Below are 264401 nucleotides of genomic sequence, written 5' to 3'. Positions count from 1 at the left end.
ATGTCTTGATTCGATGTAGCCCAATTGCAAACTGACTCTCAATTTTGGCAGCTTCGTGTAACTCCTGGGGTCCAGCATAACTGACATGATGTTCTGAATCATAATAGATTCTATTCAATTGCATGTAGTCTTCCCAAGGTGTAATCACAACTGAACATGACACATATGCATTATGCTATTTAAACAAAACTCAAGACAAAAATGCATTAATATTCTTTTTCCAACTTGTTTTCCTCCGGCCAGTTTCAGGGTTTCTCAATATCAGGATGAGATACATCAATTCCTATCATTTTATCAAAAGGGCTAGCTTCAGCTAACGTCTCTGGGTAAGACTGAATCAGTACATGTTTCAAGTCAATGTCCTGGGAGAATTTAGCCATTACACCTTAGTCATAACATTAAGACTGACAGTGTTCCATGCTTTCTGTGTGAAGCCTTTCACACATCTCCCAAGACGTTTTTCGCTTTGATGGTGAAGTCTCTTGTAGTATACACTTTGCACTGTTTCAATCTCTAAGGTACACTGCTTTAAATTACACTGTAACACTGCTCAACACAATTAAATGTAATACCATCTAAGGTAAACACAGCTGGATGAAAGTTGTTGAAGGGTGACTTCCACCCATAGAAGAATAGTCAGTTACTCCACATGCCACACCTTGTGAGGTTGCAAAAAGAACACATAAGGCACCCGATCTGGTTCTGATGATCCTTTTGTGCCATGCAGGGAACCATGTACTTCACTTCGGGTACAAAGTCTGACATCACTTCCACACAGTAAGCTAGTTTCTTCCACTGATCCATGGACAGCAGAATACCCTTGGCACGAGGAACTATAGCTTTCACTGATTTATCCCAACAGCACTGTCGAATCTCTATACGCGTACAAACACATTAGCTCCCAAATGCCCCTGGGAGTTAGGTTTCTCTTCCTTGACAGCCTCCTCAATGAAACGCTCCTGGAAGTTCCATCCAGTGTTTCAAAGTGTACACAATGCTCCACTTGGTTGGGTAGGCCATGCCACTCGGGTACACTTCGTACTTCTTCACATGAATGCTCAATACATCGTCCTATGTCTTGGCTGTCACATAGACATTGTCCCCCTGACGTAAATGACATCTGGGATCCTGTAGTTCTGTCATCTGCTTGTCAGTAGGAGTCTCAAGACCCAGCAATGTCAAGGCTTCTGTCTCTCCACATTCCCCCAGTGCTTTGCAGAAGAGGGAGTAAGCATGAGGAAAGGGGATCTAATAAAGCTCGGACGCTATCAAAGGTTTGTGGTTTCTCCATAATGCCCGCTTTCATGAAGATGTAAGCACACCGAACTCTACCAGCCTGTCAACCACTTCTTCTACATGTTGTGTAGCTTGCACGAGGCCAGAATAATTCTTCCTTAGGATCTCGCGGTGAACAGTTTCCATTTTCTGTCTTCAAAGTAAACAGCTACCAGAACCAGTAGAATCAAGAACACAGACTTTTTACTGAGAGGATACGTTCTCTCTGGCGTCTGAATTCGGAATGACATGGAGGGCTGTTTGGTGGGGCATATATACTCCATTTGAATCTAATCATGTACAAGATCATGGTCTAAATACAGACACACCAGGTGTTGACACAATAGATCTCAATATAGACCTGATACAATAGATAGGAGTGACTCATCTTCTAAACATAGACTCCAGATGCCAGGTGTTGATGACGTCATAAATCCAAGATCCAGTCCTATTTACCCAGTCATACAGCATTCCAACACTATCCATGGCGAGGTGCAGGCACAATGACCTTAACTGTGACGTCACAGACTGTCAATGTTTGATGAGGTCGTAAAATGATCCACGATACATCTGACTCACTGGTCACAGCTGTTATGTGTTTTGCGCCTATTCAGTGTATTTCTATAACACATAATGAGATTGATACAATATCAAATCCGTACCAGACAGCCAAACGTTTCTAGCGGCAGAGCCTCGTTTTCAGATTTCCACGATTTCCAGGTTTCCGTTTAATAGAGTTCGCTGAACGACAGCGCACGCTGTACGACGTGTTAGCATTCTGGACTGGTTATTGCGTTAAGCTGCTCAACGGGGCGGAACCCAGTCAACAGGCAACAAGACAGTCAATCTGCGCAATTGGGAACAGATGACGTGTCATCCAAGACAGCGAGCCTGACCACCCGATCCTGTTAGTTGCCTCTTACGATAAACATGGGTTACTGACGGCCAATATTCTAGCCTGGACCTTCACGGGTTGGCAGGTGAATGACAACTGAGTGCTTTGTAGTGAACGTACTTTAGGATATACCTTTGTGTGTGCCATTTCAGAACACTTGATCATTCAAATGAAAAGGTTATTAAGAGACTTTGGACCGTAATATGCTTCTTCATATTGTGTCAGTCGATTGTTAACCCATCAATGCCACAGACAGAAGAACAGCAACGAAAAGGTCAGTGTCCTAAACAAACCCAAGGAAGTCCACGAACTGAAAGAGTCAGATGAAGAAAGTGTTTGTGAGATGGATGGTGATGCTACCAGGAGTTCCTCTAACGGAGGAATCAGCAGTACGCACTACCGATGCATTTGAAGTGCATCTCCAGCTTTCACAGAATCACACAGACCATCACGCATTACAGCAAACCATCAACCCCTGTTGAGTGAGTGAGTGAGTTTGGTTTTACGCCGCCTTTAGCAATATTCCAGCGATATCACGGCGGGGGACACAAGAAAATGGGCCTCAAACATTGTACCCATGTAGGGAATCGAACCCGGGTCTTCGGCGTGACGAGCGAACGACCCCTGTTGAACAGTCACCTGCTTCAGCTGAACAAGGGCTCAACACATCTTCTGATTATGATAATCGAAGACACGGTGGAACCTAAGCCGTTGCTCAATTCTGATATTGGGAGGCCTACTTGCCAGAGTTTCACCAGCATGGTTAAGGAGTGAGTGAGTGAGTGAGTTGGGCTTTACGCCGGTTTTAGCAAATTTCCAGCTATATCACGCCGGTGGACACCAGAAATGGACCACGGTTAAGAAGTGGCGAATGGTTCACTAATTCAAGCTTTTTCGTCAGTCAAAGTTGGTCCAGTTGCTTCGTCTGCTGAACAGGTTAGTTTGGTTGATAATTTTCCAGCGACTGGTTTTTGTATGAGTTGTCAGTTTGTGCCCTCACAGTGAAAGTAGTTGTATAAGTTTGTGTTTTGTTCAGTTTGAATGTGTTCCTACATTTAAATGTTGTGGGAGGAGAGGATGTCCCCGGATGTATTTCCCAACACATTACGTATCTCGTACTTCATTCCTTCCTGCTCATTTACGAGCGCTTCTTCTCTCATTCATATTCTGGTTGTAATACCAGTAGTATGTCGTGCATTACCTTTTCCGCGACATCTCGTGCGTTACTTGTTCGTGAGGTAGACATCTTCATGTTTCAACTTCTTGTCACCGCCACGGCCGAGGTGAGTTGTTACAACCCTCGGCCATACATCATCTTCATTTGATGTTCATCTGTATGTTTTACTGGTATGTACCTTTCCTGTATACATGTACTTTCTTTGCTAGGAAACGTATTCTCTTAAAGGTTCGCGATTTCGTAGTATTTGTAATAATCTATTATATATCTATAATAAGGCATCGCGCTGCACGAGAATTCTAATTAAACACCGGCGACAGTACGTAAGTGTGCGTGATGTCTGCTCCTTTGCTTGCTCATAACATGCAAAGTACAATATTATATGCAAAGCTCTGAAGGCCATATTACAAATGGTAAAATTGTGTCTTATTTCTTATTGACCACTTCATGTCACGCCACGGCTGAGGTGAGTTGTTACACCCCTCAGCCATACATCATCTTCTTTTGATGTTCATCTACTGCTCGACACTTATTTGATGAGCCTGCGCAGAAAACGCGTTTGTGACAGGTAGGCGGGGCAGGGAATGTTGACGAATATATTTGGTTGCTACAGGTACATGCATGAGGTAGATCGGGGATTAAGCACGTGCAATACACGCTGACCGTGGCATGAACTCACTGCGCTTCTGTTGAACATGTGCCCAGGAGTGTGATATATCAATCGAAACACGATTCACATCAGGAAACTGTTTAATATTTAGACGACAACCTGTTTCCCTCTTGTTTCAAATGGAATGCCCTGGAGGACGTTTCCATATATGCAAGTTGCGGTCATTTGTCACGTCGTGGCTCATCTAATAATACCTGTCAAGCAGTATATATTTTACAGAATAAACAGATTGTAATCAACTAGGCCTCAGTCCACTTCATCAGCGGCCAGGAACCGCGATATTAGATATATGAGCATTGCAAACTGATATATGAATGCCTGTAATATTAATATATATGCGTATCTGTACATAGAACCTGAATATGTTTATGAGAGTAATATATATAGCTATATTAACCTACCCATGTGAATATTGTGTGTGAGCATATACTATAACATATTGAGCAAGTATTGGCCAGCTTGACCACCTACGACGAGCACTGATACTTGAAGACCATTCTTACGCCGATATACACGGGTACAGTAAATGAGAGAGAGAGAGTTCTATTCTACTCCTGACACAAACATAGATGTCGCGTTGAACGGGAACAGAGACTGCCAAAGGATTTGAGTAAAGGGAGATAACTTTGTAACTCTTATGCCGATTGTACACTAGTTATCCTTTCAGGGTAAACTCTGCGCTTTCCTGGGCGACTCAAATAGATCTGTGGAACCCACAATAATTTCCAACAACAAGCGAACGTGGAATGGGTTGGAGCAATGTCAATAGTTGTACCCAACCTGCGTTGGGTTTCCATGTTGAAATGGTATCTCTGAAGAACACGCAGGCTGCTACCCAGACTACATATGTACGGACACCACATTCCGCTGTATTAACGAGTTTATCATTTAACAATATCAAGGCAGAACAGGCGTCCGGCATTGTACCCATGTCATGGTCATGGTCATGGTCATGGTCGTGGCGAGCATAAGCTCTGGCTAGACGTGTGTACGTGTGTGTATATATATATCTATCTATCTATATATATATAAACTCACTGCAAGAATTTTCCCTTGCTTCTCTTTTGCAGCACCAGCCTCATCAAATCGGTGAATTGGGAAAAGAAATCAACTTGTAGTTGCAGATATCCACGTGTTCATCTTTATGTGTTTGGCCAACAAAACATAGAACTCAATAACCCGTTCCACATCGACAGATGTTTTTATACAGTTAGTCTTTAGCTTCACAGCACATTGTGCACGACTGCTTTTTGATGGTTTGCAAGTCTCATTGCTCAAATACCATTTCATTTTGCTAAGTGTGTACATATGCATTAGAAAGATGAAACGTATATAATTCCACGATTTGTTACTTGTGAATAAATGAAAATGTAATTTGACTAAAATTGTGTTAACGTTCTGTGAGTTTTAGCTCTATTTTATGATAGTTGAAATGTTCCGGTAGAGTTAAAGAATGTTAGAGCACAACGGCTTGTTTTCAACATTCATTTTCCACATTGGAATGCATTACCTCCCTTAGTTCACTCGCCGAAAAAAAACAAAACGGCGAGCTGTTAACGAATCACCCACTCAACAGGCCGGCGAATATCTGAACGACGTTTAACAGTAATTCAAACATCGCAACCTAGGGAACGAGGAAGCGGACGCTTTTGGCAACATTCCCGCCATGACGGAGCACCCTAAAAATGTCTTCAGGCACTATACCCGTCCTCAGTCAAACCAAGTTCGTCGACGTGACGGATCTTGAACCAAACAGTTCGTAGTTAGAAAAGGTATGGTGCAGAAGAAAACCAACTGATTAACCTATAATTATTCCTACTTTAAGTTATGTACTCACTCTTACAAGGTACTTCTTTAAATGAACTATGTACGATGGTGAAAGAGCGACTTGCACAACGAGGGTATGGTGAAGATTATAAAAATAAGTACATTTTTTTGGTTATTTATTTGACCTTGGGGAATTGTTTCTATTTAATCAGTAATGCTAATAATACACGGTAAAGAACAATGGACATACCTTCCCTTGAAGTTGTAAGTGCACAAAACAAGTAACATTGTCCTAAAACCTCTGTACCCAAACAGGATGTCTGAAATGACTATGGTCAATCACGGAAAAAAGTTGTTAAAATAACCGATCATATACGTAGTGCTATTATTTCTCATCGCAGCGATGTGGAACAGAGCCAGAACTGCAAGGCGAGATCCCAAGTGGCCAGGAACTAGCCGGAGCAGTTCCACCAGCCGATTGTCATTCCTCGAACTAGCACTATTACATGGCTTCAACAACCTTTGCCGTTACAGATCATACGTTAGATTTCATGTCTTGCTGGCTACAGGGGCTTATAGGCCACGTGTTTTACGTATTGTGCAGTTATTCCTATTTCGAGGCATTGGATTCCAAAGGGTCATGTTAACCTAACCGGGAAACGTGGGCCATCTAGAATAGTGGCGAACGACATGTCACTCCTATGAAGGTTTTGCTGTTGCAAACAAAAGGAACTAACATCCATAACAACGTTTTATTGTCAATTATATACTCAGGATGAATACAATCCTCGTTGATAATCACACTGGAATGGAGAAGAAACCCTCTCAAACATTTGGTCCCATGGATGAGTGGACAAGACTTGTCAAGCCACTTGTCATGAAACCTGAACATTTAGCACTAGGTTAAGACACCGAGGACGGTCTGAATGTATTTTTGAGTAGTACAGCTCTGAAAATCCGCAGTCAGTTAAATCTGATCCATTAACAAGCACTGACCCGGTTTCTCCAACTGTACAAATGCGATATCAGCATCGTGTTGACGTCAACGGAACATCATGCTTTTCCACATCCCGTGCAATGCTGGAAGTATCCGTGTTTGCGGGAAATCTTTCCGAATATTCAGGATTTGACGTTTCTGTAAGACTATTTCGAGATACAAGCTGCACACTCACTCCGTAATATATTTATATACAAGCTGGCAAATCATACTGGAATGTCAGTTGTGTAGGTCTACTTCTTGGCCGCTGCTAGTTCTTTTTCTCTCTTCAGGCATGCTTCGACGCCTTTTCGCATCTCATCTACAGCTTGGAACTCCGTCAGACCAAGACGACGTTTGTTGGAGAGGTCGTAGACGCCGCCAACGCTCTCGGTGTGCTCGCCGTGGATGCCTAAAAACATGAGTAATTTTAGTGCCTCCAACAATATTTCCCCCAGAACTTAGGTCAATTTTAATCCAGTTTCAAACTCCCCAAAAGACATCAATCGCTTTGGCCTCAAATCTGACAGCTGTTGGTTGGCTCGACCGGAAATGATACAAATGATCCAAATACACCCCTGGCTTTCAAAACATAACTAATATTCTTAACATGTGATTTGAAAGCTTGTCTAATGAAAAGTGGGTGAGTTTAGTTTTAAGCCGCACACAGCAATATTCCAGCTATATAGCGGCGGTCTATAAATAATCGAGTTTGGACCAGACAATCCAGTAATCATCGATCTGCACAGTTGGGAACTGATGACATGTGTCAACCACGTCAGCGAGCCTGACCACCCGCCTCTTATAAGCATATTCGCTTTCCATAGCAAGCATGGGTTGCTGAAGGCCTATTCTACCTTCACGGGTCCTCTAATGAAAAGGACTAATTTATATGGATGAATATATATTTATATGAATTTAAATTCATTACAACAGATGTCACCTCTGAATTGTTAGATAACTACATCACCCGACGTTTTGTATCCATAATGGTTTAAAATTCATGCTATAACAGCGGTTTGTAAATCATTATTCGAGAGCAGAAAATGAAGGGATTACAACTTGGCATCGATGTACTCAATGGTCATTCACTTTAGGGCCTCTTACTAGCATGGATTGAACACCCTCAAATATATCCTCATGGTTTGACTCGGGAAGCGAGTCTAAGGTATATAAATCTTGTTGCAGGCTTGTCACAAAATTTGTTTATTACCAGAACAATGTTTTATAAATGTATGTACCTCTTGGCTGGATGTGGAATCCCTCGCAGAACTCCTTGAAGTCTGGCTGAGCGGCCAGATTGGGGATCTTCATGTGCACGGAGGCACGGAGAGCTGTGCCCAAGTTGGTGGGGCAGAAAGTTAGGTTTCCAAGGCCTTTCTTCTTCGCAAAAGACAGACCACTCGACTCCATTGTCTTGATAGCCTGAAACACGATACCAGCTTATAGATGAGTGCGGAAATATTTATATGTGACATTCAAAGAAAGAAAAGATGATAGGATGAGCGATTGACTTGACTTAAGCCACTTTTATGAATATTTCAGCAATATCATGGTACCCATGTGGGGATCGAACCGCATCTTCGGCTTGAGCTAAAGCTTTAAACACTAGACAATACGTAAATAACTTACCGACACCAATCTTCTGTAGACGGCTCCCAAGTCGCCGCCCTTCTGCATGGAGATTAGACGGAGATGGTCCTCCTCGTTCACCCACACAAGGAAGGTCTTGTCGTTGTTGTGGAAGATGCCTCTGCCAGAGGGCCAGTCGTCGTAGCCGCTGGCATCTCTCAAAAACCTGGTATAGAAAATATTAAATAAGATTAGTTTTCTTAGCTATATACTTGGGACTTCAAAATGGATTGTAATCCATTAAAAATATAGATTGTGATGCAGAATGTGGGGAGTGAGGTAACTTGTTGAACATTGACACCTGTAGTCAAGATGTGTAGATCTGCGTTAAACCATGTCTTCAGGAACACGACTGTGGAGCTGGTGGTCTGACTGACCACCTGGTTAATGCACGCGTTGCTATCAGAGTTGCTAAAATGGATATTATTCGAGGATTTAATGATTAAAAGACCGTCCAGTTTCGAACTAGTGAGTACAAAATAGTTACCATGACAATGTTTTGTTAACCATCGCGTTCATGCCACCTATATTGAAGCAGTAAGTAACAATTAATAGAGAGATTGAACCAGACAGCTGGGGTACTATGACATGTGTCTAATACCTCGGCGAGCCTGACCCACCAGATCCCAAGAGTCGACTCTACAGTTTTGGGTTAAAGATCAATTTTTTCAGAGGTCGACCATGACAAAGTAGTGATAAAACGGAACTGAAATTAACTGATAGCTGTTGATAGCTCAAAGTGATTCGATTGCCTCCATATACAAGCTCAGGGTGCACATACTTTGATTAACAGTGTGTGACAAGTCCAGCCTTTGAGGGAGCATTTCTAATAGTGTACGAGAGGACTTGCAACAGGCTGTGTAGAACCCCAACATTCTCAGAACAACGAGTTTTAGTGTTAGATAGCGAGTATGGGTTTATATCCCTTTAAACAATATTCCATCAATATCAGGGCGGGAAACACCAGAAATGGGCTTCACACAATGTACTCATGACGGGAATACAAGACATTCGGCATGCCCAGCGAATGCTTTTAACTACTACTACACCTGTCATCATCCTTGAAAAGGAAATGGTCCGCAACCAGCTGTGTCTGGTCCTCCTTTGTCATGCCATCCAGGGGGTAGTACTTCCCAGTCAGATCACCACTGAACTTCTCGAAGGCGGCCTTGGTGTCTTCTTCCATCTTCAGACGATCCTAAGAAGCAAATTAAAGGTACCATGTGCATAAGTAACACCTGTGTTTGAAGTGACCAGTTAGTCCTTGTCACTTGAATGAGACTCCAAATGCAGCATGTGCTTGAATAAGCTTACATCAATTATTGAAGTCCATTTTGTTACCGTCTTAGGGAAACAGTTCTGGCAAACGGAACTCCCAAAACGAATAAAAACGCCCATAAACCAACCAAGAGGCACACTTTGCAATAGTTGCAAGGCAATACAATAGTTAAGATACTGATCCAGAACACGACTTAAATTTGTATTTAAAAAATAGGCTAATTTGTAATGAAAAGCAAAAGGCAAAATTTCATACCAGCCTTGTCATCTGTTTCTGTAAACCAAATTTATGCAGAAAATACTCAGACCCTATCATCTAAGGCCATGAGCTGTCTCCAAAAATTGCCAGCTCACATTATGTCTCAAGGCAGAACAAAACTCCGAACCATGTGACACTGACCCTTACAACCAGAAGTGGCCTACCTTTAGAATACAGCACCACAAACTTCAAAAACATATCATAATACTTACATACTGTAGGTGGTTAGGATTTGGTATCGTTACCCTAAAGTCCTCACGAGAAGCCGTGGTGCTGTATTCTAAATGTGTTCCCCAAAAGTACACCTGGGATATCACTGTACCCATTTCCAAAATTGGATGTAGCATTCACGCAAGGCTAAATGAAAACAGTGAAATGTTCCTCGGGCATCGTCATTAATATGTGCGAGCAACATTTTTTTTATGTACAAAAATATATATATATATATATATTTGACATTGCCGCGTTCCGATCATCCATATGTCCACATAACAATGAACGTGACTGAACTCCTTGACAGGTTCTAAACTTGTCCAAACCATTTCTCAGAGAGATGTTAAAAATGTGTCCCCCCCCCCCCCCCCCCCCCGTCACTTTTTCTATTACAAATTAAAACGGGTCCTACAGCCCTCGTTATTCTCGTTCGTTAATGTGCCCCTGAAACATTTAATTTTTATGCAGCCTAATGTTTCCACAACCCTCTCCAAAACAAGGTACGTCGTTTCAAATCCTTGCTGTACCATCGGATTAAATCGGACATTGACTTACTTGCTTCGTAAGGACGGGTGGGAAGCCATAGTTGTCGTGGCTCCTACCGACACGGACACGGGTGGACACGATGTAGTCGCCGGATGGGTCAAGGTCAGCGAACTTCAGCTGCTCCTCAGTGCCCATGTCTGGCTCTGGGTGGTTAAGCCCATCCACCTTGTGGTAGTCTTTGATGACAGCTTCGAGGACGTCCCCGAAGACGGTGTAAGCCTCTGGGTCGCAGGCGTAGATGCCGACACCGCTTTCCAGATTCTTGCATCCTATGGAAAATGCTATTGTGTTTTAGGCTGTCAAGACAATGGAGCTGACACAACCACAACTAAAGCATCTAAGGATTATGTTTCAGTGTTAACTGAACTATTACTTTACAATGATGACATCCCAACAATCGTTGGAAAAGTGAGTTTAGTTTAACGCCGCAAGTGGCAATATTCCATCTTTCGGCTGTCTGTAAATGATGGAGTCTGGACCATTAATTGTAATGATCAACAACACGAACATCGATCTGCACCACTGGGAACGTATGGCGTGTCAGTCAGGGAGCCTGCCAACCCGATAGCGTTAGGCGCCTCTAACAATCATACTTAGTTGTCTTTTGTGGAAAGCATGGGTTGCTGAAAACCTATCCTACCCCTGATGTTCACAGTTCTCTGGTTTAGCCTTGCATTTAGCACATGACATTGAAAAGAATACATGCTCATCTAACAAATGCCTTTCCCAGAACAGTTTTCAGGACAAAGCATTAAACTTGCCCCAATGTGCTCCCCTCTTGGAGCAAGCGAGCAGGGTTTTATTCCGCTTTAAGCAATATTCCAGCAACGTCACGGTGGATACCAGGAAAGTGCTCAACAATGACCAAATGCTATTAACCATGAGGCTACCCCTAGGCCCTCGTGGACTCGCATCTTCAGACTTGCATAAATTCTGTATTAGCGACCTCTGGCGAGGAAGTTTGTGTAGACAAATATAAATGAGCGAGTGAGTGAGTTTAGTTTTACGCCGCACTCAGCAATATACCAGCTACATGGCGGCGGTCTGTAAATAATCGAGTCTGGACCAGACAATCCAGTGATCAACAGCATGAACATCGATCTGCGTAATTGGGAACTGATGACATGTGTCAACCAAGTCAGCGAGCCTGACCACCCGATCCCATTAGTCGCCTCTTACAAGCATAGTCGCATTTTATGGCAAGCATGGGTTGCTGAAGGCCTATTCTCTCCCGGGACCTTCACTTGTGACAAATATAAATTTTTGGAGCTGCATATGCACCCTGTGTCTGACCAGTTATTCGTGTGAGCGAGTCTTGGTTTATGTCGCTTTCAGCAAGATTACTGCAAAATCACGACGCAGAACACCTGGAATCGAACCCGGGTCTTCCTTGTGACGAGCGAACGCAATAACCACTTGGACATGTTTGAACAGTTTACCCTCCTCATGATAAACTTCCTCGGAATATGAAGACAAAGATACATACTGTACTGAAGGCCCCCACCCCATATACACGTAATGCAAGTATATTAGCACATGTTACACACTTCACGAAAGATCAGCAGTTGTATGCGAGTAACTTAGTACAATAGGATGCAGATGGGCAACTGAACGTTAAACAGTTCAGGGTCCTCACGAAAGGTACCTCATTCAGCAAGTGAAATGTTCAAAGAAACTGACACATTTTCAAGGGAGGCAACTCCAGCTGCCAGGAACTTTAACTGGCTATTTACTGGCGTTTCAATGAGAATACCGGACTCTCAATGTGCGAATTTAATTTGTGTTTTTACCAAAATTCTTCCATTTTACATTCAGTTTAATCGTATTAACAATTTCTCCTTAAACGAAAACCGCTACGTAAACAATAAACACTTCTGGTTAATCAGTGGTTTTGTTTCACTCCTTTATAGCCATCATGGCGGCATGAATCGACCAAAGGACTGGGTGTGGTTGCCTTACATTACGCGCACTCCTTTTAATCTGCTATCTGCTACTTCTCACATGGTGATCACCAAAGATAAAGAACTAAAATAGAAAGTTCAGTATCCATGTATTGTGCTTGTGTCTCGCCAGCCATGACATTTCAGACGTGAGGCCGTATTTAAACAGTAAATACCTCCAATCTGTCAAATTCCGCCATTACGACGCAGGATATCGTGCGTTCGTCTTCGAACTGATTATCGGTACAGATTTCTTGAGCATACTTAAAACATCTACTTACACCAAACACGCTAATCAGAAGTCATGACCTCTAACCTAACCTGGTAAGGACAATATGTTAAGATGAACATGGCGGAAATATTTTAAAGCTCCGGTATTTCAGAAACTAACCTAAATGTTTAAATTATAATTCTCATTCTGTTCCAGAATATTTGTATTGGACATCTAAATACAAAACTGGCAACATCAAAATCACATTTGATTTTCAATGTCAAGATTCATTACATTGTATAAGAATGGTGTTTCTCTACAGATTGTGTTACATTATCCAAAATAAAATCTCACCTGATCTAATGCAGTCTGCCAATGTTCCTCCGAGTTTCGTCTTACAATCCTTGAGTTTTTCATACCTTTCTGGGGTTAAATGTTTTTTCAAAAGGGACTTGCAGGTATCCGTTGGCGCCTGCGAAAGTCTCGTCCACAAATCGTTTAAGTCGGCGTTGCCAGCTGGGGTATTTCCAGATGCCATCTCGACTTTAGCCTTGTAATCTGAATACATTTGGATGCCGGCTCTTATATATACAGACTGCACAAGCTTGTGGACACGCGGACTGCGCTCTTTTGGGTCAACTACTAGCTCTCGTCCTATCGCAGACGTTAACACACACGCTGCCTAGCAACAGCACAAGCTACGATTTCAAATGTCGTCTGCTTTCGTGGCGAACATACAGCTAGAGAGCGTGGCGTGCTGTTTGGACCGGCGCTGGACGTCGGTGTGCGAGTATTTTGGCTTCGGTAGCTGTTGTAACGGTATTTCAGCCCACTTGGACTCGCACAAGCGAAATGGACGTCTGAACACTGCGGAACCCGTTGTGTGTTTCAGGCCGGCGGTGTTGTGATATCCTCTTATCCCCTAGCTACCAGTCTACCGATTAGACCAGGGAACGTATGGGGTTTCTAGTCTGGCTATTAGTTACTCAGCCGCTGCACGGAGTGCAACACCACCGACACTCGTTCTAACATTCATGAAACCACTAACGGGTTCGACAGTTGTTTATACAACACTTATATCATACATAACTCAGTTGAACGTAAATACATTTATAATAAATTTTACGCAAACAAAGTTAAATTTGTGTGTATTAATTTCACATTTATCTCCTCATCGTAATGAAAAGGGACATTTACTGCAGTTAAATAAGAATCCCGAATAGATATATACTTGCAGGTACGAATATAATAGCAAATAAATTCATTAGTATTTAAAAAAAAGAGTCTAATTAAGCCCTAAAACTACCTGACTTTTCCGCGTTTATCTGTCCTCGGGCCAACTCAAATAATGATGCGTGCGACAGTTCACGTCCTGCTGGTTGTGAGCCGGATGTGACGCGGAAATGACTTCAGCCTAACGCTGTTGAAACGATGACCTTCGCCGTCCTGTTACCGCAGGATGAATGGTGTCAGCATTTGCTGCGAAAAGATAGCGAATCTCGTGAGACACGCGATGTGTTAGAAAACACGGATGGCACGTGCTCCACGTGGATTCTTGACGCGGTACTTGCACTTGGTGCCCTCCGTGAATAAACAGATAATGTTTGTTTATTGTTTAACGCTGCAGTCAGCATTTTTAGCTCATTTATGTGTCGTCTAAAATAATCGACTAACCTGTGGTTGATATCGTGAACAGTTTCCACGAGGTCGGAGTTACAAACCACCCTATATGTCTACATGTGTTTGTTTAACGTTCAACGCTGCAATAAGCAATGTCTCAGCTCATTTACATAGGGGTGTGTAGAATAATCGACAAACCAGTGGTTGATGTCATGAACAATCTCCCACGCTGTTAGGGCATAAGCTACTATCACCAAATCACCTTTTCCGTCTACTTTTGCTTGTTTGTTGTTTTACGCCGCATATAGAAATATTGACGCTTCGGTCTTTAATTTAAAAGCATCAGTGTCGCTCACTCCGTCTTCTAAGTTGCCTTCCATAAATAGCAACACTTAAACTGCATAAATTATATCTGTGTACTTCTGACTGTTGATGCAATTTTAATGACTGTCATTACTTATGACATCTGCACGTCCCCTGTTGACAGGACATGGAAGGGGTGAGTCTGCGAGGTTCGGTCGGTTGTATCGAAAGATTCGTCATCTGTGCTTAAGGCCCGGGGTAGAATAGGGCTTCAGCAATCCATGCTTGCCATATACAAGACGACTCTGCTTGTCGTAAGAGGCGACTAAGGGGATCGAGTGGTCAGACTCGCTGACGCATGTAATCGGTCACCATTTGCGCAGATTGATGCTAATGCTGTTGATCATTGAATTGTCTGGTCAAGGCTCGATTATTTACAAACCGCCGCCATATAGCTGGAATACTGGAGAGCGGCGTAAAACTTAACTCACTCATTGTCATAAGGACTTCCAGAAAGCAAACGCTGTGGGTCCGGGAGGTTTTCAGTCGGCTTCGGGCCAAAGGACCGACGTTAATTTCTAACGCTCACTGCATTTAATGTTCACCCCAGTTTTAATCGGTGTATTTAAACATCTGTCCAAGTATCTGTTTTTATGTATGGTAATAAATCGCTATGAAAACATTAAAGATAACAAATTTTATCAAACAAACACCTCAAAGTTTTCGATCACTACCACTTCCGTTTTGTTAATAATTATAAACACAATGCGTCTGATAGTTTTCCTTGTGATCTTTGAACCAGGATGTGTGAGAGAACACAGACACAAACAGCTTGAGCGCGTAATATCCCACCAACTTGTAACCTCAAACATCACTACGAGTGATTCAACCCTGTAAGGGGCATACGCACACAGTGAGTCATAGTAATGCCTTCAAGGCATATATTTGCATGTGTCGACATTTTCGCCTTACATTTTTACGACATATTAAAACTTGATTGAGGAGGCAAAACAGCTATGTTGCATAGTATGTCAGTGACAGTCATTTAGACGCAGTATAGCTGATGAATAGTGTATAATTTTGTAGAGTTTATGATAATGACATTTATATGAGAAGGGTGTTTATGTGTTTACTCAGACTATATCATGCAGTATGTATTTTTTCTTATGTTGTGTCTTGTAATGACATTTTCGCCAATGGTAACGGGGTAACAGGGGCGCTTACAGCTTTTTGAGACAGGTATGCGCTTGTACGTGTGAGGGGGATACACTTTATTTTCACCCGAGTTTCAATGGACATTTAACTAAATTTCAGGACTAAGGGGAGATAGTGGGGGCAGCAGTGCGCCCCCGAACCTCTCCTCTTGATCCTCCTCTGGGTAAGCACATTGTAGGTCTTGGAGCGTTCATGTCGGTCGTGAGGATTTCCTGTTTCATGCAGCATATGGGTACTGACGTCAATTGATTGCTCTTTTAGTATTTATGTCTCCATGTAAACATGTAGTCAGTGGTGCATGAGCTGGGCTGTATAACCAGCCTTGTTGATATTACGTACATCAGTTTAACAAATTTGTTTCAATGACAACTGAATGTCAAGGCTTTTCGTTCTCGCGGATAAATAGTCTATATTTGACTGTTCGTTCTGCGTACACGTATTCGATTATTTCCCCTGTCCAAAAGATCCTAGATGGCATCGGTAGAAGTCCCGTTTCCAACTCTTTAAACAATTATAAAACTGATAACCAGAGATACATGTTGCAACGTTCCCCGCCATGGATTGCATATAAAGTATTGGTGACACCGGCAAGATTTTCTAACCCAGTGTTTCTATCTGAATGTTTGGCTGCATATTGTTTGGTTACTGATATTTGATTATTTAAGAAAATGGAGACTGTCCAAAAAATGTTTGCCTGGCCTCTGTCTCGCAGACATATTACATAACGCCAGCATCACTTGAACTGTTTCCTTGGAAGGAAAGAGGTCACGCATCTCTTATTAGTTACACCCGGATAGATCACAAACAGTCCATTGATCGTCGTATGAGGTGAAGTATTTGAAGGGAGTGATCGGTACATTGTTGTCGTATCCTAGTTGCTTATAATACCAATCATTGGTTTGTCATCCCCAGACTGGACAGGAAACCTTGTTACACCTGTAATAAATCATGTTAAAAGTGTCGAAATACATTGTACACATCCTCGAACAACCGGTAATCCGAACATTCGAGATACATAGGTCGCAAACAAACACCATACGATTCTCTTCTTGTTTTTATTCTGGGGTCATAAAATAGGGTTTAGATACAATACTCCTCGTTGATATCACAGGACACTATGGAATAGCCCCACACGCTCCTATTGGAGGCGGAGAGACCAGGCTTGAACCATGCCCAAACGTCCGCCCGTCGACACCGGAAACTGAATGGACGATCGGACTCACACACTGAACTAGGTTGCACTAACACTGGTCATCGCTGGTTTCTTGGCCTTTCACAGTGGCCGACTTGTGTCCACCCGTGTGGGGAAGCCAACGACTTGCATAGCCAGTGACAGAGCTAATCAGGTGGATCGATGGTTGGAGAAGGGTAGGTATCCCTATAAGAAGATTCAGATGATTGGCTCCCGTGGTGCTTTTCCGAGCTGTGGGCACAAAGAAATAAAAACACACGTGGAGTTATTTACAAGTTCGCTGCGTAATACTGCCTTGAGTGGACGACTGGGTGAGAGTTTGTTGGTTTACTTCTTGGCTGCAAGTTCCTTCTCCCTGGCGAGACACGCCTCCACGCCTTTGCGCATCTCCTGCACAGCCTGGTACTCGGTGAGACCAAGACGACGCTTGTTGGATAGATCGTATACTCCTCCGACACTCTCGGTATGCTCGCCATGGATACCTGTATGAGAGAAAATGGTGGTTCAAGTCAAATTGCCGAGAGTGAGTGGGTTTAGTTTTACGCCGCACTCAACAATATTCCAACCATATGACGGATGTCTGTAAATAATCGAGTCTGTACCGGACAGCCCAGTGATCAACAACATGAGCATCGATCTGAGCAAGTGGGAACCGATGACATGCATCAACCAAATCAGCAAGCCTGACTACCCAATCCCGTTAGTCGCCTCTTACGACAAACACAGTCGCCTTTTATGGCAAGCATGGGTTGCTGAAGACCTATTCTACCCCGGGACCTTCACGGGTCCGAATTGATGAGAAATCATTGTTCGTATTTTCTCTACCCAAACGTATATATTCCAAACATTACTTATAAGAAAGAGGCGATGGGGTAGCTAAGCAGTTAAGGCGTTCGTTCATCACGCCGAAGACCGGGTTCAATTTCTCACATGGATACAACGTGTTTAGCCCATTTTTTGTGTCTGCTAGGTCAAATCATTGGTTAAAGGGGCGCACAGAGGCCGTAATTTCATGGACACCCTGTATGTGTGGATGATCTGGTATCTAAATGTATTTTGTATGTAAAATCCAATTTTTAATTCTTTTTAATGCGAAGACTGATCTACACACCCGCCCCACCCTACTCCTAAGACATCAGTCCTTCAGTCACTTATAACCATTGACATTTACCAATACACGAATCAACTGAACTGTTTCCCTAATTAGGGTAACCCCACTTGCTCACTGGATTGTCTGGCCCAGACTGGATTATTTACAGACGGCCGTCACATCAAGCAACAAACTAACATTCGGGTTAACTTCGACTTTTAAATTATCCACCTAATGCGAAGACAGTAGGTAGATTTACCTCTAGCTTGGATGTGATATTTATCACAGAATTCCTTGAAGTCAGACTGAGCGGCCAGATTGGGGATCTTCATGTGCACGGAGGCACGGAGAGCTGTGCCCAAGTTGCTGGGGCAGAAGGTCAGGTAGCCAAGACCTTGGCGTTTGGCGAAGGAGAGACCACTGGCTGTCATGGTCTTTATAGCCTGCAAGAGAAACCAGGTAGCAGTAGTAAATTAGAATCAGAGCTTTATTTTCAGAGTATGGTGTTCGTGCTATCGACCACTGGTGTGCTCTTCTCAAACCAACATGAATATGCCTGCACTATTTCTGGCATAATGGAAAAAAGCAAACGTTTTACGCTGTCTATTCTTTTTTAAACCAAACAGAGTCAATCCTATTCCTCAAAACAACAGGTCAGCATATTGGGCCACGGGCTTATGGGCTACGAGTATGTATTTAGTTCAGTTTTTCAATGTGATATTTTTTTCTACTGCGTCGGGTCGTGAGCAGGATTACGACCTACCATTACGAGTCTCTTGTAGACAGCGGCCAAGTCGCCGCCCTTCTGCATGGAGATGAGACGGAGATGGTCCTCCTCGTTCACCCATACAAGGAAGGTCTTGGCGCCGTTGAAGAAGATGCCTCTTCCTGAGCACCAGTCGTTGTAGCCACCGGCGTCCCTCAAGAATCTGTAATAGTTGGCATATAAAATATTCATACGTACGAGATGTGTGCAATACCAAGAAACAAAGCGTCCTCAGTGGACTGATTCTTTTAGGGTGTGGATATCAATCACAACTGATCATTCCTTTGTAGTTTTACCTGTCGTCATCCTTGAAGAGAAAGTGGTCCTCTGTCAGCTGTTTCTGGTCCTCCTTGGACATGCCCTCTAGAGGGTAGTACTTGCCCGCCAGATCGCCAGAAAACTTCTCAAAGGCGGCCTTGGTGTCTTCTTCCATCTTCAGACGCTCCTAAGAAGCAAGGTTTATAATGAGTGACTTTTGTTTTACGCCGCTTTTAGGTATATACAAGCAATATCTGGCAGGTGGCAGGGGATACAAAAATGGGCTTCATATAGTGTACCCATTCGAACTGGGATCCTCTCCGTGACTAGCGAACTTTTAACCTCTTGACTACTCTACCCCCTTTATTACCAATAGTTCGATACAGTGCCATTAACAGGACACAGAGTCTGGTTTGTGAACTTTAAACATTAATCCTCTGAAGTTCCGCTATTTTGTTTAACATCCAACATCCGACCATTGTTTGCGTTGGTGTAAATCCGGATGAGTGAGAGAGTGAATTTCGTTTACGCCGCACTCAGCAACAATCCAGTCATATGGCGGCGGTCTGTAAATAGTCGAGTCTGGACCAGACAATCCAATGATCAACAGCATGACCATCGATCTACGCATTTGAGATATGATGATGTCAACAGAGTCAGCGAGCCCGACCGTCCGATCCCGTAAGTTGCCTCTTACGAGTTTACTGAAGATTAGTTCTAATCCGGATGTTCACGGATCCAAAGCCGGATGACAATTTTCAGCCAAGTCTGCCCTCGGCCCCCAAATTAAAAAGGCATATACAACTCATACCTGTTTGGTAAGGACGGGTGGGAATCCATAGCTGTCGTGGCTCCTCCCGACACGGACACGGGTGGACACGATGTAGTCGCCGGATGGGTCAAGGTCACCGAAGTCCAGCTTATCAAGGTCACCCATGTCTGGCTCTGGGTGGTCAAGATTTTCGACCTTGTGGTAGTCCTTGATCACAGCATCGAGGACGTCGGCGAAGACGGTGTAGCCCTCGGGGTCGCAGGCGTAGATGCCGACGCCGCTGTCGAGGTTTTGGCAGCCTGAAGGAATCGTCAAACTCGAAATAAACACAACCACATGAATTACAGAATAAAATGGAAATGTCACACCATTTAGGGTTGGATGGATACAAAATGTGATCCTGCTGATCATATACTGCTGTAATAGGATCATGCCTATCAGTTTTGTCTGTTTCAGATTCTATTACTTATGCTGGTCATGTTTGAATACTGTCAATCGGCATCATGTATGGTCGAAATCTGTATAAGATGAAATTTAAGTTCTTTTTAAAATCAGTCATAGTTCGTACTTGTAAGCGATGACTATCTAGGATGAGAGACACGTAACTGTAAACATGTTCATGGTGTCTGTCACCGGATTATCTTGCCAAGATCCGATTATTTGCGTTCCGTCAAACGGCGTTACTACTACCAAGCAGGGGCGGATACAGCTTTGTGGGAAAGGGGTACACTAATGAGTAAATGAGTAAAAGGGATCTGCACATATGGTCATATAACAAAACGTCAGGTCAACAGGGGGCTGCACACCCGTGCAACACAACCCCTCGTCCCTCCCAAGGATCCAAATCATGTCGTTATGTTCGACACTTCGCATTATTCGTGTTTATTTTTTTGTTACAGTTATAACGAACTCAAAGAGACCACTAAGCTTCGTTCGTTATAACCGAGTTTCGCTATAGACACTACACTGAATGAAATGTACAGCAAGTGATGGGCCCAAGAACAACTCTTATGCTTACACCCACACCCACACCCACACCCACACCCACACCCACACCCACACCCACACCCACACCCACACCCATTATAACATATCATTAAGCACGTACGTGCGGTACGTGAGTGAGTTTCGTTTTACGCCTTCTTCAGCAATTTTCCAGCTATATGGCGGTGGTCTGTAAATAATCGAGTCTAGACCCGACAATCCAGTGATAGACAGCATGAGCATCGATCTACGCTAATGGGAACCGATGACATGTGTCCACCAAGTCAGCGAGCCTGACCACCCGACCCTGTTAGTCGCCTTTTACAAGCATGGGTTACTGAAGGCCAATGTTTTAACCCGGGCCTTTACATGGTATATACGTAAGGATCACAGTGCCATTGATAGCAATGGTGAACCCTATACACAAAGAACGGTTTGCAAAGTCTGCATTTCCTCAGCCCTGAAAGTAAGCATTATTGTCTCCATCTGGATTACATTTGTTACATACATATCCACAACTCATAATTGTTTCTGGAACTAAACTAACTAAATCTATACAAGCCAAGATACTTTGACAATCACATGCAGCGAGAGTGACCTTCAGCCCATAACGAGGCTGGCTGGGGTGCTACTAATTATAAAATTGTGGACATAAAATACCATGTCAGCATTAATGATAAATGGCATTATCACCGGTGTACAAGATTCCATAGAACATAAATGGCTAGCTACTAAAGAGATGTGTGTGGTAATCACTGTCGCATTGCCTAGCCGAACATGAGTGAAAGCACACTCGGCCGCATTGAGGAGAGCCCTGTCTATATACGGGCATCGCTATTGCGGTTGCCGAAAATAACACGGTGCCAATAGCGTGTGACAACCGATGCCCGGTGCTACACGTGCAGCATGCTTGCCTGCAAATGATGCAGAGGATGCTGTTCTGGGGAAGAATATTGCTGTTTCGCATAAAATAGGGAATCTGCCTCACGAGTTGCAATGGGAAGGTTTAGCTTGAGGGGTAGTCGAATTGGAGTGGAATGCAATAGAGCTATCGGTTGCAGTTAATCATTTAAAACTGCTTTAATTGCACGATCAATGACACGTGAAAGATATAGTTTATAACTCACACAGACTTTAAGATATGTACATGTGTCATTTATTCCGGAAACCATAGTTACCAAAGTACAGGTATTAACTCTTAAAATCTTGCCATTATAACATAACATTAAGCCGTTCACGAGCATTTAAAAGCATAAATTGTTTTTTCAAACATGTATTTTCTACTCAGATTCATCTCTATTTCAACTGAATTCAACCCACCTGATCGGATGCAATCTGCAAGGGTACCTCCAAATTTCGTCTTTTTATCCTTGAGAGCCTCATAGCGTTCCTTGGTTAGATGTTTTTTCAGAAGGGATTTGCAGTCAGCAGCCCCATCGAGTTTAGCCCAGAGTTCTTCGACAGAAGCCATGGCGAGCGTTTGAGAGAGATCGGTACGAAGCTAGTCCAGAAAATCTCTGCCTAAAACCTCGATGCCGTCCCTCTTATATACAGGTTGCTAGGTTACAACGCTAGGTGCGACGGCGGTCGCGGATTGGCTGAAGGAAACAAGTACCAAGAAACAAGCACCTACCTGGTACTTGTTATCAGCTGAGCGTATACTGCACGTAGACTGTTTAATTAATCACATGGTCGTATTGTACAACGTTCCAAACGTTCATAAATGTTTTAAGAAATATATCGTTCAGGTGTTTTTTCGCGAAACAGGAAGTGTGTCATGCACCAGATGTTTTTTTATTCATTGGCTTCACTATGATTGTGCATTACAGTACTACGCTGAATAGGAGAAATTAAAACACATAACAGGTTTAACTAGTGAGCCAGATGCATTGTGAATCAGTTTACGATCTCATCAAACAGGGACAGTCTGTGATTCCATAGTCAAGGAAGGCTGTCTGAACCATGCTGTTGAAGTTTCAAATCAAAATTGCAAATACGATTGTTTTTCATATGAACCGAGGAATTGGAATTCAGTTCAAATTTGTTTGGGGTGTCTATTTGCACTCTCACACGAGAAAATTCGCATCGGTTGAAAAGGTTATTGTTCGAATATGTTTATGAGGCTCATGTTTCGGTATCCACACAGACACACACACACACAGACACACAGACACAGACACACACAGACACACACAGAGACACACACATACATGCACCTCTACTACATGAAGTTGATTCTGTCAAAATATGATGTATGGTGGATTATAGTTTAGTAAATGATGGTATAATAGTGAAGAATTGTATTGATTTCGACACTTCGCTTGAGTGAAATAATGACTCTCGAGTTACAAATTATTATCAGCATTTATATCTGTCTCTAACTTGGAAATACAGATAACGTCTTAGAACACCCCATGAATAATATAGCTTCGGCAACCACGTTTCTGCTTTTGAGCTGAAACTTTCCTTTGTTGATTACGCATTTATTTTAGATACATAACGATGGTCTATGAATAACCGAGTCTGGGCCAGACAATCCAGTGACTGACCTCACAAGCTTCCATCTTTACAAGGGAAACCAGTGACATATATCGACCAAGTCTGTGAGCCTTACCACCCGCTCTTCTAACCCAGACCTTTACGATCATAATAAAATGCACCACAAATACCTACACCTGACATATATCATGTCTTTGAAATAGTATTGTCGTGGTCAAACATATGGCAGAAAAGTATTTTCTTGAGAAAGGCATATATTTATAGATACCATCACACAATAACAAGTATGCTGAGTTTGATTTGAATGTCCAGGAAATGCTTTACTCATTGTGAAAAAAAGGTTTGTTTTGACAAGAAAAAAAAAACCCAGTACGACAAGAAAAAACATCTAACCGCCATCGATAATCATGAAATGAATGATGATCTACGGGAATAATTTGCAGCTGGGAAAGTCACGTGACCGACAGCCTGATCGTGTCACACGCCAACAACTGATTGTCAAAGTGGCGCGTTCAGAAGGTGCGGCATTGACTCATTGAAGACAAACTGCAATCCAGCTGATGTCACAGTGCCCTGGTATGATGCAATAATTTAATGAGAGAGAGAGAGAGAGAGAGAGAGGGAGGGAGGGAGAGAGAGAGAGAGAGGGAGAGAGAGAGAGAGAGAGGTCCTTCGTATGCTCTCTTGTTATACCATGCTAAAATCACCAAATAAACTAAGAGAGTCACAGTCTTAAACTCACAGTCTTATTACGTGCGTGCACAGATGATGGCCAACCCAGAATCAAACTCATTCGTATTTGTGATATGATCTGATACATGTTAATAAAGCTGCATGTATGTATGTATGTATGTATGTATGTATGTATGTATGTATGTATGTATGTATGTATGTATGTATGTATGTATGTATGTATGTATTATGTATGTATGTATGTATGTATGTATGTATGTGTGTGTGTGTGTGTGTGTGTGTATGTGTGTATGTGTGTGAGAGTGAATGTGTGTATGTGTGTGTGTGTGTGTGTGTGTGTGTGTGTGTATGCATGTATGGATGCCTGCATGCATTTAATTACGTCAGTATACAAGCGTACATCAGGTTAATGACTCCATGTTATCAGTGATCTGTTTGAACTGACGATCTAAGATCTCACTGTCGGACATACAGGACAGAACAGAGTAATACTGATCCACACAAAATCAGACGCATACATGCTAGATCTATTTTACTAATTTTCCACATTTATAGTTTGATTATCGCAAATAAGGTAACCTGAAGCAGATCGAAACAGCAGTAGGATCACGTCACGTACTGTTGTACAGAAAATCGATAAAATAACTAAGTAAATATCGTACGTGCGTGACAGCACGGATTCCGTTACATCAATAGTAAACGGACGTATTATACAGGCTTGTCCTGTCGTTCCTCACCTACAAAGACACCCCACACATGCCTTCCAACAACGTATTACTGCACAACCACCTGCGCCCGATATGTGCATGCACTGAAGAAAAGGAGCAAATCAGTATTATTCATTCTTCGTGTCAGTTACGTTTACCGCGTAGTTAAAATTACGCTGGTATCAATACAGAACTACACCAAATGGGCATATTCCAGCTATGTATAATAAATATAAGTACTTGGGGATGGGTAATATTTCATCAAGAACAAACATAGGTCCTTTGACGTTGTCCACTTAACACACTATCGATGTTCCCCGTGGAAAACTACACGGAGCTGAATGACGTAACGCATTATCATCGAGGTGGTACGGGCAGTGCCCATGTGCACGTGGCAAACTTGACGGTGGGGGTCTGGGGGTCAGATGGGGGTTGCATGGTCGCTGAAACCGAAGATTATGCTATGTGAGCACTTAGGAAACATTCGCCCGAAACCATTCATCAACAACCCCTTGATTAATTGATTACAGTGGAAGCTGTCTAATGTGGTAGTCATTGGCACTGAGGAAGTAATCCGTTTTAGACAATGTGCCGTATTGCAGAGGTGATGATAAATGCACAAGACACGGATGGGACTTGGATTTTTAGGCGGGTGTTGACAACTTGCTGGATTAGACAGATGCCGATTTTGACAGCTTCTACTGTATATCAAATCCACCTCATGTGATCTCACAATCTTCGGACAGTTCGGCTTTAAACATACACGGTAACATTACGTAGTAGTTCAATAAAAATATTTTTTGAGCACTCTTGCTTTTGAGCTAACGTCAACAATTATGGAAGTTGTTTGTAAATCGGATTGTGAGTCACATCCCACTTACGTTGATCAGTTCTTGCTGTGGGACGTTAAGTGTTTTTTCAAGTTTTTATTCCTTCTTGTTTGTGGTCTTTTTTTCTTAATGTTTAGAAATCTGGCAAAGAATGTACGCATTCACACCACTAGTGACTCAACTTTGTTATGCTGATTACTTATTGTGAGGCTGTGACTCATAAACTCCGAGGGGACCATGGTAAGAATAAGTCCTTTCTATTTTATGGCATGTCGTAATAGTGGTAGATTGGACCTTTTGATACGACCTTGTTAGCCTTGCTCCGAGACTGTACTGGCTGCTACACCCATGGGTGTATGCTGGTTATTCTATCCTTCAAAGAGACAAGCGTAGATATGCGGGCGTCAGCATTTTATTTATATTTTTGTAGAAATTATCATTTATATATTAATTATAAACTTACAGACTTGTCCAGGTCTACGGCTGTGTGATCTGGCTCAATTTAGGTCATCGTGCCTCAGATCAAGAGACGGGCTTTCAATCACCGGAATGTCTGGTCCAAGTCGGTTTTTGGCATAGGGCGTGATGTAGCCTAGTGTTAACTGTCACGAAAAATATCCACTCTTATAACATTGTCGATAAATGCATAAGTATAGGACAGTAGGAATGCGATAAACAACGTTTAGGACAAACACGCTTATAATGAACTGATGGACATAACTAACTTTTTCAACATATTATAATATCGAACTATGTAAGTGTTTCGAGTTCGTTGCATTAGTAGTATACTCCATTAATAAAAGACATAGGGGTTATTTTGTTCTGTTTGTATTTATGGATGAGTTTGTTTCTTGAAGGGAGTATAGTCGTAAGTATAGTGCAGTTTCCGATGTCCGTTTAAACTCATCTTGGAAATGATTCTGATTCAGAAATAGTTTCGGAATCAAGTAGACAACACTGACTGCATCAATGATACGTGCACAGGCATTAAGTTAAATTTTAGCGTGATTTTCGTCAACGTTATCCAGCCTGCTGTCCACAAAAAATGTCATGCGTACCAAAGTCTACGTTAGCGTATTATAATGCCAAAGTTAAAGCCTACTACATCGTCAACGTCATGTAGCCCACTGTACAACCACATAACAGACAACGCCAATCGTACTGCAAGTCAGCGTCCAGCCTTATGTGCGACAGACGTCAAGTGTACTAAAAGAACGTCAAATGTGCAACACCGCTAACGTCATTTGTACAGGCACATCTCCGACGTCGAACATACTGCACGACAATGTCAAGCCCGCTGCACAACAACGTTAAGCGTAGTAAAAGACAATGTTAAATCAACGACATTACGTACAACACAGCCAAAGTAAAACATACTGCACGTCAGTGTCAGGCCGACTGCACAACAACGTTAAGCTTACGAAAAGACAACGTTTGCTTGATGCAAAACCAACGTAAAACGTACTGCAAACGTCGGTCGTGCATACGTCAAGCGAACCTCATGACTGTGTATTAAGGCTATTTATTTTCCTAATCGAACATTGTATAAGAATTACAAATAACCATTGCAAATTCTGTGTATTTGCATGTACACATGTCGTGTCAGATTTTAAACGAAACGGTACACGGATCCCCGTGCAGATTTATTCTAATATTACCCCTACATATCTGTCGCTGATACGTCCTCTATAACACACCTATCGAGGTAATACTAATCTCTAGCTGCTGGTTTTCGTAGCGCTAAACGTCCCGACAAATCTATATTCATTCGAAATATCAACAGAGGGGGGATTGTTATTACCGAAAACCTTTTATTTCCATCACAGAGACAGCCGGTCGGTTTTGCCATCGAACCGGCGGAGAAAGCCCATGGGAATTGATTTTGAATCACTCAAGGCTATCGAACGGTACAACCAACAAAAGGTCCGTCAAGCAGTGACGGAATGACGGCTAGTGAGATCGCGGAGGTTATTAACGTATTGCACTGAGGAACGACCATGAGTTTAATTGTGTATATACACCTGCATAAACGGCGTCTGGGGGTTACAACACGGTATGCCACCTCTACTGACCTACATAAGCTACTAAAGTGGCTGTTTGTGGTAGTTTTTCACAGGGGTCAAACTGAGTCATCACCGCCATCGTTCATGATGCCGGTTCCTTTGCATGATCAGTTTATAGTAGGTGGTGGAGAGGAGGAGACATGTCATGTTTAAAAATACGTCGTTCATTCCTTAGAAACGTAACGATTTGAAACTGATCAACACGAAAATATCCATGAGCTGCACAGATGACTTTCTTCTCGAAGTACAAGCCTTATACGGTATTTTTTTAAATATATACTATGGAATTACAGTTGATTCAGTTACGTCAATACGTATACATGATGTTGGTATTTTTAAACGTTCCTTTTGTACCGGAAAGAAACAAAGAACAACAAACAGTGAAGTTTAAAGTTATCCTATGTTCGAGCTAGCAGAAGAGTCGACGTTAGTGAGTGAGTGAGTGAGTGAGTATGTTTTTACACCACTTTTAGCAATATTCCAGCAATATCAGAACGGTGTTAGTAACCATCAGCACCGCGACTAATAAGTTTCATGATTACACAGTAAACTGTGACCACTGTTGTCTTGGGAAGCAGTATGGTAGCCTAGTAGTTCAAGCTTCGTCCCGAAAAGGGTGCAATGTGTGAAGCCAATTTATGGTGTACCCAGCTGTGAAATTGCTGGAATATTGCTACAAGCGGCGTATAACTAAACTCACTCACTGTTGTCTTGAACTTTGATGTATCGAACCTACGACTGCCTCGAAGTTAAAAACGATTCTTCTATTCAGTAACTCTAAATGGTCTGATTTCGACACAACGGGAACTGAAATGTTAGCGTGTGCTCAATATGCCACTATCATCTGTTGATCGGTAGGTAGAGCCGGTAGCGAATTCGTAAAAGAGAGTTGGCCACTTCGGGTTTCATCTACTTGTGTATCTGGTAGTTTTGAGTAGGTGAGTGTTGTTGTACGCCGCTTTTAGCAAACTCATATCACCCGATACTGGCTTTACACATTGTACCTATCTGGGGAATCAAGCCTGGCGCTTTGGTGTGACAAGAGAAGGCTTTAACCGCTTGGCTAGTAATCGCTACCCCAAAGTCCCGGTAGTTTTGAAAACAATGAACAAGGTTGAAATGTGTTGTATGGGTCTCCGTCATGATATTCAATAGAAGAACACACTCCTGGTGTACACTGCCTTTGTGTCAGTGTACCGGTACAGAACCAGTACCCATTATTCCAGCTGTGTGGCAGTGGTCTGCAAATAATGCAGTGCTCAACAGTTTGAGCACCGATCTTCCCAATTGGGATGTGATACAATAGGCGTACCCAGATACTAATATCTGTAGAAGGCCAGTATCCAGCTTAGATGGTCAAAAGCGCTTTGTTCTTCCTTCTATCATTCGACGTCAATCTCAACTCCCTGGGGACCATACAACTCTTGCAGACATTTAGACGCACCGAGTTAATGTGGCTTTCCCATCCTTACGAGGTACCCATTGACACCTAGGTGAACTGGGAAACGTCAAGAAAGTCATCGAGCTTGACCACCGAATCGCGTTAGTTGCCCTCTACGAAAAGCTTGGGTTGCGAAAGTTCAAGTCTCACCCGAATTTTTATGAGTCACGTGTGCAGGAAAATACGTTTAGGCTGTTCTTCACCAGCTTCAAGCGGATGAAGTTGTTTTCACGACTTAAGACACTGGCCACAGAAAACCAGTAGTTTGTCCACACCACAGTGACCCCCTTCCTGTCTTTTCCCAATGTTAAACGATCTTTAAGTTGCTGGAAAAACACAGCTGCACTATCTGAAATACATTGCCAGCAAGAAAGACACCGCATTTTAGCACAAATAAACCTAAACTCGTTCTGTAAATCTTCCGAACGCTGTGTGCTATACAGATGGGGAAATCTGCAAACTCAGCATTGATCGAAAGTCTGGCACGAAGCAATTCCATTTGTATCCTCATCCAGAATTGATGAATGGCTTTTACCGTTAGGCCTGCCAATAGTTGACTCGGTCAGCCAATTCTTTTGAAGCTCGCTCTTTTCACTCACCGCTGATTCACGAGCTTAGCTCAGGTTGATTTGAAATGCTTAATCACGTTCTAAGATAATAACAAAATCCATTACACTAATCAGGGAATTATCTCCAAACTGTGTCAAAGTGTGTTCATGTGAAATTTACCTAGGCAAAATAGTGAAAAGCATGAGAAACGACGAATGCCGTGTAAGAATTGGTCTTCAGTAACCTCTGCTTGTTGAAAGAGGCGACTAACGGGATCTAGTGGTCAGTCTGAGTGGGTTGATACATCGGTTCCCAACTGCTTAGATCAATGAATATGATGCTGATCACTGGATTGTCTGGTGCAGACTGCATAATTTACTAACCGCCGTAACATAGCTAGAACGTTGCGGCTTTAAAAAATTGAATGGATCCATCATTCAACCAACCAACCAACCAACCAACCAACCAAGGAACCGACCAAGCAAGCAAGCAAAACTAACCAGGAACATGTCTTCTGTATCAGAGTGGCGAGAGCTGTCTCGGAGGTCACAGATTCACTTGTGAAACGATTGCAAGCATTCAGTGCCACGCAGGATTGTTGACTTGACTTGTACGCACTTGTACTTTTTAACATTTTTGATATACAATCCAGTCTTAACGAAACAAGCAACAGATTATTACTCTGCCTGTAATGATGTTCACCCAGACTCGTTCCGCAGGACCCAGGGGTTAGATTGCGGAGGTTGTGTGAGAGAGGAGATTATGTTGTTTAGGTAACTACCGAAATCATTGTCTGTGGATTAGTCTTAAGACTGCCTCACAGGCCATGAAACAAATATGTCAAAGAAGCCAATTCCAGTCTCGAATATGTGACGAGTTCCACAGTTTCAGTGGAAAATGAAAACGAAAAAGTCGCAATGCTCCATTTCATTTTATTTTATTTATTGTTTTTTATTATGAGCTTTTTTTTCTGTAAAATATGCTCATTGCAGAGGCTATTTTTAGTCGAATATTCGAATACACAGCTTTATCCTGAATTTGTTAGTCAAGGCGAATTCATTCTGAACAATACCTTATGAAGTGAGGGGATTTTTGGTTCTTTGTAAGCCAGTCACTCACTCGTTATTTTAGTGCCACAAAGCATTCTGGGGCGGCAGGGTAGCCTGGTGGTTAAGGCATTCGCTCGTCACACCTAAGACCCGGGTTCGATTCTCCACACGGGTACGGTATGTACAGACCAGTTCTGGTGTCCCCCACCGTACTATTGCTACAATATTGCTAAAGCAGTGTAAAACTAAACTCACTCACTCACAAAGCATTCTTAACGCTAATGCGATGATAACTCCCATACATTGGCTTACGATAATCGTACCCTTGAGGAAGTTGTACTGAACACACTTAAAATATTGCAGATCGCAGCGTCAAACAAACAAACAAACAAGCAAAACAAACAAAAAAAAAACACAAACAAGCAAACACCAAAAAAACCCCCCAAAACATGTTTTTAATTACGTAAATGTGATTTAAGTCATACTCTCTAGTCAATCTAAAAATATGGTTAAGGACGTAAGTGCACTACAACACAAAATCTCCCGTGACTGTGCCATAACAAAGCACTCCAGAGTCTATTACACACATGACCCTTACGATAATGGCCACCCGGGGGCCATATACCCGAACACCCGGTCTTTTGTTTTCACGAAGTCAGCGGGTGTTTTTCGTGCGATAATGAATTCACGCTTCGTCCAAACATGCCGCTGGACACGTTTTAAGGTTAAGCCTCGATATATATTGAGCAAAATGAGATTAAAGATACGAATATGAACTGAGTACATAATTTCATGAACAAAAACATCCAAAAAATATCCACGTCTCAATACTCTTGCAGTATAGATTTGGTTGTTCATGTTTGAAGTGACTGACGTGTGCGCGTCAACTTGATTTTTTTTATCTCGCCATGCTCTGTTTAAGTGTCACTCATGTTGCCTCAACCTTCGCAGGTTCAAGGTCACCGGCAAATAATCCTAAACGTAATTTATGATGGGGTTATTGTGGAAGGATTGTTTAACAACTTACACATGAAGGTCAAGTTGTGGTTCAGGTGACAATATTCCGTTAAACCTTGCTGCTAATATTTTTAGCAACAAATATCATCATAAAATATGGAAATTTTATTTTTAAATAGCTAATAGATATTCAGTTTAAAAATATCAGGTTGCCATTTACTCGAACACTTTATCATACTTATCGTCAAGGACAAAACATGTTAAAACATAACATCCGAACAGTTGACATGTGCAGTGAGTGTCAAGTGCTTCCATACTTCAATCACTGATATATGCTGCATTGACGGTGTCCTACATACAGAAATGCTACTAAGGGACGATATTATGAGCACAGGTGCTCACCGATGGAGCATAATTACATACTCAGGCCACAAACACGCATTCCCTGGCAATCACTATTTAAACTTCAAGAATCTGTAGATCTATGTTTGATGGAGGCTTAACATGAAACAAAAACGAACTGATTATTAGATGGTATTATTTGTAGCACGTAGCTTTGTTTCGGAGACGTTCAGTCAAGTGACGTTTTGAAAACGTTTGTGTTTTGTCTCTACCAACACGTATTGTCAGGTGTATTCCTAGCGGTTTATTGTCCGTACATATCATTCGTCATGATCCTCAACGAGTTTGACTTGTACCAAAACAAAACATTTTTATTACTATAATAATATAATTTAGATATATTTTAAGTATGGTTTTGTAATGCTTCCACTGACGGCAAACTGCCATGACTTTGACATTCACAAACGTGTAATAAACCAAGGTGAACACTAGGTTTAGAGTTTCTTGTCCCCTGAGTGACCCTACTCTGAGCGTTGTTCAGTCAGCCCTTCCGCTGAGTGACGGGTAGAGACTTTGGGTGGGTTCCAAGCGGCACATGATCCAGGGTTACGGAGTAGTATTCTGTTCAGAGTCTCAGACCACCCAAGGGGATTAGTTCCTAGCTATAACAAATCCCCCGACTGGAGGTACCTCCCCTGACACTAATCAAAGACTAAGGTCATATTCTTGTGTAGCCATGCTGACACTACAGCTGGTACTACTTCCACAACTACTTCCATTACCAATGTTGCTGTCACTCACTCACTCACTCACTCACTCACTCACTCACTCACTCACTCACTCACTCACCCAGCCACTCACTCACTCACCTACCCACCCAACCACTCACTCAATCACTCACGCACTCACGCACTCACTCACTCACATAACCACCCGCTCACTCACTCACTCACTCACTCACTCACTCACCTACACACACACACTCACTCACTCACTACTACTGCTGCTGCTGCTTTATTTCGTTGTGTACACTTGGATTACGAGTGTCCAATGACTAATTTACCCATCTACCGTCTTTATCTGCTTTCAGATAGCTGTATAAGTAGCTATTCCCATCTTTAACGTCGTCATCATCCACATGATCACAGTTCTTAAATTCTTTCCCTTTCGTCAGCACCAACACCACATTAAGACGACTCCAACACATCCCACGACTACTCTCTGTATTTGTCCGTAATTTGCTGCTCAAGTCTAGTTGACCTCTAACTTTACAAATTAGTCTCGGCTCAGACGTCTGCTCGTATTTGTGTACTGTGATCAACGCTCCAGTATGGGTAGATAATCTACCTTGATTGGATATCGATCCTAATCAGTTCGTATTTCAATCACTGAACACAGGTGTACCGATGCATTAATCAGATCTATAGGACTTGATGTCAACCTTGAGAACCTTAAAGATTTGCTTTGCCAGTGTTATAGAAGTGGTAGAACCGGCTCTAGATCAGCGGATAGACCTGATTATATTTGTAAATGACAGCAGTAATGCATGGGCAGACGTCGTAACCAGCAATATACGATGCTGTAGTACTAGAAGGAGCAGTAGTAGTAGAGGGTGTTGCAGTTGTAGTAACAGCAGCAGTAGAGCTAGTTGTTGTGGTAGTATTTGCGGTAGATGGTGTTGCAGTTGTAGTAACAGCAGCAGTAGAGCTAGTTGTTGTGATAGTATTTGCGGTAGAGGGTGTTGTAGTTAAAGCAGAGCTACAGAGAGAGAGTTGTAGCTGAAGCAGAACTGTAGAGAGACTTGTAGCTGAAGCAGAGCTGTAGAGAGACTTGTAGCTGAAGCAGAGCTGCAGAGAGAGTTGTAGCTGAAGCAGAGCTGCAGAGAGAGATGTAGTTGAAGCAGAGCTGTAGAGAGACTTGTAGCTGAAGCAGAACTGCAGAGAGAGTTGTAGCTGAAGCAGAGCTGTAGAGAGACTTGTAGCTGAAGCAGAGCTGGAGAGAGAGATGTAGTTGAAGCAGAGCTGCAGAGAGAGTTGTAGCTGAAGCAGAGCTGTAGAGAGAGATGTAGTTGAAGCAGAGCTGCAGAGAGAGATGTAGTTGAAGCAGAGCTGCAGAGAGAGTTGTAGCTGAAGCAGAGCTGGAGAGAGAGATGTAGTTGAAGCAGAGCTGTAGAGAGACTTGTAGCTGAAGCAGAGCTGCAGAGAGAGATGTAGCTGAAGCAGAGCTGCAGAGAGAGTTGTAGCTGAAGCAGAGCTGGAGAGAGAGATGTAGTTGAAGCAGAGCTGCAGAGAGAGTTGTAGCTGAAGCAGAGCTGGAGAGAGAGATGTAGTTGAAGCAGAGCTGCAGAGAGAGTTGTAGCTGAAGCAGAGCTGCAGAGAGAGATGTAGTTGAAGCAGAGCTGCAGAGAGAGTTGTAGCTGGAACAGGAACAGTAGATGGTGTTGCGGTTGGAGCAAAGTAGTAGAGGAGGTTGTAGTTTGAGCGGCTACTAGAGACAGTTGTTGTAGTAAGTGCAGTGAACGGTGTTGTAGAGGTAGAAGAAGTAAAAGCCGTAGTATACATAACAGTTGTAGATTTGTGAGTAACAATTATCAACACTCGCAAACATAAATGCACACACTACTGCCATAAAATCGTTTAACCTGCAGCAGTAACAGGGACATCATCATTATCACCGTTGAAACAACATCTACAAGACAGTCCTCTGAGAGAGGTAATGTCTAATGAGACTTCACTCATACCTTTGATGACACCTCGGACTGTCTATTTAAACCCTATCTATATTTACTTATATGGACACAGCGCAGCTTGCCGGCACATGAGTGAAGCAACAGGACCCTGAATCAATACCTGATCTATAACACAAGTCTCGTATATCACGTCGTTAATCACTCCTGAGCAGTCCGACGTAGACGACGCTGTCGTAGCCTGGCAATACTGGCCCAGACTCGTGCAGTATAACATGTTGTGCGTACATATACAGACCCAGTGTACGAATCCTGGGGCTTTAATCACTATGTACCACAAATACAGCCTTGCATTCAGGCTACTTGGTGTCACTGTGGATACAAACCTGGGTAATATGCCATTTTCCAGTTTCGAGACAAAAGTTCGTTTAGAGTGATACGTCTAAACGGTAAAACTGGGAAAAGGCTTATTGTCCTGATGTATATAGGGATGTCATTGTGGTTAGCCTTTGTAACAATGACAACTTCACTGATAATGGTTGAATTCTATACACAAACTGAGAGTCAAAAGAAAGTATACTGATTTTATTTTAAGTTTAGAAGTCAAATTTTGATTAGATAAATGAAGAAATGTGAGAGCTAACCAAGCGCTTGTACAGTCCTTTGTTCTTAGTATGGTATCGATTAAGACAGATATGATAAAATCAACTGAGTGGTAAAGTTTCTTCGAACCTTCAGTTTATAACATACCAAAACGAGAAAATGTCGATCTCCAATTTAAGTAGAAATTCCGGACATAAAATGTCAAATAATATTGAAAATAATATGAATGGATCTCAGAGATTCGACTATGACACTTGGTTTTCACCAAAAGTATAACCATTTCCTATTCTACCAATAAACGGACGGTGAAAAATAAAGACGAAAAACGTTAATGTATTAAGCTGTACAATTGTTCAAGTTTGTCACAAACTATGAACAGCTTTAGAGATCAATGAAACTTTCAACACCCCATACCGATACAAAGTTTGCTGACACCAGGTGTTCCCAAGATTCATGGACATACACCGGTGACACGTGGCAGGAATATGGGGCGAAGTCGTTCATAACGTTATCAAGTTAGTCAGTGAACATTCTATATACCATCAGGGCTAGGTAGTGAAGCTTTACCGAGATGCAAGTACTTGCGATATGGACTGTAGTCCGCGAGTTAATAATTACAACTGGCAGCGTGTGTCTTGTGCATGATCTAAGAGTTCAATATATCCATTGCATGCCGTCTTCTCGAGTGCACGCTGTTCTCCTGTTGAAGCCAGCACCACCTGTTTATTGTCGATATCCGCTGAAATTCTCTTACATAGATTATGTATATTCTGTGAGTCAAACCAGAGTCTTGTGTAAGCTTGCATGGAGCCTTGACACCAACCACTTAGTCGATATATCTTTTATATAAATTTATATAGCGTAGTGATGTTGGAGGCTAGCTAAATATATTTTACCACTTTCTTTAGTTGTTGTTCGACACAACACAGAAATATTCCAGCTGTAAATATAAGGGTGTGGACTAGAAAATCCTGTGATTGACATCATGCGCATCAATCTACGCATTTGAGATAACATGACTACAATGTTGCTCGTCTGCGAGCCAGATGACCCGATGTCATTTGTAGTCTCTTACGCAATCATCTTTCGCTGAAGATCACTTCTTCACGGGTACTAGAGTAAGTCAGTGAGTTTAGATTTACGCCGCTTTTTCAATATTCCAGCAATACAACGGCGGAGACAACAGAAATGGGCTTCACACATTGTACCAATGTGGGGAATCGAACCCGGGTCTTCGGCGTGACGAGCAAACGCCTAAACCACTAAACTACCCCATTGCCCCCAAGAGTACTAGACAGCTAACCAGTATGCATGTATGCACGAGTGACGTCACATACAGCAATCACTGTTTTAGCCGAGTGTCGACCATATGAGAAGTTGTTCGACATTAAGGGGGAAGAGTGACACGGTGGCCTTTAGCATTGTTATAAAGTTGTTCAGGATGCACTGATCTCAACTGAATCAAGATAGCACCGTACGCTGACTGTATGAAAGCCAATATCTCTGACTCACTCACTGTTTACCTAATAAAACAAACATCGCTTTCTTTCCAGCGCATTCAACAGATGCATGGCGGCACAACGTGAATGGTGAAAACAGAGATAAGCCTCAATCACTCACTCGCCTCACTCACTCTTAAAGAGTTCTCCATTTCATAGATGGAAATGACTAAAAGCGCACACACTCACCCAAAGACACACTCGCCCACCCAAAGACGCAAACCCACTCGCCAAAAGACATACGTGCTCACCCAATAATGTTCATACACACACAAAGCGACTCTCTATAACCCAGTGAGACACTCGATATAGACCAGAGAGACACATACTTTCCCAAAGACACACACACACTCACCCAAAGAGACAGTCCTTAACCCAAGGACACTCACTCACCCAATGACTCACACTCGCTCATCCAAAGACACACAAGCTCACCCAATGACACACGGTGACCCGAAGACACAGTGGCTCACTCAGAGACACACTTCCCCACTCCATCATTCAGTTTCCGACAGCAGAAATTCATAATTTACCGTGCTGCCTAAATTACCACGTACATCTTTCCAAACTAGACCCATAAACTCATGCTATTTATATATTATGTTATTATGAATGTTATTACCTAATAAATTGCACGTAACATGCAATTTATTCAGAATCAATATATCTGACAAGGAGTGTCACAATACATACAACCAATAGATGTAGACAGCTAAATTCCAATATGCCTGGTTGAAATATGATCAGACGTAATGCTAGACTCCCACCAGCCTCCAAGTAATTTCATATTTTATTAGCATAGGGCTAATCATACTTTAGATGTTCACGATGATTAGATTAAATAAATAGGAAGAACAGATTGTTTTAAAAAAAGGCTATTATCATTTTACTAGCACAAGGATAGACGTGCTTCGCGGAAGTCGCGGTGGCTGAGTGGGTTGAATGGCTGACCGTGTGCTGGCAATTACATGCCTGACTCTGTGATGTGGGTTCGAATCTCGGATGTTCTTTACTGAGAAAGTGTACTCCCACATACACGATGTGTTAGAAGTATGAATTCCTTTGACTTACATTCAGTACAGCCCTGGAGTAAGACTACCATATCGAAATGCAAGAGCGCTGTGCCCTGTGTTGTTCTATAGTCTACAGAATCAGATATGTTGAAGGACGATGTATGGACGCGTAAGAACCAAATCACTTTTCTGCCAGAATGGAATGATTTGATCTGAGGTTAGCAGTAGGCACACATAGTGCATGGCAATATGTGCACCCTCTTAAGAGTCAGTTTTTATCCGACTACTTTAGACTTGGCGGATTAGTCAACAAATCAATATGTATTAAGAACTGGAGTATATACTTGCTGCGAAAGTGTTCGATGCATTGCGTATCTTTAACACCGAAATGGTGAATATGGTTTGCTCACCTGCAAAGGTATTACTCGTATAAATGTGTGTTATTGTTTTACTCCGAACGGAGAGCCTACGAGTTAGTTTTACGCCGCTTTTAGCACTTTTCCAGCAATATGACGGTGGGGGAAATCACCGATGACCTTCACACGTTGTACCCATGTGAGAAATCGAAGCCGTGTCTTCGGCGTGACGTGCGGACCACTCTAATCCTTACTTATCCTAAGAGGCGAATAACGGGATCGGGTGGTCAAGGTCGCTGACTTGGTTGACACATGTCATCGTATCCCAGTAACATAGCTCGATACTCTTAGCAGCTCGAATGTTGCTGAGTGCAGCGTTAAACGAAAACAAACTCCATAATATATGGATGGCATTGGCTTCTTCCCTTATGTTATGGACTCATAAACCTATTACATGAATCACAGCGCCCCGCGAAAGGTTGGAGATGTTTCAACATGTCCTTCACGCCTCTTGAACCTATACACTTTAATAAACTGTTAATAATGTTCTTTAACTACCCCTTTGATAGCTGGACCCTCAGATCAGTGGTATTAACGTGTGCGTTAAAAAATGTAAAAAATGTACAGATTTCTGCAAGGGTATATATTTATACCTATTTATTATTCGATCTGTGTTGTGTATTTATAAAAAGTCTTCTGGTCCGTCTCGCTTCAATTCTCGCTTATGAATGACAAAGCCAAGATATTTTGTATAGTGAGGTCGGGAAGTTTATCAGGGCGAGTCCGGCTTACAATGCAGTATTATAATGTCATGTAACATATCCTCGTCAATGTACATTTGATCATATCAAAATCAGCCCGGAGTCGCTTTACAGCTCACGTGACTCAACATAATCCAAGTAGCCAATAGATTAGAAGATTTTAGAAGTTATCTGTCTTTGATCGTCTTCAAACAACCGGCTGTACGATGATTATGTATACGTGAGAGCTATTAACTGAAGGATTACACAATACGGGCCATTCATGCTTGCGGCTAATGGCGCTCTACTGTGGATATCAGATATCTATGAGGCATGTCTTACCTACATGTATGTAATTATATGTAATTATATGTACATTTAAATGTACTTGAACATTTAAATCTGAATGCGAACTTGCGTCATAACAGACTAAAATTAGCGGTCTCTTTGGGTTCGTGATAATTGTAGTATACTCTATTCGGATTATTTTTCAGTTACATGCTCACATGCCTGAAATATAAACCATCATATGAAAACATGATTATAAAAATTGTTTAATGCATTGAAGTCCTAGACTTGATAGATTTTAGCGTTGTAAATTATGCCAAGTATATCAGTATTTGGAAATTCATTTTAATTTACCCGTGATCAAAAGTAGTTTGATGAAATTTACAGGATTCGACTGCTTCAATCAAAGATTCGTGCATGATATTTTTAAATTTGGAGCATCACCAACAGTGTATTTTACCCATCTGTTCCCCTGAAGCTTTTGTTTTCAGATATACATTTGCCTAGACTCTGCATGTGTTTGTGACGTGCGCCACGGTGACCCATGATCCTTTCACTTTCACGATCCGCTCAACTCGTATCGTTACTTTAGATAGTGATTCATGAACACATGGTGTAGTATGAATCATACAATTGCCTCTGCTTTGTCCGAGAAATTTGCGGTGTAGACCTTTTCTAATATTTCTTTCACAATACACGTGTAAACTGGTTAGCTATGTTGAGAAACTTCCTCAAAGGTTTTTTTTTTAAAAAAAAATACCGGTTGATAGATAACATTCAGGTCACTGTTTCTCACCTATATACAAGCCACGACACATTGTTGGCAGATGTGAACACATCGAGTGCAAGATAACCCAGATAACCTGGATAATCTACAAACGATGTGCACCCTACAACGAGGCTGTTAACTCCCAGGCGTGGGCGCCCTCTACATAGAAGAGATAGATGGGCAGGTGTGGTGGTATAAGAGAACCACTCAGACGCCTTTCCAAGTTGCCAAGGAGTCGTGAGCTTGGACCATATGGAGCTGGTACTACAGACTGCGGTTAACGTAAATGTCTGACGTAAATGTTTGTCTGTACAGGCCAGCTCTCGGGCGGGTTCGGGATGATGCAATTTACAACGATAACCAAACTGTACCTTGGGTTGGTACTGAATATGTAACCAGTTACTGTAGAAGCCAGAATTGTGTACTGTAACTGTTTAAGCTCTCTATCTATCTCTATCTATCTATCTATCTATCTATCTATCTATCTATCTATCTATCTATCTATCTATCTATCTATCTATCTATCTATCTATCTATCTCGACCAGGGCCCTGGAGTGGCTTACTGGTGTTTGCTCGGCACCCGCGTATTATGTGTGAAACCCATTTCTGGTGTCCCCCGTCCTGTTATTGCAGGAAATATTGCTAAAAGTGGAGTGACATTAAACTCCATCCACCTGAAAAGTGTAAGCATGTTTAGCAGCAGAGAAAGACCAAGACCAACAAAGAACAAACTGAGAAATAACACCGCCCCCCCCCTTCCCCCCTCCCCCCCGAAAAAAAGAGAGAAAGAAAAAAAAAACACACACCACAAAACACTAATCCAATCTATTGTGTTACTTTTCACAAGCAAAGTGGGATAGATAAAGTGATGGTCTTTGCAAAACAAATGTAAAGGATGCATGATTGTAAGATGAACTACAGGTAAACATCCCAGAATAAAAATAGCTCCATCGGGGCTTTTGTTTTCACTTCCTATCCCGACGGTCGTCGTCCGATGATGGCTGTCTGCCGGTGTCACCTCCTCCAGGACTGATTACATATCATCACCACGGTATACGTGGTCAGATAAACCTTCACCCACTTTCCTAGTCAAAGGGCAACGTCAACGTCAAATCCACGTGAGACAATTATCTAGATAGGACAACGTTCTACTGGGCTAGTGGGACGTTAAATTCGTACTCGCTCAGCTCATTCAATCAGTTACGATTAGGTCGGTAGTATATAGTAACCAGCATCAGACTGTTATATGAAGTGAATGAATTTTGATAGCTAAACGCAAACAGATGTTGGTGACAGGAACTTGTTTCCCAAATGTTTCCATATGGAAATATTCAAACAAGAGCAGATTAAAAAAGATCGACAAAGGTTTCATTGTACTCCAGTATACACATATGAATAGGTGTTGTATTTGAAGCATATTTCTGAAAAAAAGGTCAATTGCAGGATAAGAAATACCGTTCAGGTAGATAACTCGTGACACGTACAGCGTAGGATAGACTGTATCAACTGCAGCACAGAAGACAGTATAAAAGTAAGAATTGGGTGTATGTCAATGAGTATGGTTTTCAGCAATATTCCAGCAATATCACGGCGGGAGGCACCGGAAATGGATTTCACATTGTAACCATGTAGAGAATCGAACCGGGGTCCTAGGAGTCACGAGCAAACCCCTAGGAACCCCTAGGCTACCACACCACCCTTTGAAAATATTATTTAATTTTCACGCATACTCTACTAGCTGAATGCGGTCACCATTAGACTGAGCATTAAAACACTGTATCAAGTAGACCATCATCATGTAACAACTGCAGCTTTGTTCGTGTCTGCAGCAGTTTCAGTGTTGCGTTCTCTCCTTTACGTTTTGTTAATGATATTCCTGTTACGAAAATACTCTCCAGCAGTCATACCTTTGCTGCAGGTGCTGATGGTGTGTATCAGTTTCCACATGTAATATACATTAGCTGTAAGGCTTCCTAGACATACCCTGTTTCTAGACATATTCTGAATGCTGACACACATTCGTGCCTTTCAGAGTTGACTGCAGTGTTGGTGTAACGAGGTACACTAGGGCCAGGTAACGAGGCATCTCACGAATGCTGTGGATGTGCAACTTGCCCGAAGCGAGGATTCCTCTCTCAGATGAGGTGTATTATATTGGAACTGCTGGTTTGATTACTGGACAGGAAGACGTCATGGAACTAACGTCAGATGCATTGTGTAGCTTGAAAATAATACAACTGACACGCTGATAACAAGTGGGAATGAATATGGTTTTCCGCCGCCTTTCGCGGCGGGTCACACCAGAAAAGGGGCTTCTGCCCATGTAGGGAATCGAACCCGGATCTTCAACGTGACGAGTGGATGCTTTAGCCATTAGGCTATCCGCACGATGATTTTGATGGCAGTGGTGAATCAGGTACATATGATGATGATGATGATGATGATGATTTCTTTTCACCTGGTTCAGCAAGACTGCATTCTTAAATAACATTCCAGATTATGACAACATCAGAAAAACAGAGTTAAATGATCGCTGTGTAATCTCTTGTTCGATTTCCAATAGAGCTTTCTTTAGATTATTTATACAACGTCGCCAAGGTCATATTCTTCAGTTACGTTTGCTAAAAATAGCTTCACTTATTCCTCAAAAACAACTCCGCTTTGCTTTACCTTCGGGGAATAGCGCTTCGGAAAGTTCAGTTTCTTTGTAGTCTGGATATTTGCTTACAAAATTCTCCACCTAGATGATGCAAACACAGGAAGAGGCACGGTATATCGACAGGTACTTAATTTCTCAGAGGGAAGGGTGCAATTTGTAGGTGTCTGCAACAGACGTTGAGGGCAGGTTGCAGTGTTGGTTTGACGGATTAGTTGTAGGTTGCAGTGTTGGTGTGTGCTACCCTGCCAGCCTACTGGAAGTGTCTCCACACGCACACACGCACACACGCACACACGCACACACACACGCACACACACACGCACACACACACGCACACACACACATACTGACAGACATAGACACACAGACACAATGTCACACTGGCACACACTGACAAACACAGACACACACGCGCGCGCGCGCACACACACATACACACACACACACGTCTACCAACAATACACTCCACCACAACGCAATACTCCCTCCCCTAACACCACCGCCTACAACACCTCCCCACCCTCTCCAGGCACTCACAACCCAAACACACAGGTACACACACAAACCACACATACAGTATGGTTCAAAATTATTGAGAATAGCTAAAGCATTTCATATTATTAAACGAGAACAAATCAGATAAAATTGAATGTATTGTGAAAGTGAACTGACCTTTTCATGTTGTTTAGGTAACAATTTAATATTTTATCAAGTCTCCTTGAGCTTCACGGCACAGTCTAAGACGGGTAGGCATACTTCCTATCAAAGAGGTTAGTGTCTCGTGAGTTATGCTGTCCCAGTATCGGACCACTTCTGTCTTCATGTCTTCAATTTTTGTCAACCCCTTTTGATTCACACATTCCTTCATCATCCCCCAAATGTTCTCAGTGGGATTTAAGTCAGGACTATATGCAGGAAATGGTAATGCAGTCACATTTTTCTCCTGAAACCACTGCTTGGCATGTTTTGCGGTGTGTTTAGGATCATTATCTTGCTGCAAAATCCAGTCATTTCCATAAAACACATGTGCACTTGGAAGAAGAAAATTATCTAATATGTTAGTGTAGCGTTGACTTGTCAGATTCCCCTCAAACACACACAGCGGGGTCGTTCCTAATAAGGATGTCCCTCCCCATACATGAAACTTTGGGCTGTATTTAGGTCGTCGATACAACGGTGCTGACGCAGACCTTGTCCATATTTTCACATTATTGGGATATACCCATATTGAGCTTTCATCAGTAAAAATCACATTTTCCCAGTCAAAGTTTTCATGTGCCAAACACCACTCAACACGCCTGTCTTTATGTTCTTGTTTCATGAGAGGAGAAGGAATTCCAGTCTTTTTCTCCCATCCAAGATCAATCAAATTTCTTCTAACTGTAGATTTTGATACAACTGTTGATCCCCTTTCTATCATTCCATACCTGATGTTGGAGATGCTTGCCCTTTGCTTTTTAGACGCTAAAACTCCCAGCCGGACGCGATCTGAGAAGTCCAAATTTCTGGGTCTCCCTGCTCCTTTCTGGTGCCCAAAATCCTTTCCCTCTTTAAAATTCTTCCTAATCCTATACACAGTAGAAAGAGGAGTTCCTGTTCTCTCTGCCAATGTATTTACATCATCAATTCCTTGATTACACAACTCAAAAATCAACCTTCTTTTATCTTCAGCAGACATTGTTGACAGTGCTGAGGAAAATGACGTCTGCTACAAATTCAGGGGAGGTAACTCTAATTGTACTATACTCAGTAGGCCAAGATGAGTTACCTCCCTTATACCATTACTTAGTTTTAAGTATCAGTGAATCAGTTGAGGTGTTAGGATAGCTCAAAGTAAGAAGAAAAATTCTCAATAATTATGAACCAGACTATACATACACCTGATCACCATTTCATCTGATATAGGTAAACAGAAGTAACAATACTATACATGCTCATCGATAACCTGTGGAATCATGTCATCCATATAATTATATCATCGACAGATCTAGATACAGAAAAGGTCCCGGGTAGAACAGGCCTTCAGCAACCCATGCTTGCCATAAAAGGCGACTATACTTGTCGTAAGAGGCGATCGGGTGGTAAGCATCGCTGACTTGGTTGACACATGTCATCGGTACCCAGTTGCGCAGATCGAAGCTCATGTTGTTGATCACTGAATTGTCTGGTCCAGACACGATTAGTTACAGACCGACGCAATATAGCTGGAATATTGCTGAGTGCGGCGTAAAACTAAACTCACTCACTCACAGAAAAGCACGACGAAGCAACTGGAATAGAAGCAAACTCAGAGTGAATGACACCTATAGATGCAAATTATGTCCTACAAGGAACATATACCGCTATCTACATAATCATATCTGATGCAACCGGATCACATGTCAGTCTTTTGTCAGCCTCGTTAGTGTGGTATATACCACAACATCTGTTTATGCAGGAAAATATGTGCACTTCCTGAGGCAGATCAGAACAAGTTAGATACAGTCACTCATTACATACATCAAGCACACCGTGGTGTGTAGTGTAGCAATGTTAGGCTGTGTAATATTACAGACCTATTTAGTGTGTGAATTCAAGAGGCTGATTAGAAGCAGATCAGAGTTACCTTGTCCTCTCCAGTATCTATATCTCTGATAATGAAGCTGCAAGTGACCCACCGACCTTCAGACCGTCAGTTCAAACAGATCACTTTGATAGCAGAGAGTCATTAACCCTATGTACGATTGTATAATGACGTAATTGCATTCAGATTGTCTTGTCTTGTATGTATGTATGTGTGCGTGCGTGCGTGTGCGTGCGTGTATGCGTGTGTGTATTTACACATGTATGTCCATCCGTTCTTTCTGGTGTCACCCACTGGAATATAGCTAAACGCTGCGTAATACTATGAAGATGTTAAGAAGAAAGTTAGTTCATTTTGGCAAGTTATGATGAGAGAGGATATGGTGAGAGTACTCTCATTCACTCTTTCACTCTCTCTCTCTGTCGCATTATTTTACACATCGTCTGAGGCACGTGAATAAACACGTTTAGAAAGTATTGTTTTAGTGTTTTTAACGCGTATTTGTAAATCTGAGCTGTTTGTGTGAAGCCAACGTGTATATATCTCAATCAACTATTTGTTACAAGGTAGTAATGTGGTTTGAAAAGGTCAAGCTATATTCACGCTTTGTGACAGAGGCTTGTAGACGTTCAAAAGTATAGACCAGACAATCAAGTGACTGATGCAATGAGCAGCATGCTAAGCCGTAGAAGCATGGTGGCAGACATTCACTCTAATGAACAAGAGGCATGATGACAGATATTCACCCTAATGAACAAGAGGCATGATGACAGATATTCACCCTAATCAACAAGAGACATGACGACAGCCATTCACCCTAATGAACAAGAGACATGATGACAGACATTCACCCTAATCAACAGTGATCATTATGATTCATATGATGACATACAGCGCAACAACCTCAGACTCATGACACACAGCGACAGTCACTATGATCCACACCATGAGGTATACCGTGACATATACTTTGAATCACACCACGACGTATACCGTGACATGCACTCTGATCCACACTGTGACATACACTGGCATACACTATGATCCACACTGTGACATGCACCCTGATCCACACTGTGACATACACTGTGATCCACACTGTGACATACACTCTTATCCACACTGTGACATACATTGGCATACACTGTGATCCACTCTGTGACATACACTGTGACATGCACTCTGATCCACACTGTGACATACTCTCTGATCCACACTGTAACATACACTCTGATCGACACTGTGAAATACGCTCTGATCCACACTGTGACATGCACCCTGATCCACACACCCTGATCCACACCATGAAATACACTGTAACATACACTCTGATCCACACTGTGAAATACACTCTGATCCACACTGTGACATACACTCTGACCCACACCCTGATCTAAATCGTGATATATTCCGTGACATACACTGTGACATACACAGTGATATACACCGCGATATACTTTGAAACCGTGCTTGTCTCTTCAGCCATTTTACCGACCTGCACGTTTCTTAGTATTAACAACTAGGGGCGTAAAACATAACCTTGTAAGTCGAACCGCTGTGTGAAGATCAGACGCTGTTTGTGAGCTCATGGGGTCAGTTTGACACAGACGACCCTGGGGCAATACAGCTTCCTTTTGAGTCATCTTATTAGACTCTCACACATATCCGATCCACATGTTTGTTGCTGTGACTACAAGTGGTGTACATGGCACTAAGGCCACAAGTACCACGTATCTTTTGTTCATATAGTTCGGGGAAGTTTCGTTGTAACGTGAATGAGGACCAGTTCCCACTGACAGTACAATTAAACCTGCATCAGTTCAGCTCAGATCGAGTTGCAATGATTAACTGTCACTACACGTATCGTTAAGAGCGCAAACAGTTGTGAGGCAACCAACATGTGTTGTCAGTTTTATAAAGACACTGATATAGTTGCCCCATGAAACCTCGCCATGAAAGGAATTGCATTTGAATTATTAATTAAATTCCAGGTCAGATTTCCTAACAACATAATGAATCACCATCTGTTGTGATTATGAAATACGAGTGTACCTATCATGTTCAGAACAGATATGTCTCTACATTAGAATATTCATTGACATAATTGCTTCACCTGTTCTCAAACAAAGTGTAGAGTTTATCGAAACCTGTCATAACGTGTATGCGTGAATATTGTTGCATAATCAGTGATATATTGAATTAACAACGACAGTGGACACCAGAAATGGGCTTCACACTTTGTACGCATGAAAAGAATAGAACCCGGGTCTTCGGCAGCACGAGCGAACGCTTTATCCACTTGGCTACCCCATCACCTCTTTTAATATCTGAAATATTATAGCGGTGTCGTGCGTATGTGACAGATTAACGTACAAATACATCAAAAGAATAGGATTTCTATGTCGCCCTTAGCATAACTACATCACTATAGGGATAAATGAAATGGTCTTCATAGATTATTTTTCCCTTTTTCGGTTGGTTTTCGGATGTTTGAAAACCATTGTCGGCAATGAGGGATTGTTTGTTTAAAAAAAACAGAAAGTCGCCATACCTTCTTGTACTGTGGGAAGTAAAAAAAAAGAAAACGCTTTTCCACATTTACATCTACAATTTACTTAGTTAATATGCAAAAGTGTCAAATATTTGTTAGGCCTAACTAAAATTCGGCCTAACTACATTCTCAGAGGTAGGGAGATGGGAAACGTAGAAATGGGACTTTGAGCAATGCGATCACAAGCGACTTATTGGAACAGACCATGGTTTTGTGCAAATTAGTATGGGATGATACTGTGTTGCAAAGGACACTTTTTAAATGTCCTTTTGAAATTAAACTTAAACTTGAATTTAGCTCCATTTTAAACGAAAGCTAGTGTAAAAATGATAATACTTAAACTATGTAGGATGCAGTTACCATGGAATCTCACTATCACAACAAAAAAGAAAAGAGTAGGACATGTCGTCTCAAAACTAAAACCAGGACGGTTGTCGTAGACGGTGGTTGGGGTGGGGCTTGATAATCTTTCGGGGGAATTAAGCTGGGAAAGTAAACGTCACGTCATGGTATCTTCCCATAAGACAGACCTCCAAAAAGACAGACCGCTTCAAACAACACATTTTATAGTTGGTTGCATAAGGCCCAGTTCAGCTTTACGCTTGATATTAATGGTATGTGTCCAGATAAAAAAAGACAACAGTAGGTATAAACTATTGTTTTATTAATTCATTTAATCAGTTAGGATTTGTAAATTAAAAGAAATTGCTAAAACATATATTCATGTACGTCAACATATATTTACTCATGAATATTATCAAAAACAGAAATTCATATACCTTGGTCTCAAATCACACATATGGGACCAAGCACATCTTCAATGCACATTCTCTTCTTTCACCTCGTTCTTGGCATACATAAGTACCTAGGGCGCACCTTTCTGAGATGGATTAAACTTTTGGAACATGTAAATGCACTTCGTTTCTGTAAACATATTTTAAATATGAAACAATAAACACTTTATGGCTCATGGATAATTGAGGTGTTTTCCCCTCGATTAATGCTAACGGTAAAGTGATTTCCTATTGAGCTAAATTATCACTGCCTAGTTACTTCATATCATATACAACCTTATGGACAAGTTGACAGTTAATAGCAACAATTCTAATTTAATTTTTGATAAATGACGCCAAAGCTAGTTTAGATGAAACTGGAATGTCCTTAGCATGGGCCTTTCAGTATGAAAATAACTTTACTTTGTTCAAGAATAATATGCAGAGACCCTTTCAGACCACTTTGTACACGTTTGGAATTCAAATATTACTCAATCATCAAAATGACTTGATTACTCAATGCATAAAAATTGCATTTGTTTTTGCACCTTATCTTTAAGTACCCTTTCAAAGTAGAATTCACAACAAAATTTAGGACAACAAATCATACCTAACCATTAGAAACAGTGCGATGGCTAGATATTTTGAAAGAGAACTGACTTTGTAATCTTGTAATCAAGCTATATCTGACGAATTTTACCAATTGTTACTGATATGTCCGTCACTAAAAGTCATGTTGAACAAGGAAAATTAATGTTATCAAAATTTTATCTGTGTGAGACCTTCAGTCTGTTAGTGTATTTTCCTCATGAAATAATTAACCACTCATTCATCAGATATTTATATTATGTCATGTGAATATTTTATATATCACTATATACCTTGTGTGTGTGTGTGTGTGTGTGTGTGTGTGTGTGTGTGTGTGTGTGTGTGTGTGTGTTCTTTTTTAAGGTTAACATTCTATATTGTTACTATACTCTGTAGTGACTGTGGGTCAGTTCATTAGTAGGGGTGAACAGCATGACTCAGCTTATTAGTCCACTCATTGATTCTGTCTTATGGGAGATCTGTATTATGGGCGGTCTGCCCTATGGGAGGTCTGTCTTATGGGAGTGAACCATGATTTACAAAAATGTCCAGTCTTGTCGATCCTAGGGTGGTCATGTCACCTATATATTTTGAGGCATTTAATACGATAGCTGATTTAATCTTTTCAATGGGTATCATACTCTTTGACATGAACTCTATGAAAGAAATATACGTAAGATGTTAATCAATAGATGAGACATATTCAACACACAAGCTTAACATCTTATAGATGACCTCTTCTGTCTGTAGGCGGCACGTGCGTCCCATGCCAGGGAAGCCAACGGTCCCTCGTCAATATGTGGCTGAGAGATCACTTTGGCATCTATAGTCTGATCTGTTGTTTTTCAGCAGTTATTTGTAGACTTTCAAAGCTTTGTCCGATTTTATGAGGAAACGCGCTTTTCTGGATAACCTATTACACATCCCACTGAACCCACTATGCTATTTGCATTTACGTAATTTTGGGGGGATAGAGAGTAACAGCCTAAAAACAGTTGTCGTTTTTCAAAAAATATTTCCGACAGTAGTTTAGGGATAAGGTATCGTGTCTACCATATCGCATTGTACGTGCGTGTCCTGGTATCCTAGAGATATGCCATATCCATTGGTTTAAGTACATATCCGCATGATAAATACATGTAATACGAAACATCGCAGTTTACACGGAAGTGAGTGTAAGAACGTCATATTTGCAGATTAAGGAGTCCACGGTAACTCTGCATTCCTGTGATTAAGAACCCAGAATACAATGCACCCTTTTGTTGAACACATCAACGACAGACATTTGAAATTTTGAATTTTCTCCGAAAAAAACTTTCTTGATTTTGTTTTTAACTCGAGGTGGAACATGAATTTCACAGTACCTTGTCGTATTAGAAAAACATACATGCTGCGCTTCCGGTATGTTTGGAAATTGCATCTTTGTAAAAGTGTTAAATATATTTTACATCTTTGTATGAATATATCGTTCGTTTTTGAGGCTCGTAGGGCTCGCTGACCATGTGTATACATTCCATCGTGTTCCATGTCCGGAGATCCATGTTCATGATCTCGGCCATTGTATTATCTGGTCCATTATTTACAGAGCGAAGTCATATGGAGAAACATTGTCGCGGAGAGCAAGAAAGAAGTACGTGAGTGAGTGAGTGAGTGAGTGAGTTAAGTCTTACGCCGCTTTTAGCAATATTCCAGCAATATCACGGCGGGGGACACCAGAAAATGGGCTTCACACATTATACCCATGTGGGGAATCGAACCCGGGTCTTCGGTGTGACGAGCGAATGCTTTAACCACTACATTACCCCACCGCCCCAGCAAGAAAGAAACAGATATCACGTGTTCTGTGTAAACGATCATGACCATGTCTCTGTTATGTTCTCAGTCCTTATAGTGACCATATTCATGGTGCCAGTGTTGTTTCATTTCAGAATAAGGGCGTGGTTAAAGTGTCAGCTTGTCGAACCGAAGACCTGGGTTTGATTCCCCATGTGCAAAGCGTGAAGCCCATTTCTGGCGTCCCCGGAAGTGATATTGCCGGGATATTGCTAAAAACGGCGTAAAACCACACTCACTCACTCATTACTAAATCATTATGTCGAAGATGCTCCTGAGTCATCCTTGCTATTCTCTAAATAACCAGTGTGATGACAGTATGGTACTGTGATGGAATTTAATCATTCATCACACAATGACTCATCTGTCATATGACAGTTGTATTTGCAGAGTCAACGATAAATACACTGTACTTACAGCGGCTGGATATTCAAGTATTATTCAATCATCAAAATGACTTGATTACTCAATGTATAAAAATGCATTTATTCTTGCACCTTATCTTTAAGCGCCCTTTCAAAGTAGAATTCACGAACAAAATTTAGGCCAACAAATCATACCTAACCATTAGAAACAGTGCACTGGCTAGATACTGGTATTTTGAAAGATATCGTCTATATTGTGCCGCGTAACGCACAAGGAGTCATACAATCCCCATTCACCATTGAAATCAACTTACGACTATCTTCACGGGTCCCATCATTCGGAGGCTCTGCTTCGGCCATGGCGTATAATTAGGGCAAACATGTCACAACGCTTTCAATAACTAGATACCCCAGTGATTTTTCAAAATTCTAAAAAAAACCCAACACAACTGCATTTTCCTAAAGACGCAATGAGGCACAACTGCACCGCGTTCGACAACGTGACACACGATCTGGTTAATAAACATGATCACTTACTATCATACACATTGCTTTGATCCTGATCACAATGTCTCTGAATGAACATGAAATTGACAAATAATGACACGCCAGAATACGTGGGATCAGCAGTTAGTTGCTAACACTGCACGAAGCCAGAAATGAAATTAACCAGATAAGAACACGTACAACGTGACGTTGATAACTCTGTCATTGCTACTAACAACGCTAAAAGGAGATACACGATCCCCTGTCATTCTGACATTTCTTTGGAATGTCTCCCTTGATGATCCGTGTTATCAGACGGGACGGGAGCTCCTGCGGATCAATTACCGGTCACCATGGCGCACGAGAGGCACGTGCAGCCGTCGTCTGACGCAGCTCCGGTGAGCATCAGCTTGGAACAATTTCCCCCTTCTCTCCTGCAGACGCTATAGCATATTTATATAACAAGATAATCATCATGTTCCTTCCGTTCCATTCTTCCTTTATCTTCATAGGCTTGCCAACTTGTATACATCAAACTATATCTATTACGAACACGTTTAACACGAACTGACGGTTGACGGATGCCACGTGGTGTTTCTTTTTAGTTAAAACGCGTATAACGAGCTATGGTTAAACGAACTGAAATAAGTAGTTCCTTTGAAGTCGTTATAAACGATATTTCACTATAACACTGTTGTATTTACAGTGCGTGAATGTTGTTTAACGCCGCATCTTGCGGCTGTTCCTTGCATAATGTTGACAGAAATAATTTGAACAACCATATCTATATTGAAAGGGAGAAATGAATTTGGTGTCCCCTGAAAAATGTTACTGTAGAATTGCTTTATTTAGGAGTGTACCATTACAGAAACATGCTTGGGTATGTCACATTGTTAGAAACAAAATATCGACATATCGATTCTCGTCACATTATCAGTTCCAGTATCCAGCATATGTATCGACTTTTATCTGCTCTCCGAAATAGAATAATCGAATTTAAACTGTATAAACTACATACAGTACAAAAGAGATCCAGATGGCTCCAGACCATTCCTAAATTGTCTGAGCTGAGACATTCTACGCTTGCCAACCATTCTGACGAAAAGAACTTCTGTATAATTAAGACTACCAGCTCCCTAGGGCTACAAGTAGAATGTGGTTGTTATTATCAGTTAATGTTGTAACAGCCTGTTATCATTTACTCTAACTACAGAGAGCCAGACGTCTCACCCCTACCGGGATCTCCAGGTCAAAGTTTACCTCTCTCGCCGAAGCACACATGCAGGACATGCATGCAACTGTGCACACAGACTAACGCTTAGTGTCTGAATATTTATAACTGTGGCAGTAACAAATAGACAACTTACAGTAAAAAGGAGCCTTAGTCAGAATCTAGACCGCTTCTATGGCTTCAGCATTGAAAGGAGGGCTAAACAGTAGGGAAAATAATCTAGTTCAAGGGCTGTGAGACATACTACACTGAAATTGCACAACAAAATGTGTGATCTTCGCTCCAATATATTTTTTAGAAAGACATGTTCTAATTGATATTTAGAACAATTTCAGGCTGATATAAACAAAAGCTTAAAGCTTGCTTTTAAGAATTCTTTATACTGTTAACTAGTTAGGTATATACGGAAAAGCTTTAGACAGTGAAGTATGAGAAATACTATTGACTGCAATAGAACAATGGTCAAGAGAGATATTCAGACTGATATAGCCGGAATTTGCTTCTCGCAAAGGATTTTATCATCATATTTTAGTACTGATATATTATTCAGAACTTGCGTTCAACCTGCTGTTGCCAACAATATTTTTTCAGTATTTCGTTTAAATGGCAAAAACCTGTACGATTGGTAATCTCTTGCATTAAGCCAGCGTTAGTCAATCCACTAAAACTGATTGTTCTAAATGGATGCAAAAATCACGATGTTCAGGGCGATATCACTCACGCCCAACAGAACAGAGCATGGATATCGACAGATGACAACATATAGGACGATCTTCAAACACACCCTAGGCGTTCCTGTCTTAAACATTTCATGATTAGACGTACAAACGTGCGCACACACGCACTCATTCACAACACAAAACCGAAATCCATCTGACTAATGGCATATGTCAACAGTTTCCTTCAACTTGCACTTAGTGCCCGATAAGTTTGATATGAGAGGGGGTGTTTGTTTCTTAACGCCGCATTGGGCATTAATTATTCCAACGATATTGTGGTGGTCTGTGACTATTCCAGTCTGGACCATACAATCCAGTGATCAGCAGCGTTGGCATCGATCTACGCCATTAAGATAGATAAAGAAGGATTGATGTGTGATATCAAAAAGTAAACACAGACACACATAATTTCTCTCTCTCTCAATTATTTTAAACTACCTTTAAGCCATAAAATATAAGTGCCATGTTCTACACACACCGGAATGTGGCCAAACTGATTCTGGGGTCTGTATATTCGCGTGCCGGATTTGTTTCTTATCAAGGTACCAACACGTGCAATCTGGCGTGTTCGTGTCACAAAGCAGTTACTAGAGCTATACTCTTTATACTCTTTTGCCTATATTCACTTTCTGAACAACTGTATCTTGTATTAGTTTCATGACAGGCACATTTCGTTTTCACAAACACCAGAAATGATCACATTAGATTACGTAGTGACATTATATCGTAGGTGTTGCATGGCGTGTTTAGTACAAATTAATGAAGCTATTTAGACGTGAACGGTAATCAAATGTTAACTGTCATAAATACATTACACTGAACGAACCCTTCAGTCACTGACACAGCAGAGGATGCACATGACGGTGGGATGCAGGGGATCACAAGACAAAGGGAGCTGAACAGGGGTGATACTGGGAGACTGGAGCTGAATATGGGTAATACTGGGAGGCTGGAGTTGAATAGGGGTGTTAATGGGAGGCTCGAGTTGAATAGGGGTGATAATGGGAGACTGGAGTTGAGTAGGGGTGTTAATGGGAAGTTGGAGTCGAACAGGGGTGATACTGGGAGGCTGGAGCTGAATAGGGGTGTTAATGGGGGGCTGGAGTTGAATTGGGGTGATACTGGGAGACTGGAGCTGAAGAGGGGTGTTAATGGGAGGTTGGAGTTGAATAGGGTTGATACTGGGAGACTAGAGCTGAATAGGGGTGTTAATGGGATGCTGGAGTTGAATTGGGGTGATACTGGTAGACTGGAGCTGAATTGGGGTGTTAATGGGAGGTTGGAGTTGAATAGGGGTGATACTGGGAGGTTGGAGTTGGATAGGGGTGTTACTGGGAGACTGGAGCTGAATGGGGGTGTTACTGGGATGCTAGAGCTGAATAGGGGTGTTACTGGGAGACTGGAGCTGAATGGGGGTGTTACTGGGAAACTGGAGCTGAATAGGGGTGATACTAGGAGGCTGGAGCTGAATGGGGGTGATACTAGGAGACTGGAGCTGAATGGTGGTGATAATGGGAGGCTGGAGCTGAATGGGGGTGATACTGGGAGACTGGAGCTGAATGGGGGTGATACTGGGAGGTTGGAGCTGAATGGGGGTGATACCGGGAGGTTGGAGCTGAATGGGGGTGATACTGGGAGGCTGGAGCTGAATGGGGGTGATACAGGGAGACTGGAGTTGAATAGAGGTGACATTGAGAGGCTGGAGTTGAATGAGTGAGTGAGTTTAGTTTTGCGCCGCACTCAGGATTGTACATGGTGCTGTTCTTTAAGATGATATTGAAACATATGCCAACATTATCAGACATACTCACACAATAACATACTGACCATGTTACAGTTTAAGCTTTACAAAAAATTATTCATGGGTAAAATAGCTCCTTTAAACAAGAGGACAGTTGAAAATATAGTGTGTTAATGATGAAGCATGTACTTATGTAACACTGGACATCAGCATTGCAACACCGGTGTTTAATCAATCATCAGGAAAAAGTGTGTAAGTTCATGTTTTCACCTCATGCAACATGCCTCTTCAGATATAACCTTCAGTCACAGTGGGCCTGAGTCCCCAGCAGGGAATTCTACTCAAATAAGCACGGCTACAAGGTATGGTGATACTCGCATAGTATCAACAGAGAGCTGAAACACCGTCTGGATCCACTTACTCCTGCTGCGTAGAGTCACCGTGACCCTTAGTAACATGCTTCTTTGTCGTATCGCGTTACGCACAGGTATGTTCCATTAAAGGGTCTCTCCACGCCAGTTCACTCTTTTCCGGACCTGTGAGAACATATTCCTTAATGACGGACAGTATTCTTATCTTTTTGTGACAGGACGTTAAACATGCTTTAAACATGGCATTTCAAACACTCGTCTTCAGAACTCACCGATACAAAAGTGTAGGTATACTTACACAAGTTTCCAGGGTAATGAATGATACTTTAAATGATAATTTCTGAGAGAATGTAAATAAAAAGAACATATTGTCCCTGGTGTCTGGTGTTCATAAACTGTCTGCTAATCTACACGTGTCTGTAGATAGAGGATAGAATTACTATACATCCACTGGCATATTATTCTATAGTCCCGGAAAAAAGGCTACAGCAAAGGATATCCTGCATCGTGGTTTGTAAATTATATATTTTCCTCTTTCCTAACCAGAAACCTTTGACGTGAATCAGTCACGTAAATACAACTGAAAATAGAATGGAAATCTCGAAATCTTAGTGACATGAACCGTTTGTTCACAGCAAGACATCTCCCTCACGAACAAGCTATACTAGTATTCACTGGTTAACGATTAGATAACTTGTGCCTTTTTCTTTGTCTTTTGAACTTTGCCTGCGTATATTTAGGACTGTACCAGGAAAACAAAAGGTTGGTAAGCGCAGTCAACAGTCAACGAAATGGGTGTCAGATTATTTTCGGTCATTTGATACACAATCCCACCTAATCCTCATTTCAGCCAGACTGGTGTATTGGAACAGGTCTTCCCTGAATCTTCACAGGTTGTTCAGCTACCATGGACGCCATTTTGTTGTCTTCTCTGAGGTCCACTCCCCGGTGATTGAACGATTCTCCTTGTTGCCTGTGCTTCTTTAAGGTATGCCGTACCTTGAAAGTAGTGTAGTAGCGTAATAAGTTCCTGCGCGGCAGAGTATTGTGCGAGCGTGAGAAACTGTAACTCGAATCCCCCACATTCGGGTTTTTTAACGACGAAGGATTTCTTTGACTCTTTTGCCAAACTGCCCTATACCTTTCGCCATCTGGCCTTGAAATCTGCAGTAAAAAATCTCTGTTTCTTTTCCTGCACAGACACACATGACGTCACGGGAATATCAGATGTCTCCACACAATGTCCACAAGTAGGCTTCTCTCAAATAGTTGTGTAGAGGAGCCCTCGATGTTCTACGATGTGAATATGATGGGGATGATTATTTGCGCACAGACAATCGCATGAAGTCTTTCAAATGAGTAATTAAGGTTTGACGATTGGGTGTTGAAAGAATATCATGAAATACGAGCAGCAGATGCTTTTTCATTGCTGTTGTATTTCCAGAGTTTCTGGAGCCGCAATCAACGGACTAGCATGACGTACCTGCGGGAATGCAATCATGGAATAGCTCTGAATGTTTAAAGACGCACTACACTTGGAACTAAATACAATAGTTTATATTTCCGAACAGGAATGTTAACGTCTGGCCCAAGCTTGAACCTTGACGAACAAACAACTAACATATGCACCTGGTGCCTCTCACACAGCATATACTGTGGAGCCAAGGGGCGTATAATGACAAACAGTTGTGGTCGCCTAACCACGAGAGGAATAAGACCATCTCAGAAATACATCGGGGAAACCTGTCCTGACATTTATGATCCATAACCATTTAATGCACATGAGTACTCGATCTTTCTTTCAGCATACGCTGTTGTAAGCGTCAGTGGGGTAACCGCTCCCAACTGGTGTTCATATCGCTACGTCAGCTCTTCCGTGACCTTTACCTTGGGGTTATTAACCATGGAATGTACATAATACGTGGATGTAGTAACACCGTTGGGTTATGGAGCGTATCATGTAACAGTCGGTAATAGGATTATACTTTGGCTCTGAATAGGGTTACGTATAGTCCACTGTAACACGTAAGTTGGGCACTAGGACAGTGTGTGTGTGTGTGTGTGTGTGTGTGTGTGTGTGTGTGTGTGTGTGTGTGTGTGTGTGAGTGTGTGAGAGAGAGAGAGAAAGTACACCATTTTTCCTAGCTTGCCTTCGCTCGGCTATGTATGTATGTATGTATGTATGTATGTATGTATGTATGTATGTATGTATGTATGTATGTATGTATGTATGTATGTATGTATGTATGTATGTATGTATTGTCTGATTGTCTGTCTTCAATTCTCTGTCAGTTTGTCAGATATATATATTATATTGCTTTAACCAGACCTAGTTCGATGTATGGCCAGATACGAGGGCACAGAAGCCACACAATATATATCAATGGAGTATCCCTGACAACACTGATCCTGGGTGCCCTGTTTAAGTGGCTCATTTGTCCGAATGGAAATGTTTGGATCTGAGGAAATTAGACAACTGAATGTGAATCACGCTTCAGCCAGTGCAACCCAGGGGAACCACTTAAAATCGATTTTATTTTGGCACTAGTAACCCAGATGCCTATGGAACCATTCACGAATATCGGTCAGAGCTGGTTATAATTATATAATAACCAAATGCACGGCGAAGAACTGGCTTTTAGTGTGATTCTGGAGATGCTGATGGTACGGAGATATAAATACACCAGTAATTGTGGATACAGTCGTAGCGTTCTCCAGCCTCAGCGAAAACGGTGTTGCCAAACATTGGCAGCAGACTTGCAGGAATCCGATGCTGTGTTTGGCGTGGTGCCAAAATCCTGGCCATTGAATGATCCGCTGTAGCAAAAGTATTGATCATGAGTAAGTCGGTCGAGGGCATTTCGCGACCTTGGTGGGTTTAATAAGCGCCCCAAGTTTTTCGTTCATTCTCCAGTACTATTATTACAGCCTTACAACTCGATACGGCCAACGATTTTAAGAAAGTATTGGTATTACTACAACTGGTGGGGGGACGTAGGTCCGACTCCAAACTGTGGGCTCACCAGCTGTATCTACACAGCCACTAAACTTTAACAATGTGGGTTTTTTGTTGTCTAATTACATTTATTTAATATATGAAAAAAACCACGCCTCTGAAGAGAACCCTTGATCCTGAATTTAAGCAAAATGGTTTTTTTATCGATTTGTGTGAAATTGGATATTACTTATAAACCTAATTCTGATCACTGCCTTTAATGGTCATTATCCTTTCTACTTGCACCAATACCCGGTAAGAGGTTTTACTCCCAATGTAAAACCTGGGAATAGGTTTAACTAGATTTAAGTAAAACCTATTCCCAGGTTTTACTAGGAGTAAACCCTCGTCCCGAAAGTACCGGTTTGGAGCGATCAGCCACCGAAATCTGCATTCACAGGAAAGGAAAAACAAAAACTCTGACAACAGTGTTTTAATTGAAATTGAACGTCATTGTAACACTTCCGTGAGCGACAGTTTGTGTTGTACCGGAATCTCCCTCTGAAGTAGGAACCGACACTGTCGCAGACGTCTGAGTTTTCTTTGGAGCTGAACATGAGAGAACATCTGACGCCATTGCTTGTTGTTGATCACTGGTTCTCTTGTAAACCCTCACTGCCTCGCTTTTGTGACCTACAATAAAAGAATTCATCTTGATAAGTCATTTCAAATTGTACATAACCGTTTGAAAAGCAATTTATATGATATTGTAATCGCTTTGCTTGGGGCCATCATTGGGATTCGAACCCGGATCTTGGCATGTTAACCATAACACATGTTGACATCACAAGTTCTAGCATTTAAAATCGCCAAATTGCAATTTGGCCCAGTCACTTCAAGTTTCATTCGTGTTTTGCAGATATTCATTGAGTTACATACCAGTTTGTTCACAAATCTGTTGCTCGCTTATGTTTGCCTCGTAGAGACAGGTAGCAGCAGTGCATCTGAGCGAGTGGTTCGTTTTCCTTCCTTCAATTCCGGCTTCAGCACATATTCTCTTCACCGTTGTCTGGATTGTGTTGTGGCCCATGGGCGACTCTAGGTACCATTTTCCATCCTTAGGTTTCTTCATCGGGGTGAAGTAAAACGCATTTGCTCGAGTTGAAGATGGTAGGCTGGAAAGTTAAATTGTGTTGACATAGAATCAATTAAGTATGAAATGTTTGCATTTGTCATTTATATGCCCCTAAACCAATGCGTGCAATCATCATCAGGGAGTAAAATTATAAGACAATTTACATGCAGTATGGGTCAAGTCACCCGCATGATGTGATTAAATGAGTGGTATATCTAAAGAATGTATAACATGTATCAGAAATGTATCAGAAAACATCTAATACATACCAAAGTGACTTGTACTTCATGAAAAGGCGCACATAACATCGTTCCGGGTTCTTGGTATTTTCATACGCTCGCACCTTTTTCTTCTGCAGTTTCCTGTCTTTCACTCCCCCGGCATTTGTCTTAGAGACGTCTTCCACATACTGCAGGTACCTGCGGCCGTTCTGGTCTGTATGTGGGCCTGTAATCTGAGGTTGTTGGTGTAGTCTTAAACTCCGATGTTCCTTTCCACCTCTCAAGGCGAAGTTAAGTCCTGGAAAATAAAATTCCGTACACAATTATATAATGTTTATCTATTTTGGTCTTAACACGGGATTCAAAATATCCATCCAAACTTTGTTTGGTTTGGTTTGCCTCAAAGTGAAGTCGGGCATTTTGTTCCAGTTAATCACATTTATTTTCGATGTGAAGGTTTGATTGTAAATGCCAAAATTGCTAATATCCGACTTTTCGACAGGGAAATCAAATGCAAAATGCAACTCACCAGTTAAGTAGAGGACTGTGTCCAGGAGTTTTTGCGGCGTGCCTTCTCCAAGAGCCCCCTTCTCCCACAGAGTGTTCTCCTCGTCTCGAGTTATCACCTCTGTAGGTTTTCTCACGTCTGCTCCAAGACCAGCTGTGGACCTCTCACGCATGCATGCGTCCAGTGCCTGTCTGCTGTCCTGGAACTCTTCGCCTTCCATCAGATTGTAAGGAGATTTGTTAGCTTTCAAGTGTGACGCTATTGCCGTGAATAGCCCATACACAGTAACAGCTGGGTAGCAAGTCCCGTCCACTTTCCTCGCCTCGAATAGGAAATACTTTAGGGCTGTATTTATATCTTTAGCAGTCATATCCAGCAAGTCTTCAGTCAAGACGGACGACGACAGCGCGATGTTTGCATCCATTGACCTCGTCCGACGCTCTTCTTGCCATCGCCTGAATACTCCTTTCGCCCAATCATTTTTGTACCTTGTCGTTCTTGGAACACATCGAGATAATTTCCTTTCAATATCTTCCTCAGTCAAAGGTGCCGCGAAACGGAACAGAAAATCATCATCATCATCAGCAGCAGCAGCAGCAGCATTGTCATCATCTTTCTTAAACTGCGACTGTGTTAAAAACATTTCGTCTTCGCTCTGGTTTGCCATGGTTAGCAATGAGCGGATTCAAGTAACCACGTGGTATATAACTGACTCACTCACAAAAAACACGTGCACTGCGTGAAAATCCCGTGCGTTTTCTAACTTGTGCATTAGAGTTGCGACATTGCTGTCATTCCGAATGTTCGCGGTATAGTGAGGTCCTAATTCCTTATAACGCAATATTTAAAATGACGGTTTATAAGCAAGAGAAAAAACTTCTCCTCAGTTTTGGTAGAGAATGTAAACCTTCGGGGGTCGGGAAATCCCTCGGGGCTACGCCCCTCGGGATTTCCCTACCCCTCAGGTTTACATTCTCTACCAAAACTGAGGAGGCGTTTTTTCTCCTATACATATTGACTCCACATCAGGTAATGGCAGATTGTTTAAATTAGGTCGTCTATTCCTCTGTGGCTTGTCTTAATTTAGCGAGGCCATTTTGGAACGGAAAATGGAAATATCTCCCAATGTTTTCAAGTCAAAGCTCCTTGATCATATATATTACTATCAAAACAGGCACTTCCCCTAAAAACATCGATCCTGGTGAACATTCCATTTCTCGATTTCAAACACTGGTACTAACTGTACATCGGTACATGGCTTTATATCTTATCAATATCATGCTACCGTTGACTAATAGAATATTGCAGCATAAATCACGATTTTGGCGTGAATTATTTATCTGAAACTCGTGAACTGGATACTTTATACAGGCCAATGAATAACTAATACGATCACAGTTTTGTAATACGAATCTATTTCAACAGTTCTTCAATTCTCTGTCAGTGAGTGAGTGAGTTTAGTTTTACGCCGCTTTTAGCAATGTTTGAGCAGTATCATGGAGTGGGACATCAGAAAAGACACACTTCGCATGTATGTGGGGATCCCAACCCGAGTCATCCACGTGACGAGCGAACGTTTTAACACCAAGACCGGCGCCAGCATGCGTTACTGAAGATAAATTCAAACCCGGATCTTCACGGGCTGATCAGTTAAGACAATCAAGAATTGTGTTAGTAAAGGGTAAGCGGAGATTTGGGTTCGATCCTGGGCCGTGTCGTATCAAAACTTGAAAGAGAGTTATGGATGTCAACCTTCAATTCATTGAGAATTAAACGACAATAACACGACTTATCAGAATTTGAGTCCCTATATACACTGTGTCTGAGGGGTATTTTTATCTGAAACAGTGCTTTCTCATCTGGGAGGGCTAACACCATAACAGTGCTATTAATCCGGACAAGTACAAGCACAAACACGCACGCACACGCACACGTACACACACACACACGTGTACATTCATTTTCTGTTACAATGCCGAACACAACGTTAAAACCCATCTCACTTCGCTAACACAAAAGTCCGAAAACATACCAAGTGTCACAGGTAATTTTCGATATTCGAAAATTCTCTCAAGACCGTACAGATACCGATGGGCCAGTAAAGGGATTGGTATTGTGTTTTAGGAAGGGCACAGGAGATAGGAGTGTGTTGTATCTGTACGCTGTAGTGACTCTGGGTCAGCTCATTCATTAAATAGGGGTGGACAGCATGACTCATTTAATGAGTCCACTCATTGAGTCTATCTAATGGGAGATCTATCCTTGTGAATTCTGTCTTTTGGGGCTGAACCATTTTCGTACATCTGGCATTAGGCATTAACGATAGGAGCTCAGCTGCTACTCAAGCCTAACAATTGATTCCACAGCTAGCTCTGATCAGAAAATATTTAGAGCTTGGCTTTTTAATCAGTTTTCGAGTATTTGGCCCACTTTAGTCTACGTTTCATCAAGAAACCTGAATGCTTACAAGACATCAAATGTATTATGCATTTACGTTGCCATGTAATATCACAAGTACTTGTACTCTGTTGCTATCAGTCAACTAGTGTCGATCGTCTTTGTCAGTCTCACAGCGTGTATCACACCTCTCACTTCGATCCAGGCTTGCTTTACACAGACATTCGCCACTGCATCGATCAGGTAATATCATGGTGTATCTCGGTGATTGAGGAGACAGTCATTGTCTCATCACAGCCTATAAATACCAATTCACGTTTCAAATTAATTCCACTATCTGGGAAAAGAATGACTCGAATGAGCCTTTTTCAGCTCGTGCACAAACAGGTGCATAAACGTCACTTGCTAAAATCAGTTAACAAAAGACTGTGCCTCAGATTTCGAGTGACAATTCGTACAATTCTCGTGCAAGGGAATAACAGAGGAAGCGCATGTCGCATAACATGTGTTCAACCATGCAACCTATATAGGGCCCCAAGGCCCAGATATCGAATGCGATCGCAGCTCCAGACATGTGTTCGGTTACTGTGGCTCTTGTACTGCTCACCAAACATGGAGCTGACGTTATTCTGCAAATGTCAGGTGATGCGTGCTGGAGACTTGCTCGAGTACAGTTGGATGGTCTTTCTGTGATGTTATGCTGAATTGTACTGCACACTTGAGTCTTTGTGCACTGAGTAGATCGCCTTTGTGTGGAATCTGGTTTGTTATTTCCCGTAACAAAATGTAATGCTGGAAATAAAGGCAAAACCGACTAGTAAATGGTCTGTTTGGCTGTTAATACGCCACACTCTGTAATATTCCAGCATATATGGCGGCGGTCTCTAAATAATCGCGTCCAGTGATCAACAGCATGAGCATTGATCTACGCTGTTGAGATACGATGACGTGTCGAAGATGTCACCCGATCCCGTCAGTCGCCTCTTACGACAAGCATGGGTTACTGAAGATCACTTCCATACAGGATCTTCACGGGTGAACTAATTTAAGAAACGATCACGTCTGCCAACCAGAGACCATATACCGACATATGGTCTCTGTGCCAACCAAGTCGGTGAGCTTGATTACCCGTTCCCGTTAGTCGCTTTATATGGCTAGCAAGGGTTGCTGAAGAGAAATTCTAACAGGGATTTTATAGAGTCCCAGTCAGTAAAAGAACGTTCCCAGAGCAGGACAAAACTTAATTTGTAAAGATGCCAATAGATTTGACTAGTAACGGCTATTACACAAGATACAGAATTTCATTCGCCATAGCATACGGTTCTGTTTATAAACAAAGAGAATTGAATTTATATAAACGTAAATTACGCAAACAATGGACAGATGTTAAGATGTTTGTGTGGTCAGTACTATTTGCCACAGTTCAGTGTGTTTGGTGTGGTCCTTGAAAGAGAATGTACAGAAAAGACCGCAGCTTTCATTCAGTTTCACAGACTGTAGGTAATGTTGAAGATTTTTATGGATATCAACTTCTTTATATGAGAACACAACGTTTCGGAGTTAATCCTTACTCCTTCATCAGATGATTGAGAATGGGGTACAGAGCTATATTTACATGTACAGGTAAAACAATAACAAAGTAACAAGTGGAATGAATTAACGAAAGCTGGAAGCCACTATAAACAAGCACTGATAGGAAGCCGACAGTTATGATAACAAGGATGGAAGCCAATGGTAATACATTACAGATGATAGGATATGTTTACAAAGCACAGATAGGGGATAAGGGCGATGTACATGATTGGGGATAAGGATGGAAGCCAATGGTGATACAGTAGGCATGATTGGATGATGTTTACATAACACATGATTGGGGACATGATTTACATGAGGGTTGATGAGCATGTTACTTGAGGGTTGATGATGTACAAACACAAGCAGGTAAGGATGTACACGGGTAGATTGGCTATACATGAATAGATGAGATCAATCTATCAATAAGTCCCAGGCACTTGGTAGGTACACTCCTTGGTCACGGTTGATTGCTGGTTTCTGTCTCAGGATCTCAATGGCCTCTTGCAGTTTCCTTTGGCGCCAGTTGTTGTTGTTGTTGGTAGATAGTATCCTAGTGTCCTCCCATCGAATTGAATGTCCAGGGTTCTTGAGAATGTGTTCAGAGATGGCCGATTTCTGGTCGAGTTTGCTGACGGAGGTCTGGTGTTATTTCATTCTGGTGTTGATTGGTCTCAGCGTTTCTCCAATGTATAGGTCGCCACAGTTGCAAGGGATCTGGTAGATGCATCCTCTCGGGTTATGGTGTTCACAGCTGGGTCCTTTACCGTTGGCTTTTAGGTAGGTCATGATGGTCTTACCACTGAAGAAGGTGACATCGATGCTAGCTTTGGTCTTGATGAGGCGTGATATTTGATGACTGATGGGGCCAAGGTAGGGTATGGTTGCTCTGATGGGTGATGGAGAAGGCTTGAGGCGGGGTTCTCGGTCCTTGAGGGTCTTGTTGATGGTGGCTGTGACGAGCTGGGGAGGGTAACCGTTGAGTGTGGTGAATGTCTTTGTTAGGTGGTCCAGTTCATTGTTTAGGGCATCAGGATGGCAGAGGGCTTTGGCACGTCTGGTAAGGGTGGCGATGATAGCTTGCTTGATCTGAGGATGGTGGCAGGAGTTGTAGTGGATGTACTGGTCGGTGTGCGTCGGCTTGCGGTATAATGAGGTTCTAAGTCCATCGTCTGTGATGTGGAGGGATACATCAAGGAAGGGCAGGTGTTGGTTGGTCTCAGTCTCCATGGTGAACTTGATTCTTGGATGTTGGTCGTTGAGGTGGTTGAGGAGCTCGCTGGGGTCGTTGTCATTGGCGATGGTGGTGAAAGTGTCGACGACTTTGCGGTACCAACAGAGGGGCTGGAACGGAGCTGTGGAGAGGGCTGCTTCCTCGAAGGAGGTCATGAAGATTTCTGTAATGAGAGGAGAAAGATGTGGGCCCATGGGGAGACCGTGGATCTGCTTGTATATCTTACCATTAAATGTGAAGTAGGAGGTGTCAAAGCAGCTGCGGTCGAGGTTGATGATGCTGTCTATGGTGAGGTGGGTGTCCAAGTCATCTATCCTGTTGGCTAACTTGCTGCGAAGGATGTCCAGGGCTTCTTCTAGTGGGATGTTGGTAAAGAGGTCCACGACGTCGTAGCTGACAATGGTGCCTGTGTTGTTGGATTCTTTCAGCTGGTTGACAAAGGATGAAGAGTCGCTGATGTAGGACTTGCCATCTTTGCCAAATGGAGCGAGGAGACGTGAGAGGAACTGAACCTCTTGAGCAGACTAGGATCCGGGCTTGATGGTGGCTCTTCCGTATGGGGATTGGGAGTTGATAGGGTTCAGCTGGTTGAAGATGATGTCGTTGATTTCTCTCTTCTCATGGAGTGTTTTCTTGTGTTGTCTTTCCAGTCTGGCCGTCGGATCTTTCTTGATGTTGAGGTAGGTGGTGGTGTCTGAGAGGCTATTGTTGACGAGCTGGAGGAATTCCGGAGTGTCCATGATGACTGCTGCTTTGCCCTTGTCAGCTTCGATGATGGTGATGCTGCCATCCTTCTTGAGTTCGGTGATGGCCTGTCTCTCTTGGTGCGTGAGGTTGGAGCGTGGTTTGGGAGCTTGCTTGATGGTGTCTATAATCTGGTGTCGGAGGTAGTCTACGTTGCCATTGGGAGCCAGTTGTTGAAGTCCACTTTCAATGCTGGTGATGAAGGCATCTGTGTTGATCTTGGCGGCGGCTGGGACATACTTCAGGCCTTTGGCAAGGAGGGACGTCTGAGATGGTGTGAGAGGCCTACTGCTGAGGTTGATGACTGTCTTGAGGTTGGTGTTGTTGTTGTTAACTTCAGGAATGTTGGAGGTGGAAGGGCGTTGTAACTGCGTGAACTTGGTGATTTACTTCAGGCCTTTGTAACTCATGTCCCCAATCATGTGTTATGTAAACATCATCCAGTCACGCGTAATGTATCACCATTGACTTCCATCCTTATCCCCAATCATGTACATCGCCCTTATCCCCTATCTGTGTTATGTAAACATATCCTATCATCTGTAATGTATTACCATTGGCTTCCATCCTTGTTATCATAACTGTCGGCTTCCTGTCAGTGCTTGTTTATACTGGCTTCCAGCTTTCGTTAATTCATTCCACTTGTTACTTTGTTATTGTTTTACCTGTACATATAAATATAGCTCTGTACCCCATTATCAATCACCTGATGAAGGAGTAATGATTAACTCCGAAACGTTGTGTTCTCATATAAAGAAGTTGATATCCATAAAAATCTTCATTCTTATGTATTTCACTTCTAAATGCCCTTCAAAGACTTGTAGGTAATGTTGTTGGCCCCGAGTAAGCATGTGCTCCATGACATCCATGTTAATGACGAAATAAGACGAGATTGTTAGTTTAGAGTCTTTAAATAGCAGGACACGGTGTCGACGATGTCGTGACAATGTTAACAGCACCAGAGTCATCGGTGTTTTAGTGCAGTTGGATGTCAACAATCACTCAAGCGTCTGCAAATCCTGTAGTATTATCCAGTAGCTATTTTCTGGAAAATTTCAGCCATGATTCTTATGTGATTCAGTCATATGTGTAATGACAATGTTAAAAGTGCAAACTATCTATCGGTTCAAACATATTTTGTCAGCATGCCCTCTGAAACCCGGATGCTGAAGCTCTGAATCAATGTTTCATAGATACACAATTACAGTGAAGCCTCGTTAGTCTGGACACCGATAATCCGGATGTCTCGCCTCCCGAACGATTTCAACTTGTTACCAGTCAATGCCTATATAATTTCCCTCGACAATCCGGAAAGTCGGTTTCCGGAACAGGACGCTAAATAGCTGTAACGAATCAGTAAAATAATCAGTAATTACTTCATTGTCCGGACACTGTAAATCATGTTCACAAACCGTAACAGCGCCGCCTGGCGATGTTTACGTAACTGGCCTCAGTCATTCTGAACAATAAACACTAGCACATGTACATACTTGAAAAATCTGGTGGTATCAGACATGAGAATTTATCCGCGAATCCGCGTATTTCCGTGTTTTGGGTTTCATTTTGACCATTTCTGAGGTCGATGTAAATTTGCAGTAACAATTTGAGCAGGAGTCTTTTTAACAATTTTGTCATTCTCATGTCTGTGATGTACATGCACATGTAATGTATTTGCAGATTCAGACAATGAGATGTCACTCGGAAAATTTACTGATGTGATGAATGTGATTCGAAAGTTTAAACAAACATAAACAACCACGAAAAACTTTGCAATGTCTTAATTTATTTATTGTTATGCCTGCTATTGATCATTTAAAAGATTTACAAACATTAAATGCTTCTTCGTTTTATACAGACAGACATCATTGGAATGGCAGCAAACAGCGATACATGTCCAAAACAAAACGTTTTAAAATCTCAAATCCAGGTGTCGGAATTGTCACAAACTGATCAAGCATGATAATTACAGACATCTCTTCCCTGCCAAAAACTTGATGATGTAGTCAATACAATTTGTGGCGCTAATCGTATTTATCCAGATGAATCGTCTTATGACATTAGGAAAGGTGGGGTAGTCTTGTGGTTAAAGCGTTCGCTCGTCACATCAAAGACCCGGGTTCGATTGTACCCTACATGGCTATATTGGGTTATTCCCATTCTGGTGTCAGCCGCTGTGATATTGCTGGCATATTGGTGAAGGCGACATAAACCTAAACTCAATCACGAATTAGTGTTAAGCGTCAGCTGGAGTGTTATGATATACTTGAACCAACAACCAAAGCCCGATGCTGATTCGTTGCCTCTGTGTTCCTGGAATTTCCGTGGGATCACTCACTCACTCACTCACTCACTCACTCACTCACTCACTCACTCACTCACTCACTCACTCACTCACTCACTCACTCACTCACTCACTCACTCACTCACTCACCCACCCACCCACCCACTCACCCACTCACTCACTCACTCACTCACTCACATGACATCGATTGCAGGTTCATGTTAAAAAGCGTTACGGTGTTACAGGTAGGTGCTCTGTTCAACTGTTCTGCAGTTATAGACTAAATAATGGTATATGCTGTTTCCATCCCCATTCTCTTTATATCGAAATTAAGTCGGTTAATCATAAAACTATTTGTAACAATTTTATGATTTGTTCATTTCTAAACACAACCCCTGTTAATTACTTTAAACTGTCAGCATAGGTAAACAATGTCGACCAGTCCCATACACCCAGAGGCAGTTAAAGGATATCAGGTTACAATATCAGTCTAAGTAAACGTATCCTCAGTACTTTTCGTTACACTCCACTACTGGTCTAACAAAACCTTATGGGAGGTTGCGTCAGGTAACGTTTGAGATTGGCCAATCAGGACACAGCTTACCAAATCGCGAAAGTGGACATTCGCACACACCTCTTGAACTTCTGGGTGATGCACACGGCATACGTACAACCATGACAACGGTGAGTAAACAGTCGCTGAAAATAGTGTTTTGGGCAATATTCAAGGATGTCATCTTGCGAAAATATTAGCTAATGGTAACCGTGTCAACAGAAACCCCAAAGCATTTATACTGCCGGTCAAATAACTGTGTCACATGCAGATTTTGTTTGTGGAGAGAACTGTGTCAGTGACCTGAATATTTTGAAAGTCGTAGCCGTTGTCTGATTGGTTAAATCTATTTAACCGTCTCGCGTTGTATTGGACTGTCATTGGTCGCTCAAAGGTTACCTGATGCGACCTTCTACTAGCTTTTGTTAGACTCAGTGGTGGAGTGTAAAGAAATACACTGAGATTAAGTTTACTTAGACTAGTTGCAATATACACACAGGGTGTTAATAATATCAAAGCATGCTGGTTATGTTTCAAACGTCTAGAATTAAAGAGATATATGTATGACATGCCCTCAATGCTATTTCGAAATAGGCGTAAATAATCATATCATTTGCACCACTTTCAAACCATTCAGATCAGATATGAGCTTTTTTATTTCTATTGATTCCAGTCATGTATAAAACTATACATATTAAATGCATCCATTCACATCATTCATTATGAAGTGCATCTTACTGCAATATGTAATAATAATCAAACACTTTCCAATCAGTTGGTACATATAGGTATATTTGGACATGCAAATATAATTTTCCCTATAAGTCATGTCGCCTTTGAGCATAGAATCCAACAGTTCGAAACCTCAATACTTCAAACACAAGGGAATACATGGAAGAGAACTATATTTTAAGCAGTGTAAAGGAAAGATATTTGGATCCGAAACTCTAGTGATCAACAGAATGAGCATCGATCTACGCAACTAGGATACAATGACATGTGTCACCATGACATCGAGCCAGACCACCTGATCCCGTTTGTCTCCCCAAACGACAAGCATATTTTGCTGAAAATATGTATAAAAAGGCACAACTGGACACACACACACACACACACACACACACACACACACACACACACACACACACACACACACACACACACACACACACACACAGACACGTACGTGTGTGTGTATATATATATATATATATATATATATATTGTGTGTGTGTGTGTGTGTGTGTGTGTGTGTGTGTGTGTGTGTGTGTGTGTGTGTGTCCAGTTGTGCCTTTCTGCAACGTGACCCGTGAAGGTCCTGGGTAGAATAGGTCTTCAGTAACCCATGCTTGCCATAAAAGATGATCATGCTTGTCGTAACAAGGCGACGGGATCGGGAAGCCAGGCTCGCTGACTTGCCTGACACACGTCATCAGTTCCCAATTGCGCAGATCAATGCTCATGCAGTTAATCACTGGTTTGTCTGCTCCAGACTCGATTATTTACAGACCGCCGCCGTATAGCTGGAATATTGCTGAGTGCGGCTTAAAACTAAAGTCACCCACTCACTCACTTTCTGCAACACTCATTTACTCACTCATTTACACCTATGCATGTATGTTCCAGTGTATCGTGCATGGAAAGTCCCTGAAGAGAGTGTGCCAAGGCTCTCCTAGTGACCTTGCTCCGGAACCGGCAAGTGTATGATGTGCCAAGATATCTGGCTTGACTGAATTGTCGGATTTTGTCTTTTCACGTATTTTATCTGACTGTGAGAAATCAGCAAGGCAGTGCATATTACGTGACATGATGTCAACATGAAGATATGGCTGAGATACACAGGAATGGTTCTTGGCAGCCCATGTACTCCTAATTTATAACGCATCGAGAAGAACCTGTTACCCACACTTGACAACTAACATTGCATTTCTATTTTGTACTTTCGTGTTTTGTAGTAGTCTCATCCCTCGCCTCAGAAAAAAATATAAGAAGAAATCCATAGTTTCCTCTTCATATCTGAGAAACATGTGCCTGAAGTACTTTTTTTTATTTTTGTTAATGGCATGGTCAAGCATCTAATATTGCTGCCATCAGCATATTGTAATTGTTAGCGGTTTGCCAGATGGTGTCTGTTGTTGTCTACATTTGTACTAGGCTCGGATGCGCATGCGTGATCTTGGACCTCGAGAAACAGCAGTGTTTGTGAGAGATGACTGTGTGTTGTTATGAAGATTGTGTTGTTACCTGTGGATGAGGGAGTGTCGTCATGGTCAGAGACGATTTTTTGTTGTCCTTTTCGTTAACCACTGTGTCAACTGACTCAAGTGAATATATTCAACCCGGGTTCTGATTCACAAAACGTTACGATCTATCGTAAGTCATGGGCGTAGGACCTATACCTATGATAGGTATTAGAACGTTTTGTGGATAGGATGCCTAATGTGACAATGTTTACCCACATGAGTGTAGAAATATATAATCACACAAGATAACAACACAACTGCTTTGTATTTACATTTGTAAATGTTCTAAACGTGTGCATATGTACGTACAAGCTCCATGGCATCACAAAGTCTGAGCAGCGGATCCTGGATAGGGATTTTCTCATTTCATATATTAATGTTTAAATGAAAAAGTTGTAAATTTCTTAATTTATGACACAGGTTTAAATACCCTTGAAATCGTCTATGTATATATTTAGACAATATATACAGGTTGACTTATGTTTTTGGGACTTAAGTTTTTGAAATGCCCGACGCTCTAGCTCCGACCGGGTGGGTACTCCATCTACATGTACATAACGGGGTCTGTAAGTAATGTAGCGTTTATTCTGTTCCAGCTAAGTCTTCTATCTTATGTGGAACTGAGACAGTACCCATGAAGTCATCTCTCACTGGTGGATTTCATCTTGTTCCAGCTAGGTCTTATATCATCGGTGGAACTGAGACGGTACCCATGAAGTCATCTCTCACTGGCGGATTTTATTTTGTTCCAGCTAGGTCTTATATCATCGGTGGAACTGAATCAGTACCCATGAAGTCGTCATCTCTCACTGGCGGATTTTATTTTGCTCCAGCTAGGTCTTATATCTTATGTGGAACTGAATCAGTACCCATGAAGTCGTCATCTCTCACTGGTGGATTTCATTTTGTTCCAGCTAGGTCTTACATCATCGGTGGAACTGAATCAGTACCCATGAAGTCGTCATCTCTCACTGGCGGATTTTATTTTGCTCCAGCTAGGTCTTACATCTTATGTGGAACTGAATCAGTACCCATGAGGTCATCTCTCACTGGCGGATTTCATCTTGTTCCAGCTAGGTCTTATATCATCGGTGGAACTGAATCAGTACCCATGAAGTCGTCGTCTCTCACTGGCGGATTTCATTTTGTTCCAGCTAGGTCTTATATCATCGGTGGAAGTGAAACCTATCTCGTTGATGGATCTCATTTTATCTTACCATTCTCTCATCGGTGATACTGGATCAATACCCATAAAGTCCTGTCTCGTTGATGGATCTCATTTTTATCTTACCCTTCTATCATCGGTGATACTGGATCAATACCCACAAAGTCCTGTCTCGCTGGTGGATCTCATTTTTATCTTACCCTTATATCATCGGTGATACTGGATCAATACCCATAAAGTCCTGTCTCGTTGATGGATCTCATTTTTATCTTACCCTTCTATCATCGGTGATACTGGATCAATACCCATAAAGTCCTGTCTCGTTGGTGGATCTCATTTTTATCTTACCCTTATATCATCGGTGATACTGGATCAATACCCATAAAGTCCTGTCTCGTTGGTGGATCTCATTTTTATCTTACCCTTCTATCATCGGTGATACTGGATCAATACCCATAAAGTCCTGTCTCGTTGGTGGATCTCATTTTTATCTTACCCTTATATCATCGGTGATACTGGATCAATAGCCATAAAGTCCTGTCTCGTTGGTGGATCTCATTTTTATCTTACCCTTCTATCATCGGTGATACTGGATCAATACCCATCGAGTCCTGTCTCGTTGGTGGATCTGATTTTTATCTTACCCTTCTATCATCGGTGATACTGGATCAATACCCATCAAGTCCTGTCTCGTTGGTGGATCTCATTTTTATCTTACCCTTCTATCATCGGTGATACTGGATCAATACCCATAAAGTCCTGTCTCGTTGATGGATCTCATTTTTATCTTACCCTTATATCATCGGTGATACTGGATCAATACCCATCAAGTCCTGTCTCGTTGGTGGATCTCATTTTTATCTTACCCTTATATCATCGGTGATACTGGATCAATACCCATAAAGTCCTGTCTCGCTGGTGGATTTCATTTTTATCTTACCCTTCTATCATCGGTGATACTGGATCAATACCCATAAAGTCCTGTCTCGTTGGTGGATCTCATTTTTATCTTACCCTTCTATCATCGGTGATACTGGATCAATACCCATAAAGTCCTGTTTCGCTGGTGGATCTCATTTTTATCTTACCCTTATATCATCGGTGATACTGGATCAATACCCATAAAGTCCTGTCTCGTTGATGGATCTCATTTTTATCTTACCCTTCTATCATCGGTGATACTGGATCAATACCCATAAAGTCCTGTCTCGTTGATGGATCTCATTTTTATCTTACCCTTCTATCATCGGTGATACTGGATCAATACCCATAAAGTCCTGTCTCGTTGATGGATCTCATTTTTATCTTACCCTTATATCATCGGTGATACTGGATCAATACCCATAAAGTCCTGTCTCGTTGGTGGATCTCATTTTTATCTTACCCTTATATCATCGGTGATACTGGATCAATACCCATAAAGTCCTGTCTCGCTGGTGGATCTGATTTTTATCTTACCCTTATATCATCGGTGATACTGGATCAATACCCATAAAGTCCTGTCTCGTTGGTGGATCTCATTTTTATCTTACCCTTCTATCATCGGTGATACTGGATCAATACCCATAAAGTCCTGTCTCGTTGGTGGATCTCATTTTTATCTTACCCTTATATCATCGGTGATACTGGATCAATACCCATCAAGTCCTGTCTCGTTGGTGGATCTCATTTTTATCTTACCCTTATATCATCGGTGATACTGGATCAATACCCATAAAGTCCTGTCTCGCTGGTGGATTTCATTTTTATCTTACCCTTCTATCATCGGTGATACTGGATCAATACCCATAAAGTCCTGTCTCGTTGGTGGATCTCATTTTTATCTTACCCTTCTATCATCGGTGATACTGGATCAATACCCATAAAGTCCTGTTTCGCTGGTGGATCTCATTTTTATCTTACCCTTATATCATCGGTGATACTGGATCAATACCCATAAAGTCCTGTCTCGTTGATGGATCTCATTTTTATCTTACCCTTCTATCATCGGTGATACTGGATCAATACCCATAAAGTCCTGTCTCGTTGGTGGATCTCATTTTTATCTTACCCTTCTATCATCGGTGATACTGGATCAATACCCATAAAGTCCTGTCTCGTTGGTGGATCTCATTTTTATCTTACCCTTCTATCATCGGTGATACTGGATCAATACCCATAAAGTCCTGTTTCGCTGGTGGATCTCATTTTTATCTTACCCTTATATCATCGGTGATACTGGATCAATACCCATAAAGTCCTGTCTCGTTGGTGGATCTCATTTTTATCTTACCCTTATATCATCGGTGATACTGGATCAATACCCATAAAGTCCTGTCTCGTTGATGGATCTCATTTTTATCTTACCCTTATATCATCGGTGATACTGGATCAATACCCATAAAGTCCTGTCTCGTTGATGGATCTCATTTTTATCTTACCCTTCTATCATCGGTGATACTGGATCAATACCCATAAAGTCCTGTCTCGCTGGTGGATCTCATTCAGTACTATTGTGGTCATGCATGTGGAATCCAATTATTTATCATTTAGTCCCTCCCTGGCCGATGGAAGTAACTCTGGACGACTTGGGTCAGCCATGGGCTCCTTTCCAAATTAAAAAGGTTTGCTCGTTACAGTCAAAATTATATATTCAGAGACTCAGCATTAGTCTATAATCAGGCGTATACGATCAGCTGGGAATTCCTGACCTGCAAAACGGCATCACTAGGCTCCTGTGAAATCAAGACGAGGAGCTGTGTTTGATGCGGCGCACACTTTGGGACTATATTTAGCGACCATCGAAACAAAGAACCCTGCGGACTAACAGTGAATGAGTGAGTTTAGTTTTACGCCGCACGCAGCAGTATTCCATCTATATGACAGCGGTCTGTAAATAAGCGAGTCTAGACCAGACAATCCAGTGATCAATATTATGAGCATCAATGTACGCAACTGGTACACGATGACATGTGTCAGCCAAGTCAGCGATCCTGACCACCCGATCCCTTTGGCCGCCTATTACGACAAGCATGGATTGCTGAAGATCTATTGTAACCAGGGTGTGTGACTAACACATATGGTCCCTGTCTAAATCTAATGTTGATAGGAGCAAACATTTCCTATTGATGGACAAATACAGCCCCTGTGAGTTGGGAGATTGATAACCTGAGGAAATCTAGATTTGTTTCATTTAGGGCTTCAGCGTTGCATGGAGGGCTAGGCAGAAGGGAAAACAATGCGGTTCAGGGAATGTGAGACTGACAAGAAAACTGGGTGACAAATCTGATTGGCGATGAGGAATAATTTATAACGATATGGGGCATGTATTGGATCACAAGCTGTGACTACTGATACGTATCAGCAAACAATTACTTCAATACCCCTGGTTGGGGGTTGCCGAAACCAACCAGATGACGGTATGTGTTTTTTTATGTATTGCCTTACCGACTTCTGTTTCCATTGTTACCATGTTGAACATCATTATCACCTTTTTATGAACAAATGTGCTCAAGCAAAAACCTCTGATATACTTCTGCACGTATTACAATGTAACCATTAGAAACGTGTTGTTATCCACTATGTTCATTTGTGTATCATTCAGAAAGGTTGACAAACTATCACAAAAATGTAGTGACATAAGCGACTGCTGTATTTCTGCAATCAGTTGTCCGTTTCATACTATCCGACTGTACTTTTTTTCGCACGCACGGAATGTCCTTCTGTGGCTCGGAACACGTGGCGTGATGTTTTTTCTCAGCTCTATGTGTTTGTGTCTCTTTCGTTTGTCGGGTCGGGTCGCGGGTCGCGGGTCGCGGGTTGCGGGTTGTTTCAACCAGCCAGATGACGGTATATGTTTCTTTTCCCTATTGTCTTACCGACTTTCGTTTCCATTTTTACCATGTTGAAGTCCCGGGGTAGAATAGGCCTCCAGGAACCCAAGCCTGCCATACAAGGCGACTAAGCTTGTCGTAAGAGGCGACTAACGGGATCGGGTGGTCAGGCTCATTGACTTCTTTAACACATGTCATCGGTTCCCAATTGCACAGGACGATGCTCATTCAGTTGATCACTGGTTTGTCTGGTGTAGACTCGATTATTTACTGACCGCCGCCATATAGCTGGAATATTGCTGGGTGCGGCGTAAAACTATACTCAGTCACTTACCATGCTGAACATCATTATCACCTTTTTATGATCAAAGTGCTCCATCAAAAACCTTTGATGTGCTTCTGCACGTCTTACAATGTAACCATTAGCAGCTTGCTGTTATCCAGCATGTTCATTTGTATATCATAGGGAAAAGCTGACAGGTTAATATTGATATCCGAAAAATGTAGTGGCATAACCCACAGTTGTATTTCTACAATCAGTTGCTCGTTCCACATCGTTTGAACGCATATGTTCTTTGCACGCATTGCGCGGGAATCTGTTTCTGTGGCCCGGAACACGTGGCGTGATTAATGCAGGAGATATGTTTTTTCCCCCTGTGTTTTTTATGTCTCTGGATGACATGGAGCGTATATTGGATCACAAGCTGTGGGTACCAGTACATTTGAGTAATCAATTATTTCAATACCCATGGTGTGCGGGCTACAACCAACCAGATGACTGTAAATGTTTTTTTTGTCGTATTGTCATACCTACTTCCGTTTCCATTGTTACCATGTTAAACATCGTTATCTCCCTTTTGATGACCAAATGTCCTCCAACAAAAAAAAAATCCTTTGATACGCTTCTGCACGTATTACAACGCAACCATTAGAAGCTGGTTGTTATCCAGTATGTTCATTTGTATATCACTGAGAAAGGTTGACTAACTGATATCACAAAAATGTACTGTGGCATAAACGACAGTTACATTCCTACAATCATTTGCTCGTTCCATATCGTTCGAACGCATGTGCTCTTCGCACAATTTGCGCGTGAATTTGTTTCAGAGGTTCGGAACACGTGGCATGATTTCTTAAGGAAATGTGTGTTTGTCTCTCTTTTTTGGAGTTATGATCACATGGCGCATTTCTAGATAAACAATTGCAAGTACCGATACAGTTGTGTCAATAACCGTGGGTTGCGGGTTGTGGATTGTGGGTTGCCACAACCGACCCGATGACCTTCAATATTTTCATCGTTTAACGACCCGTGAAGGTGCGACCCGTGTTTACAGCTCGCTGCCATATAGCTGGACTATTGCTAGGTGCGGCGTACAACTCACTCACTCACTCTTTCGTAGAATTAAGTTTCGTTGTTTCTGATGCAAGTATTATCTGCGTACTTGTAAGTTTCATTGTGTGTGATGCATGTAATAAAAGCTGTGCTTTAGACAGTGGTGCCATTATTACATACGCATCCTTGAATAGGTACATTCTCATATCTGTCAGTTTCCATAAGTTTAGGAGTCTCATAAATTCCGTAGGGTTTCTATGGGAACGGAAAATTCGGTTTGACCTGCATATCCAGTGCAATACCTCTTAAAGATGTCATAAATCCTTATTATATTCAGACTTGAGGGCCTCATATTTTCCCGTTATACCATTGCATAGTTGTAACACAATTTAACCACTGCATAATTTAACACAAGTTTGAATAATTTAAGGCAAACGCTCTGCTTACGAACATACAAATGGCTTGAGCATTAAGCGCTTTGACCATATGCCGCACAGAAAATAATGGAATTCCTGGTCTACAAGTACAGTGTTTAACCTTTCATCGCAAGGTTTTCAGATGGTTTGAGTGAGTGAGTGAGTGAGTGAGTGAGTGAGTGAGTGAGTGAGTGCGTGCGTGCGTGCGTGAGTACGCTCTTACCGTAGCAACGTCCAGCAACATCATGGCAGGGGACACCAGAAATGGGATTCACAAACTGAATCCATGCGAGGGAGCGAACCCAGTCTTCAGAGTGACGAGCGGCCGCTTTAACCATTCGGCTACCCTATCGCCCTACAGAACACTCGGACACACATCTAATCACTGCGACAGGCTATGTTCCGCATCTTGGAGTCATGTCATACATTCATATCCTTACTAGTGGCCGCTCGTCACGATGAAGACCCTGTTCGAACTTCTCCGTCCAACCCAGCGATATTACTGGAATATTGATAAAGGCGGCGTAAAACTATTATTACATACTCTGAGAGAGCAAGCTCTGTTAAATAGTTCCAGGTACCAACAGACAGTACTCGTGAAGACCCAGGTCAGAAATGGTCTTCGTGAATCCATGGTTGTTACTCGCCCGTGAAGATCCGGGTCAGAAATGATCTTCATGAATCCATGGTTGTTACTCGCCCATGAATATCCCTGTCAGAAATGGTCTTCATGAATCCATGGTTGTTACTCAATCGTGAAGATCCAGGTCAGAAATGGTCTTCATGAATCCATGGTTGTTACTGACCCGTGAAAATCCAGGTCAGAAATGGTCTTCATGAATCCACGGTTGTGACTGACCCGTGAAAATCCAGGTCAGAAATGGTCTTCATGAATCCACGGTTGTGACTGACCCGTGACGATCCAGGTCAGAAATGGTCTTCATGAATCCATGGTTGTTACTGACCCGTGAAGATCGGAGTAGAAGCGGTCTTCAGCAAGCCATGCTTGTCATTCTCAAGGATCCTGTTTAGAATTAATCTTCAGCACGTCATGCTTGTCGAACAATGCGATTTATGGGATCGGGTGGTTAAGATCACCGGCTTGGTTGGCACATGTCACTGTATCCCAATTATTGACATAGGTCGATGCTCATACAACTGATCACTGGCTTGTCTGGTCCTGACTCCATTATTTATTTATTTCTTATTTGTAGGTGGAATATTGAAAGGTGCGGCGTTAAAAACCAAAACCAACCAAACAACCAGACGACAGACACAAATGCATGCCGGTCGCTGTAAAGGTGCAATACTACTGAATGCGATGTTAGCCCCAAGTTCACCGAATCACCACAAGTTGAAATGGAATAGTTTACTATGCAACCTCGAACCCTTGCATTAAGCCGGCCATTTCATCTCATAGTCCCTGAACAACAACATTTTCCATTTTGCCTCGCCTTTTCTGCAATGCTTAAGCTCTAAATGAAGTCTAGATTTCCTCAGGTCCCGCACCTGCCATGTCACGTGAGCTCTTTTTCAAATTTCAATAAAATTATTTGTGTCTACTAAAGAGTATTCAGAGACTGAGCGTTCGTCAAACTGGACTCACTGAGAAAACGTATTGTGATGTGTATTACAGTAGCAGCACTATGTGTACATTTCTTTTCGACAGAGTTGCATAGCAACGAGTTAATTAGACGCTTGCACGTAAAGCCATGTCTACAGATATATTACATATCGCCGACCAATCGAAGTCCTGAGCACTTCGGTCTGACACGAGCCATTGTAGCACCTGGTTGTGGACAGTGCGTTCATTATCTCAGCCAGGGCTCTGACGGACGGCAATGCATTCCTCTCATTGGTACAATGTGTAGCACGTTTTCTGGTGTAGCCGGCCGTGATATTACCGGAATATTGCTAAAAGCGGCGTAAAACTACACTCACTCACACACTACTGCTACTGCTACTGCTACTGCTACTGCTACGGCTACGGCTATCGCTACCACTACCACCACCACCACCACTACTACTACTACTACTACTACTACTACTACTACTACTACTACTAGTACTACTGTCACCACTACCACTATGGTGGGTTTGTGTTGGAGGTGTTGTTTTGGTAAGGGAGAGAGGTTGTAATGCTTGGCACAGTCGGTCAAGACGATATGCAGAGTATCTTGCATTGTGTACTTGAGCACCTATGACTGAGGTTTCGAATCCCAATCCACTCCTTATCCATGAAGATTTGGAAGGAATACATACTTTGCATTGAAGACCCGTTAGAACTGGTCCTCAGTAGTTCATGCTTGTCGTGGGAGCCAACTAACATGACCGAGTATCAGCCTCGCTGAGTCGGTTGACACTTGTCATGAGTTCCCAGATGCGAATATCGATGCTTATGCTGTTGATCACAGGATTATTTACAAACCACCGCAATATAGCTGGTATTTTGCTGAGTGCGGCGTAAAACTAAGCTCACTCACTCTCTGACCCAATTCCCTCTTGTTATAATCCCATGCTTGTCAGCAACATGATTTTAGTTTTCGCCATGTGGTGAGCGTCTGAGACCTGGATGAGATCAGGTTTCACTCCCACGTTAGTTGTACGGCGCTTTTAGCTAAATCAGCTAATATCAGGGTGATGAACACCAGGAATGGGCTTCAAACTTTGTACCAATGTGGAGAATCGAACCTGGGTCTTCGGCGTGACGATCAAACGTTTAACGACTAGGCTCCCGATTGAACGATATAACAATTCGGCCTCAGACCAATCCGACTTCTACTACCATTTTGAGAATGTCACTACATTTCACTGAATAATTAGACGCTGGATGATTACTTGTGTCACCTCTTCCTGAAAAGCATTTGCAAATTTAAAAAAGAAATAATATGAACTGTGTATGTGTGTGTGTGTGTGTGAGTGAGAGAGAGAGAGAGAGAGAGAGAGAGAGAGAGAGAGAGAGAGAGAGAAATTTATATACACGTATGTGGCTACGAGTTTTGCATATGTGTAAATATGTAACCCCTAACATCTTTTGAGCAGCGTTCGTGTATCTACAATGTATTCCAGTGTGACACTGAATGCAGCATACAACGCTCACAACACCGTCAATGCGATTCTGACTGCCTACGTTGGTCTCTCCTAGTACAAGTCAAGGCGGCTTACTTATACCATTGTCGCGTTGACCGGGGCGATAATCGGTCATGTCCTTAAGCATGCCCTTCAGACGAATTTGAATAGCTGGACTAATAGCATTACAACGGCTGTAGGAAATCCCAGACCTGGTTATAGTCAGACTATTTAGTCATGGTTGTAGCTATACAACAGGGGCTTATGTCAGACTAACATCTAGTCTCTCAAATGAACACTCGGGCTTGTAATGGCGGCTCTGCTTTCAGCAGACATTTCTTATTGATGTGTAAACGAACCAGGTTTTATTGCTTTAGAAACATTATGTTTTCAAGAAATACGACACGCCTTTTCCAGCAGTCGCGAGTAATTCAAAACTTTATGACATATCAAATATGTTATATTACAGGTGCAATGGTAACTAAGATCATAAAAACAAAACACTGAGCCTTAGCAAAAAGTGAGTGAGTGAGTGAGTGAGTTTAGTTTTACGCCGCACTCAGCAATGTTCTAGCCATATGGCGGCGGTCTGTAATTAATCGAGTCTGGATCAGACAATCCAGTGACCAACAACATGAGCACCGATCTGCGCAATTGGGAACCGATGACGTGTGTCAACCAAGTCAGTAAGCTTGACCACCCCATCCCGTTAGTCGCCTCTTACGACAAGCATAGTCGCCTTTTATGGCAAGCATGGGTTAGCAAAATGTGATGCATAATGAATACATGTATACAATTAGTATGTCAGTGATGCAGAACTATACCTATTCACGGGCGATAAAACTGTAGCATGTGAGGTTATGATCATAAACATTTAGTTCATGACATGGATCGTTACATGTAAAACTTGTATTTTGGGAGAGTTGTGCACAATTGGAACAAAAATGGCGTAGTTTGGGCACATAGTGCAGTGTGAATATCTGAATATCCAGGAAATTAATGTCGGGTCAGAACTTTTCACAAATATTCAAGGAGTGACATTGACAGTTCAGTAAGTGCAATTGGTCTTGCGATTCCGCAGAACAATGTCAAACTATTGAGGGGATTTTCATGCATCACAGATATAGGATTCCAGGGATCCGATACTATGGACAGAAATGTATTAAATATGATGTCAAATATGAAACAGTGAGTTTAATTGTAAGCCGCTCTCAGCAACATGGCTGCGGTCTGTAAATAATCGAGTCTGGACAAGACTATCCAGATGATATATATCCTGATGAACAGCATGAACATCGACCTGAGCAGCTGGGAACCGATGGCATGTGTCAACCAAGTCAGGTCAGCCACCCGATGACCCCACGTGTCAACCACCCAATCCTGTTAGTCGTCTCTTGGAAGCATGGGTTACTGAAGATATTTTAACCTTGACGGATATGTAAAATATGAACCAATCAGGATAATTGTAACATCAACATTGCATACGATTGGATGTCACATCCTGATCTGATTAGATGCTAAGTGGGCGTTTTCGTGGATGTACCTCGCTGAGTGATAATATACGATATGTCGAACTCACAGATGTGATTACAAAGATATGATTCCATTATCTCGAAACTGAACATCATCAAACGCGGTTAGCGAACATAACACAACCCAACCGAGGGTAATGCAAGGGCGATAACTCTGGATGTGGTTACTTCGTCTACCACTGTCAAATTGATGACAATATTTAAGAGTCGGCAGCTGATAACGTATATTATTTATCTAAGGGCTATTTTGTCATTTTGGGACAAAGAATAAGCTTCACGGAACATATGGCATCGGGTAGCAAAAACGTGCGACCATATACAAATGTACTTAACCATAACATTGTCCATGATTGTTGCGTTCTGGTGTGTATCCGTCTTGTGGTGTTGAAGGTATAAGCGTGTTGAACACCTAAATACGTTTATGGTCTAGACGTGTTTAGGCTGGCATCCCGGTATTTTTCAAACTGGATGGAATATATTGTAATTTGGTGAATGCATCAGACAATGGAATTGAAAGGAATACAAGACGTCATCACTAATAATGATTTAGCTGTGTCTCAGGTATCAGAAGATTGTGGATATAATATTCACTACACTGAGTAACTGAGTGCGAAATGTCGACAGGGGCCGCATTGACAATAACTCGTAATTTTTCCTAAACTTTGCATTCAGTTTACGGTACATTCAATGATCTGATCATGAGCTTAGTCTGTTTTATAAACAGAATACTTAATCAGTTGTTCGCTTCTTGTACATGCCTTTAAATGACATACATTCACTCAGGCCTATTGCGTGTAAGTATCGAAATGGCGATTTAACACTCCTCTTGCAGCGCTTGACCAAGTTGCACCGTAGTAGGAATGTTTGTGAGGGGTGGCACAACACGTGGCCGTCGAGCATAGATATGAGGTGCATGTCTTTACCTTAAACGTTGTGTATGTCTATCCGGTAATATAAACTTATGCATTGTTTGTGGAATGATACAGCTTACATGCCTGGACACACCTGTACAAATATTCTGCATTACCGACAGTATTGTACATAGCCTTGCAGTACCTGTATAAGTTCTCGTATAATGTAGGGACCATGTTGTACAATGGGCTCCGTCTTAAAACATTTGCATATTTACTATTAGGCATTATTGACCGTAGAATGATGTATCCCTCATGCCTGGATATAACTATTTAGTAAACCGCCAAATAGCCTTGCCGTACTTGTACGATTCTGTATATTGTATGGATCATGTTGTACAAAGGGCCGATGGCCTACGCCATTGTACTAAATAAAGAGAATAATGATAATAATAATGTCCAGTCGTCTCACCCTTGTCTCACAATCCAGCAGGCTGATTGCAGATATTGGAAACGCCATCCTTTTGAGCATTGGAACAATCTTGATCACAATTGTATAACTATAAGAATGATGTCACGACTGGTACTAACACATGGGTTAAATGAGACAATTAATCTGCTGGATGGTTATAAGTGTTTGGTGGTCTTAGATATTAAAGACATATATTTAAAAAGATAATTCTATATGTTGTCTCAAAGGCATTTAGAAGTTGGAGGAATCAAACTAAAAGTGTCTTATGGTTCAACTTCTTTATTATACAAGGTCACAACGTTTCGAGACAGATTCTAGTCTCTTCTTCAGGTGAAGTGAGGGTACAGCTAAAGGGTTGTAGTATATATACACATAACAGAAGACTGATAACGATGGGTAACAAGATCTACAGGTTTCTATTAACTGATGTATATGCTTTGATTGATTGATGTACATGCTTCAACTTATGTACAGGCTTCAACTGATTGGTGTGCAGGCTTGTGTTGATTAGGTTAACGAGTTACATGTAGGGATGTTTGGATAAAGATTAGTCACTGAGGATAAAGTGGTTCCATGCATTGGGTAAGTAAACACCTCCGTCTCTGTTAATTGAGGGATTGTTCCGCTTGATTGCAATGGCTTCTAGGAGCTTCCGTTTTTTTTAAGTCATTGGCGTTCCTAACTAATGTCCTGGTGTTGTCCCAAACAATCTTGTGATTGGGGTTGTGCATGATGTGTTCACATACAGCAGACTTCTGATCCAAATTTTGAACTGATGTTTTGTGTTCTTTTAACCTGATGGCCAGTGGTCGACCAGTTTCACCAATATATGTCTCTTTACAACTGCATTGGATCTGGTAGATGCATCCTGCTGGATTGTTGCATTTAGGTGTTGTTGGCCCACGTCCTTTAGCTGATAGTAGCGTTTTCAGGTTGGTGTCGCTACGGAAGGTGACGTCTATTCCTGTTGTTTTCTTGATGAGACAGCTGATGCGATGACTTATCTGGCCATGGTATGGTATGTTAATTCTGACGGGGGAAGGTTCTGGTTTAGTTGACTTGGGAGTTTCTTTCAGGGTCTTGGTGATGCTGACTAGATGGGGCGGGTACTCGTTAAGGTCTTGGAAGGTTGATTTCAGGTGTTTTAATTCGCTGTGGAGGCTGTCTGGGCTGCAGACCGCTTTTGCTCTTCGTGCCAGGGTAGCTACTATGCCTTTCTTGATCTGGGGATGATGGTTGGACTGGTGATGAATATACTGATGCGTATGTGTTGGTTTATGGTAAACACTGGTGGCTATGGATTGTTGGCGTCGGTGGAGAAGAATGTCCAGGAAGGGAAGCTGTTGGTATGTTAGTGTGTTAGTATAATTCTATATGCCATGTACATGTTGGTCAGATACATTGTGCAGTGTTCGAAACAGCCACTGACAGCCGCTCGTGGCAAGTAAAAGTCCATTCGGACAAGGAAATATCCAAAGTCGCTGGCCCGACTAGCAAGTGAATTTTCATGGGGTTGTTATGTTTTTATGGTATGGCTAGCCAGACTGACTAGGAAAATTTGGAAACTGTTTCGCAAACGTGTAATACAGGTTGATCAGCCACAGAACACATTGTTGAAAGAAAATGAAAATGAAAATGAATGCTGTTGCCGAGTAGATCTGAAACCGACTCTATCTTAACCGACCCAACCCAAGACGGGAACTCGAATATTATTATGTTCTGTTTGTAGCATTGGTAGTTTTGATGGGGTCGCTTCATAAAAAACATTTTGAAGCTCTTGTTGGGCATTGGGGTAGCTTAGTGGCTAAAGCGATGACTCGTCATGTCAAAGGCCCGAGTTCGATTCCCTACATGGGTACAATTTGTGAATGTCCCCGCCGTGATATTGCGGGAATGTTGTTAAAAGCTGGCGTAAAATCCAACTCACTCACTCATCTCTTGTTTTCATTTTCGCAAAATGGACCATACGCTTGTCATATTTGGGTTATTACTATAACAGGAAGTATGAATAAATTTTCGAAAAATGTTACAGATGGAAACATGAGGAAATGTGTTATTGATTTTGTATATCTATCCGACAGATTGGAATAATGTCGCTGTAATATATAGTTTAGGATTTGTCCACAAACCCATTTCAAACATTGAACACCGTGAAATTAATCTGAAAAGTGTTAGAACCATTATAAATCTTTGAACATCAGAATGATTTAAATCATCTTCCATTTCAAAATATTGTCCTATCAATACATATACTCTTCAATATATAAAACGATGATAGAGTCCCGAAAACAAGAATTCGTTTCAGAAACACAAAGCTCAACAGACGCTACTTTGAGAAAAAAAATGGTGATGACATGCCGTCATCTTGCAAGTCTTACATTTTTCGAATATGCTTTTTCCTCCCCAGAATTGGTTTGCTTTTGTTTTGCTGTGTCACTGCCTTTTCAGGTGAGTTGTCTGGCTTGAGGTACTGTCGGCAGTATCTCAAGTACTGATGACAACAGTCAGACATAGAACATCGGCCATCAGTGCAGCCACTCTACAAGATGTCACCTTTTTGGGACGATGGGGGTGTAGGGATAGCCGGTGGCTACAGCGTTCGGTCGCCACGCCGAAGACCGGGTTAGTTTCCACGCATGGGTTCAATGTGTGAAACCCAGTTCTAGTGTCCCCGCCATCTTACATCTGAAACATTGCTAAAACTAAACTCACTCGCTCTTGAAACGATAACATAATTCCCTGTACCAATCACATATAGTTCGTGAAGTCCGCGCAGAGCTGTAGTGCGTTACTCGTATGGTTCTTCCTCTTACTTAAAAAATGAATGTGAATGATTTGACGATTTTACTTCAGGTTACAGCTGACTGATCCGGCATACTAGCAATATTACAGAGTTCGAATTTTATCTTGATACTCTGCTAAACTTCACTTCAATTCATTTTTATTCAATCTGTTTATTGACAGTAATGTGATCAGGTGAGCTTTCATGAATGGTAAGCGATATATGTTCATTATCAGAGAAGAAGTCATGTACTTACAGAAAACAAACGGATTTAGTCGCAAACGTGTCTATGCTCACAATCGCATAGCCCAAATGTACAGTGTTGGATTATTTCTCAGTCGTTTAGTCCATTAAAACTGCATGTACGTTTGTTAATTAAGTGAGTGATTTCAGTTTTACATGTACGCCGCTTTTAGCAACAGTCCAGCAATATCACGATGAGGGGCACCTGAAATTGGCTTGACACAATTCGACTTGACGGTAACCTATAATCACAAGGCTCATTCGTAACTACTCGTTCCTTTCCGTGACCTACAAGAAGTCTCATACGCCATTATTGCCAAAAATCGTGCATACTAACTTAAATCGCAAGTAAAACGCATTTCAAAACATGAAAATGGCGGAACCGTTGAAACTTCGTTACAAATCACAATTTAAGCATAAACTTTGACCTAAAGGATGAACAACTTTCAACACTGAAACGTGTTTGCAAAGGGAATGACCGTATTGTTGTTTTGTCAACGGGATGTAGGGTATTCATAGAGCCATGTTTGGAAATTCAGAGTTATCTCTCCTTGATAATAATATTAGACTATTTTCATCTCCATGCCCGTTTGCCCTCAGACAGGACCTAGTCGTAAACATGGCCAGGAGGTGTACGAGACGCCATCCGGCTTGTCGGAATGAAACGACTAGTTACGAATGCACAAGGTTATCCCACCGATCCTATAAGACAATTCATTTGGTTAAATACCATTCACTCCACAAATTATATTACATCTTCTAAGTTTTTGGTTGGGGCAAATGTCTGCAATTATCATGCATGGTCGGGTTGTGAATATTCCAGCAATATTTCAGCAATATCACGGTGCTGGAAACCAGAAATGGGCTTCAGACACTATACTCTTATGGGGAATCGAACTCGGGACATCGGCGTGGCCTTTTAAAGCTTTAACCACAAGGCTGCACCAGCCATTGTTAACGAAAGACAAGCTCAAACCACACGTCAACTCTAGAATCGCCAGCAGTCAGATGGAATCGATCTACCGCATGTAATAGGACACCCTAAGCTAGGATGAGATGACCTGATCTGATTTATGCCACAATATGCATTCAGTATCATGTGTCCAGTTTGGTTAGAAAATGCATTACTGCAAGGAATTGTTGCAGATGGTTTATTTTTGTTGAGCCACCATGTAACTGGAATGTTACTGGGTGCGGCGTAAAACTCAACTCACTCACTATTTCTGCTGAAATCTCAGTCAGGAACTAGGTTAATCCAAAAGATATTTGTGAGAGGAAAATAATTATACGTATAAGATGGAATACTATATGTTTGTACCACTTAGTGTATTCCACATTTGTTTCTATTAATTATGGATTGGATGAGGAATTTTTCGCAAGGTCGCTTTAGTAGATTCATGCCGTTGGCAGGCACAAGAAATCAATATGTGTTATGACATTCCTAAGTCTTCAAGAATGTGTTTTCTGATTGTAATTATTCAAATCGATACGATTGGAAATATGTTTAAATGTTTTTATAGTTCGCCAGCGATAAAAACATTATATTCATTCGAACAACTGCTGCTTTCGTCAATTTCGATGTCTTTTTCCCATCTGTACCGCTTCATTGGAAGTACTGTTGAATTTCCAATCCGTCTGTGATGAAAGTTCGTTAAGTGCTCATTATATATTCAATACTGCTCGTTATATTCAGTTAGCAAAACATTGCAGATGGCTGAAAAAACTGTGAAGAAAAACGACTTTTCACAGACGATAACGAATTACATTTTAATGATTAACGCACACTTTTCAGTTTTATGTAATAATTTTTAAAGTATACGTATGATTGCATATTATTAACCTTTAACTAAAATCTGTGACAACTTTCAGGCTTCGAAATTCACGCACTTACACCATTCTTGCAGTCGGGCATGTTCATTAAGAACCCGTCAACCACTGCTGCCAAACTTTATGTATGGCTTGGTGAATGTCGTTTGTGATGTAATGGTTGCCTCGTGATGTGAGAATCGTTGCAGGTACACGAAATGCAGATTGTTGATAGTCGAAAGTCCATTTCAATATCTATTTCATAATTATATTTTTTTGTCCAAAAACTCCATAAATGTTGCAAGATCTAGCAATGTGTGCATTGCACAGTGTGACCTTGAATTCAATAGGTGGACTCCCTTCTTCCTGTTTCCTGATGTAAACGAGTCAGACTTCTGCTTGGATTGCCAGCTCATAACGAGAAGATCTGGCACATTAATTAAGATTCATGAATTGCAAATACATTCCTTACACATCTTCCCGAGAAATAAGGAAGATCGATGAAAACGCCTCATATCGGGTCATTGATGTCGAACAAGATTCCAGGAGTTCAGCTCATGAAGTCATCATTGCCATTCGTTGTTCGATCGAGCCCACTCTTTCTTACAATTTCATTTACGCTGAGAGCTTCATTATCTGGGTGTGGCCCCGAGTTACTTGATACTGGCGGGTCTTCACTAAGGAAGATTTCAGCTCTGGCTACATGGTTACCAAAGTGAAACTATCTTTGGGATAAAACACTATCTTTGACAGGCAGTCTCCTTTGCCTTAATATCCCATCAAATGACCCGTATCTGGTATTTTCTGGAGGCGTGAGGTGAACAATGCATGTCTGTGTGTATCCTTTGACTTTTAAGATTTGTTTAAAACACGTTCGATTATGAAATGAATTTTAGAATTTCCACGAACTGTCAAATTTGCTAGTATTGTTGATGTTTTAATTAGATAATAATTGTAATCTTTATTGTTAACAGTATGTGACATTTCACTCTTAAAAATGTTACCAATTCATTCATTTTTAGTGTGTAAGTGGAGATAGTGCTGCCTTCAGGTACGGCCAGGGATGTTCTTCAGGGCTCTTATTCTCGAAACGTTCGTAGCCCTAAGAATTCGTAACTTTGATCATACCCAATGTGTTACGAATAGATCCAAGAAGTCCGTAGGGCTACGAACGTTCGAGAACAGCTAGCCAGGTGAATGCTGCTTCATTTGTAGAATGTGCTGGAAAGAAAATTCCATCCCTTATTCATCCTATTTTCTATTTTGTTTTGTTTATTTTTTTTGTTAATCACTAGATTGTCTTGTTTATTTAGAGACTGACTTTTTTATGTAAATCGTGTGAACTTACTGTTTGTAAGGTAGGAGTGGTTTACCCTTTTAGCGAACATCTGGTGTCATCAACAATTTTCAGTGAACATGTTTCGTCCCATAAAGGTGACTGGTTAAATTTAAATATTTTAAATAGTTTTAAATATTTTCACTGTCCTTTTTATGGGCCACGAATAGAAATATCCAAGTATATTTCGTGCGTGTTTGTATTCACAAAAAATAGGAAAACGCCTTGAGTGAGTGTGTTTGGTTTTATGCCGCACTCAGCAATATTCCAGCTACATGGCGGCAGTCTGTAAATAATAGAGTCACGATCAGACATTCCAGTGTTGAACAGCATAAGCACTGATCTGCGCCATTGGAATACATGTGTCAACCATATCAGCAAGCCTGACCACCCGATCCCGTTAGTCGCGTCTTACGACAAGCATTGGTTGCTGAAGACCAACTCTAGCCAGGATCTTCATGGGCCCAAAGCACCAAGATTGGAAGAGAAGTGTTCACATGTGTGTGTTCACCGTTTGCCCTGGTAACCTTCAGTCATGTCTTGCATAAGATTCTGGATCCAGTGGCAATGACTTTGAACCTAACAGTGAAAGCTAAGGGGCAAACAACAAAGGGAACGCTTACACTCAATGAAAGTAATATATGCCGGGGATTTTGTTAAACACTAAGTAATCACTATCACGTGCATTAAATGTTATACATGACAAAACAAGTAGGATAGCATTACGATACTCTCCAGCAGACATAACTACATACAGTATTTAATATGAGCATAAATATTATCGACCTTGGTTAGATACTCGCAATTATATAATTTTCTTTTTAAATCAGCGTTCTCAACATGGATGATTATGACATACTAAAGCCCGTATTAGCTAAATACCTAGTGTATCCACCAGGGATATTCTTATCCGGCAGTCGTAATCCGTTTCAACGTTGAGAGATCCTTGTTCAAACATGACCCTGTCTGACTATGGCGACCGTCTGTTTACCAAGACTCATGTAACGACGTCCCTGATTGGCTAAAATGTTATCAGCAAACTTCAATTCAGGACATAGGTGGGTTCCCTGGTTGTCGTGAAAGCAGATATATAGCTAGTTCTGTTAGTACATTCCACCAACTGGCCTCAAGTGCATTTTATTATTTCTATATCATTACTTTTTGGTAAAAAACGCAATCATGTCCGTGGAAGAACTTTGGAATAAGCTCAAGAACGCTACGGGGTGTAAATCGTTGTTGAAAAAACATTTAACGGAAGAAAGGTATAAAAACCTGAAGGGCAAGAAAACTGCATTTGGAGGAACTCTGGCAGACTGTATACGTTCTGGTAAGTGGGTTTGGATTTCTTGCACGTTTTCATACATGCCGAAGGAAGGCCGCTGAGTGTCGGCTTCATCATCGATTGCGGTGACTTTGTGTGTCCTTGGCGAATGAGGCCCCGTGTTGCAGAAGAAAATATTGCAACGTTCATTTCATTTTGTACCATTTCAGTAAATTTACGGGTTTAAAAATAGTATGAATAATAATGATTAAAATGAGTATGTTATAGATAGTTTGTTACAAAAGGGACATACCACGATGACGACCAGGCGCCATTTTATGTCTGGCTTACTCTAAACAAAATTGACATGTGATCCTGCATAAACATAGGTCCATTGAGCTATCTCTCATGTGATTATTTTGTGTGTAAATAACTAGTGGACGTTGTTTAGAAGTAAAAAAATTGTTCAACTGATTGCAAAATTTCCATGCTGTGAAGGTTTCACCTTGACCTTCTTGCATTTGACCTCAGCTTGTGTCAGACTGTTGAAAGACTTAGTTGTTGAAAGTGACACCCTTGTTTCGGAAAATGGATTGTTGTGAGAGGCACATGGAAATGCGAGAATAGTTTAACCTTAAATGTGCGTTAAAACAGGTGCACAAAAATAACCAGTGTATGTATAGAGGAAATATTTCAAAACAACATGACCCTACCCACATAAGAGAAAAAAAGACTCTCGTCATTCCATGTATTTATTTGAATACATCATATTTACTGCAACAAGATTAATCATATAAAAAGTGTTTAATGATTAAGGGCTCACCATTGTATGTCCATATATGTGTATTCATATAGCTTCACTCATTAACAACCCGTGAAGATCCGGTTTAGGATATATTGGCCTTCAGTAACCCATGCTTGTCTTAAGAAGCGTTTAACGGGATCGGGTGGGTAAGCTCATATGCCACTGGTTCCCATTTACGTACACCGGTGCTCATGCTGTTGATCACTGGACTGTCCGGTCTAGATTCAATTATTTACAAACAGCTTCCATATAGCTGGAATCTTGCTGGGTGCGGCGTAAAACTAAACTCACTTACTCACACATTATACGTAGTTAACTGTGTAATCAAATGGTAACTGGTTGCAAATGTAGTATCATTTATGTGCAAGTTTCACTGAATTTTTAAAATCAACGTCTTATTCAGATCACATGACAGTCTGTCATATTGAAACAGAACTACCTATGTAACAATATTTTAAACGTTATAGAAATATAAACATAATTCTTACATCTTACCATGATTTTCATATGTTTCAACTGATGGCAAAAGTGCTGACTCAACTGAATTTTGCTGTCGCACTTACTGATAGGTATTGATGCTGTTCACAGTGTTAATTATAGCAAATGTTCTCCTCAGCATCATTTAGCAGTTTTAGGTTCAAAACTACCTGCGGATAAAATTTTCGCAGCAAATGCAACGACAGACAATATTAAGCCATGGGTAAGGGAAAATATGGGTTGTAGACTAATCTAGTCATGGTAAATGGTACACACGTGTAACTGAGATGACAAATGCATCATGTCATGTGGCAATCTCATGAATGAAATCACAGTTATTAAGATCAGAGGTAAACGCATATGGGTCACTCAAGAAAATTAAGTAAGACCTAATGGTAAAGACAGGTTGGAAGGTTGGTTGGTTGGTTGGTTGGTCGTTGTTGTTTAACGCAACAAAGCATCATTCCAGCTATGTGGCGACTTTGTATCAATACTCGGTCCAGGCAATCCAGTGATCAACAGCATGAGCATCGATCTACGCAAATGGGATACGGCCGCATGTGTCAACCATGTCAGCGAGTTTGACCACCCGAGCCCTGTAGTCGTCTCTTACGACAAGCATGGGCTGCTGAAGACCAATTCTAACAACGATCTTCACGGGTAGAAGAGACAGGGGTGCTTGGAGGGGTGAGATGTAGACATACTTCTGCGGGTGGGGGCTGACTGACATGAAGTTGTGTTGTGTTGAGGTGTTGCCGGAGCTAGAGACACCTCTTTACACGAGAATCATTAATCAGTCAATATCATATTCCAGCTGTCGCTTAAAAGACGCACGACCGATAAGTTACAGCAGAATATGGTAAGCAGACGCTGATTTTCACTATATGCTAATTATATTATTGTAAATTGGTCTGTACTAGAAATAAATATTTATCAATAGACCTAATCTCTTTAAATAATATTTCGACAGAGGTCTGTTCCTCAATGCACAATCAACAGAGGAAATACTGATGGTTCTAATCCATATTAGCTCAGAAAGGGTACAGTACGAGTATTGACAATATGGCTGACGATACTATAGGTGCATAAAGGCTGACATGACGTATCCAGGGCTCTTATCTCGTTAAGGTCGAACAAGGACGTGGTATATTCCGCTGACATGACAGATCTGATATCCCGAAGTCTAGATACCGCTAGTTATAGATAGGCAGAATAATACCAAGGTCGTTTAACTGCACGATAGGTAAAGTAAACTTAAATGTCCAGAAAAGTAAATTTGTCAGAATACTGAAAGATCAAGAGCTTGGGAGACTGACTTGTGTAGATCGATAAACAGATAAAACGTCAGACGGAAAATATGCAGGTGGGTAAATTTACGAGAGTACAGATCGGTGTGTGTATAGAAGGTTGGTGTACGAGTAGTTAGTGAGATAGCGAGCATGGAGCAGGAAGTTAATAAAAGTCGTATGGCAAGGACAGTGTTGGACATTTGTATCAAAGCAAAATGAGACAAGGGGGCGAAAATAACGATCAGGCTAGTTTCTGTATGAAAACTTATGGATATCAAAGACCAAATTATATTTATTGCACATTTGTAAAATGAATTCCGGCTTTAATAATGGTCACTGATGACCACGCCATAACCAGTACACCTGCAAGTATGACCTGAAGAGGAAGGTTGTATGACAAACTCACGCGACTACCTGGCTGGGGCTAGTAAGTAGATAGTGACATCGTCAAAATACCTTGAAGAAAATTAGATGATAAAATACCTTAAAATACAGGAAAATGTGTGTTTCGCCACTGACTGAAAGCCTGTTGGTGTGAAGTCTGGCTCAGAAAACTCAGACTGACTAAGATTCATTATACAGTCAATGAAAACATCAATTCTCCCAGTACTATGCAAAGATGAAACATGAGCTTAAAATACCTGTGTCATGCAAGTCTAGATCTGTTTATCACATGCATCATGCACTAACTTAGAGCTGTATATATGGACAGGTTCTACCCTAATACAGAATCTCAAACAAACATACACTGAAAAATAAATCATTCCTAGATGTAAATGAAGTCCTGCCATAACTATACACAGTTTTTCCACAGCAATTAGGATATTACTCTTGTGTAGAGGTGGAGTACAAGCTCATGAATGCCAAATCTACAACATTCTTATCTACTCACTTCCTCCTGCAGAAAGTCAACCGCTGACTTGGTTGACACACGTAATCGGTTCCCAACTTCGTAGAACGATGATCATGCTGTCGATCACTAGATTGGTTCAAACTCGCTTATTTTCGGATCGTCGTCATATAACGGTTTTGTTTGTTCCAGGTGGTAACGTCATGTAGAATATACTGCCAGTCCTGCTCAACGAGTGTCGAACTTTGAAGCGTTCGCTCGTCGCGTTCAAGGTCCAGGTTTGCTTCCCTACATGGGTACAATGTGTGAGCCCAGTTCTGGTGTCCCCCGTCGTGATGTTGCTGGAATATTGCTAAAAGTGGCGTAAATCCATGCTCATTTACTCACTCAAAGGTACATTCAAGATATGGAACCTTTTCCACACTATATCTGCAGAGTGAGGAGTGGGTGAGTCTGGTCGTATGTCACTTTTAGCAATATTCCGGCAATATCACATCGGGGACGCCGGAAATGGGTTTCACACATTGTACAAATGTGGGGAATCGAGCCTGGGTCTTCAGTGTGACGAACGGACGCTGTAACCATTAGGTTGCCCAACCACCCATATCTCTTCAGAATATAGAATATGCTTAGAACATGAAGTGACGAAGGAAAGCAAATAGGAAAACGTTCCCTCATTTAACATGTCCTATAAATTTCACAATATTTGCGAAGCAATTACTCTTGTCCTCCTTGTCGTAGGTGTGCCTTTATCTGACCTTGACCTGAAACACATGCATGTCTGTCCTTCAGGATGTGAGAACCTCGACAGCGGTGTCGGCATCTACGCCTCCGACCCTCAGGCTTACACCGTCTTCGCTGACGTCCTGGATGCTGTCATCAAGGATTACCACAAAGTCGACAAGCTTAATCACCCTGAACCTGACTTCGGGAACATAGATAAACTCGGATTCTCTGATCTGGACCCATCTGGCAACTTCATCATATCAACCAGGGTCCGGGTGGGCAGAAGTCATGACAACTATGGGTTTCCTCCAGTCATCACGAAAGAGGTGATGAGTTACAGCTTGATTCCATTTGAGACCGATGAATTGCTCACTGATACAAAATCTAATAATTGCAACACCACATTTTGCACAGACACATGAAATCGACAGACCAACTCAGATGATTTGTCTCATAATTTTGGACAACCGATTAAAATAGTTGTTTAACAAAATATCATTATTTCGACAATTTTGACTTTTTGCCATTTTTACGAGGGGTTACCACTTGCTGGTAGAACAGCCAGGTAATCAACAAGAGTGTGTAGTGAAATTTCAGTTTCACATATGCAACACGCAAACATCGTTATAAATATAGAAAAGTGACAACAAAATAATGATCTATTGAAAGATTTTGTGCTAGTGAGCAAATTCATAGGCCTCAAATAGAAGACTCTAGATAACATTCACATCATGACTGAGATATTTCACTATATTGGCTAGAAGATTAAGGAGGCAGCATCCTTTCCATTGTAAAGGTGATATGGGTCAGAAAGAGATGTTTAAATGAATAATTTGTTAAGAGATGTGACTAAAATGAATTCTGTGTTGCCACTGGTAAAAAATTGATCGTTTGTTATGGGAGAAAATCTTAAATGTCAAGATCTTTTTTGCTAATCATGAAAATGTTTAGACTGTTTGTGGTGCTTAGTAAACAAAGACTTTGTTGCAGATACCTTGGAAATTGTAGGGGGTTCTCTGAACGATCCCATCCCCTCACATGATATGTGTCTGCTGCAAAATTATACATGCTGTTTGATGCAAGGTTGAATAATCCTTCAATAATCAGGAAAATATTGTCTGAAATATGTCTCGTTGATAGCGATATTTGAACTATTGGAGCAAGACCACAGAACGATTGATGTATAAATTTTGCACTGGTCAACGTTGTGGAAAATCCACTGATAGCTGCTTTGGTTGTTTAAGCAACGTCTTGCGATGGAGGCAGCGACTGTGTCAGCTCTGGATAAGCTGAAGGGCGAACTGGCCGGCACGTACTACCCTCTCACTGGCATGAGCAGAGAAACTCAGAAACAGCTTATGGACGATCACTTCCTCTTTAACGACAGCGACAGGTGAGAGCTTCTGTTTGATATTCACAAACACTAGTAATATCGATATACGTTTTTTTGCACTTTTTGTTCTTGCCCCAAAGTAGCAGCCATCTTCCTGTTCACTTACAACTGGGATACGTTTAGAAATATTCTGTTCTTATATGTCACGTGGTTCTCTGTGAAACATGAAGCAATGTAATTCAACCCCCGGTCCAGATTATGACCACTGATGAGTCAGGACTACATTGATGTTCCTGGTAGCCTAGTGGTTAAAGTGTTCACTCGTCACGTCGAAGACTCGGGTTCTATTCCCAATATGGGTATAATGCCTGAAGGCCATTTCCGGTGTCCCCCGCCGTGACATTGCCAAAAGTTTGATAAAAGCGCGTAAAACTAAACACACGCACGAATTAGTGCTAAATGTCAACTACAACGTCTTGGTATAACTGAAGTGCTGACTCTTCATTTTTATGTTTCAGGTTTCTCCGTGACGCCGGCGGTTACAGGGACTGGCCATCCGGCAGAGGCATCTACTTCAACCACGCCAAGACCTTCCTTGTGTGGGTCAACGAGGAGGACCATCTGAGGTTCATCTCCATGCAGAAGGGCGGCAACCTCGGAGAGGTTTACAGCAGGCTGGTCAAGGTAAGTCATCACATGCAGTCTCCCCGTCAAACATTAGTTTGTGTTCGTACTCTACGTCAGTACCCTTGATTTTGTACCATCAAGAGATGCTCTTCTAGAGCTATGATAGTCGTAATTTAATGTTAATGTATGGCACTTACGACCATCTTAACGCTAGCGGCATTTCAATTAACCAAAACTACAACTTTATTATCAACTACGTTATGATATAAGGTTGAGGACCACATTACCAGCTCATACTAACGGGTACCCATGTAAAGGAAGACACAACTCAATAAAGGCCTTCACATTAAGGAGACTCCACATGTATATGGTCTTGGTTTTAGGCATTCAGTTGCTTGAAGAAACAGCTTTGCATTGCAGCTAGATCATGCAGCTGGTAGACGAAAGTCAAGGTCACGACATGGCGTTTGCATTGTTTAAACGGTTGTGCGGAAGGGCAAATACTATGAGTCCTTTAACCTGAGATAACATGATACCTCTCTCTACCAGGCTATCCGTGCAATGGAGTCGAGTGGTCTGTCATTCGCCAAGCGAAAGGGTCTGGGCTATCTGACCTTCTGTCCCTCCAACCTTGGCACCACCCTCCGTGCGTCCGTCCACATCAAGATCCCCAAACTTGCCGCCTCGCCAGAGTTTAAGGCGTTCTGTGATCGCTACAACATCCAGGCTAGAGGTAAGACTCCTTGCTATGCAGTTATTACTCCGGAAACATGAATCCACAACTCATTCAGATCACGGATTTCTCGGAGGCCGAGACAATATAACACGCCTGCATGCTTTATCACCCACACTGCATCTCTTGACCATGTTGAACACCAGTCCTTGTCACTGTACATTAACATTACTGTTTAATATTCATGCAGTTGTATATGGTCATGTGGACAGTGTGGGTCAAGTACAGATGTAAACCTTGTTTGTTTTTAGCTTTAGTAATCTGATCAATCTGTGGATTGTTCCACAGGAAGTTTGGGAGGGTGACACTTTTACTGTTGCGGAGAGATCCTAAAAGATGGCATCTAACTTACAGAACTATGGTTGGGAGTTTGCAATTGAGAACACATTTCAGAAAATACCGTATCAAAGAAACATGATACAGCTTTCGGGAAGCAGTCGAATGTTAAACCTGGATGATGATTTCGTATTTCCAGGCATCCACGGCGAGCACACGGAGAGCGTTGGCGGCGTCTACGACATCTCCAACAAACGTCGTCTTGGTCTGACGGAGTTCGAAGCTGTTCAGGAGATGAGGAGAGGCGTTGAGGCCTGCATTTCTGAGGAAAAGAAACTGGGTAAATGGTGGAGGATTTGGTAAACGTTCCGGACAAAGTCAGTTAGGTAGCAGACGACAGTGAAGCATGTGAGGCAGACGACACCAGTGAAGATCAATACATCTTCAGCCAAGCAACATTTTTGTATCTAAAAACACCCTACATTCACTGATAGATTTGTCTGTGGAAAACTTACCTGAAACACAAATTATGACTAACTTTGACGAGTTGACGTTAGGCGACGTTTCATTGCTCTGCATCATGTCTGTGTGTACGACATATTGAGACATCTGAACGGCTAGTCGGACATCCGGAATCTCAGTGGTCAGGAGATTCGTAAAGGATAACATTTGTGATGCTTTTACAGACGTTTTTTTTTTCGCGAGCTTTCACCCCAATTCAGGGGTCTGTGATATGTGTGACAATAATGTATTTTACGGAATGCAAATAAAGTTATATTTTCCGACAAATATTCTTATCTCCATCATTTTGATGAAAGTAAGCTAGGTATATTACTCAAAAGAAGTTGAGGACCATCCGTTCTTTCATATTAACAGCTACTCTGTAATGGCATGGAGAAGCTGGTATTCCGTAACCGTCTTTGAGGAGTATATTTGCAGACCATGTAACACGATGTCAATGATACACGCAATGACCTCCCTTGACATTCGTACTGATGACTGTTTGCATCTGGTGTTAAACTGTCTTCGTGTTTTTTTTGAGAAAACAACTGAACATCAACTCGAAACTCACTTCCGGACAAATATACTCCTCATCATGATCTGTTTTTATGAAGATGTGGTGGAACAATTATTTGGAACCATGGCTCATAAACATTTCCTCGGGTCACCAGTAAGTACCAGGGAAAACAAAATACATTTCAAATACACTTTCTCTTGGTCAATGTTGATAATGGTCGAAACACTTCAAACAAAGGTCCGGTGTTCAGTTGTGACACCTACATGAAATATATAGCCATGGAATACAAACTTACGTCATATCGCTACTATCAAACATGGACACAATCAATTACTCCTGACCGACAGATAGTTCCATAATTCCACAAGACACTCGTTATATTTTGTCCGCAGGAGGATGCAAATGTAAACGACTGCTCTACACTGGATACACTGTCGCCGCGTCCACGCAACACCTTGATGAAGTTACTATTTTTAGATTTGTGTCCTGCGGCAACCATGATATCCAAAATGGCGGCCAACATCTCCCGATTTCATAAACGACTTTGAAGTTCATTGTCGTCAATGATATCCTCTCCTTCACGAAAATTCAAGTTTGAAAAAAAATTGAAGTAACGAGAAATTGATTGAAATAACGAGAAAAAAATTGAAATAACGAGAAAATTTTCTCAAGCTCCAGCAACATAATCGAAGCAACAAGAAATTACGCTGACAAAATGCAAAAGGCTTTCGTCAGAACGTAGCGGCGGCTTATTGAAATACTTGCGTCCTGTTTCAGGGAAGGGAGGACGACTGTAGGTAGCGGACAGGGGAAACTTCACAAGCATGCTGAGCGCTGGGTATTAACATTTTTCTTTCCTTACGTTTCATTTTTTAAAACACTATCAAATACTAGTAAAGAGTAAAGAAAACTGCAACGACCAAGGTGTCTAACTTTCTTAGAGGACCATCTGATTCAATCTAAGTCAGTTGTTCTCTGCTTTTCTTTTGTTATTCTCTTTTACGTTTACTTGCAGAACAATCTTCTGCAAAGTTTGCTGTATATAATTTTTATTTTCCGAAAAAAAAACAAGAAAATAGAACAAATAATTTTGGGACAATTTCTTTTTTGTTTCCAGATGCAGATTGCCCATATTCACTCATAAACAGGAAAAATATATCAGAATCAAAGTTACAGGTGTTTTTGTTTTATCATTTTTTGAAAAAAAAAAATTTGTTTTTGATTTTAAACCGACCAGCCCAACTTAAGATCACTATAGGCACGTGAAACACATGAACTAAAACTGTTGTCCTAACCAGCTCTCGTGGGATGGATCATTGTAAGACTGACAATGATATCGGATTCAGTCTATCGGGTCACAAAACATGGGCTTTTCAGGAAGTGGGTCGTTCATAGTAAATCACGTCAAGCAAGAGATGAAAGAAATGAGTAAGTAATTTTGACAAGACATCCTGTCCAAACAATAGGCATTGATAGATATGGAGCGTGCTTGGATTTGAATGGGGACTTACACGGTATATCTCTTGTCAACTACGTAAAGCAGGGACGGCGTCGGAGGATCCTAGTCGTTGAAACATTACATCGTTATTCTTGAAGATGCGGTTCGATTCCCCTCATGGATACACTGTGTGCAGCCATTTCTTGGTGCAGCCCTCCCTGGTATTTCTGTATTTCTAAAAGCGACATAAAGGCCTGACTCACTCAATGTAAGATATGTGTAAAGGAACAGTAAAAGTGTGTGAAAGTCGTTATATACCGCAGTCAGCAACAGTGCAATACAGTCTGTAACAGGTACACCTTTGGTTGAAAGCATGACCAAAGTTCCACGTCGCGACGCCTCTTGCCCCTGATCCCCTAGACATTAAAATGTTTATGCAAATAGTTCAAGTGTTCAATCAAAGAACTGCTTCAGATCCCCACAAGAAAATAACGTCTAGAGTCTATACGCGTCCATCGTAACAATGTCTCTATTTACTAAACATGGTATGGGATGAAAATAATCTCGCAGGGTGTCATTTTATGCCTGATCGTTAACAACTTTAAAATCGGAGACAAGTCATCCTTGAAACCTTTATCAGTTTGTGAACAACCATGACCAGTGTCGTTTGAATAAAGGACACAGTTAGCTAGTTTCGATATCAGATATAAGAAATATCAGTTGATTGTGACGTCAAAGATCTTGTTCATATGCTCTTGAGATAAATGCGGTGTATAGGTAGAGTGTAAGAGCTCTCAGGGTGATTAGTTTACGAGAGGACGTGCACTTTCTCTTGGTCAACAGCCTATTGACCGCCACCCGTTGATTATTGCATCACCTCGAGATACAATCAGTATCTTTAAAAGTATTACACGGTACTCTATAAATAATATGGTGACAACCTGTCCTAACATGTAAGAAAAGACAAGTTGTTTTCATTAATAAATAGTTTATAGCGGAGTCCATACAAGAACAGACACCCAGTGTTCGCCCCAAATAAGGTTAGGTTTCCCAGGTTTTGTCCATCATCAAGAATAGAATGAAACACGTAAAGTTGTCTAGCCTGCATAAATTACAACGTGTGACCGAAAGGTATCACATGTCAAAATCACTTGACAGAGTTCCACGTCCTAGTTTGGGTTGACAGAGTGTACATAGAGGACGTTGCAAGGACAGTCAATGACGAGTCCCCTAGCTATATTTAACGCCCCTACTCGGTGTACGTACAGGTCAGACCCAGGCAGGTAGGGCTGGCAAGTGATAAATATCTACAAAAATACATGATATTGCAGTAGTCTGTTGTGGTGCGTGAGAGGTTAGTTGACGACGGGTAACTGTTTTTGGTGAGAGTTATAAACAGGAACATCACATCCATTATCCTGGGACCCGTGAAGGTCAGGGGTAGAATAGGTCTTCAGCAGTCCATGCTTGCCATAAAAGGCGACTGTGCTTGTCGTAAGAGGCGACTAACGGGATCGGGTGGTCAGCCTCCCTGACTTGGTTGACACGTCATCGGTTCTCAGTTGCGCAGCTCGATGCTCATATTGTTGATCACTGGATTGTCTGGTCCAGACTCGATTATTTACAGACCGCAGCCATATCGCTGGAATATTGCTGAATGCGGCGTAAAACTAAACTCAGTCACGATTATATTCTGGATCCTGATCTGGATAGTTTCTAAAAGCATTTCAACGATATAGCAGTTAGATTTGACAAGGTATAACTGTTTAAGTTAAATATTTTCCACCTCGTTGAAACACGCATGCACTCCTACGTTCATCACAGATGAGAATGTGAGGTTCGAACATACAATCAGGTCACCTCCATTTGGATCAGTGCCTTAACACTGTGTATATAATAATCTTAATCTTAAGCCATAACAACATCCTTGAATTCAAAATACACCGACGTTGAATAATTTTATGTTTAATGGTTATAAATGTGTAAGTTTGAGAGAAATGGTATTATCTGTCGTGGTAACTATCATTTCTATGGAAGATGACCTTAAAATAGAAAACATTAACATTTACAGTTTTAGGTTTTTATATAAATCGCCGAAGTATTACAAAATGAATACGATTTCGCATCGTGCGCTTAGGAGTGTTCATCTGAATTCGAACAATTAACTTTGAAAAAGAAGACGTGGCTGTCTGCCGCCTCCTGTCTTGCAGAAAGGAACTGTTACACAAATCGATCATGTCCACCGACTGATTTGAACAAGCGGGTAAACCACACGTAACATAAGCTCGCTTTAACACAAACCGAACACACAGTGACCTTTCCTTACAGACACGCCGCCAATCTGCTGATTAATCAATATCCATTCACCCACCTTCCTGTACTTCTATCTACCTGTCTGGCCTTACCCTATCATTGAATGAATTACTTGTAAGTCATGGAAATGTTCATAGCAATTAGACACGCCGTACAGCATAAAAAGGGCCTCAAGTCACATTGAATGTTTGGTTAAAAATGAATGAAACAGATCTTAGATATCTGAAAATTGCTCTGTTGATAGAGTAAATGAATGTCCATCAAAACGGTGCTCAAAGGAGTCGACTCTCTTCCCATTTGGCTCTGTCTAGGGAAGCAAAGCATTTCAGTAAAACTACGGCGTGGCAACAAGACTGGAATTCCAGTGAGTTGTTTGCTTGTGAAGAAGGAACAATCGGGTTACTCTGACCTAGCTATCGGGTCATACCTGTTGGGACGTTTATTGACAAAGGATCCCTTTTCCATGTTTACCTTTGAGAGAGAGAGAGACGTGGGTTTGGGAAGGGGCAGGCATGGCGTTTTGAACTGTGGATGGTTGGAGGGCTGTCATTGTTTAATCCAAGACACCTTTCTGGATCCTTTGACACACTCAACTGGTATGGGATATTAACATCTTGTCCATATTACATTTAGTTTTCGAGTTTTGTCACAGTTTTCAAGGTATTATGTTTGTATTACGCTTGCTGCAAACCAACTGTATTTGTCTACACTGTCTACCAGGGTTCATGTAAAGTGAGGCTTCTTGGGTGTAACATTGCTTCAGAATTTTTCCATACATGCGACAGTTTACCTACACTCACCAGTGATCAACAGAATGAGCATCGATCTACGCAGCTGGGATGTGATGACATGTCAAGAACATCAGCGAGCCGACCACCAGATCATGCTAGTCGCCTCCTATGACAAGCATTGGTTGGATCAATTCTAACCCGATTCTTCCTGAGACTCTGCAGTAATATCCAACAGAGACACTTACATTCTTCTGACCATGTTACAATGTCTGTTGGTATGAAATGGCCTGGGGTTGAACCACAGACTTATGCTCTCCACTGAGCCTTGGGGGTGGTCTGGTTGTGGGAGGAGGGAGGAATGACACACTGATGACACTTTTCATGACAATTCATCTATAACACAAAATCCATATCAAACCAAAAGACAATTCAATAACATATATATATATATATATATCTATTTTTAATATCCATAAATTTTTATGATCCATTATCACAATAAAAAAAAACAAATATATTTTCACAGAAATATACTTCATCAACCATCAGAGAAAGCTGACTCACACACTAATAAGAAATAATAACACACAATATACCAGGATAACAGATACACCAAACAGTCGCAGATAACACATTAATAGTACAATGGCATAAACAAAATACCCATAACTATGAGCCGGACACACAAACTGGTAAACAAAACGTCTCAGGCACACATTGTTCCAGTCAAGATCCATACTGTAACATATATAAAATCTCTTCCTTGCATTGAAGGACATGCAGCTCATCAGACAGTTCTGGAGTTTACATGTAAAGTGGAAGTAACCTTCCTCTTGGCAGAGGCTCAATGGAACTTAAATGAGCATCAGATAAAATGAGTGAGTGAGTGAGTGAGAGAGTTGTGCTTCACACTGCTTTTAGCAATATTCCAGCAATATCATGCGGGGGATACCAGAAATGGGCTTAACACATGTGGGGAATCGAACTCGGGTCATTGGTGTGATGAGTGACACATCACCCATACTTTAGATAAAAGTGTCCCTTGCTTTTCTATAAGACCTATATAATTCATATTGTATGGTTAACATGGAGCGAAGTGAATAATGATCCACTAAGACTACATCTGTGATGGGCCCTTATTAACAAGGTCACATTGTACTCAGGGATACATCATAAGCAACCTCATCATCTCATCACGAAAACATTCTCAGAGTTCATATAAACTTCACAAATTGGAATACGCATTGATTTTGGAAAAGTAAGTCCATAATAGTTGATGACTTTGTCTTTTATCACATATTGACACAGATCAACAGATACAGGGACACACTGATACATACCACATACTTCTCCCTCTCTCAGCAAAGCCAAACACAGTGGCATGATTTAAAAGAGCATTTTAAGCATGATATATTCTTTATGGACTTAACCCAAATTCCAGATTAACATTTAAGAATGGCTAATTTGTACTGGCCAAAACAGATGTAAAATCAGATGTCAAATTTCAGTTTCTATATATCCACAAACTTTTTCACGTTGCCTTTCATTAGAATAGATGAATCCATTGACAGCTTATGCCAAAGGGTTTCAAATTGAAACAAGATGACAAAGTCATCAATATGTCCGGCAACGGCAAAATACTCTTCATGAATATGTCTTCTAGTTATGATGTCAAATGTTTTGACAAAGTGGAAGGAGAGTATTGAAAATATTTTACTCAGAATTCCAAAACTACCAAAAGGCACCAGTACCACACAAGATCTATCTGTGCTCCACGTTTGGTGTAGAAATAATGAACGGTTTTGAAGTTCTGGTCCAGAAAAGAGCACACCCACAAAATTCAGTCTAAATCAAATTTGTTGCCATGAAACGCTCAAAAAAATTTATTCAGTATTCCAACAAGTATCTGTTTGAACAACCTCACACATCCAAACACAGTAGCATTGCATTCCAGATAAATTTTCTAAAGATACATTCCCTTTCATGCGTAGTTGTAAAAGTTGTTAACAATCTCTGTAAATGAAAAAACTGACAGATCTGCCATAAACTTAAGAAAAAGAATTTCGATCAAATACAAGATCAGAGATTAATCTTTTCAACCAGTTTAGTGATTGGAGTAACATGCTCTTCATGTTCCAATACTGTTCATATTGAAGAACAATAACCTCAGTTTTAATATCAAGTAAGTTCATTTCCTCATCACACTCAATCATATTTTATTACACTATCACATGCACAGAAAACAAACAATACACATTACCATGGTAACTAAAACAATACCACAGTCAGACATCATCACTTTAATGAGGGGTGTAAAACTTTTCTCACACCCTCATCCACAAACTGCTGCCCTGAGCTACAACTATCTGGTTTATATACAATGGATGTATTGGAAAGATGTCCTTGGGGAAACACTGCTTCCCAATGTAAAGTGGAGTGAGTGTTGGTGAGATAAATATATACTGAATAGCAGAAGAAAGACAACTCTGGCTTTCTGTCTAATTTTTCAATAGAAGACATAAACATAAATGCTTACTATTGTGAGATTTGATGTGTTAAAAAATTGTATTTCTTTTGCTCTTCAGGATATTTCAGTTTTGTGTGGCTGGAAATCCACAGCTCCTACAGGCCATAACATTTACCTCAGTCTCATTCAAATCAAGTGCTAGTTCCTGCAACTGATAAGCCAAGATCTGCAGACATCCCACCATGAACAATAGGTCAAAGTGACCTTTCCGACCTACTCTAAACCAGATTAGGACAGCCAGAATGGGTTCTCATTTCACTGAAACCTGAAATATTGACACATATTATGAACAACAGTCATAATGACTCCACTTGTCAAAAATTGTTTACCTTTTGCTTCAATGAGGCATACATTTAAAGGTAAAAACTTTGACAGCTTTTAACAAGGAATGAGAGTAAGTGAGTATACTGCCGCATTTAGTAATATTGCAGCAATATCCTGTCTGGGAACCAGAAATTGGCTTCATACAATATTCCCATATGGAAATCAAACCTGAGTCTTTGGTGCAACTAACAAGTAATGACATATGTAGGCCATCTAGATATTTATAGACATTCATTCTTCAATTTTTAACATTTTCAATGAGAACCTCTACAAAATATTTGTACATAACTGCCTGGAATGGTAGTTGCCACATTGAAAGTAGAATCACATGGATTCTGACAGGATGACGTTAACTTATTGCTAGTCATTTTTATTATTTATTGATTTGTCAATGTTTGCAAAGGTCGTTCTGTCATGACCTCTAAAGGATGTCCACAATTCTTTGTTTTTCTGTACTGAGAACTGAGATGTTTGAATGAGATTGATACTTGATTGTTGATTAAAGCCAGGCAGACCAAAGGTCGTACAGTGAATCTGGGATTCAAATGAATGATCAATGGATTCTGTCACAGCAAGGGACACAACTCAACCCATGTCCAATATGACTTCACTTCTAGTATTACGACCTGAGGTATGACACATATAAATGATCACACAGACAAGTATAAATAATGTCATTTGTGACCTGAATAACAGATTTAACATAATTGTTCAAGATACAACTTCTTCTAAACTGCCACTCCAAATACAAGAAAGTTCACACAATAACTACTGGACACAAAGATTACAAGACAGTTGCTCCAAATGTATTTTAACTATTACATTCACATTGGCAATATTTCTGTCATATCACGACTAAAAAGAATTATGAAGTATATATGTGATGACATTATACTTATACTCCAACAGCAACAGCAACAGTATGAGCTCAGATCTTAAGGGATCTTTGACTCTTTACTCAGACTCTTGTTTCACAATGGCAAGACAATCCTTAAGTAAACAGTATAACAGTTTTTATCCTTGCCAAATCTCACACTGACAATCAGCAGTAAACAAAATAGCATGTACTTGATGAAACAGTGACGAGAAAATGAAGAAGCATTGTCTTGGAATATCTAACTCAATCTGTTTTACTTATGACTTGGTCCCATATTCCTTGGATCCCATACAGTGAGTGAGTGAACTTTTGAGTGATCCAAAACTGTGTTCCACAGGAGATATCACTTGTGTGAGATCAGACAATATCTCCTAGGAGATATCGCTTTCGCAGTACATTTTGTCCAATACTCTGACAATGCTATGACATCATGAACTCAATGACGTCACAATGCTATGACATTGTTGCACTGCAGATCTAATGTAAGTGCTGTTTTCAGAGACGTACATTTTTCATTGAAAACTAATGAAGAATGATTTGGATGACAAATATAATCTCACTCTCGTGTCTACTGATATCAGTTATCTCAACACTCGTTAATAAAGGTACAAATATCCTTGGCAAGCCTTGGATATTTGTTACTTCATCAACTCATGTTAATATATTTGATATCAGTAGACACGAGGGTGAGATTCTCTATTTATCACCACTTTGATTGTTGGTTTGGTTTGTTGTTTTACGCTACCTTCAGCAATATTTCAGTTAAAGGGCATCCATCTGTAAATAATCAAGTCTGGATCAGACAATCCAGTGATCAACATCACAAACACTGATCAATGCAACTGGCATTCAATGACGTGTGTCAAGCAAGTCAGTGAGCCTGACCACTCCATCCTGTTAATCGTCTCTTATGACAAGCATTGGTTGATGAAGACTGGTTCTAACACAGATCTTCATGGGTGATCGCACTTTGAACAAAATATGATTATATTACTACACCAGCCCAAAGTGGGAGGGTGCACAAAGTGATGCTAGTCAGAGATGCTGACCACTTTGGTGTTAGCAAAAAACATATTAATCAAAACAACATGGGATTACAACCATCATCATCTGTTTCTGATGCCCCCAAGGGAAGTAACTCTACACAGCAAATTTCTGTGCCTTTGATGACTTGGTTGCCAGTGGCTCACCTATGATCTGAATAGTCTTTCAGGACCTTGTTGCTAAGCAGAGGCGATGTTTTCTAAGGCTGACTTGTTGTGGAATGACCTAGTGAAAGAACTGAATGATGTAGTGCATCTATGGAAAAAGAATAGAAGCTAATATCACACTCTGTCTCTGAACATGCCTTGAACTTTGCCCTATGAATGTCACTATGAATCACTGTGAGGTCAGAATGAGGTCAGTATGAGGTCACAATGACGTGACCATGAGTCACTTCGATGTCACTGTTAGATCCACCCAAGTTGTCAGCTTGATGGTCTCCTGTGATCAGATATTTCAATGGTGAACGGTGCACATGAATTTCCATCCTTGATATCTCCAGAGTATATGTTTCCGCTAAGTCTTGACAATACCCTGGATGCATCTATGGCTCAACCCAATGATTTGATTACCTCTGTTTGCTGGATTTTTAACAATGAGGTATCTACACTGGGAAAATGAGTGTGCCAGTAACAACTAACTTTCGCTTCTTAAATTATCTAACTGAATAAACCTGACAACACAATGCATACAGAGGTTCTCTGAAAGAGCTAGGAGACGTTGCCCATATTTTTAAAAGTTTCGGACCTGATAATTTGTCTGTATAATTTCCCCCCAAATCTGAGTCACACTGCGAACAAACATTTGCAGCTGTGACCGCTATCTTTGTTGACACTGGCAAGCTTGGTTACAACGGTTCCTTAGCTGATTGGCTACTGTAGGTATGTGGAGCCAGCAAAGGGTGATAATAAATTTATTGGGCTGTGCTGTAGATGCATCCAGGGTATAGTGGTGACTTATTGAAATGTACACCCTGGAGATGTCGAGGATGATGAATTTCATAAGACACAGCCAGTCGGAATCAGAGCAACAGATATACTATGGACAAACATGTAAAGCTCATCATGAATAATACACAGAAAACACTTGAAATTACATTGTCAGGAATCATTACTTTTTTAGAAGGCTGAGTTACCTAACTTTGACGGTAGTGGCTAATGCTTCTTTGATCATTACAGATGATGATTGTGGTCATTCCCGCTTTGATCATTACTGATGATTGTGAACAGTGCCTTTTTGATCATTACTGACAATGATTGTGCACAGTGTCTTTTTGATCATTACTGACGATGATTGTGAACAGTGCCTTTTTGATCATTACTGACGATGATTGTGAACAGTGCCTTTTTGATCATTACTGATGATGATTGTGAACAGTGCCTTTTTGATCATTACTGATGATGGTCATGAACAATGCCATTTTGATCACTTCAAGCAATGTTTATCAACAATGCCACCTTGATCAACATGAGAGATGGTCATGAAGAAAGCCACCTTGATCATTTCTGATGGCACAAGGCAACAATGATTGCACATGATATTTATGAACACCACTTCAGTCACCATTACTGAAGGTCATGAACAATGCTACCATGGTGTCATCAGGTGTCTGTGATTATTGGAAAGACTGAAATCTTACTGATCCCAGGAAAAGCTATCTGCAACTGTAGTAACAACCGTTAGTAACACAGGGACATATTCTGCCGCCCACTGTTTCCAGGTCAGAATAATCTTGATTCCATGATATGTATCACATCCTACTGTCAAGTGTCCTCTAGGTGGGTGTGATGTTGACCTTCTCCTGCTGGGATCACCACATAGGGTTCTTCTTGAACATACCCCGCCAGTTGGCGTTGTCAGCCTCGCTGATCCGCTTCTTCAGGAATTCGATCTTCTGGTCTAACTCCCCCATCTCCTGCAACAAAAGGCAACAGTGAGTGAGTGAGTGAGTGAGTGAGTGAGTGAGTGAGTGGGTGATTGAGTGAGTGGGTGGGTGGGTGATTGAGTGAGTGAGTTTATATGTCACTTTTAGTAATACATACTAATATCAATATTGAGATATTTACAGTGATACATTTTTTGAGCAAAAGTGTTTGACAGTGAGTGACACTGATTGTACATCCTGTTTATTACATACTAATGCCCTAAAAACTAATGATATAGTTTTGACAACATCTAGTTTTCAAGAAGTTATCTCTGAAAATGCCACTAGCTAGGTTATACAGTTTAATTACTGTCATAATCATGATACAAAACACAATAACAATAACTCAGTTACAACAATATTATAACATATTTTTAATAATAACACTTAAGCATCTGCGACTTCCATTTAGTAGTCCACGAACACTGAATATTAAGAGTATGAGTCCCAGGGACCCTCAAATACAGGACCCCAGGTAAGTACAGGTAGTAACACTGTATAACACTAAACTTATACCCCAGCAAGACAATTAAATGCACCGAATGTGTCAGTGATAATTCTTATGCAATGTAACTAACATTGTATACTCACAGCTTTGATTTTCTCTGAGCGCCTGTTGTTCAGTTCTGGTGTGGCTGTTTCCAGCGCCTGTAGCTGAAACAGAAGACGCAGAAGCTGAATACTTTGGTTGATATGGGTTACTTCTTCTGACATCTTCTGAAAGGATCAACTTTCCTAACTCATAAACAGACCAACCATGACAGAATCTCATTTAAGTCACTAGTCCACAAACTAATGCAGATGCTGCAATGTACTGTCCATAAACGAATCGAAAATAATGAAATGCGGATGTTTAGAATCACTTGTGGGCACATTCTTATGCTGTATCCAACAACACAGAATTCTGTCATGGTTTCTGTGTTTGTGAAGCAGATTGTTTCTTTGGAAATTATTCTTAGAGCAACAAATAAAAAGAGAAAACCTATATCAAGATGCTGGAACATCTTTCAGGTACTTGGTGACACTTCCATGTAAAAAAGTTTGAAAAACCTTTTCTCTTCAGCCATTTGAATATCAAACCGAGTTACTGTCACTAGTGTCAGTACAAACACATATTAATTCAAAATTCTTGTTTAATGAATTCTTGTAACTGAGGTCATCAGTTATGCTGCCATGCATTTGAATTTGTGACTGACTCAGAAAATGCCTGGGGGCATACAATAGAAAGATATGGAGTGTACCAACCCTCATGGTGATCTCGGACAGTTTGGTCCTCACGGTGTCCCTGTATCTGCTGAGCTGGACTGACCTCTCACATGGCATCACTGTTGAAACATTTACTTAATTAGGTTCTTAACTGAAAGGGGCAGTGTGGTAGCCTATTGGTTAAAGTGTACGCTCATCACACTGATGATCTGACTTACATTTCCTACATAGGTATAATGTGTTGTTGCTGTGAAGTTGCTGGAATATTGCTACAAGCAACATGACACTAAATCTCACTCACTCACTCACTCACTCACTCACTCACTCTGATGCTGATAAAAATCCCAACCAAAACAGTACTGCATAAATTTACTTAATTAATTTCACCTAAAAAAACAACTTGTTAGCCCAGTTTTATAAAACATACAGTGCAAATATTGGTACATCTCTACATTGTTGAACTACATATTTGCTCTTTTCAGGCTTACCATTTTGGTAGAGTCTCACAACCTCCAGTACATACGGCCTGGAAACAAACACAATACATGACACTTACAACAGGATACAGGCAATGAGAATGCACGCCTTCACACCTTCCAGCTTCCTACTGATGGCTGAATGCAGGATCAAATTCCAGCATGTATGTTGTTTCCACTGTATATAAATTGCTGCTCTCAGGACAATTTCAGCTACTCGTATATAACAGTAGCATGTAAACATTTAACTCAGGGTATATGCTACAGAGTGTTACATCGAAAGCTTTACAAATACACAAACGCTGAATGAAACAATGTGAATATTACAAGTGAGCTCAAATGATTGAAAAAAAGAAAATAACAGAGTAACGCTAACCAAATTACTATTTGTGTTACAGTTCTATAAATGACAAATTACTGTTTCTGATGCTGTGTTATGAATGATAACAAAATTACTGTTTGTGTTAAAGTGTTATAAATGATAACAAATTACTGCTCGTGTTATAAAGGATAACAAAATTACTGTTCGTGTTACAGTGTTGTAAATGATAACAAACTTACAGTTCATGTTAGTGATATAAATGATAACAAAATTACAGTTTATAAATGGAAACATCCCATGGTCCTCAAAGTTTGATGTGACAATCATAAAAATAGAAGTGTTCTATTTGTCAGGATCCTGGAAATTGTAAACTTTCAACATCAGAGTAATGTTAAGGACTCCTGGATAACCTCAAACATAGAAGAGAGTCTTACACATCGTTTGAGTTGGCCTCAATCTTGCTGTTGATTGGGATGAGGGAACCCCTCGTGTTCCGCAACTGAAAAAGACAAACAACAATTAGTGGTACTAGTTTATTTATTCCTTGTACTATATGTTATATTCTTATAATTTGGGGTGTGAGGTAGTGGGAATTCAAATTTAAGAACAAACAGAGAACAAGCCAGTAGTATCATTCACATATCAATGTTAAAACTACACGAAGCTGTCTATGGTCACCGGTGCAGCGATGACTTAACATCACATCATTGCCACAGGCTTATTTGCATATCACGTGATCAGGCTTTTCTCTTGTTTGTAAACAAATGCGCACATTCCTCAATATGCTGAGACTGGCATAAGGTAAGCGATTTGACGAGTGATTTTAGTCTATAATTGAATTGTCTTTTCCAGACTGGACGATTTACAACCACTTTCAAATTTAGTTGGAATATTGCTGGGTATGGTAGTAAACAGGAACCAAACAAACAAATTCTGGATCAGAATTTTTGTATGCGTCCAAATAATGTTGGTGGGAAAGTGACAATAGAATTACTAAAATGGATATAGTGGACTCTTTATTGTATTTTGATGTTTTATGAAAAAGAAGTGAAAAATATATTGAAAACTTACAAAATGATGCAAACATCATCACCATTATCACTACTTTTCGTAGTTTTTGGATTACAGAATTCAGAAAATTTCTTAGCAAATATTTTCCTGTGGACACAGCTTTAAAATTGGTTTTAATGTTTCATGGGGTGGTGGTGCAGCCTAGTGATTAAAGTGTTTGCTCATCACGCCAAGGACACCGTCTGTAAAATGTGTGAAGACCATTTCTGGTGTCCCTCGCCATATTACTTGAATATTGCAATAAGCGGCGTAAAACCATACTCACTCACTGACTCACTCACTTAATGATGCATCTTCGCCTGCATCATGAACATGCTACAATACCAAACTGGAATCAGTCAAATGTTACATGATTTATTTGCTTACACTTTCTTAATTAACATGGTTAAGTCCATTACAGTTGGGGAGGAGCCCGAAAGAAGTTTTGCCTTTATGTAGTGAGGGAGGAAGGGTGACGTACAATGGTGAGAAAGGCACAGTAAATGACCGGGGTCATCTGTGGATTTTTGTCTCACAAGCATTCACAGCTGCCCCCAAACCAGAATATAACATATATCGCCGATGACACAGCTGAGCCATGTTGGAGAACGTATTCCCAAGCTTACATCTATCTCAGTGACAACAGTAACTTGCTCAATGAGGCAGCACAAGGACTCAGCTACCACCATGTAATCTGTATTAGGTCAGGCCCACTAACAGCCTGCTCTCACATGCCCAGTAGTGTAATGTATGGAGTTCATCACCCACCACTACAGGCAGCACTATGACAGACACTGTATGACCTATGTTCTCCAACAGTCAAGAGATAAGTGTTGGCTTTCTATGTCAGACGGGGGAACATGGTTACATGTCCAGTTACTTCCCCTTCAACCAAGTCAGTACTGGAATCTGCACTGATGAAATAACAGCGTCACTGTTTTCTCCACTTTAACGTAATTCTGTTTCAGATAATAAGTCCTTGGAAGAAGGTCTTCCTGTTATCGGAAAACAGCCTTTGGTTTGTGAACAATCTAAAGTCTCGAAGTTAACGACAATGATAGTGATAAAGAAAACAACAGGTTGTTGTCAGGAATGAAAAAGTTAAAGAGGTTAAGCGCGACATATCAAACATACATACATAACCATGACAACCCTGTCCGACCAGTGAAATACAAACAAGCTTCTTCTTCAAGGTGAAAAGAACACTGCTCACCAGGAACAAAGTTTAATTCCTGTTTAATTCCCATGTATATGACAATGTTACTATTGTTTTAGGTGCACATGTCTATTTCCATGTATGTCTCTTTCATCCTTTGTTCTTTATCAACAGTTGTGATGTTAGTGTAAAGCTAAACACACTAACACATAGGTAGAATATGTGATGCCCCTTTCTTGTGTCTTGTGTAATGATATTGCTTGAATATTGCTAAAGGCAGCTAAAAACTTAACTCCCTCACTCAGGATGTGTTTGAAAGGTCATGGCTTGTCGGGGTTCTAGAAGGTTTTGAGTTAAGGTATCTCATTGGATTCTGGTAATGTGTCTGTTGTTATTCAGTATTTCTTCATTCCTTTGCGTTTCTAGAAAGATCATCAGCAACAGCAACAGCAGCAGCTGGACACTGATACAGGGCAGCTGCAACCGGACACTCCGGCATGAGTGTGGATAGCAGTCAGGTGACACAGCGTGGTGACAGGGCATGTGATAACCATGATAACTACTAGCAGGAGTTGATCATGCTCTTATAACACCAGATAACATATTACACAGCATTTCTCCAGCCCCATGACCTGGTACTGCTAATGACCGTGATGAGTGACCTTGGGCAGCAGATGCAGCAACTTTTTAAACTAATGGTGTATGCATGCTTGTGTGAGTGAGCGAGTGGGTTGCACACTTGAGTGAGTGACAGCTACATTCGAAATAATCTCAGGTCTGCAGGCCCAGCGTCGGTTGTCAGGCCAGCAGTTTCAAGTATCTGTCTTTTTTAATAGCGTGAATCACTTCCTTGTTTTCTTTTTTTTTTATTAAAAAGGTTGGTTTGTGTACATACCGTTATATTAATGTGTTTTACGAGCTAATTAATGTGACAAATCCTACATAATACCTTGAAAATGATTTTCCTGTTATATTTCATGTCAGTGCTGAAATACTTACTTAAAAAAACATACTGATAAATCAAAGTAAACAATATACTTTTAAGAAAATTTTTATTGCCACATTACTTTCTACGGACGGTGACACAAGTGGGTGTCACTTGTCAAACAAATGTCATGGTGACTTGCCCTTTTAATTACATAATTAGACACACTTTTCTACAGAATTGATACCAAATTTAACAATTTCTTGACATTTTGATAGTTTGTATCCAACCTCGTTCATGTTTGGTAACTTACAGTTTCACTTACTGGTATTTCAGCGTTTTGCACATAGAAATGTCAACACCAGTCTTTTACAAATAAAAACATCTCTGTGCCATAGGGTGTACTAACTGGTTTTGTAGAAACAACGTTATACTATGTACAGTGTAGTCTGTTTTATTTTCACTGGTTTGACTATTAACAAAACGGGCATGCTGATTTTATTCAGCAACCTGTAGATTTTAAACCCTGCAGCTTGGCAAATTAAAGGTCACATGCAACCAAAAAAATCAAAAATAATTAAAACACAGTTATCACTTATTCATGATATATAAAATGCATTGCTGATTAAGAGAAAACAAATAAACAAAATTATAGGCATATAGTTGCAAATCAAAAGTGCAGTATTTTATACATGGGTTTGTTGATGATTTGTTTTGGTATGTCCAATTTGAAAGGTATCAGAATCTGCAAAGTTGTGTTTTACGTTGCATGTGACCTTTAAAGTATTGCAAGTGCTGTCTGGGGCCAAAGGCAAACTGATACAGGAGTTAGGTGTTTACACCTAGGTGAAACCCATTACAGTATGTACAGTGCTGACAAATCTCAAAACAAAATAGGACAAACCTGGATTGAAGATAACTCTCAAATGTTACTTACAAGCAATTTGAAAAGCAAAAACTGACCCCAAAATGTTTGTCTCCTACAACAAATCCCAGAGCTGAGGACATCAATGCAACTCAGATATATCTGACAGAAACCATGGACTGCCAAAGAGAAGAAGCCTGTGTTGTCAACACACACTATCAAACTCTATCTCATAGTACTGAATTTGCAGTCTCATTAATTCTGACAAAATCAAAAATACATAGCATGGAAATATCAGATGTATGAATATGTATAGAATACATTCAATGTCTAAATGCCAACAGTTAGCATGGGAGAAATAACTACTGCAGCCGGCTGCAATCAAAGTCTCACTGCATAAGTCATCTATGGTTCCAGGCTATAATGACGAAGCTTAATGGAGCCAATTAAGTATAATCTCCTGGTCACATACACAACCCTCATACGCCGTCATATCCTAAGCATGCTGTTCAGTCATCAATGGTGGTGTTCAACATGTGTGGGACATCTGATACATCTGTACTGTTCATGCCCTGGAGCTTTGTCATTACTCTCACTCACTCACCCATCCACATACTAACTGATCCACTTACCCACCCACCCATCCTCTTACTGTCCCATCAACCCACCCATCCAATGCCCTACTTACCCATCCTCTCACTCACTGCCCCACCCACCCATCCTCTCACTGCCACACCCACCCATCATCTCTCTCACTGCCCCCACACACTCACTCAACCACCAACCCACCTGTGTGCCAGCCTTGTGCTGAAGATGAAGATTCAAAAAAAAAAAAAATCCCCCAAAATATTACTCTTCATATTTTAAATGGTAACTAACTGAAATCAATGTCTACAATGTATATAGTCACGACAGTGTTTGCACAGAGCCTCAGAATCAAAGGTACACCATTGAACATATAACATGTGGCCTTATCAATATTTCTTCTCTTCAATCGTCCTACACAGGATTCTTTTTGTGAAATATATCCCTCATGTAACAATTTGATATTACTGGCTAAAGGGGGGTAACCCTCATGTTGATTTCACCTATAGGAATTGCCAGGTGAAAATGTTGAATGTTGTTATCCACTATAAACCTAATAACATCCATAGATTCAAGTTCAAAATTTTCAATATTCAGTTTAATTTCAGCATTAAGTTATAGGTGCCTGTTCTGCCTTACAATAGCCTTTTTCAGAAAACAGGATTGACATGTTTAATATGTTAAACTGCTTTCTTACCTATGCGAATAACAAAACAATGTAAAGCAACAGAAAATGCCCCTGAATAAAGGCTTTGAACAACACATTTGCAAAAGAAGCTCGCATAAGCATCAAGAGATGGGCTGTGCCAATAATCTGTGCTAGGTTCATGGATCATGAAGGGCATACTGACAGATCGAAGACATCACATTCAAAGAAAGAGTGACCATTTTAACTTAAACCAAATAGTGAAATCACTAAGTGGAAGTCAACTAGTCAGATAGAAAGCAGTTTGCTCAATCTTTGTGGCATAAGTTTCAAAACTGGTAACTTCTAATCCAGATTTCGCTTTCAAAAATATCAATTCAAAAATAGAAACTTAAACAAACCAACATTCTGGAATCTCTAATAAATGAACACCTCACTGATGCAATGAAAAGTCTCTTCCACTGCAAACATTTATTGCACTGAAACAAATGACTGATGATGTCTCATGACAACATCCATGGACTGCACAGTTGTTTCTCTAATCCCTGTGTAAGTTATTTTGGAGTTACATGATAAGCACATTCCAGTGTGACTTTCTCTGTCTTTGCTTGTCTTGTTAACTTGATAACTGATTGTTCTGACCTGGGCCCCGTTTAACAAAGCTCTCATAAGCCTAAGATCTTGTATCTTTTCTTGTAGCATATGGATATCCTGTGTTTCAGTATAGGAGGTAAGAAAGCTCGGAGAAAATTGTTATGACCTTACGCTTGCAAGAGCTTTATGAAATGATCCTTGTTCAGATGCACATGGGTACAATGTGTGAAGCCCATATCTGGTGTCTCTGGTTGAGATACTGCCAGAATGTTATTGTTACTAAAAACTGCATAAACTCACTCACTCACTCACTCTGCCAGTGAGCTGCATAATCACGCTTTCATTTCCTCTTGTTAAAGGCACAATGTCATGCTTTTTCGACAATTTGCTGGTTTATAATTTACATGATACGGCATTTGCACTCACTCCTATTGATATGATAAAAGACTTATTATCCCCTATGACTTGTCTGAACATGACAATAGAAACGTCGAGGTGAACAACTTCCAAACAGATAACACTTGCCATATATGGAATGTAAAGAATAGCTCTGTGCATCGAAAACTGTCATAAGCAGTGTTGTCAGTGTTTGCCAATCTGGTCTCAGTCACAAGCTGTGTTATAGGACATTTGATAATTGTTCCAAAGGACATAACTATGGGATTTGCTTGAAAGAAATTTGGGTCTGTAGAGGCTGTGAGAGTTGATTTAATGCAACGTTGCATTAATTCATCTGAACTCTTTAATTTCATATTTTCAATCTTACTACATAATTTTTTTCCAAAATGAATTATACTGTAGCTTCGGTGGTGTCTGATAGTTAGTATTAATGAGAGAAATGCAACACTGATTTTTTGAGAAGTGTGGTGTTATAGTGTACCTCATTCAACCTGTTGCCCTCAGGCTATGGCACATTAGTCAAAGGGAAGTAACTCTCTGGAATTCAATGGAATGTGATTAGACACACCAGTCAGTACTTAAAAACAATGACCCAGTAAAAAGTGTTACACAGCTCATTAAATGACATTTCATTTTAACGTAAGCAATTCATTTATCACATGACTACAGCAACGTGAAGACCAGAAATAATGCTGTTTGCAACATGTGAATGGGTCTGTCAAGCACTCCTTCCTTAAACCATGCTCTCAAGGCACCAAGGGCACATTTACAGGAGGTATGGCAGCTAATGACATGCCTTAATTGCTCCACAGGTGTGCTTTTGTACAAATGCAGTCAATGACTCATTGATCTGCCCATCCTTAATCTGAGTATTCATAACATGCCATAAGGTTATGGATGTTAAGGGGTGATTGATCCGTAGGGCCAGTTTAATATGAGAATTACAATAATTATATTTTGATATTTGCAATATTTTATGCAGGCTCCCCTCTGTTAAAAACATTACAAAGTGGCTTAAATTTGTCATAGTGAATATTAGTACCTTGTCAGAAACTGCAGGTCAAGCATATTAAATTCAGAAGAAACCTTTCTAAAAGGAACACGCTATACAGAATGCTAACAATGCATTGTCAGTGCTTCATGCACGTACATCATTCAACTATCAGTCATGAACATACACCGAGGGGACGGGAAATAGGGTTTAACGTCGTACTTAGGAATATTTCGCTCAAATGATAAAGAGCATGCATATGCTTGTACTAGCCCAGACATAAGCTGGTTTTTATAATGCTAACTCACTCAGATACCATGCCACAGTTAAGCATGAATACCCCACTCACTGACATTATACTGACTCTCTTGTGTACCCATTACTGCTGAGCACCAGCAGGGATCAGAAAGTACCATATTTTAACGTCTTTTCATAACCTTCGACCTTCCCATCTCTGGATGGATGCTCTGACCACTACACCACAGGGACAGTCAAATACACATTTAAACTTAATAGCTAATTATGAATGAATTTAGAAGGGAAACCAAATGGTGCTTAGACTAATGGGATTACACTGGCATTATCCATAATATGCAGCCTCTAATCGAGGTCTGTCCTAATGTCAGTTACACATGGTGGAACTAGTGTTGGGAATCGGAAAACCAAATCCGTTATTGATTATAGTGAACGATATACCGATAATAATGAAAATATATACATTTAATGTAATCACCAATTTTAAGGGGTTTTCCCCAGTTTTTTTTCTAAGCAATGTTTTTTTTTATAACTAATACTGTCATGTAATGAAATGCAGGCAAACAAGAAAAAAAATTGGAATTGCAATTATACAAAGTAAAAGTTGTTAAGATAAAAATATTTATCAGTATCACAGTATCACATTCACAATAGTGTATTCACACACAGATTACAGCAGTATAGTGTTCACAATAGTGTATTCACAGACAGATTACAGCAGTATAGTGTTCACAATAGTGTATTCACAGACAGATTACAGCAGTTTAGTGTTCACAATAGTGTATTCACAGACTACAGCAGTATAGTGTTCACAGTAGTGTATTCACAGATAGATTACAGCAGTATAGTGTTTGCAATAGTGTATTCACAGACAGATTACAGCAGTATAGTGTTCACAATAGTGTATTCACAGACTGATTACAGCAGTTTAGTGTTCACAATAGTGTATTCACAGACTACAGCAGTATAGTGTTCACAATAGTGTATTCAGAGACAGATTACAGCAGTATAGTGTTCACAATAGTGTATTCACAGGCAGATTACAGCAGTATAGTGTTCGCAGTAGTGTATTCACAGATAGATTACAGCAGTATAGTGTTCACAATCGTGTATTCACAGACAGATTACAGCAGTATTCACCATAGTGGTGAATGTGAAACTATGAATACAATGTGCATAGCTTTATGCTCTTAAGCGCATGTTAGTTTGTGAATATTTGTCAAAGTTAATGCTCAGTTTACTTCATTTAAATGTGTTGTACCATGATAACAAACTTTGGACTAACTGAAAATATGCTTTTTCAAAATTGGTAATGAACTTTCATCCTTCTTTTGATCGAATTTTTATTATTTTCGATCACAGAAACACAACTAGGTGAAACATAATGTATGTGCAATCTAGAAAATATTATTGACTTGCTCTATGGTCACACATGTTTCATGGCAACCTAACTGTTACCAGAATTGATTCAGTTGTCACTTTACCTTGAGGATGAGGTCAGGATCACTGATGCCGAAGGTATTTCTCAGTGCTAGTCTGACCATTTCAGTGTCCTCATTGTCAGTGATGTCCATCGACACTGCATCACCATGGCCACTATCTGCAGTGTCACCTGTAACAGAGAGGTGAGCTGATAGACCCCATTACTGAGGTAAACCTTGGATGTGCTTCTGCAGCATTTCCACATCAAAACATGGATTGCCACTGACAGAAATTTGGACTGCATCCTGTGGACACAAACTGTAATTCAAAAACCCTCCATCCCTAAAGAACAAGTGCTTCCTAAGTTAACTTAATGTGACACAATATTATTTTTGTTTGTGCAAAAGACTGTAAAGTGGACCAGTTTTAATCCACATGCAATAATATCCCTGATTGGTTGTTGTAACAACTTTAGCCAATGAAACTGAGTGTTTCTAAAAATCTTTCATTTGGTAACTCTTGGTTTCGGTTTTCGTGATCGTGAATGATCATGTCTCAGAAAAAAACATGAGCTCATTAAAACAGTTTATTAACATACAAATTAAGTAAATGCATTGAGCTGAAAGCTTTAAACACCAAAATCTACAAGGGGCCCAAGTAAAATTGACCTGGTGGGCTACTTGGAATCTCTGATAGTATCAAGAATTGGGGCCCATGCAAATCTAACCAGATGGGGCAAAACCCCACCAAAAACATTTCCTTGTTTGACCCTGACATTAACAATACACTCAGTCTCAGTGTGTAACACCATTCAAGAGAAGCATTCGGAGTCAGCCAGTGAGTGAGTATAGTTGTATGCCGCTTTTAGCAATACTCCGGCAAAATCACAATACAGTATTTCAGTCACAGGATTGTACCTATGTGGGGTACTGAAACAGGGTCTTGGGCATGAAGAGCAAACACTCTAACCACTAGGCTACCCCACACTCTGCTGACTTCCATGTTATTACAGGAAATCATAACAATGGGCCCAAAACATTCCCATGTTTACTGCAAAGATTATGATTACTCTATACAGTTACCTAACTGCGTATTAAGATTACTGCACTTGTCATACAGTCACTAGCTTGAGCACGGTTGCTGACATTCGTTTGTAAATCTTACATTGCTAGTTCACCAAGATATTATGCAGTTTGATATGGATACTCACGTACACTCCAAGCTATGCAGTCCTTGTTATATTTTGCAAATGCTGACAACCAGGAAAGACACCCCCCTTTAATGTTCTCTGATGATGTTGCGGCCAAAATCCTCCCCTTTTTGTCTATATTGGATATATACTACTCAGGTAAAACATCCATGGCGTCACTTCCTTCCTTTGGGCAGCATGTGATGAATTTCCAACTTGAAAGAGTTTTGAGCTTTGTTGCTAGTTGGCAACTGAAACGCCTTGACAGATTTTACTTCTTTGATACAATAAATCAGTTTTCAACCAACAACTGACATTTCCATTTGATAGATAATGTTGGGTACTATAGAGTCCAGTAATTTGGAAGAAGATTTGGACTCGTCAAGAGTTAATTTAATTGGCACAGACCATTGCACGGTTTCGAAATCTAAAGTCAAAGAAGACGATAAGTTGAGCGCAAACATGTCAGGTTGTCAGTAAATCGTCAAAGCATGAATATACGAGTTAAAGATTTCCTGATCATAGATGAGACAATACAAAAGTGCACTTACTGGACGAACGTGTTGTCCTTTGAGCCACACCCAACGATGACCAAAACAACAAACTGATGTGATAGACTGTCGAAGTGATTGGCTGTCATTACGATTTGTAGCTGTTTTTCAAGCTTTCCTGCTGTTTAAATCTGAGCATACTACCAGATATTTTCACCAATAAGGAGATGAAGCGCACATGTCCTTAAAATCATAAAATTCACTCGCAGTAACTTACCATCCACATCAAACCGTTTGACAACGACCCAGATCTTCTTACTTGCGGCCATCTTTGTTTACACTCAGCATGAGATAAGGGAAGTAACTTTTGATATACGACGGGCACCTGTTGATTTTGTAGCGGCCGTAAAATATCGAAATCATTATGGGAACTGATATTGTACAGAATGATGAGATTTGGCATCCTCCAAAGAAGCTAATTCTCAACATACCAAAACCCATATTAAAAGAAAACTGTACCTTTATGTTTAGGGAGCTAAGATTGACTTTTCTTGGCCCGACTTTTTAGGCCATCCCTATTTTCGGTAATGAACAGACGCATACCGCGTGGACAAAAATAAATGAGATACACTCGATATTTATATGTTCTAATTTCCTCCAACGTTTACATTTACATGGATTGTATTAGTTCCAACATAACTAGGTAATGGTTTCTATAATTAGACATGTGGACATAGTTGCGCCTGGGTGACTGACTTGTAATTTTGCATGATTTCAAGAAGTGTTCAGGCGGGAACACCAAGAATGGCATTCCCGCAGTGTTCCAATGCTGGGAAACGAACCCTGCTTTTTGATAGGCTACCACAAGCTTCGTTCCTGGTTCGTGTACCCTTGAAGATCCGTGTAAATACTGGTCTTCAGCAACCCATGCACGGCGAAAGAGGCTACTAGCGGGATTAAATGGATGCTGTTGATAATTGGATTGTCTGGTCCATACTAGAGTACTTACAGACCATCATTGCCCCGTTGTTCAAAACAACCTTAGCTAAGATCAACCTTAAGCACTAAGGTTAGAGTTACGATCACCTTAAGAAAAAGATACGCCTGTTGCACAAAACAACCTTAGGGCAACCTTAACTTGGACTCCAACCTTAGCCGTAACCTTAACCTGTGGATGCCGATTTTCTTTTTCATTCGCACATTTTCATAAGGTTTGAAAAGTGAACGTTGTGCGAGAATTGCGCTAGCGTGGTCCTGGATTTGTGTACGGCTATAAAATTAAACAGAAATGTAGAATATTTAATTTCCCATCCGTTGGTTTAAATATGACTGCGACAACCTCAGGGATTTGAGAAATAGATACGGATAAATGTTGTCCAAAACTTTTGTGTGCGTTAAAAATCAGTAAATTTCTCCGTTTTCATCGTGTATCAATAAAAGCACTCTGCTACGATTTTTTAAATTTATGATCTTTACGAAAAGTGTGAGCGAAGAAAATACAACCTGATGTCAGAACGACATAAGTGTATATGAAATGAATTTATGTGTTAATGCACAACGTTATACGCTCAATATTAAAAATGGTCCGCAATAAATGTCAAAATTGGATAATTTCTCTTCTATGACGTCCACAGGCAGATGATGCACGCATAAAGATAAGGGGACATAACCCCGCTATGCTTTACATCAGGTCAGTGTAACTAAGATCACATGGAGAGAATTTGCTGTGAATACGGGCTGTATATTTTCGTAATGTTTGTACACAGTGAACAAACCTATTCCAATACAAAGTTCCCCAATGTGAGCGGAGACGTTTTGGCAGTTTCACAGTTTGTAAGGAAAGATACCAATGTACTACATGAGAAATCGATTTGGATGGTAATACATAATTTAGTTCTTCGATTCCCAAATTCTCCTGTTTGTGTAGATGTATTTTGATTAATTTTACATCACTACTAACGGAGTAACAGACACATCTTCACATGTAATGACATTATATAATTATATAATGCAACATTTTAGTTGACGTCATGGCATGTTTTGTACATTTTGTGACGTCGGAAAAAGACGACACTGCTTTGCTGTATATATCTCACCTAATTTCCATAGAATATGTCAAAGGTCTCGGCTACTATGCCAGAATTCAACACACTTTATACCAAACGAAATAGTGTCCTGAATATACCAACAATTAGACGGCTTTACCACGTATCTTATTGTGAGCAACACGTGCACGTGCCTGGCATCAATTTAGCGTAAATGATTATTCATTTAGGATATAGACATTTATGATTATGTTATTTCTCTTCACAGGTATGTAATGAAAGGTAAAAAGAGAGAACTATTAGATTGTGTACGTAAGGTTTGTCCAAATTAAGACATGACCTGTTATATATTCTTTAGCAGTTTTCGTATAAATATTGAGTTAGATATCCTAGTTGCTATCAAAATATGTTTCAGAACGTTTTTGACAAACAGGCACCTGATCAAAATACGCAAAATATACATCACAATACTGAAAGTGCAATCGGAATGATATGAACATTGTGTTTACTCTTGTTCAACCGACCTTCACCTCAAAGAAATTGCCTAATATGTGCAACAATGTTGACGTGTGACATCACTACCCATGACCGATTTCTTTCAAAATGGCGGCTTTGCTGACAAGGGTACATCGGATTTTGCGAGGACTCTTGCCTTGATTCAGGGATCTTTTGAACATAAATATGAGATGTAAGTAATCAGAATTATTCTGAGTATCTGTGTTTTGTTATATGTTTTTATCGTTTTCAATGTAAATGACGGGAGAAGCCAGAAATGCCGATAAGTACCGTTGTCGTTCTGCTTGGTTTTACGTCAGTCATGGCGTCACGTTGCACGGAAACTTTGACAGTTGCCAATGAATCATTAAATGATTGCATTGTATATTTTTTAAGTTGCTATTTCTTGCTGCGAGACTCTTCAACTTAATATTCTAGGCGTACTTAACCATTGTAAGCAATGATTACACGCTGGATGCTGGAAAATTTCTGAAAATGCCACGTAGTGTAAAATCGGATTTTTTCTTTGTTTACATTTTAAACGCACAGTCTTTCGCGCACCGCGTTCGTTCCCGTTCGTTTTATGTAGACAGTTGGTGTTGGTGACAAAGACCATTTGTAATTTTATTCTATGATGTGTGGAGAATTCAATGATGCATTTGTCGCAGCAGACTATGAAGTATACGTAATATACTAGGCCTCTCAATATCGGCCTTGTCGAAACGTGATTTTGTAAACACTATCCAATATGGCGGAAAGAGCACTAAGTGTATTTTCGAAAACATCCCAACCAATCCTTGGTTCATCGGCGACGTTTCAGAATTATCATAACTGGTTTTCATGAAAACTTGATATCAGTGATCATCAATATGCTATTTTTGACATTCCCATTTCTGAACACCCTCTGCTTCCTCAAAATAAAAGCAGCCGCCATATTCCCTTTCCAACCTTAGAGACGCTAAGGTTGTGTCGAACCAACCTTAGTTATCAACCGTAACTTAAGGTTAACCGTAGCTGAGGTTGTTTCGTGCAACGGGAGGCTTACCTTAGTAATTATAAGGTTGAAAAGGTCTAAGGTTGAAATCTTAGAGATATGGTTGACCTTAGAGATAAGGTTGTTTTGAACAACGGAGCACATCTCTGTAGTATTGTCCGGAGTTAAACACGTTAACAAATTATTTAGCTTTTAAAACCAAATTAACCGAATCCGTCAGTGGTGTGTTGCGTTATTCATAATATTTGTGATATTCAAGTTTACCCGTATCCGGAGTGGGAAGGTGAGAATAGTCTCCAGTATTATAATTCGTAAGAGGCAACTAAGTGGATAGGGTGGTCAGGCTTTCAGGCTTGGTGTCGTAGTGACGGTGTCATCGTATCCTGACAGTTGACAGTGACTCACCATGACGATCACAGGACCCAGGGAACCAGGCTGGAGATGACTATACTGCTGCATCACGTTCTACCGGTACCCGTTCAGTGTAGAAGGAAATTGTAGCTACATAATTAGCCAAGTGCGACAATTTACAGACTATTTGTTGTGTATCGGTGATGTTCTTCACAACAAGCCGGGTTATGTCAACACGCTCGAGCAAATCTACTGGCCGACACTGACAACAGTGTCGAGATCAGTGATAGTACTACTGGTCGTGATTCCACATGAAGCACCTACACCCACTTTCTTTTTCAGCATTTATTTCAGGCAGTATCCCAGCCAATATACTAGTGTCCCTATCACGGTTCCTTATAAATATCAAGATATTTGTTTATCAAACAGTGATCGATACTATGAACCACTGACTAGGTAGTTCATTTTACTCATGTTGGTTGACATAGGAATGCTGGGATTAACTTCATTACCTTACATTGACAAATGTGAAAAATTGACAAAATGCTTGATCTGAAACAATCAGCTTCAAGTTTATTTCACATAACCATATGCAGCCCAATACACAATGCCAGTCATATCTGGCTGTTGAACTGCGAACTGATATGCTGATGCTATCTGGCTTAGTGAGATCTGATACTTATCAATGTCGAAGGATATATGTGGGTTATCAGCATAATTGTGGGAAACACAGCTCTTGCAGGGGCAATGACTCGGTATTTTCAGATCCATTGGAAAGTGAGTAGTTAAACAGTGTCTCTTCAATACGCGGGTTCAAATCACTAGTCGGATGTACCTATAACTGTCGTAGGAGAAATTGTGAAATATAATTAGTCTGAAATTACATTCCAAATATGACCTGATGTCCTCAACTTTTTCTTTGAGGTGTATGTAAACATTTACTAAAACATAAATCTGAAGTAATAGGAACATGCAATCAATCTAATCACAAGTGAGAAGTGCCGTAGAAGAACTTGTAGATCAAAATATTTGGTTTACAAGCAGTTATAACTTTAACTGAGTGTTACGCCGTTTTAGCAATATTCAAGCAATATCAGGGCATGGATACCAGACACGTGCTTCACCCATTGAACTGTAATACCTACCGTGGTGTTTCGGCGAGTGTGTTGATCAGGTTTGCAATTCTTGTTGAAACCCAGTAGTTGTAGCATTTCAGTACACATTAGAATTTCATGCCAATGTGGCAGTTTAGTATAAATTTCATTCTGATGTAATTTATTTGAGTTTGGTTTACCTCGAAATCATCATCACCAGCACCAGACTATTCCATTTTAAGATCAGATTGAACATTTAATTATGATTGCAAACCCACTGGGAAAAATACCGTAAATGATATCACTAGGGAACTGTATGGATGCCAGCTTCTGTCTCTGGAGGAAGACCGCGTTTCGGGGAATATGTTTCCTCTGTGAGTGATGAAGGAGTAAGTACTTCCTCCGAAACGCCGTGTTTCTCAATAAAGAAGTTGACATCTCCATTTATGCGTATCACTTACACATGGCATTCAAAACCTAAATGCTATTATGCACATTGAGTTTTCATTTAGACCCTTTATACTCGTTTTATGACGTTGGTATGGTCTGAGTGAGTGAGTTAGTGAGAATGGTTTTACGCGGATTTTAGCAATATTCCACCAGTATCTCAGCTGGAGACACCAGAAACGGGCTTAACACATTGTACCAATTTGGGGAATCGAACCCGGGTCTTCTGCGTGACGAGCGAACGCTTTCTCCACTAGGCCACCTCGGAGCTCTATCCCCAGGTGTCGTATGAACTACCAGTGCAATGTCACGGGATCACGTGCACGTGGATGTCACAGTAATCTAATCCTTTGTTTGAGGATTATATGACAACCACGTGAGGGGGCGTGACCAACAGGTGAAAATCAGGGTTTGGTCCATTACCGGTCAATCAGTTTGAACCAGAACGATGTCCAGTTCGCAGGTGACCGCTGCTCTTCTTCTGTCCGTTATACCGGGCAGTCTGGGACATATATGTATTATCTTTCCCCACCAAAGAGGCCCTTTGAATATATCGACAGTGAGTAGATATGCTTATATAATTTGTGAGGAGGTAGGTTTCATTGCGATGAAACGCATGACAGACATTATTTTGTAGACGCATCTGAAGATTGATACGATTAAAACATAGCCATATATGAACAGATGTTATGAGCTTTACAAAACAAGTGTTCTTTTCGTGTAACGTTCCAATAAATAGCGATAGTACCACGTATAACACGTCAACTCTCTCAACCGTGACTCATCAAGTTACGTGAAGTTATTTGGGACGGGCTTTATTAACTGACTTCGTCTTTGATGTCACAGTCGGTATGTTTACATGTTTGTGCTCACACGTGAAGGTCCCGGCTAGAATAGGTCTTCAGCAACCCATGCTTGCCATTAAAGGCGACTAAGCTTGTCGTAAGAGGCGACTAACGGGATCGGGTGGTCAGGCTCGCTGATATGGTTGACACATCGGTTCCCATTGCGCAGCTCATGCTGTTGATCACTGGTTTGTCTGATCCAGACTCGATTATTTACTGACAGCCACAATATAGCTGGAATATTGCTGAGTGCGGCGTAAAACTAAACTCACTCATTCACTCACTCACATGTTTGTGCTTTTCACAACCTGGACCACGCTTTTACACAAACACCTGAGAAAAATACGAGAACCACTTACAATAGGTACCTGACAACAGACTGGTCTCTCTGCCGTAGATTCTCTCCACTGGATCATATGATGGAGGCACCCTGTAAGCTACCAATGAAAATGATTCATATATCATCTTTATTCACTAATATATACCTATTTGTAAGATGACCTATTTAATTGGTAAATTAACCTCAGATGGTAACACGTTATGATGATCTTTCACCCTGTGTCGCACTTGCGTTCGGTACATCGTGTATCGTATATCACCAGGATCCGCTCAGTCAAGGTAAACGTAGCCCCAGTGTTATTCGTTACACTCCTACACTGGCTGTGTCTAACAGAACCTAGAAGGAGGTCGCATCAGGTAACATTTGAGCCATCTATGACCGTCCAATCAAATGCGAGACGCATAAACGGATTTATCCAATCAGACAACGGCTACTGTTTAGGGTTTGGTGGGACTTACAAAATACACCGGTCACTATCAATGATCTCTCAACAAACGAAAATCCGCATATGACAACGATATTAATTTTAACCTGCAGCATATGCGCTTTATGGTTTCTGTTGACATGGTTACCACTAGCTAATATTTCCACAAGCTCACATTCTTGAATATTGCCAAAAATGATATTTTCAGCGACTGTTTATTCACTGTTGTACATATCGTGCTCCATGTGCATCACCCGGAAGCGATCGAAGGGAAAATAGCATTCGGAATCGTTCGGGTACAAACCTTCGTGTGGGTAAAAGTTCAAAAGATATGTGCGAATGTCCACTTTCGCGATTTGGTAGGCTGTGCTCTGGTCAATCTCAAGGGTAATCTGACGCGACCTCCTACTAGGCGTTGTTAGTTTACTTACAGTTACTTAGACCAAGCACCCCCTAATCGTTAGTTCGAATCCCTGTTATTTCTTTTTATACTTTTACGATCCTAATCTGTGAGTACTATACTCATGGCAATTCCTGCATAAAAGTGACTGCATCACGCCATTTTATTATTACCATGAACATAGCTTGCAGCGATTAAACTGAAGTACTGTTCAGTGGCATTATAGTCATGTATTTTCCCACCGCTTGTGTTAAATGGTCTCTGTATTCACTTTTGTAGATGTGACCTTCATGGTGAAGTGGAAAGTTTGAGTGAAATTAGTTTTAGGCCGCGTTTGCAAATGTCCCTATATATTCACTTGTAATTGTAAGTGTTCCGATAGGATGTCGTTGTTTGTAGATGTTTCTTATTTATCCAATAGGAGCAAATGGTTTATGGTGCTTTTAGCAATATTCCTGCAATATCACAATGCGGGACACCGGAAGTGGGCTTCACACAATTGTACCTATCTAGGGGAAGTGGTCAGAGAGTCTGACAGGACAGCAACGCGTTGGTCGTACACATGATCATTCATGAAATACATTAAGGGAAGTAACTTGTTGTTACCGTGCCTGGCATTATGGTATATAACAAGAAATATTGGACAAGAAGTCACTATACTGTTTCAGTGAGGTACACTGTGGCCTAGTTCCGAAGCGAGTCCAGACCTGACTCATTTAATCTTATTATATTGGAAGAAGCAGTCGACACATTGTGGTGAATATGTTTTGTGTTATTAGTTTTTAAGAGAATATCATTTCCAGAGCGGCAATCCATCGTGTTTTCGCCATGGAGCACCATGTGGTGGACAGAACGCCGAGGACCCTAAGGTAACCCTTGAAGCTGGCAGTACCGCCTTCATCAAGTGGCAACAGAACTACAACCACTACAGCGTTGGGTACTCAGGTAACGACGTCCAACATAAAACAGTAGTATGAGAGAGCGAGCATGTCAGTATTACTTCGTTTCCGAACCACTGAATCTGTATTTATTTATAGAGATAACGGAATCATTACTGATTTCCCTCCTCCATTTGTGTATGTAGAATATGTGGGGGATGATATCAACAGTTCAAACGCTTGCAGGGTACATGGATGCCGCTATTGCTCCCCTGTCTTCAAGTGACTTCAAGCTGTTGGCGGTTGTTTCTGACAAATATGTCTACGCGCAGGACTATCAGAGAAACTACACCGTTGTCGTGGTGAGTGTGACGCCGTACCGGATACAGTAGACTACCCCTTCTGTCTTTCAAGTCCTTCAAATTCTAGCCACTTTAATATAAATAGTGTCGCAGGGTACATTTTAAGGTATGTTTGACAGGTGTCAGTGGGTGGGTGTTTTATGTCACTTTTGCAATATTGCAAACAGCACAGGATTTCAAACAGTGAACCAATAGGGGACATCGCAGAAGGGAAATCTGTCCCCACTGGAGAGTTGAGTTGAGTGAGTGAGTTGAGTTTTACGCCACCTTTCGCTGTATTGGATAGCAATAGGTAGACATCAGAAATAGGCGTCACACATTGTGCCCACAGGGAAACTCGAAACCGGCCTCACAGCATGACGAGCAAACCCACAAGCATTAGAGTATCATTTCGTTTCAAGCTTATTTGCGGAACCAGGAGTCACATTAAAAACTATACTTATAAAAAAAGTAGGGGATCTTCACTTTTATATTTACGATTAAATATATAAGGAAAATTATCGGAGTCATTGTTGATATAATATTATTGAATGTTTTAAGAGTACATCACCAGTTGCACTTCCTTACAACCATAGTTATTTGGAATGTAGTCGCTTTTGAAAGACGATTGGTGTATGGCATGTAATTTGCATGTCTACGATTTTCATATTAAAACAAACGACTAGAAACAAACACTAACAAATGTGTGATGCAAGATGAGTGTCAAAATTAATTAAGTGATTTCTCGACCTTCTTGAAAAAACGTCAAAATTAACAATGGGGCCCCATGCACGTGTGTGGGGCTACTGCGTTGTGCACATGCATATCATATGTTGTGTTTAGGGGTGGTAATAGAGGGAAATGGCGGTGCGTTCATAAGATGTCTGTCCTTGAAATGTTTGTTAACGTTTACAATTCCTATCCACATTGAAAGTTTATTATCTCCTACTTTTTTTAAAGAGTAATTGTTTGAAGATGCATTTATGTTATTATTTCAGAGTGTACCCAACATGGAGTGTGACCATTGTGTCATTCGTGTTCGTTACAACGCTCATAAACCTGGCGAGAACACATTTTACCAGTGCTCAGACGTGCGCGTAACCAAACCCCATAGGAAACAACTCCTCCCTCAACTTCCACCATACGGGAAGAACGAGCAGAACTACCTACACAAAGCCCTGCAACTCATATCCCCGCCTCACCGCCGAACTGCAGATGGTGTAACATTTTATGGCATCATGTACAGCCGCAACCAGCCCGACGTCGCCAACTACGTAGCCGTTAATGCTGCGACGGGTGTAATCACGGACATCACGACGTTGAAATATGGTGTAGGAATTTCCAGTCGCCGTGTCGGAGATGTCAACGCTAACTATATCGCTGACGGCGTAGCCGCCGTTGACCCTCCTCGGGGGATAACGGTGATGATGAACCATCAACAGACGTCGCTAGACGCCCCAGCTGGTACGGTGTTAGAGCTCGGCACCAACAATGGCAGCGTTGTTAGGCATGGGAACATACTTGGGTTTGACCAACGACCTTTCAGTGCTGTGGTGTATCAGAGCTTCGGGCAGTACCTCACCTTCAGCATCGAGGAGGAAGCTGCAAAGCCAGGTGAGACACTGTAGTTTGATATTCTGAAGTTGGGGCTTGGAATTTATTTTGGACAATGATTAAACTTCTGAGAAACCGAGACGCGTGTCTGAGAACAAATGGAGATGTTCTCATTGTGTAATTTTTCGTTGAAGGGAACTGATAGAACTCTCATTGTCAATATAATCGGAAAAGATTTTATTCTTTCTCACATTTACAACCCATACTTAGTTCCCAATAACCTGTTTGTCATAAAAAAGCAATGGAAGGGGATCGGGTGGACATTGATCCCCACGTAAAACAAACACTACACATGTACGTGTCCACGTACCCTACCTCAGCCTCATCAGTTGACCTTGGAGTATAGGTCCTGGGACGAATGTTCATTGATGACAATGCACCAGTTACACATGTATAATGCAGGACTGTTTTACCATTATATTGTTTCAGGAAACTTCTACTTTGTGGTGGGTGGACTTGACTGGTCGGGGAACTGGCAGGAGGTTGTACGCATGCCCGACACAGAGGACACGTACGTCAACTTCCAGTGGGCCGAGTACGACCCTGGACGTATGATGTTGTTTGTTCTCTTGGGTAATGAGAACGACGCAGATGGTCTCTCGGCTAGAATTTACACATTCGACATATCCACGAAGTGAGTGCTGAATTGGGCATCTGTCACAGAAATGTAGGGCAAGACATTAATGAATACCAGATAACCTTGCTTGAGCCAGAACTGTATTATGCATGCTTTAAAAGGATCGGTTTACTCTATTCTATAAACACCACGGCCGTTTCTTGGGAGAAAGGATTGAGGTAGTCTTGTGGTTAAAGCGTTCGATCGTCACGCCACATGGGTTCAGTGTGTGAAGCCCATTTCTGGTGTTCCCGCTAGAGATTGCGGGAATATTGCTAAAAGCGGCGTGAACTATTTTCACTCACTCTTGATAGATACACTCGTTGTTCCCAAATGAACACGTAATGAAGCTAGGGGATGTTTTAAGAGACGTGAGACTTGTGACGGTTGTTTAGGTTTATGAGCAGCTGAATGAAGACTTACTTGCTCATCTTGTATAGGATGGTTTGATCGACATATTGTGGATGGGGAAGTTTGCTTATCTTCCTAATAAAAGGTCATGTACATCGATTGTACATCGATTGGTGCAAAGTTCATTCATACAAAACTGGGTTCTTGAACGCATTCTTGTGCAACCTGGTTCAGGTTTTGAGGTTCTTGAAAGACCTGTTACGAAGCCGAGGTGCGTCTGGGATTGCTTGGGGTATTATGTTGGAGATATGATGATGACACACCCACCATACATATTCTTGGAATACCAACCCAGAGAGAAACGGCTGTATTCTACACCAGAATGCTTTCCACCAAGTGTGTGTGTAAGTTTAGTTTTACGCCGCTTTTAGCAATATTCCAGCAATATCACGCCGGGAACACCAGAAATGGGCTTCACACATCGTAACCATGTGGAGCCTTGAACCCGGGTCTTAAGCCTGATGAGCGAACACTTTTACCAGAGGCTGCCCTACGGCCTTTCAGCCAAGAGAAAAAAAAATCAGTATTGAGATGTATATGAAAGAAGATACAGATATGTTTCTAGCTTGTAACTGATGTTTCAGAACCTTCAAGTCCTACTCTGAGATTGACGTAAGCAAGTATACCTTCATGTCCATGCAACTATACACCAAAACAGGTACGTTGTGTTGACTGAATGAGTTTTAGCAATATTCCAGCAATAACACGATGGGGCACACCAGTAATGGGCTTCATACATTATGGCCATGTGGTGAATGGAACCCTTGAGTACAGCTAAAAGCGTAGAAAATCCACTCACTCACTCACTCACTCACTCACTCACTCACTCACTCACTCACTCACTCACTCACTCACTCACTCACTCACTCACTCACTCACTCACTCACTCACTCACTCACTCACTCAACGGTCTATCTCTGTCTCCTACAGGTCAGCTCCTGGCCGTGTCCCCTGGCTTGTTTAAAGACACATACCCCGGTTACAACCTAGTATCTGTCGACCCATTCACCGGAACTGTGGCAGAGCTGGCCGAGATCACACAACCAGGTAAGTTCTGATCACCCAGAATAGGATACCAGGATCCGCTGAATCAAGGGTAGAATACATCCCTGGTCTGTCGTAAAGTGGACTCACGTGAAGCAGATGACATTTGTATCTGCTTGTTCGCCCGGCAGTATGCATGCTTTCATGTTATCTTCCTGGTTCATACTCGATTATAAGTCCCGGCTGTAATTAAATATCCGGGTCTCCTCAAGACCAACCAGTGTTCGATAGTATGAGTACCACATATGTGGAAGAGAGGTTGCTAGTGCTAACCTGAATGTCCTCTGTTCAGGAATATTCGAGAACTACTATGGTGGTACCATCTTCAACGGGGTGGATCAAGAAAAGGGTATCCTTTATCACGTGTTCCGAGTAGCCGAGGCCGAAGCTGACGTCATCGCTACGATTACTCTAAGCGACATGACAACGACATTTTCCAAGATTACCAACATCCGACATGTCCACAACTTGGTTAGGGGAATCTGAGTTGAATGTAAAGGAGACATTGGTGGTATGGATGTCAAGGATATGAACTGGTTGACAAGCTCGTCCAAGTGAACTGACCTGTCTATACGCGGTTCTGTTTAACAAGTCAGTAAAAGAGACACCTGTTTCCTGGTGATAATACATTAAAATGTTTACCGGAGAGAAATGTCCGAAAATGTCACGCAGGAAATGACATAAAGTAAACATTTTAATCTGCGTATCTTAGTACGACTTAGCCTCGTGTTTACATTGAAATATTCATTTTGTTTTGAAGTTTGAAGATTCTGGCTAGAATTGGTCTTCAGTGACCCAAGCTTGTCGTAAGGGCGACTAATGGGAACCAATGGTCAGGACCCTTATTCTCGAAACGTTCGTAGCCCTAAGAATTCTTAACTTTGGTCGTAGCCAAGGTGTTAAGAATGGGCTTAAGAACTTCGTAGGGCTACGAACGTTTCGAGAATAGCTAGCCAGGGTCTCTGACTTGGTTGACACATGTCATTCGTTCCCATTTGCGCAGGTCGATGCTCACACTGTTGATCACTGGATTGTTTGGTCCAGACTCGACTGCTGGACACAGCTGTATACTGCGCGAAACTAAACTCACTAGCATTCACTTTTCATTATTCTTAGTTGTGTGTCTAATGTTCGACAAGGTTTAGTTGAACAGACTTATGAAGAAATGAGTTTAGTCTTCTTGTGAAAAATATAGTCTGAGTTCTTCAGTTGCAACAGTCTTCCTAAATCTATACTGAATCAGTTCCCGATTTCACATTATTATCTCTGATAACAACCTCTGATACATTTACACCAAAAGAAAGTCCCTAAATCAAATGATAATGGTTGAATCAAATACAATGAACGACAGTCTCCACTTCAAAATATATTCTTTGATACATCCACACCAAAGGACAATCAACACAAATAATCCTTGATACAGCTTATTCAGTGAGAGTCGTTAGTCGATATAATATCTGATGGGTCTATCCACAATTTGCGCTTCAAAATATCTTTGAGAGGTCTACAGCTACCCAGTTTCCACTTCAAAATATAATCTTTGACGGGTCCATAAACTATTCGCGCTTCAAAATATTATATTTGAAGGATCTACACACATTTATCGCTTAAATATATAATCTTTGACACGTCTACCCATATTTCCCACATCAAAATTTATCTTAAGTGTCTACAAACAATGCCCGCTCTAAAATATTATATTCGATGGGTCCATACGCAATTCGTACTTCAAAATATAATCTTAGATGGGTCTACGCACAGTTCCCACTACAAATTACAAATTGTTCTACAGCTATGTTCATGTCAGTGCCTTATGATACATTAGATAATCGACCGCAACACCTGCTGTGTTCTGAAGGATAAAAACTTGAAGTGACTAAATTCATCACCTTTTAAATACAGTGCTGTTCGCTTTGGTTGCAATATGGTTAAAGCGAAGTAGCTTTCATTACTTTCCACTCATCATAATAAATGTCAAATTAGAAATACATTTAGCTTTATTTCCAACAGATAATAGATGTAGAAATATAAGTCACACGATATCATTCATAATCTGGTTTAAAACAGAGCCTAGTCGACAATTCTGACTATATGGTACGTGTGTCATGCGTTAATGAATCACTATCCAATAGTAATGATACAATGTGAGTTTATCTTGTCGTTACAAACACACGAGAAGGCAAAGTAGGTATTTGCCAAGTTAAACCAGTGAACTTATCATATATACTCTTAAAAGCAGTAGACGAAACTGATTGTTCAGTTTGGGTGGGATGTATAAGGGTTGACAAAATTTTCAAAAATCGAATGCACCATCATTTCACTTTATCATCACTCCTAAACACAACGCATGGAATGCACATGCACATTGCAGCAGCTCCGCACATGTGCATGGAGAGTCATTCTTGATTTTCACGGTTTTAAAGAAGGGCGATAAATCATTGTAGACCATTGATTTTAACAACCATCTTGAATCAGACCGTTGTTTGTGTTTGTTTCTAGCTGTTTTTGCTTGAAAACGGAAATCGTACACATGCAAATTTCACGTCATACACCAACCACTTTTCGATAGCGATTACCGTACTGACAACTGTGGTCATAAAGAAGAACAAGTGGTGATGCATTCTCAAAACATTCATTATTATCACATCAATATGGCCCCTATATATATCCAAAGTCATAGAATAGTAAATTAAAAACGAAGTCCACCTACTTTTTTTAAGAGCATAACATAAGCTACACAGTTATTTCAATGCCATTGTACGATTCCGACTACATGATAAGTATGTCATGAGTTAACGAATCACAAACACATGCAGAGGCAAATCAAGTGTGAGTCTCATTGGCAGTTACGTCATTTTGATCAGTGATGAGAATACCTTCTTCAAGTCTAAAATATTTTAAAATGCTTTCCGTTTCTTGTATCTCAGCAATATTCCAGCTATGCGACGCGGGTCTATAAATACTTTGGGTCAGAAAATACCGAAAGTGAAAGTTATGCAATTGGCATAAGATGACGTGACAACCAAGTCTGCGAGCCTGGCTAGCTATTCTCGAAACATGCGTATCACTACAAACTTCTTACACCCTTTCTTAACACACTTGCTACTATCAAAGTTACGAATTCTTGGTCTACGAACGTTTCTAGACTGATGGCCCTGACCAACAAATCCCGTTAGTCGCCATTAAACTACAAGGATGGATTTTTGAAGGGATATATACCTTAATATATCCATTTTAAATTCTATAATATTGAATATTGATGTGGTCCTTACCTTGGATATGGTTGGATGTGAAAACGTTTAGCGAGTGAGTCAGTGAGTTTAGGTTCATCCGTACTCAGCAGTATTCCAGCTATATGGCGGCCGTCTGTAAATAATCGAATCTGGACCAGACAATCCAGTGATCAACAGCGTGAGCATCGACCGTGGAACCGATGACATGTATCAACCAAGTCAGCGAGCCTGACCACCCGATCCCTCTTGCGACAAGCATAGTCGCCTTCAATGGCAAGCATGGGTTGCTGATGGCCTATTCTACCCCGGACCTTCACAGGTCATACTTTTAGCAACTTAGGATAATATGTGGTGGTTGTCATAGACTTTTGGGCGATTAACACGGATATAAATACTTATAGAAGCATGGGGCAAGTATGACTACACATTGTAGAATTACAGGTAGGGGACATGAAATCGACATGACGGAACTGCGGGATTTGGGACAAGAAGCACTTGACATTGAGGAGTGTTGTAGGCACGGGGCGTGAATGCCTACTCATGGAGATTTATAGGCAAGAGACATGGGACATACATGCTTTTATGGGGTTGTTACTGATAATCAAGGGATATATGTGGTTGATATATACGGCGCAGGGTTGACCTTACGCTGCGATGTATTACTTAAAACGTCCCAAGGGAACCGTGTTGCCTGTCATGAAAGATGCACTGTCCGAGGCCAGGAAGGCGATGAGGTTGGCAACGTCAGTAACCTCTCCTACTCGACCCAAGGCGACTATTGACTTACAGTACTCCATAAGCTGGAAAATGAAAATAAATTTTCGTTTGACTTGCATTATAACATTAGTTTTCCCCTTCAGACTACTCACTGCAGATTATGGATTCGTAAAATATATGTCAAAATAGAAACCAAATTACTAAGTGAACACGAAGTTATATGACGGCGAGCTGTATATAATCCAGTAAGGACCAAGCAACTAGCGATTGATATTATGAACTACGGTGTCTGCTTCCGGATTGCTATTACACGCTGTAAAGTAAGCCACAAAAACAGCCTACACAAACTAATACGTCGTCCCGGCCATTCCTCGTATATCCCACAATACAGGATTGTAGCATGTCTGTCCGGCATATTCATAGGCGGCGTCCGATTGATGCGACTGTGGTCGGATTGTAATTTTTGGGTGACCTCACACTAACCTGACACTTCCAACACTCACCCGACACCAGTCGGACAAATCGGTTATTATTCGTAGGGTAATCAGACACTGACATAATACTGGTCGGATTTGTTGGCAGAATCGGCAGTCGAGTATGAAAGTAGGCTGCACCTCCTGACGATGCTAAAGTCATTGATCAACGTCCTTGCAACGCTGCATCCCTGGGATTTGCTTTTACGCGCAGCAGCAAACTGTGCAACATGGTGCAATGACCTTGACAAGACGGCTTAAAAGACCACGTATTGGGTTCGACCATTCCTGCAAACTGATAGAGGAATGTTATGTGGGAACTACATCAGACTCATGAACAAACTGAGAATGGAGGATACGACATTCTTCCATGTCTTGAGAGTTACGCCAGGATGTTTTGATGAGCTACGTCAGAGCCTCGCACAAGGCTCATGTAGGGTGATACCAATGCCAGCAGATCTCCTGAACCTGATCTCAAAAGTTAGCCTGCACCTAAGGACAAACAGGCACACAAAATAGTTTACTTATGCGTTACTTGAATCACAGGCAAACAGTAGCGCAGATGGGGTTGCGCAGCACAGAGAATATGACAAGTCTTCATATATGAGAGCAAAGCGAGCAAAGGTTGGCAACGCTCTTTCCTCGCTTTGGACCGAGAAATATTTTTCATCTCAACATAAAACATCGCCACCATCAAAGATACACTCCCAGTTCCTCACTTGGTTTTGTTCTCACAATTTCCTGCCCCATGTTTAATAATTACTCATGTGAAATACGTTTTATTCAACATTTGAAGCGCCACTCGTGGTATTCAGATCGTTCTTCGCCTCCATTACCCCTGCCAGCTTCCAGCTGAGCGGAAGCTCGCATGTAAGAAGACTGGTCATTTTCTCTATGCTGCGCAACCCATTTGCGCTACAGTTTGCCTGTGCTTGAATGTCCGATTACCCGACGAATAGTAACCGATCTGTCGGGTTGGTGTCGGGAGAGCGTTGGAGGTGTCAGATAAATGTTATGTCCCCTCTCGAGTTACAATCCGACCGCTACCAGTCTTTCATCTGATTAACCCGGTCAATGTTTGATCTCTATCGGATTTCCCAGAAAAGGAGGACCCTGGGAAATGGGATGTCGGGTGAATATTCATCGGAAGCCTGAAATTTTCAACAAGCCTGAACTTGGTATGTGCTTCAGATGAGGTTCCGATGGTCAGTGAAATGGGAGTATGAATTTGTAAATGGACCTTTAAAAAGTGTCATTTGTAATACAATATCACAGGACACTAACTTTCATAAAATCATGGTCTGTTCCAATTAAGGTGTTTTGAAAAAATCACACATTGCTCACTTCTCCACTAAATTCTCCCAAGTATAGTAATTTTTCTACGCGCCCTATCTCCCTATGACTGAGACTAGTTACCCGTCCACATGCAGCTTTAACTGAAAAGGCGATTTTACCTTGACATTGTCCTCTTCGCTATATCCAGCACGTCTATAGATATCAGTGTCAGTCACCACGGGGCTGTAGATATATGATTCGAGATTAGTCTTCTGTCGAGGATGGTTTGCTTGGCGAGCTCGAGATTAGCGCGGACGGTGTGGTGAAGGGTAGGTTTCTTGATTGGGGGCACAGTTCTGTTTAATGTTTAAAATGAAATCCTAATGGAATATCAGTTTGAATATTGACCAGTGGTCATTAATTATAATGTGGGACGTGTGATAAAAATTTTTACACGCAAACGTGTGACGCAGAGTTGTCTTAGGGCTGTGTTGCTACAGTGGGGAATTAGCAACGGTAGGCAGGTCAAGACTGGCTGGCACCTTAAACAACAGAGAAGGCTGCTGAGTCGTACGTTTATTCGGCGGAGGCAGAGTGATGTACAGAGATAGAGGCAGTATACATACAGAGGTAGTCTACAGAGGTTATACAGAGGCAGTATACATATTCACAATAATCATTAAATAACGTGCACTTATTATTCAATCATTATGAGAATGTACTAGTAAACTTACATGTGTAAAACACAATAATAATATGTTTAGTAAATTTAGAATTAGTTTAGAATTTACAGAGATGATACAACTCATTTTTATTGGCACGTGTCTGCAGGCAAACCGACATTATGAGTATGCGTCTTTGAATGTGGTAACGTTGTAGTTTTTGACATTGGTACGCATACTCATAGTTGGGATATTGCCGTGCAGACAGTGCCCAAACACATTAAAACATATATACAGATATGTACAATCGCTAGAGGGGATATTGCCAGTGAGATTTAAGGCTACGACCATGAAGACCTATTCCTAAGTTTACCTAGCATATTTAAAAGATCCATTAAGTTAACCAAGAAGAAATGTCTTACCTTAAACAACAGAGAAGGCTGCTGAGTCGTACGTTTATTCGGCGGAGGCAGAGTGATGTAGCCTTCGCCGACCGACGTATATATACGACTCAGGCCTGCTACTGTTACTTCACAACATTCCAGGTTGACAGGGTTACAACGATGGTCACCCTGGGTGGTTGTGTTATTATTTACGATTACGTTAAAGTCGCTTGTCATATTGCCTAACTAACCCTTAGCCCACAGTAAGACCGACCATGTGTGTCCACTTTATGACGGAAGGTTAACACACGTGGTTTTGCCCCAGGGAGCGTGACCGTTTACGCCAGCCTGACCAGACTGACTTGCGTAATAGTTTCAGGCTCCTAGTTGGAATGAAAGTGTAGTAAGCCACATACGTGAAATATATATCTTGTACGTGGTGGTCAGGTAGTGCAATTTCAACCCTGATTTTACTTTAGAAGTGTTAGACTAGATAAGTATACGGTGTAGTTCCTAGCGAGAAAATACATAGTAAAAGAAAGCTATGACAATACCCCTCAGCGCTGGAAAGCTTTTGTCCTCAAAAGCAATTGGCAATCATAAAAGTTAATATAGGTTATCTTGATAAGGTGTACAAAGGAAAACAGTGGTAAAATACATTGAGCAACACTGGATTGAGCAATACAAAGGATAATAGTCAGGAAGCAGTCGTTGTCCTGAAGCAAATTGATGGACATAGGCAAAGTCAATAGTCATAATATACATGGTAAGAAAGCAAAACTTGACATAATTCTTGCATTGACAATGGACACAAAAAGGTGTATAAGCGTTTCTGGTAATACATTGGTGTACCGGAATAATCCTGAGTGAAACACATGTGGTTACTTAACTTCTAAGAACTATGTCACTGGAAGATTTGGATACAGAGACGTAGGTTTGGTTACATCGTCCTCCAGGACTTTAAAATAGCCACCATGAATTAACAATATGTAAGTATTGACCGGCTGGGTTAACATCTTGCGAAGTTTCTTGGCGGTAAAAAAACTTAAGCGAAGTTCATTAGGTAGGTGGAGGAAGGTGTCAGTAAGGTGATTTTTTATACAGAAGTTTGACCATTCTAGAGAAAGACTTGGAAAGAAGTAATCGGTGACCCTAAGATTATGGATATAAGAAGGGGCATTGATGGTCCAGTAAGAAGGACATAGGGAAAGAGTAATAATAGGGATGGTAACACAATCAGTACCGGTGGTGATCTCCAAGACGAGACAGTTTTGAGTAGACTTTCGTTGTTTAATTATGAGGATGATGATGACCAGACAGAGCAGAACTGATATTAAACCTAAGAGGATTGAAACATGATATTCCGTTAAATCGGGTAGAATCATAGTGTCTGGTTTTGACGTTGTGGTTACGAGTTGTTTGTAATCAAAAGAAGGAGGTTGTAAGGAATGGATTGGTTTGGAATTAGTAACAAGAGCTAAAGCAGTAGATATAGAACGTAATTTAATGAACAGCCAAATAACGAGAATGACAGATATAGATGACATGACAGTGCTGCCGATGGCAATCAGAGCATTTGTGTCAGGCCATGAACTAGGGATGTTGATCTCTCCATCAAGTAAAGGTTCTGCAAGGTTTTGAAAGACAATTTCATCTTTCTTGGCCCTGTCGGCCATTCTTTTGAGACTCAGGTGATCCTGATTGTCTCGTGCCAAGAAGTGAGAGAAGTTATGAGAGTAAAGACGAAATGTAGGAATATTAGTGATGGAGATGGCTCGTTTAAAGGTTGTATCACCAGCAATGGCGGAAAGGGAATTTTCATCAAAGAAATGTTGAAGAAGTGCAAGATTGACAGGATGCAGGCGGGTGAGATGAGTCGTACTGTTTGTGCAAGAGCTGAAGGGTGCGGGGAAGAAAATAGTTTCTGTTGAAAGCGTACAAGAACATGGGGATTTTAGAAGGCAGAAGGAACATCCTGTAATCATCCGCTGTGTTGAAGGACAAGTTAAGGATAGGGTAGGTATACGGTATACTAACACAGTGGAATGGTCAATCTCAAGTAGAGTAGGAGGGTGAAGTTTTGTTACGTAGCGGAAGTTACAGAGCTCTTTGACTTGTGCTCTGTTGTTTTGGAAAAGAGCAAGTTCACAAGATGGGACAGTCACAGGAGTTAAAGAGATCCTGAAGGGACAATGAATAATGTTGCGTCCTTTACAGGTAGAAATCTGGGTGTCTGAAAGAGTAACATAATATTGGTTATCTTCACTGATCGCAAAGTATGAAGGGACGGATAATAATTGGGTCGAATGGATTGATGTCTCATTGACGGGAACAGGAAGAGAGATAATTCTATAAAGATGCAATGGTTTGCCAAAGGAAGAAAGCGGAAATTTGATAGAGACATACAGACGGTCATCTGCACGTGTATATCTAAACTGACCTTGAGAGAAGTAGACGGAGGGATCTTTTTGTAGAAGTAGAAAGTTGTGATGTTTAGCTGACAGAAGGTTTGAGAGATGATGAATAGTTTGGCGGAGAGTTTCTTCAGAAATAAGGAGAGGGGATAAGCGATTGTTAACCAAACTGAGAACGCCCAATTTTAGTTCTTCTAGCTGATGGTCAATAGCAGATGCCTTCTCTATTTGGTCCATCAGAAGTGCTGACAACGTAACAAAAGAGGACTTTAAGGAATTGATATCTCTGTTAAGAGTAATTGTTGCAAAATGGATAGCATCATGGTTTGTTTTGATGGCTTTCATGGCATTGTGGAAGCGAGAGTCAGTTAAAGACATATAAGAAGACAAATGTTTGGCTTGTTGTTGTAAACTATTGGATACTAAATTTTCATGACTGACCAGTGCATTGATATGCTTAGCAAGAATGTTTACATCATTTGTGGTGGCTGTTCCAAACAAGGTTTTGGAAAAGCTTCCAACAAAATTAAACAATCCACGCTTCGACCGTGAACGGGCATGTTGTTTAGAAGAGGGTATCACACTAAACAATAACTTCCTGGTGGCATCAAGTTTCGCCACACACCGAGTTTTGACAGCATTCAGATGTGTCTGGATCTGCCGTATCAATGAACATGTTGCATTTCCAGTATGGCATCCCTGCATAAGCGGAAGTGATGGTGAACGAGGGACGTTAATCTGGTAAGTATGAACCCAATGTTCTGTTGAGAAATGCACTGGAATATGTGGTTGGAAGACCACTCCATAATTCAGTCGCTGGACGGGCTTGGCTGATGACACCGTTGTTATGTAGAGCAGAAGGCTTATGAAAAGTTGACCCAGGCACATACCTATGGGAGAAATACAATGAAGTAGAAGCAAAAGCGAGGGCATGAAAAGGTAAAGCAATGATGTGATCAGGATCATTAACCACCTTGGCTATCCCTACAATCTTACTCCAACTGACAATCATTCTCACACATGTATGCTAAGGCAACAGAGACGAATAGTTACTGGAAATAGCGACATTTAGACCTACGTTTTCGCTTTCTGCCTGCTTGATTTTTCCTAATATGGAAATCTTGTTTCAAACCCTGGCCAAGATTTTCTTCGGGTTCCCAAGTTGGGGTTTTGTAGTTGCGCCATTTGATACAATAGTGGCGTTTACCATCAATCATTTTGCATTTCAGAACTTTCTGGACAGGATATACTTGACCTGGTGTCTGTTGTGATGAAAATGATGTGCTTGGCACTGGTGATGGTGGAGATTGATGAGACGTGGTTGGTTGCGGAGAATGCGCTTTGTGTGATGACTGTGCATGTAGTGAATGATTGGTTGACAGAGGAGTCAATTGATCCTGTGATGACTGACTAGCTAGTCGAGGTCTGTGTGTAGAGGACCTGCTGACTTCCGAGCCTGTGAGGTCCTGTGCATTATCCTTCGTCCTTATTGCGGGAGGAGCACGGCCTGGCTCATTGGTTGTTGTTGAATCTTGAATTGTGCCTGACTGGCTTGAGGCGTTTGGTATGTCTGCCCGAGGTAGGGCGTCTGATAATGGTTGCTGAGGGCCATCAGTACGTCTTAAAATGACTGGTTTGAGTCTGTTAGCATGCACCATCGATTTATGTTCCATGTTATCAGAACATCGATAAAGCTTGTAAGTATGATTAGGTCCAGTTGCTGAGATATAGAATGGACCTTTCCATGGTTGGGCAAGTTTAGGCGAAAGACCCTTTGTCAGAGCTGGACTGTGTAGATACACTTGTTGGCCAAGTGAAAAGTTTGGCTCTTGTGACTTTGGGTGTTGATATGCCTTGTTTATTTCTTGACTTGTCTCCATGTTCTCTCGGGCAATTGCTTTGGCCACTTTGAGATTCTCGAGTAGATGTTTCAAGTGCGTTTCTGCATCTTTGCCAAGTGATGGTTTGGGCAGTAGTGATATATCAAATGGCAAATACATTTCTCTACCAAAGAGGAGATAGTGAGGCGAGTAACTGGTGGACTGACTTGGTGTGTTCCTCATTGCCATTAGTACACATGGGAGTATGTCAGCCCAGTTTGACTGGTCAGGCTTGCAGTATGCTTTCAGTACTTGAGCAATAGTGCTATTACGCCTTTCTACCATTCCATTAGTCTGTGGATGATAGGAGCTTGTGTAATGGTGTCGGACCTCGAAGATCTCACAGATAGCATTGACCAATTTGGAGGTAAACTGGCGTCCTCTGTCTGTGAGCAATGTTCGTGGTGCACCATACCGCGTAAAGACCTCATTGAAGAGAACTTTAGCAACTTCAACAGCATCCTGAGTTTTTAGAGGAAAGGCTTCTATCCACCGTGAAAATGAATCAATAGCCACAAGTATATACTTGTGTCCTTCTTTGGTTGTAGGAAGGGGTCCAAGAATGTCCACGTGAAGTCTTGAGAAGTTGTCCTCAATGGGCATTGGCACCATTGGAGCTGGTTTGGAATGAGTGAATCGTTTGGACTTTTGGCATGCTTCACAGGACTTGATGTAGTCTTCTATTTCTTGGTACATTCCAGGCCAGTAATATTTTGTCATAATGGCTTGTCGTGTCGAGTCACGACCAAAATGGCATCCACCTGCATTCGAATCATGGTATGCATATAACAGTTTCTTTCTGTCTGCTTTGGGTACTGCAAGCTGTGTTACTGTTGGTGGTCGGTTGGTTCTCTGTCCTCTACATTTTGGTAGGAAGAAATGATAGAGTATGCCATTAAGGAGTTCATATTCCTGTGAACCTCCTCGTAGACCATTGATTTGAGATGCCGTGTAGCTTTCTGGTATCTCACCTTTTTCAAGGTAATCAATGATAAGTCGGAGGTCAGTTGAATTTCTTTGCCTCTCAGCTAGGTCATTGTCGGGAATGTCTGTGTCGACAGATTGTACGAATGGACCTGCTCGAGGGGGTTCTTTGTGATACACAAAGTTGACAGAAAGATATTGTGAGTCTGGTTTGTCTGGGTGACTGAGTTCCTTTCCAAGATGAATAGCGGAATTAGAAAGAGAAGGTTTCATGTCTGGATGAATCTTAGGAGGTACTTCAGACATGACCACTTCAGCATAGGAAGGTCTTTTGGAAGTAGATGATGGTGGAGAAGGTTTAGTGACAGTTACTGGAGGAGATGGAAACTCATCCGTAACAGGTGCCGTGAGCTGTTCAGGGTATGGAAGTCTTGATAGAGCATCTGCATTGGTGTTTGCCTTACCTGCGCGGTGTTCTATCTCAAAGTCATAACCTTGTAGCATAATTGACCATCTGGCAAGACGACCTGATTCTGCTTTAATATCTTTTAGCCATTTTAGAGCATGATGATCAGTGATGACTTTGAACTTCCTAGAAGCCAGATATACACGGAAGGTTTTGATGCCTTCTAGGACAGCCAAACATTCGAGTTGGGTGATGCCCCACTTCTTTTCAGAAGCATGCAGGGCACGACCTCCATAGCAAATGACCTTTTCGTTGCCTGAAGCATCTCTTTGTCCAAGAATGTATCCTAGAGCTGTTGTCGAAGCATCTGTTGTAAGGATATAAGGTTGCTCTGGATCTGGATATGCTAAGATAGGGGCTGATGTTAAGGATTTCTTAAGATGAACAAAGGCTATTTGGCATTCCTCAGTCCACTGGAAGGAAGTGTCCTTTTGGAGAAGATTATACAAAGGGGCTGCAATTTTTGAAAATTTTGGAACAAATTTCCGGTAATAGCAAGCAAGACCTAAAAAGTGTCTAATGTCATGGACATTTTTGGGCTGAGGAATGTTGTTCACAGCTTCAATTTTTGTTTGGTCTACTTCTATGCCATCTTTGCTGAAAACATGACCAAGATATGTAACTTTTTTCGCTGCGAATCTACACTTACTTGGCTTCAAAGTTAGGCCTGCTTCTTTCAATTTTGAAAAGACACATCTAAGATGTTGTAAATGTTCCTGAAAGCTTTTGCTGTAGATGATAATGTCATCCACATATATTAATATATATTTCCAGTTCATAGCTTGAAGAGCTCTAGAAATTGTTTGTGGGAAAGCTGCGGGGGCATTTTTAAGTCCAAAGGGTAAACGGTTGAATTCAAAGATACCATCTTGGGTGATAAAGGCGGATTTGTCCTTTGTCTCTGGGTGTAGTGGTATTTGCCAAAAACCACTGGCACAGTCTAGGACGGAAAATAATTTGGCATGTTTTTCACCAATTGCATCAACGACGTCGTCAAAACGCGGAAGAGGGAAAAATATTGGTTTGGTGATCGCATTGAGTTTTCGGTAATCTACTGCAAAGCGATAGCTGTTATCAGGCTTCTTAACCATGACAACGGGAGAACACCATTCTGAAGTGCTGGGTTCAATTATTTTGGCATCTAACATCTGCTGGATTTGTTTCGAGCACTCTTCCCTGACTGCTGGTGATTGTCGGTAGAACCGTTGTCTAATAGGCATAGCATCTCCAGTTTCAATTTTGTGTTCATGAAAATGAGTTTTACCCAATTGAGACCAATCCTGAGCAAAAACAGATTTTTGTGATAGAAGGAAGCACTCTAATTGATGTTTCTGTGCATCAGTGAGGTCTGAGTCACTGAGGTCAAAGGATAGTGGTTTCGTTGACTCAGTAGTGTCAACATTAGATGATAGAGAGTTGACAGAAGGAGAAGCAGGTTTCTCTGTTGATAAGGTGTATATGGAAGAAGGGTCAATGACAGAAGCAGAGGCAACAACTTTACGACAACTGAGTTTGACTGAATGGCTGTTTGGATTGAGAAATCTCATGCAAGTTTTACTGCTGACATTGTTGATTAGACATTTGGCACCTTGTAACTTAAGCTTCTGTAAGCATGGGAAAGGTTCTAAGAGAAGGGGTTTGTCTGATGGACAGCGTGAAATATGGACTGGAATATCTGCCTGAGAATTGGGTTGGATATTGACAGTCCGTAGAGGTCTAACAAGTCCTGCATTGGTTGTTAACAGGGACACTGATATAAGGCCGTCATGAAGATTGACTGTTCGTGCTGACAGATCTATGGTAACTTTGTTAGTCGGCAAAAAATCCATACCAAGGATGACAGTATGATGTAATGAGGAAAAGACATGAAATGTTTGAGAATACTTAACATGACCTATGTTGATATCAAGTGTAGTTGATCCAAGGACAGGATGTCGTTCGCCACCTACACCTAATATCTCAGTTAAGTGAGACTGTTGTAAATCAGATTCTGAAATTCCTATTTTGTGAAGGAATTTCATGTGAATACAACTAATTGTAGCACCTGTATCTACCAAGGCTGTAGTTTTAACTTGTTTGACCTTGACCTGGATAGTATTTTTGGTAAGGGAGGTAACTAAAGATACCTGTTCTGGTTCTGACGTTTTGGGAACAGAGTGTCTACAACTATCACCTGTTTGTCTTGGATAAGAATTAGGGATGGGTTCATTAGCACTGACTGATGTTCTGGACTTTAAGGGTTTGGGTTTTAAAGATTTTCTGTGGTGCCCGACTTCAGAGGGACTCTGAAAATCAGGCCCGAGTTCCTATTGCTGATTTACCTTAGCAAAAAGGGCAGACATGCAGAGGGAACGGGGGTGACCATATCTGCCACAGAATTCACAATATGTTCTAAAATGGGGGCAGCGGGTACGATCCTGACACGAACCTCCACAGCCATTGCATCTGCGTTGAGGTCTGTCATACTGAGGGTTGGGATGGTGCTGGTGTTTGTTGAAACGAGTTGGGAAATTTGGTTGATATGAATGGGGTGGATGGCTGGGGTAATTTGACCGGCTAGGTGGTGCTGACTGTACATGGTTGGGTTGGCTATGATACAAATGTCTATTTTGATGGTGAGGTCGATGCTGGTATTGCTGGTAGTTCAAGTGCCGGTGTGATCTCTTCCTTTGTGCTGGCATAGGAGCAGGAGTTGTTGCAGCTACTGTCTGTTCCTGTCTGACTTCCAAGAGGGACTTCACAAGACCAGACAGCTTGTGAACTTGATCGACGAGGTTCACTTGAGAGGCCATGGTACTTTCATTTGCCTTCTCTGCGAGCTGGGCATGGTGGCGGACTTCTTCCATGGATTTGGGTTCCTTGTTAAACACCCACTGCTTGAGTGATGGTAGAAGTCCATTGACTGTGATGGCTACCAATAGTTTAGTAGGGATGCCTGCTTGTAGTGTGGCTTCTTGCACCCTGCTGAGGTAATTTTCTACCGTCTCTGATGTTTTCTGACTCATAGACAAAACTACAGTGGTAAACATGTGACAGAACGCACATCAGGACTGAATGGCCAATGATCCCGATGTGGAGACCCGCTCTGTCACTTACACACATATTAGAAGTCCGACGGCGATTCTTCATCGTCGACGTAGTCGTAGGTGGGGCGACGGCCTTGGCCGACACTCCGACTAGACGCACAGTCCGTCCACTTCTGTCGGTGATCTAGTCTCCATGGTTGGTCTTGCCGGTTGGTCTCGCTGGATGGTCCCGCCGGTTGGTCTCACTGGATGGTCTCACCGGATGGTCTCCTCGACTGGTTGGTCTCTCCACTGACCATATCAGCCAGGTTTTTATACACAGGGCCATTACGCCACATTGTGCAAGGTCACTGGCCCATGCACAAGTACATGCGTAAGATTAGGCGACTTAGGGAGGTGTTAATTGACATGTATTGATAGCGTTTGAGAATTAAGGGTCCTGCCCGGAGGGGGGTTTATGATAAGAGGGGATACACCGAATGTTTGATGAATACATTACATAGACAAAGGGGATAGAATTTCGGTGCACCCTGGACTTATGTTGAAATAAATAGATCGTTTGAATAAATGAAGTTTTAAGGAAACTTGTAGAAATGATTTAGTCTATGACACGTGTGTGTACGAGCGTTTGTGCGTTTGTGCGTGCGCGCGTTCCATGCATGTGTGCATTAGTCTGTTTGTGTCTGTAGGTTTTAGCTTGGGTCAATAAAATGTTAAATTTAATGGGAACCGGCAACATATGACTCCAGTCTCTCAACCCTATAATACATTATGATGAATTTGACGATGACGATGACGGTGGCGATTCTCCTTCGCAACAGAGCTCATTCCATGTAAAACACATTCAGAACACTGGAACGGCTGCTCGGCGACACCTATATAGACAGTCTCTCAGCCCTATAAAACATTATCATGAAGTTGTTGATGGTGATGATGATGATGATGATGATGATATAGGAACTTACTTTACTGCATTAACTCTGACATGCTTTGGCGCCAAGTCTGTGAACAGAATAAGATTCATTCAGGATATTATTGAAAACTAATAACTTTCTTGCAAGTAAATGTTCAGCGATTGGTCTAACACAAGGTGCTAACATACCGAAACATAAGTCTCATTAACCTATTCAGACAATGACCTACTTTTCAGCCGATCCAAATTTTCTCATGTGAAAGTGAAAATAGACACCACAAACAACTCTGGTTAAACGGAATTCCAATTCCTTGTTTCATAAGAAAATGGTATTTACAAATGAATTTTAATTTTAAACTTTAATGACAGTGTCTTTCTATACTTTATGCCGAGTTTCAGACATCATACTTTAACTATGGAATCACAGACTGCCCCTGTTTGATGAGGTCGTAAACTGATTCACAATGCATCTGGCTCACTGGTTACACCTGTTATGAGTTTTTCTGTACTACACAGTTCAGAGTAGTTCTGTACTCCACAATGCTGTTGGTGTAATATCATTTCCGTACCAGACTTTTTTTTAGCGGCAGAGCCTCCTTTTAAGATTTCCACGATTTCCAGGTTTCCGTTTGTCAGAGCTCGCTGTACGACAGAGTACGCTATACGACGTGTTTGGTAGGATTAGAAGGAACGCAGTGTTGCAATATACAAGTGCTTAGACTTATCCAATCACACTGATTAATATTTAAGCATTCAGTTATATGACATAACATAAAATTCTGGACTGGTTATCGCACTAACTAGCGCAATAGGACGGAACCCAGTAAACAGGAAACGAGACTGTTCTGTAATCGATATTTTGCTTTCTGCTGCTTACAGTCCTCGCTTACAATCGTCGCTTACACCCAAACCAAGTTGGAGGCCGACGCAAATCTGAATGTAACATCGTGTCAGGCTGCTCCAGATCATCAAAACACTGAAAATTTCACATGTTCGTCATTGACCCCTGTTTAATATGTTTTAGTGTTGGTCCATTAAAAGAAAGCACCGCGGCCGTTGTTGAAAAGCATGTGCAGGCGCATCGAGCCGAGTCAGACCCTGAATGAGCGATTATTTTAATTTCTGGAGGCGATTTGAGGCACACCCGGTATTAATGCAAGTTTACTTGCCCAGTGCAACACATCTGGTCATCTGGTCAAGAGCACCCTTTGACATGCAGTACGGCGAAGAATCAGGAAACTGAAATAGGTAATTATTAAGTGGCATTATCTGCTAATATTGCTGTAATATTAACTGTCACAATCTGGTAATATTACAGTAATATTAAGTGCCAGTATTACAGTAATATCATGTGTCACTATCTGCCAATACAACAGTATTACAATGTGTCTATATCTGCCAATATTACAGTAATACCATGTGTCACTATTTAACAACAATACAGTAATGACATGCTTTACTATCCGCCAACATTACAGTACTCTTATGTACCAATATCAGCCAAACCTACAGAATGTGTCACTATCTTCCAATATTAAAGTTATAGCATGTGTAACTATCTTTTGATATTACAGTTGAACAATGTGTCTCCATCAGCCAATATTACAGAAACACAATGTGCCACTATCTGCCTGTATTACAGTAACACAATTTGTCACTATCGGCCAATATCACTGTAATAACATGTGTTACTTATCTGCAAATAATACAGTAAGCCTAGTCAATTTCTTCTATGATTATAATGATACCACGTGTTACTATCTTCGAATATAACAGCATGCATCATTATCTGCCAGTATTATCTTAACAATGTCACCTTGTGACACTATCTGCCAATTACAGTGATACCGAATGTCAGTATTTGGCAGTGTTACAGTCATAGCATGTTTCAGTATCTACCAGTATTACAGTAATACCATGTATAACTATCTCCCAATGTTACATTAATACCAAGTGTCACTATTCGCCAATAGTACGTTAATTATATGCATCACTATTAGTCAATATTACAGCAATACCATGTGTCATTATCTACCAAAATTACTTTAATACCATGTGTCAGTATCTGCCAATGTTACTTTAATACCATGTATCACTATCTATCAATAATACATTGATTCCATGTATCACTTAGCCAATATTACAGCAATGCCATGTGTCACTATCTGCCAATGTTACTTTAATACCATGTGTCACTATCTCCCAATATTACAGTAATAGTATTATGTGCCAATGTCATAGCAATACAATGTGTCACTAGACTGCCAATAGTGAAATAATACGGTGCGTTGCTATCTGCTAATATTAAAGTAATACCACGTGTAACTATCTGCTAGTATTGCAGTAACACCAGTTTGTATTATCTGTCAGTATTACAGTAATACCATGTGTCACTATCTGCCAATACTATAGTCGTATCATTTGGTAATACCTGCCGATATTACACTAATACCATGTGTCACTATCTGCCAATACTACAGTCATACCATTTGGTATTATCCTCCGATATTATAGCAATAACATGTGTCGCTATCTGCCTATTTTATAGTCATGATAAATGTCAGTATCTGACAGTTCCGTGACCGACAACATGTAAAGCAATCTTTGTAACAGGGATGATGAGCCTAACCATCCTATTCCGTTTGACGCTTCGTAGTCTAAACATCGTATGAAGATCAGTTCTACACTCAGTAGGGTGTCGAAGCATACCGCATGTTGTCACGCATAGCTGGAGACGTTGATAACCTTTACATATACACATTACACTTGTAGTATATAACAGAGACATACATAGATGTATTGACATACTGCTTGGAGTCATGCAAAGCTGGAGACGTTGACAATGTTGCCTTTTGTCTTCACTAGGTGAGGCACACATAGCATTGTTAAGTGGTAGACGGCCCTGAAACAACAGAGGGGATGGGACTTGTGAACCTGCACAAAATACTTTTCAAACAAAATATATCACAATCTGTGAATAACACCAAAATCCATGTGCGCGACTAAAGGTATCCTCATACGAGATAAAGCAAGATGAACTGACAAAGGAGAAAACCTACAAAATATTTGGAATCAAGAAACTTCCTGAATAAAAGCTTCACAGAAACACAAAATACTTCTGGAAACACAATAAGAGATAAAAATATAATTGAAAAAGAAATGAAAATGTTCTATAATAAACTTTATCAACAACAGGACATTTCTGATTTTGACTTAAATCATGGTTTTGAAAATATCACTGTTCCAGTCTTAAATGATGATACAGCATCATTATCAGAACGTCAATTCTCTACAGCAGAATTGCTATAAGCCTTAAAATTTAAAGAACAAAAATAGACAAATAAATAAATAAATAAATGCCATACTTGATCAATGGACATCAAAAGGATTTATCGCAGGTCGATGTATTGGCGAAGCTACCAGCTCACGTATGCTATTATGCGTTCAAATTCCAGGCTTATTTCTACAGGTAGACTTTGAAAAAAAACGTTGATAGGGTGGATTAGAAATTTATCGATAAAGCACTAAGTCCTTTTTCATTTTTGGCCCAGTAATTGAGAAATGGATAAATATATTCTACAAAGACAATGGATTTGCTACTTGCAACTTTCTTTCCTATATCGCGCGGCTGTCGTCAAGGTTATCCACTATCACCATACATCTTCCTACTGTGTGTAGCAATCTTTGCCATTATGTTAAGACATAACCAAAATATCAAGGGTATATGAACTGGAAATAGTGAAGATATTCTCTCGCAATTTGCTTATGACACCACTATTATTCTGAAGGGAACTGAGAAATCTTTATACACAGCAATTCATGAACAAACTTTCATTGCTAGGTTTTCAGGACTATATGTTAATACTGACAAAGATAAAATTGCGTGGATTGGGTAACAAATGGAATCTTGAATGGGTAGAAAGTTTTAATTTGCTTGGAATAGACTTTGATACAGATTTGGATGTTACGGTGCAAAAGAATTATCAAGATAAATAGAAAATATTGAAGATAATGAACATTTGGTCATTCAGGACATTAACTCATTTGGGAAGAACTGCAATCCTAAAATCACTTCTCTTGCCTAAAATGTTCCACCTTTTTGCAATGTCACCTTTTAACCTAAACCATGATATTGAAGATGAACTGTTTTCGATTTATTTGGGGTGGAAATGTTGACAAAATAAAGAGACAGAAAATGTAGCTTACACATAAAATTGGAGGAACTGAAGTACCACATGTTCCAAAACAATCTAGTCACAAAAACAGTCTTTTCTTGAAAAGAATCTTAACAAAGAAAATTGAACCTCCAAAATCTTTTTTTTTTTTTTGTGATACCTCCACTATCACCAAGTGTCTTTGAAATTGGAACAAGTCAAATTAGAAGATATGCAACTAATATAAGCTGCCCTTTTTGGAGCGATGTATTTGGGCAAACTGCATTGAAACGTTATTAGAAATACCGTCACGTTTTACATAATCTGTTAAAATCCTTAGAACATATTGTTAACTGTAGAACACTGATATGTATTAATCTTATCTTACATGGCAATGCAGGTCTCTCAACTACTGAAAACTGCAATGTTTTCAAATGTGGACATATCTATATCTCTCAAACAAAACACATTCTCAGCTAACATCTGCTGTACATATTCTATCCTATGTCTGTCACTTGTGTACAATATTGTATGATAAATTGTGTAATTATCGGAAAAAGGCATGTCTAAGTAGGATAACGTGTCCAATACTTTCCCTAATGAATAACATGTGTTAAAAACAAAACCGCAATGTTAAGGAGATTTCCGTTGTGGTTTAACAATAAAGTAATTATTGGCAATAATTGGCTGTTAAAGTTTTACAGGATAAAGATGGAAATTATTTGGATTTTACTGCATTTGTAACTAAATTTCAGTGCAATGCCAACTTTTTATCCTATCAAGTGTGATCGGTTGTGTAAATCGCCTACAGAAAAGTATAATTTTGCTACCCTAAACTCAGACCACCTGTTGTTAGAATCGCCATTAGTGCCTTACGATGTTAATAAACTATTAGGTTCTGACATGGGTAACATGTTGTTTAATATTACTCTACTCCCATCAGTATTTATGAAATCAGCCTCAAACTCAAAAATTGGAAATCATACTTAACTCTAACATTGATGAATAGGATTGGAGAATTTACAACATTATACCATTTAGATGCACACAGAGTACAGCATTAAGATGGGTGCAAATGAAAATTGTTAAAAATATTCTAGGCACAAATTACTACTTATATAAGATAAAAGTCTCACCAGTGTGTAGCTATTGTGAAGAAATGTTAAAAGGGTGGCTCATGTCTGATGCTGGAGTAATTATTAATCTTACTTCACAAATCATACTATTTGGATAAAAAGAAAAACGAAATGATCCTTTAAATATAATTTGCTTCATATTAAGCAGACAATTTGTCACAATCGAAGGTATGGAATAGTTCCAAATCAAAAGCGTATTTATAGAATCCGCTGCCAAGACTATTATGTCTCAATACGTATTGCTTTTACAACAAGCTCTTATGATAAATTTACAACATTTTGGCCATCTTTTGCATACTTTATGTACCTAATATATTATCTACTTAGGATATAGTCCAAATTTAACATATTAAATGTCAGCAAGAATTAGTTCATGGATATTTACTGCTGTATAGACATCGCTGTTAGCGCCTTCATACCAGACACATTCTACCCCTGTACTTGAAAGTGTTACAAACTTTCAGCTCAGTCCCCTTTGTTGATTTTATGGGACATGTTACTATACTCTGAAAAAATATGCAAAATAATCCATGTGAGCTAAATTTCAACCTTACAATCATCTGGCTGCCTTTAACTGGACATGATTTGATGAAAACAGGTCTAAATACCGATAATGTAATTCAAGTTCTCTTTAAAAATTGAGGTGTTCTCTTAGAAATCAAGTTAATTACTCGAAATATTACTTAGAAATGTTGTCTTGAAAATATTTAAATTATCAAGTTGCAACTTGTCTTGAAAATTCAAATACGGACATATTGAAGAAAATATTTTATTCATCAAATGAATCTTCAAAGGTAACAACGTTATTGATTGAGTTGTTTTTTTAAAAGATAATCATTTAAACAAATATATGAACAAACTGGTATTCCGAAAAGTAATGTGGTTTTAGTAATAACAGTGGTTAATTCTAATGCGTGTGTTTTCCGAGATGGGTACGATAGTATTCGAGAATCTCAGTGTGACACAGTTTCTCGCCATCACTGAAAAAGGGTCTGAGGGCATCCTACATGCGGATTATTTGAAAGCCTGTTATCTCACCTGACATTGATGTTGAATATCTTGTCAAAGTCCTCAAGACTTGTTGTTTCAATAGTGCCACTGCCATAGACCCCGGCGTTGTTAACCTAAACATAAATTTAACCTTTCGGCAATTTGATTGTTTCTTTGTTTTTTCAACGCCGTATTCAGCAATGTTCTAGCTATGTGAGCGTTAAAAATCAGCTGCTCGCCAATGTCTCAAACATGTCTGCAACTAATACTCACCACTATGTCCAAACTGGTTGTAGCTTTTGCTCACTAGCATATCGACCCTGCCTTCAGCTTCTACTCGTCAACTGGTACGTCCCACATACCTGCTGCTGCTACCCGCCAGTATGTCCAACCTGATTGTAGCTTTTGCTCACTAGCATATCGACCCTGCCTTCAGCTTCCCTCGTCAACTGGTACGTCTCACATACCTGCTGCTGCTACCCGCCAGTATGTCCAACCTGATTGTAGCTTTTGCTCACTAGCATATCGACCCTGCCTTCAGCTTCTACTCGTCAACTGGTACGTCTCACATACCTGCTGCTGCTACCCGCCAGTATGTCCAACCTGATTGTAGCTTTTGCTCACTAGCATATCGACCCTGCCTTCAGCTTCTACTCGTCAACTGGTACGTCTCACATACCTGCTGCTGCTACCCGCCAGTATGTCCAACCTGATTGTAGCTTTTGCTCACTAGCATATCGACCCTGCCTTCAGCTTCTACTCGTCAACTGGTACGTCTCACATACCTGCTGCTGCTACCCGCCAGTATGTCCAACCTGATTGTAGCTTTTGCTCACTAGCATATCGACCCTGCCTTCAGCTTCTACTCGTCAACTGGTACGTCTCACATACCTGCTGCTGCTACCCGCCAGTATGTCCAACCTGATTGTAGCTTTTGCTCACTAGCATATCGACCCTGCCTTCAGCTTCTACTCGTCAACTGGTACGTCTCACATACCTGCTGCTGCTACCCGCCAGTATGTCCAACCTGATTGTAGCTTTTGCTCACTAGCATATCGACCCTGCCTTCAGCTTCTACTCGTCAACTGGTACGTCTCACATACCTGCTGCTGCTACTCACCAGTATGTTCAACCTGAATAAATGTGCTACTCAACTATATGTCCAGCCTCCTACGGCTGACACTCACCAATCTGTGGAATCTGCGTAAAGCTGACATTCATCAATCTGTCTAGCCAGTCTACAGGTGCTACTCGTCACTATGTCCCACCTGTCTCATCAACACATCCCGGCTGCCTACAGGTGCTATTCACCAATCTGTCCGCCTAGAGCTGCCACTGACCAATATGTCAAGCCTGCCTTCAGCTTCTACTGACCAAATGTCCCTCTTGCCTACAGCTGCTACTCACCAATCTCTTCCACCTGCCTAGAGCTGCTACTCACTATTATTTCAAGTCTACCTGCAGCTGTTACTCACGAATATGTCAAACCAACCTACAGCTGCTACTCACCAATATGTCAAGCCAACCTACAGCTGCTACTCACCAATATGTCAAGCCAACCTACAGCTGCTACTCACCAATATGTCAAGCCAACCTACAGCTGCTTCTAACCAGTATGTCAAGCCAACCTACAGCTCCAACTCACCAATATGTCAAGCCTGCCTGCTGCCGCAATGGCTCCATCCACGATACTCTGTGTATCGTTCTCTTTAGTCAAATCTCCAATCAGAAGCACGGGCTGTGTTAGACAAACAGGAAATCAGATTGCTACCAATATTGTAACTAAACGGTTCTTAAAGGTTTACGCAAACATGGGCCTGAAGAGATGGGTCTATGCGTTGTACAAATTAGTTACTACATGTTCCATGTTTTAAGTGTTCGTCACTGTATATTGGCATTCCAGTTTTACAAATATACAACACATGGGATTTCCAGTGTGTATCTACAGATTCCTTAAACCGGAATTCCTGTTCACCTCATCTTGTCCGTACCTGTTCGATGTGATGAAACCTCTTACACTTGTACATCCATATATACACTTAAGGTCAGCTTGCTTGTTCTTCATCTTTATTTGTCAAAGACTTGTTTCACAGCAAAGAGTTAAACAAATGTGCATAACATAAAAGTGTATAAAATAAATGTTATTTGAAAGGTTATAAAAATAACCCAAATGTAATACGTAGCAAAGCACTTTGCATGGCGTTTGATGTCACGTGTCGCGCGTGGCACGTGCACTTCGTCCACAATGAACTTTCTGCACGTTTTTGACATCTAAGTGAGTGAGTGAGTTAATATTTAACGTCACATCGGCACTATTTCAGCCATATCGTGACGAGAACATTCAGCAATAAAAACGACTATTGTGTCCATTATAAAACCTGTCAACGAAGGACAGTAAAACAACTAGGATATCACAATTAGCATTAAAACTAGTGTGGAAAGGTAAAACTGATATCATTATATGGACAATACAGTATAAAAACAGGCTATAGATCGCCAACAACAGAAGGTAGATCACCACACTAGGGACCATGGGGACTTACAGTACCTTTGCTACCTGCATGGTCCCTAGTTGGATTTACACCATCCCCTCTGCCGCTGGCGATTGTAAGAAATTGTAGCCAAAATTAAAATAACACAAATACTACACTTAAAAGTCCTGGAAAGTATAAATTTACTTTGAAAATTTTGGGACTTACGTACCCTCTCAGGAGGACAATTATTTTACAATACTTCAACCCCCGTTGAGGGTACAGCCTCTAATGATCAATGTTCCTAATCTATACTACCAACCATTAAAATACAACTATCTACAGGACATATCAATTATAATTCAACAAGGAAATCGATTTCCCTTAAAAATCCAATAATTAAATGAGTATTGACTGTGTTAAAAAGATCCGAAAGTGTTTTTACATTGAAATATTTGTCCCTTATGATGGAGAATTCAACACAGTCAAGCAGGATATGCTTGACCGTGGTTCTCTCATCACAAGGGATGCAAAATGGAGGATCTTCACCTTTCAACAGGTATGCATGGGTATACCTTGTATGACCAATACGACATCGTCGTAGTATGACCTCTTCAAATCTGGACTGACAACCCAAGTGGGTATAACCAATGTAAGGTTTTATTTCATGCAATTTATTGATACCCACCTGGGTGTCCCACTTCTTCTGCATCAGATCACGGATATAAGATCTAATTGCAGTTTTATAATCACTGTATGGAATAAGAAGTGGAGTCACAGATTTGTTGAGTGCTGCCTTAGCAGCAATGTCAGCCAGCGTATTCCCTGAAATTCCTACATGGCTAGGTAACCAACAAAGGACGATGTCGCATTGGCCAGTTGCAAGATCATTATACAATTCAATAATGTCAATTAAAAGTGGATGTTTACATGATAAATTTTTAATCGCCTGAAGACAAGAAAGAGAGTCTGAACAGATTATATATTGTTTACGTTTAGGGTGTCTTTGAATATATCTAAGAGCTGTTAATATGGCGTTAGCTTCTGCTGTAAAAATAGAACTATTATCTGGTAATCTAGAAGATATTGTTCTGGATCCAATGACAGTGGCACAAGCCACAGCACCACCGTCCTTGGACCCATCTGTAAATAAGGATTTATAATTGCTATATTTATGTTTCAATTGATGATATTCTTGTTTATACTGTAATTCATTAGTTTCTGATTTTTTAAATGTAGTTAATGTTAGGTCAACTTGTGGCCTAACCAATTGCCATGGAGGAGAAGAAAGAAGACGGGAGGGAGCTATGTTTTTAAGCTCAATGCCGGCTGAAGAAAGAAAGGGTTTAATTCTGTGCCCTAGAGGCGGAACAAGAGGAGACTTCTTGTCGTACAAATCCTCATAAAGGGGATTAAACACACAGTTATACGCAGGGTTAGATTCATTAGAGTGTAATTTAGTAATGTATTGTAAGGACAATTTAATACGACGTTGTGTAAGAGATGGTTCATCGGCCTCAACGTAGAGACTGTCAATAGGTGAAGTTCTAAAGGACCCAAGACAAAGTCTTAGACCTTGATGATGGACAGAATCTAATTCAGGCTGCTTTTGCAGGCTCCACCATATACGATGGAGCCATAATCAAGTTTTGAGCGAACGAGTGATCTGTATAAGTGAAGGAGGGTAGTCTGATCCCCTCCCCACTTTGAATTAGAAACAACCTTCAATAAATCAAGTGCCTTTAGGCATTTGGCTTTTAGGGATTTAATATGGGGCAAAAAGGTCAAATGTGAATCGAAAATTAAACCTAAAAACTTAGCTTCCTTGACAACTTTGATGGGGCTGCCACTTAGAAATAGTTCTGGGTCTTTATGGGGTTTGTATTTACGGCAAAAGTGTATACAACTGGTTTTTGATTTAGAAAATTTAAATCCGTTTTCGAGGCACCATTTGTTTATTTTGTTTAAGCATAACTGCAGTTGTCGTTCAATAGTACGCATATTTTTACCTCGACAAGAAATATTAAAATCATCCACAAATAAAGATCCATCAATTGAGTCATTTAAAACTTTAGATAAACTGTTGATCTTGATGCTAAAAAGAGTGACAGACAAAATACTGCCTTGTGGAACACCCTGATCCTGACTGTAATGATCAGAGAGGGTAGAACCCACGCGGACCTGAAATTGCCTGTCATTTAAAAAGTTGGATATAAATTGAGGCAAGCGGCCTCGTAATCCAAAGTCATGTAAATCTTTTAAGATTCCATATTTCCATGTCGTGTCGTAAGCTTTCTCTAAATAAAAAAAGATCGACACTGCGTGTTGTTTATTAATAATGGCATTTTTTACAAAAGACTCCAAGCGTACTAAATGATCGACAGTACTTCTGTTTTTACGGAAACCACATTGTATATCTGTTATGAGGTTATTGGTTTCCAAGTACCAAACAAGTCGATTATTTATCATACGTTCCATGGTCTTACAAACGCAGCTAGTTAGTGATATTGGTCTATAATTGGAGGGATCAGTATGATCACGACCGGGCTTAGGTATGGGAACAATAATAGCATCACGCCATGACGAAGGAAATGTTCCAGATGTCCAAATGTCATCAAAAATATGTAAGAGCGTCTCTAAACAAGACTCAGGTAAGTGCTTGAGGAGCTGATAATGTATACCATCACTGCCTGAAGCAGTATCGTGAGCCTGGTCAAGAGCAGTATGAAGCTCATGCATCGAAAATGTTTCATTATAATCTTCCCCATTATCTGAATTGAAATGAATAGTTTTCTTTTCTTGCAGTTTTTGATATTTTTGGAATTCGGGTACATAATTAGATGAGGAAGAATGTTTGGCTAACGTTTCACCTAATTTATTTGCAATATCTGATTTATTGGTCAATAATCGATTCCCATCTTTAAGATGGTGAACGCTAGATTTAGAGCCCTTACCTTTGATTTTCTGGATCATATTCCATACCTTTGATATTGGTGTGCGCGAATTAATCTTTGATACGTAGTTCCGCCAAGATTGGCGTTTATTTTGCTTGAATGTACGGCGTGCTTTGGCATTTAAAATTTTAAATTTGTCCAAATTATGGACCATGGGATGGCGACGGAAAAACATTTCAGCTTTCTTTCGTGCCTTCCTAGCCTGTTTGCATTCATTGTTAAACCATGGTTTACGCACATGTGGAATTGCAGAGGACTTTGGGATACACTCTTCAGCTATGTTATTTAGTTCATCTGAAAAACATTGTATGGCATCAGGTATATCATGAAAAAGTTCAGGTGTGAGTTTGTCAGCACATAGACTTTTATATAAAGTCCAGTTAGCCTTTTTAAAATTCCACCTTGATGATGGAGGAGCATCTGACGGAGCAATAGCTTTGAGAATGGTTGGAAAATGATCACTGCCACACAGGTCATTGTGGACTGACCATTCAAACTGATTCAGAAGATCCGGGTCTGTCATGGACAGATCAAGGGATGAATAAGTACCTGTACCGGGATGTAAATACGTGTTGGATGTATCATTAAAGAGGCATATGTCATTGTTGGCAAGAAAATCTTCCAGTACTTTCCCCTTATTATTAGTGTGTGCACTTCCCCAAAGAGGGTTGTGTCCATTCAAATCTCCCATGATGATACAGGGCTTGGGAAGTTGATCATACAACGCCTGAAGATCAGCATGCTGAAGAGATGAAGAAGGAGGAACATAGAGTGAACACAATGTAAGAACAATGTGCAAAGTTACTCGGACAGCAACAGCTTTGAGGGGGGTATTCAGAGAAACCGGGCTATGAATAATACCTTGTCTCACCAGAATCGAAGAACCTCCTGTTGCTTTAACACCCGGGGGTGAGAAGAAATTGTATGAACTGTACTGCCTTAAGTCAAGTTTCTCATTATTTGGTAAATATGTCTCTTGTAAACATAGAGCTGAAGGTTTAAAATCCTGTATAAGTAACTGTAAATCATTAAAATTATTCCGCAGTCCTCTGCAATTCCATTGAATGATATGTGAGTCATTCATGGGGGCTTAATTTGAGAACGGGATTGAGGTCTGCTATCCTTCACAATGTGCGAGGGACTAATCTCCATGTCAAGAGGTTCAAATGAATTATGAACCTCAACAGTATTTGGAAGTGAAGAAGGTACCTCCAAGTGCTGGAGGGACCTGGCTTTTCTTCCCATTTGTTTCTTTTCTTTTCTGGATAACTGGGCTGCGCCCTGAACTGCCTTGTTGGATGTATTGTCTGGCATAATATCAGTTTGAGATGCTGATGTTGACGTTTTAGCCTCAACCTGGGGATTTGGAGCTACTGTGTCTAGTGTTGTTTGGCAAGCTACAGATACTGTCACCGGAGCTGGTCTAGATTGTTGAGTTGATACAACTGCTGAAAAAGTTTTAGTTGACGAAGAAGATGCAGATGATTGTGACATCAATAACTTTTTAGCCTCATGATATGAAATGTTGTTTTTGCACTTAAGTTGAAGAATTTTTGATTCATGTTCGAAAACTGGACATGATTTGGAAGAGGCCAGATGTTTTCCGTTACAGTTTGCGCACTTTAAAGTTTCTGTAGCGCATGTGGAACTGTCATGAGCATCACTGCAGCGAGAGCACACAGTGTTGCGATTGCAGTTCTTTGCTCCGTGGCCAAACCTTTGACACCTGTAACATCTGAGAGGGTTTGGAACGTAAACCTCAACACCGATATTGAAATAACCCGCTTTAACACTTGTTGGCAATTTTGGAAGGGAAAACGTGAAGAGATAGGTGTTGGTCAGTATAACATTGTCATTTTGCTTTTTAGTGAAACGTTTCACATCAGTGACTCCTTGACTCTTCATTTCAGCAACAATATCCTTCTCACTCATCTCAGATAGACATCGAGCACGATCGCGTACAATTCCTTTACAGGAATTTAATGTTTTGTGTTCTGAAACGGAAACCTCAACGTTGGCAAACTGTTTAATAGACAGAAGATTCAAAGACTGCTGTTTACGTAAACATTCCACTAGCAAAGAGCCGGAGCGCAGGCGAGTAACATTTTTCACTTCGCCACAATATCCATTGACAGCTTTTGAAATTGCAAAAGGGTTCAGTTTAATTGGATTGTGATCTAAAGCCTCAATAACGATAAATCGAGCCCAGGAATCTACATTAATGCCATGATCATCATCACACGAACTTGCATCCAAATGCCGTCTTTTTGAACCGGAGTGTATTTGAGACATAATGAAAAAGGTGTGGTTCAACAACCCTGCTCCCCACCCACCACGGAGTGTCAACCAGGACGGTGTCTAATTGCAATGGGTCTCCAGAATACAAACACCAGGGATACAGGGATGTTATACTCCAGTGAGTATGACACAAATAGCAGTATTTGTATACCAAAGTACATGCCAGGGAGGTTCAGCCCAGTGACAAGAAATTGGAAACATACCGAATTTGGAGGTCAACCTCACCAGATTGGCCCATGAGCCACAGCCTTCTGGCATAGGACTCTAGGCAGTTAAACATATTAATAATTTGAACAATGGAAAGTAAAGAGGCAAACACCCAAATGCGACGAAAATGTGCACAAAATATTCACTATGCACAGGGCATTGCGTGACCAGCCGATTGATAGAACCGGGCCAGTTCTACCACCCGTCTAGGCGAAGTCAGGGCCAAAGTGGTGTATTGAGCAATAGGAACACGGTTACTGGCCCCCATTGCCCTCAACCACCAGGATCCCTTCCTCCGCCGACACAGGGCCGCAACCCACGGCAAACGGGTTGGTGGACCAAATATCCCCCCGGGTCCACAACGGGGGTGAACGGCTCTCAGCGTTACCCAGCACCCACCACGAGGAGGTGGCCGTTCACGGGTGCCTTTGACATCTAAAGTACACATACCTGATATTGAAAAGTGAAAGAACTGTTGATCATTATCTAACCTCCGAATATTATGGTATGCACGTTAATTACAATGGCAACCTGACAGGTCTGCGAATCAACTGCATTCGTAACTAATCGTCTGTGATCATGAGAACACACGTACCGGTGTAGTGCGCCATTATGGCCCAGACGCGTGGCAAAGTAATCAAATCGCACTTAGTTAAACGTGTTTTGCAGCATGGTGATGGCGCTACCGTCGAAAAGTTAAACATAAACTTTTAACCAGGGATAATCTACGTCTTCTGTTCTCCCTGTTTGAACAAAAGGATCAGCAACCTCTCACACTGAAACTTCTTTTCAAAGGGATATGACTCTGTAGCGCCTTGCCCACGGGATCTTGGGTAGTCAGCGAGAAACCAAGTTTGGAAATTAGTTATCTTTCCTTGGAAACAGTGCGAGACTATTTTCATCTCCGAGCCGCGTGCGCGTAGACAAAGCCGGGTCGTATAGCGACGAGACGGGTAACGGGACACCATCAGGCTTGCCATAATGTCATGAGTACATACGAAAGAGGGATGAGATCACTGAACTTCATGTGCAGCCGTTCATGCAAGGATATTTGCGTAACATTATAAGCTTGATAGAGCAAGGTGATACCCTTCCACGTATCGCTTGGGAGACACCAGGACATTCCAGCCAACAGTTTGTCCCGACCTGTCACCTATCGAGCAAGCTTGCGATGAGATGGTGCGAATCGGCCATTGACCTGAGATGAATTTGGACAAGTGTTGGTTATACGATACAGAACACCATTCACCAACCTTTCTTCGCTTGCTTGTGTCGTCTCTGTGTCGTGGTTGTCAAGCATACATCAACGCCATTGGTGGACACACACCACACACGATATTGACTTTTTGGAGTGGCACCCCATCCCATCAAGGGCGTGACGATGTCAATTTCGATATTATCCTACCATGTTAATGTTTTTCCGCATTAAAAACATGGCATAACATCATATAATGCACAGTTAGTTTATCCCAGTAGTATACTTTATATATATTAAATATGGAACTCGTGAGATTTAAAACTGCACAAACTACAATACAGAAGTAATGAAAAAAGGCCTTTTCAAAACAACTTTTCTAATTATTTGTTTCACCCGTTTGATCTCTTGCTGGTCAAAGATGTAGCTGAAGATGTAGCTGAAGATGTAGCTGAAGATGTAGCTGAAGATGGAGATGAAAATGTACCACACCCATTACGTATCACTGTGACACCGCAATGTGAACTAAAAACAGCTCCATCACTATCCCCAGCCAAGGGACACATTACAATATACAAACCATAGTCGCAAATCTTTACTGTAGAAAAAGTCATAAAACTTCTTAAGAAGAAATGAGCATTGGGCTGCCATTTGTTATTAGTGCAACTCATTGCAAATGTGAAATATGCACACACAAAAGACAACTTATCAGAAAAAAATAAGCATGGCACGAAGTTTCGAACACATTCTTGAGTAACTTCATGTAGACTGCGGTTGTGCCTGTTCAGACCCTATGCACTGGTTGAGAAAAACATAGCCATGTGTCAAGAATAAAAAATGCTTAGCAACAGAAGTAAGTGTGGACCACATGTGGCACCACTTTCCTTGTTTGGGCTTAATCATTCAGATGAACTTGAAAAATTTCATTCGTATAACATCAATACTCTCTGCCCAATGCAGACATGTACTACATCAAATATTATGGGTCAACCTTAACGTATATTTTCAGTGTCTACCCGGTTAGAGAGCCTGACCACCCGATCCAGTTAGTCGCCTCTTACGACAAGCATAGTCGCCTTTTTGGCAAGCCTGAGCTGCTGAAGGCCCGCTCTACTCCGGGACCATCACGGGTCAACTCCAAAATGACTTAAACAGGGATTAGGGAAACAACTGTGCGGTCCATGGATGTTGTCATGAGACATTGTCAATCGTTAGCTTCAGTGCAATAAATGTTTGCAGTGGAAGAGACTTTTTATTACATCAGTGACCTATTCATTTATTAGAGATTCCAGAATGTTGGTTTGTTCAAGTTTTTATTTTTGAATTGATATTTTTGAAAGCAAAAAATCTGGATTAGAAGTTACCAGTTTTGAAACTTATGCCACAAAGATTGAGCAAACTACTTTCTATCTGACTAGTTGACTTCCCCTTAGTGAATTCATTGTTTGGTTTAAGTTTTGGTTTGGCCTTATGTGGCAAGCATGGGTTGCTGAAGACCTGTTCTACTCCGGATCTTCACGGGTCAGTGTCGACAATAAAGCGTATGGATATTGATGTTGGATATTGATATTGTCAGTATCATCATCACTACCTAAACTTCGACAAGAAAACTGCAACTGATCAAGAAGATGGAAGTTCGCGAGGGAAACTGCTTTCAGGAACTATAATGTAGATCTCATAATCTTTGGAAATCTTTCAAAACAGTTTTGTTCATGAGGTAAGTTAATTACTGATTGTTTATAAAGTGTGTAGGCATGATCTTGTACACATAGAATTGTTGTAGCGAATTTCAGTATGATGAATATACAGTGAATGAAACTCCTAAAAAACCACAGGAAGCCCACCGGGCTGATAACTGAAAAATGCTGCTGGCCCTGTGAACATGTAACCAGCCCTGCATTAAAAACAGGAAACTGAGGTAAGGTGTTAAAATATCTACTGCTATCAAAGGATTACTTATGGTGAGGTAAACTTAAACGTATGCAAAAGCAAATCTTGCAAAGCATAACTCCCTATTGACATCTGAATGAGACAAACAGGCCAAGTCACAATGGTCAATATCTTTGGCAAGAATGCTCTCTACATGTTCTTCATGCAATTAGCACAGGGGAATTGTAACTGTCCATGTGAAAAATAAACATGTGCAATAGCAAATTTTACAAAAACATCTTGGTCGCTGAAATCATTGTTTAGACCAATCACGTTTAGTGTAAGATAAAAGGGTAGGCTGATCTGTGGAAGTCAGGGTTTGATTGATCATGAACTATACACACAGACATCGTCTAGCTACCACAATTATAAACTATTTTCAAAATATCACCCGTAGTCAACGACGTGGTAAAATATATACCCATCGAAAATGGATTGGCCCACAGGGCCTGCTATAGAATATAGTTGTAAGCCCGCAATGTAAGTAGCAAGCAGCGGGCCGTCGAGCAGACCGCTATTTCATAGACTGGAATATATAATACTTACATAAGCAAACTTAAGATCTGTCCACATGACAAGAATACTCCAGACTTATAACTAAATATACATTTAGTCGACCTCCTTAAGAGTAGAAAATGCCCTATTACTTGTCTCCGTTTACACCAGGGGCATATTTAATCATCTTCACTTGACATTGTAAGTAAATGTTCTTATATAAGTATAAATACACAAATAGCTAACGATGTCTATGTGAACGGGGCTGTATAATAAATGCACGACGTCCATGGCTTTTCCAGTAGAATAATGACCTTCACCTTACGCTGAATCCAGAGCCATTTTACATATACCTCCGGAGTGACCTTTACCTTATACTTGTCCTGGTTACACTGCTCTGCTGTCTTCTTCAGATTCTCCTCATTTCTCCCTGTGATGATAACACGGGCTCCCAGTTGAGAAAACAAGATGGCTGTGCCAGCGCCAATACCCGAACTGGCTCCTGAAAAAACTTCATTTGCACCTGATAATGTTTAGTTATTTGTTTAATCGTTCGTTAAGTTATTTCGTAAACCAGATACTGATCCTGATTATCCTCCTTGTGCAAGATTGTGAATTAATGGCATGTACAAGCAATCGTTGGTGCCTGCATGGCATAACGTAATGTTTGGGTGTCAAGGATAGCAAGGAAACGCTTCATTACTGTACAAAAGACACACCAGACGTAAAAGAAAAACAGGCCATATTTAAATGCCTCTTTATAAGCATTAAGCCATTTGAGCCGCCCATTTGAAAGAACAGGATAAGATCACCGAAAGCCGACCTTGCAATGACATGCCTTCTGGTTTCTGAGTTTAGAATTCTAAGTGACTTTCCGTTCAACTCTGTACGGTCATTTGGGGGATAACGGCAGATTAACGTTCTATTACGCTCAACAGACTAATAAAAATACCATCTCAGATACGATCGACGAATTCAGTTAGTAGGTTTTTTCTTCTACATGTCCATATAGATGTATAAACTTGAAGGGTGTCACGATACAAGTGCCTCACTATACGATACGTATTTCGACACTGAGGTCACAATACAATATGTGTCGCGATATGGCATTTTCAACATTTTGTGCATCACAAGCAGTCATTACCTTGATGGTTAGTTGTGTGATATTGAAACCATAGTTCACTGAAAACCTGTTATAGGTAAAGTTTATTACAGGAAGGACAACTAACTATCAGCCAAGTACCCATCACTGACTCTCAGCAAGCCATGTTTGCTGTTGTGTGTAAAAGTACAACAAACAATTGTGTAAAGACACACAATCAGTATATGTAAAATAAACCCGAATCGACATAAAATCACATGAATCGTGTATCGTATAGTGCAAAGCTTACCGACGATGCATCAGTACTTTTGTGAATCGTTACATCCCTCATAAATTTACATATCACACATTCATCCTTATCACACCCTTAGCAAAGTCAAGCTTTTCCCAAGGCTCCATCCACGGGTACGAGAGGCAGGAAGTGTGTCAAAATAACAACTGGTCAAGTGACACTGATTTTTCTTGTGTTAGGTAGAAACTCTGGGTCTTTAGGTCTCCAGAGTTAGAGTTATGAAAACGCAGGTACCTTGTACTCAATAAAATCTTACATAACTGTCACCAGTGCAACTTTGTCGTCGAGCCTTCCTATAGACGCCATCTCTCTGTAAACGTCCGTTACGGTTTACGGACACAGCCTCGAACTGTTTCATGAATAGGTAAGCCTTTGTTGTTTTTCCTAGTAAAGTAATTCCTCGCTATAACGTTGGTTTCCCCCGCGTTATATAAACATATGCATAACAAGGAATGAATGCCAAGTAAAAGCGTATATTCCATGGGCATAACAGAACTGACATTCCGAGTATTGTGCCCGGTGAAAATCATATCGTATCGTTGGATGTGAAAAAACAAACTTTGTAAATAAAAATAGATATGTGTACAGCAAACGCGCAATCACAAGGCATGTTAATTGAACTGTTGTTCCTGTTATGCTACCTCTGGTTCACCTGAACCTGAAACTACAATCAGCTGTGCTCATATAATTTGGTCCAACGTACCGGTGACTGAGGTGAAAATGATCCAAATATGTTATATAACATCAGCGAATTTCTATTCCATTATTAGAATGTATGTACAAGGGAGGTTACTCTAAATCCTTGTCACACTAAGGCGAGTCATCTCAGCAAACCTCATACAATGTGCACTCCATATTGGGTGCAAACACCGTATACTTTACTCCGCTGTGAAACTCAACGAAATGTTTGGTGATATGCTTCTTAGACTGCATTGAAATGTATTCCAGGTGTATATTACCGGCTGATTTATGCTTGTGGAAAACGCTATGAGTCAATTGTAACACATATACGCGCACACGCACACGGAATAATATATCACAAAAACGTGCGAGTTCTAAACCAGCATGTATCCTTTTATATTCATTTCACAATTGTGTTGGTTTTATTTACTGACATGTTTGTGTGTACTTTGCAATGATAAAAACAAACCGAAATCTGTTTGATATTGTTTGAAAAGTTTCGATCAAACTGGAAGAAGATAACATTGACGCACTGGCTTCAAAACTACAGATTACAATCACCATATCGACGGACTTCAAAACGTGGATGGGGGATACCGATGTAGTCAACCAAGGGCGACAACTGGCGCAAATGGTCTTTTCATCAGAACCGCTGTGAAACTTTTTTCAGTTACTGTCATATTAAGATGTTGGCGTGCTGAACGTGAACAAGAGGCATAGATCTATGAATGTGTACATTTTTTATTACAATTCCGTTTCGGTGTATATGTTAAGGCCGTTATTAAGCATATTAAGCGATGTACAGCACTGTAGTTGTAGGTGCTTTTCATACACTAAACAGCAAAAAAAAAAAAAAATAAAAAAATAAAAAATAAAATAAAATTTAAAAAAAGCCCCACAAAACCCGCTACTCTACTTTTAGTAAAGTTTTTAAATAGAAGCCTACCTTCATGGGATATAATTTTTTCCAAACTTGCGTTTCTTTGCTGTTCGATATATATACATACGTGAGTAGATTCTAGACTCTGCCTCTCAGTCTGCAGGTGTTTTACCGAGCTTTAGAAAGAGGACATGATGTTCAGATGCACAGATGGCAGCTACAAGCCACATGTTATGCCACATTATGTCTCCCCGTGTGTGATGGTGTACTGTGGACTCCTTGATGGGAGCAACAGAATGTGGCGCAAACGGAATGATCGTGTTCCTTGCGCTGACGTCAAACAGAACGATCGTCTTGAAGGTGGCTTCTATGTTATTCTGGGATGTGTGACTGGGCGGTACTACCTCGACAACGGGACAACATACTATTGTGTTTCAAGAACACATAGGGTTTGTATTGTTACTGAGTGTCTTCATCAGGAGAACCATCACAGCCATCACTCACTCCAGATTTGTCGCGCATCCAACAGTTCATGGTAGAAGGATGATGATGATGATGATGATGATGATGATGATGACGATGATCTGCTGGAAGAATCTGATGGAACCCTACTGACACTGGACATGTAATTTTGTACTGTGTCCCATGAAATCCAGGGTGATCTTGAGAATAGAGGTGGACTCTCAAGACCAGCCACTCAGCCTTCTCCATCACCAGCGTCATCATCGCCTGCAAAAGTTTCTAATCCTACTTCACCAGTGATAAGATCTAAGTGCAAATACACCCTATGGACTCTCCTTTGTCCTGTTTCCTCTGCTGAACTTACTCGTGAGGATTCAAGTTAGAGTTCGCCTACAGTCACCACTGCTTGTCGTAAGAGGTCACGAACACTATCACGTGGTCAAGTTTGCTGACTTGGCTGACACATGTCATCCTATCCCATTTGCGTAGATTGGTTCCCATACAGTTGATCACTGGATTGTCTGGTCCATACTCGAATATTTACAGACCTCAGTTTACCAACAAACCCTCCTAGCCCTCCTAGCAAGAATCTGTACAGAAGCGAAATAAAAGAAGTTGTCATCCATTAAGAGATTGTAACTTTTGTACTTCCTAGCTAACTCGCAACTCAAAGAAATAATAATTATTACTGGAATGTTGAATGATGGCCAGGCAGTCTAGTGAATGACGTTACAGAGATTGTATTAGGGGCATGGTGACATGTAGTTACATAGTACATAAATCCTCAAAAGCGCACGAACTTGACAGACTTTATTCCAGATGTTGGTTGCTTGACAAGTCGGATATTTTCTATGTCCACAATTTAAAAGCATTAACTGGCTGCTGCTAAACACCTTTCTCATTACTTGAACGATTTACATTTAGATATGTTTTAAAAACAAATAAAGATTCACTACAGAGGTAAACGCTTTTCAAAGATATGGAATGGAACTAGAAGATTTCTTTTATCGTGGACACATGGCATGACGACCACCGTCTACAGACTCTGTGTTGCCTGTTATGTATGATGCACTGTCGGAAGCTAGGAAGGCGATGACGTTGGCAACTTCACGGACCTCTCCTACTCGACCCAGGGCATGTGTTGTCTTGCAGCGTTCCAGGAACTGGGGATGAAAAACAAAACTGAGTGGAAGCATTCATCAGAAACATTGTGTATATTTTTAAATATACAGTTCTCATAAGGCATGAAATCTGATTCAAATAATTAGTTTCATAAAACAACCAATTTCACATTTCAAGGCAATTCGACCGACTTATGGTAGACAATACTTCCGTGTGAGAAGTTCCACCAGACCTTGGCATCATTTCAAGTGGCGCCTTTGCAAAAAAAAAACATTCACAGCTGCCCTCATAACCGTTATAACACGAATGGTCTCAGGTTTATACTCAAGTTGTCATACCATGTACAATCATTGCATTATAATATATTTATGTAATACAATGATATCGTTATACCTACACAATCATAGATTATAATATACACACATACATACATACATACATACATACATACATACATACATACATACATACATACATACATACATACATACATACATACATACATACATACACACACACATCTATATCTATACACACACACACATACATATACATACATATCCAGGCATATCCGTGTACTTTGTACTGTCACAGTCTCAATGCACATACAATCACAGCTTTAAACCATTACCACAGCTTTAAACCATAATCTGCTACAACCTGAATGCACTGTCACAGGCTCATGGTACATACAGTTAGCGCTGTGTACCATTACAGTCACAGCAATCTAAATTATACTGTCACAGGCTCACTGCACATACAGTCACATCATCATACTTTATACTGCCACTCTCATCACAAATGCAGTTACTGATTTATACCATTAGTCACAGATGGATACCTTAAACTGTCACGACCACACCGAACATAGTTGTATACCATTATTGTCAGATCTATATACTCTATACTGTCACATCCTCACTCCAAATACAGATACAGCTTTATACCATTACTCTCAGATCTATATACTCTATACTGTCACATCCTCACTCCACAGCTACAGCTTTATACCAGTACTGTCAGATATATATACTCTATACTGTCACATCCTCACTCCAAATACAGATACAGCTTTATACCATTACTGTCAGATCTATATACTCTATACTGTCACATCCTCACTCCAAATACAGATACAGCTTTATACCATTACTCTCAGATCTATATACTCTATACTGTCACATCCTCACTCCAAATACAGATACAGGTTTATACCATTACTCTCAGATCTATATACTCTATACTGTCACATCCTCACTCCAAATACAGATACAGCTTTATACCATTACTCTCAGATCTATATACTCTATACTGTCACATCCTCACTCCAAATACAGATACAGCTTTATACCATTACTGTCAGATCTATATACTCTATACTGTCACATCCTCACTCCAAATACAGATACAGCTTTATACCATTACTCTCAGATCTATATACTCTATACTGTCACATCCTCACTCCAAATACAGATACAGCTTTATACCATTACTGTCAGATCTATATACTCTATATTGTCACATCCTCACTCCAAATACAGACACAACTTTATACCATTACTCTCAGATCTATATACTCTATACTGTCACATCCTCACTCCAAATACAGATACAGCTTTATACCATTATTGTCAGATCTATATACTCTATACTGTCACATCCTCACTCCACATACAGCTACAGCTTTATATCATTACTGTCAGATATATATACTCTATATTGTCACATCCTCACTCCAAATACAGATACAGCTTTATACCATTACTGTCAGATCTATATACTCTATACTGTCACATCCTCACTCCAAATACAGATACAGCTTTATACCTTTACTGTCAGATCTATATACTCTATACTGTCACATCCTCACTCCACATACAGCTACAGCTTTATACCATTACTGTCAGATCTATATACTCTATATTGTCACATCCTCACTCCATATACGGCTTTATACCATTACAATCACAGCTAGGTAATATACTGTCACAGTCTCATTGCACATACAGTCACGTCTATATACTTTATAATGTCACAACCTCACCACTGCACATACTGTCACAGCTATCTACACCCACTCCCTCTCGCACGCAGGCACGCACACAAACCGCGCGCACTCTCTTTCTCTCCCTTTGGCCTATAGATCCGAATTTTGAACCTTTTAAGCAGATGTGCAGGTCAAGAAAGACACGCGTTAAAAGTAGTAATCAGTCAACGATATCACTTGACGTGTTTCTAATTACATGTATCTAATTACATTATGGCATGGTCGGACGCGCTGACGAACCCCCATGGGTCGGGTGGTGGCGATGTTAGGATACTGATAAGCTTGGCTGATCGTTTTTACTTCTCGTAATGTAAATTACATGAAAGTTTATGTAAACTGTAATGTAAATTACATGCATAAAGCCTAAATCTTTGCTGCCCTATATTTTCGCATTAAGGTGTAATGTCTCATAATCATAGATTATGGGTCTCGATTCATTTTCAGGTCCTAATTTAATGGCTGCTTCAGTTGTTTGAAAGCGACGCTTGAAGTTTGCCATACTATACCTTTGTTTTGCGATGAAGCGATTACCAGACTTTCTAATTTGAAGAATATATATACACCTGGAAATTAATCAAGCAACACCCCAATTTTTTCTATTGGAGCAACTTTGAAGTGTTCTGACAATCAAAATATGCCGGGTTGATATAGTTTGACACTTTTTTATTCAACAGACGATCTCTGACAAACAACTTAAAGGGAAAAAGTATCAAGACTTTGCTTTATTGCAACGAAATCCAAATTCTTAAAACTGTCTTAAATTCATGAAAAAATGGACACAATTTACTATTCATCCACAGACGTTGTTGTCAGGTGTATTAACACAAATGTCACATGGAAAGAAAGAACAGTCATCTGAGAGTCTGCACACCGACTTTCATCAATATCTAGTGTGTCCTCCCTGCGCACGCACCACCGATTCCAGACGCCTCCTCATTCCTTGGATGAGTCTCCGGATCTGATTCTGGGGGATCCTGTTCCACTCCTCATGCAGGGCAGCCGTCAATTCGTTGAGATTATGGACTGGTGGGTCTCTCTGCCTCACACGACGGCCAATAAAGTCCCACAAATGTTCAATGGGGTTGAGGTCAGGGCTCATGGCAGGCCATGGAATTCTGTCAATTGCATTTTGCCGCAAAAAATCATTTACAGCATGCGCCCTGTGAGGTCTAGCATTGTCGTCCATAAATATGGGTCTCGTTGCCAGAGGATGGTTCTCAAAATGAGGTACCACAGCCCTGTCAAGAACCTCCTGTTGGTAACGAACACCGTTAAGGTTGCCACGGATGGTAATGATATCCAACTTGCAGTTCATGGAAATGCACCCCCATACCATAACGGAACCTCCCCCAAAGGCCACAGTCTCCTGGATGTTCCGTGGAGCCATTGCTGTGTTCCTCTGCCTCCAGACCCGAGTACGACCGTCCACCATGTGCAGCAAGAACCGGCTCTCATCTGAGAAATGGACCTTCCTCCAAGAGGCAATGTTCCAGTGCAAACGGTCATTACACCAGGCCAGTCGGGCTGCCTTATGGGCTGGAGACAGTCTGGGTCGCTTGATTGGCCTCCTTGCCCGGTATCCTGCAGCTTTCAGACGATTCCGAACAGTCCTGTTCGAGATGGGTCTCCCTGGAAGCCACTCCTGTCTCAACCGAGAGCTCGAGTCGAAGGACCTGCGCCGTACAAGTCTCAGTAAAGCTCTGTCCTCCCGGACTGTGGTCTTCCTGGGTCTTCCTGGTCTAGGCAGGTCTTTAACTTCATTAGTGGCCCGGTATTTTTTCAAAAGTTTTGAAATTATGGAATGATGTCGTCCGATTTGAGTCCCGATTTGTCTTAGAGACATACCAGCATTCCTCATGCCGATTATTTGCCAACGAGTGGCCTCTGATAATTTCCTACGTGCCATGACATTGAAATGAATGAAAAACCGAATGCAATCGACAACCTGCGCTTGTAAACACCCCAGGGAAAAAGTGCATTTTTCGAAAGTTGAGGTTAAAGCAATGCACGTGCGCTGTGCAAGCTTCACGCGCGTCATATCAACCCATGAAAAGCTCATGCTGTATGTCAATACATCAAAATTGAATAATCAATCATCAAAATTACTTCGTTAAACTTTGTTAAGTTTTTATGTGTCTTTGAATTTGGTGTTGCTTAATTAATTTCCATATGTATAGTTTCAGCTTATCTATAAAATCCAGCCGCATCACGGATTGATAGTCCTCGAGAGTGTGCGTTGTCCAATCGGTGAAGAACTATTCCAAACACTCGTCACTAGAAATCTTTGTGGATTTGAACTGTTGTTTGCATGGACGTTTTCGTTGTAACTTTTAAATCTTTGAGGCCCCTTGGTTGTTTTTGCTAGTCTTTTTGTGTATTGCAAATATGCTCCATCTAAAGTAGTTTTCACAACAAGCTGGGAAATTGTAAGACTTCCCCACTGCGAAGAGAGAGTCCAGTTACGACCATTGTGTCAAGCAGAGTTTCGGTGCTTTGGGAGCCAAGTAACTCCTGTGCCCACATTTGGGTAATACGTCCAGCCTATGTCTGTGGTAAAGCAAGACCAGAAGTGACACCGGCCCTCATACAGTTGTCGTCGTTACTAAAAAAGTTAAAGTTTCGACCTTTGTTGTTCAAATACATTTAAATTAGCAAAACTAACTGTCGCAGCGTTTCTGGTGGGTACTGTTTAACATCCGTTTCGCTCACTTCACCAACGAATCGACATAGACAATTTCTCAGTTCATCCTGGAGGTGTTCAAACTTAAAGGTCAGATGCAACCAAAATATCAAACATAATTAAAACACAGTTATCACTTGTTTGTGTTATATACAATGCATTGCTGATGATGAAAAAACAACAACAAAAAACAAAAACAAATAAACAAAATTACAATCGCAAATCGAAAGTGCAGTATTTTATATTTGTGTTTACGTCCCTCGAAACGAAGCAGCCGCGATACCGAACCCGGTGAGAGACGTTGGTGTGCTCTCACTGAACGACGCCTTGCCATTGGTCACTAGTTCATTTGCCGATATGCTTAGCCGGCTCTTTGTTTATTGCTTTTAAGCCCGATAGGTGTTCAAACTGGATATGTGGTCAGTGACAGAAGTCATTATTGTTATTAGCAGACAGGTAGACAGACATATAGGTGTGAATAAACCAGACATTTTTCTGCGACAGAGTCTGCTTATTGCAATCAACATGGCTTTTTTTTATGTAACGAGTAGATCATTTACTTGTTTGTGTACTGCTCACGACCTCATACTCCGGGCATGCATACTGTTTCAAGCTCCGCAAACCTACTCATTGCATATACATGTACGTCATGAGCGCAGCGCAGCATAGCTTTTGAAACCAGTTTTCCCCCAGCGCTGAGGGAAAATTAGTGAATCGTTTGAACTCCGATTTCGCGGGCTTTTAATCATTTTAATTAATGTTTTCAACTTTATAGGTTGAATGGACATTTTTGTTGATTTGTTTCAGTAAGTGCATACTGAAAGGTATGAGAATCTCGATGATGCTCAACCTTTTCTCCTGTTACGGTCTTCCCTCCACTCTTCAAACAAACGAAACGCCCATCTGATAGTTTCCTCCGTATTTAGGGGAATACTCTTCTGTTCTGTTCAATTTGTCTTTACACAAAGCTTTTATAATACTTGTGTACGTCTACTGATCATTATAATAAACAATACTTTCTCTGACGTAAACACATAACGGTATTGTAGCATTATCATGTACTCTAAACTCGTTATCGAAACAAACAATTCTGTAGTTTTGAAAACAGTTAACTGCAGAAACATCACTTCAAATCATGTGACTATACATTATCAGGACGAAACGCAAATGAATCAACGATCAAGCTGGACTTAATTTTTCATTAAATAACCAACACAAAATTTTGAACACTGTTCTAGATGTTACAGATTTATGTAAATTGTACAATATTCTATCAAATAATAGCCAGCAGATCTTGATGGAAAGAATTCCTTCCGTTCCCACGTACTCTTTCTTCCACAGATTAACAGAGGTAACACTAAGTGGTTCAACCCTTTATATTGTTGTTACTTTTAGTTATTTTTTGGGTATGAGTTCCGCCCGTAGCCCCCTCCCCAATAAAAGGCCAAAATTACAAACTGACATGCATTTACCTTACCCTAAATATGCATTCAATAAACTAGAACAGGTATAAAACAAACAATCAATGAAGTTTATATCAGTGTTGGAGTCCTCTAGTAATTGTTGTGTTAGGTTTTGTAAATGATTCTAATAGGTATCAATTCATAAATATCATTTGGGATGGGGGAATGGAAGATCTCTTAACAGCTTGATTTCCATCTGACGGAAGTACATATTCTACTGTTATGACTTATCACATAAATTCTAAAAAACAAAACAAAACAAAATCCAAAACAGAGTTTCAACACCAAACGTAATTGCACCTACATGAAGGTTATCCGGGATGAAATGGGCACTGACCATGCTGCGATATGCTGAAATAACTTTCCTGCTCCATAAGGTATTTATTTTATTCTGTAATAAAGTATAAGAATGAAGATTTTATGGATATCAACTTCTTTATATGAGAACACAACGTTTCGAAGGTAATGCTTACTCCTTCATCAGGTGATTGAGAATGGGGTACAGGGCTATATTTATATGTACAGGTAAAGCAATAACAAAGTAACAAGTGGAATGACTTAACGAAAGCTGGAAACCAGTATAAACAAGCGCTGATTGGAAACCGACAGTTATGATAACAATGATAGAAGCCAATGGTAATACATTACAGATGATGGGATATGTTTACATAACACAGGTAGGGGGTACGGACGATGTACATGATAGGGGAAAAGGGTGGAAGCCAATGGTGGATGATGTTTACATAACACATGATTGGGGATAAGGATGATGTACATGACTGCATGAGAGTTGATGGGCATGTTTACATGGGGGTAGATGATGTACAAACACAAGTAGATAAGGATGTATAGATAGAATGTACACAGATAGATGAGATTAATTTATCAATAAGTCCCAGGCACTTGGTAGGTACAATCCTTGGTCACGGTTGATTGCTGGTTTCTGTCTCCGGATCTCGATGGCTTCTTGCAGTTTCCTTTGGCGCCAGTTGTTGTTGTTGGTAGATAGTATCCTAGTGTCCTCCCATCGGATTGAATGTCCAGGGTTCTTGAGAATGTGTTCAGAGATGGCCGATTTCTGGTCGAGTTTGCTGACAGAGGTCTGGTGTTCCTTCATTCTGGTGTTGATTGGTCTCAGCGTTTCTCCAATGTATCGGTCGCCACAGTTGCAAGGGATCTGGCAGATGCATCCTCTCGGGTTAGGGTGTTCACAGCTGGGTCCTTTACCGTTGGCTTTTAGGTAGGTCTTGATGGTCATGCCACTGGAGAAGGTGACATCGATGCTGGCTTTGGTCTTGATGAGGCGTGATATTTGATGACTGATGGGGCCAAGGTAGGGTATGGTTACTCTGATGGGTGATGGAGAAGGCTTGAGGAGGGGTTCTCGGTCCTTGAGGGTCTTGTTGATGGTGGCTGTGACGAGCTGGGGAGGGTAACCGTTTAGTGTGGTGAATGTCTTTCTGAGGTGGTCCAGTTCATTGTTTAGGGCATCAGGATGGCAGAGGGCTTTGGCACGTGGAATGACTTAACGAAAGCTGGAAGCCAGTATAAACAAGCACTGATTGGAAACCGATAGTTATGATAACAATGATAGAAGCCAATGGTAATACATTACAGATGATGGGATATGTTTACATAACACAGGTAGGGGGTACGGACGATGTACATGATAGGGGAAAAGGGTGGAAGCCAATGGTGGATGATGTTTACATAACACATGATTATGAGGACACTAGGATACTATCTACCAACAACAACAACTGGCGCCAAAGTAAACTGCAAGAAGCCATCGAGATCCGGAGACAGAAACCAGCAATCAACCGTGACCAAGGATTGTACCTACCAAGTGCCTGGGACTTATTGATAAATTAATCTCATATATCTGTGTACATTCTATCTATACATCCTTATCTACTTGTGTTTGTACATCATCTACCCCCATGTAAACATGCCCATCAACCCTCATGCAGTCATGTACATCATCCTTATCCCCAATCATGTGTTATGTAAACATCATCCACCATTGGCTTCCACCCTTTTCCCCTATCATGTACATCGTCCTTACCCCCTACCTGTGTTATGGAAACATATCCCATCATCTGTAATGTATTACCATTGGCTTCTATCATTGTTATCATAACTGTCGGTTTCCAATCAGCGCTTGTTTATACTGGCTTCCAGCTATATAAATATAGCTCTGTACCCCATTCTCAATCACCTGATGAAGGAGTAAGCATTAACTCCGAAACGTTGTGTTCTCATATAAAGAAGTTGATATCCATAAAATCTTCATTCTTATGCATTTCACTTCTAAATGCCCTTCAAAGACCTGTAATAAAGTATATCTTACCGGGGATCTTTGTTTCGGGTGACGCAATATCAGAACTGTTTTCTGCTTCTATGCACGAACTGACAAGCATGTTATCCTCATCGGAAGAAAACGCATTAAAACCGTCGTTGGGATGTTGAGAAGAGCATGTAAAATCGTCGTCATCCAACAAAGTTTCAAGAGAAATGTCTTTACCTTCCATTTTGTCAGTGACAATGTCGCCTCTCCTTGTGCTTGTCCGCTTGACTGAAGAGTTTTCTGCGTGTAGTGCTCGCGCAATACATGACGCACGTGCTCTATGAGCTATTATCTACCAAAGTTTCTGTCTTATATGCTACACAATCCACTTTTGAAAAAGACGACAAAGTCCTGGTCGATTAGGGAACGTTTATTACAGGAAGTTTGGCAGCTTATGATGTGGCTTAGTGTTGGTAGTTTCGCGGCTCGTAGTTTAACCAACCAGTTCGTGGATTAAACTGCAATTATACTCTTCGTATAACTTATACTTATCCTACAGATAATAATTGCAAATTCCATTATCTATGCTGTCCGAAAAGATGACTACAGTATATTAATGATTCCCAGTGCAAATTGCCGTTGTTAATGCGTAAACAGACGCATACATGACGTAGCCTCCTCTTGAATCAGAATACAGATATTAGCCCATGATTACGTTTTTCCAAAATTCTTTACGTGATGGAATACACTGTATATCTATTTTGACTCATGAGAAGGAACTGAAGTCCTTCCTCACCCCCATTCCCAATACAGCCTCAGTCAAAATGTTTAGTTTCTGATTGGTCCGATTTGGCCACGTTCGTCAAAAGTAATTTAAACCTCACACATGACTTGAATTGTGTCTAAAGCCATAGATTTGCATTATATCTGCCCAAATATCACTGTATAGTATTTGAAGCAAACACGTTGCTCAAAGATAGTTTGGATGCCAACGAGCATGTCAGATTACTAATTCTGATTGTCAAAGACACACGATGTGAACTTCCATCAATGTACTGGTTGTTGACACCATATGTGACGAAAACATGTTTATATGACCGCATTTATGTCGAGAATAATCACATGTGGCAGCTGGCAGTCAGCTCTTCGTCAAGAATTCCTTAACTCAATATATGGTAAGGACAACGTTAACCTTTGAATATCATTAAAAACCGAAGAAATATTATAGACCTTAGAAACTGTCGCTTGTCCTGAATGAACAAAGGAAAGGAAGGGAAGCATGCACTCGACTCCACTTTGGACAAAGTACAAAGTATAAATACTTATCGCGCCAGAATATCGACATATCTGAAACACTGAAGGGGGTCATTGTCCTGCCACCACTTGGTGTGTACGAGGCATGACTATATTGTGACGAATGTTTTTCAGGAGCATATCATATGGCAATACTGTGAGTAGTTGTTGTATGCACGTGGTGCAGTGCAAGTATGTAACTGTTCTAAAATTGACAGGTTTGCAAGCTTAGTGACCAGATGGAACGGCAGTGCAACAAAGCCACGTGCAACAAAAGAGAACTGAGAGGCAAAATGAACGAACTTATGGTCATTGAGCTTTCAGTACAACTGGCAAACCTTTGGGTCAACAATTCCCTGTGCCCCGTCGTGGCCTGGTAACTAGTTCGTTGTGAATTCCGGGTCAAACATATGAGAATCTTCAAAACAAATAATCCCACACACGAAGCAATAAATCGTAGAAAATGACCGATGGCTTGTGACGCTGATAATGAGGAAAAGGGCCTCGCTTAGAGCAACGCGATTGTTTAAATTACTTCGATGTGAGGCTTTATAAAGAGGCCTTTAAATACATGAAGACATAATTCTATTCTGTAGACGTAAGTACACGTCAAGATGCATGTATGAAGTATATGTTGTTTTTAAATGGCGAAGGACAATTAGCAAAATAAACATAAAAAATAACTCAATTTCTTCACCAACCTTCACTGGGTTTGGCATGGTAATCCATCATAAATAATTGCATATGATTCATGTACTACTACTTTCATTATACTTTTACGATTGCACGTGGCAACTTTGACCTAGTAAAACTAGCAAATAAATGTCCAATTATTACACATTTCATAACGTGACATGACACATTTCATTTGGAGGAGCTCATTACATGCTCATGTTGTGGACTACACTTCGCAGACACTTCCAACCCCTTGTTTTATGGTGTATGGGGAACTAGGAACATTCTCTGTTGTTATAACGATATATAAACTTTAATAAAGTTAATTTACCAAGAAGGTGTTTTTATCTTAACCACCTTAAATTACAACTATTTATCACTTCAAAGAGCAACAACAAAAGAAGATGGTAAGGTCAAACACTTTGCGCGTTACAGGAATACACTAAAAAGCACAAAAACCCCTCATAACAGGTGCTGCCAAACCTCGACATAAAATATAGAAATACGGTGTTATTAAAGTATAAAATTAATGTTCATTTGTAAATACTATTTTCTTATGAAACAAGAATTGGGGGGATGGGGGAGATGGCATCAGTTACCAGTGACCATGCTTTAGTACGGTGAACAGCGACCTCCTGAGGGTATTTACTTGATATGGATGTGAAACCTTTACCAGGCCGACAGAAATGTGTACTAGGATTGACGGAAGTATTTTATCATTTTAAATCATGCTTCGTTTAACGATTCCTCTGCTTCAGTCACTTTCTTCATGAGGTTTTAGCGTAAAAAGGTTATCATGGTAATCTTTAGTGGTTTGACCACACTATACTCCCGTATACCCCATGTCCAAGGTGTGGAACATCATTCATAAGATCAAGGGCAAAGGATACAACGGGTGTTCGCGAAACTTTCTCAAAACATTCCTCATCATCACATCATACCCAGAGTTACGAAGGTCCCAGAGTTAAGAAACCCAACAAGAAAAGAAAACAGCCACTTTTACCTGTGACAACGGTGAGGAATAGAATGAAATGCGTTCACATACACTGTAATACATTGTAATCTGAATGACGGATTGCTTGTTTTGTTATTTCGTGCTGACTGTTTCTGTTTGTGGCATATAGTTTTTATTATTTATACCCTTAGTCAAAGCTATATACTTTATACTGTCACAGACTCACTGCACATATACTTACAGCTGTATACCATGTACAGTCACAGCTGTATACTTAATACAGTCACAACTCTGTACTGTGTGTAACAGCTATTTGCGAAAGGATCTGATGAGCGGGATAATACAACATGATCATAAACTGTTTTGAATAGCTCCATGAATTTGGATTTGAGCAGACAGATCATAGCTGATTGGCTTTGACATGGCAGACCTTATTCTACGGAGGTTGTGTCAGACCGTCATGCAGAGCCATGTATCATCACAGTGAAAGATAAAATAAATGATACAGAGGCTGCATTAGTTGTGTCCGATGTTTAATCCAGCACCTTGCAATATTCCAGGTATGTGAAGGCATCAGCTGTGACAGCATCAACTTACCTGTGCATAATTTTCTTCCGTCATACCTCCTCTCTTGTGGACCTCTGTCACAATCACACCTGGGCTGTAACCAATGGATCACAGAGCAACACTTACTTTTTGTGTTGAAATATGTTATTAAACAGAAATGTATTCCATTTAAGGCCTTGGTGATATTTTAATTTCATTCACTGCAGACCTCTAAATCCAACGTTTACCAGTGCAGGAACGGTACGTGTGATTATTATAATAATGATTATTATGCTTATAATCATTTGAATTGTAAATAACAAAGACCCGTGAAGGTCCGGGGTAGAATGGGCCTTGGTTGACACATGTCATTCCAATTGCGCAGATCGATGCTGATGCTGTTAATCAGTGGATTGTTTGGTCCAGACAATAAATAATAAAATTACAGACTTACTTCACACAGTTTACTCTGACTTGTTTAGGAGCCAATTCTGTACAAACAAAAAAAACAAAAACACATGAAATTAAAAATTCTGCATAAAATGTGCCTACACAGACAATGAAAGTACCCTTTTCCTTCAAGTAATTCAATAGAAGCAGTTACATGGTAATGCATATCCTTGTGTACTCACCTAGAGCTACACACCTTGTCATCTGGTCAATGGCACTCTTTGACATGCAGTACGACAAGATACCCGGAGACTGAAATAGGAAATCTACGTAGTTCTCTGATTGTACGGAACGTTAATAATCAATTATTCATGCCTTTGTTTTTGTTAAAACAGTGTGCCATAGAGGGATGAGTTGAGCTACAGAATACAGTACAATTATCTAAGAGTTTGAAAGTAGTACCCGATAATACACCTATACAACAACATTAAATGTATCAGTTTACGTCATAAATATTAAACTTAATTTATACTGTTCCAAGATGAAATATATGTGATAATTAGGAATATATCGTCACAATTCAAATATTTCATTAAGAATTATTTAAGAGACGATGAGATATAGCTGATAATTAGGACCATATCATCATCATAATTTCCATTAAGAGTTAATTAAGAGAAGTACACACAATGATATCACCACAATTCAAATATTTTCATAATGAGTTGATTATAGAAGAATATATCATCATTATAATTTCCATCAAGAGTTAATGAAGAGAAGTACACACAATGATATTATCACAATTCAAATATTTTCATAACGAGTTACTTTAGAGAAGATGAAATATATCTGATAATTAGGAATATATCATCATCACAGTTTCCATTAAGAGTTAATTAAGAGTAGTACACACAATGATATCATCACAATTCAAATATTTTCACTGCTTTCAAACTGATATTTGTCTCACAGGTAAACGTCCACGATGACTTTACACATATATACATACGAGTACTAGGATACTAGGGACATGTATAGATGTATATACATACAGCTCGGAGTCCTGATATGCTGGAGACGTTGACGATGTTGCCTTTAGTCTTCACTAGGTGAGGCACACACAGCATTGTTAAGTGGTAGACGGCCCTGAAACAACAGAGGGGGTGGGACTTGTGTCAGAGGTCGTAACAGTTTGGTACTGAATCTACCTAGCATTCATTAGAGATCTTGTCCGGAATTATTAAATGGTAAAGTGGGATGGAATGAGGTAGAGCGGAGATGACCAGTGAGGATGGTAGTGGAGCAGGGAAGAGCAGAGCGGAGCAGAGGACAGCAGAGGAGAGGAGAGCAGAGGAGAGGAGAGCAGAGGAGAGTAGTGCTGAGAGGTGCATAGCAGCGCGATGGAGAGTTCAGAGGAGGAGAGTGGAGTAAACTGGAAAGGAGTGACCATGTGTCGACAATTACGATTGTTTCTGAAGCCAAAAAGGCCAAGCTGTCTTCGGTCAGTATCGGTTTATGGTTACAGGGAGAAAGTCATGTGAATATCCGTCTCCATCTACCCGTGAAGGTCCGGGGTAGAATATGTCTTCAGCGACCCATCCTTGCCATGAAAGGCGACTATGCTTGTCGTAAAAGGTCACTAACGGTATCTGGCGGTCAGGCTCGCTGACTTGGTTACCACAGGTCATCGATTCTTAATTTGAGCAGATCGATGTTCATGCCGTCGATCACTGGATTTTATGATCCAGACTCGATTACTTACAGACCGCTGCCATACAGCTGGAAAATTGCTGAGTGTAGCAGCAGAAGATACGTTCTATCAAAAGGCGTGGTGATCGGAGAGGTCATCGACAGAAAACGTGCTGGGATCAGAGGAGGCTGTGGGGTACAGACAGGCAGCACTGAAGGAAGAACGACGTGACGAACCAACTAAAAGAATGACCGAATGTGGCGTTCAGAAATCACAAAATGCTGTGAAAGGATCAGTGGCACTGACGGTGATTGGGACATCCATGAACCTTCTGTGTTCGAAGAACCTCAACGAGGGATGGGGAAATCAGAGGGTTTCGGTGATTTCCCAACGACAACCACACTCAAAGAATAGAATGGAACGGGCGCAAGATGGGAGGTCTGAAAGGAGCGTATAAAATTGTCGCTCGGTTAGGTGTCTGAAACAGCATCCAGGGAGGCTTGAAACTCTGTTATAGCAATCCAAGGCCGTATCAGCAAGAGGAAGTTCGTTACGCGAGACATGATGAGTTTAAAATTGCCTGTTTTGTACATTCTTTGTTGCAAGGGAGGCGACTGGATACAATCAAATAGGGAGGGACATATAAGCAAATAACTATCTTTCCTTGGGAGGCTGGGAAACGCTAGATGTTTTGGGTTTGACATTACACTGACAAAAAGGAAAGGGGAATGGATATGTGTTCGTCATATTCTCACAATACAATTGCAATAGGTGCTTTAAAAACTTTAAAATAAATATTACCATATTTCACGTGCGAATTATAGTTTGCTTAAATTGGAGTCTCACCTGACATTGATGCCGAATGTTCGGTCAAATTGTCTTAAACTTGTTGTATCAATGCTGCCAGGTTCAAGGATTCCAGCATTGTTGACCTAGATGAAAAAAACACAAACATCTTTATCACTGATACAGTTGAATATCAACAGAGTGACAAAAGGAGTCTGGCTAAATGTCCTGCTGCAGTTTTACCTGCGCAATGAACAATATCACACTTGACGAGATGGGTGAAACTTGTTACCTATCGTGTTTGCATTATTTAATAGGCAAGGGTTTGGATTACCATGTTTGTATTCTGATGCAGACTTAATTTTCACCCGACTTTCAATGGTCATTTAACAAAATTTCAGGACAAAAGTGCGTGCGTGCGTGCGTTCGTTCGTTCGTTCGTGCGTGCGTGCGAAACCCCTGCACCCCTCACACTCACCGCCCCTCTAGATCCGCCTATGTCACTTTCCATTCTAGTCGTCCATTTGGACATTTTTATGGAAATGATGTTACTTAAAATTCATACAGTATTAGTTGTTGATAAGTGTTCACTCGCATCTTCTAACTTTACAGGTAAAGTAAACTGTTTGAAGAAGGAAAACGCATCTATTAGACAGTTTACATCAATTCGGAAGCATTTAAAAATTAATAATAATAAAAAACCTACAGATCAGTCATGCACTATCAAAATTATCTCAGGGGTCTTTTACACCTCAACATTGACTGTACAGTTTGATAAGTAAATCTACGTTTTATTCCTGACCGTTTTGGACAACAACTGAATACGTCAAGAATTACCAGTGATCGTATCATTCCGATGACTACTAGAAAGAACAGCAAAACAACCCATGTTCCGAAAACAAATAAAATCTCATACAAATTAAGCGTTCATGGTTATGTCTTCTATTTAAAAACTTGATAAAAACAGTTGCGTTTCTGTTGCTATCAGTATACATTTGTATATAGTCGGATTATGTTTTCAAACGATATGTACAGTGTTCACTCGCGCTATAACGAGGCGGGTAGCATCTCCCGGATAGTGCAATGGCTCGGTTGGAATGTGTTTATGATAAAAATGGCTTAAATATATTGTATAATTATTCGTACAGCCACAGACTACTTAGTTCAAAGCCTCTCGCTGTGGGTTATTCAACAAAGAGACGTTGGCCATCAATCCATGACACAGCTGTTATACAACAACCACAATACATTTTGCTGATGTTAACAATTTTGCGCTTAACTGCATAGACACATCAACATATACAGCCAATATGAGACCAATCTTATGACTGGACATTAAAAGACTAAATTTACCTGACGTTGTAAATACATAGCATTTCCTTGGTATATACTATTCACGGAACAGGCCACAGGAACATATCAATAGTTGATAATACCTTGTACGTGTACATACAAGCCACAAGATTGAGGATGCTGAATACTAGAATCTGTTCATACTGGTCACAGACCCGTGATTGTCCTGCCTTCAGCAATCCATGCTTGCCATAAAAGGCGACTGTGCTTGTCGTTAAAGGCGACTAACGGAATCGGGTTGTTAGGCTCGCTGACTTGGTTGACACATGTCATCGGTTCCCAATTGCGCAGATGGATGCACATGTTGTTGATCACTGGATTGTCTGGTCCAGACTCGATTATTTACAGACCGCCATCATATATATTGCGGCGTAAAACTAAACTCACTCACTCACTCACTCACTCACTCATACTGGTCACAGGAACACATTGATATCAGATAAGACCTTGTACTGGTACATGCCATTCGCCTTTACTGATACAGGACATATACTGATAAAAGATACAAGTCTAAAGATACTGAATTCTAGCTTATATTGATACTGGCCACAGGAATATATTGATACTCGATAATAGCTACTGGCACATGATACTTGTCTTTACTGATACTAGGCATATACTGATACAGGATACACGCCTAACGATACGAATCACTAGCCTATGTTGATACTGGACACAGGAACATATTGACACTTGATAGTAACTTGTACTGACACGTGATATTAGCCTTACTGACACCAAACACTAGCCTATGTTGATACTGGACACAGGAACATAATGACACTAGATAATACTTGTACTTGTACATGATACTGGTCTTACTGATATTAGGCATATACTGATACAAGATATAAGGTTAAGAACAGAAAATACCACCTTATATTGATATTGGTAACAAAAATGTAGTAATACTGGACAGAAAATATGATGTTATGAAAATATGATTTATGATTTTTCAAAACAAAAAACTCGATAACGATAAGAAATTGTAATTTAAATGCTCCTGACCAGAATGTCCAGCCTGCCTGTTGCTGCAACGGCCTCCTCCACAATACGCTGTGTGTCCTCTTCCTTGGACAGGTCACCAGTCAGGAGGACGGGCTATGGAGGACATGGAACTTGCATCACTCCCACTTTCAGGAGACAAGGCTTACGACTGCTTTTTAAATCTTTGAAATTTATTTGTTATTTATTTTATATATATATATTTTATATATATATATATCTTCTACTTAGTTTTAGTAGTTGATGAAAAACAAGAAACATGCGATACTCTATAGACACCTTTAGACATTTTATAAAATGTACATATTGAAAATGACAATATTTTAGACTGAAGTGCTAAACTTTCACATGGCGCTGAACACGATCTGGATAATAAGACCACTCATAACAATTTGTAACGACAAGCATCCCTCACAGTGTTCGTAAGTCCACATTTTCTGTATTTCGCAGGAACTCATCACTTCTGTAAACAAGGATAAATATCTTCCTACGGTAAACATCGAACCCATATTTACAACAGGAAACGTTCAAACTCATCAAGGGTCATAATCGTCAACACCCAGCAGGATGATATCTTACTAAGCGAATCATTTATATCACTATCTATCTATATCTATATATCTATATCTATCTATCTATCTATCTATATCTATATCTATCTATCTATCTATCTATCTATCTATAAATATATATATAGATAGAGAGAGAGAGAGAGTGACTCTAGATCCAGGGTAAGGTGAAGGTCACGGACACAGAGACATATATGTATGTGTGTCCGTGACCTTCACCTTACAGAGAGACACACATATATATATATATGTCTCTGTGTCCGTGACCTTCACCTTACCCTGGATCCAGAATCACTATACATATATTTTACATGTAGTCAGTGTTCGTGTCAGTGTGTCCGAGACCTTCACCTTACACTGGATCAAGTGTCACTTTACATATATTTTACACGAAGTCTGTGTGTGTCTCAGTGTGTCCGTGACCTTCACCTTACCCTGGATCCAGTGTCACTTTACATATATTTCACACGAAGTCTGTGTGTGTCTCAGTGTGTCCGTGACCTTCACCTTACACTGGATCAAGTGTCACTTTACATATATTTTACACGAAGTCTGTGTGTGTCGCGGTGTGTCCGTGACCTTCACCTTACACTGGATCAAGTGTCACTTTACATATATTTTACACGAAGTCTGTGTGTGTCGCGGTGTGTCCGTGACCTTCACCTTATACTTGTCCTGGTTACACTGCTCTGCTGTCTTCTTCAGGTTTTCCTCATTCCTTCCTGTGATGATGACACGGGCTCCCAGCTGAGAAAATAATATGGCTGTGCCAGCACCAATACCCGAACTGGCACCTGCAAATATACATGTTTTAAACTTTCCTTGTAGAATTCCGTTACGTAACATAATGTACTTCCATCACATCATCTCTGTACGGGCTGATTTTCATACGGGCTTGTGATCGACCGGGAATACATGTCTTGGAAATTTATATAACCGGTTCCAGAGAAATGGTTAGTATTCAAACAATATTTCAAAATTTCATAAAAAAAAAAATGTCATATTTTTATTATGGTCACCAAAATTGTGTACAGAAAACTGAAAATACCTTTTGACATTGATAAGTCAGTGAGAAAAATCTTTGTACAAAATTTGTCGGTTTGGGGATTACTCAGTACCACTCAGTAGATTTATCAGTGACTAAAAAATATAGAATACAGACAACTCACCAAAGATTACTCTTTTTTCATGACAAAGTATGGGAGCACTAAAAACCTGATATAGTATGTGTCAATTATTATACAAGACACAACAATGCTGGAAAATTAGGCGGACTTACTGATTTATGCTTTAATTATCACTCTCTGAATCAGTCTCGGTGTCTGAATCACTTGCAAGTCCTAAGTCAATCACTAGTCTGTCAATTTTCCTTTCTACTGCGATTTCGCGTTGTCAGTAACCATCTTCAATTGTTTTAACATGTTTACAACATTTCGACCATTCTTCTGCACCGATTGCAGACATCCTTTCATTTATGGCAACTCTTAAGGACCTTTTTGTGAACTGCAAGTTTTGTGAAGCGACATTATTTTTCACATTTGCCCAAATTAACTCAATTGGGTTTAGTTCTGCATGGTATGGAGGGAGACGTAGTACATCATGACCATGTTGCTTCAACATCGTGTCTACTCTGTAGACAGGGTCCGATTTGTTGGATTTTGCAAGAAACAATAGTTCGGCTTTAAGCATTTTCTCATCAAATGAGATATTGTGCCTTTGTAGCCACGCTTTTAAGTCATCTTTTCTGTTGGCGGTTGTCGGACATTTGTCCACTTGCTTGCTATGATATGGTGCATTATCCATAACGGTGACAGAGTGCAGTGGAATGTTTGGGATCAACCTTTCCTGGAGCCATTTGGAAAAATTATCAACGTTCATCTCGTCATGACAGTCTGCTGATTTGAGTTTGGAATCAAAAACAAGCAAAACATTTGGAACAAAACCGTTTTCACCCCCTGCATGAACCACAATAAGCCGAGGTCCGAAAACTTTCCTTACAACCCTTGTAGTTCAACTGGCACTTTGCCATATCATACATCGTATCCAGAATGGTTAGTTGTTTTTTTACGCCATATAAACTTTGTACAAATTGACGGACTGCACACCGGTCGAAATCATCAAGTTTGTAACTGCAAGTTTTGAATTGCGCACGTTGGTGGGACTGATAAATGTAGGTCCATTCGGACCCCTACCACCTTCTGCCTAATTGCGCTTGAAAGTTGCCGTTGAGAGTCCAGTAGCAAGGGTACTTTGTAAAAGAGAATCTGCTTTGGTTGCACAATTTTTGTCCATATACATGATAACATTGTATGCTATCTCTCTTGCCTGAGAATGAACCATTTGCCCATGTTTTCCTAACTTGGACATTTTTTACTACAACTGAAACCTGTTTAACAGTATTGAGACAGGTGTAAAACAGTAGCGAGACAGGTGTTACACAGTAGCGAGACAGGTGTTAATCAGTAGCGGTGTTGATTTCATGTCACGGTTAGCATGTATTGCACGTGCATAATCGTCCAGCTACCTGTAGCAGCCAAGTGTACACGCCCAATTCGTTGTACCGCCTCTCTTGTCACAAATGCGTTTAGTGCGCAGGATCATCTAATATGTGTCTAGCAGTAAAAGCTATAACGAAGAGTTCTTTCATGTCGTGTCGAGTCACAAGTGGTACTGTACCCCTTAACCTAAACTGACGTGGTGGCAGCGAGATACGACTCGCGTCTAAAGAAGCAGGCGTCTCATAGGACTGCGTTGCATGTGTTTCACATGACAGGGCAGGTAGTAGAGCCTGGAGAACGCGTGGGAGGATACGTTCATTATGGTTCAGTGAGTGAGTGAGTTGAGTTTTATGCCGCACCCAGCAATATCCGAGCTATATGGTGGCGGTCTGTAAATAATCGAGTCTGGACCAGACAATCCAGTGATCAACAACATGAGCATCGATCTGCGCAATTGGGAACCGATGACATGTGTCAACCAAGTCAGCGAGCCTGACCACCCGATCCCGTTAGCTGCCGCTTACGACTGGCATAGTCGGCTTTTGTGTCAAGCATGGGTTGCGGACGACTTATTCTACCCCGGATATTCACCGGTAGGTCTCAAGGGGCTGGTAAACATATAAATTCGTTGACCAGAGCAAAGGTTATTGGTGTAAGATACACGCAAAGAACATGCTGATTATGTTTAGAGTGAAACTGAATGAGTCTGTTATGACACAAACGTGAGCGGTATGTCGTGACTGTGTAATTGTGGAGTTATAGTAACCAGAGGTTAAAGTTGTCCACCTTATTGACTAACCAAGTGTTACGAGAGTGTAGGTTCTGTAATTTGTATTGCTATTGATTAGGTGATAGTTATTACTGGGTCACAATATTTAGAGTTTTGAGTGAGAGTTATTATGGGTCATATTTTTAGTGTTTTAGCGGGCATGCCTTTAAGGTAGCGCTTTAGAGTTGCCTCCCTTTGGGGTGTTTTTACTGTTGGTAAACACTATCCGACCGAGAAGCATCCATACTCCGCTGGAATGCTCAAGAATCAGTGACTGGCAGAGGGGGCCATTTTGGTCCTCAAACCAAGTCTCAGTAGCAGCAATAAGCTCATTATCATCCTGAAATCTACGACCATGCAAGTGTTTCTTGAGATTTGGGAACAGATGGTAATAACTTGGTGCCAGGTCTGGAGAGTAGGGGGGATGCGGCAAGATTTCGTACCCGCATTCCTGGACAGCAGCGGCTGCAACGCGAGAGGTGTGTACTGGAGCATTGTCTTGATGTAGAGGAATACCACGTCTGATCTTGCCCCGGCGCATCTCCCTGACTGACTGTCGCACTTGCCTCAACAAGTTAGCGGGTGGGTGTCTCTGTCAGTGTGAGCTGTTCAATAACTTCTGAGAATAGGATACCAAAACTTATATATCATATCAGCTACACCCCAAGGTTCAATGTCGTACCATAGGCTGTGACACCTGGGTATGAAAAATGCTCAAGGCTCAAAACTTATTGACATCCCCTCGTATCATTGGGTTTCACTGGACCGTCACAATATCTCCACACAGCCCTGAACAGTCCAATGTATCGAAGTCTTTTCATTGCCTGGTTCATTTGCCGAAACACTGACGGTTCATTGTGTGTGTATATAGAGACGATCTGTTTGATTGGCAGTTTAGAAGTATGGTGAATTATAAGATAGTATGATTCTTTGTGGGTAACAAATTCATTTATTGTACACCATACGACGTTTTGATGTGGATTCTTATACGTTGTCAAGCAACAGTTATGTTAGGGTTTGAAAGTACATGCTCTCTTCATTTGCGTTCAAACCAGTTAACAAATACCGAGCTGGAAACTCTCGTTCGTCCAGTCGCCTGTGATAGAGACTTCCTATCACTATCAACATATTTTTCTGTCTTATACATTGAAACATTTTAGTTTTCACATATGTAATATTTGGGATTATACTTTCTTATTAAAGAACAAATTCTAGAACTTTTTGGGTTGAGTCCCATCCGGAATTCGAATCCGCACCCTCAGAGTCCCCAGCACACAAGGTCAGCCGCTTAACCCCAATATGACATATGACCCCTTTGTAAAATGGCATTGAGTAAAGTACATTTCTAGATTTCAACATTCATTTGGAAAGCAGCAAAAGACAAAATCACAATCTTTAAAACATCCTAACCAAAGTAAAATGTATTTTAAAGAAATTTACACTGAATTGTGTCCAGGTGTAACAGAAATAACTGTGGAACATGTCAATATATTGTTGAAGGCCACTCTGTAACTTTCACGAGACACGGAAATTTCTATGTAAAACAGAACTCTGACTGTTCTTCCCAAAATATAATATACTGTGGTGCCGCTGAAGTCAATACATAGTGTGACCACAGTGGGCATCCAGAATTGCACGGCTTCGCTTCGGCATCGAACAAATAAGTCTCCCAAGCTCGTGTTGACCAATCGCAGCCCAGTCTGCGTGTAGTGTCTGTGCGAGTTGCTGAGGGTCGCACCCGTCTGTCCAGGGCATCCCACAGATGTTCGATCGGGTGTGGTGGTCTGGAGGGCCAAGGGAGCACATTGATGTTGTGGTTCTGGAGGAAGACTCCAGTGTGACGTGCTGTGTGTTCCAACAGAAATTGTTATTCATCATAAGTTCTCTGGCACGTAAACCAGTCTCCTCAACCTGTTTCTGACTGTCTGTGCAGAAAGCCTCCTCATTCAGGGTATTTGATGAGCGGTGCTGGTCGCCGTAGCCGTTCGATGAAGCATGTGATGTACCCGGATGTAGCGCTCCTGTGCCGCAGTGGTCGCTCGAGGTCGCCCAATAAGTGGGGCATCTGCTACCGAATTCTGCCGGCGATATATCTCCCAGAGCTGTGAAATGGTGCTTTGGGGAACATTCATGCGTCGGGCAACTGTATGTTGAGACTGGCAAGATTCAAGGAGACCAATGGCGATATGACTGTTGGCTTCACAGAGACGTAACTTAAATGTTGCGTTCGTCAACAATATTCCAAATACAGTGAATAATCGACAGACAGCGATCAAACTTTTATTATACCCATCATTGAGACTATTTAATCCCCAACGTTCACGTGCATTGCATGTGAATTCTGTATTGTGTGACACTACACACCGGTATTGAAAATCATGCTGTTAAATACGCCGTCGGGTATTTTACGGATGGTGCGTTTTGTTGTGATGTTTCAAGACATAAACACCATAGGACTGACAAACAGAGCAAACCCTAAACTGAATCACGTTTAATTCATTGCTAGATGACATTGCAATTTTTATTATGCGTTTCTTTTGGGGAGAGTATTTGTGTCATAACATAACTCAGGCTGTAATGAACAGCATATTGCTCAATCAGAAAATTTTAGAGCCCGGGTTCGTGTCCATAAACAACAAATGAAGTGTCCTGAAACCCGATGTATCCCACTGAGTGACCATCTACATGTCTGTGCCAAAGGAAATGATATTAAATTCATAACATTTCCTTTTTTATCAAGTTCAAAATTCAGACAAACTAAAACGAATTTTTAAAGAACACTTCTTCATAAATATCTTCATAAACAGTGGTAAGCTTTGAACTTGTCACTCTAGAACTTTGTCCATAGTGTTACGTTATAATGTATATGTAATGACGTCACACTGTAACTGCTACAGTCTCTCTAAAGATACATGTTGGAGAAAAAGGCATTTTGTTTGTATTTATGACTGAACACCTGTAATTTTTTTACATTTTGTACGTACGTACCTACCTGCCTACCTACCTACCAACACACGCACACGCACGCGCACACACGCACACGCACGCACGCACACACACACACGCACACGCACGCACACACACACACACCACAAAAAACATTATTCAGATTCGGGATTCGGATCTTCAATTCCGAATCCCGAATCTGTTTCTAACGTCATGTTGCTAGTATTATCTAGGCGTTTTCCGCGTGTGCCGAGTGAAGTTACGACCCACTCAACAATATGTGGCAGACGGGGTTTTGTCGCGTGTGGCTGCTCCAGACACAAGAAGTGTCAAACAAACTGGCGTAAATTCTTCAAAGCCAATCTGAAGTGCAATAGTCGCTGCCACAATAGTCCAACTGTTCCAAGAGCTAGTGTTGAAATTGTGATCCACTTTTGTAGATTAAGTTATTATGTGATGCTAAAGTCCAACAAATTTTGTGGCATAACATGTAATTCCGTAAATCATTATGTTAATAAAGCTGGTTATAAAATACCTGGCTGTTATTAGTCACTTGTATTTTCACAACACCATTTCAGTCCGTTCGTGAAATGGCTAGGCCTGTAATTTTGAGTCATTTCGAGAAATGGCCGACCCTCTCAGTCATTTCACGAAATCGTTTAAATTTTTAGTCAATTTACGAAATGGCTTGAATTTTCAGTCATTTTACGAATTGACTGATTTCACGAAATGACTGTATGACATACAACATACGGGGTATCAGAATTACTATTTGTATTTCTGCAAAAGAACAAAATCGAACAAAATGACGCACAGGAAGATATTTGTTCATTGATGTCGCATAGTGCTTTGGGGACCATCAATCTTTAATGTAAATTAATGTAATGACGTACCTGTCACCAGCGCTACTTTGTCAATGAGCCTTCCAAGGGACGCCATCTCAACAGTAAAGGAAACAATCTCCTGACAATGTGCTCAGGACCTGCTTGCTTGGCAGTTCGAAGCAGAAGGCTTGCATATTAGCTGATCAGAAACATATGGTCTCACTCGGATGAATGGAGTTAACACCCACTGCGCCAGGCGTTGAGGCGCATCCACTTACCATATCAGATCCAAAAGAATTATTAGAAAGTTTTCCACAGCATCTCCACAAGTGCCTCTAAGTATACAACACAAGAACATTACCCATTCATATGCTGAGTAAAGGATAACACATGTATGCTGTTTCCAGATAGAAATGAAGCTTGAATGACGAATGTGACCGTGGAGACCGTGATGCAGACATCCATCCTGAACTGTTCTGTAAATGTACACGGGGGTTTGAAAATCCATGTCACTAAAACGTTATAACTACTTTTCACAAACTTGTTTTTAAAATTACAAATCCAAGGGTCTTTCATAATGGCCTTCATCTCATACTTCTTTAGGTTTTCCTGATGATGAATCAATTACCCCAAGGACTTGGAGAACGTTCTTTGTCATATTTCGGCAGCCACCCTGTTCTCGTAAGGCAGTGATGGATTCCCTCACGAAGAAGCGATGGAACCTCAACAGTGATGAGCACGAGGTCCAGAACCTCAAATCCATGGACAACCCCAAGGATGGATTGGGGTTCTCGTGCGATTGAGTATCACACGCGTGTGAACACTTGAACTCTCTTTGTAACCAAATACTATCCAAGTGTTCGTTTTACATGACTTTAAGCCATTATTTCCAACAATCGTTAAATCATTCATGCAAAACTGACAGTATTAGTCCCATTTTCTATTCCAATACACACTCCGTATGTATCATCTGGCATCACTGCGTTTTTATGATACAAAGGGAAACATCATGTGTTGCTATACGCTTCTAGCACCAGTTGTGCACTCTGATACGACTCAAGAGCTCTTAATCTGGATGCCAAGGCGTTGATGCCCTGAGAGAGGGCATACTCAAACCTTATCGAAAGTCATCTTACAAATTTGGAACAATGAAGAGACAGATTCTCCACACGAGATTTTAACTTTCTCCTCGAATTCCTTTGACATATGTTGCAACGTTACTGATCCACAGTATTCCAGAACAGTGCTGATCTAGTAAGAATCTGTGTGGCGAGTTCCGTCAGAGTTTCAGTTACTAAATGACTACAACGCTCTATCAGAACGGATTCCTGCCTATATGATAGCCTGGGTATAATGCCAACCTGGATATAATGCCATATTCTTGCCAGAAACGGATTTCCTGCTGCATCAGCAATGACTACTGTTTGTGTTCCAAACCAATTATAAGACGTTTCAATTTAGATGTATGAATTTTAGATTTGTGTAACACCCTTTTCATTCATATGTGCATTTACACATGTTCATAGATATTCATAGACTTTAACCGATGTACTTTGAACACTACTTTCATGTACATAATGAGTTAAAGGAAACAGTGTTCAGTGTCAGTACTACTCGGCAATGTTCATAAAACCTTCACTATTCCATCATGAGTAGACCAACAGCGTCCAGATGCTGCGTTGGGGTCTTTCATTGTAAACAACCTTTTTGGGTGGAAGTGAAGAGCCAAACTTGATCTATGCTCGATATTCTGCAGGATCAGCTCAATGAAGCGGTAGATGTTTGGATGCTTGTGTTGGGGTGACTCCCTATACGGGAATGGAAGTCTTCTAAACTATTGTTGGTCGTGGGTGTCGTTGTTTAATAGTGGTTCCAAAGTCGGGGAGAGAATCTGCCCTCGTCATCCACCCATGCTGACACAATGTAATCGTTCATAGCGTCTGCTCTGGCTATGTCAGGACATTCATTGTAGCCAGGCATCTTTGACTTGGAGCAAAGATCCATTTCCTGACTTCTGGGTCATCCTTGTAGGCGACGACAAGTCCAAAGTCTTTGGCCTTTCGCCATACGGTATGGCAGAAGTGAAAAAGACAGCCTTTCCCTTCAGCTTGAGGTAATTCCATCTCAACAGCCTGGATGGCAACCAGTTCAAAGTCAGTCTGTATTGCTGGTGACAGAGGTCTGTTGAGGATTTGCTGCACATGCATCTTCGTGAGGGTAAACAGGCTGCTGTAGGTGACACATGGTCGAACCTGTCATGACATGGATGATGTAGACTTGATTCCATAGCGGTGGACAGAATGAGAATGTTCCATCCATGAAAAGCTTGTCTGAGGAAAAGGCCAGAATCTTGTTCTCTTCTCCGTCAGAAGACAAAAAGAACCGTCTTCCATCTTGTGTTACAAAACGCGACAGAAGGATGTACAAACTTGTTGTCTTTGTCAAAGCGCTCCTCTAGCATAAAGTGAATGGTTGGTCAAGTCCATTCACTAATTAGGTGTGATCAACTTGTCACTGCTAACTGATATGAATGTTTGGTCTGCGTTTTGGAAGGGAACCAAAATTAATTGATCAAACTCGTTAACGCTTTTAGTAGTAATGTAATCCCTGATAGGATAAACCATGTGACAATACACTTCCTGCCACCTACAAGTCACCTACAGCCCTTAGACGCTGGGATTATCCAGCCATCCCAGGCTAACTACAGCAGACATCACCTCAGTCACCTTGTTGATTGCATGGGGCCACTAAGTGTCCTACCTGGTTATAATACCACCCTGGATATACTGCCATATTTTCTCCTGAACAAACAGTGGCATTATAACCAGGATATACTGTATTTAGATAGTGTTGAGTACTTATCCAACGTTTTTAGTAACAATCTTGTGTAAGCCTTATTTCTATAACAGAAGCTACGCCCTGGAGGTATAGAGTTCGCCATTCCGCTCGAGGAGCTGTCCCAAGATGTGTAACGCTGGCCGAGTCTGCATCACTCTGTCAGCTCTGGCGACCCCCCACCTGATAACATCCTAGAGATACCAGCATGGATGGACGCGAGTCTGGATTTGAGGTACCAGCACAATGCCCAATAGGCGAACGCAGTGTCGTTTAATTGAAACAATATGCATATACTGAGGGGGGAGAATATGGCGTCACATGGAAGGACAACTCTTCCTTTATTAGTGTATCGCATAGCTTGTGAAAAGCCTGAACCAAAATAAGGGAACACTTTCATGTGATCCCTTATTTTAACCTTTAGTTTATGTACATAGAAGCCAAGAACTGGACAAGACAATCCAGTGACGGTTATTCCAAGCATTGACCTCCACAAGTAGTGTCTCTATTTGTGACTTGTCTAATTTTTGGAAAAACCAATAAGCATATTCTGAACATGTTTCGACCCAAAATTCTGGCACGTTATCTGAAAATAGGTAATAGGAAATAGGTAACTCCGTTTACACTGAATTTGGTCCGATGAACAAAGAGATTCAGAACAAACGAGAGTCAAAACTGGCTTCACTTTGGACTATAGTATTGCAGATATGGATGGGTAGAATCATTGGAGTATGAGACAGACTTCTGGCATCTCTAAATTCTCAGCGATACAGAGTGAATGTGGCTCTTACCAGGAGGGAAACGCATTTTAACAACCCTAATCTCCTAGTGATATTGGTATTCGTGTTTTGAAAATGTATGGAGAGATCTGGGTTAAGCAGAAGATGTTCTTTTAGAACACGCTCTGCTGAAAACAGCTGGTGACTTCGTAATGGAACATCGGAGTTCAGGACAGCCGACCCGCTACTATTTTTCTGCATTCATAGTATTGTCGGTCTTTATGCGTCATTATGCGCCAGCTATGGTCAATTGATTATATCTGTGCTTGACTGAAACAGTAAGACGGAATGCTGAAATCGGAAAATCTACAACAGTTGGCGTGATAGAATCCATCTTGGTGAGGTCACCGACAGCTGTCTCTTTGTGTGTACGATTTCAACGTGTTCGTTCAAAGGCGTCATGTAATGCCGTCTAATGATTATATGCAGCTTGACAATTCCCTGACGTACGGCTTATGCAGGGATCAGGGGATACTGGGGATATACACCATGATGTCTGTGATAGCACTTGGATATCATGAGACTAACCGTAATAGATTCAATAACCATTAATTCATTTCCCTATCATCGCCAGTGACTGAGGGGATTGTGTAAATCAAACTATGGTCTATGCAGGAGGCACGTGGACTGTAAGTCCCCATTGTCCCTAGTATGGTGATTTACCTTCAGTTTTGGGCAATATATAGCCTGTATTCACCTTGTATTCATCTATGGTTAAACTGTTTTAGATCTAATTAGTAGTTTTGAATTCGAATCTGTGATAATCTAGTTCTTTTTTTGTCCTTCGTTGATAGGTTTTTAAAATTTACCATTAATTATTGAGCATGAAATTAATTGTTCTCGTCAAGATGTATTGCCGATGTGACGATAAATTTGAACTCTCTCACTGTCAATGTCGTAATACTCCATTTACCTATTACAAACATGAAAGTTCAGGAGAGAATGAAATTTAGGATAAATCTAAAGCTGGACATAGACGATTCAAAGGGTACATTCATTTAAACCTGTGTCATTTGAACAACATTGATAAATTCTTTCACGCGTTAGACTCGTGATTGTACGGGGTAGAATAAGTCTTCAGCATGCTTATGCTTGCCATAACAGGCGACTATGCTTGTTGACAGGTTGACACATGCCATCGATTCCCAATTGCGCAGGTCGATGCTCATGCTGTTGATCAGTGGATTGTCTGGTCCAGACTCGATTATTTACAGAACGCCGCTATGTAGCTGGAATATTTGTGGGTGCGGCGCAAAACTAAACTCACTCACTCACTTCACCTCAGGTCTGTAGATCAACTGCCTGAATATCACTTTAAGATAAATGCGTATGTAGGAAGACAGCCATTCTCTTAATATTAATGACTGATATAAGCAGAGGTATAATTGTTTCTTTGACGAAACGACACATATGTGGAACCCTCAGATCTATAGCCCTTTTGGTCAGATACAGTGCCATATGCCTGGTTGTGGCGTAAAACCAAACTCACCCACTCGCTTTCACGCGTGAAAGTATATGCAAATGATGTTCATATTCATACAACTTACTGGAATAAGTGAGTGACGGTCCCGGGGTAGAATAGACCTTCAGCAACCCATGCTTGCCATAAATAGTGACTCTGCTTGTCGTAAGAGGCGACTAACGGGATCGGGTTGTCAGGCTCGCTGACTTGGTTGACACATGTCATCGGTTCCCAATTACGCAGATCGATGCTCATGTTGTTGATCACTGGATTGTCTGGTCCAGACTCGATTATTTACAGACCGCCGCCATATAGCTGGAATATTGCTGAGTGCGGCGTAAAACTCAACTCACTCACTACTGGAATAAGTACAACATTATTCGGAACCAAACTGTACTTGACATGTCACTCACTATTGATGCAGTGATGATTTCGTGGCGTCATTGTTACTTGTCAGAGGTCACCTTCAACAACTAGTGCTTGCTGTAGAGAGGTAGAGCTTTGTATATATGACAGACAGACAGACAGACAGACAGACAGTTTCAATATTTATGTAAGAAGGCGTTAGAAATCACCAAACAAGATGTTTGGGCGTTTGTTTTGAAAGACCCGCGTTGGTATAAGACGTTGCAATGCGCCTAATATGTATGACGTTATTTATGTAGCATAATAAGTGGATGTATCACTGCCATTGGCCCTGTGAAGATTCGGGTCAGTATTGATCTTCAGCAACCCATGCTTGTAAAATGCGACTAATGCGATCAGGTGGTCAGATTCGATGACCCAAATGCGACGATCGATGCTCAAGCTTTTGATCAGTGGATTGTCTGCTTCAGATTTGGTTATTTACAGACCGCCGCCATATAACTGGAATATTGCGGCGTTAAGCAAGCAAGCAAGCAAGCAAGCAAGCAAGCAAGCAAGCAACAGACTTGCAGTAACATGTATATATAATATACGACCTCCTGATCGCGTTGCTCTGAATTTGGAGCTAATGTTCACAGGGTAGAAGTGAAGGTGACATCTGTTTTTTATCTGAGGGGATGTATTTTTATAACAGTTTACGACATAGATACGTACTCTTACATGAAATACGTAAAAAATGTCTACTCGATCTTCAACTGAATTACGGATACTGGCATTTCCTTTTTTCACATGATGTCGAACATGCTTGCTTATTTGAGCATGTTGTCTAATTGTAATCACTAGCTTTTTCCAAAGCATTATTGCAAAGTTCCAATAATATCCATGATACGAGCATTTGTAACTGGGTTGTCTGGTCCAGGTTCGATTATTTACAGAGCGAAAAAATGCGGCTGGAATGTTGCTGAGTGCGGCGTAAAACTAAATTCACTCTTTCACACAGTATGTTAAGTGCTAAAGAGGCATGATGCATCCCCATCATTCTTAAGCAGATCCTCCCCATGTGAAAAAAACTAAATTAGTTTAGTGGGTATTTCGGCTTGTCATCGTCAGTTTCGAAATGGAGCGTGTCTCGTGTGACGACACGACTAAAGCGTTTAACAGAAACGTGCATATCGTGAAGTGTCTTAGATCAAGTTTCTATTAAAAACGCGCAATTAATGATAAAAACACAAACGTTGGTCATCAGTTTCAAGAGCATTTCTGAAATATTCTCAGATATGGAGACACATATTTTAATGTCTGCGTTCGCATGTGCAGCAGACAAAAATGTCGCAGTTTTCTACGCTTACTCCTACACTGTCAGCAAACCATTACAAACCAATAATTTCACACTAATGGTTTACAGGTATAGAAAAAGAAGAGGAATAGTAAATTCACATTCATTGATACATCTCCAAAATATACATGCTCCTTTCATCTCAAAAGGCAGGTAGCAGGCAGCGTTTTGAATGTAAAGCTCCATATAAGTATATGAGATAAGGATGGATACTGACTGAAAAGGGTTTTGGGTATATTCAACAGGAAAACCTTCAAGTTATTATTACTCAGGGGCAAATGTGACAGATTATCCATATTTGTCCTTCGTAAGGGAGCAGTCACTAGTGTATCATATTGTTTCCAGTAAACATCACTAAACCGCAATTTCAAACCGAAACATGAGTCTCATTAATCAATTCAGCCATTGACCTACTTTTCAGCCGATCCGAATTTCCTCGTGTTAAGGTGAAAAGGAACGCCACATACAGTTATGGTTACACTGAATTCTAATTCATTGTTTCATAGGAAAATGGTATATACAAATTAATCTCAATTCTAAAGTTTAACAAAATCGTATTTCTATATTTTATGTCGAGAAATAGGCAGAATATCGTTAACTAAGGCGTCACAGACTATCACTGTAAAAGAGTTTGCAAGAATTAGGAGCGTAATGTTTCAATATACAAGTGATTATATATATCAAACAATATTGCTTGCTATTTATATATTCAGTTGAATGTGATGATCTCAATACATTTGACTGGTTATTCTACTAAGTTGCGCAATAGGACGGAGCCCAGTCAACAGGAAATGAGACTGCCGTGTAATCAATGTTTTGACTTATATTGTTTGATGTATTTTAAAAATCAGTTAAATTATTGCGATTCAGTGACATTTATGCCTAATTCGATTTTACAAATGTCAGATAAAATATTTTCTATACGTATCCTTTGAAAATTACCATTTCAGCATATTTAAGTTGTGATGTTTTAATAAGGGTATGTTCATAAAATATTTTATTAAAAATTGAAAACTTATGGTGATGCATTAATCATCTTCACTTATGTACCTCGTGACAGTTATACCACAAACGACAATTTGAATATATTGAATTTGGACGTCTTTCTCAAGGCCATAATGAAATATATCCAAGAGCATTAATCGTGCACTCATTTTAAGAGTACGAATCGGTGTATATGCTTTGAAAACTTAAAAACAGATTAAAAAGGCAACTGTAACACCTTTTACTCTTTACCCAAAATTGTACACATGGTAACGCATAACTGCAACCTCCTGAGAAGAATACACGAAAACGTGGACGTCAACAACGCTGCTAAGTATGGTCACCATGACTACCCCTGAAATTTAGACAACGGTTATTCTGATTGTATGAACCACAACAGGTGACCAGGCAAATATCAAGTGTAGCATTCCTCGCACTTACAACATCTGCCAGTCTCCTCGTCATTATGCCAGTCAAACATTGTAACATTAGTAACTGATTCCTTTGCCATTCCAGATGCAATCTATGCCTCAATTATGAATTTTGAACATGATAAGACTCCTTTTGATTATCGATTTCGATTTGCGTCGAGTAGTCTTTCACGGATTAGACACTTGCCTTCTTTAAGTGTGGAAAATCATGACTCTTGTGGTTCAAGTCGTTATACTAAGGGATATAATCAACTGAACTGGTAAATGGCAATGGTTTGCCTATTTTTGATATATAACGAGGATGTAGTCAGGGGGATCCACTCTACCCTTATATTTACATCTTATGCGCAGAAATACTTGCTATAATAAAGGCAAATAATAAGGACATAAAAGGGATAACAACAGGTTATACAGAATTTCTACACAACGAAACGTCATCTTAAATAGCTCTGAACAATGTCTCTTTACTGCGTTTAATGCACTGAATTTCTTCGCGAAATTCCCAGGTCTAAAAGTTAGCTTAGAAAAAAACGCGCCTCATATAGACTGGATCAAAGAAACGATAACAAACGAAACCATGTACCCAACTCAATCATAATAAAATTGGGACGAAAGCATAGTACTTGTGAACGTTTAATGTCCGTTTATATTATATGAAGGATATACAAGAAGAAAATAATATCATTAGGTCACTGTGTTAGAGTAAGCAACTGGAAAGGTCAAGCGCAGCTGATAAGATGAGGTCACGGGTACATTTGCAAAGAGTTTGAAATAACTGCCTGCCCGCTAGTAAAATGCTAGTTGACCTTTCAGCGGTCCTGTCAAAAGTTACTGAAGCTGGCCCTCATGGATAGTGATAGGTTAGGAGCTGATTATGTTCTGAATCCTGACTTAATAATTTTAGCATCAACATCGTCCTCAAAACATAAACAAATAATCAAATGCACGTTATTACCAAATAACTATCCCAGTCGTAAGCAGTAACGCCATTGGTCAGTTCTGAAGTGACAGGGGATGACCCCTGTGACTGACCACTGGTTGAAAGGAAAACCCAGAATACTTCAGAGGGCGTGTTCGCGGTAGGTTCTGTAGATTATATATATTTTGTCCAATCTTTTGCGCGTGAAATGTTCATTGCAATCCTGAATCAATTCAACATATATTTTTAACATGTTTTGCTGTGTTAAGGTACTTATTTAAAATATTGTTTGTGTGTTTTTTGCGTGAAAACGCAGGTTTCTGCGTTAAGGCGAACACTGAGTTCTCCATCCCCAGAGATCACAGGAAGTCAGAGATGATAAGCAGACAGATTTGCATATGAGGAGGATGCAGAGGGAGGATGCAGAGGGTGGATGCAGAGGGTGGATGCAGAGGGAGGATGCAGAGGGTGGATGCAGAGGGAGGATGCAGAGGGTGGATGCAGAGGGTGGATGCAGAGGGAGGATGCAGAGGGAGGATGCAGAGGGTGGATGCAGAGGGAGGATGCAGAGGGAGGATGCAGAGGGAGGATGCAGAGGGTGGATGCAGAGGGAGGATGCAGAGGGTGGATGCAGAGGGAGGATGCAGAGGGAGGATGCAGAGGGTGGATGGTGAGGCCTAAATACATCAAGATTCTGACTGTGACGACTGTTGTGATAGTGATGGCAGCATCTCAGATACAGACAGTTATTATATGGAAGATTCTTCCAGTGATGATGACTGAAGTCCTTAAGATAATTTCATATGAAGATCATTTTGCCCCGTAACGCGTTTTGCGGAAATGGAATCCGTCCGTGCACATTTGTCCTTTCGGCAGCAGATCTTTAAAACCGTTCAATATTTCTTCACGAAAGGTAGACAAACATAGATAGGTCTGGTGGTGTACAGGTGTCATTTGGTAGTTTTGGAATTCTGAATTAAATATTTTTGGTGTTTCCATGGCAGCAATTTTGACTTTGACTCAAACTGATAGTAGTGCTGAAAAAACAACAAAATACTCTTGTCACTTGGAAAACAGAAACTATGTTAATAATTCTATAAATAAACTTCAGACAAGCAACAATGAGGAGTTAACAGATAGTGATTCTATACTGAATGAAGTAAAATCCCTCAATAAAATTTTTATTCTGCTGATAAAAAAGACGAAAAATGCTTTACCGCCCCAGATCACATTGTAACCCCTACTCTCAATGATGAATTACGCAACCGTTTGGGAAAAGAGTTAGATATGAACGAAATTTCCTGTGCAATTAAGAATATGGAAAATAGCAAAAGAATTGATTTCCAATTGGCGTCTTTAAATTCTTTTGGAAGGACCTTAAAGTTTGGATTTTAAGATTTGATTTACATGTCTATAACTTTGAAAAGAGGAGTAATAACATGCAATTGCACACCTAAAGCTAACAGAGATAAACCACGTTTGAAGAATTGGAGACCTATTACTTGATTTGAATGCACTCTATAAAATTGTTAGCACTTGAATAACAAACCGTGTAAAGAAAACCCTAGATTCCCTAGTACATGCTAACCAAACAGGCTTTATTCCAGATAGAACACTTCGTGAAAACACAAGATTACTCTATGATACAATGTTTGAAACTTATAAAAGAAATATGCCAGGTCTAATTCTCCTAACAGATTTTGAGAAGGCTTTCGACAGAGAGTCCAAAGAGTTCTTGAATATTGTTCTACCTAAATTTGGTTTTGGCAATGAAATCACTCGTTGGATAGCTATACTTACATATGAAACAACATCGTGTATCATCCAACTTGGTAAACACTCTGATTTGTTCGTAAATGAACGCGGATGCAGGCAATGGGGCCCTCCGTCACCTCTTCTCTTTATTTTTGTCGCTGAAATATGTATGTATGGTTGTATGATTAGATATAATGAGAACATAAAAGGTATTGGTATTGACAATAATGAGTATAAATTAAATCAATATGCAGACGATACGGAACTATTTCTAGACGGAAATGAACAACGCTTAAGGGCTGCTATTGAATAGAGTAAGATATTTCATAAAATGTCAAGACATAAAATAAATATTGATAAGACAAAAGCAGTATGGATTGGATCAAAGAGAAATAGCATGGACATATTATTTAAGACATTAAAGTTCATATGCAACGTAAAATACAACTTTGCAGATTCTGATACCTTTCGGTATGCACTTACTAAAACAAATCATCAAAAATGCCAATTCAACCTATAAAGTTGAAAAAAAACGCAATGAAAAAAAGCCCGCGAAATCGGAGTTCTAACGTTTCACTAAATTTCCCCCAGCGCTGGGGGAAAACTGGTTTCAACAACAGTGCTACGCTGCGTCCATAACGCATGCGCAGTGAATCGGTTCGCGGAGCTTGAAACAGTATGCATGCCCAGCGTTTGAGCTCGCGAGCAGTAGTCTAATCTTGGTTGTGTACACAAACAAGTAAATAGTCTACTCGTTACGTAAAAAACTTGTTGATTGTGGTAAGCAGTCTCTGTCACAGAGAAAGTTCAGTGTCTGGTTTATTGACACCTATACGTCCACCTGCCTGCCTGCTAAAGACAACATGCAGTACTCAGCTTCAGTCATTGACCACGTGTAATTTGAACTTAACACCTCTCAGACTATATGACATAAAGAAAATAAATTGATTTATGACTCGTGCACCCGAGTCCCGTCTCTGCCGCATTATATATACATGACATGTTTTTATGTCTGTGGGTTGGAAACAAACTACATTCATTTTTCTCGGATGACTGGATCTGACGGAAACTGGTGCAAACTCTTGTCAGTTTCAAGTCCTTCTTTGTATTTTCATGTAATTTCAAAACCTAAACATCTCTATATACATTCTTCATGGATAACGACTTCTTTTAGTATATATGATTTTGTTTGACAACAGTGTATGAATCCATACTAAAACGACACATCAAGTACAAAAAAGGTGTTATCCATAAGGAATCTTACTCTCTTGTGACTCGCCATACTTCTAAAATGCCCATCATCTTTCTGAACACACAATGAGCTCTCAGCGTATCAGCTAATGAACTAGCCAATCGGAAGCCGTCGTTACACTTGAGTGCACATCCACCCGCTATAGCTATGACTGGGTTCGGTCTCCCGAGGGCTTCGTTTCGACAGAAATAAGCCCAAGTACAAAATATTGCACTTTTGAATCGCGATTGTAAGCTTATATTTTTGTTGATTTATTTTTTACAAGCAGCAATCAATATTATATGTCATGAGTAAGTGATAAATGTGTTTTAATTATGTTTGACTTTTTGGTTGCATGTGACCTTTAAGATAGAATGGCAAAATGGTGTCTTTGAAGTCTTGGGAATTACATTCCACACAAATCTTAACAGTCTGTGGGTAATCAATACAAGAAAAAGACTAGACGAGATAAATAGACTGCTTTCGCAATGGAGGAGAAGACACTTGACACTGATTGGTGAAATGACTGTCATAAAAACTTCGGCTTTGTCAAAAGTTGTTCATATATTCATCACTCTGCCTAATCCTCCTAAAGACTTCTTTGCTTCATTGAAGAATATCTTTTCTTAAATTCATATGGAACGACAAATCTGATAAAATCAAAAAGAACAAACCTGATAAATCAAAAGGAACTATTTGAAAAAGAGTATACAAAAAATAGTGGTTTAAGGTGGTTGACATTGTAACCTTTTTGTGAAGCTCTGAAACTAGCTAACCTGAGATCTTACTGTAGAAAAACAACAGTTGACAACCCCTGTAATATTCCTTTCAATGTCAATTTATAATCTGGTGCAAATGTTGATCAAGTAACACACATAGATATCCCTTATTGTACATGTTTTACATGGGATAACCTATACTAAAAATGAACTATTCAAAATGAAACTTGTTGACAATACTGTTGGCTGCTTTTGTAATGAGTTGAATGAGAATATTTGTCATGTTTATTGGGAATGGAGAGTAACACTAACATTCCGGAATGAACGGTCTGGATGAATGATCATACTGAGAATACACTTAAAATAACAAAATATTTTGTTTGGTTTCGAACAATATACACTGACAGATTATTCAATCATATTATCCTTACTGCCAAATATATCCATTAATGTCGGATTATAGACTAACAGCTAGTCTCTGAAATGAACATATTTTACTGAAAAAACGTTCATAGTGAAAAAAATAACATAATGAAATGGAGTCCTGAGACTTTCCTGAAGCTATGGAAATCTCGACTTGCCACATTTTCTAGACTTGCATGGACTTGCTTGGATATATGTATCCTTCAACGCCTGTACGACAGACTGGTCGGATTAACCAATACACTCCAAATCTTTAATAGTTCATATTTATTTTGAGAGAAATTTTCAATGTAGAAAAGTTCATTACGATAACAAAATAGTCTCCAAAGTCACTACAGAAAGTGGAGATCTATATTCCCAACACAACAAGGAAATTTTACTCTGTATTTAGTCACTTTTTCATGGGACAATGAAATTTTTGTGTACTTTACAGCTCTATCTCCAAACTGTCAAATGTGAACTGGTGTCTCAATGATGTTCCACTAGGAACAATAAAAACATTATTAAAAAATGGTGGTAGTATCCTTTTCCGGAGTAGAACTCTGAAACCGTTCACTGTTTCTTCCACCTACCTTGGCACATAGATTGGTCTGGTAGTGTAATAGTGAGTTTCACTTACATTGGTGGTGGTGCTCTTTTTTTAAGCTGATTCCGTAAACCGTTCACTGTTTCTTCGCCAAATTTCGTATATACGTACATCTGGGAGTGAACTGGTGCGTTTTAGTAGTTTTAGAATTCTGATTAAATTATATTTTGAGATTTCATGGCCCCAAGTTTAGCTTCTGTTGAAATTGGTGCTAACGCTCCTTTCTGGGGCAGAATTTATGAACCTTTTAATATTACCACTTTGCTATCATTTGACATAATCATAACTTGCAGGCATATTCAGAATATTTTGCCATTGCAGGGGATAGAGATGGCTTTGTCTCCTTCCTTCAACATGTATGGGTATTCTTAGAGTGTGTCCCATCAATGTCTCAGGCTCACACTTAATAGTCTGAAAAAATTAATGTTTCAAATGAATACTCGAATTGTTCTCATATGCGTTGTCTTATTGTTTATAACTTATCATGAATTATTCCGGCCAGTATGAAGGATAGTGCCATTTTTGGGTCACTGCCCCCATTGGCGAAACAAACTACTTCTAACTGTGAGTGATATATATAACACATGAATTATCTGGTATTTCTCACCTTATATGATATGGTTTATAGGAGATTTACTCACAAAGATGACGTGTAACCTTTCCTGTATTTTTTGCATAGATCCTCATGGAAACAATATGGGAACACATAAAAGTACAAGTGTTCCTTTATTCTTTTCCATGTTTCTTCACAATGTATGAATTGCAAGGATGAAATTCTGTGAAGAAATAAACGAACACTTGTATGTTCATGTATTCCCTTATTCGTTTCCATGAGTATATAACAGACGGTTCATCATCAAGCTTTGCTTCACACTATCGCTGCTTATATCGAACATCCACTAATAGGATGCCTGGAATTGTCTACCCTTGCACAGCAAACATATACTATTAAAAAAAGTAGGGAAACCTGAACTTCCAATTTGGACAGGAAGTGTAAACGCTGACCAAAATTTCAAAGACAGACATCTTACGAACGCACCACCATTTCCCACTATTACCACCCCTAAACACAACGCATGATATGCAGGTGCACAACGCTGTAGCCCCATACACGTACATGGGCTCCCATTCTTAATTTTGACGGTTTTCAAGAAGGTCGAGAAATCACTTAGAATTTTAATTTTGACACTCATCTTGCACCACACATTTGTTAGTGTTTGTTTCTAGTTGTTTGTTTTAAAATGAAAATCGCACACATGCAACTTACATGCCATACACCAATCATCTTTCAAAAGCGACTACATTCCAAATAGCTATGGTTGTAAGCCAGTGCAAATGGTGATGCGCTCTAAAAACATTCAATATTATCACATCAACATTGATTGGCTCCGATAAATCTCCTAAATATTTTTAATCGTAAATAAAAAAGTAAACTTCCCCTACTCATTTTTGAAGAGTATATATCTGATCATTGTGGCTTTGTCACTTTGATATGGAAATAGGAAACTTGTTCTGATTTCTCTCTTCAAGGTTCAGTGCACTAAACTGTCATCTAATCTGTCCTGGTTTCGGGAATCAGGTCAGATACCTGAACCTGCAGTACTTCAGCTCAGGCAGGTCGTCAATCCTCATGATGTCATCCGTGGTCTTCCAGCGGACTGAACTGGCAGGGGGTTAGCCTACTGGTTTAAGCGTTGTCTCGTCACGCTAAAGACCGGATCGAATCCTCTCATGTGTACATTGTGTGAAGCTCATTTCTGGTGTTCCCTACAATTGTGTTGCTAGAATATTGCAACAGCCTTGTAAAACCAAACGCACTCAAGCCAATGGAACTGAACCAGTCTGGGGGCATCAATCCTCTCCTAAACTGAATTACGCTTCTTTATATTGTATTGTGAAGTGTGTGTACTGTATCTTGACAATAAGATTAACACATTTAACCATATATACACCACAAATGATATACATTCATGTCAAGCGTGCATAACATAATCCAGCTATGTGGCTGTTGTCTGTAAATATTCGATTCTGGACCAGACAATCCACTGGTCAACAGCATTAGCATCGGTCTGCCAAACTGGGAACTGGTAATATGTGTCAACCAAGTCAGCGAGGCTGACCACCCGATCCCGTTAGTCGCCTTTTGTGTCAAACATCGGTTGCTGAAGACAAAGGATCCTACACAGGATCCTACACAGGATCTTCACGGGTCGCATTTGTCTGGAAGTGATATCCAGGCATTTGATGTACAGGTTTGAGGTAAGTGAGTGAGTGAGTTTAGTTTTACGCCGCAGTCAGCAATATTCCAGCTATATGGCGGCGATCTGTAAATAAACGAGTCTGGACTAGACAATCCAGTGGTCGACAACATGAGCATGGATCTGCGCAACTGGGAACCGATGGCATTTGTCAACCAACTAAGAAGCCTGATCGCGTTGACCGCATCTTAAAACAAGCATGGTTTACTGAAAGTCAGTTCTAACCCGGAACTTCACGGGTCCGGAGGTAAAGAAAACTTAGTTTTTGTGCATCTGATTGGAGTGCATCTCGTTGTAAATACCAGTAAGTCGACAAGTCTTTAGCCACATGAGACTCTGGAAGGACATTGACGATAACACATCACGTAACCGCGATATGAAGTGACTCAAGTAATCAGGTGAACTTGTTGCGATGAGACTTAAACCATTAGAATACCCGCTACAAGGAATCATAATTTCTTTACGTAAGTGTTTACTGGTACAAGATTACTAATTTCCACACAAACATTTCTCTGCCTATTCCCGATCATACATCAGTGTCATTTACGGTTTGCTCACAAATTGGCCCATACTTGATCTACCATTTCCCTCAGACATGACAAGGATGCACTCGGTAGATGCCTGCACTGTATACAGAACATTACAGTGCAGTTTTTCCTTACTGGGAAATGAACGTTACATACTGTCTTTGTAGAACTAAGCACATTGTTGACTGGATCGTGTAATTAAGCTCATGATTTTCTACATCAGCTGTAAGCCGAAAGTCTACTTTGCCTTTCCTCCAATGGTGGCCAATTTTCGTACCCAAATATATCTATATCGCCATGCTTTTGTTTTACAGTTGCAGCGTTGCCCCATCTCCGTAGAATTTCAAAGCAATGCCCCTGCCAGATTCTGACATTTTAGCAAGAACCTCATTGAAGATACCTGGGCCATCTGTGCGATTAAATGCGTTTTCAGTCTTATTCCAAATGTGTCTTTGTGGCACAACAGCGTTAATCTTGGAATCACTGGCTTTAAATCACCTTGTCTGATTTCTTCCGAAGTGACCTGAAGTTTTAATCCCACTCATAACCAGAGAAGTTTTCGGTGAAATAACGTTTGACCGTTCCTCCAGAGTTGTTTTATCTCATCTCTGTGTCTCATTTGACGACCCGTGAAGGTCCGGGCTAGAATATTGGCCCTCACTAACCCATGCTTGTTGTAAGAGGCGACTAACGGGATCGGTGGTCAGACTCGATGACTTGATTGACGTCATCGGTTCCCAGGGTCGCACGCCAATGCTCATGTTGTTGACCACTGGATTCTCTGGTCTAAACTTGATTATTTACAGACCGCTGTCACATTGCCGAGTTCGGGGTAAAGACAAAGTCACTCATTTGAGTTGTCGTTTCAAGTGAATACCACTGAATTCAAACAACAGCAAAGCAACCTTATCCATATGGAGTTTTCCATTGTGTAACAAACCGATAAACTTCATCCGGGTGTCAAGGTGTCCAGATTCCTTCAATGCCCAAATGACACCTGGAAGTTCATAGACCTGGGCTAGGCAGCGTCCTTCTCTGAATCTACAAATGTTTCAGAGCCATTGCTGTGGTCAATGTTCTTTTCATCAACATTCTGTTTTTCTTTGTACGAGGGGCCTTATCTTCAACACTCAACAACCCGTGATGGTCAAAGGAACTATCATCAACGAGTACAGTTATATATATATATATATATATATATATATATATTTTGGGGGGGGGGGCGAATATCTCTGTATGTATTTACAGAAGATAAAATCTGGACACAGTGGCTACATAGCCTCATTCAGCCTAAAAAAACACAATATGTCATATGATTTCAATTGATAATGGTGTAAATACGTCGAAAGTGGTCGATTTCTTGGCTTTTCCGACACTGCGCAGACAGACGTGTCAAGAAATGCTTCAATTGTCGATAAAATATACGTGTCATAACCAAACGACATCGGGGTTATAATCCTCGACCATTCATTCAGCTTATCAGTCAAGTCGACGTTATAAACATCTGCTTCTTGAAAATACCAACATTTTATAAAGTTTGGGAGTCACTATCTTCTTGGATAGACCCTGAAATGGTAGTTGACGATGCCAACTTCCGGTTGAGCATAGACAGCGTTTACTCCCAGTGTTCGTTGTCATGTCATTCCTATACTCCGATCGTTCTACAGAGACGAAAACACCTATCACTCTTTCGGTGACGATTTTCTCGTATTCAATGTCATAGACAGAGATGCCAACCCCAAAGTGTTGCAAATAATAGTTTCAACGTTCAAAATTAGTAGTTTGAACATAAAATTAGTAGTCAACTAAATAAACAAAATCATGATGGATTCTTAGAAAAAATGACTGATATTACCGTCAAATTATTCCTAATAAACTAACTACACTAAACGTTTCAAATCGGAAAGGTATTCAAATCAGCTTCGCTAAAATTATGTTTGTTACTTGCAATCATTCCAGTTCAAATGTGTCATTAAATTTGATGAATGGAAGGTAAGTGAAGTCCAAAAATGTATTTCATCGTTGAAAATATATGTTTTTGGTCTATATATCCAAATTTTAATGCATTTTATTAAAATTTCATAGTATTTCTAGTGGAATCGTATTGGCGTAGTTTCAAGTTAAAATTCCTAGCGACTACGATAAAATTGTAGAGGTTAGCATCTCTGCATAGATAATTACATCTGGTTAATGCTTGTGTTCAGTCAGGCTTGTCATGCCAAAGGCCAGGGTTCGATTCCACACATGGGCACAATGTGTGAAGCCCATGGCATTTCCGGTGTCCAGCATTGTGCTATTGCTGGAATATTCCTAAAAGTGGCATAAAATAAAACTCACTCACTACCTTGCCTGCGCACTTCTTGTGATGCTACAAGTGTGTGTCCAAACAGTTGGATGAAGTACAACGATTCTTGTTACTCCTTGTACATGCTACTCCATAAAAATCATAATCACGCCCCCTAGCCATAAATTATCAAGGTGATAAATCCTCATCATAGTACTGACGATGAGCTAATTATGTCACAGTTACTATGGTGTGTTACATACCATTCAAAAGAACTTCAAGAAAATCTGATTTTTAAAACTGATGTATAATATTAATTTCAAGAATGTGTATAGATTTTCTGTGGTGAAAATACAGTGTCTTGATTACAAGAATGAAACTAGGAGACATTTATCGTGGACACATGCAATGGCGACCACCATCTACAGCCTCTGTGTTGCCCGTTATAAATGATGCACTGTCAGAGGCCAGGAAGGCGATGACGTTGGCAACTTCACGGACCTCCCCTACTCGTCCTAAGGCATGTGTGGTCTTGCAGTGCTCCAGGAACTGGAAAACAATAACATTCATTGGTTGCATTCATCACAAACACAAAGTATAATTCTAGAATGAAATTAAGATATTCAGATAAGCAAGCAAATGAATTGTTTTTGGTGGGATGGAGTGAGTGAGTGAATTTAGTTTTCGCAGCCTTTAGCAATATTCCAGCATATAACTGCAGAGGACGCCAGAAATGGGCTTTACATACTGTACCCATAAGGGAATTGAACCCGGGTCTTTGGCGTCTGACTTGAGGCCAAAGGTTATTTCACTAGAAAATTTAGTTACCTAACTCCATTGCATAAATTGTTATATTACCCAAGTCTCACTAATTGTTTTATCTGCATTCCATCACATGCTCAAAATACTTCACCTGAATCATAAACTGTTTTGAATAACTCCATGGGCGTGGATTTGTGCAGACAAATCACAGCTGATTGGTTCTAATATGACACACCTTTCACAGAGGGTGTGTCAGACCATCATGCTGAGTCGTATATTATCAGAGCCAGTCTAAGTAAACTTACTAGTAGGCTCAGTATTATTCATTACACTGCTTTACCGAGTCTAAAAAATCCTTGAGAAAGTCGTGCCAGCTTACCAATCGTAAAAGTGAACATTTAGTTTTAACTTTCACCTTGAAAATATTTGCACTCATCGATTCTGAAGGCTACTTTCCGCATGATCGCTTCAGAGTGTCACATGTAGATAATGTCATTATTCACTACAATGAGTAAATAGTCACTTTTTTGTCAGTATTTAAGGATGTCATCATGTGGAAATATAAGTTAATAGAAAACCATGTCAGAAACCCATACGTATTTATACTGCACATTTGATATCTGAGCTTTATACATATTTTCCTTTGTTGAGAGATCAGTGTCAATGACCAGGGAAAACAAAATTTGCAAGTGCCGCTGAACTCTAAATAGTAACCGTTTTCTGATTGGTTAAAATTAAATCCATTCAGCCGTCTTGTGTTTGCTCGGATGGTCACTGGTTGCTTAAAGGTTTGCTGACACAATCAGCGTAACGAACAATACTGAGCCTAAATTTACTTAGTATCAGAGCAAAATATTTGTATGACACTGAGATGTCACATTATACATCAGCTGTGTTTGCTGCTTAATCCAGCACCTTGCAATATTCCAGGTATGTGAAAGCATCAGCTGTGAGGACAACTTACTTGTGCATACTTTTCTTCCGTCATACCTCCTCTCTTGTGGACCTCTGTCACAATCACACCTGGACTGTAACCAATGGGTGAGAGGATAATGCTTAATATTTATGATATAAACTGTTATAGAAAAGAAAATGCATATTCACATAGACTGTATTCATGACATAGATACCTCTCATATGAGTTACTATAGAAATAATCTGACAAAGACACCACCTTGAGCTGTTAGATAAGTCAGGGATCAATTAATTCAGTGTTTTCTAAACTGAGCACCCATAACTGGCAAAGTTGGAAAAAAGGTTACTTTTTCACAAAAAGGTCATTTGTGGGCCTCAGAATTCCTTAAATTTAGATAATTATTCTGAGATAACATTTAATGAAATTATACAAAACTTAGCATTTAAGACTCTTTGTTTATATATGTTCTGTCATTAGTCAAATACACGATCATAATACAAAGCCATAAAATATGTTATGATTTAACATTACTGAGAATTTCTTAATTATATGCCATTGCTGCAGACTTGGTCACTGATCCTAACATGTAGAAGTGCCTGAGATGGTAATAGTGAGTATTAAAATCATACTTATAGTAATCATAATCAAACTTATAATAATTATTAAATGAGGGACTTACTTCACACAGTTAACTCTGACTTGTTTTGGAGCCAGTTCTGTGAAAAACAAGAAAATTAGCATGAAAGACACTGAACAAACACAATTGAAAAACAACACCCTGTCCTTGAAGAGACAGCAGTAGAAAAAAAATAGTTAGGATCCGCTCGCCATATTTATTAAAGAATAAGAACAAAAATATAGATTTATATATTTCCCCCGTTCAAAAAATAAAATCCTTATGTTTTTATTGGCTACAAATTTAAACTCACAAGAACATACTTTTTAAGATGTTTTATTACCCATATTCACTTCATAAATGGCCAAAAGAAAATACTTTGAGTATTTAGAAGGAATATTACTTTGATTGGAAATTTTAATTCCCGCCTGCCGTTAGGTTTTCATAGGACAAAAATCCGTAAAGCAAGAAATAGAATTGGTCTGGGCTTACAGGTAAATGTATATCATGAATACTCACCCAGAGCAACACATCTTGTCAGTTGGTCAATGGCGCTCTTTGACATGCAGTATGATAAGACACCTGGAAACTGAAACAGGAAATTTATGTAGTGTGCTGATATTAAGAATGTCCATAATGAAATATTCAGATCCTTGTTGCATTAAAACAATACATCCTTGGTATCTCCAGGACATAGGTTTCGATGAATCTCCACTATACCCTGGATGCATCTAAGGCTAATTCTGTCACCTCCCTTTCTTGGTTGTCAAGTGTCAACGAAAACACCTGTCCTTGTTCATAGTGAAACTCAGATTTGGGGAAAATAATACAGACAAATTGAGAAGTCTAAAACTGAAAATAAATATACGCAAAAACTCCTTCTTCCTCTTTGGGGTACCTCTGCATCACATGTGTTGCCAAGTTTAATCAGTAATCAGTAATAATTTAAGAAGCGAAAGTGAGTTGTGATTGGTACACTCAACTTTCCATTTTAGAAACCTGATTTGACAAAAAGCCAGTCATGGGAGGTAATAAGTACATCAGGCTAAGATGTAGATGCATCCAGGGTATAGTGGAGATTTATTGAAAAGTATTCCCTGGAGATATTGAGGATGAATACATTATGACATATTGGAAATGACCTGCGCAGCAATTCCATAATCTTCTCCCATAGTTGTCAAATTAGCATTCACACAGTGAAATGACAAGTGACTCCTCTATCCCTGTATGGAGCTTTGCATTAGTTGTTCTTGACTGACATTGTTGATCCCAAATCAGTAAAATGAGTGATTCTTTTAACAACATGAACACTTTTGGTAACACTACCAGAAAAAGAAATAAAATCACTGGTAATATCAGTGTATGAAATAAGCCAAAAACATGGCCATACATCAAGGCTGGTAACTTCAAAATGTTACTAGCTCAAAATGGACTAACCAGACCAGACACCAAGATATGGTGAATTTTCTCAGATGTAGGCAACATTTGATTTTCTTTCCAGACCATCGGGTCCGCTGGAGAGCTGTAAATTTAACATCCATCAGACATCGAGGCCTTATTTCACACACTGGTAATGATTTCAAATATCAAGCAAAATTTCAATTTTGAAATAACAACAAAACAAAATCTTTTAGGATAAACTATCAACTCTTTCCTTCTCTGTAACAATATACTTATTTCAGATAAAAAAGACCAAATTTTATACCATATTTGACATGCTTTTCGGTAAGGCAGCAGAGAGGAATATTTGTCCAGAGTCGATTATTTACAGACCACACAGCTAGAATGTTGCTGAGTGTGATGTAAAACAAACAAATGAACAAAAAAAAATACAGTTAAGTTGACAAGACATCAAATTTCATAAAATATTGTAGAATGATAGTAACATACTTCTGGCAGGAAACTGTAAGAACATTTGTGATACATAATTCAACATGTTATATGCCTTAGTCTTTGGGTATGTTCAGCTACAATTAATAGAACATGCATTTTTGAAGTGCTAGACATATGATAACAGCATGCCAAACAAATGAACATCTGTTTATGGAAAACATGTCTGCTGAAGTGATCTGTAACTGAACATGCAAACAATTCCCCCGGAAGGCAACAATGAACAGAGATGCATAACTATTCGCACAAATGTATTTCAGTTGATAATGCACATTATCCAAAAATATTAACAGTGGAATAATTAAGAGTTTGAAAACATGACACAGGATACATTAATATCATGCTTCAAAATAAAAGACAGGATATAGGGCCAGACTAATTTTATTTCTTGTTCTACAGAGTCCTGTCCTTAGGAAACCTAACACCAGAAGAAGTAATATTCCTTTTAAATATTAAAAGGATTCTATTTCTGGTCATTTATAAAGTACATACTTTAGGGCAAAACTATCAAAAATACATTTTCTTGTAAGTTTATTTTTGGCCACATAAGGGGCCATGTTGAGTGGGGAAAACTGAATTTGATTTGTTTTCTTGAAAAAATATTACCGGCAGATGCGGATACATAAAACATGCAATATAATTGGTCTGGCCTAAAAATAAAATAAAATAACATACTGCTCGGAGTCCTGTGACACTCGAGACGTTAACGATGTTGCCCTTTGTCTTCACTAAGTGAGGCACACACAGCATTGTTAAGTGGTAGATGGACCTGAAACAACACGGTTTTGTTTTGTTTTGATTGTTGTTCAGTCTCGCACTTAACAATATTTCAGGTATGTGGTGGTTGTCTATAAAGAACTGCGTCTGGACCAGACAATCATGTGATCAACATCATGAGCATTGATCTACACATCTGGCATACGATGACATGTCAACAAAGTCAGCAAGCCTGACAACCTAATCCCGTTCGTCGCACCTTAAGACAAGCATAGTTACTGAAGAGCAAATCTAACATGGATCTTCACCAGTTGAAACAAAATTAGGGGAGTGACTTGTGTCACAGGTCATGACAGTGTGGTACTGCATGTATTCAACTCCAACGATACATGTCACTAGACTTTTATAGTCAGTTAAAGGTCACATGCAATAAAAGAATCAGACACAATTATCAGTTATTCATGACATATAACATACATTGCTACTTGTAAAAAACCAAATAGAATTATAAGCATACAATCGCGATTCAAAAGTGCAATATTTTGTACTCTGGCTCACTTCCGTCGCAACGAAGCCCTCAAGAGACCAAACCCAGTCATAGCAGGTGGGTGTGCACTCATGTGTAATGATGACTTCCGTTTGGCTGGTTCATCTGCTGATACGCTGAGGGCTCAATGTGTGTTCAGAAAGATGATCTGTTTGATGGGCATTTTAGAAGTATGGCGAGTCACAAGTAAGTAAGATTCTTTATGGATAACAACTTCTTTCATTGTACTTGATGCCTTGTTTTAGTATGGATTCATATACTGTTGTCAAAAAAAATCATATACACTAGAAGAAGTTGTTATCCATAAAGAATGTATATAGAGATGTTGGGTTTTGTAAATACATGTTCTCTGAATTTGCATTAAATCCAATCAAAAATCATCTCAGTAGAGATGGTGAACTACTGCGTGGCTGGAAACTGTCATTCATCCAAGTACAAAGGAGGAGAGGACTTGAAAATGACACGAGTTTGCACCAGTTTTCATCAGATCCAGTCATCCGAGAAACATGGACATAGTTTGTTTGCAACCCACAGACATAAAAACATGTCACGTGCACATTTATCACTCCTGCCTACTTACATAATGTGTCAGAGACAGGACTCAAGTGCACGAGTCATAAATCAATTTATTTTGTTGATGGGACATATCCTGATATAGATCAAATTGCATGTGGTCAATAATTGAAGCTGTGTATTGCATATTGTCTTTAGCAGACAGGCAGGTAGACATATAGGTGTCAATAAACCAAACAATTAGCTTTTTCTGTGACAGAGACTGCTTACCACTGACAATCAACAAGTTTGTTTTTATGTAACGAGTAGATTATTTGTAAACTTGTATGTGTAAACAACCATGATTAGACTACTGCTCACGACCTCATACTCCGTGCATGCATATTGTTTCAAGCTCCGCAAACCTATGTGTTATGGGTGCAGCACAGTTGTTGAAACCACTTTTTGCCCCCACCGCTGGGGGAAATTTAGTGAATTGTTTGAATTCAGATTTCTTGGGCTTTTTTTTCATCGTGTTTTTTCAACTGTATATGTTGAATTTGCATTTTCGATGATTTGTTTCGGTAAGTGCATTCCGCAAGGTATCAGAATCTGCAAAGTTGTGTTTAACGTTGCATATCGCCTTTAACTATCTTGCCCTGGTGAGAATGGAATGAGTACACATGTTAGGAACTGTTCAAAATTACGATGATGATTTTTATGGGCAAGCATGTACTATGTGAATGACCATCCTAAAATCTATGTACAAATTAACTGATGCCCCTGTATGGCATGTGTATAATTGCTGACCTCCTCACATCTCCCCACAAGAAAATCATCAACACCCCTGACCCATTAACTATGAATGGTCCTTCAGGTTTGACATCACACCAATAAAAGTCAGAAACCTGTCTTGCTGGAACACAAAGTTGTCCTATACATGACTACAAAACCACTTGTACACCAATTCTATTACAATAGACAAAATGCATTTAAAAATCAGCTGAAACTTTGAGTCTCACCTGACATTGATGTTGAATGTTTTGTCAAATTGTTCTAAACTTGTTGTTTCAATGCTACCAGGTTCCAAGATTCCAGCACTGTTGACCTGCATGAAACAAAAATACCATTATGAAGGATATCGTTGGATAGCATGATAAGTGACATAATCCACTGCTCACTTGGCTTATGTAATAAAATTACCAAGAGATGGTGGTACATTGCAGTGCAGCTGTCATCAATCATTAATTTTCATAAATATTATTCAGTGGCACTGAATAGTTATCACAAATTATATTTACTTTAGCATGAGTTGCCATGCGAAAACAAACTGGATGAATCAACACAGATGTCAAACCAACATGACCAGACCATAATTGTACTGTGCAACATGCAACATTTGAGTGCACAAATCGTCAAAGAATGTGGTCAATGAATGAACACTGCATTAATGCAAATGATACCGGGTGAACACTAAACAGAACTTGCACAAACAAAGACTATAAACATGAATCGAGGCATACCCGCGAAAAGTTCTCTAACACACAAAATGACATGACTAAATTCACAAGAAATCCTGTAATACCTGTTTATTATTACACTTCATGGAAGACGTGTGCTTTTCGATAAATTTCTTGACTGTAATAAGTAATTGTAATTTAAAAGTTCCTGACCAGAATGTCCAGCCTGCCTGTTGCTGCAACGGCCTCCTCCACAATACGTTGTGTGTCCTCTTCCTTGGACAGGTCACCAGTCAGGAGGACGGGCTATGGAGGACACAAATCTTCATGTCACAGATACTGTGATCGAACAAAATGTCTTGTTGATATCTGAGTGAGTGAGTGAGTGAGTGAGTGAGTGGGTGGGTGGGTGGGTGGGTGGGTGGGTGGAGTTGCCCACTGCTCCCCAATAGGAACAGAATGTGGTTTGATGTGGCATTTTGAAAGGTCAATTCTTTTTAAACTATACACATATTTAAATGTATCGCAACACCTATGATGTATAGTGAGTGAGTAAAACGCTACTTCAGCAATATTTCAGCAATATTATTGTAGAAGACACCAGAAATGATCTTCACATATTGTACCCATGTAGGGAATTGAACCTGGGTCTTCGGTGTGATGAGCAAATGCTTTAGCCATGAGGTTACTCCACAGCCATGTTTGCATTAGAGAACATCAGTGTTCTCATTAACAGTTCAATAAGCAATCCCTCTAAATCTAATTACAAAAAACTTGCTTACATGCTATATCTCATATACTTCCGTGACCTTCACCTTATACTTGTCCTGGTTACACTGCTCTGCTGTCTTCTTCAGATTCTCCTCATTCCTCCCTGTGATGATAACACGGGCTCCCAGTTGAGAAAACAAGATGGCTGTGCCAGCGCCAATACCCGAACTGGCTCCTGAAAATACACGTTTCCATATTAGTGTCTAAAAGGATTCTGTGAACTGGAAAGTAACATAAATTACTTGAATGAGATCAAAGATCATGGAACAAAGATCCAGCCAGTTTAGTTGGTGTTGAAAATCGATCACTCAGAACCCAATTTACCCATGTAATCGTGTACCTTGCACTGATCTCCACACAAAACAGTTGTTGCAAATTGATTCGGTGGACATCAATCCAAATTTACCATGTGAGCAGGGATTTATGTGTCACGACTTCCTGCGTCCTGTTCACATACAAACTGACAATGGACATGACGAAATTTAGTACCACATCCACAGGAACACAGATAAGGTAAAAAAATGTTTGTCAAAATTCAAAATCAAGTAACAAGAACGGATCACTGAATCAGCTGCTAGCCAGCTTATGTTGTGATTTGCAATTTAATTACTGCAAACATTAATGTGATGATCATGATACGATAACTGCATTTACAATAATATTTAAATGTCAGGGACCCTGTTTTGTTGCTCAGGACTCCTGAAAATTAAGAGTATGAGTCTCAGGGACTCCCAAATACAGGAATCAAAGTAAATCCCTGCATATGTGCACGGACACCAGCTATCCTACATGGATACTGCAGAAGGTCTCAAACATTTCATACACAATGTCAGCTGTTTCACCCAATTAAGAACTGAGCTGCACAGAAAAACATTTGGATCATGCATAGAATAAAGTTAAATGAAGCTTCATTCTTCTACAAATATGCATATATAATTCTGATCATGCATGATGAAGTAAACCTATATGAAGATGTATTCTTCCATAAATATGCATAAAACATTCTGATCATGCATAGAGTGAAGTTAAATGAAGCTTCATTCTCCTATAAATATGCATTAACATTCTGATTATGCTTAGACTGAAGTTAAATGAAGCTTTATTCTTTAATAAATATGCACAAAACATCCTGATTATGCAAAGAGTGAAGTTAAATGAAGCTTTATTCTTCTGTAAATATGCATAAATACGCACAAAAAAAATCCTGACTAAGCACTGAGTGAAGCTAAAAGAAGCTTTATTCTTCCATAAATGTGCATGAGTCAGCTCAGTTTTATGCCACACTTAGCAATGTTCCTGCTGTATGGTGGCTGTTCTATGAATATGCATAAAACCAGGGATTAAATTCCTGCGCCCTATACGCAACAAAATTGACAATGGACTCAACAAAATAGGCTTGCCAGTTCACAGAGTCCAGATAAAATACTTTTTTTTAATATGTTGATCAAGTAACAATAAGTTATAACTGAGTCTGCTACTAGATGGGTTATGAAATAATCTGCAGTTTAATTACTGCCATGAACATGACACACAATAACAGTGACAATATTATAACATAGTATTGATAATATATTATAGTGTCTGGGACACCCATTTTGCAGTCCAGGGGCTTCTTTCACACCGCAATGTTTACTAAGGTTAAACTTAAATCCCATTCTTTAACACTGCACTTAGGTTATTTAACATTGCTAAAGAATGGGAGTATAGCTTAACTTGTGAAAGGACCTCTTAAAATTAAGAGTATGAGTCCCATGGACCCTCGAACATAGGACTCAAGTTAAATCCCTGCTAAAACATTCATGCAGAGGGTAAAATTAAATGAAGCTATGACCTTTTAGATGTATGCATGAAACATTCTGATCATGCAGAGAGTAAAGCTCTATGTATTAATTACATACATTTGTGAGACATTTTGACCACGAGATTGAAGTTAAATGAAGCTTTAATCTTATTCAACCTAAAAGTCTGAAACAATGTACAAATTATATGGGTGTATTCCAAAAGATTATAGTTCTTTGTTCTGTACCTGTGGAGCTATCATAAACCACAGGTTTTGCAGTGTACACGACAAAAGTCATCAGTTTTTAAGTCACGTCCCTCTTTCAAAATGAAATCTGAACAGCTATATGTACCAATTTCACAGGGCAACTAACACAAATGTGATCGAATTGCAGGATTAATAATAATGGCCATTTGTACCCCTTGTGGCCATTTTCCATATACTCGTGCATGCTCAAGGTGCTAACACATTATTACCGCGGATAACCCAAGCTGCCTGTGAGGGTTAATAGTCTCACGACCTATTTCACCGGGTACCCATTTGCTGCTGGATGAAGAGAGGCAATTTTGAACAAACTCACTTGCCAAAGGTGAGACCACATGTTACATAAGTGCTTTGTTGTGGGGTAGCACTGACGTCAAAGAAACCCTGATGAGTCAAACTGCCAAACCCTGAAGTCATCCATCCAAAGACTGTCCGTGTTCAAAGAGCTCTATGCACAGGACCACGCTCCACCACAGATTACATGTAACTAAAATGATTTATCATACCAGGGAGACTATATAGATAGGGAGAAGAAACTCCTCAAAAAGCCCCTGAATGTAGGCTGCGGGTTGTTACGTACCCAGTGTAGCCAATATAGCGGAAGTTTAGTATTTAAGATTGAGCCAGGTTTATTTTCAACAACTGATTAAATTCTCTGAGCATTGTGACAGTTGAAATCCTACATGCAGAAAATATGTTAACTATTTTGTCACTTCAGTTCAAGTCAAATAATTGGTATTAGATTCAGTATTAGAACACTAGATTTGTAGTAAATTTTCAAGTCAGTATGTTACAGCTCACTGGTTTTCATTCTCAGTTCACCGTGAATTTAGACTAAATTGTGCCAATAAAAATTTCTTTTAGAAATTTGTTTGATTTTTAGTAAGGAAACATGCCTTTAGTTGGAAGGTATTTGCAAGTAACAGCGACAGTTTTATAACTTTAAAAAAATTGTTAGGATGTCTTTGAGGTGTATGAAAAATGTGACATATCGCCAATCTCGTCTGATCCGCCACTCATATAGTGATCACCATTGTTTGAGTGTTTCTAGTTATTTCTTCAAGAACATCTTTCACATATACCTTTAATTCTTATGAAGGAAATATACTATCAGGTGAAATGTGTGCATGTAATAGTGATAGTTTCATGATCTAAAAAGAGTTCACTTGAAGTGTGTGAAAAATGTGACATATCACTGATCTGATCTGATCCGGCATTGAAATACTACACGCTGTTCTTTGAGTGTTTCTAGTTATTACTTCAAAAACATCTTTCACATACACCTTTAATTCTTATGAGGGAAATATACTATCAGGTGAAATGTGTTTGCAAGTAATAGTGATAGTTTCATAATCTAAAAAAGAATGTTAGGTTGTATTTGAGGTGTGTGAAAAATATGACATATTGCTGATCTGATCTGATTTGCCTTTGATGCTTGAGGGTTATAGTTCCATAACTTCTTTCTTCCATGTTGATCTTATTATTTCACAAAACTGGAAAGGTGTTTTAGAACAGTTTTACACTATTTGAGGGCAGTGTGACAGTGTCAGTTAACATTTTGTTAACGTCCATTCCATTTGCCACATGCAATAATAAGATATCTGACTTAATTATTAGATCTAATGTAAACAAAAATGTCTCAAAGTAGATTTCTTTTAAAAGGGCAGCTGATGTAAAACTTGTTCTTATGATACTTTTTAACATGTTTTGGAAGTGAGGCCATGGTTTATCATTTATTCTTTCATTCATTCATAAGTGTACTTCTTTCTTTTATTCTTTTTCTTTATTTCTTTCATTCATTCATATGTATCGCTCTTATTTCATTCATTCATTGTAAAATTCCGACTGATACAATAAACTGGCTGAAGTTCTGATAAACACAGTTGAGTTGCGCTGGGAACGAGCTTAGTCAGTGTGTGCATTGGAGCATGACGAGACACGTTAATTAGTAAAAATGATAAAGTAAGCAAGCAAGTGACCTATCCCTGTTGTAGATTATCCCTGTCCATATTATCGACAGCTCATCACAATATGCCCACACTACCTAACTTGATCCATGAAGCGTTCCTATTATACGGTGCAGGGTCATGTCTTGACTGTATTTTACTGCATCGTGGCTGTCGACTACACGCACAAGGTTTCGGTTGATGTCACTAAGTGCATCAGTTGTCATGTACTCAGTTGTCTTTACTTAATCTTACGCACCTGTCACCAGGGCAACCTTGTCATCAAGCCTTCCAATGGACGCCATCTCTTCTGTAAATGCAACAATTTTCTGACAACGTGCTGAGCACGAACTCCGTTTACTTGACAATTCCAAACAATTCACACCAGCCGATCAGGAACACTACATGTGCAGATACTTTGTTCAAGGGAGGTAACTCCCACCACGTCAGTTTAGTTCCCTGTGTATGTTGCGTCGGCGCTTCGTTGACTCTCCCAGTGACTGCTCAAGGCAGACTCAGCGTACACGACAAACGTGAATGAGACATGCATTCTCACACGAAAACGCTCGGGCGTCTAGTTGAAATGTTTTCCACAGAATACTTGTTTTAGTGCTCACATCACAAGAACATCATCTGTCGGTACTTTTAGTGACGGAAAGCAAGTAAGCTTCGAAAAGCGAAATGATGTTTGAATGACACACATGGTATGAATTTTTAAGTGATAAAACCCCGTCAGTGACAGTACGTACCTTGATGGCAGTTTTTAGCGTTACAAGCCCCCGTGGACACATATGCCCATGGTTTAAATTGCATAATGGACTCAAACGGGGGATGATATTTCTTTTATGCTTAGTTGATATTTACATAACCTGGATCAAACAAGTCCGTGGAATAGCACCTTATAGTTCGCAGGACCTGTTCCTAATAATGGATGTCTCTCTTAAAGCATCCTATATATCTTTTATACAGTTTTGAATCATGGGATATTGACACGACAGACAATTATTATATGCTGTTTTATTTTACCACGGATTTGCATTTTAATCCCGCTGGAATGTGTTTCGTCTTAAAATGGATGCCTGCTATTGTCTTCTGTGGACGTATTTTGACATCATTTTCACACTAGGCGGTGGGTAGCCTGTAGTGGTTGGCCTATATATAGTTCGGGTTCGTTACGCCGAAGACCTGGGTTCGATTCCCATACAGGTACACACCTGAAGCCTATTTCTGGTGCCCTCCGACGTGATTTTGCTGTAATACTGCTATTAACAACGTCAAACTAAACTCACGCAACCGCATTTTGATCTTTCTGTAATGTACTTCGTCTGAAAACGGAGACCTGTTATTCTCTACTCTTGACCTTTAAATTTATATCACAATATAGACTTACTTCAACATTTCTGGTAAGTGACAATGACGTACGTTTCGTGATACAGAATACCAAATACAATTTTCTCATGCATGCCATAGTTGGGGTTTTGCACATGGGGTTTTGATCATGACCGGGACTCACATACAAGCAAGCGGTTAGCAGGTATATTCTGGAAGAAATTCTTAAATAAATAACACTATTAGTCCCCTCATATTATATGCTTCACTTTGGGAGGAGAGGGAGGTAGAACCTGGGAGCACTGAGGGTTACCACGGACGCTGTGGGAGACATGTTCGTTTACATGTGCACGGATGAACAGCCTGAGAACCATCTAGATGATGGAGACCGTGCTAGAGGGTATGTGTGAGAAGAAAGGTGTGCAATTTTACTGAACACATTATTTTGAATGTAAGCCAATATGTTTACACTAAAAGGATACATACCAAAGTTACAACATATGACGCTGGCGAGGCAACCGTGACTACAAATACGTCACTCTCTTTCAGTTTCCTTCGGCTGTTTTAAGTCTTTGATAAAAGCTTGCTCAAAGGTTCAAAATCCACAAAATGTTACATTATTATGTATTTTTATTCAAACAATTAACAGACAATACAAGATGCCCAGTCCGTTCTTATGTAAAGTACATAAGACTTCTGAATACAAACTGCCCAAAGTTGTTCCAACAAGCGAACACGAGGATGGAAAATAACCAGCATTATTATCCCATTGCCCTTGGCCACAACTGTATCGGTTCAATGATGCCAAATCTGAGCATCAAGGCAGGGCTGTCCCGAAGCTTACACGTGTAATAATATAATAACAATAGATGACTCGAGAGACAGAATTAATCTTCAGCAACAAAATCTAATACTTGTAAAAGACGACTAGCGGGATCGGGTGGACGGTCAGGTCCGATGACTTGGTTGACTCACGTCATTGCTCATGCTGTTGAATACTGGATTGTCTGGTCCACACACGATAACTTAAGGACCACCGACGTATATACATTCGAAACGTTGCTGAGTGGCGTTGAACATTAACTAACCAAAGCACAATAATTGACATTCATCCTTATATTTGGATGGAAATATTTTTGTTATCTTCAAATGCACACATCGAAATTCTTAAGTATGGAGAGCATACAGAGTTCAATTATGATGTCCCCACTTCTAATAAAAATGCTCTGGGGATATATAGCTTGTATATGTTTGATTTTAGATAGACAATGTTTAATAGGTGCATCATTTTCACCCCGCTATCCTATCGCTGGAATATTGCTAAATGCGGCGTAAATCCTTAGTCACTCACTCTATGGACAGCACTATGTCTGAGATTACTTTCATTGTGACCATGGAAACCATCTTAATCCTTTTTTGTCAGAGTTCCCGATAGTGTACTTTATCTTAATCTACATGATTGTCTCCTAATTGCCCCTTACGTGTGGTGGTGGACCCTTGAAGGTCCAGGGCCTAGATTTTCGAAGCTCTCTTAGCGCAGTCGTAAGTGCCATACGTCAACGTCAACTTACGCCTATCTCAGCGCTAAGAGAGCTTCGAAAATCTAGGCCCTGGGGAGAATAGACCTTCAGCCATCTATGCTTGCCATGAGTGAGTGAGTTTAGTTTTACGCCGCACTCAGCAATATTACAGCTATATGGCGGCGGTCTGTACATAATCGAGTCTGGACCAGACAATCCAGTGATCAACAACATGAGCATCGATCTGCACAATTGGGAACCGATGACACGCGTCAACCAAGTCAGCGAGTCTGACCACCCGATCCCGTTAGTCGCCTCTTACGACAAGCTGAGTCGCCTTTTATGGCAAGCATGGGTTGCTGAAGGCCTATTCTACCCCGGGACCTTCACGGGTCGCTTGCCATGAAAGGCAACGATGCTTGTCGTAAGAGGCGACTAATGGGATCGGGTGGTCAGGATCGCTGACTTGGTTGACACGTACGTGTCATCTGTTTCCAGTTGCGCAAACCGATGCTCATGCTGTTGATCGCTGGATTGTCTGGGCCAAACTCGATTTCATACAGGTGGAATATTGCAGAGTGCGGCGTAAACCTAAACTCATTCACTCAGACACATGTGCGTGAAGGAATACAGCCATTCTCTTGATTATTAATGGCTGGTATTAGCCGCTGGAGGTATATGATTAGACGTCAGGAAAACAGTTTGTTGACAAGCAAAAGACGTCTCAACTCCACGTTTTGGATGTTGTTAAACGACGCACTCAGCAACACTTTGTTTTCTTTGGTTTTCTACATTGTTGTAAAACCTCACTCGGAAATCTGACGAACTTTCCGAAGTGTGCTTCTGGATAATACGGCTTTTATCCCGGGATTAACTGTCATGTTCCCGTCCTAGAAACAGCTTACCCCAAAAGACCCCGCATATAACAGACCGTTATAAAATTGTGCAGCATGCTCTATGCCAAGGCTGTTCCAGTTTTATTCTTTCGAGTACTAAACTGATTGAGATGGGAGTTAACTAGAGACAAACATAAACGCACAATTTGAGACTTATTCCACATAACATACTGCATGACAAAGAGGTAGACCCATATTCGCATACAATAGGAGCAGTCCCATGTACACTGAAGTCGTGGGTTGAATTCGCTGTAAGAGAAGAGTAGATAAATCGTGGAGAGACAGTGAGTTTTTGTTTTACTCCGCATATCACGGATGGGGACAGCAGAAATTGACATTGTACTCATGTAGGGAATCGAACCCGGATCTTCAGCATGAGGAGTGCAGCTTTAACCACTACACCACCCTTGTAAGAATGAAGAGCTGCTTCCTGGCAAGTTGAAGTACTTGTTTTATTAACTCTACCCATCTTACATTTAACCAGGGAGACTCTAAGTGGTTGTAGATTATCCCATATTTAAATAGGAGAATAAACACAAAACAGCAAAATATTATGTACAATTTATTACACAATTTATACAAAATCATATTTGTATTATTTTTTATACATTATATCTGAATTAATAGTCACACTCCATTGTTTATTCAGGTATTTCCACACAAAATTAAAAAAGGAAATATATTCATACAAGATGAGAAGGTCCCAATGGCATGTCACTATGACAAATGTGCTCCTTTATGTTGGGCTGGTATACAAAACTAAACTGGACTGGATCTTTGCGTATTGCACATAGGACCTGGTTATACACTTAAAACTAGAGACCAGCTCAAACATTGTCAGGAAGAGTCATTCTGGGCATCAATGCATCCTCGATTTTCCTGTTCATCATGCCTTCATTTTATTTAGAGCAGTGAAACCCATCCACTCTTTTGTCTCCAGTGCTGTTTTGAGTTTGGACTGTAAAATTAATCCAAGGAAATAACTGTTTACTTGATTCTTTTTAAACAAGTTGTGATACTATTTGTATTATCCTCAGCACAACTGGGAATAACTCGCTAGTCTGTGGCTAGTAAAAGTCTAGTCAGGCCAGTAAATCTCCAGAGTCACGGTCTGAAATGGCTAGTGAGTTTTCATGGGGTCAGTTTGTCAACATATCACTCCCTTTAACTTGGAAATCATGCAAGACTATGGTCTGATACAAATGTTCATCAAATCAGTGGCTTAATGATGCCATATTTGAGCATAAACAAAATATTTCAGAAATTCAGACATGTCTTTTCTTATCTATTTTTGATGGCATTTTGCCTTTTTGTAATATTTTGTAGTTTCTACATTCAAATTTCAGGCTTGTGAACTTTTTTTGTGGTATAGTAACTTTCAGGCATAGCTTGCCCACAGTTTGCACACTGTCCTCATCAGTAAGTCTTGTGAAACAGTTAATATATCAAGGGTTTACTTCTATGAAGTCACAATTACTGAATAAGTTGCTGAAAACTTGAAAACTGAGCAAGCCAATCCCTTTGCTCTTCACACATATATTTCTGTTTAACAAAAGAAAGAAAGAAGGAAACATATAGGCTCAACAACAGCAAGAAAATGGCTCTTCCATATGCTTGAGACCAACTATAGCTCCAGGCTGATAGCACCTTTTAGGTATATATACATGACCAGTATAGCCATTTTTTGGTCAAAAAGCTTAAGATAGAGTCAAGTAAATATCCAAACCAAACTTCATCACCATGTGTCTGGCCACTATGTATCACATATTAACAAATCACATAAACTAACTGGTGGCATTTTCACAATATAGATCCATGTAACCAAACACAGCTAAAGGCGCCTAATTAATACCTGTCCATTTTATTATCATCAGCAAACATGTCACCACATACAAACTGACTTTTGTGTGAGCCAAAAGTTTAGTGGTGGAACAGTATGCTCTTACCATGGTATGATACGTGTTGTAGTACAAGGCCCCCAGTTCAGTTCATTAAGAGGCAGAATATGGGTCGAGTTTGCAACTATTTTGGAATACTCATACAAACTCCCGTGTAACTATACGAAAGCTATACTCTTTGGATTTCCTTCACGCTTTAGACTGCTGAATCACTATCTTTTACTGGGCAAACGACATATTTTCTTAAGCAGCTTACATGGCGATAATCTATCAACAGACACCTTTACTAACAATCTGAAACAAATATGTGCCATAGAACGATTTAATGCCAATAAAAAGAACGAAACTTTAGCATTCGAAAACAAATGGTCAGTGTTATTAAAAAAAGTTGTAAACTCCAACCAGACTATTCATACAAATCTGCCATAGAACCATGCCCATGCCAACACTGTACATGTAACATTGATTTACTACTATTTTCACTTTGTATTTGTATTGTAACTGCCTGTGCATTTCCTTCTTTGCTGGAATAAAAAAAAAAAAAAAAAAAAAAAAAAAGAGGCAGAATATGAGATCTGATCATTAAGCAGAAAAGAAAACAAATGCATAGATTTTGTAAAATGATTCGATTTCTTGTCATTACAGAAAAGGTTTAAAAGGTTCATAAAATGACAGTACAGAAACCACACATACTGATTTTTTTATTACAATATGGTATACTGTATACCAAACTGGAGGCAGAATAGTGTGGTTCCACTAATGCCATGGTATACCGTTTTACCACTAAAACATTTACAAAATTCCCATTTTGAAAATCTGATCCTTGCTTTCAAAATATTTTTTCAATTATGTCTTCTGTACATCCATCACACATTTCAATGGGTCTTTAATCCTGCTCTCATGGAGAGATAGAAACCATCTTTCATGTTGTCAAAGTAAATTTCAAGTTTCCAATCTCAACTTAGCAAATCAATATGTATTAACAGCATACTCATTTTGTTTATTTGTGACAATATGAGTACCTATGTAAACTGCAAGTTTACTGGTAAAATGCACAGAGTGAATAAAAACATCTACTAGTGTCTGCCAGTAACACGCTAAAACAAAAGGGTAATAGGATATGTCAATGTCATATACAGCGAGTACTCATTTGTTTGTATCCTACAATCTTGATTACAGACAGGACCAACAATCACACTGTCTGTACAGTTAGATAAATACTGTCTACACAGCGAGCAGCAATATTCCAGCTATATCACAGCAAACTAGAAGAGAGTTTGCAAGGACTTACAAAAAAGAAACAACCTCACACCACCTTTTCTGAAAAGTCTGTGAAATTGCTGCATACAATTCAATTTCAGTGGGCAACAATCTGTCAGTTTGGTAAAATAAATATACAATCTTTAGCCAGGAAAGCTTCTGAGTATAATCTCATGAGGAACCAAATTAGGCTTCCTGCCAAATCAGTTTGAGTCTTAAGTCATCACATATTTTTAGGGAAACACATTCCTAACAAATGCAGTGTGAACAAGGTTTCTCTCCAGAACATTGGCCAGTAAGCCATACCACTGTTTGCTGAATATCAGTTTGGGTTGGTAAAACACGTGCCCACATTCCTTGTTCAGAAATATATGCCAGGAATAAAGAGTTATGAGCCAGCCTATTTCAAAACTAAGGTGAGAGAAGCTGTGGAAATGTCAAGCTAAACTAATTGTCCATATTTAGAGAAGGTTCATCTAGTAACTGATATGGGTATATAATAATCATTTGTATTTACAATTAAATGAAATATTGTTATGATGGCACTGCTTTTTAAAGCAAAATATCTATTTTTGTCATACCATGGATAGTGTTCTTAGCAGGATAAAGCCAATGGATGTTTTTGGTATGTGCTGGGGTCATATATGGATATCGATGCAAATTACAGAGGTCATATGCAAATTTTAGGCACTACTTTCACAATGAAACAAACATGGCATCAAGGGTACGGATTGATGGCAGTGGCTATGGTACGGTACATATATTTTAGTGTGGGAGTTTATTTTTGTGCTGCTTTTAGCAATATTACAGCAATATCATGGCAGGGGACACAAGAAATTGGCTTCACAGATTGTCCCTGTGGGGAAATAAGCTTGGGTCATTGCTGTGATGAGGGTACACTAACCATTTGGTTACTCCATCACCCTCACGTCTTTGAAGCTTTGATCTATCACAGCTGGAAGTATATTACATGTTCAATATTTGAGTTAACATTTACAAATAAACTGAAAAAATATTATTCATGCTTATTGCTACCCCTAGCTTACAGCAACAGCACTGTGACATACGACATCGTGATACTGAATGACAAACCTGAAATAAACTTATAACGATGGACGTTGTAACACACATCAAATCTGCATCATCCATGCATCATCCAGGAGTATACAGGTAGAGATGGACACCAAATAATGAAATACTACATGGATAACCCCCATAATCAAGATACCAGTACAAATTTGATAAAGACTATAAATTCTCTTCCCAAAAAATGATGCATGATATGAAGTCATTCAGTCATTTGGACAGAATCACGTGGAGTTCATCTTTTTGGGAAAAGAAACGAATGTTTTGGCTTCAGTTATAACTACTATTACCCTTTTATAAAAAATACATCAGTAAGCTGCTAAACTTCGTTAAACAAACATATGAATCCTAAATACTATAAAGTCAGTGCCACAATTATACTGGTAAGTTTGCCTTAGTGTCCTGGGTACCAAACAAGTCAGGTAGTTAGGTTCAGTAGCTAGAAAGTCATTTTACCATGACCACGTGGATCACTGCAACTAATACTGTATACAGGACTACAAGTAGTTGAGGGATGATTATTTACATACTGTCTCCATATAGCTGGAATACTGCTGGGAGTGGCATTTAACAAATATCACTGCTTATCCTTCAGGTGAAATACACTAACCACAACACTTCAAGCACGCTGTGTAGACACAGAGGATGCAGTAGAGACTGCTTTGTTGACAGGATCATCAATAGAATCATCAACAGGATCATAGAAACTGAAAAAAAACATATGATGCATTCCTTTTCTGTCAATACTTTGTCAACTTTCCTCCAAGATTTGTCAACTTTCCTTCCACGTTTTGGTGATGTATACAAAATAATACCAATTTAACAATGTTCTATCACACCGTTACAATACTCATAGGCTGTGAAGAGGATGGACCTATCCTAAAGCGGGATCTACATATAAAATCCTACATGTGACAAGGGAAGAAGAAAGTTGTAAGGGCTAAATATTTACAACATGGGAGAATGTTAGGTGGGTGGTTGAGGAGGGTGTTGGATTTGTCTCAAGACATCAGATGTTGCTGTCACTGGCCGTCACTTAATCACAACACCCTTGCCCTACTAATCTCACTGAATTTCCCTTCTCTCCATACCTGAATCATGACCAGTCCCCTACACACTGTTGAGATCATAATGTCAAACAAAACCCCCAGTATTGATTAAATCTGATGAGGTTGCCCAATTCCATTCAGTAGCTGAGCATCATGGGTATCAATACATTGTTCAATGTATTCATAATAACACAAACGAAACTTGGTTCTCATTATTTGATCTGTGAAAGAAATTTCAGTGAAAACACTGCCTTTGACAAATGACTAGCAATGAAACTGAGACACAAAAAGAGAACACTTTTCAAAAGTGAACTATAAAGCTATTGCCTGTGATCCAAATCTCTGTCAAAGTAACCAAAGGTGAATTCAAGCGCTTGATCCAAAGTTTTCTTAAAGTTATGGGGGAACAATGACATTGAGATAATAGACCTTAACAGATTTAACGATGAAATCTGTCCATAACATGACTGTGCTAGCTACAAAATATGGCATGAAACTATCACAGACACATTCACATATTTTCTTTATCGCATTTTCCTGCTTAACTGAAACATTTCTTAACAAATAATTGACAGATCAGTGTTCTCGAAATCAGGGATTTCAACTGAGATGGGGGCCTAGGGGCAGCAGGCCCCCAACAGGGTCCAGAATCAATTGATTAGCACATAAATCTGTGGATTTCTGCGAATTCGTGGAAAATTGCCATCCCAGAGAGAAAAGCGTTTACATTATCAGAGATCACTGTTCCTGTTGACAGAGATAAGTGTTTTCATTGACAGAGATGAATGATCTCATTGACAGACAGAAGTGCTTGCATTATCAGCTATCACTGTTCTCATTGCTTGGAAGTGGGTTGATCAAACTTGCCCAACATTCACTGCTTGCAAAACAATTATATCATTAACTGATTACAAAAATATCACACAAATAAATATTACCACACTGTCATCTAAAAGAAACAAATACATGGACAAATTAAAGATGGAAGTTAAAAAGATCTCATGTGGGTAATCTTAGTGTCATCCGCATCTATGTATGCTTAGCTTGATGGACAATTTACTGGATGAAAGTTTGTGATGTTGGAACTCTATGGAAATCTTCTATCAAAGTCCTTCTGGTGAGTCCTGAGGTGGAACATCGTAACGAATACCATTAATCTGAAATAACAAACTCTGAATTACTGAAAGCACACAGTCATTGCTTGTCCCAATATGTCTTCTATGATTAAGGCGTGAGCGAGAATGAGTGGGGTTTTACACTGCTCTGAACAGAATACCAAATTCCAGTTATCTCATGTTGTGTTAGTGAGAGTGCATTTTACACTTGTCATAGCATTATTCCACCAACATCACGGTGGGGGACACCAGAAATGGTTTTCTCACATTGTTGCCATGTGGGGAATTGAATGCTGGTTTTCAGCATGACACATGAATAATTTAACCACTGGGCTATATTACACCCCAAGTACCTTAACTCATAAAGGTCTCAATATGTACCAATTCGTTGAAAACTACAAGCAAAGGTATGTTGCTGACAAGTCAAGATTAACAATCATGTTGAATAAGGATTGAACATTTTTCACTACTTTCTACTATTGCTAATCTTGACAGAAATCCTGTGAATGAGTATTGTTAAACTCCACTTTTAGCAATATCCCAGCATCATAACAACTGGATACACCAGAAATGGACTTCACACATTGTATCCATGTGGGGAATCGAACCCTGGTCTTAAGTGTGAAAAACAAATGCTTAACCACAGGTTACCCTGGAATTCCTGTGATCATAGTTTAAGATGAAGATTTACTGCTGACTATGATATGACCACTACTGCTATACCTGAATATCATAGTCCAGGACAAATGGTGGTACATCCAGCTGGTCTGGGTTCATCTTGGTGTAGAGGTACTGGACACCACGCAAGTTATACACCTTCGGCTTGATGTCTGATGCTGTGAAAGTGGTGAAAAACCATGTTGCAAGCTGAAAAGCACAAGTAAAGCACATGCAAATACTCATATTAAAACATTTCCACAAAGCAATCAGTGGATGGCAATGATAGGGATAGAAACTGTATGTACTGATGGAGCTACTTGCAAACTATGATAACCGGTGAGAAAAAATATGGGGACACGCAAATGTCTCAGTCTCTCCAGAACTATAAGTTATAACTTCCCAAGGGGAAAGTTTATATCTGTGATAGTTCGTCAGTATATCATTGTGTTGGCAAGTGTCACAAACATCTTTCTTTTGCAAGGCCATACATACTTTACCAACTCTATCAATGGATGAATCAAGACTTAACATTTGCCCTGTGCATTGTATTGGACTTAACAGCTGCTGCCTGGTGTTACTATGGAGAGGTGAATGAGTTACCTCGTCATGTGAACTAAGCAAGCCTAAATAACTAGTTGACTGATGCTCACCTTTGACCACCAGGTGGGGTGTATCACATAGAAGGCTTTTAGGTTCTTCTTGTATCTGTAACATCAAGTATAACATTTGTCATGGTTACCCATGAAGAGGTTAAATAAGTCTTTCATAACCCCTGACCACCTTATACAGGTACCCATACCATCACCACCTCATACAGGTACCCATACCATCACCACCTGATACAGGTACCCATACCATCACCACCCCATTCACTTAACAATACCATGACCATCTCAACCAGATATCAATACTATGACATCCTCATCCAGGTACCAAAACCATGAACAACTCATCCACACACCAACATCATGACCAACTCATCTACACACCACCTCATCCACACACCAACACCATGACCAACTCATCTACACACCACCTCATCCACACACCAACACCATGACCAACTCATCTACACCAAAACATCATGACCAGCTCATCCACACACCAAGTCATCCACATACCAATACCACGAACAACTCATCTTCACACCAAGACCATGAACAACTCATCCATACACCAATACAATGACCAACTCATCTACACCAAAACATCATGACCAGCTCATCCACACACCAGTACCATGACCAGCTCATCTACACACCAAGTCATCCACACACCAATACCTTGAACAACTCATCTTCACACCAACATTATGACCAGCTCATCCACACACCAATACCATGACCAGCTCATCTACACACCAAGTCATCCACACACCAATACCTTGAACAACTCATCTTCACACCAACATTATGACCAGCTCATCCACACACCAACATCATGACCAACTCATCTACACACCACCTCATCCACACACCAACACCATGACCAACTCATCTACACCAAAACATCATGACCAGCTCATCCACACACCAATACCATGACCAGCTCATCCACACACCAAGTCATCCACATACCAATACCACGAACAACTCATCTTCACACCAACACCATGAACAACTCATCCATACACCAATACAATGACCAACTCATCTACACCTAAACATCATGACCAGCTCATCCACACACCAATACCATGACCAGCTCATCTACACACCAAGTCATCCACACACCAATACCTTGAACAACTCATCTTCACACCAACATTATGACCAGCTCATCCACACACCAATACCATGACCAGCTCATCTACACACCAAGTCATCCACACACCAATACCTTGAACAACTCATCTTCACACCAACATCATGACCAGCTCATCCACACACCAATACCATGACCAGCTCATCTACACACCAAGTCATCTACACACCAATACCTTGAACAACTCATCTTCACACCAACATCATGACCAGCTCATCCACACACCAATACCATGACCAGCTCATCCACATACCAAAATACCAAAAACATGAACAATTCATCTTCACACCAACACCATGACCAGCTCATCTACACACCACCTCATCCACACACCAATACCATGACCAGCCCATCTACACACCACCTCATCCACACACCAACACCAACACCATGACCAACTCATCTACACCAAAACATCATGACCAGCTCATCCACACACCAACACCATGACCAGCTCATCCATACACCAATACCATGACCAGCTCATCCACACACAAATACCATGACCAGCTCATCCACATACCAACACCAACACTATGACCAACTCATCTACACCAAAACATCATGACCAACACCATCCACACACCAACACCATGACCAGCTTATCCATACACCAATACCATGACCAGCTCATCCACACACCAACACCATGACCAACTCATCTACACAAAACCATAACAAACACATCTAAACACCAACACCATATCCAACTCTTCTTCACAACAACACCATGACCAGCTCATATACACACCAACACAATCACCAGCTCAAACACACACCAACTCATCCACACATCAATACCATGGCCACCTCATCCAGGTACTAATACCATAACCACCTACCACAAGCATCAATACCAAGACCATCGCCATCTAACCCATGTACCAATACCGGGACCATCTCATCCAGAGACCAATACTGGGACCATCTCATCTAGAGACCAATACTGGGACCATCTCATCTAGAGACCAATACTGGGACCATCTCATCTAGAGACCAATACTGGGACCATCTCATCTAGAGACCAATACTGGGACCATCTCATCTAGAGACCAATACTGGGACCATCTCATCTAGACACCATTATCAGAACCACCTCATCAAGGTGCCCATACCATGATTATGAAACATAGGCAGCAGTACCATGACCACCTCATCTAGGCACCAATACCAGGGACCACTCAAGATACTAACCTGCGATCTAATAAACTATAAGCAAACTTGAGGTAGTTCATTGCTGGATGGTTGCTGCTGTTTGTCTGTGTGTGGAAGTACACCACCACATAGTCCTTCTCTACTACAGGGTCCATCACTCGCACCATGTACAGCAGGGCCTGAAACAAACATGTAGAGCATATATATATTTAGGTTCATTATAAGAACTATCCACTCTCCACACAAATTCTCAAAACCCATGAAAGCCTTTTGTTACTTTAAAAGACAATCATAATATGGATGTCCATGAACGGCTCACCCTCTCTGGATCCACGCTGTTGGCTGGGAAGTTCTTGCCAACAAACACAACCACAGGACGGCCAACACGGTCCACTCCTGACCGATACAAACACCTCAGGGCTGCAATGTCGGTTAGATCATCTGTCTTTGAGCGCTTCAAGAACCTCTCATATCTTCGAAGAAAAGAACAAATTGTATAGCAAGAAGAGTGAGACAGTAGACAGTATGCTATTAAAAATCATGAAAAATCAGACATGGAAAGTTTCAATCACAAAAAAAACCCCATAGTTTGTATCAATTTTCATGGATTATTCACGTATTTTGAGTTACTGATTATTGTTGTTTAATATCAGTTGTGATACTCAAGCTTTATCACATGGTAAATAACCTAGACTGTACAGTGGTAAAACAAGGCCAAACAACTGACTTGTAGTGTGGGAAACAGTTTGTATCCATGTCACCAGATAGAAACTCCAGAGAGAATGGGCAAGCATGGAATCCACAACTTTAACCTCTACAGGGGATCAGCAAGCAAAGAATCCATCCAAAGACAAAATATCTAGAGACGTTTGGCAAACATGGAATCCATCCCATGACAATATCTCAACACAGGTTTGTCAAGCATGAAATTTGTCCCTTGAACACCTACATCTGATGGCTGAGTTTGTGCAGGGGTTAAACTGTCCCTTGTGTCTCTATGGGGGTTAATCTGTCCCTGGAGTCACTACTGGGGATAATCTGTCGCTGGAGTCTCTCCTGGGTTACTGGCATTCTGGCCTTGGAGTCTCTATGTGGGTTAATCTGTCCCTTGTGTCTCTATGGGGGTTAATCTGTTGACTGAGTAACTACTGGGGATAATCTGTCTCTGGAGTCTCTATGGGGTTAATCTGTCCCTGGAATCTCTACGGGTGTTAAACTGTCCCTGGGGTCTCTGTTAGGTTAATCTATCCCTTGTGTCTCTTTGGGGGTTAATCTGTAGATTGAGTAACTACTGGGGATAATCTGTCCCTGGAATCTCTACAGAGGTTTATCTGTCCCTCAAGCATCTACCAGGGTTCAGCAAACATGGAATCTGTCCCCTGAATATCCATGCGGAATGGAATGGAATCCATGTCAAAACAGAATCTCTAAGAGAGTTCAGAAAGACATAAAATGTTCTGTGACAGAACATCTACAGACATTCAGAAAGATCCTGGTTAGAACTGGTCTTCAGCAACACATACTTGATGTCTTGAGAGGCGGCTAACAGAAGCTGGGATCAGACTTGCTAACTTAGCTGACATTTGTCATCATATCCCATCTGCTTAGGCAGATGCTCTTGATCACTGGGTTGTCTAGCTCAGATTTGATTATTTACAGACTGGTGCCATACAGATGGAATATTGCTGAGTAAGGTGTTAAACATCATTTCCGTCAATATCCTGTAAATTCGTAAAGTGTTATCATACCTCCTTTTCATCTCAAGTCTCCTCTGCTCTTCACCACTCTTCCCATAGAGACTTGTTTTCTTCACATTATCAGGGTTTTCCTCCATTTGAGAAAAGGGATGATGACCAACATCTAGCGCTGTTGATTGCTCGAATGCCCGATTTAGATCAATGGTCTCTTCAAAGTCTTCTCTCCCTTCTTTCTCTGTACACACACAGCAATATTAAAAGAGAAAATTGCTACTTTTTATTCTAAAGAATACGTTTTTATCAATGTTTAATCCAGTCCTACATTTGAAGGTTTAATATTTCCGTAATACCTGTGCTGTTAGACCACTTATATGATATGTAATGTAATATATTTATACTCACTGAGAGCTGCAAATGCAGGTTTGTCCAAAATGCGAATCTGTCGGTCTTTGATCACAGGTTCACCATTCTCATTCCCAATATCCCGGGGCAGCAATTCCTCTGCATACTTCTCTTCTCGGATATTGCGAGGAAAATACAAGGGCAATAATCCCTTGTAAACATCCTGGAACATTCCCAATTTCATGCTTATGTAAACATTTCCAACAAAATGTGGATATATTGTATGACCAGAAATAATTGGGAAAATTAAAAGATGTAAAGATAAATTTTTTCACTCATTATTCACGTATTTAATGTGAATATTAGCTGAACATAACTCCAGATTCAAAGACAGGTGGAACAGTTTGTAGTTTGTCAAGTAACCAGGAATAGCAATGCAGACTTCAATGTGGTGTGGAAAACTACCGATCAAAGAAGTTAGAAAGTTGAGGTCCATGCTGTCCCAATATCAGACCACCTCTTCTTTCATTTCAACAATATTTGCAAGATTTTTCATTTTGACTCTTCCTTTCATAAGTCCTCAAACATTTTCTGTTGCACTTAGGTCTGGGCTATAGCTTGGCCAATCTAATAATGTCATATTTTGGGTCCAAAACCAGGCCTGTGAATGCTCTGAACGAGTTTTGGGGGATTGTCCTGCTGGAAAATCAAAAAATTTCCACAGTACATGAAAGCAGATTGAAGTAAATGTCCCTCGAGAATATCTGTGTATCACTCACTGATCATATTCCCTTCAAATAGGGGCATTGCCCCTAACACAGACATGCCACCCTACACGTTAAATTTCAGACTTTACTTTGGGCACTGATACAAAGGTTTTCAAGTTTGTTTGGCAAAGAATTTCCGTGCATTAGGAAACAGCCACACAGAACTTTCATCTGAGAAAATCAAATTGTCCCAGTTAAAAATTGATGTCTATGCTGTAAGCACCAGTTCAACCTTAGCTCCTTTTGTTCAGGTTTCATGTTCAGTGATAGAATTCCTCAACTTTTCTGCCAACCCATTGCATGCAGCTCAGTTCTAATTGTCTCCTTACAGTAAGACAGCCACAGTTCCTCTATCAAACATATCCAGCCAAAGTTTTGTAAACTCCTTCATTTGTTTTTAGAAACAAGAATACCAATCTGCTTCCTGTCACCAACAGTCAATTTCTTTGGCCTACCTGCACCTCCCTGGTGCTCAGTGTCATATCTATTTGCAATATTTATCAAAACATGATACACAGTGGAGAAAGGGACGCCTGTTCTACTTGAAATCACTTTAGCTGATCTGATGTCCTTGTTATAATAATCTAAAATCAACTTCCTCTTCTCTTGATCATCCATACTGAGGATAACTGAAAATGTCTGCTAACAAGTAAACAGTGGGGATAACTCTTCACTAACGAATGAAAATGAATTAATGTAATTGTCTCTCTTGAACAAACACAAGCATTTGATAGCTGGTCAAGGGTGTTTATACTAGAAATTCAATTAAACATATTCCTAAAATTCTCAATAATTTCTGGTCATACTAATATATATATATGGATGTTAAGCAGCAAAATGAACTGGTATGACCCAAAATGTATGTGTATGTGCTCATAAGTATTTCATGGTAGAGTTGTATACCAGTAATACTATTCACCTGTTCTAGACATACAGTGAGATGATCACTAAAGCCTTGTATTCACAGCACCCTGGGCAATACTATCTTATACCAACGACACATGTATGAATAAGGGTTTGGTTTGTTTTTTTCTCAGAGCACTTATGTGATCATTTTACCCAGTGAAGTTGTGAAAATGTACAGTTCTCTACACTCTTACTTCCACGAGCCCTCACACTGCCTGCTAGGAATGTCTAAAAGTATAACATGTTTGTGAGTCGATGTATATCCCTGCACATTCCCCTTAAATGCTGGATTTTGTAGTACAGTGATCATTTTCATTAGGCAAATCAAGAGTGGGGTCCATCCCCACACCCAGTAGCACCCCTCCCCTCAACACCACCACCTCCACATACACACACACCTTTTGTCCTGAATTTTTGTTAAATGACCGATGAAATTCAGGTGAAAATGAAGGCTGCATTTGCCTCTGCTTTTGTAGTATTGTGTTGGGGGTATTGCCAAAATTTTCATTTTGTGATTCACTGTGATATGTGATGGCATATTGCAATATATGTAGAGCAACATATTGTGACACTGTAACAGGTGGCTTAAGGTGAAAAAATTACTGTTTCCTTTCTTTCAAAACAATGCCACTGGCCACTGTCAGATGATCAAGAGATCACTTGAATATATTTCCAAACTGATGACTTAAATTTGGACCTCAAAAAACGTTCCTGCAGCTCTGTTATTCCTACGATGAGAGAGAGAGTAACAATCTACTTCTTCATTCATATGGTTTTAAAGGTCAAGCAAATAGAATTACATAACCAATAAACATCCTCAAAACTAATGCAAAGAAGCAACAGACGGCATTAGTATTTTTAACTACAACATGAAAATTACGATCATATTCAGTGAACTGCTTTGCGAAAAGTGTACCACCATATAATCGCATTGCGAAGCTCGAATTACAACATACCTTTGACCTGGTATTATCACCCACCCGTAGATGTAACTCACCATGGTCTCATCTGTGCACACAAACACAACTGTGTCAAAGTCATCACCATACTTCTCCAGGAAGCGTCTGGTGGTTCCTGTGAAAAAATTAATTGTAATATGTGGCAAATTGAAGAAACGAGACATAGTTTAGGTGAACATGTTCTCAAGCCTTCAAACACTTCAAGACAATGAGCGCTAATATCATACGATTTACTTGGCCTCAGCACATCCTGGTAGTCTTGGAATAGGTCTTATTTCATAGGGTGTCCTTACAATCATGATATTATGGTACAGTTCTGAGGAAATTGAACGCCAAAACAGAAGAGAAAAAAGACAGCACAAAATCCTCATATTTGAGTCAACTGCAGATTTGATATTATGAATTAATGTAAATTTAAGCTGACTTTGATTCTGATTTTCTATTTCTCTTTGAATATTTTTAGTTTATGAGCTTTTGGTCAAATATCTTTATTTATTGATTTACGATTTACTTGTCCTCAGCACATCCTGGTAGTCTTAGACTAGCTGTGTAGGTCTAATTTTATAGGTTGTAGTTATTATCTTTATATTGTTGTACAGAATGGACCACAGTTCCCAGGAAATTAAATAACACAAAAGTAGAGAAAAAAAAGACAGCTAAAATGCTCACATTTGATCGACACAAGTAATAAGGGTGGGTATTGCAGAGAAATTTCATATTGTGATATCAAGTGATTTAATAGCATATATTGCCATATGCATTGCAATATACTGCACGAATATTTTTTCACAAAAAAACCCAAAAAAAACTCCTTGTAATTGAGTTAATGCTTGATTTATAAAGCAAAAAAACAAATGATCACTTTGCTTGATTAAGCTCTATTAAAAACTTTTAATCATGTCAAAATGAATTATACAAGGAAAAGAACAATTTAACATCAACACACTGGTTACTAGTTTCCCCACTATTTAAAGAGCCCCTAGATTTTAAACAGCAACTTGACCTGGTCAGAGATCACTTGGTCATTAATGAGCTAATATTTATAACATCCAGATCCAAAATATTGTGATACACTTGAACAAAAATTAAGAACACAACTTCAAACTGAATTTAACTTGATTTCCAGTGAGTTAACGGAAACATCTGCAGATTTTGGAGTGTTACGAAGTTTTCGAATGCTTATGAAAAAAAAACCAGTTTTCGATCAGGGCATTGCAAGACGTGTCAATTTCAGTTTGAATTAATGTAAATTTAAGCTGACTTTGATTTTCATTTTCTATTTCTCTCTGTATATATTTAACAAATAATAAACAAAGGTCAAGAATCCTTATTAATTGATTTACAGATTATCAGGAAACTTACTGATTCCAATGTGTGCACCACTCTCAGATGGGTAGCCCCTCCTGCTGGTGTGAATACAACAAAGACCTAAGGAGTGTATGTTGTATTCCCTAGAAAAACATAGAAGGTCAGCATAAACAAACACAACAGAGACCCATTGTGTGTATGGCATGTTGGCTAGATAAACACAGAAAGTCTGGATAAACAAACACAACAGAGACCTATTGAGATGATGTTGTATTCCCTAGATAAACACAGGAAGTCTGGATAAACAAACACAACAGAGACCTATTGAGATGATGTTGTATTCCCTTAATAAACACAGAAAGTCTGGATAAACAAACACAACAGAGACCTATTGAGTTGATGTTGTATTCCCTAGATAAACACAGGAAGTCTGGATAAACAAACACAACAGAGACCTATTGAGATAATGTTGTATTCCCTAGATAAACACAGGAAGTCTGGATAAACAAACACAACAGAGACCTATTGAGATGATGTTGTATTCCCTAGATAAACACAGGAAGTCTGGATAAACAAACACAACAGAGACCTATTGAGATGATGTTGTATTCCCTAGATAAACACAGGAAGTCTGGATAAACAAACACAACAGAGACCTATTGAGATGATGTTGTATTCCCTAGATAAACACAGGAAGTCTGGATAAACAAACACAACAGAGACCTATTGAGATGATGTTGTATTCCCTTAATAAACACAGAAAGTCTGGATAAACAAACACAACAGAGACCTATTGAGATGATGTTGTATTCCCTAGATAAATACAGGAAGTCTGGATAAACAAACACAACAGAGACCTATTGAGATGATGTTGTATTCCCTAGATAAACACAGGAAGTCTGGATAAACAAACACAACAGAGACCTATGGAGCGTATTTTGCATTCCCTAGATAACCACAGAAAGTCTGGATAAACATGATGATGAACAAGCATAACAGAGGCCTAGGGTATAAATGTTGATTCCAAATTCAACACATAACAAGTGTTTGCTACTAACATGGCAATGTCCCTCACTGCTAAAGAAGAATGAAATATTTATAACATATTCACTACTCTTTACTTTTTGCTCACACACAATATGCGTGAAATGACTGGTGTCTGGATAATCACTTAATGTAGGCTGTCGTCAAAATTAAGGACACTGGTTGCAATGTTTTATGGAATATAGCGTTAACATAAGTTCGAAAAGTGGACAAAGTGCTGTGGTCACACTGGAAATAAGATCAAGGTCACCCAAATCGACTTGTGTCTGTGTAATCTCAAAATGTAGGGTGCTACCAAATTTGAAGACACTGGGTACAACAGTTCATGAGATATCGCATTATTAACAAGTGTTAATAACAAGAAACAGGACGTTAACAAGAAAAGAAAGAGGACATGCGTACGCCTGTACAGACATACGGATGTACAGATGCTGTTGCATACATAGTCCCCTGTTTCGCACTGCGGTGCAGGACAACGAAGCGATATGCAAAAACAACAAAACAAAAACAAACACAGGAAAAAAACCCAGAGAATGTTGTATTTTGCAAGATAAACATGGAATATTTTAATAAACAAACATAATAAGAAAAGCCTAGGATATGAATAGTGTATTCCCAAAGTAAATACTGTACAGAATTTTTTATGCAAAATATTACCTGCACAGTTGTAACGTGTTCCTGTAGCTACTGTAGAGGGCACTCTCAGCTGCCGTAACATACTTGATGTTAAACCGGGGGCCGACTGTATGGATGACATGACGTGCTAGAAGGTTGTGACCTTTTGTAATCTTTGACTCCCCTGTCTTGCAAACTGAACAGAAAAAGTGTGAGTGAGTGAGTGAGTGGGTGAGTGAGTGAGTGAGTGAGTGAGTGAGTGAGTGGGTGGGTGGGTGGGTGGGTGGGTGGGTGAGTGAGTGAGTGAGTGAGTGAGTGAGTGAGTGAGTGAGTGAGTGAGTGAGTGAGTGAGCGAGCGAGCATTAAAGGCTTCTTTCCGCATTATTGTGCAAGGAGAGAAAAAGCAATGTTAAGTCGCAACTGAATGAGTTTAATGATTAGGCTACATCATCATGCTGCTTCATACCTGATGATGAAAGATATTAATAAGTACAAAAGATTCAAGATCTTAATTGCATTTGTCATCTACAGCAAATAGTCTGGCAGAAAACTTTCCTTGCCAGTGTTTGGCCTCTTTCTGCAAAATCTACAAGTTTAGTCATTCTCTAATTCAGCATGATGCATTGCATTTGTTCTACCATTGTGAAGTTTTAATTTCATTTAATAACAAAAGGGTTATTTAACAAACTATCATTAAGATATTGACACATTTCACCATTTGTTATGCAGCAGGAGTGCAGAGAGAGGAAGAGCCAGGTGTGCAAGAAAGGCTCAGCACAAGTGAGTGAATCAATAGCACTTCTACACTCCTCCGTCATAACAAATAGTCAGCTGAGTCATGAGCTACTATTTTGCTGAGATGTGATAGTCTCAGAAGCAAGAATACCTCTTGAGCTGACAATAGCTGTGAACAAACAGTTGTTTATTTGTTGTTTAATGCCATACCCAACAATGTTCCAGCCATATGGTGCCAGTCTGTAAATAACTGAGTTTGAACCAAGTAACCCAGTGATCAACATCATGAACACCGTTCTACATCACTGGGATATGATGATGTGTCATTCAAGTCTGAAAAGAAACTGACTTACCTCTTATGTTATTGCTTATTTCTTTATACAGTTCAGGTCCAGCCTTCTTAAATATTGCATCACTTTCAGCATTTCTGTCATTGAGGTGTTCATTTGTTGTGTTGACAATAGCATGAACATTCAGTTTCGTCAAATCTCCATTCCTGAAAAATCCATTTCAAAAGGTGAGGTCAAATACCTTGACCGGACACTGGTGGAAAGGTGTGCGTGTCAGATTGGTTGGTTGTTTTCTAACGCTGCACTTAAAATATTCCAGCTTTATAGTAGCACTCTGGACCAGACAATCCAGTGATCAAGAGCATGATCACAACTGGGATATGATGACGTGTCAACCACATCAGTAAGCCTGACCTCTCAAGAAGGTTCATCCCCTCATATGCAAGACATTAAGCACTCTGGACCAGACAATCCAATGATCAAGAGCATGATCACAACTGGGATATGATGACGTGTCAACCACATCAGTAAGCCTGACCTCTCAAGAAGGTTCATCCCCTCATATGACAAGCATGGGTTACTACTGCAGATCAGTTCTGGTGCATAGGCGGATTCATGGATTTTCAAAGATGTATGTATGAGGGGAAGGCTGGCTCTGTCAATGCAAGACATTAAGTTCAATGTCAATATGGCCACTGCACAGTTTAGCATATGCATGTTGTAATATGCTCAACAACACAGTGATGGCTAAATTCAGATACAACAGGTTGCAAGAGGAGACTAGTCCATCAAACAGTAAGGCTCACTGCTTTGGATGTACATTTGTGCTTTTGTCCAGGTGATTTGGATCACTGTTCATAATACTGATCACTGCATTATCAGAACCAGATTTAGTTATTTATAATGTTGTAATAGTCATACAACCTGTGATACCACATATCATTATACTAAAGTATGAGTCACAACGATGCCCATCCCACCCCGACGGGGCCCATCGTCAGTTATATAAGGTATTATGCACTGAAGCTGTGACATTATGTAAACTTCAAAATTTTAATGGGCCATTTTTCATTCTAGTGTGCAAAACGGCCCATGCCCCCTGCCTTTCCCAATCCCTGCACCCAGTGAACAAGAAGGTAATATCTGAGGATCAAAAAGAGACTTATTTAACTATATTCATATAGGTGGTAATTTGACACCAGGTCTAATCAGAACACTGAGCAACAAACTGATGCAGTCATATGTCAGTCTCACCACAGGATAATTTTTGCATTCAAGTCATTTCGCCATGGGAATGGAGAGCATCGTTCATCTTCACCGTTACTTCTTTCACCATATTCTGGCAGTTGAGTCAAATTCCAGCGTGTCAGTTCTTCAACATTTACAACATCATCTCTCGCACCCAAAGGATCCATGTCTTTTTCAAGGATGTGTGCCAAGGAAGAAAACTGGCTGGCTGGTTATATCATCTCACAGTAGTATACTTTAGATACAGCAGTTCATAGTCCACTAATCAGTCATCATAGCAACCTGAAACAAGATGTGGTTCAAAATCTAACATCTATTGTATTCCTGACATTTCCTGACAAAAAAAGTCCAACAAATTCTTACATGTTGAAGCCAGATTATAGTGGAACAAACAAACAGATTTCTTTCTGGAGGTATAAATTTCATGTGATGTGAGAAAATAAAAAATACTTGCAAAGTCCAACAAATTCTTACATGTTGAAGCCAGATTATAGTGGAACAAACAAACAGATTTCTTTCTGGAGGTATAAATTTCATGTGATGTGAGAAAATAAAAAATACTTGTTTTCTCCTTTTCTATGTTTTACAGGATTTCATATCATCTTAATATTTCATTAATGGAAATAGACAATCTAAGTTACACACAAAATATTTTCGAATTCTAAAAACTAACTTAATTTAAATATTATGTAACAAGTACTTTCTGGCTTTGATCGGCCAGGCTTTTGCGATGCTGTGATCAACACTTAAAATTATCCGACGACCTATGCCATGTGTAAGAATCACAGACTCTTGCGAGACAGAAAATAGTAAGGAATTATAAACTCACCAGTCAGCCTCTATAATTTTCTTTTTTAATATATACCGACAATCTTACTCAATCTAAGTATCCTGTGGGTTCTTATGTCACATGCTCCCAATATCCCTATTGTGGGCAGTAAGAACAGAAACAGTCTATACTGGAGAAAAGCACAGGAACCACATGAAATAGGACAACGAAAATGGACGTGTAAATTTTCCTTCAGCTGACGACTGCGGAACCCCTGTGAAATAGATGAAGTGAAGGAGGAAGTGCTACCGAAGCCCTACTTCTTAAACCTTTCCTCCAGATCGTCCGAAACAGCCTTGAACACAAACCTGATAACACTCTACACTAATCCCACGTAATGCTAGAATGATGGCAAACCTTTGACAACAGGACAGCTGACAGCTTATGTTACCGAGTTTGGAAACTGTCTTCTGCTCAAGAGAACTGCTCGCGTGAGTCCGCCATTTTGTTCAGTCATGTGACTTTGTAAACACTGATGAACTTGTGTGATTATATGGGTGTTGCATTTAACTGTGCCTTAAATAACTGTATCTGGCAAATGAAACTAGGTGATACCAAGATCAGATGTACTTCCACTTCTTGTAGAATATTTCTTTCCCTTGTCAGTATTAAATCATCCCTTGTGAGAAATTGGACCTGTCAAGGGAAGTAACTCGTGTTTTGTAGGTACCGTATTGTAGCCAGAATGAATCCAGTCATGCCACTGGCCTTGGCGGTTTCCTCCCAGTTCGAGCTGCTGTACACGGTTTATTTTAAAATTAAGTAAGGAGGGGAAGAAGGGGCTTTTTTGCATACCCTTAACTTGACGCTTTGGGACATTTAACATGAAATAGGATGATATACAGATTTCAATGTTTGGGACTTTTAATGATGACATTGTATTAACAGACCGTGCGATCATTAAGTTTCGTATGCGTGTTGATAAGATAAACATTTATTTATTTGTAGTACTACGCATGTTAAACATTTAACTGCAGGATATTCATAGACGTGCAACTGCCTGTAAAGTAACAATTAACACATTCAATGATAATTTCTAAAACATAAATAACATACTGGTGTCCTGTCTAGACTTGCCTCTTTAAAGCCTCGACTTGCCTCTTTGAAGGATAGAACTACCATAGATGGACTTAGCATTTACTACAGCCATGGAACAAGGCTGTGTATTGCACTGAACCTTAATTTACGCTCAGACCGCTTTCAGCATCGTCGTTGGAAGTAAACAAGAATTAAAATATTCGACAACTTCATGCGTATTCAAAGTAAAAGGATAGGTATATAAAACAAATTTACACTAAAACACAGGAAAACAACCCAGCTAGTTTGATGAGTGGTGGCAAAGGATTTAGCCCACGTCCATTACTTGTAATGACAAGACTTCGATAAGGTGGGTTTTAACTACAGCTCTACAGGACGATTATGATACTGTGCAGAGATAACGAGCAATAATCTTACTGTCTTACTGGGATGGTTAAGAACGCCATTAATTGCAATTCTGTTGATGTGTATCTAACTGAGGGTACAGTGGTCGATTGTCTTCGAGTTACGAAAGGTGATGACTAATCCAACAGATTAACGTGAACCAACCCGTGAAAATCCGGTTTAGAACTGATCTTTTATTAGCCATGCTTGTATCATGCGGCTAACGGGATCGGGTGGTCAGGTTCACTGACTTGATTGACACGTGTCATCACACCCCTGTTGCGTAGATCGATGCTCATGCTCTTGATTACTGGGTTGTTTCGTCCAGACTCGATTACTTACAGACCACAGCCATATAGCTGGAATGTGGCTGAACCGACACTTGTTTACACCACAAAGTGGACGGGCGTGTTCCATGAATCCAACAGATTGTAGGACAGTAGTCCGACATGTCAAATGTTGTCTGAACGCGTTACAGTGCAAACCGTTTCAGTAAGTTTGTATAAATCTTCATTTCTAAAAAAAGTCTAATGTGCACTTGAATTTTATTTCCTTTGTCGATTTAATGTCAGCAAACATATCCCCTCGTATCTTAATTACAACCCCCCCCCCCCCCCCCCCCCCCCATTGCACCCCACCGCACAGGGCCTTAAATTCTCAACGCTACTTAATGTAATCTCAAAGCTATCTGTAAATGTCAGTTAACGCCTGTTTACATCGACAGATCTTACGTATTTACACGTAAACAGGTCAGTGACCTTGTAGTATGGCTATCTATAATGATTACGGACTGTGCGACTAGTCGTGACGCTTGGTAGGCCGCTGCCTCAGCGACGACGCGTCGACGATGAGTAAGTAATCTCCTGCTCGACTTCTGCATATTATATATGTGTAAGTGCCAGAGCGAGTCTCCGCACTGAAAACTTTCTCCATCCCTGGTCTGTGTTCTGTCACGTGTTTATCACACACGTGTATCATTTCAGCTGTCATTCCCCAAACTACAATAAACATGGCATCTGTCATCCTAAACACTGACTTTTACCTTCCGTCCGTTGTCCACCAATGGCACCATTCTGAACCACCTTCGAAGGCGGCGAAACGAGCGCCCTTGGACAAATTCCCCATTTCTATGGACACATGTATGTCCACCTGTGATACATTGAGGATACTAAACGACCTTCCGTGTAATACCATTTTTTATTTATCGAGTTAATAGTTTAGTATCAAAAGAGCGAATGGGAGTAAAGAGTTTAATAAAAATGGTATTTCAAGAAACCGAGTTTAGTATTCTGTTTATTACTAGCCAACATACATTGACAGAAACTGCGGTGATATTGCCAACAGTGTGAGGACTGTCAGCTTTCGGACGGGTCAAGCGAGGTCCAGTACAACTGCGACAGCGTCATTAGCATTTTGAACTTTGAACCATTTTGACGTAATACGTCAATCGGTATGACACTAGTGTAAAAATATTACACTGCAGTATCTTCAACTGTCGAGTAATAAGAAGGTATAAGTAACTCCACTGTCAGTCTGCTTTAGCCATCGACGGTTATCTGCATTATCAATAGTGTAGCAGATCGATAACGAGATATTGATTTTTGACATACTGAGTTGATATCGGTATGTAACAGATATTGTTCGGTTAATACGAGTTGTATTATTGATGAGCTGAAAAAATAGGTAGAACGATAAGCTGATGCTTTGATTGAAGGAATGATTTGTATAACAGTAACGTTGAATGAAGGGTAGAGTTGTATAACAGTAACGTTGAATGAAGGGTAGAGTTGTATAACAGTAACGTTGAATGAAGGGTAGAGTTGTATAACAGTAACGTTGAATGAAGGGTAGAGTTGTATAACAGTAACGTTGAATGAAGGGTAGAGCTGTATAACAGTGACGTTGAATGGAGGGGAGAGTTATATTGATGTAACGTTGAATGATGGGTAGAGTTGTACAAATGTAACGGCGACTGATGAGTAGAGTTGTATAACAGTAACGTTGAATGAAGGGTAGAGTTGCATAGCTGTAACGTTGAATGAAGAGTGGAGTTTTGTAGTTATAACGTTGAATGAAGGGTAGAGTTGCGTAGCTGTAATATTGAATTTTGAGTAATGGGTAGAGTTGTAAAAATGTAACGTTGAATGAGGTAGAACTTCAATAGCATCATGTACGAAAGGTAGAAAGGGCTATGCCACTTTGATTGTGCCTTTGGAGTGTGTCAAGATTGTCAGTTATCTCCCTTCTTGTTTTCATTCTTAATGATTTGGTGGATTCTTTAGCCATAGGTGGTCAAAGATGCATCGCCCTAGACTTCATGGAGTTGTTTATCTTGTTTTTCGCTGATGATATTTTTTTGTTTGACAGTACTACACTTAGACTGCAAAAGAAAATTATCAAACTTAATTCATGTTGCCCAAAACAAAAGTATAAAATTAATATTGATAACAGTAAAATCATTGTATTTAGGAAAGCTGTGAGATTAAAGAAACATGATAAATTCTGTCTGAACAGAGATAACATACATACTGTTTCATCTTATAACTATCTGGGCGTTCACACTTCGAGTTCAGGTAGTTGGTATCACTCAGAAAATACTAGCGCAAGAGGCATGGAAGGTTGTGTCAATGACTAGTTCATCGATTAATAATTTCTATAGTTCACCATTAAAGCTTTTGTTGCACATCTTTGATGTGAAAATTCTACCTGTTTCGCTGCATGGAGCGGACGTTTGAGGCTTCCACACTTCACCAAATACTCTCCATGATATGTTCATGATAAATTTTGTAAGCAAATACTTAGGCTCGTATTACTACAACGAAGATAGTAGCTCTTGGCGAACTTGGTAGATATTCTTAGAGTGTCAATAAATGTATTAGGCTGCATACAAATAATTGAATGTTTCTGGGGCACGTTTTCTTTTTCAAAAGTGACGAGGGCGGAACCGATTTTTATTTATTTCTCTCAGAAAAACAGCTTGGAATGTTGGCACGTGTTCATGAGTTGTAGATTCAGTCACAGTCGTTCTTACAGACACCCATTCTTATAGTGGACAAATGGATGATCGGGAGGCGGCAAAGTCAAAATTATCTTTTTTAAAATGACAATAAAAATTGTTACGTGCACAAATGAAAGTGACGCGCCGATGCCCGAGAAACATTTCACTTTTATATTTAGCCATAGGATAGGTTAACATTGGATTAGATGTGCAAGTCAAAGGGATGATGTAATTTTGTATAAAGAATATAGGTATCAGTTTAGTTTAACTAAAAAAACCCAAACCCTTGACTGCTGGGCTCTAAAAGTTAAAACTTTATTGTTTCCTTGTGGTTTTGGACAGGTGTGGATGGACCAGCGTGTCATCAACGTGCAGAAGTTTCAAACTGAATTGAAACAGAGATGTACTGATGCTGACATCATTGGGTATCAAACCTTCGCAAATATTCCAAACTTGAGATGTTCAGACAAATTAAAGTACATTTTCTAGGGAAAAATATTACTTTAGTGCAGTTAAAGTAAATGCACGGCATAGTGTAAGTGTAATGCTCCAACCATGACATAATGATTGAGTATAGAAGACGTCTCAAACTTGACTGTTAATATCGTCTTTGATCACTCTGTGTTAGACTCACTATTGAATATAGGTATCAGTTTAGTTTAACTAAAAAACCCCCAAACCCTTGACTGCTATCTGAATTACACGTCTGTCGTGAATGTCCATTTTATTACAACTTGCAATGAGAGCAAGAATTGTATTATGCCTTTCCATCTTGCACCAAAATCATTTCATCATTTACATTAAAAACATCCCAGTGCTATTATAAACAATCTTGCTGAGTACATTTTCTTAGCTGAGATGAAAGTTTACATCATGTTGATGCTATCGATGTCCATGAAAATATTGCATTAAACGTAACACCTGTATACGTGAATGTCATGGCGCTTCGTCAACGTATTTTAGTAGTAAATGACATGTACGAGATAATGGGCTGGTGATCCCTTTATCGAAACAAATCTCTCACTAAAAGGTAACCTGATACCTTTGATGTGTTGAATATTTCGGAAGAACCGTTTAACTGATGTGGATCTGTAGAGGAGCGTCCGTTGTCCATTCAGTTGTGATGAAAACCCTTTAATTGAGATTCAAATGTTGTCTTTGAGACATCCAACACAGCAAGGTTCCCTGGGTCTGTTGCGCCTGCGCTAACGCTCCGACACTGAGCGTTAGGGCAGTCTAAGTAAACTTATCCTCAGTACTTTTCGTTACACTCCACTACTGAGTCTCAGTGGTGGAGTGTAACGAAATACACTGAGACTAAGTTTACTTAGACTGAGCGTTATGGTATGATGAACTACTTGAATACAGCGTTGACACGTCAAGTCTAGTTCGCGGAAAGGGCGTTTGGATTGTGTGCGAGCCGTACCAAATCGTCGAAAGACTCTTCGTCTGCTGATCCTCGTGCTGTTGCCGCCGTCGACGTCATTATCACGCAGCTGTTCTGAAGGTCGGATTTAGTGGTTTTCGGTCGGTGTCGTGACTCTTGGTTTTCCCGATCCTGGGCGGTTTGGATCTGATATCCTGTTTGCTGGAAGCGGTTTATCAGTTTGCTGATGGCAACATGGCCGCAGTTAAAGGTTCTTGCCAGCTGACTTTAAGAAGCCCCCGTATTGGCCATACAGTTCGTTTTGCCACGTTGCCTGCGCACGTGTTAAAATTACTCCATGCCTGCTCTGTGCAACATCGGCATTTATGCAACACCCATTCACGTACATTTGGACCACTGCCCCACAACTACATCTTATCACGTTTTCAAAAATGCACTATTTGTACGGACAGCGGCGTTATTGGGATCATATCGCGTTTTGGTGAACGATTTGTCCTTCAAATCTGTACCAACATTTTTCTCCAATTTCTTATAAAGTGATAACATTGGTTTGCCCGGTGTTTCATATAACAAAAATACCCAGTTAGAGTCCCAGTGTGACAGAAGATTGAGAACTGAAAATCAGTAAATCTAGGCCTACTTCAAGTAGAGATTTTGCATTACAATATGGACTGGGTGAAACAGGCAATAATATGGACCAGGGACTCTGAGACAGTCAAACACGTACATTGCACTTGAAGTACAAGTACAAAGGAAACACACAAGAAAGATCAGCCACCGAGACCTCTACGAAATCCGTGATCCGACGGTGAACACCATGTGCTTGTGCATTCCTCCAACAATTATCAATTGGCACAGCTCTCATCCTCCAAAACCTATTAATAATAAATTGTCAGATAAATAAATCATAGCAAATTTATACAAATACACGTATACTTACCACAGAACTGAAGCATTAAACAGCACGCTGCAACTGCCCAGAGAGAACTTCATCCGGAGAGTAGTTCATCCGGAGAGTAAGTAGTTCATCCGGAGAGTAGTTCATCTGCAACGCCATCCGTTACAAAATTCCTTTCGGAGTTAATTACTCTGGTCTTTCAAAATGTAATGACATGGCGCATTCAATCACTTGAAAATATAATGTACACACTGCACTAAGAAAAGTTTGAACTGTGTGATGATGACAAAGAATATTGTGAACATTCTTTGAACATGAGGTGCGTGTCAAACTTTGTGCTTTCGTTTGGTAAGTAGAGCATTCTGTGCGGTATAATGATACCATCCCGTTTGACGTTAGTTTTAGGCATTGGGGAAATCTCTAAATGGTCAGCCCTGTATCTCTTCGTTCGATTAAATATTATGCGAGATACTAGCGTTCATGGTAAATGTCCAACAATAAAATGAGTGCTGTTGATCTGAGCGATGTTGGTTATCCTCTACTGTCAATTTATATTGGACTTATAAAAGAGCACAAATGAAAAAAAAGTAAAACAAAATAATTCGGATTTCACATTTGTTTTTGTCCAAACCTTGGTGACAGTAGGTTACCGTGACCGGATCGTCAAATCAGACTCGTCTCGGTTTAGCTCCCGCGCCGTTTTCCTCTCCTGTCGCCGTACGGCAAAGCCCAGTGTCGTCATCTCCTAGTGTCCAATATTCGTTGTTGAAAAAAACAACAACATATTCTGAACACATTTTGTAGTTGAAATATCGCCTTCAGTTATCATGTTTGTATTTTGGATATTTTTATCTCATATATTAGTGCGGCCTCATTCCTGAACTGAAAAGGGTTTAAGATTGATTTTCATGCTTCAGCGGGATTATATAGGATAGTTGTGGATATTTCTCATTTGTGTATGGTATTTTTGCCTTCGAATGGGAATATTAGCTGGTGTCGACCAGCGCTTACAACTTCCGCTTAGGTTTACAGGTTATTTTGCTGAACGGGCTTTTCCTTTGTATACAGATACACTTTGGCTTTTTGCCAGGTTTTAATCCGTGCAAATATTCCCAAAACTAAATGAATTGTTATTAAGAAGTTTGTAGTACATTTCTACTATGGATTCACATCAAGTTCTTCTCGTTGTGCGTTTATGTAGGTCTCACACAGGTCTTAATATGCCAACAATGTGTGCATTACGATATGACACGGTAGGGTATACAGACATCCGTTTTTAACATGCTCTCCATCTGGAATAAAACTTTCTTACTGTGAAACATGGACACATTTGCAGCTGTCAACATGCTGAATGCTTACTTCCTGCAATTTTTATTGGAAGCAGAACAAGAGTACAATGAGTTGGTAGAGCAAGAAAGGAGGAAACGAACAAGAAATCGTTGGGTGAGAAACTGGCTTTAACCTGAGAGGCCAACAGCTGTGGAAGGGGGAAGGGTGCCCAAGGGCTAAGGATCTAGAAGTGGAGAGCCCAATCGCTAAGTATATAGCAGCGCGCTCATTAGCAAGCTCTCAGCAGTCCCCAGGTAGTGCGCCGGGTAAAATGCACTCTAGTCCTTTTGTACAGTTATTGTTAAAACAGGTCAGGACGTCCTAACAACTACAAATGTACCTTGGTGTGCCTCGGGCCTACCAACAGGTAGCATGGCCGGACCAACATAACTCCATCGTTCGTTCGTATGTGCGACAAGAATAGACTTGCTGGGAGGACCGCTGATTTGTCGCAATGTTTTGGTAGTGGTGTGTTTTTACCAACAATCCTGATTTCTTGTGCCGTTGACGATCATCTTTGATTCGCTCCCCTACTTTGACCGACTCTCGCCTGGCATGCCTGTCCCAAACAGCATCAACTCTAATACAGTCAGTTCGATTCCGAATTTATCTCAATGCATATCAGCCAAGTCTTGACATTTTGAAGCAGTTCCCTTTCTGTACATTTGCAATTTTGCTATTCCATTAACTATATGAAGAGCCAGCATTCTCTGCTCTGCTAGTAGGTAATGAAGGACCAAACACTCCCGTTTAAAGTTCCTCTTACAAAGCGCATTTGATGTTTTTTCTTGATGTTCCATCTGAATGTGGCATTGTAAAAGAACACCAGAAATGTCAATGTGCTAATCAGGATTGGTGGGAAAATCCATTCAGTCTTCCAAATTAATGACGTGTCATGTCTGTATCTTATGAACATTGCAAGTTCCCAAAGGATATAATTCACAGCTTCTTGATGTTGAAAAGAGCAAAAGGATTGTTGGAGCATTTGTGATGGTAAGCTTATCCCTTTTCTGATGTCGAGAGATCCTGCTCCCCGTGGTTTTGTTCAACTGACGTCGAGTAAATGCAAAAGGTCAGCATGCCAGCGGAGAGATCTATGTCAATGCAGATGAACTGATTTATTGTGCACAGAGACATGTCTTTTTGTATGGCAGGTGATTGTTGCCCGAACAACTTTGGCTTGTAGATGACTTCATGT

At 40.3% G+C, this 264401-nt stretch overlaps 8 protein-coding genes and 1 pseudogene across 11 annotated transcripts; 3 read left to right on the top strand and 6 right to left on the bottom strand.

The window, feature by feature from the left end:
- Positions 1 to 6522: 6522 nt before the first annotated feature.
- Positions 6523 to 22555, bottom strand: LOC137288061 (taurocyamine kinase-like). The gene is made up of 13 exons (XM_067820437.1): positions 22360 to 22555; positions 20095 to 20354; positions 19322 to 19470; positions 19023 to 19188; positions 18519 to 18702; positions 17512 to 17651; positions 13799 to 13810; positions 13194 to 13347; positions 10698 to 10957; positions 9442 to 9590; positions 8393 to 8558; positions 8002 to 8185; positions 6523 to 7172 (listed from the first exon to the last, which is right to left on the bottom strand). The coding sequence occupies exons 1-13, from the start codon at positions 22508 to 22510 to the stop codon at positions 7015 to 7017; spliced, it is 2133 nt and encodes a 710-aa protein (XP_067676538.1). The 5' UTR covers positions 22511 to 22555; the 3' UTR covers positions 6523 to 7014.
- A 32205-nt stretch (positions 22556 to 54760) lies between these two features.
- Positions 54761 to 55609, top strand: LOC137287903 (involucrin-like). The gene has a single exon (XM_067820279.1). The coding sequence runs from the start codon at positions 54761 to 54763 to the stop codon at positions 55607 to 55609; it is 849 nt and encodes a 282-aa protein (XP_067676380.1).
- A 10921-nt stretch (positions 55610 to 66530) lies between these two features.
- LOC137287902 (uncharacterized) lies at positions 66531 to 68208 on the bottom strand. Its single transcript, XM_067820278.1, has 2 exons — positions 68191 to 68208; positions 66531 to 67118 (listed from the first exon to the last, which is right to left on the bottom strand). The coding sequence occupies exons 1-2, from the start codon at positions 68206 to 68208 to the stop codon at positions 66531 to 66533; spliced, it is 606 nt and encodes a 201-aa protein (XP_067676379.1).
- Positions 68209 to 91667: 23459 nt separating this feature from the next.
- Positions 91668 to 101743, top strand: LOC137287519 (arginine kinase-like). Of its 2 annotated transcripts, XM_067819862.1 has the most exons (8): positions 91668 to 91971; positions 96119 to 96378; positions 97297 to 97445; positions 97904 to 98069; positions 98562 to 98745; positions 99221 to 99361; positions 100817 to 100877; positions 101157 to 101743. In XM_067819862.1, the coding sequence occupies exons 1-7, from the start codon at positions 91824 to 91826 to the stop codon at positions 100834 to 100836; spliced, it is 1068 nt and encodes a 355-aa protein (XP_067675963.1). In that variant the 5' UTR covers positions 91668 to 91823; the 3' UTR covers positions 100837 to 100877; positions 101157 to 101743. The 2 variants fall into 2 exon arrangements, with proteins under 2 accessions (XP_067675963.1, XP_067675962.1); XM_067819861.1 differs by lacking the exons at positions 100817 to 100877; positions 101157 to 101743 and having other exon boundaries at positions 99221 to 100678.
- Positions 101744 to 107739: 5996 nt separating this feature from the next.
- LOC137287637 (uncharacterized) lies at positions 107740 to 124142 on the bottom strand. The gene is made up of 7 exons (XM_067820014.1): positions 124067 to 124142; positions 122172 to 122299; positions 113656 to 113720; positions 112912 to 112949; positions 112463 to 112542; positions 111809 to 111871; positions 107740 to 111208 (listed from the first exon to the last, which is right to left on the bottom strand). Exons 1-7 carry the CDS (start codon positions 124116 to 124118, stop codon positions 111104 to 111106), a joined length of 531 nt encoding a protein of 176 aa, XP_067676115.1. The 5' UTR covers positions 124119 to 124142; the 3' UTR covers positions 107740 to 111103.
- A 5521-nt stretch (positions 124143 to 129663) lies between these two features.
- LOC137287563 (uncharacterized) lies at positions 129664 to 136614 on the top strand. The gene is made up of 8 exons (XM_067819926.1): positions 129664 to 129774; positions 132028 to 132169; positions 132349 to 132464; positions 133442 to 134057; positions 134487 to 134691; positions 135669 to 135742; positions 136015 to 136131; positions 136421 to 136614. The coding sequence occupies exons 1-8, from the start codon at positions 129664 to 129666 to the stop codon at positions 136612 to 136614; spliced, it is 1575 nt and encodes a 524-aa protein (XP_067676027.1).
- Positions 136615 to 137703: 1089 nt separating this feature from the next.
- On the bottom strand, positions 137704 to 173903 carry LOC137287901 (3-oxoacyl-[acyl-carrier-protein] reductase FabG-like; annotated as a pseudogene).
- Positions 173904 to 174578: 675 nt separating this feature from the next.
- On the bottom strand, positions 174579 to 231134 carry LOC137286300 (3-oxoacyl-[acyl-carrier-protein] reductase FabG-like). Of its 3 annotated transcripts, none has more exons than XM_067818077.1 (9): positions 230957 to 231113; positions 193268 to 193398; positions 192039 to 192131; positions 189738 to 189823; positions 188254 to 188347; positions 187441 to 187510; positions 187263 to 187299; positions 186860 to 186923; positions 174579 to 174903 (listed from the first exon to the last, which is right to left on the bottom strand). In XM_067818077.1, exons 1-9 carry the CDS (start codon positions 231000 to 231002, stop codon positions 174745 to 174747), a joined length of 780 nt encoding a protein of 259 aa, XP_067674178.1. In that variant the 5' UTR covers positions 231003 to 231113; the 3' UTR covers positions 174579 to 174744. The 3 variants fall into 3 exon arrangements, with proteins under 3 accessions (XP_067674178.1, XP_067674177.1, XP_067674176.1); XM_067818076.1 differs by lacking the exon at positions 230957 to 231113 and adding an exon at positions 199711 to 199763; XM_067818075.1 differs by lacking the exons at positions 174579 to 174903; positions 186860 to 186923; positions 187263 to 187299; ... (3 more) ...; positions 192039 to 192131; positions 193268 to 193398 and adding exons at positions 218825 to 219085; positions 220263 to 220326; positions 220894 to 220930; ... (3 more) ...; positions 226150 to 226242; positions 226752 to 226882 and having other exon boundaries at positions 230957 to 231134.
- A 6226-nt stretch (positions 231135 to 237360) lies between these two features.
- Positions 237361 to 255628, bottom strand: LOC137287432 (protein GDAP2 homolog). The gene is made up of 13 exons (XM_067819702.1): positions 255527 to 255628; positions 254347 to 254622; positions 253156 to 253298; positions 252110 to 252263; positions 250463 to 250551; positions 249139 to 249215; positions 246529 to 246691; positions 246178 to 246361; positions 244749 to 244902; positions 244469 to 244608; positions 242161 to 242215; positions 241574 to 241717; positions 237361 to 240892 (listed from the first exon to the last, which is right to left on the bottom strand). Exons 2-13 carry the CDS (start codon positions 254505 to 254507, stop codon positions 240839 to 240841), a joined length of 1518 nt encoding a protein of 505 aa, XP_067675803.1. The 5' UTR covers positions 254508 to 254622; positions 255527 to 255628; the 3' UTR covers positions 237361 to 240838.
- Positions 255629 to 264401: the final 8773 nt, after the last annotated feature.

Source organism: Haliotis asinina, chromosome 6, assembly GCF_037392515.1.
Source record: "Haliotis asinina isolate JCU_RB_2024 chromosome 6, JCU_Hal_asi_v2, whole genome shotgun sequence".
Classification (NCBI taxonomy): domain Eukaryota; kingdom Metazoa; phylum Mollusca; class Gastropoda; order Lepetellida; family Haliotidae; genus Haliotis; species Haliotis asinina.
Note: the sequence above shows the minus strand (reverse complement) of the source record. Positions and strands in the feature narration are given on the sequence as shown.

Excerpts from the sequence above, each read along its gene's own strand:
- LOC137286300 (XM_067818075.1), bottom strand. The coding sequence starts at position 231,002 with ATGGCGTCCATTGGAAGGCTTGATGACAAGGTTGCCCTGGTGACAG. Across the intron at positions 226,883-230,956 it reads CAAGGTTGCCCTGGTGACAG|GAGCCAGTTCGGGTATTGGC; the intron begins GTGCGTAAGATT and ends GTGTATTTTCAG. Across the intron at positions 220,931-221,349 it reads GACAAGATGTGTTGCTCTGG|AACTGGCTCCAAAACAAGTC; the intron begins GTGAGTATTCAT and ends TGTTTTTCACAG.
- LOC137287563 (XM_067819926.1), top strand. The coding sequence starts at position 129,664 with ATGTCCAGTTCGCAGGTGACCGCTGCTCTTCTTCTGTCCGTTATACCG. Across the intron at positions 132,170-132,348 it reads CTACAGCGTTGGGTACTCAG|GGTACATGGATGCCGCTATT; the intron begins GTAACGACGTCC and ends AAACGCTTGCAG. Across the intron at positions 135,743-136,014 it reads GCAACTATACACCAAAACAG|GTCAGCTCCTGGCCGTGTCC; the intron begins GTACGTTGTGTT and ends TGTCTCCTACAG.
- LOC137287519 (XM_067819861.1), top strand. The coding sequence starts at position 91,824 with ATGTCCGTGGAAGAACTTTGGAATAAGCTCAAGAACGCTACGGGGTGT. Across the intron at positions 96,379-97,296 it reads CTCCAGTCATCACGAAAGAG|CAACGTCTTGCGATGGAGGC; the intron begins GTGATGAGTTAC and ends TGGTTGTTTAAG. Across the intron at positions 98,070-98,561 it reads TTTACAGCAGGCTGGTCAAG|GCTATCCGTGCAATGGAGTC; the intron begins GTAAGTCATCAC and ends TCTCTCTACCAG.
- LOC137288061 (XM_067820437.1), bottom strand. The coding sequence starts at position 22,510 with ATGGCTTCTGTCGAAGAACTCTGGGCTAAACTCGATGGGGCTGCTGAC. Across the intron at positions 19,471-20,094 it reads CACCCGTCCTTACCAAACAG|GAGCGTCTGAAGATGGAAGA; the intron begins GTATGAGTTGTA and ends CTTGCTTCTTAG. Across the intron at positions 8,186-8,392 it reads TCTACAGAAGATTGGTGTCG|GCTATCAAGACAATGGAGTC; the intron begins GTAAGTTATTTA and ends ATCGTGTTTCAG.
- LOC137287432 (XM_067819702.1), bottom strand. The coding sequence starts at position 254,507 with ATGGATCCTTTGGGTGCGAGAGATGATGTTGTAAATGTTGAAGAACTG. Across the intron at positions 249,216-250,462 it reads TGGTGCACACATTGGAATCA|GAACCACCAGACGCTTCCTG; the intron begins GTAAGTTTCCTG and ends ATTTTTTCACAG. Across the intron at positions 246,692-249,138 it reads TGTGCACAGATGAGACCATG|GATGTTTACAAGGGATTATT; the intron begins GTGAGTTACATC and ends GGAATGTTCCAG.
- LOC137287903 (XM_067820279.1), top strand. The coding sequence starts at position 54,761 with ATGCAGGGGATCACAAGACAAAGGGAGCTGAACAGGGGTGATACTGGG.
- LOC137287637 (XM_067820014.1), bottom strand. The coding sequence starts at position 124,118 with ATGGCCGCAAGTAAGAAGATCTGGGTCGTTGTCAAACGGTTTGATGTG. Across the intron at positions 113,721-122,171 it reads ATCCTGACCTCATCCTCAAG|TTGCGGAACACGAGGGGTTC; the intron begins GTAAAGTGACAA and ends TGTCTTTTTCAG. Across the intron at positions 112,543-112,911 it reads TGTGAGACTCTACCAAAATG|TGATGCCATGTGAGAGGTCA; the intron begins GTAAGCCTGAAA and ends ATGTTTCAACAG.